At 39.4% G+C, this 288,358-nt stretch overlaps 5 protein-coding genes and 1 long non-coding RNA gene across 6 annotated transcripts; 5 read left to right on the top strand and 1 right to left on the bottom strand.

Annotated features, from left to right (window-relative positions):
• The first annotated feature begins 41,680 nt into the window (after positions 1-41,680).
• On the top strand, positions 41,681-44,840 carry gjb9b (gap junction protein beta 9b). The gene is made up of 2 exons (XM_056257581.1): positions 41,681-41,777; positions 43,954-44,840. Exon 2 carries the CDS (start codon positions 43,969-43,971, stop codon positions 44,767-44,769), a length of 801 nt encoding a protein of 266 aa, XP_056113556.1. The 5' UTR covers positions 41,681-41,777; positions 43,954-43,968; the 3' UTR covers positions 44,770-44,840.
• Positions 44,841-45,362: 522 nt separating this feature from the next.
• On the top strand, positions 45,363-45,867 carry LOC130089957 (uncharacterized). The gene is made up of 2 exons (XR_008807618.1): positions 45,363-45,430; positions 45,604-45,867. It is a non-coding gene; the product is annotated as an uncharacterized LOC130089957 (long non-coding RNA).
• A 1,463-nt stretch (positions 45,868-47,330) lies between these two features.
• Positions 47,331-54,297, top strand: pef1 (penta-EF-hand domain containing 1). The gene is made up of 5 exons (XM_056257595.1): positions 47,331-47,414; positions 48,510-48,771; positions 50,673-50,828; positions 51,010-51,153; positions 53,676-54,297. The coding sequence occupies exons 1-5, from the start codon at positions 47,397-47,399 to the stop codon at positions 53,903-53,905; spliced, it is 810 nt and encodes a 269-aa protein (XP_056113570.1). The 5' UTR covers positions 47,331-47,396; the 3' UTR covers positions 53,906-54,297.
• Positions 54,298-54,707: 410 nt separating this feature from the next.
• On the top strand, positions 54,708-56,443 carry smim12 (small integral membrane protein 12). Its single transcript, XM_056257580.1, has 2 exons — positions 54,708-54,799; positions 55,273-56,443. The coding sequence occupies exon 2, from the start codon at positions 55,295-55,297 to the stop codon at positions 55,568-55,570; it is 276 nt and encodes a 91-aa protein (XP_056113555.1). The 5' UTR covers positions 54,708-54,799; positions 55,273-55,294; the 3' UTR covers positions 55,571-56,443.
• Positions 56,444-65,297: 8,854 nt separating this feature from the next.
• Positions 65,298-69,449, bottom strand: gja4 (gap junction protein alpha 4). Its single transcript, XM_056257592.1, has 2 exons — positions 69,339-69,449; positions 65,298-66,591 (listed from the first exon to the last, which is right to left on the bottom strand). Exon 2 carries the CDS (start codon positions 66,586-66,588, stop codon positions 65,563-65,565), a length of 1,026 nt encoding a protein of 341 aa, XP_056113567.1. The 5' UTR covers positions 66,589-66,591; positions 69,339-69,449; the 3' UTR covers positions 65,298-65,562.
• A 13,107-nt stretch (positions 69,450-82,556) lies between these two features.
• Positions 82,557-284,216, top strand: dlgap3 (discs, large (Drosophila) homolog-associated protein 3). Its single transcript, XM_056257590.1, has 12 exons — positions 82,557-82,773; positions 206,043-206,159; positions 260,893-262,025; positions 271,607-271,827; positions 271,961-272,063; positions 273,548-273,737; positions 277,169-277,674; positions 277,766-277,860; positions 280,061-280,539; positions 280,689-280,780; positions 282,393-282,539; positions 283,008-284,216. The coding sequence occupies exons 3-12, from the start codon at positions 260,964-260,966 to the stop codon at positions 283,290-283,292; spliced, it is 3,180 nt and encodes a 1,059-aa protein (XP_056113565.1). The 5' UTR covers positions 82,557-82,773; positions 206,043-206,159; positions 260,893-260,963; the 3' UTR covers positions 283,293-284,216.
• The last annotated feature ends 4,142 nt before the right edge of the window (positions 284,217-288,358 follow it).

The following is a 288,358-nucleotide window of genomic DNA, read 5'->3' as shown; positions in this document are numbered from 1 at the left end:
TGGAATGACTGCCAACAATTAAAAAATAGCAACAAAAAAATTATAAGTCTACTGAAAGTGACAATTTTACATGGAGGATTGAGGAATTCACTGACTCGGCTCTGGAAATACAGACGGTACCAATAAATACAATCACTGTATAAATCAGGAAGCCACATGAGGATTTGCCATGAGCCACATATATTATATACAGTATATCAAGATTTTCACTTCCCAATATTAAATATCCAATTTCTTTTTTAGGAACAAAACATAAATTGTATCATTATTTACAAGGGCCATTCAAAGCATGGTAGAAAGGATTTCACACATTTAGGAAAATGCTATCAATTCATAATTCCTATATGTTAAAGGGATAGTTCACTTTGAAATTCATTTTTGGTATGTTTTAGCTTACCTCAAGGGCATCCAAGATGTAGGTGTCTTTGTTTCCACAGTATTTTCAATTTTGATATTTTTAGGTCAAACCGTTCATGTCTGTCAGTCATATAATGCAGGTCTATGGTCACCACCTCAAAGAGCATGCACAGAGAAGTCCAAATTAAACATGATTTAATGACTCGTAAATGTAAGTACACATTGATGGCCTAAGACACGAAACAAGCGGTTTGTGTGAGAAAACGAACAGTATTTATATCGTTTTTACCTCTTGTAAACATAGCCACGTCCAAGTGATCTGATGGCGCCGGCGCTTCGGTCTTTTCCGGAAGTGATCTCTCGCGCTTGTACGTCACTCATTGTTTACACAGAACAGAGATTGTAGGTAAGACGGCTAATTAAAATGGTACTAATTTGCGCTTATCCGGGATGTTTAAACCGTCGTAAAAGAAAACAATTAAAAAAAATTAAAAAATAAAACAATTGTATGAGTGACGTACACGTGCGAGAGATCATTTCCGGCGCTTTCCGGCGCTTGACGGAAAAGACCGAAGCGCCGGCGCCATCAGATCACTTGGACGTGGCTATGGTTACAAGAGGTAAAAACTATATAAATACTGTTCGTTTTCTCACACAAACCGCTCGTTTCGTGTCTTAGGCCATCAATGTGTACTTACATTTACGAGTCATTAAATCATGTTTAATTTGGACTTCTCTGTGCATGCTCTTTGAGGTGGTGACCATAGACCTGCATTATATGACTGACAGACATGAATGGTTTGACCTAAAAATATCAAAATTGAAACTACTGCGGAAACAAAGACACCTACATCTTGGATGCCCTTGAGGTAAGTTAAAACATACCAAAAATTAATTCCAAAGTGAACTATCCCTTTAAACAACACAGGAGTACAAAAAAGACATATGCTTACAATGTAATGTAAAATTGCACAAAAAAAAGTCTAAAAATCCATTTAAGATTCAATAGCACCAGCTTTGTTACGGAGTGTTCCATTCTAGCATGGCCATTAGCTGTAAACAGAGGAGTAAAAGTATGTTGAGCTGGATCACAGCCTCACGCTCACATCATTATACTGGAGCAGGACCACATTTGCATCACAATTGCCACCAGCAAAATTTCTCACCTCCAGCTCTGACACACAGTCACACAGCTAAATGCAACCGCATAGAAGAGCACTTTAGAACGGAGTCCAAATCTTCTCTCTTGCAGCTGAATGTTGTCCATATTTCAGAGGCTTAGATTAATAGTTAGTATACCATCTATGCATTACTTTGTTTCTTTGTGAAACACAAAAAGAGAAAATTTGAGGACTTTTTCCATTCTCTTTTATTTAAAATACAATGAAAAGGGACTGAAGGTTTCAGTCTTCAAATTGAATGATTTAAAAACACATTACAAAAATATTATATCATAAAAGCATTCCATACAATAGTCCATTAATTTAATAAAAAAAATTTATTTTACAACATTTATAATTTACAAATTGCAATACCTTATAAAAAAAGAAGTGTCCTTAAATGTATTAAATGCAATGTAGTGTATGTCATAACTTAAAAGTATATTTAAAAAAACTGTACCTGCATTTGCATTGCAATAAAATATTAATGAAGTGAAAGGCCAGTGTATGTACATGAAGAGAATACATTTTCAGGACTTTTTTGTAATACACTTAAGTAACTTTTAAATTTTTTACTTTAAAGTACATTTTAAATACTTGTTTTAGTAATATTTTATCATGCTTTAAAAATGACTTATTTTGATGTATTGACTAACATTGACTAAGTATTTTATTATAATTTTAACTGTAGTGTGTAATTTTGATATTAAATATTTGGATTTAAAGTTACCTTTTAAATGTACTAAATTGCAACTTCATCATCTCAAATGTGTAATCACAAATATATTTAAATAAATTACATTCATGTTTAAATAGAAATGACATTAAAGTACATTTATTTTACCATAAATGCTCGTCAGAACATTAGACAGTACACCTATATTGATGTATATATATAAGACAATAGAAGTTTGAATTACATATAAATATGTTTTCAAGTCCTACTTAATTCAGTCAATAAAGCACCATGTTCAACTAATTGCATTTCATATAAATTTAAACTGTAACACATTTCATTGTATTGTAAATCATATGCAATTAACTGTCAGAAAACATAACATTCAGTTCACACTTAAAAATTGTTTAAAGTATTTTCATAATAAGTACTCTTTTTAAAAGTATGCAAAAGTGTACTTCTTTCTCACGAGGATAGGCAAGAGACAAGACTGTAAACAATAAACTAGTGCTTCCTGTGCAGTCAATATTGAGTGTAAGAGAAAAAGCCAATGTGTCTGTTCACATTTAAATCAATTTATTTCTAAGAGCCAGAAACTGTCATTCTTATTTCTTATTGCAACATTACCAGTTAACTCCTTTACTAAATGGGCATTAAAGACTTCCTTATATAATGTAAATGGACCTAAATAAACTCAAGCCTGCTCTCTGGGGCAGATTCGTTATAAATTGTAGATGACAGTCCTGTTCTGTATTCCAGATACCACAGTTACTTTCATTTGAACAGCTGAAAAATAAAATCACACTTATTTTCTGGCCAGGAGGTAAGTCTGTCATGTATAAAGAGCTTGGTGGATGCATTAAGGAGCTAGGCAGGCATTGCAGAGATGGAACGTTTTTATCGACTGAAGTACTACGTACTTCAGGTACTGTACTTATCATTTAGCAGAAACTAAAGTGAGGCCAATATTAAATACCTTCAGTTCAGTCATGAAACTCTTTTCAGCAGATTACTGGTTTTCTTAGATATATTTTAAGAAAACCAATCTTTAAGAAAAATGTCTCATCTCTATCTATCTATCTATCTATCTATCTATCTATCTATCTATCTATCTATCTATCTATCTATCTATCTATCTGTCTCCTTTTCAAAAAATTTGAAAGCTTTTCTTAAAAATCACTGTAATATGCATTTCCTTGAATTTTCAATAATTTTAAATCAGATTCATTACATGCAAATTAGAATTATATTTCTGGATCCTGTTTTCTACCTCAATTCCTTTGAATTTGAAATTGTAATTTGAAAGGTGTTCTAATTCCAACCTCATAAAAAGTGTTCGATGAGCTTATTCCTCAGTACGTTGTGCACATGACACCATTACTTCACCTCGCATACTACAGGGAATCAATTTTGCCATTTACTGTAATGGCGTAACATCCCCCTTGAAATATCTAAACTCATACAGCACAGGATGACACCATTCAGTCAAAGCAACAAGGAATCAAATTGCCCCACAAAATCAAAAGGCAAGAATAGTGAGTGAAGTGGTATCAAACCTCCACTTGCATGAGTTTGTCAAGTTACAAGGCGTATGAAACAAGGTTTATATATCCATGTCATACTGTAGATTAAGCAAGCAAGTACATAGCAAAGACAAAGCAGAAAAGAAGCCGACTGACAGATGTTGAATGGCACTAGGGCATGGGAGCATGCAGGGAACGGGTCTCTTCATGATGACTGGTGCAGGTTCTCAAGGGGCTTCCTCTCCACTCTCTTTTGTGAATAAACGCAAGCTGCTTTTCACACCAACAGTCATGACAACCCCACTGTTATTACAAACGTGTGTATTGGTCTGTGTTTGTGGGTATGTGTGTGAATTGGAATGCGTTTGAGTGACTGCAAGGGAGAGAGAGAGCAGGATATAATTTCACACCCCGTGACTCAATAACAGGCCATCAGGACATCCACTGATAGACACACAGCATCTTTAATTCTGTCAGTGCTGAGCCCACGGCTGTCCTATAAATTACAGATTATTTTCAAGATTCAACCCAAATTCCCACTTTGGCTCAGTCTTTTCTTGATGTAGAATAGGACTTTTTAGAATAGGACTCTGAACTAACACTGAAAAATACTTCTAAAGCATTTACTAATCTGAGTTAATGTTAATGTTAACATTTACAAATACATTAATAAAAGTTGAGATAACGTGAACTAACAATGCAGTTGTATTTTTATTAACTAACGTCAGCAAAGATTAACATGTGCATGTTTCTAGGCACATTTTTGCAATGTTACTTATGTTTAGAAATGTCTCAGGAACAAATAAACTGCCAAACTGGTGCATCATACTGTACAGTACATGGCAGATATGGAATATATTTATGGTCAGTACATATTGTTAATTCACCAGCTATGGCCATTGTTTCATTTAAGTTTCATGTAGACGCTGTTTGTGTGAAGTCTGGCAGAACAGCTTTCACTGTAATTTCTGCTGATTGTGATATTCATATATTTCTTTTAAATTGTAAAAAAGCAGCATATCGTAGAGGGAAATGCTGATATCTCAATTAAGAACTATGAAAGAAACTCCGATTTGAGCAGTTTTGTGGAAACATTCTCATGTACAAATCAAGCAACTTCTTAATGTGTTTCAGCCTTTGAAATTTTCTCATTTCCCCTCAGCTCTGAATTTTTCACACAGACAGAAAAAGTAATTTAATCCCTTCTCATCATTTATATTGTGCTTTCGCTGTTCTAGATAATCTCTGCTTGGGTATTGCCTGAATATAATGGGTCAGATTAATCTCTTTTACACCTAAAGACAAATGTCTGTTTCTGCTATGCATGGAACAATAGTGACAAAAATACTTAACAAAAGCAACAAGCTCTATATCCTCAGGTGAGATGTTGTTTCAATAAGTTTGCATGATTGACAGTTTGTAGCTCATTGTGCAAGTTCTATAAATGGCGCATATGAATATTATGTAAAAAACAAAACAAAAACCCCCACTTGTTTCTTCTTTACAAAGAGCAAAATCACTATATATCTCAAAAGCAGTATTTTTGAACATAATATTTTACAATTTACAGAAACAGTGGAACAGACAATGTGAGGGCACAGTGATTTAAAACAATTATGTAGTTTCTAAAATGGTACAAAAAGAATGTTATAACTCAACATGCAACAACAGGTTTCTGAAATGTACTTATTTTCCTGTGAGAGGAAATGAACAACAGGTCTTCAGTCCAAACTAATTCTGCTGTAACGAGATTATTTTAAATAAATATCTAGTTCATTAATGAAACTCTAGAGGGTGTCGGCTGATTGTCCTTTACATGCAATCTACAAGCAATCACATCATTACCGCAAGCTGATTGACCTCTGCTGATCCTGAAGCCAATGAGATTGCTTGCTCAACATTTAAATAGTCTGCTTAATTTTTCTCTGTAAGCTAATCTTGCAGCGCGCCATCAGATTACCTCTGAAACCCTCAACCTCCCCCAGCTCCACCTGCCTAGATTTGCTACAGGATTTATGTATGTCTATTTATGCAGTAGAAGCATATCTTACATTCTCACAGCGGCGTCTATGTGTATCTACAACGCATTCTCATCCTTTGGCGTCATATAGGTGACGCCATATGACATTTCGTCGAAATCTTACGCACATGGCATCCTTTAGCGTCAATATAACACGCACTGTTATGGGTAGGTTTAGGTCTGGGGTAGGGTACGGTTATGACGCCTTGGGATCTGCGTCTCATATTCACGCTAAACGATGCCATGTGCGTTGGATTTAGACGAGCGTCACCTGTATGACGCCTTGGGTTCTGCGTCTCATATTGATGCTAATGGATGCCATGTGCGTAAGATTTCAACGAAATGCACAAAGCGTCACATGTATGACGCCAAAGGATGAGAACGGGCTGGTATCTATTAACAGTAGCGATTCCATACTTGCTCTGCAGTATGTTAATTAAACATCCATGTTAATTAAAAGTACATTTTAGATTTGTGAACACACTAAAACCCCAATTAAGACTTTAACAATAAAATCAGGCAACTAAACATTATGATGTAAAGATGTCACAAGGTGACGAACCAGCAGCGGAACTATATATTCCACGGAGGAATGTTTCCACCCGGAGCGCTTTCAACGGAACACCCAGCCAGCCTTGTATGCATCGCTACCATGGCAACAGCAGCCGCTGATGACAGAGTGGCAGCAGGTGCGGCGCATTAAGGGGCTGTTTGATGATTGGGACACACAGCGCTTTGAAACAGATAAAAACCAAGCTTTGGGAGATCAAGGGAGTTGAGTTCAGTTCAGTGCAGTGTTCTGTGTTCGGGTGCTGTGTCCTGACTTTGTTCCGTCGAGGTGGGCTGAGAGTTTCTGTGGGACAAATCGGCTGGTGAGATCGACCCGCGGAAGGGAATCCACTATGAAGGATTGGGTGGTGTGGAACAGAGAAGCAGAGGAGAAGTCGCCTGGGAGATATCAAGTCCCCTTCTTGGGTAGAGATAAGTGCAAACCTTTTACTGGCCGTATGGTATGTGATTTATACACAACGACACTGTATATGAAGAGAAGCGATCTAGGAAAAGGGGTCTAGACACCGTAATGAGAAGACAGCTGTTGTGATGCATGATTGGGGTCGCTATATATTCTTCCGTCTTACTGTCCCCGCTGTTCAGAACAAGGAGGTGGGCTGTGGCCTTATATTTCACAGAGTGGTTGAGAGTGACGTGTGTTGATGCTGTGCCCCACCGTGTGTGTTTGAAGTGAAGTTACGGCATGCTTACTCTACCGAATTCTGTCACGTGCCCATCGGCCTTGCCCTGTGTTGCAGTTTGGAGTTGCTGAGGAAGAGATTAAGTGACGGTGGAATTTAAAGCTTGCTGTGTTCTGATTCATCATTGATGCTGTTCTGAAGAGCGGAGGGAATCCAGTTATCTGCTGTTCTGAGTGTCCCCCGTCTAAAGCCACTTGCATTCTGTTCCATCATCACTGTTGTGAAGAGCGGAGGAAACACAGGTATCTGTTGTTCTGAGTGTTGTACATTCCAAGCCTGTTGTGTTCTGATTTATCATTGATGCTGTTCTGGAGAACGGAGGAAATCCAGTTATCTGCTGTCCTGAGTGTCCCCCATCTAAAGCCACTTGCATTCTGTTCCATCATCACTGTTGTGGAGAGCGGAGGAAACCCAGGTATCTGTTGTTCTGAGTGTTGTACATTCCAAGCCTGTTGTGTTCTGATTCATCATTGATGCTGTTCTGGAGAACGGAGGAAATCCAGTTATCTGCTGTCCTGAGTGTCCCCCATCTATAAAGCCACTTGCATTCTGTTCCATCATCACTGTTGTGAAGAGCGGAGGAAACCCAGGTATCTGTTGTTCTGAGTGTTGTACATTCCAAGCCTGTTGTGTTCTGATTCATCATTGATGCTGTCCCGGAGAACGGAGGAAATCAAGTTATCTGTTGTTCTGAGTGGTGTGCAGTCTAAGCCTGCTGTGTTCTGATTCATCATTGATGCTGTTCTGGAGAACGGAGGAAATCCAGTTATCTGCTGTTCTGGGTGTCCCCCAGCTAAAGCCGCTTGCATACTGTTCCATCATCACTGTTGTGGAGAACGGAGGAAACCCAGGTATCTGTTGTTCTGAGTGTTGTACATTCCAAGCCTGCTGTGTTCCGATTCATCATTGATGCTGTCCTGGAGAACGGAGGAAATCCAGTTATCTGCTGTTCTAAGTGTCCCCCATCTGAAGCCGCTTGCATTCTGTGTTATCGACACTGCCGTGGAGAGCGAAGGAAATCCAGTGTTTGCTGTTCGTGGTGTTACCCCTAAGGCCTGCTGACTCCAGGAGCTGGTCGATTGTCCGGACTTGCCGATCTGACCACCCAGTCAGCCTTCCCGCCAGCCCTCCGAAAACTTTCCGTTACCCGTTGTATGGGGAAGAACCTACTGTACTTGGAGTGCCCACTTGCTGTCCGGTCGACGTCTGTCACCGTCGTGAGCTTCTGTATCCGCTATACTGGGAGGAACCAATTGTACTTGGAGTACCTACTGGCTGTCCAGTCGACGCCCCTTTCACAGCCGTAAGCTTTCTGCACCTACTGTACAGGGAAGAGCCAACCGTACTCTAAACACTCACCTGCTGTCTAGTCGACGCCTTTCTACAGCTGTAAGCTCCCTGTATCCCCTGTACAGGGAAGAACCCACCATACTCGAAATACTCACCCGCTGGTTGGCGGACGCCGTTCCACAGCCGTAAGTTGCTGCACCTACTATACTGGGAAGAACCAACCGTACTCGCAATACTCACCTGTTGTCTGGTCGACGCCTTTCCACAGCTGTAAGCTCTCTGTACTCACTGTCTAGGGAAGAACCAACCGTACCTGGAGTACCTACTTGCTGTCCAGTCGACGCCCCTCTTCACCGCTGTAAACTTTCTGCACTTGAGAGATCGAGAAGGGTACTTACCTGCTGTCCAATCCACGTCCCCTCCATCGCCGAGAGCCTTGGCATCCGAAAAGTCTGAGGGGTTGAGTGGACCGAGTCCTCGCCTGTTGTCCGGCCGACGTCCCGGCGGCCACTGGATGCTGGGGAGGAAGGAGGAGTTTTAATTAGGATCTACAAATTCTTTTAATCAATAAAGTCTGTTACATTTTTACTTTCCTTGTCCGCCTGGTTTCTGGTTTGCTCCTCAGTGGTACATTCTAAAGGGAGGGGGTAGACCCAGTCGACCCTCCCGACCTGTGACAAAGATGTATTAAAAAAAGATAATTGTTTAGAAAGAGAAAATTAACACTTAAATTGCAAAAGTTATCTTGTTATTTGATCCTGATATGGACGTAAACAGAATATGCTGGAATCTTTAATTTATACAACCGCAGGATTCCAAATATGTTATGCATCCTGACTATATATTAAAGGGGACATGTTTCTTTTAAAAGATGACAGTTTGTTCTAAAGACCTGTAACCAAATCTTTATAAGATATAAAATGGATCCAAAAGATCTGATTTCAATGATTCTAACCAAATCTTATATTCTGTATCTAAAAAGTTATTTCAGTTGAAACTAAAATCGATGTGTCATATGTCCAACTGCTGTAGGAGAAAAAGTACATGTATAGAGGATGTCAGGGATACCAGTGGTTTGAGTGACTGCTGCACGGCATCGAAGAGGAATCATTTTCTAATGAGACATTTGGCAGTCAAATATTTTGCTGAAATTCAAATGAAACTTGACACATTCCGGGCCAATAACTGTCAGTTTGTGGGCCAATAGCATGGCTGAATGGAATAACTAAAGGCAGACTTACAAGTCAACTGTGCACAGAATATTAGTGCCGTATTCCTCCAGAAAGAGTGAGGAGACCGTTGAGGGTGGATGTGGACAATGACTCAGCCTTGTTACTCAGCATACAGGTTATTTGCTGACGCCAGTGGGAATTATACTCCTCGCTACCTGGACTTTTCAAAAGCTTGAAATATTTAACCAGACAACACATTCATTGTCAGATGTTACTGGTGTATTTTCTGTCACTGAGGGTGTAGAAACAGAAGACAAAAGACCAGGGTAATAAGGTCTGGATCATGTAAAAAGCCCCCATCAAAGACTCTTTTGTCTCTGAAGCGAAGCAGATTTGCATACGCCGAACGCTGGAGTAAATCAGGCCTCAAAGCTATTGTTTTTACTCTGAAAGAGTGTAATTATTACTTAACTTTTTGTAGTCCAAAATCACTGCGAAAGATAGGCTAATCTTGATGAGCCTGCCACCAGTAAAAAAAAAAAAATGCAAACATAAAAGTTGATTTCAAGCACATAATATCAAAGCACAACCCACCAAAATTAAAAGAAGCATATCCAATAAACACTGAATTTAAATGAGAGCATGGATTATTGTACTGTTTTTTTTTTTTTCATTCTTTAAAGGGGTCATATAATGGTACATGCACTTTTACAAGTTGATTGTACTGAAATGTGTGTTGGCAGTGCCTGTACACAACCATCATATAATGATAAAAATCCATCCAGTGTTTTTGTTTTAATCTCCTTATGTTTTCCCCTGCCTCAAATTGATCAATAAAAAATCAATAAAACGGACGCCCCTCTCACGATTGTTGATTGACAGCAGCGTTTCAACACATCCACGCACTGAGCGAGCTGTCATCATAGTCCGCCATTGTTGATACACTGGAGCAGAATGGTGTCTAGGCGATTGTGGTGTTCTGTTCTTGGGTGTAATAACGAACACAACAGTCATTTAATGTTCCTAAATCCGAACAGCTGAAGACGCAGTGGCTGAGTTTTGTTTTCGAAGGGAATATTCCCCACGATCAACGTGAATGCGTTCATGTTTGCACAAATCATTTCTCACCAGACTGCTTTATAAATGAGGGTCAGTATAAAGCTGGTTTTGCTAAGAAGCTGCTCCTGTCAAAACGCCCGCAGAACAGAGGGGTGGAGTGAGCGAAACTCATTATCATTTAAAGGCATATGCACTGAAACGGCGTGCTGAAAACAGAGCTGATTTTGACCAGGTAAAATTAGTGTTTTCTTAAAATACTAATGAGAATTTTTAATAAAAGTATATTACAAAGTTTTCATTTAGACCCTAAACATTCATATTAACTTGTACAAAAATGGCATTATATGACCATAAATGTTCAGCATAAAGCTGTGAAACCACATTCCGAACATCCATGACATGTTTGAAAAAGCCCTTTAAGGTCAGAATATATATATATATATATATATATATATATATATAGTATATGGCAGTTAATAAACAAAACATTATAACTAGATGCATCCTAAAATCATGTAGCACATGCTTTATTTGCAATATTAGACAAATGTAAACACACAACAAGCAAGATAATGATGTTATATGGAAAACGTCTCGGTTACATATGGTAACCCTGCGGAACCCACATCCTTATGTGGGAGTTATGTGGAGATATACATATGGACTAACCCGAAGGTTGTACTGCATATGAAATACTGGGTGACTTGGCCCAAGGGAAAGACACAGGCTTCTGTTTAGGAGCAGCCGTGGAAGAATACACATATGGGATCCCACAGGGTCACACATATGGGACCCAGCCTAGATCCGGTTCTCAAGGATTCAACGGATAAATTCAGCTCTACAGATATCTGTTAGCGAGGCGCCACGTGCCAGCGCCCAGGAGGATGAAACGACTCTCGTGGAGTGAGCATGCAACCTGAGCGGGCAGGTGGTTGGTAAGCCAAGGCGATGCCATCCACTATCCAGTGGGCCATCCTCTGCTTGGAGACAGCCTTTCCCTTCTGCTGGCCTCCGTAACAGACAAAGAGCTGGTCTGAGGTCCTGAGACTTTGAGTTCTGACCACATACAGTCGCAGAGTGCGGACGAGACAGAGCAAAGCCAGGGCTGGGTCTGCCTCCTCCAGGGGCAGCACTTGCAAGTTCACTACCTGGTCCCTGAAGGGAGTGGTAGGAACCTTGGGCACATAGCCAGGCAGAGGTCTCAGTACAACATGTTTGTCATCCGGCCCAAACTCTAGGCACAACTCGTCGACCGAAAATGCCTGCAGGTCCCCTACCCTCTTGATGGAGGCCAGTGCAACCAGCAGCAAAGTCTTCATGGACAGAAGCTTTAAGTCTACTGATTACAAAGGCTCAAAGGGAGCATCATGAAGTGCTCGAAGCACCAGGGAAAGGTCCCAAGAGGGTATGGAGAATGGTCGAGGAGGATTTAACCACCTCGCCCCCCAAAGGAACCTGACGACAAGGTCGTGCTTTCCTACTGTTTTGCCATCTATGTGGTCGTGGTTAGCTGAAATAGCGGCAGCATGGACCTTGAGGATGGAGGGAGACAGCCCTCGCTCCAACCCTTGCTGCAAGAAGGAAAGCACGGACCCTATCGAACCTCTTCGGGGGTCCTCTCAGTCCTCTCGACGAACAGGCCACTTCAAGGCGTACGCACGTCTCGTTGATGGTGCCCTTGCCGAAGTGATGGCGTTAAGTGCCTCTGGGGGTAAGTCACCTAGAACCCCGCGTCCCGTACAGGGACCACACATGGAGTTTCCAGGGTTCCGGAAGCGGGTGCCATAGGGTGCAGTCAGAAGGTCCTTCCTCAGAGGAATGGGCCAGGGAGAGGCTGTCACGAGGAGCATGAGTTCTGGGAACCAGGTCCGGGTAGGCCAATATGGAGCCTCCAGAAGGACCTGCTCCTTGTCCTCCCTGACTTTGCACAGGGTCTGTGCAAGAAGGCTCACTGGGGGGAAACGCATATTTGCATAGGCCCCGGGGCCAGCTGTGTGCTAGTGCATCCTGCCTTTGAACGTATCCAGGTATTTCAACACCGACTGAGCGTGTACCTCTGTGAGGCGCGCTGTCTGTGCGACCGAATCCAACTCCATACCGAGAAAAGAGATCCTCTGCTTGGGGGAGAGTTTGAGTTGAGGATGTGAACGCCCTGTTCTCTCATGGGAACAAGGGCCCCCTCCGTGACTTTCGTGAAGACATGGGGAGACAGGGACAGCCCGATGGGCAGGACCTTGTAATGATATGCCCGACCCTCGAACGCAAAAAGCAAAAACGGCCTGTGTCGAGGGAGAATCGAGACATGAAAGTACGTGTCCTTCAGGTCGATCGCTGCAAACCAATCTCGGGGACGGATGCACTCAAAAATGCGTCTCTGTGTGAGCATTTTGAACGGTAGCTTGTGGATACTCCGATTCAAGATCTTCTTGGGTACAATGACGTAAGGACTGTAGTACCCTGACCTCATATCACCTGGAGAGACTGGCTCGATCGCATCCTTCGCCACTCGCAAGACATGGGCATCGGCTGCTCTCACTGTAGTGGAGTGGATGCCCCGAAACTTGGGGGGGATGCCGGGCGAACTGAATCGCATAGCCGAGTCTGATGGTCCTAATGAGCCACCGAGACAGACTGGGGAGTAGACTGACCAGGCTCGCAGAGACCGTACAAGCGGGACCAAAGGGACCGTACGCGTACCCGCAGTGGGGCAGCAAGGTGGAACACAGGGATGCGGCTCGGGAGGCTCTCTCTGGGGGGCGGCCCGTAGCGGGGTCTGAGTGTGCTGTGCAACACTTACCTGGTTCCACGGGGCAGGGGGTGCAGAAGGAGGCTTGGTTGCGTTCTCGAACTGCCCGCTGCTACCCGCTGCAGATGAGAGTGGTGAGGATTCTCCCCCCCCCCCCCCCCCCCACTGTTCTCCGGGCCCTATTCGGACCCAGAGATGGAAGAAACTTCTATTTTATTGACAATTTGGGTACCGCTGGTTTTAACGCCAGCGGTGGAACACAAACAAAAGGAAACACAGGATTTACCACCCGGCTCTCTTACGGGGGGAGGGAGTGGTGCGGTCACCATCTCCCGAAGAGCAGTCCCATCCAACCTCCGGGTCGTCTGTCCTAGGGCCGCTTACCCCTGGCTTTGCTGCCCCTCTTGGCGGGGGCCTGGATGGGTAGGGCGGCCTGCCTGCGACTAGCTCTTCTGCACCGCTTGGAAGGAGGCTGCTGCTGTGGCGCGGGAGCGAGGGCAGACGCAGGAGTACGCCCCCGGCGACGAGAAGACTGAATGGCCGGAGGCGATGGGGGGGGGGGGGGGGGGAGGCAGCAGATGACCGCCATGGCAGGATGTGCTTAATCGCCTCATTCTGCTTTTGTACAGCCGAGAACTGCTGGGCTTCGCCAAAGAGGCCGGTCTGGGACACGGGGGAGTTAATAAACCTGACTTTTTTGGTCTCCCTCATGTCAGCCAGACACAGCCAGAGATGGCATTCCTGGACCACCATAGTGGACATCGCACGACACACCGACCGCACGGTCACCTTTGTCGCACAGAGCGCAAGGTCCGTCGTGGCACGAAGTTCCTGAAGAACCCTCGTGCAGGTCCTTCAGTGCCTTGGCCTGATGGACCTTCAACAACACCATAGCGTTTATGGCAGAAGCGGCTTCCCCAGAGACCTTGTAAGCCATGCCGGTTAACTCTGACGAGTACTTACAGGCCCGGGAAGGGAGACACGACTCTCCGTGAAAGCTGCCATCCACGCCCCAGTAAGCTCCTCATGCACCTCCGGGAAGAAAGGCAATGGGGTGGGTTGCTGAGAACCAGCGTGCGCTACCCCGAGAAACCAATCTTCCAGCCTCGAGGGTTCGGGACACGGTGGAGGGTTCTACGCGAGCCCGATCCTGTTGGCAGCCCGGGAAAGCATGGCCATCATCTCTGGGTCCGACTCGGGGACCGCTGTCACTCCCAAAGGGGGCAGCGGCGCCGAATCGTCACCCGCAGAGAAGTCTTACCCACCCATCTGACATCTGTTCATCGTGGGGAGCGCCGAAGGAAAGGACTGGTACACACCTCGTGGGGTCAAGTACGTTCCGTCGGCGGCTCTACTTGCTGCGGAGCGTGGGAGGGATGAGGGTTAAATTGCAGCTGTACAGACCTTAATGAGTACAGGATGTGTCAGGCTAGGTCTAGAAGTAGAGTCGGGTTCAAAAGCAAGTGAAACAAGTGTATTTAATTAATATCAAAAGTAGTGAGAAACAGAGTTCTAGTCTGAAGAAATGTTGGTCTGCGGTAAGGAGCAGCGCAATGGGCAACAATCATCTGTCTGAAGTGATCAGACAATCAGCAGACACACCCACAAGTAATCACACACACACACCCACACAGGACAGAAAATGAGTCACTGAATCCATGAACCATGACAGGATGAGTACATACTGCATTAAGTTATTACCAATGTTACCATAGCAACTTGGTATTTGATGGTAAGTGGTATTGTAGTTAATGTTATTATTTTAGATTTATTAGCAATTCTTTATGCAACCACAATACGTTGTCAATGCAAAAAACCTTAATATTTGCAATCATTCTACAGTAAAAAAGCAGTTATCAACCATCACTGGTGTGTAATCACATGGGACTATATAACTTTAGTAAACACACACACACACACACTCTACATGTAGAGTCACAGATGTGCCAAGCCTGTGTGAGCAATTTATTTTGAACATATGTCATGGAGCTTTTTTGATTATGTGACATTTTCCTTATTACTGAAGTCATGTAGCCTCGTTTCATTTGTTTCCTTTTTGATAGTGTGTAACGCTGTTTCCCTTGAGCTTGACTGCCCCCTGAACGATTCCACCCCCCTGGCACCACGGGCCTTTATTAGAACTCTATCGGTGCTTTTAATGTGAAAATGCAATAAAGTCATTTCACGCCGCGTTGAGCAACCTCCACTTGTTATTGTGGGCCCTCTGTGTTATTGCAGGCCCTCTGTGACTTACTTGCAGGTTGGGGAGGGGGAAATCGCCTCCTCTTTTCTCTCTCTCTGATGAGTCGTCCATCAGTGAGGTAAAGCTAAGGTATGTTTGCGCAATTAATATGAACCAAAAGAATAATCAGCTTAAACTTTACATTAAACTTAATTAGAAAATTTAGATTAGTTGAGTGTTCTGGATGAACCGAGTCTCATAGCACTGGCGTAAATTTGTTTTTGATCCAAACCAGAGTTTGCCTCCTCCATCACCTTGCAGGCCTCTTTTCATATTCTACTTTTGGGTTCATACCGCAGTAAGATTGCGTGATAATTATGAGTACCACTGTGAGTACTAGTGGCAGCTGTTTACTACTTTATCTAGGTTATGACTTGAAGAGAAGTTACTGAAGTATTTCCCTTTGGATTTACCACCAAAACTTTACATGCACAGGAAGGTGCTTGCGTTTGTCTGCCATGGATGTACTGCATAATATGCAAAGACTGCAATAGTTTGGAGGAATTTTTTTGAGAGCAGCTGTAAGAAATGCACTGTGCTTAGTGTGAGAGGGAACATGCAAAGGCGTAAGTTATACTTCTTCAATAGCTGTTCTGAAATTTGCTTTCATACTTGCCTACTGTACCAGAGTTCAAATTTACTAGATCACTTATTCTATAAAACAGAAATGACTTTAAAATATAAATTTTAAAAATAAAATGGACAAAATTATTTATATATATATATATATATATATATATATAAATGCATAAATTATAAAAAAATATCAATACTTATGTTTATAAATATAATATAATATAATCATCATTACTCAGGCTTTATTTACATGATGCTTCAGAATAAATTTTAGTGCTGATTCAATTGGTGCTAATGAAACATTTCCTAGCATTACAATTTTTTTTTATTGAAAATGGCTGTGCTGCTTAATATTTTTGTGGAAACCATCATGCCCTTTTCAGGATTATTTGATGAATTAAAGGTTTAAAAGAACAGCATTTATTTGAAACAAAAACATTATAAATGTATTAACTGTCACTTTATTTCAAATCCTTGCTGATAAATAGTAAAAAAAAAAATCTTATTTTTTTTTAAAGCTTACTGCCCCGAATATTTTGCAGTTTACTTTTTTAAGGTAATAAAACAAAATAATATGAGCAAGTTGTATCCGGTTGTGTGGATGAACATACTGTGTGCATACTGTGACGATCTGCATCCTAGCGTTTTCCTAGTTTCCTAGCGTTTCCTTGTATTCTAGTGTTTCGGTTCCCTGATTATCTGCCTGTTCCCGTTTTCCCGTTTGCCTTATCCCTGCACGGATTTGATGTTTGTTTGGACTGCTTACCTGGTTTTGACCCCTGCCTGTTTCCTTGTACCTGTCTCTGGATTCTCCTCTTAATAAAGCCTGCGTTTGGATCACCTCTGTCCTTGTTCCACGTGCAGTTCATGACAGAATACTGAGCCACAACTGATCCAGCGGCTGAGAGGAACACGGACCTCGATATGGATCCCACAGCGCAGATCGTAAGCCTCCGTCAAGGAGAACGTCCTCTCAAGGTTTTTGTGACAGATTTTTTGAAGCTCTCTCGTCAGTCCTACTTGAATGATTTCTGTTTGATGATGTTCTTTCAGGGAGGACTGTCTGAACCGCTCGGCTCTGCTATACCATTTCCGTGTTCAAGCTGGACTCTAACCCAATATATTGACCTGGCCCTTTCCATGAGCGGTTCGGCTTTTACTGTGGATTTTTTGAAACTTTTGCTTCACAAGGGACCCGACGATTCGCCACTTTACAAGGTACCCACTGAATCCACGCATCAATTGTCTCCCGGTGAACCAGCGCATCACACGTGCTCCGCCGAGTTTGCGCTACATGAAAGCCCAGTTGAACCAGCGCTTCGTAAAGGGTCCGCCGTATCCACGCAACATGTGAATCCCGACGTTCTAACACTTCACGTAAGCTCCGTTATATTCCTGCCTCAAGAGTTTTCTACTGAGTCTGAGCGCGTGCCAGCTGAATCAAGTGAGTCAACTGCCGAGTCAAGTACCGCCGAATCAAGTGAGTCAAGTGCCGCCGATTCAAGTGAGTCAAGTGCCGCCGAGTCAAGTGAGTCAAGTGCCGCCGAGTCAAGTCCCGAGTCAAGTGAGTCAACTGAATCAAGTGCCGTGTCAAGTGAATCTAGTGCCGTGTCAAGTGAATCTAGTGCCAAGTTGAGTGAATCTAATGAGTCGAGCCAAATGAGTGAATCCAGTCAAGTCAGTGTATCAAGCCCAGTAACTCGCCGTCGCAGGAGGAGAAGGAGGACTCGTTTGGTTCGCCAGGCTCCGGTGGGTGTTCCCAGACTCCTCGCCCTGCTGGCCCCGCCTCTGCGCCTCGCCCTGCCGGCCCCGCCTCCGCGCCTCGCCCTGCCGGCCCCACCTCTGCGCCTCGCCTTTCCGGTCCCGCCTCTGCGCCTCGCCTTACCTGCGCCTCTCAAGCTTCGGGAGCCTTTTCCAGTAGCGGTTTCCAGCCCGGAGGCTTTAGCTTTAAATTTCCCCAAGAACTTTTGGGGGGGGGGGGGGGGGGGGCAATAGGTACCCTAAGAGGGCCATGGAGGTGGCATCTACGTGGACCCTTGCACTACCACCTACACCTGAGAGGGTCATGGAGGTGGTGCCTACATGGACCTTTGCACAACCACCTTCGCCTGAGCTTACCATGTCACTGGTCCTGTCCAGCCCTGTGCTCCCCACGTCTTGGTCCCCTGTTAAGTGTACTCTGCCCTGGTCCTGTGTTATGTGTACTCTGTCCTGTTCTCCTGTCACTTATGCTCCAGCCTGTCTTCCTGCCAAGCATGCTCCGCCCTGGCTACTTGCGGAGCGTGCCTCCCCGTGGTCTCTTGCCCTGCTCTGGTCTCCAGGCCCCAGGTCTCTCCACGGGCCTGGCCCTCCATCCCATCCCCCGTCGACCTCCCTCCGGAGCTCTTAGGAGCGTCTGGAAGCCGCTCCTTAGAGGGGGGGTTATGTGACGATCTGCGGCTGGAGTGCCCGCTTGAGCCTCTGGAGGGCACTCCTTCCTAGTTTATTGTTTCCATTATGTTTCACCCTGGACTGATTATGGTTTATTTGTTGCACCTGTTTTAGATTGAGCGTCCCTGATTTAAGCCTGAGTTTTCCCTTTGTTCAGGGCTCAGTATTGTAAGTGTTTGTATGTGTCTCACTGCATCCTAGCGTTTTCCTAGTTTCCTAGCGTTTCCTTGTATTCTAGTGTTTCGGTTCCCTGATTATCTGCCTGTTCCCGGTTTCCCATTTGCCTTATCCCTGCACGGATTTGATGTTTGTTTGGACTGCTTACCTGGTTTTGACCCCTGCCTGTTTCCTTGTACCTGTCTCTGGATTCTCATCTTAATAAAGCCTGCGTTTGGATCACCTCTGTCCTTGTTCCACGTGCAGTTCATGACACATACATGTACATAAAAACTCGAGACAGAGGCAGATTTCTGCTGCAGTACTCTTTACTTATCTCACTCACTCTTCTCAACAATATAACACTCTTTCCTATTTCCAACCTGTCAAATATCTCTGCAAACTGCTTCCGTTTAAGAGGAAGGTACTTATAAGTCATGTTTATAAACTACAGAACCAACTGTAATAGCTAAAATGAGATAAACTGTAATATTGTAATGCTATGTTAATAATATATTAATGTTTTTTTTGTTGTTGTTTTTTATCACGTCCAGAATAATACAAGTTGAAAAAGATCATATTTCTTGTTTGGAGACAAAGAATAACATCTAATGGATATATAATGGTATCTAAGGTTGACTTCAAACATACTCTGTGAAAGTGCCGAAAAAACTCAAGTTTCCAATTCTTTTCCAATTCATTATTTTATGAATCATAACAGATGTTGAATTGATATCTTTTCTCTATCTATTTTCAGTTAAAAGTACAGCACAGCCACAACCAACTGATTTCCTCCTTGAGCAGCCTTTATCTATTTCCTCAAGCTTTAAGTGTGTAGATAACTATGTGCTTAACACTATCTGCATTCAGCACTTTCAACAGTCAAGGCAGTTTGCATAATTCGGTGACCAGTAACTGCTCTGCACTCTCTACAACGGACATTAAGAAAGATGACAAAAAAAAAAAAAACTAAGAGTCTGCATAAAAATACACTAAGGTGCATCTTGCAAAACTTTCATCAATGACCCTAAATATATGATATAGCATAAAGGTACAAAATAGGTCATCCTTCATTGTACACCACAGTAGGGTTGTTTAGAATTCTCCCAGGACAGAGTTATCCAATGTGACATTTGAGAGCTCCCCACCTGCTTTAGTATTTGAGCAAGCATTCTGCTCAACACAAGATGTCAAAATCCTTTAGTCAGTAAAGTTGACATGTGATAGCAAAAACTACAGTTGCGGACCCAGAAAGCACCATCCGTCTGAGCTGGCTGCATCTCTTTTTGGCCGTTGCATCAGACAGGACAAATAGAACCGAATTTGCTTGGTTTGAATGTTCGTGAAGGACTAAAGGAGGGGCAGAAGCTGATGCCACCAAGTGCAACATGTTTGTTGATCCTGGAACAACATTCTAATCAACCAATCAAATTCGAGAGACAAGATTACAGTTTATGTCAAGTTTAGGCTTATAAACAGGGTTATGTGCTTCTACATCAGTGTTATTCACCTGTCATTTCCCTCTGAGTTTAGGGTAATAGGTTTAGAGGTAGGAATATGGTTAGGACTACATTTTTGGACAGGAATGTTCTTCCAAGATCGCGTCCCAGGAACGCGTCTAACTCTGCCATATCAGGACGTGCAAAGAAGGGCATGATATGCAAAATGGCACCAACACAGTTGAAATGCTCTGTACATTTCACTGAACACTTAGAAAGCTATAAAACGTTTATGGAAAGAAACAAAATACAACAATAAAAGACACAAAAGTCATTACTGAAAATGCTTTCATTTGTGGAAAAAGCCTTCTGTTTAAATACAATATAGCCTGTAGGGGACAAAACAAATTACCTCTCTGGACCTTGTACCCGTAAAGTGGATTGATCAAAAGAGAATTGACATTGAACACCTGCATAAATGTCATCAATCTGTCCCTGAGTGCGTCAATCCATTGTTCAACTCCATATAAGTATAAATACGAAGTCAGCAGCACCAAAGTCCCAAAGCTTTCCAGGCAACATTAGAAACACTATACTAATATCATTACTGAAATACACTTTTTATTGATTTTTACTCTCAGTCTGCGCTAGATCGTAAATAGGGACCTGAAAAACAAGCACATTACATCTAATTTGATGAAACTGCTCCTTGTGACCATTCAGCCGTTTCTGTCAGAACTGATTTCAAAATTATTCAATTGTATGCACAACTTTTAATGGTTTATGAAATTCATGTATCTTTTATTGTCTTCAAACTATTCATATGAGAATCAAGCTTATTGGAAATCGTTGGAGCTGAGCTAAATTTTTTCGCATCAAAGCAAACGGAAACCAAAGGTAAACTCGCAATCATTTCAGTTTTAATTGACTTGATATTGTCATTTTATTGCGCTTTTCATTGTTCTCTCGATATACTTTTGTACTTTATACTTGAATGTGGTTCCTGTTTTGTCAATTTCTATTTTAAATTCTTTTGTTATTGTTGTTTTTAATTCAGTAATTGTGATTAAAGCCGTGTTGTCAGCACCTGAAATTAACATTTACCACTGACCATAAATTATAGCAAGAAAAAGATGTCCATGATTAAATAAATTGAATAGACTTTAATCATCTCTTATTATTGAACGGCCTTGATTCAGAATGATGTAGAGAGGGAAAGTGAATGACAATGGGAGAGGTGAGGGGTTGAAAGCTTGTGGAGAGGGAGCAGAGGCTCACATCAGTATCGTATCATGGCAACAGAGACAGATGGAGAAGGGGTGGAAGACGTGGGTGTCAAAAAAAGTCCATGCTTTTCACCGAGCCTGGGTTTAGTCAGCAAAGACACACTTCGACGGATAGACGCACATACGCTCAGAGAGACACACGCTCATTCGCATTCAACACGACACAAGCCGCACGACCAACTTAGATAATGAACTCTGAGTCACCGTCTTCCCTGACCATCACCGATTCTCTGGAACGTTCTTAAGAAAAATTGTGACACGAAGAATGAGTAAGAATGTGCTTGCTGTTGAACCCCCCACTTTAAAATTTCAACACAAAACCCATCTACATTTACAATTAAAACCCAAGCAGCACTGATTGTTCCTACAAATTGTTCCTAAATTTGTTCCAATAAACCAGCGCCAGACACGGAACAAAAAAGCAGACTAGATGTTTCCACTTGCGCTCTCAAAGATCCGAGGAAAGAAAATGCAGAAAACAACATCTTGCATTTAGAAGGACTCGTTTATTTAGAAAAGACTGAACGCCAGTGGGCGGGGCCTATGATGCAATAATGTTACTATTCTAGTCTACATCTAAGGGTTTTTCTGCTAACAACTGTACTTTCATGACTGATTTTGATATTATTTATTTGTTTTAGCAGATGTGTGCAGTGTCCAGCTATTTATAGATGCAATCATTTACAGTATATATATAGAACATACACTATTTGTGTAAAAGTGTTTGTACAAAGTTGTGTATGTGTTTGTTTCTCTTTTTTCTGGTATGACTGTTTGCGTGTTCCTTCACAGCACTGTTTATGGAGACTGTTTGCTCTCTCATATGTGCTGTTCCCTGCATTATGAACCAGCTGTCCCCTTGAGGAAGCATGTCTGAGGAAGCCAGAGAGAGAGAAAACTGGAAAGGCAACTAGGGCTGTCAAAGTTAACATGTTGGGGTATACGATTAATTACATTTGCTTGTCAGGTGGAATTTAACCATCATGAAAGCTGAACAACAATGAAATGTCAGCCATGAGTCAAACACAGCAGGTCAGCTGCAACACAACTTGTCATATGCAAAGTGTTGGAAAAGTAGTTGTTATGTTCTTTAATTATTGTTTTGATGCAGTGGCATCTTTATAGACATACATTTAACACATTTATTTTACTTTTACATTATTGAAACAAGTAACACAGTACAAAAAAAGCAAATAGAATCATAATCAATGAAGCTGTCTACTCTGGATAGAGAGTATACAGATCCCCATTCAGTTTCTGACATACTTCACGTACTTGAGTCTGCTGACAACAGGACAAATAAAAGAGTAAAAGAACGTTTGTTTTGTTTAAAAAGCTATTTTTGTTTAAAAAGTCTTGTTTAAAGGGGTCATATAATGCCATTTTTGTACAAGCTAATATGATTCTTTAGGGTCTAAATTAAAAGTTTGTAATATACTTTAATTAAAAATTCTCATTAGTATTTGAAGAAAACACTTATTTTACCTGGTCAAAAACAGCTCTGTTTTCAGCACGCCGTTTCAGTGCATATGACTTTAAATGATCATGAGCTTCACTCACCCCACCTCTCTGTTCTGTGTACACCGTTTGTAACACAATAACCATAACGCGTTGTTCATTATAAACGTGGGATTATGAATTATATTGAGAACGTCGCACATAGAAAACATGCCGTAATGTACCCTGGGTGTAAACCTTAGACTCATTCATCGTGAAGCGTGCAAGCGATTTGCAAAGATATAAATATTAATATAAAGGTTCATAAAACGTTACACTCACTTCAGTTGTTCTAGAGGTTCAGCAGGAACACGAATAGCTGGTACCGATCCTTTATTCAGGAAGCTTCTTAGCAAAACCAGCTTTATACTGACCCTCGTTTATAAAGCAGTCTCCTGAGAAATGATTCGGGCAAACATGAGAGCATTGACGTTGCTCGTGGGGAATATTCCCTTCGAAAACAAACTCAGCCACTGCGTCTTCAGCGGTTCGGATTCAGGAACATTAAAATGACTGCTGTGTTCATTATTACACCCAAGAACAGAACACCACAATCGCTTAGACGCCATTCTGCTCATAGACAGTGCTCCAGCATATCAACAATGACCGCGCCGGTCCGCGCAGACTATGATTGATAGCTGGCTCACGAGCGAGGGCGGTTCTGTGTTGAAACCCGGCTGTCAATCAACAATCGTGGGAGGGGCTTCCGAGCGTGTGACGTCACACGGTCGAACGGCTCGATTTGAGGCAGGGGAAAACATATAAGGAGATTAAAACAAAAACACTGGATGGATTTTTATCATTATATGATGGTTGTGTACAGGCACTGCCAACACACAATTCAGTACAATCAACTTGTAAAAGTGCATGTACCATTATATGACCCCTTTAAACAGCTATTTGCATCTCACTCCGTAAGTATTTTTTAAGGACCTCTGTGTCAGAAACAAGTGCATGGTTTAATTTGAATGCCGTCCCGGATCGTGTCTGAGGATTATATGTTTGTTCGGAGCATTTGACTGCAGATTGTTTTGTAAATAAGGCACGGTGTAACAGAGAGTCCGCGAAGCAACCTTTGTTGAAAGAAAAAGTCAACTTTATAAATCATACAAAATTATGTTTTTTGAAAATGTAAAATGAAGAAAGTTTTCTGTGTGTGTGTGTGTTTAAATAAATACTGTATATATTAAAAGCACACACTACTCCGAGCAATTACATTTTAACAGGTCTTTTTTTAACAATACATATATAAAAAATACTGACCCAAACATTTACATTAACATTAACATTTAAAATCTTATTGTCCGTTGTTATCCTGAAACTATTTGCACATATTATTTTGTTTTCTTTCCTTAAAAAATCTAAATGTGTTAACACATTAACTACAAAAAAAATGACTATTTTAATAGACTGACTGCCCTAAATAAACACTATGCATCTAATATCAAATTACCACTGCTGCACGAAAATTCAGGCTTTTCCTCTTCCAGGTTTTAAAAGCTCATTACAGCTCTCACAACTCCGCCACCCCGTCTCATTTTCTCGAAACACTATGCCGCTGTTGAGTCACATCTCACAAAATGTGTCTGAAAATGGGAAATCATTTAGTTCATAATGAAAACCATTTCTGAGCCACATAATTAAGAGGGCTCTCTTTTAAAAGGGACACATGATTAATTTGTTTCTCAGAAAGCATGCGAAGGTAATTAAAACAATGACACTTTTGCCCCGATGAACTTGTAAAAATCTTCCTTGTACATGGCTTGAGGGATGATGTGCGTTGTCGGAGCTCGGGGCTGGCCGGTTCGATATCATTCTTCGCTTTAGTTATGACCTTACGCTCGTTTAATTTAGCCAGAGAATATTTATGAAGCATGAACATTTCTGAGGATTTTTTGCTTGTCGTCAGCGCCAAAGTCATTGGTGGTCGTAAGTTTTTGAACGTTAACTTAAATGACATCACTTTTCCACTGCCCTGTGAAATAGGACATGAACCAAGACAACTGCAGTGGTACTTCCAGTAGTATTTCAATCCATAATGGAATTATATAAAGGAAAAGCAAGATACGTTTCACAAAAATGATCCAGTATCCTCAAAATACATGTTAAAGGAACAAAATTGGCATCATTTACTCACCCTCATGTTGTTCCAAACTTGTATGAGTTTCTTTCATCTGTGGGACACAAAAGATAATGTATTCTTGGCCATACAATGAAAGTCAATTGGAAGAATTTTTTACGACGCACTTACTTTCATTGCATGGATAAATATATTCTACAAAATATCGTATTTTGTGTAACACAGATCCGCAGATAAAATTCATACAGGTTTGGAACGACATAAGGAGGAGTAAAAATATGACATTTCATTTTTGGGCAAACTACGCTTTCAAACCTACGCTTTCTGCAGATTTGTCCCAGAATTTGCTGCATACGAGCAGCTAGAAGACAGGAGACATCACCGGCGAACCATCAAATGTCTCAAGAGCGGAAATGAGAGGGGGTGGATATAGATTTGTGAGGACCAGCAATTAAGATGAATTGAGACAGGGGAGGGCTGAGATCCCAATACGACCCTGTCGTGTAATTATACATGCTCTCTGCTTCTTATCGAGTGGATCCAAAGATCTCAGGCCTGGTGGATTTATGAGAGGCCAGTGTGGCAGTAGGGGGCACTTGGAGGTAAAGTGTCATCCCTGCTTAACAGCTGCGACCATATTTATCCACATCTGGATTTATGAGAACGGGCCAGCGTCCCTAGGGATGACCCCGGAGGAGGGAAATGCAGGTGAGCGGAGACAGACAGGAGAAGTCATGAGGAACCGACCCCGTGCTACGATGCACGTTCAGATGATAGCTGTCTCGCCGTGGTATGTCGGAGACTCATCATCCCAGGGAACGGAATTTCTCATCCCTTGAGAAATCAAGCTCGATGATGATGATGATGACGAGAAGTGGTTGGGGCGGCTATTCAAACATACTCAGATGCAACAAGAGGAGAGGAGGAAAGAGGTTTGAGAAGTGTGAAATGGAGGTTTAAAAAGAGGTTGCTATTCCAGGACCTCTGCGTGGATGTTTGCGTGGTTTCCTGAGATGCCCCTTTTGAAAAAGCCATCCCTGAAGGGCTTTGCCGCCTCGTGCTCCCTATAAACCGTGGCCAAGGAGAGGCGTATTCGGGGTCCTGGACATCAGAGACAGTGGGAGAGGAGGACTCTGAGAAATTTGGCTGAAAAGATAGCTGAAGATAGACAAGAGAACGGGGAGAGAGGCAACGAGAGAATGGGATTTCGTGAAACATGAAAACTGCTAAAGGGAACAGATATGGTGTAGGTAACGAGATTTGGAGGGAGAGAAATGGAGAGTCTCACAAAAAGGATAGAGGCAAGAAATGCGAATCTCTTCCATTATAATAACCCACCTCTGACTCTCGGTAGTGAGACTCCTTGCTTATCTCATCTTCAACCCAGAATAAAACCCATTTTCAAGCCTTAGAAACAATATAAAGAAAGGTTACCATGCCCAACATCCGTGACACCCCTAGTTAGAGCGAGGCCGAGGAGGAGCATAAAAATGCATGACGTGCCACGGTCCCGCGTGTACCATCCTGATTGTCAGGCAGCACAGAAGAGCCACAGATATCAAGCTGTGTCACAGTAATTTGGTGCAACAGACATGGCGAAGGATAATCATGTTCATGAATCCATCTCATTTTAGTACTTGATTTTGTTATGTAGGTCTTCCTTTCTGTCCCCGTTCTCTTTTTCTTTCCTGGATTACAGGCATTTTTGACATTAATGTCTCTTTAGGCTAAACAGATTAAGGGCTGTAATGACTCTCGACAGTGCCTGGGAGCACGTGAGTCACATATTTGAGCAGGGATGGCAATTTTGGATGAAATGTTCCTACGACGCCAGATACACCGCAATGATAAGTGCCTTGTCTTTTCTCATCTGAGCTGGATATCAAGGCTGCAAACCCTCTTGCCCCGGGGGAAGATGTTTAAGCATTGAGATGGGGGCTGTAGCTTAGACGCCTCTGCTCATCTATGCCCACAAGTTCTCCATTTTCTAAGCTGCTCACAGAGAGTTAGAAAAGAAAGTGGTGTACATGCCAAACAACTCTAACTTCCAGGCACAGAGCCTGCTAGCGCTGATAATTCTGCCCCTGAAGAGCAATTGCCATTCAGCACCCTTTCTCTTCAAAAACAAGTCAGATGAGAGCAGCATCACACCAGCCAGCAAAGCAACCAGATCTTTAGACCACTATTTTAAAGACAATTAGTGCAGAAGAGATTGATTACGCAAAGAAGTGACATTCGCGTTGAATAGAAGTATGGCTACTTGCAAATGTGAATAGGAGTAACTATTATTTCTAATATCGCTAGAAGAATTGGACCTGGTCATAAAAATGTATTGAGTTATTTTAAATGTGATGCATGTCATTTCTACACTACTAAAGCCATCAAATGGATGTTACACTGGCCCTCATTTATCAAAAGTGCGTACACCAAATTTCCAGCGTACACCTGGCGTACACCCAAAACCACGGTGACTTTGAGATTTATCAATATCGACGTTGGCGTACGGCACGCTCAAATCCTACGCCAGCTCAGGAGGTGGTGTACGCACGTTTTGAGTTAGTGCGGAAATGCGCAGAAAAACAATTCCTAACACCACAAAACGCACTGACAAACTAAAAGATATGATATATTATGACCAACAACAACAACATAGTAATTATAAACTTAAGTGTTTATTTTTGTGCAACATGGACTTCAATGTTTAATTTGTGTGACTTTACCAAAGCTTTTGATTTGTAAGCATATGTATTCCTTCAGTTGCGAGCCTGTGCGCTTTACCCTGAAGTTTCAGGGTTTGGCCCGGCAGTTGCGCACGGACTGGGTTCGGTAACGAAAGGCTTTCAATGACCAAAAAATAATTCAGACTGACAAAATAATAAAAAATACATTCTTCTTCTTTTAAATAATAATAATAATACAAATAATAATAATGACATTCTTCTTCTAAATAACAATAAGCGTCATTAATAATACAAATCATACTAATAATAAGAAGAATATTACAAATTGTCATGCAATTATTAATGTGAATGAATGGTACTCCACATCACATCATCATCATCACTATTGTACACCCCAATACATGTGACGTGATTCGAAATTGAATGCTAATTCAAAAGACGTGCTGTAAAATATTGCATTGTGATAGGTCATTTCGGCTCCACGTCAGAGAAGTTTCTTTTCTTTGCCGTCTTCCGTGTGTCCATGGCGTAAAATCAGGGCGTGGGGGAAGCGGAGACTTGAATATATAGGGGCGTGTTATTCTAATGACGATCGTATTCAGCCGTGGGATTTATCAAGGGCAGGTATTGCGTACACCTGAATTTCAAAGGTACGCACAGCTTCATAAATCAGGCGGTGAGAGGAGTGTAAGCATAATCTTATGCCAACATATACGCCCGTTTCTACGCAAGAATGATAAATGAGGGCCACTGTGTTTACACTTTTTGGAAGAATAATAGACCTATGAATGGCTTACTTTTAGTTGCCTTTGTTTATTTGATATCAGATTATTCCCATTTAAGTGAGTGCACATGTTTTACTTAGATGAGCCAATGAAATAAACTGCATTTCTTTTCTAAAAGGAAATATATTAGTCATCAAGGACATGGTAAATTGATTGAAAGTGACAGTAAAAGCCATTTATATTGTTACAAAAGATTTCTATTTCAAATAAATGCTGTTCTTTTAAACTTCCCATTCATCAAAGAATCCTAAATAAAAAAAATGATCACGGTTTCCAGAAGAAAATGTTAAGCAGCACTACATTTTTTTTTTTTACTTTGATATTAATAAGAAATGTTTCTTGAGCAGCAAATCAGCATGAATGATGTCTGAAGGATCATGTGACACTAAAGACTGGAGTAATGGTGCTGAAAATTCAGCTTTGCCATCACAGGCAATAAAGAGTTATAAACTGTAATACTTCATAATATTACAGTTTTTACTGTATTTAAAATTAAATAAATCCAGATTTTGTGAGAATTTTAGACTTCTTTAAAAAGCAACCTCAAACTTTGGAACAGTAGCCTAATGTTTTTCAATTTCAATTTCAAAAATGTACTTAATAAGAATCAAAAGAACATTGCAAACTATATGTTTTACTAGCAGCCAATTGCTTGGAAAGAAGAAATGAAAATCCCAAGAATAAATGCATATAGTTCTTTGAATTTTACTTAATATAACAATACTTTGAAATCAGGGACTTTATTTAGAGATTCAATAATGTGGCTCTGTGTTTTCCCACAGGTTATATTTGCGATCACTTATACATGTCCTGATCGCAATATCGATATAAACCAATACAATATTGTTAAATGATACTAAGCTAGAACAGGAGAAAGTATAAGAAATACATAAAAGATACACGTCACCCTTAGAAGATTGATTTTTACAAATTCGAATTATGTCTCTGAAACCAATTTTTCCGTATTTAACTTTCAAGGAGCAGATCAAATTATTTTATTACTATGTGAAGAATGTGATAATACAGTACATGGAGTGTTATTGGACTTGTGATTTCACAGTATGCCACTGGTTTAACAGAAACATCAATCCTTTTAAACCACCTTTATGTTGAAATAATCAATGGCATTTTTAACAACAGCAGAAAATAAAAAGGCACTGAAGAAATGATGACTTTTTACTGTTAGGTAAAAATAGGAAGGCTGAAGAATATGTTCCTCTATATATAAAGAGGAAAGGCTTGATTGCACTCTCATTTGACTCCTCTTTACCATGTAAAACAGTAGCCAGACTTTTGTAAAAATGTTTTTTTTTTTTTTTTTTTTTTTTTTTTTTTTACATAACCTAGTTCCTTATTTCTTTAGTTACTTAAAAATCGAAATATCCCACTTTGTCCAGGCTACACATTTTTCGGTTTGTGTCAAAACAAGCGACAGAGGCCTCCATACTTATTTTGAGTATATCATTACACATGAATATATCATTACTGTGAATTTGCCAGGGAACAAGACAGGATTATATCAGTAAAATGCATTTTGTCCTGTGGGGAGATTGCCTACAGTATCAACAGCAAATTTCAAGAAGAACCTAGAAGGCAAACACGACGCCACTGGTGCCTAAGGATCCACAAGCTAATGATCTGAGCCAGGTCGGTACACCAGACAAACAACAAGCACCAGAGGCCTGCTTATCATCCTCCAAGGCATTAACCCAGGAGAGCTAAACATACTTATAGCTGGGTATGTGGTGCTGCCCATTTCTATATTTGAGTTTCATTTTTCTACATAATAATTGACAGAATCCAAATGTATACAAACAACAACTTTATTTCGATAGTCCACTTTAGACATTCTACTAACCATAAAAAACTTTGCAGTGTCAAAATATTCTACTAATCCTAACCCTTATCCTTACCTAACAGTCTACTAATACTCTAATGAGAGTTAGTTGACATGTAGTTGCAGTTACTTATAGTTAGTAGAATGTCTAAAGTAAATTATCGAAATAAAGTGTAATAAAAATAAACAACAACCAGCAGCCATATCACCCTGTAGCCCAAGACTGGTTGCCCACTGAAGCTAAGCAGGGCTGAGCCTGGTTAGTACCTGGATGGGAGGCCTTCTGAGAAAACCAGGTTGCTGCTGGAAGAGGTGTTAGTGAGGCCAGCAGGGGGCGTTCACCCTGTGGTCTGTGTGGGTCCTAACGCCCCATAGTGACGGGGACACTATACTGTCAAAGAGCACCGTCCTTCGGATGAGACGTTAAACCGTCATTAAAAATCCCAGGATGTCTTTCGAAAGAGTAGGGGTGTAACCCTGGCATCCTGGCCAAATTTGCCCAGTGGCCTCTGTCCATCATGGCCTCCTAATAATCCCCATATATATATATATATACACTGATGGGCTTCATCACTCTGTCTCCTCTCCACTGGTGTGTGGTGAGCGTTCTGGCGCACAATGGCTGCCGTCGCATCATCCAAGTGGATGCTGCACATTGGTGGACTTCAATCTGAACGGCCAGGTCACATGTATCCGACCCGCACGTCACTGATATGCGACAAACGTCATAATTCTGCATTGAAGTAGGCGGGAATTGACCGTTGAGTACTCTTCTGCGCATGCGGGTCACTTCTGGGTCATTTCACGTTCACACAGGAGATCACAAAAGGTCGCATTTAATTGAAAATGTGAACGGCCTTGCAAAAAAATCTAATTTTTTCAAAAAATCGGAATTGAGCATTAAGCCCCTGCAGTGTGAACGCAGCCTTGAAGTCTCTTTTCTGACCTCCTCGTGTTTGATGACTTGGGAGGATGAAAAATCAGGAGGGAGAGAGAGAGAGAGAGAGAGAGAGAAAAAATTACATTACATAAACTGCGCGTCAACTGCTTCAAGAAGTTTTCGACAGAATAGATGATATTTAATGCCTCCCAGCCAATGCTAAGAATAATCACTTCCAAACAACTGGTAAACATTGAGCTCGAAAGCAGCCGTAAGGACTGAGCCATTCTCACCCCTTCGGTCCCTCCAGCCATGATGATCCAGACCATGGGCTTCTGTCTCAGCTAATCAATCCACACGGTAAGCAGTCTTTTCAGGCTTTAAAGACAAGCTCCACTCATCCGTGGCTCAAAACCTCAGGAAGAAGATCAACAATCAGCGGGTCCTGAGTGTTAACTGTTAAAAAGTCTCAACTCTCTCTCTCTCTATCAAGAGAGAGCTTGTGGATGAATTAATCTTGTTTAAAGACTATGAGCTTGATAACAAATATTTTACAAAAACATAGACTAGTCATATCTCAACATTGAGATATAACAGATTTTCACAGGCTGTTCCAAAGTGCTATTTGCTCCCTTTGGGTTTTTCTTGGAGCTCTTGTAGAAGAGAGGGAAGAGAAGCTTTGATCCACGCTTAGCGCCCTTCCTCTGCATTTTCATATAATCCCGGTGGCTGAAGCCAGAAGCCCTTTTATCTGACGCTGCCAGTGCAGGTGGGATCGATAACGCCTTGGCCTGCAACTGTGAGACAGTTCCTGGATCACAGCCCCCTTCCATCCTAACTCCTATTGATCTTCATTACTTCCACAGGACCTCGCTGGCTTTCCTAAACCCTGACCAGCCAATGCAAACCAGTCCACTGTGTCCATCCCACAAAGTTACACCCATAATACACTAGTGATCGATCAGATGGTTACATTGTCTAATTTGGGTGAAATCTTGATGAAAAGCTTACATTACATTTTTCAAGTTTGGCCAATAATGACCGATTGCCCTTATCTTCAATATCCGAGTTCACAAATTGCGACACACATGCAATAAATAAAATACTTTTTGTCTGTGTGAGCCACGTTTTATATATTACATAAAAAAAGTAAACACAAAACTTTGGAAGAAGCTGAAAGGTATATTTATTATATCTAATAGGAATTACAATTAGGAGGGAAATATCAAATATTCATTATGTAATGCAAAGTAATTTAACCCTTAAACACACAACTCCCTCCCCCCTCATTCATTTTTTACAGTTAGACTTCAACCTTCATAGAATTCAATCTATTCATTATTAACAATATAACAAGAAATATAAATAATGCCTGTTTTCTAATTTTCTATGTAAAAAAAAAAAATGTTAATGTATTTTTTAATTGAATCTCTGATGACTCACCTTTAACCCTCAAGGTGGCAATGTCTGATACACAATGATGGAGTGATGTTTGATTAATCAGTTTTAGATTAGATCCGGGTCACTAAAGACCCGAATATGTAATAATGATTGGTGAAACATTCATGCATTTAAAGATTAATATAATATAATATAACACTAATATAAACACACACACACACATAAAGCACTGTAATGTACTTTGTGAATGTACATTACAGTGACTATCTCGGAATTTGGCTTCATAGCTCTTTAACTTTCACTGATCATAAAATGAATCTTCAGGAGAAAGTTAAATCTAGACTTGGTTTCGAAATAGATCTACGTTTACAACATCAGCCAATAAATATCTTGCTGAAAGCACTTTTGACTATTTTGACTATAGTTATTTGACTATTGCGATGTAGGAATGCACGTAAAGGTGTTTTAAAACCATTAGATGTGTTATATCATGCTGCTATTAGACTGATTATTAATGCACCTTACAGAATGCATAACTGTGAACTGTATTCCTTTTTAAAAATGGACCTCATTACATAGTAGACGGGAAATACACTGGTGTATTTTTATTTATAAAGTACTGTTAGGTCTATTACCCACATATCTGCAAGAGTTGCTGCAACCACATGTTAGTACATATTCAATCTAATCATATTCGTTTGATTATGAAAAACTGACTATGGTTGCTCTGCTTTTAGTTTCGCTGCTCCAAATGAATGGAATGTGCTACAAAAGTCATTGAAAAATGGAGTAATTTATTTCAATCTCTGCATTTAAAAAAAACTATTAGGGAAAAAATTGACTTCTGTGTTTAGATTTTTTTCCTTTTAAGTATATACCGAACTTTTTTAAAATTGTGCAAAAGTTGTAGTTTTAATAAACTGATTGTGATCAATACATTTTATCATGCCACTTCTGGAGTGACGTAAGTCCCTGAGGTATAACCGTGTTGACAAGGTGACTTTCAATGTGAAATTATTTATGCATTCACACAGTGAGCCAAATATGAGATTGTCCTGCACATAAATCTTGCTTATGAGCCATGACTGTCTGGATTATCACACTCATTCCTTCTTTCAACGTTCATTCAATACACTGGACCCCCACAAGTTCAAAGCTTATAGTTGTATCAAGGCATGATGTATTGCCAAAGAACCAGCACAACGTGATTTGGTTGCCAGCATTACTCATATGATAGCATGAATGATACCTCAGTTGCATGTGGCACCTGGAGACCCTGATAAAATTATGATGACTTGCACCTAATAATTGATGATAAACCAGTTCACAGCATCTTTATATTAGTCCACGACTGAGACTGCAAGTTATTTCCACCCCTCTCTCCCATCCCGAGACCGCAGCTGTGAATGCACAAGGTGAAATAAAAAGACCAGTTAAGAGAGAGTGTGATAAACAGAAGGCACAGCAAGTAAATGAGAGCAGTTTATTGAATGGCAAAGCTCTAAGGTGCCACTCTTCCTCACCGAGTAAGGCTAATTCAATTCCCTCCCATGTCCCATCAAAGAGTGCTTAAGAGTGTGCCGTATCAAAGCCGTGCCGGAAAACACCGAATGATTGTAACTCAATTGTTGCCGGCCCGTCATTGATTGCACACTGGCATAAAGTCGAGTATGGAGACAAAAGACTTTCCTGTCCTTCCCTGGACTTTTTAATCACCTTTCTGAAGTTTCAAGACTGTGAATCATCCAGTAATGCTAATAAAGCCTGAGGGCAACTCGACGCTGGTCAAAAACACCTCTCAGATATGAAAAGTAACCAGACATACTTAAAAAGCTCACAGAGCGGCTCATCTGAAGGGATGTGGAGAAGTAAGGCAGCACTGCAGTAATTGACATCTAGTACAATGAATAACGCACTGTGCGGTTTGAGTATAGCATTATTTTTAATGGTCGACTGATATATTGCCAAAGCCTGTATTTCCCTTTGGTTAAAGTTTATTTCAATGGTCTAACTATAAGTAACTTTGCAACTACCCAATATCTCTCATTAGAGTATTAGTTAACTGTTAGGTTAAGGTTAGGTGTTAGGGTTCAGGTTAGTAGAATAAGTTGGCTTTTAGTTGCAAAGTTACTTATATTTGGTAGAATGTCTAAAGTGGACAATCGAAATAAAGTGTTACTTTGCCTTTTTTTTATTATCAGCATCGGGCAGTATTTCTGTTTGGCCGATAAGTGTCGAAAGCAAGACTTTTATTTTGACAACTTTGAGAATGCTGTCAATGAAAAGGTATCATGTTAGATCCTCCGAAGTGTGCATTTGTAGACAATAGAAATACAAGTGTACTCCGTGCGCAACGGTTGGTCTGTGCGAGAGCTGACAATGGACACACACAGGTGACATACGCTGAATCCTTGACTTCAAACTATGATGCGCTATATATCCAGTTGGATGCTGTTACATGTCATTTTTTATTCGTTTTCAGATTATTTATTGCTAATTTAGTAAATATTATGTATGCAAATAATGCAATACATATACATTTCATTGCAGCATGTGTTATGTATGCTCTTTAAAGGGATATTCGAAAAATAAAAATGCAAGAACGCAAAATAAACATAGTGGTAATCCATATAATCCAAATTGATGAATCAATGTCTTCTGAAGCAAAACAAATTGGTGTGTGTGAGAAAAGTACTTTAAAAGTATATAATAATATAAATATTTTGAGCCGTTCAAGAGGTCCAAGATTTTTTGGAACAAAAGACTAATTTTCTGGCCCCAGTAAAGAATCCATTTGGCTTAATACCAATTTGCAAAATTACGGCTTAGTGGTTCAGACTCTTAAATTTGCACTTCCAATTGATCTGCTTGGAGTTTTCCATTATTGAGATGCCAGTTAAAAAGTTTTTATGTGTTTCAATGCATGCCCACGAACCTACACGAACCTGTGTCCAAATCTGTCTTATCCCAATCAATGGCATCAACTCCTAAATGAGGATCATTGTCTGGCTATGGAGTCTATTATCTGCTAGGAGTAATGTATGCATTGAAGGGCATGTAAAAAAAAAAAACAGGTCAGAAACAACCAGAACTCTCTAAGGGGCCATAGTTCATTAATAGTCATAGTCCATGTAAAGGATTGTCTACAGGTTGCATCAGGCAGTGTGTTAGCAGGTGGGGGGTAATCAGACAGAATTTTTTTAAAGGAATTTAAATTACTCAACCTAGACTGTTCATTGTTTCTGGAGACATTGGGCAGCAGCAGTCATTAAATATTAACATTTCCACTTTTATATATCCCTTTTATGAAAGATTTAAGAAAATGTTTTTGAAAGAAGGCTCTTATACTAACAAAGGCTGAATTTATTTGATCAAAAGACAGTAAAAACAGTAATATTGTGAAATATTGTTCAAATTTAAAAGTAATTTTAATTTTAATTTAAAGTAATTTATTCCTGTGACGTCAAAGTTGAATTTTCAGCATCATTACTCCAGTCTTCAGTGTCACATGATCCTTTAGAAATCATTCTAATATGCTGATCTGTTTTTCAAGAAACATTATTAATGTTAAAATAAGATTTACTGCGCCTGGATTCATCAGGATTCTTTGATGAATAGAAAGTTCAAAATTTAAATCATTTGTTTATGAGGACATTGCATAGACAGACATAATGATTTTTTAACTGTACAAACTACAATCTATCCCCTAAATCTACCTATCACATGAAACTGTGCATTTTTAGATTTTTTTAAAATATCACTTACTGTAGTATGATTTATAAGCGGTTTTCCTCATTGGGACCAAAAAATGTCCTCACAAGGATTTCGGATATTGCCATATTTGTGGGGACATTTTCCCCCATAATGTAGGGCTTAGGACCACACACACACACACGTGTAATGCAGAATATGATTATTTTGTTAACATCATAAGCTGTCAACCCAACAGATTTTTTTTGTCTGATAGTGGCATTTCAATAAATGGAGATGAAAAGCATGCTACATTTAATAATATTTATAATAAATGTTTGAAATGACAGTATGCATTCTTTTCTTATCTGATATGTTCCATGTTGACAGACAGACAATGAAAAAAAACACATTTTGTTGCCACATTTTGTGCCAAACTGTAAATGAATCATTTTGAACATGTCTACCAGTGATCTAAAATAATTCCTTGGTGAACCTTTTTTTTTAAACCATTTCCAGCCTGTTTTGCTGGACAACCTATAAGTTCTCTCACACACACTCAACCCGTCTGCCACTCTCTATCTGTGTCCTCTCTTTGACAGCTAAACCTCGAAGGCTCCAGATGAACTGAAGTCCTCTAATCAGCTGACTTGGCTGACCGTGTCGCTCTGATTGCCACGACAATTACAATTCTGGCCACATATTGCTGTCTGCTGGCTGAGGCCAGACCACAAAGAAGGATAGAAGAGAGAAATACAAGCTATAGATTATAGGGATTGCACACCAAATCACAGAGCAATAACAAACCACCTCAAAGATGCTTGTCATGTATAAAAAAAAAAATAACTTGATTGTTTATTAATGTTTTTTTTTGTTGTTGTTTATTACACAAAGTATAAAGGGGATAGTTGGATGAGTATGCATACTGTATATATAATTACTAAAAGAGCATGAGATATAAAGTCAGAATTATGAAATTTAGGTTGAATGTTAAGTTGAAATTGATTTGAGTAATGTCATAAGCACTCTCAATGTGGACTTATTTCATTATTGAGTTGTTATTTCAAAATTGACTTTTTTTCTCATTTATGACATAAAAAGTCAAACTTATTAGATAATAATAAAAAGTATATATTATGATATATTAAGTCATAATCATGGTGTACAGTCAGAATTATAAAATTTAAGTTACATTTTTGTCAAAATTATGAGCTTTTTACCTCATAATTTTGACTTTTATTATGTCTATATCATAATTTTGAGTTTGTAACTCATAATTGTGAGTTGATGACGTGTGAGTATTGTGACTTCTCAAAATTATAACAAGTTGAAACTATGATATGTTCCTGATTATGAAATAAAAAGCCAAAAATTAAGATATGATAAGACATAATTATGAGATATAAAGGCGAAAGAGTAAGGCAACAGCAAAACGGAGCCAAAGCTATTTTAGCTATAGATTGAGGCCTAATTTCTAAATGAAATGTTGCATCTAAAAAAAACTAAAAAAACTATGTCGGTCTATGAGAGATTATCAAACTTGAACTTTAAATCAACCAAATAAAAAAGTTAACTAACAGAGTCTGCACATTGAGCGTTTTAGGCTGAATTCATCGCAGAAGTGTAATACTTGGGTTTAGAGGTACAGAACAAACCGTAACCAGAATGTCTGAGGAATATCGGAACACCTTGCAAGCACTGTTAAAAAGATATCCATGTTCCTGAAAGCAGCAGAATCAAAAGATAGCGCTTCAGCTTCAACAATCAAAACTCTCTCAGAGTAAAAAGAAAAACTCCAGCAACTGGAGTCGAGTCCAAACACTGTTCAGTCTAGGTGATGTCCTGAAGGCTAGAGCAAAACACACTCTCACAGTCCATTCCTCCTGCAAAAAGTGAGCCACAGATCTGTCACAACACAGGCCTACAGAGACATTACCCCTTTGTCATAGCGGCTCAAGAACAGCTCAGTGTTCCAGCTGGCATTTGAGTTGCCAGGTATGACAAGCGGAAGCTCTGCTTGAGCAGGACACATCTACATTCACCCGAAGTCTGGCTGAGACGCTTCGTGACAGCTCTCCTTTCCTCGCCCCCTCGACACAACCCCATCCTTCCCCCGGTTTAGAAGAGCACAAGTCTTGACTGCTAAGTCTCTCTCTCTCTCTCTCTCTCTCTCTCTCTCTCTCTCTCTCTCTCTCTCTCTCTCTCTCTCTCTCTCTCTCTCTCTCTCTCTCTCTCTCTCTCTCTCTCTCTCTCTCTCTCTCTCGCAGCCTGTTTGCCAGGTTTCCCTTTATATCTAGTCATTTTCTCTTATTTTTGTCCATCCTGGTTTTAAGATCTTAACTCTTTCTCCCACAGCTACGACCTCTGGTAAATCTCCTCGGTGATGCAGACAGGCACAGAGAATTCGGTATATAGAGACCATCACATGATCTGCAATGTGCTGCCTCTCCTGAGATCTCGCACTGTATTCACGTTTACATTTATGTTCCTTAAAGTTGCTTTCTTACCCAAAGCTTCTTACTGTATACAAAGTAAAGCATGGTCTATTGTGGGCAGTTCAAACAAAGTAAAGGCTACAAGTCACGTAATGCAAATGAAACACTGGGAAGATATTAAAGCCGAACCGGAAATAGGTTAGGTTTAGTTCAGACGACGTGATTTGGATTATTAATATTTACGTCTAGTTGACAGTTTAATTAAAAACGGAGTCTCAAATATAGAATTACTCTGCAGCTGTGCTGCTTCTGTTCTCAGCATGAGGCTGAGTTGTAAAGCTCTTTTCCAAAGCTTCAGCAATAAACCTGCCGGCTTCTGAGAAAATGTTGATGGACCATAGTGGAGCTTCAGCCCCCTCTAGTGGTGCCTTAGTGAAATGTTCAAAGACTACTATCTTTCTCTCCTTCATCATTCAACCAGCATGATATCTCCTCCATAATGGTAGCAGTAGCATGCCTTTTTCATGAAAATCTCATCCAATAAAGAACATTTTCAGATTATATTTCACCAAAGAATCAGAAAACAAGATGTTTTTAGAACTCTTTAGAAATTATTTTACTGTGGCATTATTTTGAAGTACTCTTTAATGAAATGCAAATGCAAAAAGTAAATAAATTAATACATTTAGATTATATTAATAATGTATATTAAGCACGTACGTGTATACACTGCCATTCAAAAGTTCGTGGTCAGTATTTTGTAAAGAAATTAATAGCAGGCCTATACTATATTCAGCATGGACAGATTACATTGATCAAATGACAGTTAAGTCTTTACACTGTGACAAATTATTGTTCTTTTGAATTTTCTATTCATCAAAGAATCCTGGAAAACTGTTCCCAACATTGATAATAATAAGAAATGTTCCGTGAACTCCAAATCAGCCTATTAGGATGATTTCCGAAGGATCACGTGAGATGGATTTTTCAACAGCCGTTGCTTTAATCTTTAGCTTGGCGTCCCATTTTAAAATCTATTAAAAAAATTATTTTTAAATGTAATAATATTTCACAATAATACCGTTTTTACTGTATTTTAAATTAAATAAATGCAGCTTTGGTAAGCAAAAGGGACATCTTCTTTTGAAAACATAAATCCCCAAACTTTTGAACAGTATAGTGTGTGTAATAAATTTTTAACTGTATTATAAAGAGAATCACCACTGAGAATAATGGGTATTGGAACATAATATGAATTAGCAATAAAAAGGATTTACTTAAATGACTAAACATATTATGGTAATGGGAATTGGTGGTTAGGGATGTGCTTACATATCATTTAAAAATATATATATGTTTTGTTTTACTCAGGGGTGAAATGCGACCTGGACATGTTTTTGTGAGATTAAGATTTCTGCTAAGCAGAGAGAATGAGTGACAGGTTTACAGACATGAGGGCATATAGGACAAAGCGTTACAGCTTTTATAATACCATGTTTTATGCATCACTGTATAAGAAACATGGGTAACATGGTGCCAACAATGTTTATACCTGGGTTATGCAAAAGGCATGGCAAGTCCTGCTCTGTATTCAAAATGTTAAGTTTAAAGGGAAATACAAATCTGTGCAAGTATATAGATTTGAATCCAACTGTTGTGGACAAATTTGTGGCAAGGAGGAGGTGAGGGAGATCAGGCCATATAGTTTGAAAATAGAAACATGCCAAATCAGTGAGGACTTCGAGAAACATGTTCTGCATAAGCTGTTATGTATTATAGGTAAACAAACTTGCAATACTGTATATCTGCATGCAAACTCTCAAAGATGGGTATGGGGTATACAAGCTGACAGCCCGAGGCATTATATTTGAAAACAAACTCAGTTTGACAGCATGGAGGTGAAAGTTGTATCCAATTACTCTCGGAGAGCCTCGCAGAAAAAACATGACAAATGTTCGTTCATATTCACCCACAGACACACTAGGCTATAACAATGGCAGTACCAGCCTAAAGGAAGAAATAGCGGTTCAGCCCACAGCACCCTCAGCTACTTTGTCCTCATGCCCATTGTGAGTCTTTGAAGTAGATCCAACAAGTATTTTTCCATCTTCTCCCACTGTATATCTGTATGATATTCACCTGGTTTAAGCTAAAATGCATGTTTGAGCTGATTTAACTGAAACCAACTTGCACTGATACAGTGTATCTTAAAGTACGTCAGTGCCATATTGTTTTGTCTCAAGATACACAGCTGTATTTTTTTTTCTAAGGCATATTTATGAAAAGATACTTAAATATCCTAATTGAACTAAAACTAATCTTGACTTAATCTGTGAAACAAGGCCATTAAGTGTCATCACTTGTCGAATGAAAACTAATGACAAACATAAAGTGATTCACCCTTATGGAATGTTGCTTTAAGGATTCCAAAGAAACCACAAGCTAATAATACACACTTTCAGTGTGACTCCTGTTGTTTTGAACTTTAGTTTAGATTTTGTTTTCTCTAATTCTGATGTGTTTTTTTTACCCCACGGGTATTTATGTGTGACAATATAAAGCAAGCAATAAATGTGGCAGGTCAAATATCTAATAAAAAAGTATTGGAAATGTTGTCTAGCTTTATGAGTATTTCGTTATCGCAGCAACATATAATGGTGACTCTATACATTTCATGCAGAGAAGCACTCGAACAGTAGTGAGCAAAGACACACAGACCAACATACACCCACAAAAAACACACACACACACACCTATAAGTAAACAAAATTATTGACATCCAATGTACCGTTTTAAAGTTTGTTTAGTTTTAAACAACCTTGACTAGCTCTTAAAACTGACTGAGTTACTTGATTAAATCCCTTCGGTTTTACACAAAACTAATTGCAATAGCAAACCCTTCACTGTAAAGTGAAGTAGACACAATGATGTTTCATTAAAGTTTAATTTTTTCATTTGGTTTCATTTACGGTTTACTCTGGTGAGTCATAGACACGATTGGGCACAGCTCTCCAACAAAATCAAGTCTGTCCAGAATGTCAAACAGGAAGAACTGTTCCTTTTGATTCCAGTGTACACAAGCTTCATAACTCTCAAACCCCAAAAGGTAAGGACATATGTGATTTATTTCTGCTCAAAATTAAATAGGTTGTTTGTCGCTATGATAGGGATCATAACTCGCATCAGTTATGCCTAATTGCTAAAAAATATATATATATATATATATATATATAAGTTGTTTGTCGTTATGATAGGGATAAACTCACATAAGTGATATTTACCTGATTGTTAAAGAAAAAATATTTGCATTAGTACATTCTAAATTAGGCCTATACCCTTTAACTTAAAGTTAAACTAAAGTGCATTTTGTTGGTCGCTCTAGACAGTAATATCTGCTAACTGTAAATAGTAAGACTCCTGGCTATACAGTTTTCTGAAAGAAGATTATGCATTAAGAATACAACACACTATGTAAACTATTTTAATGTAGTGTTTTGAGCATAATGGTGTTGCAAACTATAACATTCAATGGTAAATTATTGGGAATGCTATGCAGACCTTGAATGACAAATAATGATAATTAACTGAAGTATAATTAAATACATAAATTGCAAATGTATTGTTGTTGTTTAAAAACACTGCTTGATATTGGCTGCTGGAAAATAATCAAATGAAAACCTCCACAAAATGCATCTCACTGCTGCTTTTAGAAACTATTTAATTGTTTCTTATTGACATGGAATCCTTGTCATGTGAATGTCTTCATAAATGTGGGGGAAAACACAATAGCGTTAAATATTGTTATTCACGGCTGTTGTTTCCAGCTCCGTCAACTTAATCCTCAAAAAGCCATTCTGATTCCGAATAAAAGCTTGAAAGTGAGAGAAAATAAAAAAAACAAAAGTGGATATTTAGTAGGGGGATTTTGGAAATGTGTATAGCTCATATTCTTTTTATAAATTACCAAAATGAAAGTATTAGATAGATACATATATACAGTATATACTTTAATTTGTTAACTAAGCAAAAACTCACATCACAGAAAAAAAAAGTGATTTTGAATGGATTAGTGATGGCCGATATATCAACAAGGCTGTATATTTTCCAGTATATGGCCATTGTATGATTACTGGAATCATCCAATAAACTTATTTATTTTTAAATGAAAGTTGAATAAATAATGTCTAGATCAACCATTCATTTAATTAAGACAACTTTAAAATAATCAAATTTGCTTTCATTATATTGTATTATACAATTGATGTATTATTATCATTATATATTATCTGCATTAAATCAGTCAACCTGGTCTCAGATTACTGATATGCACTGATATTACAATTCTGGCCAATAATGATAAGCCAATAATTTTCAAAACATTGTTATGGCAAATAATTTATAAATGTCTGATATTAAGATTATATAACATTTTATTTAAATAAATTAATATTAAAACATTAAAAGCTAAAATCAGTTGTTTTAATTCATCATGCCATTTAAGCATCACAAAATATATGAAAAAAGTATTATTCATTTAGAAATGTGCTTAAGATTACATTTCACAGTATTTTTAAGTTATTATTGTTTTAAAAAATGACCTTTGAGTGAGCGTTAGATGATGGCAAAGGAAATCTAAATGTTAAAATAGAGAAAATGAGCATGCACAATTAAATATTTGAATGAATGAGGCATTTATATATGAGGCCTAAAAATGCATCCAAATATTTAATATTAAATAACTTAAAATGTATTCTAATATATATATATATATATATATATATATATATAACCCTGGACCACAAAACCAGTCACATGGGTCAATATTTTGAGCTGACTAAATAAGCTTTCCGATGATGTATGGTTTGTTATGATAGGACAATATTTGGCCGAGATAAAACTGTTTGAAAATCTGGAATCTGAGGGTGCAAAAAATTCAAAACATTGAGAAAATCGCCTTTAAAGTTGTCCATTTATGTTCGCAATTGTGCTGCATCCACTCACAACAATAAATGTTTTATATATTTACAGTATGACATTTATTAAATATCTTCATGGAACATGATTTTTACTTAATATCTTAATGATTTTTGGCATAAAAGAAAAATCGATATCTTTGACCCGTACAATGTATTGTTGGCTATTGCCACAAACATACCCGTGCTACTTGTGACTGGTTTTGTGATCCAGGGTCACATATTTGGTAACCATAACTGATATGGTGCATTCAGATATTGCCACTGGAAAAACCTGCTCTTTTTTATGATTTATTTATTTGTTTGTAGGACTCATACCTTGGTATGAGTAAGGCACCTGCCGAAATGAACTGGATGTCTCTACAAGTCCTGCTCGGCGGGGTCAGCCAATACTCCACTGCATTCGGCCGCGTCTGGCTATCCATAGTGTTCATCTTCCGAATCCTGGTGTTTGTGGTGGCTGTTCAACAGGTGTGGAATGATGAACAGAAAGACTTTGTCTGCAACACCGCCCAGCCGGGCTGTGCTAACGTCTGCTACGACAAATTTTTCCCCATCTCCCACGTCCGTCTATGGGCTCTGCAGATCATTTTCGTCACGTGCCCATCTCTCATGGTGGTGGCTCACGTCAAGTATCGTGAAATGAGGGACCAGAAGTACACCACTGTCCATGAGGGTAAACACCTGTACGCCAACCCTGGGAGGAAGCGTGGAGGCCTGTGGTACACCTACATACTCAGCCTGCTGTTCAAAGCTGGCTTCGATGCAGGCTTCCTCTATCTTTTGTACTACATTTATCATTTCGACATGCCAAATGTTACCAAATGCACTGAACCGCCTTGTCCAAACACTGTTGACTGCTACATCTCCCGTCCTACAGAGAAGAAAATCTTCACCATCTTTATGGTGGTCTCCTCTTCAGTGTGCATCTTCATGTGTATCTGTGAGATATTGTACCTGATTAACAACAAAGTTCGCAAATACCTGCGCATACGGAGCGGCCAGAATATAGGGCTTAAGGGTAAATACACAAGAGTGGATCCAACAGCCTCATCCATCCAGAACATCGTCAACTTGGAAAAGGCAAAAGCCGCAGAAGATGAAAAGCATTCAGGACCGACCTAATAACGGTCTGAACTCTGATTCTGGAACAAGCAAGTGTGATCAACAGTATTGGACAAGTTGGATCTTCATGGCCAATATTAGGTAATCCAATCATGCCAATACACCAAAGGAAAATTGCATTTTAAATATTTTAAGGACTTTTTCCTGTGACAACGACTTATCTATGACTAATTCGGAGTGTCCTTTTTAATTTGAAATGAGAAGGTCATTACCATGGTACTATTCTTGAGTCTCATTCACTAAAGGAGCACACTGCTCCCTAGTGTACATAACATATAACAACGTGGTGAGATGAGAACACAGTAAGCATCCATTCCTGTCCCTGGCCCAATACAGTAAGTGCCCACACTTATTTAAGTCTGAGATCAACTACAAAACTTTGGCACTACAGCATTCTTAAACTCAGACACCCTTAAAAGCCGGACAGAAGGCCAACTAACCTTGGGAACTGGGATGTCTTTATACTTTATACATGAATACATTCATGATTTTCTCAAAAAAATACTTAATGTACATTGTTTACAGAAACCATGCTTTCACATTTCCCAATTCAACAACACTAGCAGCACATACTTCAAGGTAAAGCACTACTAAAGCACTAAATCACATCATTATTGTGTATTGATTTGACTTAAATCAGTTGTGTCTCTTAATTTGGAGAGTGTATGAGTACATTACTTTGTTGCTGTGTGAATTGTTTTGTGTAATCATTTCACGGTTTAAAATAATGGCTGAAAAGCATAGGTTATAGGACCTATTATGTTATTATTATATTTTAGTAACGTCATTGATTATTTTCATGATAACGGCATTAAACTGGTGAGAGCTATTTAGGAGTAACTGAAAGCTACATCCACATTTAATGCTCAGAAGTTACAATTAATGGTGTCAAGATTGTAGATCAATTTACATACCTTTTTTAAAACTGAAAAATGAAAGTATAGAATATGTGTTAAACCATTTAATGTTATTCCCTGGATATTTTTTTTTTGGTTTATTGAATTTGATGCTGCTATGACTAACAGTGAGTATACTGTAAATCCTTTGTATTTTGGTGTATGATGTTCTTCTTATGTGATATAAAAAGACAAACGATGATGACGTGATGTTTCTTTTTTCTTGTTTTACTATTGGAAAAATGACATATTTTATATTAAGTTATAAATCAAGTGGTCTAAAAGGAAACCCAATATAATCCAGTTGATGAATAAAGTTTAAAGTTATTTTGAAACAATGCATTGTATTTTCAAGACGTAGAGCTATATGCATTACTTAAATTCCTCCTTTTAATTTAAATATATGTATGCCCTCTTCTTTATTTGTGAATTATTATTGATTAATGACCAATTATATTGTATTGTCGTTATGCGATATGGTGTCTTTAAAAAAGACAGTAATGTGTGCGTATATAACATGAAAAAGTATATGCTGCATATGCTGTTAAACAACTAAAGAAAAACAGAAAATCATTCAGTGTTCTTGACTGAATTAGTAGCTTTAATAAGAATACATTTCTTACTTGAATGCTGCTGTTAAATTCTCTGGCAAGTAGATTAACTGGTTTAGCTACTCACTTAACTGGTTTGGGCTCTGGTGAGGAGATTCATTGGTTTACCCACTTAACTGGTTTGAGCTCTGGTGAGGAGATTCATTGGTTTACCCACTTAACTGGTTTTGGCTCTGGTGAGGAGAAACTAGTTAAACTGGGGAACAAATTTTATGGGTGTACAACTCATTCAGGGGAGGATCTAATCAAATAGGTCAGATTTTGTTGTCAGTCGTGACATCACGTTGGAGCACATACCCGAACAGCTCATTTTGAGACATTGTTTCAATAACAAACAAGTGGATGGATTCTTACCACATAGGGTGGTTGTGTACACAATGCGGACACATAAATATGTTCGAAAACAATAAATGTGAATTTTGCATTATAAGTCTTTTAATGGCACGTGACTATGACAATATTAACCACACATAGTTTGACTGTTGGGGCATGTTGTAACAAATGATATCCCTTGCATTGCCATTAAAACAACATAGAAAATAGTTTAGAAAAGAAAAAAAATAATAAGGATAATAAATAATGGTTATATAGGCTATACAGAATTCAACATTATCTACATGTGAGTGTAACAATATATTTATCAAATGTTCTTTTATCTCTGTCCAATAATAGAAACTTTAGTTATTGTAGCCGATTCGGTAGGCTATATGTCTGTACAGAAACAGAAATGAAGGAATATTCACATGAGTAAAAATTGTGACAACTAGCCCTAGTCTCCAAAAGGCCTATGGAGACAGACATTTGCTCAAAGCCAATGTTATGCAGCTACATTACATCCTAATGGTATTTTACAAATGGCCACATAAATCAAGCTCTTACCTCAAAATAACAACTCTATCCACCCGCCTTCATAAATATGGTTACTAAAACAAAACACCATGTAAACAGTGACTCAAAGTTTCTACTATGATGAGCAGTCTTCCATTGTTTTAACCAATCTGATGGAAAATATGAGGCTGCGCCTGTGACAAACGTGATAGCGAACCAATCAGCTTCAGGAGGCGGGTCTTATTAAATACAGCCGGATCGCTCCATTTGCTAAAGAAAGATTCTCCGCGGAATGAGTTATTACGGACAGGTAAAATCTTTCTTCCGGGTTTAGCCTTTTTAAATATTTATATGTATATTTAATGTTTATTTGATTCTTTCATATGTGTCTTACGGTCTAAACTCTTGGTGTTTGGTGTACAGGGAAATTATGCATAACTGTGATCGCGTAATCGCCTAAAACAAGCTTTTTGCAGGCTAGTCAGTTAGCCCTGTAGCTACTCTGATTTGAAATACATTCAAATTAAGGTTTTGTTTGTGTTGATTGCGTTTTGGTCAGTAGTTTGTCACATTAAATGAAATGATTATGTGTTTTACATCTTTATCTTAATTAATGTCATTCAACAAAGATGCTAAATGGAAATGTGTCACTTTTGGGTCTTAACGTTAGCCACTGTAACGTTTACTTAGCTACCCTTTTGCCATCATTCACCATAACCCGCAGTTTTTGTTACTGCTGTAAAATCTAAATAAAAGAATATGAGATTACCAGTATGACTCAGTACCATGTTATGGTCCGAACTTTTCCTTCCGTAACAGAAAAGATGATGTTAGACAGTCTCAGTCACCAATCACTTTCACTGAATTGAAAAGCATGCATTGAATGTGAATGGTGACTGAATATCTAATTCTACCTAAAATAGTTCCAGTAACACTTTATTTTAAGGTGACATAGTTACATGTTACTACATTTACTTACTATAGTTATAACTGTAATTATGTAACCCTAAACTAAACCCTAACTTTAACCATAACTCTATAGTAAGTACATGTAGTTTATTTTACTCGGTACTTATTTGAGTAAGTACAATCTTAACTATTTCACCTTAAAATAAAGTGTAACCATAGTTCCTATATTCATATTATAAATATTATATAAATATCCGTATAATAATATATATTTTAGTGTTCCACCTAAGAGATTTAGTCAGTACAACTTGAGGGTGAGTAAATGACGACAGAATGTACATATATTCACCTAAACATTCCTTTCATTTTGATTATAATCCTTTATTTACTGTTTTAGTGACATGGTTGCCTTTGTTATGGGCCACAGCTGATTCTTTGTTGATGTTTCATACAAACATTTCCCCAATACAAGCTTTTCCTTATTTGTTTTTCAAAGGGTTATCCGGGACCAGGTGGTAACGCTCCCCAACGCCACCCCGCTCCAGGGGCGCCGTATGGAGGTGGTCCTGCTGGCGGGCAGTATGGTTCACATTATGGCAGTGCCTCTCTTGGGCAACAGTATGGTGGAGGGGCTCCATACGGGTCTCATGGTCAACCTGGACCAGGAGCGGCGTACGGTGGGGGCCAAGCTCCTGGTGGTCCATACGGAGGTTATGGACAACCCCAGAGAGGACCATATAGTCAGCAGGCACCTGCAGGTTAGATATGTGTAACTCTATTTCATTTTAGTTGAGTAGAGTATCATATTGGGAGCATATATAAATATATTACTAAATTATGTGTGTGTGTGTGTGTGTGTGTGTGTGTGTGTGTGTGTGTGTGTGTGTGTGTGTGTGTGTGTGTGTGTGTGTGTGTGTGTGTGTGTGTGTGTGTGTGTGTGTGTGTGTGTGTGTGTGTGTGTGTGTGTACTAAAAGGACACTCAAGCTTTTCTTTTCTTTTTTTGAAAGAAATTAATACTTTTATTCAGCAAGGATGCATTAAAATAATCAAAAGTGAGTGACAGTAAAGACTTATACATAAAAGTTATATTTCCAATAAATGCATGTTGTTCTTTTGAATTTTGTTCATCAAAGAATTCAGAAAAAAATGGACTATATCACAATATCCTCAAAAATATTAAGCAGCAACTGTTTACAACATAATAATAATAATAATAAATGTTACTTGAGCAACAAATCAGCATATTAGAATGATTTCTGAAGTATCATGTGACACTGAAGACTGGAGTAATGATGCTGAAAATTCAGCTTTGACATCACAAGAATAAATTACATTTTAAAATATATTAAAATGTAAAGTTTATTTTAAGTTCGTTCAATTAAAAGTTTTAATATTAAAAAGTTATTTTTGTATATTTTAAATTAATATACAATATTATACAATATTACTTGTTTACTGTATTTTTTAAATGAATAAATGCAGCCTTGATGAGCACAAGTGACTTCTTTCAAAACATAAAAAAAATGACAGACCCTGAACTTTTAAATGGTAGTGTACAGTATATCATATTAATTTCTCACTTTTTGGTTAATAGACTGTGGAGGAATAGGAATGTTGTTTGGAATATATTACTTTTTTTTTATCAGGATGTTTTGCACAGCTTCATACATCTTCAAATGCACCGTAATAGATGTTTGGTCCAGCAGGTGAATTTTTCAACATGGTGTCAGGAGTGGTAGGCAGCAGCTCCGGGCTGATTTGACTGATGATGTCTGAGTGTCAGGGTTGGCAGCTAAGACAGCGCGAGCCGCTGCCGTTCAATCAGGCATGCAGTGGCTGAGGGCTGTGAATAAAATACGAAAGATAGGAATTTATGAAGGTGCTGCAGACAAGGTCCTTGATCCTCCTGCACTGCAGCTGTGTCACATGCCCCTCACTGAATGACTGATGCTGAGACACTGCAGGATGGCAGAAGCAGCTTGTACTGATCTGGTACAGAATGTGCCCACAGGAGAATTAGAGTGATGAGTGTGGTAATTCTGAGCGAAAGGGTTCGTGTGTATGTGTCCTTCTGCGTTTATGTCGGTAAGTATTCTGTAATGTCCTGTGGGAAAGGCTGTCAGATTCAAAGAGTGTCCTCTGAACAGTGCTTATCCCTCCCGAGGGATACAGTGACCGTCTGCGCTTCACCAAATTGCACAACTTATTCTTGTCCCTCTTGGGACCAAGATGACATATCACTGACAACCTAGGCTTGTTCACACTGGGCCCATTTCCAAGATGTTTTTCAAATCCGACCTATAGGACTGCTTGTTCTCATCATCGTCCTACTGTCATTTTGCAAGTAATGAACAATCTTTTGCACATTTATGCATATGCTGCATCTGAAACTGCTCCATTCAGTAAATAGCGGATACCACATGTGAATATAAATGAGCTATTTATTTATTTTCTTTGCATCCTTTTTTGTCCGTCCAAAAAACGACCAAAGGGATTTGAGTATACACCAAAAATAATCGTTTTTGAGTTCATTCCTAAATACTATTTTGACCTGTGGTTAAGTGATCTGTTTTTAACTGACTGAATTATCTCATGTTGGAATATGTTGGAAATTCATTTGCAACTAACTCACTAATGCAGGCCGTTTTCATGTTGTAGGTAACATTCCTCCCGGTGTGAATCCTGAGGCCTACCAGTGGTTTTCTTCTGTGGACACAGATCATAGTGGCTACATTAACGGAAAGGAGCTGAAGCAAGCGCTCATGAATTCCAACAACTCCACTTTCAATGACGAAACCTGCATTATGATGCTCAGTGAGTGCTGCCATTGTTAGCATAAACCTCCTGACAGAGGCTAAATTATTGAATGGATGTTTGTATCACCCTATAACTAAATTCAGAATGCTGCAATGTCAAAAAAAAAAAAAAAAAAAAAAAAAAATAGAAGTGCCAAAGGAAGTTGAAGAAGGAATCAGTGCTTTGTCTTCATTTCCAGATATGTTTGACAAGACCAAATCCGGACGCGTAGATGTCTATGGTTTCTCTGCACTGTGGCTGTTTCTGCAGCAGTGGAGGGCAATGTTCCAACAGTTCGACCGGGACCGATCGGGATCAATTAACAGCAATGAGATGCACCAGGGTGAGTAAATTAGTGGTAAAAAAGGACCCAAGACAACACGTTTGCAGTTAAGGTCACATGGTACACTGTTATGACAACAGTTGTAGTCATCAAGCACAGATTAGAATCATTAAAAAAAAAAAAAAGAAGAAAAAAAGTATTAAATTCTTTACCAAAAAACAACAACTTTTGAACAGTAGGGTATCTCCACATGGAATTCTGGATGAAAATCACCAACTGAATTATTTGAATTAGTTCTTTTAATTTACAGCAGTGAGGGTCAGATTGTCATTCTAAAAATTTTATATAGACCACATATTGTGTTGTAGTTATTAATAAACCTACCAGCCAGTTGCCAATATTTTTATTTACTTGTGAAAATTTATTTTTACTCGCATTTGGCACTTAGTAAATTACTGGTATTACTTTTAGATTTGGTGATTGTGTTAATCATAACCTAAACCTGGTTTTTGCAAAGAGATTAATGTGTTTACTAATCATTGTTAATCATAATTACAAATAACTTTCCAGGAAAGAACATTATTTGTTTAAATATAGAAGGCGTTTGCTATCTTTGTGGGGACATTTTGTCCCAATAACGTAGGAATGCTTGAACCACACACACACACACATTTTTTTTTACTTATTAGTGAGGACATTGCATAGACTTTCATTGATCAGTTAATGATATTTTCTATGGCCTAACCCAACCCCTACCCTTAAACCTACCCATCACACAATGTGCAAAACACTAGATTTGAATCCAATGAGTTTGGGACAATTTATAAGCCTTTTAAACTAGTGAGGACCAGTAAAATGTTCTCACTAGTCTATTGTCATAATATTTCAGTATATAAGTGGAGGACATTTGGCCCTCAAGTTTAGCCAAACCTGTACACACACACACACACACACACACACACACATTGGGTTTTCATGTTTTAGGGGATACATTCCATAGACGTAAGGCAAGGCAAGGCAAGGCAAGGCAAGTTTATTTATATAGCACATTTCATACACAATAGACGTAAACATTAGACGTAATGTTTTTTTATACTGTACAAACTGTATATTCTTTTCCCTAAACCTATCCATCACAGAAAACTGCATTTTTAGAGTAAAAAAAAAAAAAATCACAAGCTGTTGTCCCCATGGGGACCAAAATGCCATATTTTTGGGGACATTCTGTCCCTATAACATAAGGCTTACCAGGACCACACACACACACACACACACACACACAAGATGTGGCAGTCACAGAAAGTTTGTAAGGAAAAGGCAGTTACTGAGCTTGAGTTCTCTGCTGTTAAACCCTTTTTTCCATCTAATCCTGTGCGATTTAATGCAGCATTATTGTTGGGATGATTTCGCTTTTTCATAGAAAATTGCTCTTAAAATAACCTCAAAATTGTACCTGTTATCTTGCAGTGTCTTTTTTATGCTCATTGATTTTGTACGAACAACACTATTCTATAGTTAGCAGAGTCAGGTCCTCAGGCTAACTATATAGTGGATGCCATTATAAAGATGTGAATAAGCCTGAAAGTGCATGGTTGATTACTGGTGAGTGACAGTGTATTGAAAACATGGTGGATACAAAAACAACCGTAGAATGGTTTAATTGAGCTTATAGGCTTTGTTTGTCAGACGTCCTTCTAATTTTCAAAACTGTTGCTTACTCAATAAAAAGCATAAACTTTTGTGTCAAACCATAGGTTAGCAATGTAATAATTCCCTGTTTTATGTACACTACTGTTCAAAGGTTTGGGGCCAGTAAGATTTTTACTTTATTATTATTATTATTATTAAATAATTTTTTTAAGAAATTAATACTTTTATTAAGCAAGGACGCATTCAATAGGCTTTATGCACAGCTTCACTACTTCCTGAACTTCAGCCAGCCCTTTGTTTCCTGTCTGTCATTATTGGACAAACTGATTAATCCAGGTGTGCCTGATTATTGTTACTGAGGCCAGGCACACCTGGATTAATCAGTTTGTCCAATAATGACAGACAGGAAACAAAGGGCTGGCTGAAGTTCAGGAAGTAGTGAAGCTGTGGCATAAAGCCAATTGATCAAAAGTGACAGTTAAAAGATTTATAATGTTACAAAAGATTTCTGTTTCAAATGCAGTTCTTTTGAACTTTCTATTCATTAAAGAATCCGGAAAAAATTCCGTAGTTTCCGCATAGATATTAAGCAGCACAACTGTTTTCAGCATTGATAAAAATAAATGTTTCTTGAGCAGCAAATTATCATATTAGAATGATTTCTGAAGGATCATGTGACACTGAAGACTGGAGTAATGATGCTGAAAATTCAGCTTTGCATCACAGGAATAAATTACATTTTAATATATATTAAAGTAGAACCGATTTCATTATATTACTGTTTTTACTGTATTTTCGATCAAATAAATGCAGCCTTGGTTAGCATAAGAGACTTCTTTTTAAAAAGAAAAATGTATGTAGACACTAAACTTTTAAACGATATAGTGTAAATGTAATGGTTTTTGATTACCCATGTGTTTCTTATCTTCCAGCATTATCTCAGATGGGCTACAATCTGAGTCCTCAGTTTATTCAGGAACTGGTGAACCGTTACTCTGCACCCGGTGTGAACGGGGTTCTCCAGCTGGACCGCTTCATTCAGGTGTGCACGCAGCTCCAGAGCATGACCCAAGCCTTCCGAGAGAAAGACACCGGCATGACTGGCAATGTGAGGTTGAGTTACGAAGACTTCCTGTCTAGTGCCGTTATCAGACTGATGTAAAGAACTGCATGAGCAATTCAGAAGATGACCTGACTCTGAATGTGTGGCACGACACTTCACCCTCTCAACAGTGCCTTTCACTGCAGCTCAGCCTGATTTCACCACAATGAGCTGAAAACTATGTTCATTGCCAACTAGCCAAATATAGCACTCATCGCAAAAGTCTACCACACATATGTAATCCAGTTATTCAAGACTAAACTAATGCCAAAATTATCAGTGGTACATGTGAATAAAACGCCATTAGCTATGCAACAAGCACTATTTACTAATTAATGGGTGTTTGTCATGGAAATATGAATATTTTAGATTTTCTTTTTGATTTTATAAAAATGAAAATTTCTGTTGTTTTTGATTAGCCAAAATATGAAAACTTGTGATTAAGAATGCTTGAAATGTTGAGTTCTCTCGCCCAAAAGCTTTTTTTTTTTTTTTTTTTTTTTATATTTATGCCATCCTTAATGGTCCACACTCATTTTTTTTTTTTTCATATACACAATAAATGGTGAATATATATATTTGTTCTGCTGTTTTGCTTACAATTAAAAAAAATTCAGTTGTATTTGTGAAGTATTCTCTCATTTGTCTTTAAAAAAAAACAAAAACTTTTTTCTTGCTTAATTAAAACAAAGATATCTAAAACATTGTCTAAAATGACTTCACTATATTCTTACTTGCTCAAAGATATGAATAAGCTTTAATTTCAGGACAAACCCACGCAGTGCGTTTCAGCATTGGTCACTTGGTGTCAGTATTGCTTTACCAGGACATTTTTTTCCCCTCCCTGAACGAATGAGAATTTAAAACGTCATTCTGACGTAATCAAATAGCCAATCAGATTGTTGCTTACAGTGACGCAACGAGGCAGGAAGTGGAATCGCCTAGTGATTAGAGGTATGTACACTCATGAGATTTTATAAACGAACGCGCGAATGATTTAACGAATGTATGAAATATTACGCACCAAATCGTCAGCGGGATTCTCACTATGGTTTTAGGAACCCGTTAAGTCTTATTAATGTATTTTTATAGCGCCATTTCACACATCATGCTTTGACACCGGTACCCTTGTAACAGTTACATGACTTTTTATAATCATATAATATAAATATACATTTACTAGCAATGTCTGAGAGAGTACTGTGTGTGTGTGTGTGTGTGTGTAGTTGGACACATTAACACGACCATGTGTATGTCATTCCTTCTACCCTCTAAAAACAATATTTACAATATTGTTTCCTTGGTTGTATGAAAGCATTATGTCTATTTGTAATCATTTTATTTTGCACTGGTTACCAGAGTAATGATACATTGTCAGCTTGCCAAAGGTAAATAACCTTCTAGAACTTGAAATTACTTTTTTTCAGGTGTATTTCTGAGTCTGCAACCATGTGGCCATTGATCTGGACTGCCGCGCGCACTTATGCACCCTATGTGACCTTCCCAGTGGCCTTTGTGGTGGGAGCTGTTGGATACCAGCTTGAGTGGTTTATCAGGGGCACCCCAAATGCCCCAGGAGAAGAGAGGGGCATTGCAGAGCTACGGGAGGATAGAAAATTAGAGGAACTGACCGGTCAGGACAGTACACAGGTCCTCAGCCTGAAGGACAAACTGGAATTCACACCTAGGGCAGCGCTGGAAAGAAACCGACCGGAGAAGAACTAAGTTTTATTAAATGTCATGAAGTCCTCCAAGATTACTATATAATGATGTGCAACTTCTCAAACTTTTGGCTCATTTGTCAACCTCTACGGCCCCAGGGACGGGAACTTCATCTGAAAACTTTTGTGTGTGATTTCATGTCCACTTCTATGCTACTTCATTCTGCCGTCCTAATTAAATGGAGCCTTACTGTAATATTTACCAAGCCAGCTGGTGGAACTTGACTGCTGAGAGAATATTTTACAACTTTCATTCTTTTGAGACTTTTTAATATTCATCTTCTGCCCCTAGGCGTGCAGACACATGACTATATAAGTCCTAACTTGGAAAGCTTTAATAATTTTTCCATTTGTGCTCCCTGTCATATGCTTATGAGACTGAAGCTCAAAGAAAGACCACCTTTGTTAAGTTTGTGTCTGTGTGAATAAAAGTGCATCTATGCAAGGCAACACTTGAGTTAGGCTAGAAATTGTTTGAGATGTTTAAACTTTGGGTGGCTGAAGTGATTCAGATTCAGAATGCTCAGAAATTCATATAAGCTCTGTTTTTGTGGTCTTCAGCTAATTAGTAATAATGGACACAGTGAATAGTGAGAAATGAAAGCAAAGTTTTGCCCCAATGTTAATCTTTTCGGTTAATGTGCTCACTTTGGATATGTGGAACAAAAGAACGATCTCATATTATAAACCAATTATCTGTAAGTTTTGAGTCCATTTACCTGTACAGTACAGTGAACTCATACTATTGCGGGGATCATTACGCATGCAGTGCTTTCATAAGCATCATTATGGCTAAAATATCAGTGATAATTGCACAGCGAACGTTGTGGTGAAGTGTGTGGGAGGCTATTCATAATAAATGTAAAGTTACACTGTACTTTTGGTACTGTTTGTCAGATGATCTTTCCAGCTAAAATGAATTTTGCACATTGCATTGCATAACGATAGACCTTAGTCAGGTTAGACGCCATATTGAATTTAACGCAGATGAAAATGAGGTGGTGTGGATCACGTAACTCGCATCTTTTAAAACAGTTTTATAGAGTTTATAGTGTCAAGGTTTTTTTTTTTTTCAGAAAGATATTGGTGTGTTGAACAATAGAATTGTTGATAAACAACAGTACAATCTATTGAACACACTTTATCCCTCACATCATCGTTTTCATTCCAGTCAAACATTAAATATATAGCGCTACTGCTACCCTGAATAACGTCTATGCCAGAAATAATAAATAGGGCTGGGTGTCGATATAGATGCGATTCATTTCAATTCCTGTTCACAATCTCTTGATTCCGTTCAATTCCATTTTAAATCATTTAGCTATATTTCTTTTAATGTCTATATTGCTTACATATGAGGGAAAAATCTTTTCGTTTCAGACCCATTCAAACCAGCCACTTTTCTTTTGTAAACTATTCATTTAAAAAGCCAGCGTGTGAGAGTGATTTGTTTCTGATGAAAAAATGGTAATTTCGTATGTTTTTGATTCACTACAAAGAGCCGGCTCATAAAGTCATTTATTTATCAATCAAATTAAATTAGCTGTGCTGTATGTTTTTGTTTCACTTAAAAGAATCAACTCGTACGAGTTGTTTATGAATTAGATTACCCTCATCACATTGTAAGGTAACACAATGGACATTTCATACATTTATTTTGGGGTACACAGCCTTTTTATTGCATCGGATTACAAGCTACAATCTGACATTCACAATAAAAGGTGGCAGCATTAGATTCTGAGAGAGGGCTGCTGATCATTCTTCAGTATTCAGGATTATTAAAATCATGTATACTGTACATACAAATGTTCCTCATCTTTAAGAAGTGCATTTACTTCTGATTTTGTTGGACTGATGCATTGTCTGTTTTCTGCGCTGTACATTCTTTTTCTTTCTGCACGCAGCTTGATTAATAGAAACCAGAAGGGCAAGACTTCACAAATCCCCAGAGAGTACTTGATCGAGGTAATCCTAACATTTTCCAGCAAAAGTTTTGCTTCACTGCTGCCAACAAGCTAGTGAAACTTTATGAGTGCTGATCTAGATTTACATCAGCATAAATGCCGATACCAGGCAGCTTGTCGGCCCAAAACATTTTTCTATAAAAGGTAGAATTTGAAGAAATATTGCCATTGAACTCAGTGCATGGCTTCAAGTTGGCCCTAAAACTTTTACATCACCATAAACTTAAAGGAGAACTCCGGCGCAAAATGAACCTTTGGTCTAATAAAACATTGGTACCTAGTCAACCGTTCTCTGAGATTTGTTTTCATGATAATCGAATGTAAAGAGTTTTATCTCTAAAAACTGTTTAGCGTATAATGCTAGTAATGGGGGCATCTATTAAGTAAAAATAAATCGCTAGTTTATACCACTAACAAGACTCAAAATAGCCCCACACGAACTCAGTAACATAATGAGGGTCCCTACATACAAAACGAAGCATTGATAACTTTGTAAGTGTACAGACCGTTTAATAAGAAGATATTTTATGAAGACAGTCCACTTCGTGTACTGTATACAGACAGGAACCATCTTTGGAAAACAGTCTCGACTAATCAAACCACGAACGACGTGCTAAGTGAGCTGAACTGTATGAAGTTCAGTGAACTTCTGAACTGTATGAATGGCGTTCGTGGTTTGATTAGTCGAGAATGTTCCAAAGATGGCTCCTGTCTGTATACACGAAGTGGACTGTCTTCATAAAATATCTTATTAAACAGTCTGTACACTTACAAAGTTCTCAATGCTTCGTTTTGTATGTAGGGGACCCTCATTATGTTACTGTGTTAGCTTGTTAGTGGTATAAACTAGCGATTTATTTTTACAGATGCCCCCATTACTAGCGTTATACGCTAAACAGTTTTTAGACATAAAACTCTTTACATTCGATTATCATGAAAACAAATCTCAGAGAACGGTTGACTAGGTAATATGTTTTATTATTAGACCAAAGGTTCATTTTGCGCCGGAGTTCTCCTTTAATGTAAGTTTTGTTCCACATTTAACAGGTTCTGCCAGTGTTATGCTGGTTTGAGGGGAAATTGTGTGTCACTTCAAAACAGTGGTTCTCAATCCTTTTTGAGCCCCACAACAATATGCATAGGCCTCATGACTTTTCCTGTTGTTTGTGATTAACTGGATAAAGATGAAGTATTTTTTAAATTTTAGAGCTTTACTTTTTTAGAGAGAAAAGGGTAGCAGATTTAATTTGTTTTATCTTTTCATACATCATTTTAAGTCATCATGAAGCCCCCTTGGAAGTTTTCTGAGGCTCCCTAGTGAGCCCCAGATCCCTGGCTGAAAACCACTGCTCTATTTGTCATGCACGTCATTCTATCTAGCAGCTTTTGACGCAACACATTTGACCTGTGAAAGGGAAGTAAGCTATAATTGGACAAATTAGAAACTAGAGAGTAATGTTTGGGTCATTCTGTTCTGAAATGTATAGTTTTCCTTCGGCCAATGAAAGCAATAATTGTAATTGCTCAGACTGCATTTGAAACCTACTCTCTGAGGTTAATTTTATTATGCAGCCTTACGAGAATGTCATATGTGGGTCAGATGCCCTGCTGTATTTGTACGAGCACTCCCATTCCCGTGCGTCCAGTAGTTGTGTGAGAGAGGATGTCGTCTGGTTTGTTTGTGCCTAACCAGGTAGGAGACTGTGGGTTTGGTGCTGGAAAGGTGCTAGTTTGTCCCAGAGGACAAACAGCCCTATTGTTCCTGAGTGATAGGAAGAAGGAACGACGCCTGCCAGCCTCTCTCAGCCCTTCAGTCAGGATGTGTACAGACTCTCTGCACAATTACAGCATAATTATTCACTGTAGATTCCAATCAGCAACAAAAACAATGGAGAGACACTCTAAATCCTCCCCTTTCCCATGGGCTCAACTGTTCAGTTCCCACAACCAGTTTGCTCTGTCCCCCCTTTGAAACTTTTTAGAGAGTTCCAAGACTGACTTCCATTTCCCTCAGTATGGGCCCCTAGGGTCTTATCAATACCCCATTGTCCCATTTCAGAGAATTTGATGTATGTTACACTATTAGAAATGAAGTTGATGTGTCCTATCACTTTGGCATATTTGTAAGAAAAAAAGGGTCGTTCCAGAGATATTATTATATGGTTCATGTTGATTATTTTCAAGAAATAATGATGAAGTTCAAATATTGACCATTAATACTGATACTTATCAAATTAATCACAATAATGTAATTTGTAAGAAAAGACTATTATTGGCAGTAAATAAAGTTCAAATATTGATATTCATATTGATATTTGTATGCATTAATCATAAAATGGCATAATGAAGGTTGGGGAAAAATGACACAAGTGCCTGATCATTTTTGAGCATAAGGCAATGTTTTTATTAGTTTCATTTTTATTGCTTTAAGCTTAAAACTAAGTCATGGTTTTAGTCAAGATGTTGTTTTAACAAATAACTCACGTCTGTCCTGTATGACTACAATTTGATCAGCTCCTTATCTTAAGAATCAATGTACTCTGACTCATCTGTTTCTCTCTTTAAGATGAGCTGTTCATATGGTGATAGAACGGGTTTGAGGAGCTGGTCATGACATCCTGGAACGCTGCAAGTGGGATTTCACCAAAAACAATGTAACAATGCCCACCGCTGGTCCATTGTAAGGGGGAACAAGCCTTTTAGCCATTGCCTGAAGTGACCAATGGAAAAATCAGGAAGCAGATAAGCCTATTTCCTCCAGGTTGTCTACATTAAGGATCCAGTTAACTATGAGTTTATTTGACCACCTGACAGCTGAGCATTTGTTGCATAAACTAATACACTGTAGACTTTATTTTTTATGGTTCTACTTAACAGTTTGCTACAGCATTTAGGTTTGGAACAACGTGAAGGTGAGCAAATAATGACAGAATTTTCATTTTTGGGTGAACAATTCCTTTAACTTTGAACCTAACTGAACTTTTACCATGTTTTAAAATACACTTTAATCTGTAGCTACTATGTTCAAATGCGACGCATTCTCATCCCAAGGCGTCACACACTGACGCTTTTGTCAAAGCGTCTACATCCGACGCACATGGCACCCTTTAGCGTCAATATAACACGCTTCGGTTATGGGTAGGTTTAGGTCTGGGGTAGTGTTAGGGTTAGACCACTAGGAGGCGCATTATATATCTGCGTCTCATATTGACGCTAAAGGGTGCCATGTGGGTTGGATATAGACGCTTTGGCAAAAACGTCATTATATGACGCCTTGGGATGAGAACGGGCTGTCAAAAGTTTGGGGTAGGAAACAATATTTATTGAGCACCAAGCATATTAGAATGATTTCTGCAGCGTCATGTTACATTGAAGTCTTAAATAATGGCTGATGAAAATTCAGCTTTGCCATCAGAGGAATAAATTACATTTTAAAATATGGAAACCGTTTACATTGCAATTATTTCACAGTATTACTGTATTTTTGGTCAAATAAATTAAGTCTTTGTGAGCCTAAGATACTTCTTACAAAAACATTTAAAAACCAACTTTAAACTTTTGAACGTTAGTGTAATTTCTTTACATTCTGCGGAAACACAAACACACTCATTTTCAATGGCAATGCTCTAACTAAACATTCTTATTATTTTTAGGCCTCTGTTTTCCTTCTGTGGAGTTCTTTTGACTTCTTGTTGTGGCTATCACTGAGAAGACATGGATTTTAATCAGTTCAGCTGGCAGGAAGTACATGTGACCGATTTGCACCGCATACACTGGCATATTTGCCTGATACTGCGGCCTTCAGATCCCCTACAGAAAGAAGTTTGGCACTCAGTCTTAAGTCCCCATGGGAAGCAGGTTGACTGGCCACTCGAAGCCAACTCTCATCCAGAAAACACCCACACACGGTCCAAGCACAGCACAGACTGCAGCTTCTAAGGTACGTACAGTTCATAAGAGTATTTAAAACCAGTTTGTACTGTATGTCCTGTGTGAGGTTGGTAAGCAGGGAAAGGGAAACACATCAACGGTACTTGGAACAACAATATCTGGATGCAGGATGCAGCCCGCAAGAGTGACAGCTCTGTGCAAATCACCTAAGGGCAAGCTGGCAGGCAGTGTCCCAGCTGGGTTTCACAAATAGAATGACCTTTGTCGAAAAAAAAGACTGTATTCAGCGAAGTATCCATGTATCCACTGTATCCATGACTTTTGGTGTTTTTTCCTTATCTAAAATGACAGACATCTGTTTGCCTATTTTAAATAAGTTTGCTAGTCTGTTTGATGCATGTGTGGGCATATTAAAGTGCAGCTGGCAACTCCACGATTCAGCTTTTGTAGGTGGTAGGCTGAAGAAAAACAAAAGGAAACACTCCATGATCAAGGGTTTTTTTCCCACCCTAATGGCTCTATCAGAGAGAGTTTGATAGTCCACCAGTCAGTCTCTTGTTCGCTGTCTTTCTCTTTTTGCTTGGAAACTGAGAGGAACTAAAGAGGTCAGTCCACACCAGCTGTTTGCTGACCCACACATCTTGTGTTGCACCTCTGATGCCTTGTATTGGCAAGAGATTACAGGCTAACTATTCGTGCAGACCAGCTGCGATAGAGAGAACTATGCATTGGGCAAAGACTGCAGGTTATGGTTGGCAAACCCACAAGCACAAGACTCATTAATCTTTCATAGACTAGAGCCCAACAGTGCAGATAACACCCGCTAATAAAACACGGTTTCCATTAGCCAGCAAAACATACCTTTTGAGGGGGGAAAGCACTGTTGAGCACTCTTCTAATATTGAATTGTTTTGATTCAAGCCTTTCAGGAAGAAAATGTCCCACCTCATCATTCCCTTTTTCCTGCTACACATCAGTTCTTATCATTGTTCAGACTGCTCAAAATTGCTAAAAATGACTGCTGTGGAATGTTTTGTACTCAAGGCAGGAAAGTGAAGGCCTTGATGATATAGGAAGGCTATCTACTCCAAAAAGTTTGCAAATAGTTTGAAACAACCAACAAATAGAATCAGCGTGAGGTAATGAAGCAGTTTCCTCATTTGTTCATATCAATATTAAGCATTTTAAAATGTTTTCAGTGTATATATTAAGTGTTTAATAGGGAACTGCTCACTTTGTATATATAATTGTGTAGGTACTTGCAAAGTTTGTGATTGTTAAACTAATATGCAGTTCTATGTAACCCAGGCTCATTGGGAAAAAATATGCCTGTGGTGAAATTTTTGTTACGTGTCTTCTTGTAGCTAGCCTACATTTTGCGACACTTTCAAAGTGAAATATCTAGAGAGTTGCACTTAAAAGCAAGTTCAGTTTTATCCGAATGAATGTGAATCTGGCAACTGTTTGTTGTGTTGGTTGTATGAATAAGGCCTATACATTTTTGGGGTTTTGCAAAAATGTAGAGGCACATTTTTCCATTGACTTGGTTATATGGTCATGTGGACACTCAAAATGGCAGTGGTTCCAGCATAGTAATATTTGTAACATTTGTAATATTTCTGTTTAATAATTCCTATCATTGACTATTGTTAAACCCAAAAATTTAAATTCTGTCATTAATTACTCACCCCCATGTCGTTCCAAACCCGTAAAACTTTTGTTCATATTTGGGACACAAATGAAGATCTATTTAATTAAATCTGAGAGCTTTCTCTCCCTCCGTTGACAGCTTACGCAACTACCACTTTCAAGCCCCAGAAAGGACATAATTTACCACATTATTTACAAAATAATTACGTATTGTGTTGCCGCAAGAGCAGACGTTGTTGCGTGAATGCACTTTTTTTTGCACAGGTAAAGTACCTTTCTGATGCTTGAAAGTGGTAGTTGCGTAGGCTGTCAATGGAGTGACAGGAAGTACTCAGATTTCAGTTTGTGTTCCGAAGATGAGTAAATGTCTTACGGGTTTGGAACGACATGAGGGTGAGTAATTTTAATGACAGAATTAACATTTTTGGGTGAACTAACCCTTTAACGTCTTAATAATAAATAATAATAAAAAAATAAACGAAAGACATACAATTCAGTTTAACATGGCATAGAATAACGATCTAATATCCCTATCTAATAATTAATTTGAATTACTTGTATTTATAGGCGGAGGGTGAACCAACTCCCAGGATAAGGCTAAGGCAGCGCAGTCTCATCCCAAGACGTCATATAACTGACGTCTTGGGACGTCTTTTGACCATACGTCAATATCCGCCTTTTTAGGGTACCCTTAAACGTCGGTTAGATGACGTTATCGGATCCTAACTCTACCCCAGACCTAAACCTACCCCGTCACCTACCCCTAAACCTACCCCGTCACCTAACTGACGTTAAAGGTAAAGCGTCAGTTGTATGACGTCCCAGGATCGTCATAAACCGACGTTTAAGGGTACCCTAAAAAGGCGGATATTGACGTATGGTCAAAAGACGTCCCAAGACGTCAGTTATATGACTTCTTGGGATGAGACTGTGTTAGCTAAGGAGATGTGTTTCCCTTAAATAACACATACATTTCCTTGTAATAATTTCAATTTACGTGTCGGTGCACAACCTACACATCCCAGCATAATTGCTCCTGTTAAATTATTTGTTATTAAAGCATCTACATTCACAAACCACTGATTGACACCAACCATTTGAACATAAAAGCAAGTATACTGTACTGCATGGCAGAACGCGCGCAAAAAGCCTTCCCACCATAATCATTAAAAAGCTGCATCTTAGTTGGTTGCGACCTCACAAAGTTATAAATTAAGCTGACTGCACAATGAATATCTTATGTACATAATGTCTACACTTTGTTTATTATAATGAGAGGATTTGTGAGTGTGCAGAACTCTGAATCCACATAGAGTTTTTAACTTCAACACCTCTGATTGGCCATTGCGTTCAAGAAATCAACAGATATGTTTGTGATTGGTTACATTGCTCAATGCTGCAAAACATGTTGTAAATAGAAATATCTGATGCTCTTTAGAGCGCAAACACAGATACTCACCAGATCGTTTGGCAAATCTGTTTCTCGAATAGGCTATTATGAAAACTGATCCTAGACCAGCATTCATGGGCAACTTTTCCCTCTAAAAGCAATCAAAAGCAGCAGCAGGCAGTGGTTTGAGTGAGAAAATTCCTCTCTAGTCTCAAGTCCGTGGCCAGGGGAAATCGGCTAAGCTTTGCCAAGCCTTACACACGCTCAGCCTATGCTTGTATTATGGTTTTGACCATTTTACAGTTATTTTAGCTGTACAAAAACACACTACTTGATGTTATGTAACCAAAAACGCACTGGTTTTTAGCACACGGAGTTTTACTGCACTTTGTTCTTCTATTTATTTAGTGACTAATCGGAAGTCTCGCACATTCACGGGAAATACCTTACTTCCTGTTGAGAAATAAGATGACTCAAATTACACATTATCTCTTTTTTATAGTATTGCCATAGAAAAGCATAATTATGAGTCCGATGACATGAATGGTTCAGAGTGGAATTGGCATCAATGCAGCATGTATATCGACCTCTCTAGCAAAGAGCTATTTAGTAGTCAAAAAGTAGATTAAAAACCAGGAATCTTTTAATGAAATTAATGAAAATAAATATTAAATGAAACATATAACAATTCTTAAATACATTTTAAATATAGTAGGCCTACATACAGTTGGTTGGTATAGTAAGACTTTGGTCTTAGTTACAGAACATTATTACACTACCTTATCTGTACCATATCAATCATACAGTTCAGCACTTGACTTAAACCCACCCTTCACTTTGGCATTCTTAGACATTGTGCTTGTTTCTCTTAGGGTCAGTGGTTTGAGTATTTCCTGACCTTGAGCCTCTCAGATCTAATCATTACTTGAGAGGCTCCCTTATCTGGCCACAGATCACAAACGACAGTTCATCCCAAAGCACAGGCCATTTCCCTGCCTATCTAAACAAAGGAAATGGCTCTCCAATGTACAGTAAACCACTAATGTTCATTTACACATGGTTGTTCCTTGAATTGGAGCTCTGGTTCTCATTTTGTGCTCTTCATACATAATGTCTCGGTTTGTCTTCTGTCTTGTGTTTTTTATGAAGATGTTTTTTGTTTATGGCATGTTTCACGTAACTAGGGAGCATGTCCTCTGTTAAGGGAGGATCTTTTTTGTCCCAGTCCAACCCTGATGCAGGGTAGCCGTCGTGTGCTACAGGAAGAAAGAGATGGTTTCTTTCCTCAAATGATGGTAGTTGCTCTTTAGCTGGTGCTGTTCTAGAAGAAGTCACCCTAATGAGTTTATTAATCTCATCCTCTGCCTGATATATCTTCTTCAGTCGATGTGTTACTGCTAGCTGAAGGAGATGGAAAAGCTCCACAACGTTGAGGAGAACAGACACTACGGCGATAACCTGCGTGTATATGGTAAAGATCGTTTTTTCCGTGGGCCGCGAGACAAAGCAGTCCACCGTGTGAGGACAGGGCGACCTCTCGCACTCATACTTGGCCTCGATTACAAACCCATAAAAGAACCATAGACCAACAATGAAGCTAACTTCAATGAGAACCTTCAGCACTATGCTAGTTGCGTAAGCGCACAGCAGTTTCCCTTTGAGCTTTAGAGGTTCTGGAGCTTTGCGGTTCTTGTGCGTTTCTTTCTCCTCGCCCTCTTCATCTTCCTCCTTTATTACCTCCAACTTGCAGTCATTGTTTTTTCTCTGTCTTTGTCTTCTGCCCTCCTCCTCCGTCTTCTCCTCTTGCCTATTCTCATTTCTGGTCCTCAAGGCCACATAGCCAAAGTAGAAAATGGTCGGTGTTGAGACAAAGATGACTTGCATAACAAAGTACCGGAAGTGGGAGATGGGGAAGGCCTTGTCATAGCAGACGGACTCACAGCCAGGCTGTTTGGTGTTGCAGACGAAGTCAGACTGTTCGTCGTCCCATGCAGATTCCACCGCCGTGCCAAGAACAAGTATGCGGAAGAGGAAGAGCACGGTCAGCCACACACGCCCCACGCCTGTTGAGTACTCCTGACCTTCCTCTAGCAGGTGCTCCAGAAAACCCCAATCAGCTCTGGACATCCTCTGCACAGGCAGAAATACAGGCTTGAGTATGTGCACCATTAATAGAAGCATGCTGATTTTCCTCTAAACTATCCAGATAGACATCAGCATAACAGAATGAGTCACTCTTAAGACCACCTCATAGAATAATGCCTCTGATCATTCAGGTTGTCCAGATTTAATTGGGAACAGACTGATTCTGTTTTTGAATACTTTTGCTATATCGGTTTTTGTTTTGTTTTGTGTTTTTGCATGGGCAATTTGTACATTTGGTGAGGTGAGACAATTTTATGATCGGTTGTAAAATGTAGTGAAGTGATTCCAAATCCCATTGGGAAGTGTGGCCTATGTTAAAAAATCTCCCCACACATTGTTAGTATAGCCATTTTATGCTGAGCTGTAAACATTAATGAGCTTTAATGAACTATATAATGTTAGTCATAAAATGGTTGGTGAGGAAATTTTACTATAGGCCACCCAATATATATTCTGTTATAGGCCAATATTATTATTAATTTTTTCCATATATTTTACTATCGGTTGGTGTTTAATTTTGCATGCTTAATTCCCTTATTGGGAATTCCCATTCCCATTGCAAATCTCAAAATAAATATCTATTTTTCATACTATACATTATAATGTTGTGATTCCTAAACTGACTTGAATTGATATTGGTATAAAGTAATTAATTAACACCACTCGAAGTGAAGTAACATCTACAAGTGAAATTGGAATGCTTCTGTCCGAAGCTAAATTTCAAGTTTCCCAGAAAAGGGTACGAACACTTAAAGGGTTAGTTCACCCAAAAATGAAAATTCTGTCAGTATTTACTCACCCTCATGTTGTTCTAACCCCGTAAGACCTTTGTTCATCTTCGGAACACGAATTAAGATATTTTTGATGAAATCTGAGAGCTGGATCACTCCTCCATACTAGTCCATAGGCTTCTTCAGGGATTTAAATTGCCGGCCTCGAAAAGTTATTAAAGACATCGTTAAAATAGTCCAAGTGACTACAGTGGCTCAATCTTAAGTTTATCAAGCGACGAGAATACTTTTTGTGCGCAAAAACAAACAAAAATAACGACTTTATTTCAACTATTCATTTCCTTCTCTGTGGGCCTCGAGTCAGTTCACTAGTGTTTTAGAGTAAGCTTCTGTTGTTGTACGTCACACGCATCACGCACATGACCAGCGTCGGCCAATAGTGAGCCTACGTGTGACGTAGTTCTACGGAGTCACACTACGTTAACTGACTAGAGGCCCAAAGAGAAGGAAATGAATAGTTGAAATAAAGTCGTTATTTTTGTTTGTTTTTGCGCACAAAAAGTATTCTCGTCGCTTGATAAACTTAAGATTGAGCCACTGTAGTCACTTGGACTATTTTAACGATGTCTTTAATAACTTTTCGAGGCCGGCAAGTTCAATCCCTGAAGAAGCCTATGGACTAGTATGGAGGAGTGATCCAGCTCTCAGATTTCATCAAAAATATCTTAATTCGTGTTCTGAAGATGAACGAAGGTCTTACGGGGTTAGAACAACAAGAGGGTGAGTAAATACTGACAGAATTTTCATTTTTGGGCGAACTAACCCTTTAAGTAATGTAATTATTTCAGTTTTTTATTTTTTATATATTTGTATATTGTAAAGTTGTCACACAAAAGTTGCAAAGCTTTTTGCTTTGTCATTATGGTGTATGGAGTGTAGATTCATATGAAAAACTGAAATTGAAAGCAGTTTAACATAAGGCAGCAACAAAAAAAAAGGGGGTATATATATATATATGTATATGTAGCTACACCAGCAATGACCCTCAAAACAATGCTAGCGAGTATAAAGCATGGATGACCAGCTTTGGCCTCTGTGATGAGAGTTAGTATCATGGACAGAGAGTTTAATGATGTGTAATCAAGCATGTACTTCTAACGAGAAAGCCCGTCTCTTTTCACAGAAAGCCCACGGGACTCTGGCCGCAGTCTTCCCCTTTGAAATGATTCGCATTTGTGTAAACATCCCATTGCTAGTTAGCAAACTTCTTATCTGTTTGCTTATTTATTTTCTTATTTCCTTTGGCTGGAGGCCTGGTTTGTTTGCATTCGCTAACATGCACACCAGGCAGATCTGTTCTAAACTTTTCAAAATTGTTCTAAAAAATTATTCTTCTGCGTCCTGGCTTAGGGAGTTATCTTAAATAGATTACGCTCCTTCACGTGTTGGCCCAAGGAACTGTCTGAAGCTGTTATGTCTTATATAATAAAGAAATATGAATTCATAGAATTTAGTTCTCAGACATTTAACGCTGCCAGAAATCTGGTTATCAGCATTCATCTTTATCAAACAGCACTAAACAACTTTCTTTCTTTCTTTCTTTCTTTCTTTCTTTCTTTCTTTCTTTCTTTCTTTCTTTCTTTCTTTCTTTCTTTCTTTTCCTCCTACAATTAGAGCTAAAACCGTCCCAAAATGTGTTGAAAGTCAGTATCAAATTTACAGCTCAGAAGTTCATGTATGCCTATATTCAAATATAAATAACATTATCTTCTTTCAACATTTCAAACATTTCTACATATTTCAAATATTTCATATTTCACACCGATATGTCAACCAATAACTAATGTTTAGGTTATATAAAAAAAGTTATTATATTGTGGCAGCACAGGTAAAATACATTGTTTGTATTTGAATTTAATGTAGTAAGTAGCTTCTCTCTCATTACATTGTCACGATAGACTAAACTCTAAAGCACAGTTTATCATATATGAGCTGTCTTACCTGTCAACCCTGTTTTATGTTTATCTTCTGTTATCCGTGTGAGGAGAGAGTTTTAAAAGCACTTGTGGTCGAAGCACAGCCGCTTAATCAGAAAAAAAAAAAGAAACAAGTGAGGGAAAGGAAACTTTCCCATGCCTTATAGTGGCCCTCCCACAGGAACTCTGTGCAGGAAAAGGAATGGATGGATTCAAAAATAGAATTTCTGTGCTGAGCCTTTCAAAGGCCAATTTCGTCATGGAGAATTACAGTGTTTGAACATGCATAATACAGTCTGGCCTGTTTTAAACTTATATATTATATATATATATATATATATATATATATATATATATATATATATATATATATATATATATATATATATATAAGCTTACCCTAATGAAAGACACACGTTTGGTTAAATGCGCACCTAAAAGACTTATTGTGTGATTGTGTGCGTGTGTGTGTGTGTGTGTGTGTGTGTGTGTGTGTGTCAGAAGCCTACGTCATGGTTTAAAATAATTAAATATGCAATGATGTAATTGGTTTGTAACTCTGCTTCTCCATTTAACCTTAACTTAATTTGTAGGAGATTGACGGCAACATTTATGGAGAAATAGGTCTGTGTATTCTCTCTGTTCACCACATGGAGGCCCTATAGACTAGCGGTGAAGTGTAGTGGTCGATGGATGCGTAGTTGAATATAAACACTAAAAGTGACATAAAAACTTTATTCATGTATACAGTAGTGGCCAAAAGTGATGTGCGGATGTTTTAATTCTGTTTTAATTGACCCTACAAGTATATATATATAATATATATATATATATATATATATATATATATATATATATATATATATATATATATATATATATATATATATATATATATATATATATATATATATATATATATATTAAATATGAGAAAAGAACAAAACAGTAAACTTGGCAATTTTCCTTGGCCAGCATTCAATCAATTCAGCATCCAGCATCATTGAGCATTTACTGATCTTTATCCTTCCCCATGCAGAATGTGAAATGAGATGTTGCGGATCCTTAGCCTGAGAAGGCATAATAAATGGAAGGCCAGAGTGTTTTAGATGGATTACATAAAGTAGACAGTCCCATATCAACAGTAAGCTGAATCCACGCTCCATAATACACAGTGCATTTGGTTATAAAAGAACAGTTTATTCTTTAACTGAGGTAACTATCATGCCCCCAAGGATTTAGTTTTTTCTTGACTAAATCCTTAAGTTTATAGCTCTGGGAAAAAGAAAAAAACAATCTGTTTAAAGTGATTATTTAATTTAAAGCGAAGAGCTTGTTGTGGCCCTGCTTATGACATTTTTAGAGGAATAATATTAATAATTCATGCACATATGAAATATTCATTCTTATAATGTTTTTCATCCTCTTCCATTGTTTACTGCATTTTGAAAACATTTTAGTAGGCTGCAGTTAGCACAGGCCGTAGCAGGGAAATCTGGTAATTCCTAGATAACCCTGTGAAATATTGGCGCATTATTTCTTATTTTTGACTCCCTCCATTTTTTATATGCACTAACGACCTGAGTGTTTATTCCCCGCGGTCGTCTTTTGCTTGTACCGAGCATCGCAGAAAGCAGAAACAGTTTTCCAGTGAACCATTCCAATCAGTGCTGCACCATAAAAACTGTCAATATGCTGATAGGTTACTGACATAAAGACTTCTGTTTAATCTGCCGGCAGGTTACTGGCAAGAAAGCATTCCTAAAAGCCGGTTAAATTGACAGTGAATCACCCTGACAAGCTCATAAATGTTTGCTTCGAGCAGTAAAAGGTGCTAACATTTATGATACCCAACAATTATCCTACAACACTTTATTTATCTACTAGGCATTAACAGTGTCATAAAGAGTAGGCCTACTCTTTAATAATGTTTAAAAATACTTTTTATGGTTACATAAATATTATTTTATAATATAAACTTATTGTTAACATAGCATTATTATGCTGTCAAGCACCAAAAACAATCATAAAACTTGTCCACGTGGTTAATAACTTCATACACTATATTTGAATGTATTTGAAGCCTGAAATTTACTTTGTTATTCACTGTTTAATTGAGAGTACCCCTTGAGAGTTAATAAGAAAAGTAGTCATTTCTGATTCAATATTTTATTTTACTTTTGTTTTGTTTTATTTTATTTTATTTTATTTTGATTTGATTTTTTTATTTTATTTTAATTTAATTTAATTTAATTTAATTTAATTTAATTTTATTTTATTTTATTTTATTTTATTTAATTTTATTTTATTTTATTTTGATTTGATTTGATTTGATTATTTATTTTTTATTTTTTTATTTTTTTATATTAAATTAAATTAAAGTAAAGTAAAATATTTCTTTTCTTTTCTTTTCTTTTCTTTTCTTTTCTTTTCTTTTCTTTTCTTTTCTTTTCTTTTCCAAATCAGGTTTAACACATTCGCTGCGTCCAAAATCGCATATTGTCTGAGTAGGTACTACATTCGAATTTGAATTTACTTTGCGACCATTAAAAAAGTACATTCCATATAGGCCCTGTCCCAAATGGCACACTTCATGTGCACTTGCAGTCTTGTGGACTTACAATGGCCGCCGCATATGCATGTTCGTTTAGTCCACAAGACCCTAGAGAGTCCCATTTGTCATTTTAGTTTTCAGACGAGCTCATGAGCGCCTCCTTTGCCGCCAAAATGTGCCATTGATGGGCACTTTTGCAGAGCCTGCAAGCTTCTCAGCAGACTTCTACCCGTCAGTCCAAGGCTGGATCCCAAATGGCACACTTCATGTGGACTCACGGTCTCGTGGCCTTAAATTGCGCGTGCTCGCCGAGTGTACAAGTCCATAGGGCTAGAGTTCTCAACGGGTCGGGTCGACCCGACAAACCCGACGGGACCCGCGTGTTCGGGCCGGGTTCGGGTCGAAAATATTTGCAAATGACTCGGGTCGGGTCGGACCTCGGGCTTAATCTTTTGAATTGTACAGTGAAAGAAAAAAAAAACATTTATTATTCATCGCTGCTGTTCACTGTAAAGAAAGTCTGGCTGCTCCGTGCAACGTGCATCGCGACGCTAGGGCAGACCTGACGCCGCTGCGTGCACGCCTTTAGCCCGGAGAAGAAGATGGAGTTGGTGAAAAGTAAACTTGCTGCAGGTGAAATCACCGTTGCTCAGGGGCGGCGCGACACGTTGTGTGATTATCTCGGCAGTTTAGGACATCGCACAAGATTTGCGTCAATACAGAAAACATTTAATCACTGGATAGTTTTTTTCGTTTATTGAAATGTGGTTTATGTCAGCTGGATGGGCGGAATGTGTGAGACGTGAGTGTGCGCGCGCGCGGCCGGGGCTCTCTCTCTCTCTGCGTCAAGCACAGCAGTCATAGAATACATTCTATTCTACATACATCACTCACCGATCAAAAGGGTGGCGTCGGGCCGCGGGTCGGGTTCGGGCAGATAATTCATGTTGATGTGTCGGGTTACATCGGGTCCGGGCTTTAAAACCCACGGGCCGGGTCGGGTCGGGTTGTAATTTTCAGGCCCGTTGAGAACTCTACATAGGGCGTCCTATTTGGCATTTCAGAGCTCAGAAGTGTGCTCGCGATCGCCGCCTTTGTGCCCTCGATGCGGACTTTGGCGAAGTTACCTACCCAGGAATCATTGCGAACACCCAATCAGAACAACGAGGGGAGGAGTTTCATGGCTGTTTGACTTTGGCCCTGTCCCAAATGGCACACTCCGGACTTGTGGACTTCCTCAGAGTCCACACTTCGGTTACGTCATGTCTTGGTAGTCCATCGATATCGATGATGACGATCCTTTACACAACTCATCTACCATGAGTTTGTGTAAGTAACCTCTGCGGGAGTTTTATTTTAGTGGTTAAGCCGTTGCACAGGGGCAGAGCCACTCTCTCGGCCTTGGGAGTCCAATTCCAGTGGTACGAAGAATCGTCACGACTGGAGACTACCTTGGCTGCAATGGAAGACCGAGTCCTCTTAAGTGCCTGGACACGCCCTAAGGTCTCCACAGGACCCCTGCAGCGTCGCCTTCCTAGCCGATGGATCACCTAGATAGGTATCCTACGCCTAGTCCACCGGAGCTGTCTTCGCATGCTAAGGCAGGCATATCCCTGTCTCACCGAAGGTTTGAAACCCGTCGGCTACCCTCACCTAGTTCAGCCAGCCCGTCAAAGCCGTTGCCCGGGGGTTGGGTGCTGCCACATGCTAGCAGCTTCTAGGACCCATAGGTGAGAGCTGGGGCCTATAGGGCCCTTAGCGCGAGTCCGCGAGGGCGTATTGAGAGGTATTTTTGGGACAGACTCGATCGTCACGCCGGAAACAGGAAGACGGTCTGATTGTTGTTATGGACAGGAGCTACAGGTTCGGGGAAATATGCTGCCTGCCTATTGTTGTTGTGTTTACATATGACTCAGTAAAGCCCTGACATTCTGTTCTATTTATTTAATGAATCATAATGCGATCGTATTATTCAGTTCGCTATTATTAGCCTATCTTTGAGACATCAACCACTGGTCGATGATCATAATGTTTGTATAAACTTGTCATAAAAACCGTAATGATGATTACACTTAAATATTTTGTTCTCAGCCATGTTAACAATTGTCCGTGAGCGAAATCTCCTCTCATCCGTTGTCTGATTGGCCTTTCGCAAGGATTCCTGGGTAGTTAAAGTGCGTGGAGCCTGCATCTATGCGGGCTTCGCGGAAGACCGCTTCAAGGGTACAAAGGGGGCGCTGCTGAGCACACTTCAGAGCGTTAAAATGCTAAATGGGACGGCCTACGGACTCATAGACTCGGCGAGCACGCGCAATTTAAGTCCACGAGACCGAAAGTCCGCATGAAGTGTGCCATTTGGGACAGGGCCTTTCGGTGGCATGATGTCATCAAGCCTGTCCAAAAATACACTCTCGTGTGCCCTCGTGGACTCGAGGCCAGCGCCCCTTAGGTCTGCGTCACCAAGTGTGAACTCGAAGGAGGTCCACAAGGCCGGGGTGTGTGCCATTTGGGATCCAGCCCAAGTGGCATTGCGTCATGAAAGTGTGGACTCAGAAGAAGATCACCAGGGCTTATGGTTCCATTTGGAACAGGGCAATTAAAAAGAAAATGGGTGGGATGAATGAAATTTGAACATCTGCGATGTTGTTACTTTCACGTGACCTACTTTCAGTTGCGTCGCTTCACTACCTTTCATAAATCCTCTCTCGTTGTCTCATAGTAAAGTGTCCATCGAATCTCACTTCAGAATCTTGCCTGAAGTAGTAGTAGGCTAGGTTTTTTTATTTAATCATACATAATCAATTCCAGGGGTAAATACAATTGAGAGTACAATTACAGGTTACGAAATCAGGAAAATATCATCTAAATGACACAGTGAGACAGTTGTAAGGGCTTTAGAGTTTCTGGATGTAAGGAGAGTGTCCAGGTACGATTTAAGTTCCTTATAAAAAACAAAAAAGTAGGGCTTAGCACCCTGGAATTATATTTGTGTAAGAAAGATTTCGCCGGAAGTAGTAGGTAGATTAGGGGTTGAACAGACTAGTCGACTTTATGGTCTGCAATGAGGATTTAAGCTTGAGGCTGACTAGTCGCTGATCATTCATGGCCTATAGAGGGCGCAACAGGATAAGACATCTTTGAAGTTCACTTTTACCTCAGTTTCAGTTAAAATGACAAATAAATGCATGCAGAGAGCAATTCACAAGAAATGTTTGATTATACCATCTGGATGCTCAAAATTGATCGTGTGAATACGCGTTTTACACAGCTTATTGTACAGGTAAGTTAATCGTTGTTCTAAACTGCTGCAGCATTATGTACACACACACACACACACACACACAGTAGCGCGCGTGTTGCGAAAGACACGCAACAAGCTCTTTCGCTCGCTTACCTCTCTGCCGTCGTGCGCGTGCGCGGTTAGGACCGCGCGGTTAGGAGCTCAACACATCTGTCTCGCATGCACGCTCGCTCTAGATTACAGGATATTTTAACTAGTTTGCGGTAAAACTAGTCGATCACGAATGGCTCAACTGGTAGATCTATAGATAACCTTATCTTTCAGGCATTTGACCGACCGAGTTGACACTTCAGCGTGAGAAATCGGGGGTGTGGCGTGAGAGCGTGAGAATTGGCTCAATTGCGTGAGTCTCACGCTGAATGCGTGAGAGTTGGCAGCCCTGAATGAATCTTAAGTGTGTTACTATTGTCACAAGGTGACGAACCAGCAGCGGAACTATATATTCCACGGAGGAATGTTTCCACCCGGAGCGCTTTCAACGGAACACCCAGCCAGCCTTGTATGCATCGCTACCATGGCAACAGCAGCCGCTGATGACAGAGTGGCAGCAGGTGCGGCGCATCAAGGGGCTGTTTGATGATTGGGACACACAGCGCTTTGAAACAGATAAAAACCAAGCTTTGGGAGATCAAGGATCGGGTGGTGTTCAGTTCAGTGCAGTGTTCTGTGTTCGGTGTCCGGGTGCTGTGTCCTGACTTTGTTCCGTCGAGGTGGGCTGAGAGTTTCTGTGGGACAAATCGGCTGGTGAGATCGACCCGCGGAAGGGAATCCGCTACGAAGGATTGGGTGGTGTGGAACAAAGAAGCAGAGGAGAAGTCGCCTGGGAGATATCAAGTCCCCTTCTTAGGTAGAGATAAGTGCAAACCTTTTACTGGCCGTACGGTATGTGATTTATACCCAAAGACACTGTATATGAAGAGAAGCGATCTAGGAAAAGGAGTCTAGACTCCGTAATGAGAAGACAGCTGTTGTGATGCATGATTGGGGTCGCTATATATTCTTCCGTCTTACTGTCCCCGCTGTTCAGAACAAGGAGGTGGGCTGTGGCCTTATATTTCACAGAGTGGTTGAGAGTGACGTGTGTTGATGCTGTGCCCCACCGTGTGTGTTTGAAGTGAAGTTACGGCATGCTTACTATACCGAATTCTGTCACGTGCCCATCGGCCTTGCCCTGTGTTGCAGTTTGGAGTTGCTGAGGAAGAGATTAAGTGACGGTGGAATTTAAAGCTTGCTGTGTTCTGATTCATCATTAATGCTGTTCTGGAGAACGGAGGAAATCCAGTTATCTGCTGTCCTGAGTGTCCCCCATCTAAAGCCACTTGCATTCTGTTCCATCATCACTGTTGTGGAGAGCGGAGGAGACCCAGGTATCTGTTGTTCTGAGTGTTGTACATTCCAAGCCTGCTGTGTTCTGATTCATCATTGATGCTGTCCCGGAGAACGGAGGAAACCCAGGTATCTGTTGTTCTGAGTATTGTACATTCCAAGCCTGCTGTGTTCTGATTCATCATTGATGCTGTCCTGGAGAACGGAGGAAATCCAGTTATCTGCTGTTCTGAGTGTCCCCCATCTAAAGCCGCTTGTATTCTGTGTTATCGACACTGCCGTGGAGAGCGAAGGAAATCCAGTGTTTGCTGTTCGGGGTGTTACCCCTAAGGCCTGCTGACTCCAGGAGCTGGTCGATTGTCCGGACTTGCCGATCTGACCACCCAGTCAGCCTTCCCGCCAGCCCTCCGAAAACTTTCCGTTACCCGTTGTATGGGGAAGAACCTACTGTACTTGGAGTGCCCACTTGCTGTCCGGTCGACGTCTGTCACCGTCGTGAGCTTCTGTATCCGCTATACTGGGAGGAACCAATTGTACTTGGAGTACCTACTGGCTGTCCAGTCGACGCCCCTTTCACAGCTGTAAGCTCTCTGCATCCCCTGTATAGGGAAGAACCAACCGTACTCGAAGTACCCACCTGCTGTCTAGTCGACGCCTTTCCACAGCTGTAAGCTCTCTGCACCTACTGTACAGGGAAGAGCCAACCGTACTCGAAACACTCACCTGCTGTCTAGTCGACGCCTTTCTACAGCTGTAAGCTCCCTGTATCCCCTGTATAGGGAAGAACCCACCATACTCGAAATACTCACCCGCTGGCTGGTGGACGCCGTTCTACAGCCGTAAGTTGCTGCACCTACTATACTGGGAAGAACCAACCGTACTCGCAATTCTCACCTGTTGTCTGGTCGACGCCTTTCCACAGCTGTAAGCTCTCTGCACTCACTGTCTAGGGAAGAACCAACCGTACCTGGAGTACCTACTTGCTGTCCAGTCGACGCCCCTCTTCACCGCTGTAAACTTTCTGCACTTGAGAGATCGAGAAGAGTACTTACCTGCTGTCCAATCTACGTCCCCTCCATCGCCGAGAGCCTTGGCATCCGAAAAGTCTGAGGGGTTGAGTGGACCGAGTCCTCGCCTGTTGTCCGGCCGACGTCCCGGCGGCCACTGGATGCTGGGGGGGAAGGAGGAGTTTTAATTAGGATCTACAAATTCTTTTAATCTATAAAGTCTGTTACATTTTTACTTTCCTTGTCCGCCTGGTTTCTGGTTTGCTCCTCAGTGGTACATTCTAAAGGGAGGGGGTAGACCCAGTCGACCCTCCCGACCTGTGACACTATATATCTGATTTAGAACGAGCAGAAATCTGTGAGAACTATTACGACTCAAAGTCAAAAGAACTGATAAAAATAAGCTGTTATGTAGAGAACTGTTTCATATGCCATAGCTGTGCACAAGGGAACCCGCGTTCGAGACGAGTCAGCTCGAGGTTCAGGCTTATTTGCTCATCAATGACGTCTTCAGCACTCGACTTTCATTACATAAATGTCGACTTTAAAGCTGCTGTAGGTAACTTTTGTAAAATATATTTTTTACATATTTGTTAAAACTGTCATTATGTCCTGACAGTAGAATATGAGACAGATAATCTGTGTAAAAATCAAGCTCCTCTGCCTCCTCCCAGTGGTCCTATTGCCATTTGCAAGAAATACACGCTCCCGGTCAGAAACAACCAATCAGAGCCGAGAGGAGTGTCTTAGCAGTGTCAGTCACGCTCGTGTATGCGCTGATCACACCCCTCTCTTGCACAGCGCGAGCCGTCGTTCAAACTCAAGATTGCCGGTGTGCTGCAGCTGTGCTTATGACGGAGAAACAACCTAAACTGCCAATTCTCAAGTGACACCTGCTCATAAAAGGTAAAAGGAAAAAGACCGATGACGATAAACAAGCGAAAAAGAAAGAATTACACAGAGCCCATTGACTCGGTGTCAAAACTCTAGCCGCATAACATGTAGATAAAATGTCACGCACTCTGCTAAGCAACAATTGAAACCTGCTAATTCACTGGCTTGTCATGTTGCTGAAATAATGTACTAGCACACCTTATCTAGCATTATATATCGCTAGAATAATTACTTACATACTGTAACGTTAGTTACCGTTATATTAACGTTATCTTACTAGCTATTTATAACTTATAGAAAGAGTGCAACGTTATAAAGTTACATGTAGGCTATTGCAAAATACATAGTGATTTGAGGACCAAGTTTGTAGTCAAAGTATGGGCAGGCCATAGTCAATGTTGTATCCGTAGTCCGGGAAGCATATTGTTGACGTTTAGTTCCTATTAGTGAATGTGCCATATAACTTTTTATCCGCTGTTATCGGTGGCCCTGTTTACTAGCCTGCGCGTTCACGACAGGCTCCGCTGTGGAGGACGAGCTGTGGAGGGAGGGCTGTAGCGCAGCAGAGAGCAAGGGGGTGGGACCTGTAAGTTGTGCTTGTTCAAATTTTCAGGCTAAGTCAACATTTTCTCAAAACTCCCTACTGCAGCTTTAAAAAAATCTGAAGTTGTTCAACCTTTAGTAGGTAGTTCATCCGGGTATTTTTCGCCTATACTGTTTTTCGAATAGGCTACTATGGCCTATTCACTATATAGGGTAAATTAGCATGAGAGCACAATCCCCAAAAAACACAGATGGGAGTGGAATGTTCTGTGTGTGATCTAGCCGACTGAAGATGTGCAAATTAAAGAAGTTCTAGTTCTACTTCTTTTATTTATAAAGCACATTTAAAAAACAGTCCCATGACTGACCAAAATGCTGTACACATAAGTACACAAAAATAACACATAACAAAATAAGAGCATCAACATATTACAAGTCATATGAACTGGTTTTATACTGCCTACTTTTAATAATGCGTTTGTCATTAAATTCTTATTGCATCAAAAAGAATGATCAGTAGGCCTACATTATTAAAACTCGTATGCACTGTAGATGAAAGAAAGTCAAGCAGGTTTTGGAACGGCATGAGTGTGAGTAAATGATGACTTGTCAAGTGAATTATTTACTACTGAAATTTTAAGCATGATATAATGTTCAAGTCAACCAATCGTTTTGGAGAATTGTTTAGGCCCAGGCAAGAGAGGTAGAGGACAGCTGTGTTGGGGACACATTTCCGGGATTCAATAGCTAGCACATTTTTTTTCCCTGTCCTCTGATTCAAACTACACATGGGAGGTGGAGGCTGTGACCGCACACTAAATTCAGAGGTGACCTTTAGCTGTGATTTGACACAAGCCTCAGTGGAAATTTGATTTCGGTTTTGTTCAGTCCTGCCATTGCCAGGACACAATGTGTGATGGAGACGTGTTGTCATGTGCCTTGTGTATTACAAGGCCATGTGATAGCTTGAGTAAATATCAATGTCCCTGCTGCCTGTCCCAGAGTGTGCGAATTATGAACGCATGAAACAAACATGCGAGCATGATATGAAAATATAACCATGTCTATGAATCATGAAATAGCTTTGAGCTTACCAGTGCTATACGAGCCTTACTGTGATTTAGAAATAACTCTAAACTGTGCTGATTGATGAAATTTGCGTTATGAAGGTGTGGAGCCTTGTGTGAGGTTGAAGGCTCTTTATGTTATTACCACGTCAGACACTAAGCAGTCATTACTCAACCATGTAATGGCAAATGCGGCTTCTTTTCTATAATTATGGGGCTGCTCTCGCATTGCTCTATCATATTTAACTTCAAACTAAAGGAGAAATTAAAGTCAATAGTAGCACACAATACCTTTCTAAATAATCATTTACTTACTAAAATTACCCTCCACCAGATGTGTTGTGCCCATTACAAATCACCACTTTCATTCATTGCTTATATCACTGTCATCTACAATTATAGAGCATAGTGGCGGGGACAGTCTCTCAGGTCCTTAATTGAATCTGTACAGAATGAATGATGCAAAATGTATTGAGGCGGCACTGCTTTCAGCACTGTTGCTGAAACTTGCATCAGAGATTCATATGGGAAGCATGCTTAATAACGTTTTTACAATGATATAATATATTCAAGATTCTTGTAAATGTATAAATGAAAGTATTTTCAGAGTATATTTTAACTGTTTCAGTGGAATTATAAAGTTGAGATTCTGTTTAGTGGATATATGGGTACTCGAAATGTATAATATAATAATATAATATATTAAAATATAATATAATTGTATTGTATTATTATTGTTATAGTACACTAAAGTGCATTTGGGTCTAGTCACACCAGGCTCTGTATTTGTAATATAATATTATAAAAAATATGGGCACGCACACACACACACACACACACACACTCAAACAGTAAGTTTTTTTAACTAAGTTTTTTTTAAAAGAAATAAATACTTTTATTCAGCAAGGATGCATATTAAATATTGACAGTGAAGACTTTAACATTGTTACAAAAAAATCCAATATTTTACTCTTGACCTTTATATTCTTCATAAAATCCCGAAAAAAGTGTCAAGAGAGAGAGAGAGAGAGAGAGAGAGAGAGAACCAAGAACCATGTCATCTGAATGTTTAATATACCAATCACTATATAATATGCAAATTATACAGTGACATCACTGTTGGCTGTCAGATTTGCAGTGTTTCATCTGTGTACGTCAATGGATCTTGCTGTGTAATGATGAGGTTGCTCAAGATGATCTGAGATGCAGCGGTTCTTTGTAATCGCTTTTGTGGTCGCTGGCCAAGGTGCTGAACATAATTAAAATCTCATGCTCCAGAAACAGGAATTCTAGTGTCCTCCTTTGTGTGATTGTTTCCATGGATGTGTAGCTGTTTATTACTTAAGACTTTGATTTGGAGTTTTTGAAGTCATATTCCTGTAGGCCTGCTTGCTAATGTGTCTGCAAAGTTGCACTGCATTCATTTGCACTGAGTCTGAGTTGACACCGGAGGCTGTGAAAATAACACTCATGGCTGCCAAAACGGTGTCTGAGCCAGATTAAAAAAAGAACCCCCAAAGTGTTATACAATTTTTTTTTTTTCCCGAATATTAAATGGATGGTGACAATGTTTTAGTGACAACACTTTGGAACCACAAGGCTGAAAAAAAAAAAAATAGGTCCAGTGATTAGTTTTCTGTGTTTTAATGAATGACTAGGATAAGGAAAAACAATCAATTTGTATAACTGTTTAAAGTGTTGACATTACAATTAGTGTTTTCTCTTTTTTGGTGTTATTACTACTTGTAATGTCCACTGCAAAACATTTTAGGGTGTATATATTCATTTTCTTACTGTAATAGTCCTACGGTTTATTACATTATAATGACAACTGTATAGTGTAAAGACCAAAACATGATTGTGATGAAGCAGCATAGAACAATAATTAGCCTACCATATGTCAACATTACAGTTAATCTATATCCATCCATCCATCCATCCATTCATCCATTCATCTATCCATCCATCTGTCTGTCTGTCTGTCATTTGTAATGACAGATAAAATAGGCTATAATCGATTCCACAAAAATGTGCATTATTATGCATTATTGTATACACACTGTAAGTCAGTCTTATATAACCCTGCCATTTACACTGTGGATACGTCACCACATACGAGTATCATTTTAATACTGACTACCGACTATTTTTATAACCCTCATGTTCTGATGACAATTACTTTATTAATCTATTTCCTTCTCCTTTAGATCCTTTATCCCTCTGACGTAGGCTAATTAGGCAGATATTACAGAAGCTTTATCCGTGTGTTACTAAATGCACTTTCAGAAAAGTGACTGGCATCCATTCTAGTAATTTCGTTTCTGTTTAATCTCCAACGTACTGTAAGGGGAAAAAGTAGCATCAGTCCTCCTTTGTCTCATAGCACTAGATTCGTTTCAGATCCCGTATCAGCATGTCATCGCATTGCACGCGCTGAATTTATTCTTTCGTTTTACAACTCCTAAACCACTGTAACATACCTGTATATTCATTCATGCAGAAGCAGATTCGTTCTTCGGATGTATTTGCATGTTGTCGCGTGCAAGAGCGCATCTCTCTGCCCCTCCTCCCGGTAAGGTGCTGCGGGGAGATCCGCGGACCAATGGAAACGCGTGGCTGGGACAGAGGGAATCCTGAGAGCTGCTGTCAGGATCTCAAACAGCGGCGAGTAACGGACCGTCCGCACGCGCACCGAACCCTCTGCCCGGAGGAATATTGAATATTTTCAGAACGGGAATGCGAGTCTGACCTGCTAACTTAAACGCAAGGTAAGCAGAATGCGGGTGCGTCTTCAATGCATTGCAATGCATGCATAGCGTGGTTTTATTGTTTTGTTCCCCCCTGCAAGTTAAAAGCTGGATATAATATGGATGCAAATATGGCTTGGAAGCTATCACAGTGGACGGTGACTTACCTATTAGGCTGATCTACCCACATTATAAGCATGCCTTTGATGTTAGGGGTAGGGGTTATGCCTCAAAGGATATTGCCCATGTTTGGAAGCATGGTTGTTCCATCCTGCATGGTAATATAGCCTACCCTACCAATGTTTTAATTTTTTAAGATGACTATAGGTCATCTTGAGGACCTGTACTGAATGAACCGGTCCACCCGGCTTCATTTCACAGGGGTTTAAATGAAAGAGACCCTTGCAGCTGTGGAACTTAACAGCACTTGGAAGTTTTGTCACGGAGCACTGGTCACGCAGACGCGTTTCGAATCAGAGCACTTTGAGGCCTGATAGGGGACCTCTGAACCTTGGAGCAACTTAAGTTAATGAATAATTGATTGCTGACTGTGAAATGATGTTCTGGACAAGGATGCGCTAAGCGGCATCACACTAACAGTTGAACCAGATTGCGGTCTGAGATGGATGATAGAGTTCCACAGATTGAACTAGACTGACAAAGCACATCATATGAAAAGACTTTAGAACTATAGGGTTGTGGTTTCATCATAAAATAGGCCGTATGCTTATGGGACCTGGACAAACATCATGGGAACAGATTCTGGGAGCAGATATTGATTAAAATATGTCTCCTTGCCCGGTTTATTGTATGAAAGATCGCAACATGGGCCGTGTAAGTGGAGAGTTAATGAACTCACTTGATAAAGGATCAGAAAAAGGCTTCTGTGATGATGACGGTGTGTTTTTCAGGGTCTTCAAGTCATGTTTTACAAATGTTCACTATGCATTTAGTGTTGAAAAAATATAGGCTAGATTCTTCTCAATGTGACTCGGCTATCGCCAGCCTATTTTCTATATCACGGGTACATAAAATGGAGTGGGGAAAATATGATAAACGTGTCACAAGATCAGTTGTATTGATCTTGCTGTTGTTTGATGTCTTGATGTTACTGGCTTGCCAGTGTGCTGTGTAGTTTCTCCATGTGCAGCTTGAGCAGAGGCAAATTGAATAAGTAGGTTAACTAACTGCTCATTGACTCAATTATATTTCGCCCTTATTTAGAAAAATGACACGTGAACCGCTGTGTTTTATTCATTTCACTCTGGCGCCATAGAGGCTTGTGCTTGGGGGGAGAAAGACAAGATATACCTAATTGTTGGGAAGGAAAAAAAGGGATCAGAGCTAATTATGCCAAGATAAATTCTTTGGTTATTTATATCCTCCAAATCCGTTTAATTCATCTCATTGTCACAAAAAGACTGAGATAATTAAATCTGTTTATGTGTTCATGATTATGTGTTTTATTTAATGTTAATGTCTGGTGGCATATTTCGCCATCATTGGCGTTACTTTGGAATCCTTCTGTTTCCCAATAGGGGTCCTATTATGCTTGTTTACATTTTCAACTTTCTTTAGTGTGTAATGTTGCTGTTTGAGCATGAAACAAAGCACAAAGTCACTCCAAAAGGAGTTAATTTCTATGTCAGCACTGTTTCTGAACTCCCTGAAACGCCTCAATTGTAGTCTTGAGTTTTATTCCTGGAACGTACAAGTCAAAATATTCCTCATTTAAATACAGTAATTACCGCCAAAGGCATATGCAAAAAAAGGGACAAGGCCTGGTTGAGTTGCGTTAGTAGCGTATTGAAACTCGCGGTTATGGTAAGGGGCGTGAGCCGCGTGACATTTCTGAAACACGCTCAGAGCGGTTGACCAATCACAACACACGGGTTCAGCTGACCAATCAGAGCACAGTGCGCTTTTCAGGAGGAGGGGCTTAATTTATTGAGACAGGAACTAAACAGAGCGTTACTGACAGACTGCGAAGGGAGGTGCTGCAATAATGTAAAACGTGAAAAATAATGTGTTTTTGAACATTCAAACATGAAAACCTATTCTAGGAGACCTCAAAACCAAAATCAAGACTTTGGGCATAATTGGTCCCCTTTTACTTTAGACAAATTAGAGCAAAAAGGTTTCGATTTGAGACTGGTGTGAAGCAAGCAAATGTCTTTGCTAGTGGACTTTTCCTCCCTCCTTAATAGACCATTGCCTTAACACTACTGCCCTGCCTATTTATAAGAGAAGCCTTTGGGGAATTACACTGCAGGCTCTCAGCATGTCCATTTTTATTTTGACCACCACTGTGAAGTTTGTAGTAGCTAAACAGACATTCCCTCATGCTCTCAAGGCACGGAACAGTTCCTACAGCTTTTTCACACACATTCATGCAAGACCCCATCTGTACTCGGATTCAGAGAGTACTTATCCCCTCTGAGATTCCTCCTTTAGTTCCTGATTCCTCTTGATTTAACTCAAGCACTCAGCGCTGTAGCCGTATCCAGACACACTGATTAGGAAGCTTCTCTCCGGCGAGGTCGTGGATTTACACGTTGGGACTCATATACGAGTAGAATGAATCATTCGAAAAGCGGCTCTGGCGTAAATGTTCAATTTCATGCTAGTGTTTGTATTTTCAAACTGTTAATTGAAATGAGAAAAATGTGCACCTTCTCTCAACCATGTGTGAATGGTGCATAAAACACGAGAGTTTTTGGGTAGGTCCATTTAATGTACTTTTAAAAAAAACTGAAATAACTGTTATGAGTTTATTTAATGTGATGCATAAAACCCCTTTCTGTCTGACACACAATAAACCACATTGAGCATCCCATAATAAAAAGGACATTTTGCTTATCATGAAAGGAGTTTACTATCTGAGTGCTTTATGAGCCATTCCTGAATATAGCAAGGAAAGTATATGTTCAGAGAATTTTCTTTGGCTTAAATAATGGTTATATGTTCAGTAAAGAATGCTCTACTTCTCAAGAACTACTATGTTAATTATATTATATTATATACAACAGTAACTTTTGTTCCTCGAATCTGATTGGCTGAGAGGTCCTTCCAGCCATGCAAGCGAGTGCCATGGCGGAGGAGCAAACCCACCATCATTTTTTACAAATACTACTGTTGTTGGATAAGTCTTTACTGTCACTTTTGATCAATTTAACACATCATTGCTGAATAAAAGTATTAATTTCTTTCAAAAAAAAAAATACTGACCCCAAACTTTCGAACGGTAGTGCACATTGTTACAAAAGAGTTATATATATTAAAAAATGTTGATCTTTTTTTAAAATGTATTCATCAAAGAATCCCGGAAAAAAGTATCACAGGTTATAAAAAATATTAAGCAGCACAACTGTTTCCAACATCGATAATAAACCAGCATATTATTATTTTTCATAACTTTTATTTAAAAGTTTAATAATATTTCACAATATTACATTTTTTTTTCAGTATTTTTGATCAAACAAATGAGCATGAGCATAAGAGACTTCTTTCAAAAAATAGTAAAGTTTCCAAATATATATACTGTATGTTCATCAAGTTTGAAATCCAGAGCATGAAAAGTTTTGGATCTGATGTGAACATTTATAGAGGGTGTTAACATTTGCAGGAATGGTGCTGCCATTTTGCCTGATGATGCGTTGCTTTTCTGTATGATTAAGACTTGTTATTCTGGGTGGTGGGAATGGCTCTGATCAGCTTTGCCAATGACTAAGTGCCATTCATAGACACATGAGGAGTTGGCAGGCATTGTTTGAGTGGTAAGTAATTATTATAATAATCACGTTGATGGTTTGTTGTAAGGATCTATCAGGAAAAGATTCCTCCAAAGAAATTGCCAAGACTTTTAAACTGAGCTCCCAAGTATGTTAAAAATAAAAGAGCCTGATTAGCTGAATTGAAAATCCATAATAGAAATGATCATTCATAAGCACATAGTCTTCAAAACCTATTTGTCTATTCCAAAAAAAGAAAGGAAAAAGCGAAGCACATATGATCTGCTATAAAAAAAAAAAAAAAAATGATGTAATATGTGGAAAGATCCCGATTTTAAGCAAGCATCGAGCGAGTCCAATACATCAGGGTACATCAACACAAGGCTAGTAGCTTAAAGACACGGTGGATAATTGGTACAAAATCTGCATGGAGAAAACAAATTACATTTTTGTCCACGTATTTTGCTATTCTCTGTGATCTGGTTCTGCATCGGCTCTTTTCGCCCCATTGACCCTAGACCCAGCTAGCAGCGGACGCTTATGAGCAAACCTAGCAGCCTTTAGCTGGTCTAACTGAAAACTGCAGTGCTCCTGATTCACAGTGCAGAGAAGCACACACATCTGAGGAAGACTGAAGCGCAAAGTGAATGGAGAACGAGAGTGTAGAAGGGTGGGGAAATATAGTGAAACATGGCTGTGCATGATTGTTGTTGCTGTTGCACAAGCTTTGCATACTCTAAACATATTAACAAATTTGCATTCACTGGATTATGGAGATTTATTATGTTCATTTGTGTGCATGCATGTGTGGGGTTTATATACCTTCTCTTTGTTTGCTCTGCAAAGGGTCTAGATTTTATAAATGGTTTTAATCATGGATCAATAGACTTATGGGATGATACGCTCATCGCTCTAATTATGTTGTTATTATGAGATCTGCCCTGCACTTATGGTCTGAACCCTTTTTTCACTTGCATCTCAGACTGCAGCTCGGAAATATGATTATTACTGTCCCAAAGGGCTCTTTGGCGTCTGTTTAATATACAGTGGGGGTTCAAAAGTCTGAGACTACTAGTGAAGATTGTTGCCTTTTAGATTCATTTATAATATGATATACATTACAAAAGATTTACATGAATATATAACCAGATGCAAAATGATAAATACAATATATCTTTTCCATGATTTTGTTCCTATCCAACCATGAAAAGCAAAATGATTTTCTGTTGATTCCCAGTTTTATATTTGTCTCATTCAGTCTCATTGTTTAAACGTAGGTATTGGTATGTAACATTTGCAGGTAGCCTACATAAATAATCACTTTAGGGTATGTTTGGGTAGATGCTGAAATGTACAATATGGACGTACCGAAAGCTTCTATATATATAAGCAGTGTATAGAAGCTTAAGATATTTATGAAACTTTAAATCATATATATTTGAAAAAAATGTCTATTCGTACGTAAATGATTTACATTTTAGATGGTGTCAATATTTGAATCTATGCAAATATAAGTAAATGTACATGTGGCAGAACCACACTTTTTATAAAACCATAGCCCCGTCCACAGTGAAATCTCATTGGTCCGAAATCCTGCTCTGCATAACTGTATATCAAACACAACATTTGTTGTGATTGTGACTTTTTTGCTTTCAGTGTGGACTTTTTTTAAACTATTACATCATTTTCATATTTAATTTAAAAAATATCCTAGATCGTCAATGTAGTCTCAGACTTTTGAACCCCACTGTAGCTTACAATGAACCATTTTCTCAAGCTTGTGGTCTAAAGCTTTATGGAGGGTCTTCACCAGATGTTTACAGGGATGATTGGAAAGATCAGAGAAAGAAAGGGAAGTGGACACAACAAAGGGAGGTTAGCTTGAGATGAAACACAAGAGTGGATTTGAAAAGGATGGATTGAGAAAGAGAAATATTGCCTCAATGACTCAGGATGAAGGAATGACATGTTGAAGTAGACGAATGAATGAATGATTGAGGAGAGCAGGGAGAGCGGGCACAAGGAGAGATGGGGAAAATGATAGAACGGAGCAGACCCAAGATGGTCCTGCTGCAGTCTAGCTCAACATTTAATTTCCGGTCTTCTCCCTTGGCCTCCCTCCTTGTTTTCTAACCAGGCCATGACAGCACCACATGCAGGCTTTGGGATGAGTTTGCACTGGGATTTAAATAGATAATGGCGGCCTAAAGGTTGTTGGCTGATGAATTATTCACTAGAACCTCCATAAATTGTTGTATGGCATACACAAACTCTCAGGTTTGCTATATGGATGTCGTGGAAGACTCCTCCATTTTGGTTGATGCTATGAAAATGGTGTTTGTTTTTTATGTCTTTGTTTTCCTAGTTGGTTCTTCAGGTGAAGAGATGTGTTGTTAATAAAGGAGTTGATCACTCTTTAGTTGCCCCAAGCATGCTGTGCCTCATACACCAATGAAAGCTCCTTGGTAATTAATACTGCCAGTTACTGACAGCCGCATGGAGACGAGGTTTTAAAGACACTAGGCTGTTTAGTAAGTGGGAATGCAGCATGAAGGCTAGTGGATTGGGGCGCTGGAATATATTATCTCCTTCATATTCCTTGAGGTTTCTGCTTTTATTCACACACACACAGTGCACTAATTGTCACTTTTTATTCCACTGATTATTTCTCAGCGTAGATTTATGTTTTAAAATATATATATATTTTTATAGAGGCACATGTAGAAGTCAAAAATGTTATTGATCAATTATTTGAATGTTGGGGCCTGTGTTATTTTAGTATTATATTATAGTATTTACTATTTATTAATATTTTTAAAGACCCCTGTGGTGAAAAACAAGACAAACTTAAGACAAACCATGTGCAAATTGTTTGAAACAGTAACAAACATGAAACCAATCCAATGTGCGGGGCTTGACTTTTCTCCACTGACTTTCTGTGATGTTCAAAGCTTTTCAGATGATGCTGGTTTTTAGGAGGCAGTGGTCTGACTCTAACATAGTAAACAGGGACATGGTTTGTGTAACATTAGCAATACATTATTAGCTGTTTGATAACGTAGTCAAGCAAAAGGCTAGTCATATCAATTACCGCTATGCGTGCGACGTTGTATAGAGCGACACATAACACGTATGATACATGGACTTGTAGACGACCCTGAATAATTCACTCTTCTTCTTCTGAATCAGTCTCTGGTTCAAACTTATATGTCTGAATTTAACCAATTTATTTAACCAATATGTTTAGTTGACCGAGTGGATCAGGTAGTCCGAGGAAGTGTGATTGAGTGGAGGTGGGGACTTATTTCCATATTCATGGACAATATTGTAACAACTTACCCTGAACTGACATGTTTCTGCCTTCATTATGTAGTTGACACTTGTCTGAATGTATGCTGGTGTGATTTTACTCAACAGCTGTGGCAAAAATATGATATTGTAATTTTACTCCGAAGGACATAATTCCCGAAAACAAATTTTTATTTGTTTATCTGAGCTTTCTGGTGTGTTGTGGTACCACAACAAGGTCTACAATATTTTTAAGAGAGATTATACGGTACTCAAATTAACACAAATTAAGGTGAAGTGTTAATACACTACACATTGCATTGGACAGATTTTTCATACATTTCTTTTGGCAGTAGACTCAAACAACATTCTGTTGTGCTCCATGTTGCACTGCTGTTCCTTCCGACAGGCTTGTCATGGAGGGGGTGCGAGATGTTGTCCATGATGGTCAAATTAATTTGGACATCATTCTGCACTCGCCCACCACCTCCAGTCTAGGTCCATCCTAATGACAGAGTCTGCCTTCCTGGTTTGTTCAGCCTGTCATCCTCCCCAGCTCTGATCTCTGTACTCAACACATAAAACAAGACTAGTAGAACACATTTTAATCAGTTTATAAACGACTGTTTTACTTTTCGTTAGTTATACGTTTGCCTTGTTTAAAAAAAAAAAATGCTTTAGATCCATATTTTTCATTGTAGGTTCATAAGACCCCTGTTGTGCTGCCCCTAATGGACTGGAGAACTTTTTTTGAGAGTGAAATGTTGCATTTTTTAACAATGTTCTTCTGATGCTGTTTTCAGTACAGTATGTACGAATTGTTATAAGGAATGTTTTCATGTTGTCAAATTCAAACTTTTGTTTGGTTTGGTAATACTTCTGCGTTGTGTTCTCCAGCCCATCATAATCTCCACACTGAATTTAGCAACATATAGGCGGCATCCGAAATCACATACTTCCCTAGATATAGTAGGCGAAAAACAGTATGTAACAAGAGTGATATGTCTGAATTCACATTACTCGTAGGTAGTGCTGGGCAGTAAACCGGTTCAAACCGAAAACCGGTTTATATTTTCGTTACGATATTGATTTTTAATAAACCGCCATACCGGTGTATTTAAAGGTGCAGTGTGTAACATTTTTGAGTATTTATTAACAGAAATGCAATATGACATCCATAACTATGTGTTCAGTGGTTAGGGTTGCCAACTTTCTGAAATCGAAATAAGGAAGGGGGGGGGGGGGGGGCTTGGGGGGTGGTGGTATGTGGTAGTGACATGCCCCCTGAAATTCATACATTTTATATCGTATTATAATGCAACTTATTAGGACTATATATTTATAGAATAGCAAAGTAGGCTTAATCAATATACAAGGCTTAACCACACATATAAAGGCTATCATGATCATTTTGCCAAAAATGAACCATGTATTTGTTTAGATTATAATACGTTTTATTTTTAACTTAAACAAATACAACATATAACATTCGAAACTCATCGGCTTAGACTGCATTTGAAGAAAAATAAACAAAACAGTTTTCTGTAGCCTTGTGCGAACTTATTCAATAGAATTACACTTCTAGAATGTTCTTTCCGGTGCAAAAAAAAAAAAAAAAAAAAATTCAGTAGTTTTTCTTATCATAGCCTACAAATGTCTTCGGAAACACATTTTACTCGATTTACTGAAGCTTGTAAAATGCATTTGCAGCTGCACAGCTTGCACATTGAGCGTCTGGCTCGCTCATAGGCTGCGCTGCGGCAACTGCACATCCAATGGCGCGGGCGCCTCTGACGTGCGACCAATGAGCCAACTCTACGTCATTACACGTCAGAGCCCGTCAAGGTGGCGCCAAGTCCCCGAATTTGCCATTATAGCAGCGGGTCTTCGTTGATTCAGCATAGTCTGTCTGACATATATATTAGAAGTTATGCGTCTGTCATGGATTTGCACTGAATTGATTCTCAAAAATACGGAACAAAGTGCGAACAGTTCAATACGGAACAAGCCTTTTATGTGTCAAATACGGAACGATTCCGTATTATACGGAACGGTTGGCAACCCTATCAGTGGTGTATAAAGAACTTACTTAATAAACCGTAATGTTTTTATTACCTTAGAATGAGGCATTTATATCTACATAGGCGCGGTAATCCCCTTCTATGAAGGTCGCCATATTGTGACGCCATGTTTCTACAGTAGCCGAACGCGAACAAACAACGCTACAAAGCGCGTTTCGTCACTACCTTGAAAGAGAAGCCGCAGGAAGCTAGAAGAAGCAAGCCATAAACACCGTGAGTAGTGACTTTTCCCTTGTCAGTGGTGTAAATATGTAGTTGGATTGTTTCATGTAACTTAGTTCTTCTCCCTCGCTGTGTTATGGCTTTGCTATGTGGGGATAAATGTGCTGGTTAAGTTCGTGAGACAGCTGATTAGTAGGCTACTCTTGTCATTGACCGTAATACAGTTACAGGAATCACCAACCCGTCGATCTTGGAAGCATTTTAAGTCGATCGAGTTTCCAAAATCAGAGAAAAAAGCCTATTGTGTGTGTAGTAAGTGTGTCTAGGGGATGCGGAGGCGCGCGCGCTGTTACAATCACGTCATTTTTGCCGCACGCACCTTTGGGCTCATGCGGACGCGTCGAGTTTAAACAAGGCTTTACGCTTTAACCAGCTCAGCCACAGTAACAGCTCATATTAGCCAGCTAAACTTTTACTACCCTGTTAGAAAAAATATATAGTTGCATAGTTTTATGTGGTTCTTCTCCCTCGCTGTATTATGGGTTTGCTATGTGGGGAGAAATGTGCTGGTTACGTTCGTGAGACAATCAGCTGATTACTATTATTATATTATGTATTAAGACCCTTGATCCTCACCTGAAACTTTATCCATGATGTGGTTTATAATGGACTGTGGTACAGAAACTTGGTTTACACTGGCTATTCTCTGCTGTCTTAGACAACGATGTTTGTCCCGTTTTAGCCACCGTAGCTTCTTCGAAAGGGAGGGGTGAGCGGTGGGCTGAGCCCTTAGTGTAAACTCGCAACCGGACCGCTAGATGTCGCTAAAAATCACACACTGGACCTTTAATTACAACGGCGGAACGAACGTTACGCTGCGCCGCGCGACACTGTTTCAGACGGACCCGCCTTTACAATGTTGCACTTCTAAGCAGCGACTGCGATGCGAGGGTAGGCCTAAACCATAGACAGTAAAAGTAAACAGCAGTGCTCTGGTGTTTCGTTACAGGGAAGATGGATGCTGCAGAACTGTAGCGTAAAACTTCAAATAATAGCCTGGGCTTTTATTTTCCCAAATCGACGAACTGCATCGGCATGTATTTGAGACAGGCGTCTATATGAGACAGGCCTTTATAATTTAGTGTTGAGATGTTGTTCTTTGAGTGTAGGCCTAGAGTCACTAATCTCTAAAAATCTCCAAATGCTCCACGTGAAACTGCGGGGAGAGAGAGCAAGACAGCGTTCGTGTTGTTTGAAGACGTTAGAGTGCGCGCGCGCGGCCGGAGCGCTCTCTCTGCTCGTGATGCACCCTGTCAAGCGCAGCAGTCATTATTCTCCAACACTCACCGATCAAAAAAAGGCTTTGGCGGGACAAAAATTTGCTTTGGCGACCGCCAAAAAGCGGACGATTTGACGGGTTTTATTATATTAAATACAACCCGAAACTGAAAAGTTCTGTATTTTGACTTCAATTGTCTTTGCATTCTGATTCCTCACTTCATTAGAATCATGACTGCCTCTTATTTGTAAACAACAGCATAATTTTCTAGGGCCATGCAAACCTATATCACTAGTGTGGAATTGTTCTACAATATTCACTAATGACAGTAAAATAGACTATCCTAAGTCAATTTACTGCAGTATTTTCTCTCTCAACCAGTAGAAAATGCTTTGAACACCTGATTATGCATAAAAAAAAACTGTCATAAACCGGAAAAACGTTTTGAAAAAAAAAAACCGTGATATACATTTTTGGTCAAACCGCCCAGCACTACTCGTAGGCACATTAAAAGTAGGCAAAATGACCTACTAATTCTACTGTGATTCTGAAGTGCACATACAGTGGACACTTTACTATCACATGAGGCCGCTGGATTGGATTTGTGAATGGCAGTGAATTAACACAACTGACACTGGTAACTCACATGGCAGTGACAACATGACAAATGTGGTATGTCCCGATTACACTCATACTACACATACTATATAGAACATACCTTTTTAGCGGTCGCAAAGTAATTAAATAAGTACCTAGTCAGAGGGGTGCGTGTTAATCAGCTCCCTAGTTCAGTATTCAGGGCACTGATTAGGGAGTCGGCCATTTTAAGGGCTGTCTCAATCGAAAAATCCTTCCAGTGCACTGGAACATTCACTCCCTAAAAAATCCCACAATGCACCCCGAAAACCAGGGAACATCAATGCCCACTATGCTCCCTTACCAGAAATTGCGTCACATTTCTGAAGCAGGAAAAAATAAAACGCATGAGCCAACTCAATAAATATAATGACATGCGATAGCAGATTTGAAAAGACAAACCGTTTTCTTTATTATATGTCATCATAAACACTCACATTGCTTGACAGGTAGTGAACACATCTAGTTAGCGTTTATAAATAATATTCGGCTTAAATGTTGTAAGGACAGGCCTATGTAACAGATCAAGAACATGAAGATAACCCTATTGTGCCCCTAGTGGTTTGGAGCACTTCTTTTGTGATTAACTTGACATGCAGTATATATATATATACCTAACTTTTTAATAATATTTTTTTATACAATTTTGATAAAAGCAAACTTTTGTTTGCTTTGCACTCTCTGGCCCAGCATAGTCCCCACACTAGATTTAGCATCACATAACCTTGTTTTTATATACTCTGAGACTAAGACTACGGGACTATGAAGCTTTGAAACCAGAAATTAAATGTCACCACATTTATCCAGAACAGCCAACAAGACTTTCCTTTCAGCAACCTGTCAGGGATGTGATTTTTCACAATTTACTCCTGCCTCAGACACTTTAGCTGCCAGGCATCTTAACGGACAAAGCTGGGGACAGCTTTAACTTTTTTTCCCCTCTTCAATATGGCAGTTGTCAAGATGTTGGACCTACCATTAAACTAGAGAGATGAATGCAGTCAGATAGCAGCCATTCTTTCTACTCTGAGTGAAGTTTAGTATAAGACTCAAGTCTACTTGTTTTACTCGTTGAACTGATTTTAATGCTTGTACGAACAACACTTACTCAACCCTCTCATTTACACTCGTTATATTCTTAATTGGCATCGATGGTTTCATGAAAAACCTGGAAACCTTTTTATTGCTTAAAAGGTTCTTTAAAGTGGAGAAATGTTCTTTAGATTATTAAAAATGTTCTTTACACTAAGAAAACAATCTTTCACTGAAAGTTTCTTTGGAGAACCCACAATGGTTCTTTCAATGGCATTGCTTTGAAAACCCCTTTTTGGAACCTTTGTTTTTTAAGAGTGAACATGGAAACTTGCATTAGTACAACAACACTGAGACAGATGTATACCATAACCATGATTATGTTTATTACCTCCTGCCTCTGCGCTGCTGAGAATGCTGAGGTCATATTAAAAGACGCCCCCATTGATAACTAGCACCCAGAGCCGTGTGGTCTGAAAACACAATAACCTGAAAACCACCGTGACCTTCTCCCTGGGGCAAGGGGCCTGTCAATCCCAATATGGGTTGCGGCAGCTCTGTTTACCAGCCAGCTGATTGAAGCTGAGGTCCTACATGAATAGCCAATGATGGAACTAATGGGACCTCACCTTCAGGAAGGTTGCACACAGAAGCTAATTCAACCTGTCAAGAAGGCAAATAAGAAAGATAAGGTGTGTGCTTTGGAAACAGAAAGAGAGGGGAAAGTTTGCCAGTTCGTTGGTCATTTTCAATTGGTAAAAAACAAGATTCATGGAGCCCGTCCAACCACTCAAAGCTGTTTTCCTAGTTCAGATGGAGAAGCAAAAACTGATAGAAGGTTTGCTTTGCTTTTCTATCTACCCCTGCCAGACTTTTTAAGAAAGGGCCCCTGGGGCTACTTTCTTGTTGTTTTGTTCGCTGTGGGGCTTTTCTGTCAAGCAGTTGAGAGTGAGAGTGATGAGAGGGATATTAGGAGTGTGCGTATGTGAGTGTGTGTTTGATTGCTGTTTGATTAGGATAGATTCTGAGTCACAGTGGGACAGCTTTACACAGGAGTGGTCGTTCGGCAACTGAACACCAGTACAGTCTGTGATTTCAAGTGATCTAACTGGAACAGTTCTGATGAGCACTCAGTTGTGATGATCTCCCCATCTTATAATCACACACATTTTTCCTCACAGTCTCACACTCCACATGATTGCAAGGGATCCGTGTCCTTCACATTTGTGACATTCTCTGGTGGGTATTGTTGCTGTTGTTGTTCCATACGAATGCTTTAGACACTGAAGAACGCTGTTACTGACTCTTTTCAGCTTTATTCATTTTCCCCCTTCACTCACACATACTTATGGGTGCCTGTTTCTTCCTGAGAAAGTTTAAAGGGTCCTATTATGCTTTTTTACATTTTCAACTTTCTTTAGTGCGTAATGTTGCTGTTTGAGCATGAAAAAGGTCTGCAAAGTCACTCCAATGGGAGTTATTATCTATATTAGTGCACACTGTTTTTGAATTCCCTGAAACGCCTCCATTGTAGTCTTGAGTTTTCTTCTGGGAACTTACACATCACAATAATTCTCGCCTATAAGGCATATGGAAAATAAAGGTTGCAAGGCCTGTAGATTTCTGAAACATCTGAACCAGCTGACCAAACAGAGCACATTACGCGTTTCGAAAGGTTGAAGAGATCGGAACTAAACAGAGTGTTACTGACAGCCTGGGAAGAGAGGTGCTGCAATAATGTAAAATATGTGAAAAAAAATGTGTTTTTGAACATTCAAACATGAAAACTTATTCTTGTAGACCCCAAAAACAAAATCAAAACTTTGAAAAATGGAAAAATAGGTCCCCTGTAAAATAAAATACACAATTATGAGATATAAAGTCACATTGTGAGATATATATTTTCAACTTAAGCTTGGAAATTGGCTCTCATATACACTGAAACACTCTCATATCAGCTTGAACATACCCTATATTCCCAAGCATAAAGGTAATCTGAAATGTGTCATGTTTTAGCACACTGCTTCTGTTAGGGACAAACTGTACTTTAATGAGTTCAAAGTTATATAACAACAACTAGCCTACATAAGAAAAGTGTTCATTTTGATTTTACAAAACACTTCAAACGTTGTGGTTTAAAATATAGGTCTAAACTTAAAAACTGAATCTGACCTGATTTAATCTTTACATCACATTCACTTTATGAGAACGGCCACTTTTATTTTTTATTTCTATTTTTAAAGGGGCTAAGGCAGGTTAAGTGATGTGTTTAAGGGAGCAGCAGTTTCACCTGCAGAACTAGGTCAAAAGTCTGCTGCCGTGACCTTCATGTGTGTCTCAGAGCAAAGCTTTTACATTCTTTTTAAAAGCAAGGACAGTTTTTACTGAGATTTTGTTCCAACAGAAACTGCAGGGGTGAGTACCAAATGAAAACCCTGGAGCAGATAATTGTTTGTCAAAGGAGATGAGAAAAAATAAATAAACTAACAAATCAGGATATTAGAATGATTTCTGAAGGATCATGTCATGTGACACTGAAGACTGGAGTAATGATGCTGAAAATGTAGCTTTGCCATCACAGGAATAAATAACTTTTTTAAATGTATTAAAATAGAAAACCGTTATTTTAACCTTTTGAGTGTGTGTGTGTTTGTGAGACTCTAATTCTAATAAGAGTTAGTTGACACATAGTTGCAAATTAATTAGAGTTAGTTGACTTGTACCTACAAAGCGTAGTGTATAAAAGGCAAAGTTACTTGTTCTAGTTGTTGTAGTATACTAAACTTCTATACCAAACTTCATTTAGAAGTATACGTATATAGTTGCAGTTACTTGTTATATCCAAAGTTACATGTTAGAATGTCTAAAGTGATTGAAATAAAGTGTAACATTAGATTATTAATAATGTTAAAGGTACAATATGTAAGAATTTTGTATCAAAATATCCAAAAACCACTTGCACACTTGTGTTATATATTTCTTTCAATTGTGTATTATCTTCCATTATCCTAAATGTTTCCAAGAATTTGTAAATTCAGAGAAATTCACAATTTTAAAAAGTGACCGTCTCTGTTCACTTGTCGCCTGTCAATAACGCATCCGCGTTATCCCTGGTTTCCGCTCGTACTGCCATAGTAACCATGGTGACAGACGTGGACAACTGCGTAGTGCGTAACACACTGTGCGTGTCTGCGGCACACTGTTGTTGTTTCGTTCAAACATTATGGACCATGGCAAGCAGACTTTGGGACAAAAGGAGATATAAAACGAGGGTCAATATCAGCGTGGCGTTTTCGAGATGCCGAGAGCTCCGCGTCCGCGACTAACTTGGACTTGACAGAGCGTCACGAGTCACGACTTGACTGGGACGCCGCTCTTGCATGTACTTTGTTAGACAGTTGAGCAAATGTGCATAAAACAAATCAATGTTATATAACTCAACATAATGAAATGTTAGAATATGATCACTATGTTATTCTAATGTTGATCTAGCTTACTGCTAGTCTCATATAGCAAACAAACTAACACATAGAATAACATTATAACTTTCAACACACTCAAATGCTGTTTAGTGTGATAGTGTAAAGTTAGACCAAATGAAACAGCGCTGCGTTACTTCACAAGTTTAATTCGTCAAATAAACTGATCTGTGTGAGTAGTAATTCAGCACTTGCGTGTAATTCGGTAGAATTAAATGTCCTCATTCCTTTATATCCGCGAGACTCGTGTGTGGCGCTGATATCTGTCTCTTATTAGCAATCGCACCCTTCTTCATACCACAGTCATGTTAAAAAACATAAATGCTTTCACTCATCCATAAACATTATTAGATCCATCAGCATGACAGCAAGTTCCATCATTCCGCTTATCACTCCGTCATCATCAACCTACGCCATTGTTATTGTAAGAGGTTAGCGACCCCTAGCGGCGAAAAAAAAAGTATATATTGTAGCTTTAATATAAACACAAAATATTATTTATTTGACAAATTCATTATAAATAAATACCTAAAATGTCAAAATATATTCATATACAGTATGATGTTTGCCTTTAACTAGGACCCCATGTAAATCAATTTTTACTGTGGACTAAAAACACAAATACAATGAGGGGATTTTGGCTGCACATTTCATAAGTTCGCCGAATGCCACTGTCCTTGAGTATTACAGCACCTTAAGGAAACTGTGCCACAGCAGTCAACAACAATCATGGCTCCTGCACACTTCCTCCCAGCAGTGGTGCGCTGCAGGTACACACTGCTTCTGGGGGAGTGACTCCATGAAGCATGGCAAGACGCTGGTCCAGGGGAGCAGATCCGTTTCGAGAAGGCAGAGTTAGCTTTGGAGCACAACGAAGTAGGCAAGCTGGCCGAAACCAGGCAGCAAACCACCCCTCCTTTTCCCATGCTCCTCTGTGACCGTGAATTACATTGACTAGCTGTATCACCCCGGGCATTGGGACTCAGTACATTAGCTGTAGTGCACAAGCAGGAACCCTGCCCCCATGACTCGGCCTAATGGAATATATTTGTCCATGCATGTACGTGTAGATCTACGCCAGCTTCAAGGACTGAACACACTTATACACAGACGGAAACTTGAATGTATACTTACTGGTTCACTTGATACTTTCTTTACTAGGGGTTGAAAATGTATTTCACTAGGGGTGAAATGCATTGCTGCAATTGCTCTGGCAGAGAATTTAATTAAGTTTTAGCAATCAGTTGCATTTACTATAATTATAACTGTGTTATGCATACTTTTTTTTTTACTAAAAATACTTTTTTTTGTCTTGTAGGCTATATTATATTTATATAATATAAAATTGAGTGTCTGTGTGCATATATATATGTATATTTCAAAACATCAAAAAAGGGCATGACTCAAAACAAAGGGAGCAATATGCTATATATCAAACGTATTAATAAAATTATGAGCACGTTTCAGCATGATGCATCAGGTAATTAAGCAAAAATTTGTAACTGAAGCAAATTGCCCGGGCAAAATTGCATTGCTATTATTCACATGCAAGTTTCCATGGAAACAACATCCTCCCACACTGCCTACATATTAACATAGTTATAATTCTGAACATTAACTTAATTAATTGTCATTATTATATATAAGTAGTCTCATTGTGCACACCAGCTTACATTAATATGCCCATTATATGCTTCTATTTCATCCATTTCACTTTTACTCATTCTGTTTGGACCAGTGAATCGCACATATACAGGTCCACTGTCTGTAATATTGTATATTGTGATTGTTTTGAAATTAATTTATGTATTTTGTAAAACGCCTTAAAGGGATAGTTCACCCAAAAATGAAAATTCTGTCATCATTTACTCACCCTCAAGTTGTTCCAAACCTGTATAAATGTATTTCTTCTGATGAACACACACACACACACACACAAAGATATTTTTAAGAATGTCGGTAACCATATGGAGGTTATTGATGCCCATAAACTGTTTGGTATCTTCTTTTGTGTTCAGTAAAGTAATTAATACCGGTTTGGAACAAATTGAGGGTGCATGAGCAAATTATGATTTTTTGGTAAACCATCCCTTTGAGCATTTAAATAAAACAGGAAAGTAAAACTAAAATGTTATTTTTTTTACTCTTTATGGCATGCTTATATTAAACACATCAATGCATGCAGTGCACAAGGCAACATTGCCTTGGCCATTCATTAAATAAAATAGTTTCTTAAAACACTTCAGTTATCCTCCTGATTTCTGTGGTTGAATACTGATGGCAGCAAGAGGAGTGAGGGGCTTATGGGTGTCAGTCTGTAATACTGAAGCCCACTGCTGAAGTGTGACGGGATGTGTGAGCAGCACAGGTAAATAGAGGCTGGTATCCAGCCATGCCTTTAGCTGTCCTTTCCCACTGCCCCTTCCCACACATATCTGTGGCTGACAGGTGCCGCCATGGCTGACGTCCATCAGTGGCTTGTTTACCTCAAAGCACTCTTGCAGATACACTGTACACAGTAAACTTTTTTTTGAATGAATTTATATATTACTGGCTGGTTAAAAACAAAAAATAATTTTTCTCTGTTTTCTGCATTTTATCTTCTGCTCTACTTCTGTACTACAGTGCATTGCGTCACTGCAAATATTGTTGAATCTTGCATGATAAATTGCTTGTGAAGTTACTCATTTGTAAGTCACTTTGGATAAAATCTCTTTTACTTTTACAGATTACCAGTAAAATTGTTTACTATGGTGGTGCTTTGTTTCCATGTATGCATTGTGGCACGAATAAAGTATGTTGAATTATTATTTTTTATTATTATTTGATATCAATCTCCTCTGCAGGGTTGCCAAGGCTGCATAACAAAACAAGCCCAATGGCCAATTAAAAGTATCCCAGTGTCCAAATATCAAAACGCAAAATATGCTATTCCCATACCTAAAATACATATTTTACAGTCACTGTTATGCAAAAGCACCATCATAACCACAGCTCAAAGGCTCCCTACCAGTGGCCCTCATTCACAAAACTTTACATCTAACACAGTTTTATTATGGAATATATTATATTCCATTCCAAGCATTTCAGTCAAATATAATTTATGCAATGTCAAATCTTTTACCCACGGGGTAAAACAAATCTATCTGCAGCAACAGTTTTTAAAATAGCCCAATCCCACAGGAAAACAGTGAATTTGGCAACCCTGCTGCTCAGCTTTTGTTCTCACTTTTAGTTAATTCTTTAATAATGCTAAGTACAATTGTTTTTATGATGTTAATGGTCATTTTGATGTTTTCCCCATTGTGGCTATTGTATAATAAACATTAATTATGAGTTCAACATATACAAGAGAATCAGTCACACAAGCAAAAAATGTTTCAATGCAAAAGCTACATTTATTTTGATGCGTTTCAATGCTGGAAACTTCAGACAGCCCTTTTGTGATTGGAAATGCAGTTTTGGCGTTTATGGCAAGATTAAGACATTTCTTTTTTCTTTTTCCCTCCTTGTAACCCACAACTGGGTTTTGTTGCATTCAGAAAATGACCTATGCATTTCATTCATAGTAAGACTCAGAATACATGTAATGTTAGAAAATACTGTTAAATTGATCTTAGTTTATTTTACAATTTACATTTGTCTAAGCATACTTTCCATGAGCAGAATAAGGTTTTTGTACAGAGCACAGTGTTTGTCTTGTAATAAAAGGGATGAATATCTTTATTGCATCTAGCTCTGGGAGATTGTTTACTAGAAATCTTACTGTATGATCAAGTATTTCAATCTTGAAAACAAAGGAAAACACTCCATATTGATTTGAGCCACTGTTAAAAATCCAAACAAAATGAAAATGTGCACAAAAAAATCCTTGCCATGCCATATACTATTTTACTGTTTTAGTGAATGTCGTCAGTGTTTCGCAGATGAAACTGGGAAGCGGTTGGCCTTCTTGCTAATAAGGGCATGAAATGATTCTTTTCACCCTCATGCTCTTTCCTCGCTGCCATGTTAATGTTTTATCCTAATCCATCATAACCCCAGTCCAGCGAGACACAGAGAAGAATTCAGCCAGGACACACACACGCTGAGAGCATTACACCAGTAGCAACCCTGAGGAAGACAGGTGTTGACAAATCATTTTTCTCTAAGGATTGAACAATTGCCAAAAGGGAAACTCTGGTAGTATTGTACTAGAGAGTTAAGGGGTCAATGTACAAAACGGGGGCCATTTGTGTGCCTTATATACTACATTACTGTTCAGGTTTCGGTCAGTAAGACATTTTTATTAAATTATTTTATTCAACAAAGATGCATTAAATTGATCGAAAGTGACAGTAGATACATTTATAGTATTACAAAAGATTTCTATTTCAGATAAATACTATTCTTTTGAACTTCCTAATAGTAAAAAAATCCACAAATTTCCACAAAATTAATAAGCAGCACAATCGTTTTCAGTATTGATAATAATAAGAAATCTTTCTTGCACACCAAATCAGCATATTAGAATGCCTCCAACTTACTTTTTTTCTACATTTTGATGACAAATAAAAGAAAGTAGCATTTAGATATGGTGGCCGATATATCGTGTATCCCTAACAGGCAGGAGATATGTTTTTGATATTATTTGTTATGCGGTGTAAACACATTGATCTGTTACATGTCCATAACATTAAAGCTGGATATTAATTATAAATGTTAACTAGATGTGTTCACTATCTGTCTAGCAATGTATGTTTATACTGGCATATAAAAAAAAACAGTTTGCCTTTTCAAATCTTCTATCGTGTGTGTCATTATTTATTGAGTTGACTCGTGCGTTTTATGTTTCACGCTTCAGAAATGTGACGTTTATGGGTTTTTCAGCCAGTGAAGGATCCAGTGCACTGGTTTTTGCAATTGAGACAGCCCTAAAATGTCCAACTCCCTGATCAGTGCCCTGACTTCTGAACTAGGGAGCTGATTGAGCCGCACCCTTATTGTAAGGCAACATCACAAACCCCATTGCAAACGACATTTGTTTTTAGCGCATACCTACTAATGCAACGTTATTGTCATAGAAACCAACGCAGATATTCCGGAAAACGAAAGAGCACCACGGGACACACAATTCGGATCTGAATGGTTGCGATACACAGTGTAGACAGTCAATCAGATAGATCAGATTCAAAACAGATGCACAAATAATCAGATTTTACTGACAGTGTGAACATAGTCTAATTTACTAGCTACATCTACAGCACCTTCATTATTTAAATCTTTATTTTACTTTAAAAATCACCTTAGTAAACTGGAAAAAGCACCAGGTACTTTGAGTGACCCTTATATTGCAATTATTATCTTTTCTATAATGATTGTCTTTGGGCTGAGTTGAGATCACTGCTTTTCTATCATTGCCCTTCAAGTTCGACCCGGCATGTTTTTAATGCACTAGCAGTTTTAAATTCAGTTTGGCGAAACAGGTCAGTTATAATTACGGCAGTTGAATTGGAATTGGCATTTCAATTTTGATGTAGCGTTGATGAAATCAGCCTGGCCCTTTGAGGGCAGACTTCTCTCTCCGCTGAGGTCATTATGGGTGATGTGTTTACCTTGCTGGACCAAACGCTAGTGAAACAAGGCCTCTATAAGAGCGGATTGAATATGATTACGCTGCAAGAAGCAAAAATATATAGAATATCCTTTTGAAGTTTAGAAATATAGTTCTTGTAGGGTCGTTTTCACAGTGCTGGAGCATATTAATCATTTCAGTGCCTTTGATTTGAACTTCGTGTAATGCTGTTCGAGAGGCTTGATGTTATTTAACATGGATAGGGGGGGAAAAATCTCATTTTCCTCCTTACGAAGGCTTTGAGGGGGGATGGAAAGTAAACTCAATTAACTCTACACTCGTGGTTTATTTTCTCGCCTCTGTTGGAGGGGATTTAACATGGAGGTCCATGATTATGTGTCAACTGCAGCACAATGTCAAAGCTCAAGAAACTGCAAATAGAAATGTTTGAGCTGATAAATAGGGACAGTAATCAGTGTGTGTCGCTGTCTCTGTTGGACACACACACACAAGTATACTCATACTTCAAGCTAAAGCTTTGCCTTAATAAATATTGAGAGATTGATGCAGGAATGCCATGCTGTATTACAAAGATTATTAGGAAGTTGAATGTCAAAACCCATCAGATTAGTTTACCGAGTAAAGTAACAACTTGTACTATATACAGTATGTGTAGTTGGCATGCCTTTTCTCAGTGTATTCATTTGATCTACAGATCTCATTCAAGGTGAAATGGATACAATCTCCTTCATATTCTCTATACTGCTATAATGAATTGAGCAGTCAGGTAGCTGTTTATTCAGTGTTGGCACTGCATTATGCATTCAATACTATCTCTTTGATATGGTGTCTTTGCTTGACCTTGGATCAGCTTCAATCGCAGGAGTTAAAGATTACCCTCCTCTTACTTACTGTGGTGTTAACCCAGATATACCAAACCTTATCCCTTCTGCACCCTGCCAATGTACCAAGGATTTACTCATTGCAGTAGAGATCGTCAGGTGCCCTTCTTGATCCTTGTATTGACCCCTCCAATTTGTGCAGTATCTTTCCCATACTGATTGGCCAGCACCATTCATTCAAGAAATGACACAACTTTGACAGACTTCAGAAAGGAAATAAACTGCAGATCGATCTATCTATCTATCTATCTATCTATCTATCTATCTATCTATCTATCTATCTATCTATCTATCTATCTATCTATCTATCTATCTATCTATCTATCTATCTATCTATCTATCTATCTCTGTCTGTCTGTCGTTATGTGTATGTCTGTCATTCCATCCATCCATCTATCTATCTATCTATCTATCTATCTATCTATCTATCTATCTATCTATCTATCTATCTATCTATCTATCTATCTATCTATCTATCTATCTATCTATCTATCTATCTATCTATCTCTGTCTGTCTGTCTGTCTGTCTGTCTGTCTGTCTGTCATTATGTGCATGTCTGTCATTCCATCCATCCATCCATCCATCCATCCATCCATCCATCTATCTATCTATCTATCTATCTATCTATCTATCTATCTATCTATCTATCTATCTATCTATCTATCTATCTATCTATCTATCTATCTATCTATCTATCTATCTATCTATCTGTCTATCTATCTGTCTGTCTGTCTGTCTGTCTGTCTGTCTGTCTGTCTATCTATGTCTGTCGTTATGTGTATGTCTGTCATTCCATCCATCCATCCATCCATCCATCCATCCATCCATCCATCCATCCATCTATCTATCTATCTATCTATCTATCTATCTATCTATCTATCTATCTATCTATCTATCTATCTATCTATCTATCTATCTATCTATCTATCTATCTATCTATCTGTCTGTTGTCATGTCTGTATCTATCTATCTATCTATCTATCTATCTATCTATCTATCTATCTATCTATCTATCTATCTATCTATCTATCTATCTATCTATCTATCTATCTGTCTGTTGTCATGTCTGTATCTATCTATCTATCTATCTATCTATCTATCTATCTATCTATCTATCTATCTATCTATCTATCTATCTATCTATCTATCTATCTATCTATCTATCTATCTATCTATCTGTCTGTCTGTCTGTCTGTCTGTCTGTCTGTCTGTCTGTCTGTGTCGTAATTTGTATGTCTGTCATTCCATCCATCCATCCATCCATCATTCTAGCAATTACCGTCACTTATGGCCGTGGATGTGCAGGGTAGAATGTAAGTTTCATAAAAGAGAAATTCAAACTATCTGACTATGCCTTTGAAACTCTGTGTCCTCTGTTATCATCTGCCTGCGGTACCCTGCAGGCCCTCTCAATCACGGCCAAAGCATTAATCTTTTCAACTGAGCAGAATCCCCATATCCAATGATTCTGCCCAAATTACTATATCCTGAAACGGCACACGCTGTCCAACCTTCAAGTGGGTGTCAGAGACGATTACAGTATCAGATGTGCATCATCGTGCATGAATAATAACACCTGTAATCCATGAGATGGCCTTTCACTTTCATAACCACAGTAAACAAACAAGAAGTAGGCTGCTAAGTAATCCCTTCACTCTTAGCCTCAGCTCTTAGCTCTAGCATACAGCATGACCTGATTGTAAATGGAGTGAGAATATGATGAGTGGAAAGAAAATCATAGAGAAAGAAAACATTTTTAAAAAATGATGAAGGTGGTGAGCAGAGTACTCTATATGACGTCAACCCAGTTAAGAGTTGTGAATTATTTACTTATGACATAAAGAGTACAGCCTCAAAGTTTCCCATGGGATTACTTTATCAATTCTACTAAAATGCAATCGTTTTTGAACACATGGCATACGAATGGGAAAGTGGGGTACTGAGCAAGCCAGTGAAAAAGAAGAAAAAGCAGAGAGTTTAACACACTTATGACAACCTGTATTAATTTGTATCATATGACAAAATTGGATGATATCATGAGACTTTTCTACTGTATCATAGTTATGTTTAGGGGTTGAAAAATAGGCTTTTTATGGTTAAGTTTGGGTCATATTTTTTGGTACAATTTAATTTGAGTGATTTCTTACTATTTCACCACCTTGTATGAATTATTACGACTTCATGACACCAGGTTGTGTCTTGATGTGTTGTTGTCTTGCACATTAGAGGCTGTGCAAAAAACCTTGACAGTGCGACTTGATACAATGTTGAAAACAAATGGGATGATAAAATGACATGTTGCAATGCCCTCATTTACATATAAAAAGTAGTTAAAAATATAATTGATGGACGCAAGTGTAAGTCTTGTGAAAAGCCTCTCACACGCCTCTAGACTGGAAATAAAAGGAGACAAAAGAAAATTATAGCGTCCTATTATAATCAACGAAGCTGTATACCCTGCAAATGTAGCATTGATGTGCCCTTGCAGCGTAGACAGCACCGTACTAGTGTTGTTACGTTGCTTCCAGTGTAAATTGGGTGTCAAAGATCCACTGCCATATTTTCCACACCGCTGCAGCATTATTATTAATATAAATCTTGAGTTTATACCACTAAAAAAACAATAATATGTCAGTGTTCAACATTGATCTGCCCTTGTGAAAAAATAAGTATGCCTAATTGTTGTTAATTTAAATTTGTAGTGGACTTTATATCTTAAATGTATTTTGTTAAACTACCTGCAAAAGTGCACTTTGTTATGATTTCAAATGAAAAGTTTCACTTTACTTTTATTTTAAATCAAAATGTTTTAACAATCTTTAATCATGCTTTGAAGTACACCACTGTAAGAAAAGATGTTGAAAAACGGAAAAGGTACTGGTCATTTTCTCCCAAAACATTATCTGTTAATTTTAGGGACATTTACTTTAACCCTAAAACACAATTTGATGCATATAATGCAAAATGCCAGTAAAATACTGGTGAAAAATCAATACGGAAAATTCATTTTTATTTTAGTTTAGCATAAATGGTTTTCACTACATTTAAACCATATTAAAACCATTATAATTTCAAAGACAATAGAAGTAATATGAAATCACATAAAAATATGTAATTAAAGCTCCAGTCCGTAACTTTTTTAAGTTAAAAATAATCCAAAATAATTATATTAAAAAAAACGTATTCTGCCAGTGGTCAAAACTATCTGCTTGCCATAGCTAGATTCAAAACGGTTAGCTTGTAATAATGATTTTAATTCCAGTGGTACTGGTGGGTTTCCGCGGGAAATTCGAGCATGTCTTTGCGTCATGACGTCACACCCGTACACATAAAGAAGGAGTTTCGGCTAGCCGGCTATACTGCGCGTGACGAGATGTTTAGATGTATAGGCTTTTCTCGCAGCACTTTACATAATTAAACTTATGGCATCCAGAAAGATCCAAACAACAATCATCAGTGTCAACTGGAGATTCAGCAGTTATAAAACCCAAAAGACCTTGTACTTCGGATTTAAGGTGGCTAGAGAAAGAGAAAGAAACCGTCACATGCGAACACAAGGATTTAAACATCGGCGGGGCTTTTGAAAAGTGCGTGAACTCCGTGTTTTGAAGGGGTTCGAAACGGAAGAAGAAGAGACAGCTTTTTTCTGCTGAACAAGTAAGACATTTCAATAGTTCAATCGTTTAACAGTACGTTTTCTTAATTCACACAGTTATGGAGTTTCCTTTGTTGTGCCTTTCTCGTTTTGCTATTATGGAGAATATGAATTCTGAAGTACACAGGTAGCTGCTAACCATAAAACACATTACATTTAACATTATCACGCAATGCTGATGTTGTTAACATGAACAATTTGAGAACAAAGTAGGCTATAATTTGCACGGTTGCCGTAAATCGCGTTGATTAAATCTAACGAAGCTTATCATGTCGAATACTTTTTCCCCCTTAGTTGGTCAGAACAAAAATGGATGTTACTTGTTCAGAAGACATTTTCTTATGAAAATTCTTATGTTGGTCAAACTTTCAAAAAGTGAATCTGTGATTCTGTATGACATATCCACACAGCGCGGTGACTGACAGCACCACTCGCCTCAAAGCACTGTGTTCATCCGCGCTGTTTCATGCCGATTTACAACCCACGTAAAGATGATAATTCCGCGAATCACTGCAGTTACAGATTTCGAACAGAGAGATGGCGACAAAGAGGAAAAGATACGGACTGCAGCTTTAAGTACAACTTCAATGGGTAAAAAAAAAAAAAAAAACATTTGTGCTACTTCCATTTAATATCAATTTAAACTACAGCACATTTTCTTTTAATTGTATGTACCATGCCATTAGGTCAGGAAATATGTTATTGTTCGCACACACTTAAGTATATTCTTTTAAAGTATATGTTTTTTCTAGTGCTGTCAGATCGATTAATCGTGATTAATTGCATCTAACATAAAAGTTTTTTTTACATAATATATATGTATTATATTTCTATATATTATGTGTGTGTGTATGCGTATCTGTGTGTGTGTGTATATATATATATATATATATGTAAATATATATTGTGTGTATAAATATGTGTTTGTGTGTGTGTGTGTATAAAGTATACACACTCACATATATACAATATATAAATACAATCATATGTATACACACACACATATATTACTGTATGTAAACAAAATATTTTGTTAGATGCGATTAATCACGATTAATCGATTTGACAGCACAATGTTTTTTCATAATAAATACTCTTTTTAAAAGTTAAACTGTGCTCCTTTTTCACAAGAGTGTTATTACAAATCAGCAATTAGGCTACAAAAACAGACTACAGATTTACTAAATTTGAGGTGCGTCCATCTATGATATCAACTAAACTATGCGTCCAACTATGATATCGAAATTCCGTTCCGATCATGTAGTCACTTTAGATTCCAAACTGTGTATGAACAGAACCATATTCTCCTGCTGCGTGAACATAGCCAGAGTGATTAAGTCATTGTCCCACTACTGAGATGTTTTGTCATGATGGATGCTCCAGCATAACCAACCATAGAGCGAGAAGAGAAGAGTGCCGGAAAGGACAAGAGACATGCAGGCAGGCAGAGGTTAGAAGATGAATCTCAAAGCCAGAGCAACGGATGACTCAGTTGGTCACCATGGCAACCCCATAAAGACAAGTCCCCAGTGCAATTTAAACCGCTTAGGGTCTGGGGTTTAAAGGCCGAGGTATGGTAAATAATGGGAGTAAACAAAAATCAAATGCATACTCCTAAGAAAACAAAAAGAGCCTAAATTCGTACTTGCTCCTTATTACAGAGGAAATGGAGCATTGCGTGGCCAGGCGGTGATGACGAGGTTGAACGATGGGAACAGAGGTATCTAATTAAAAACATGCAAATGGCCCACACAAGCAAAACTCGGTGTACCACCACGGTGGTGCACTGCAGCAGAGATCAATATTAGCAAGAAGGCTACGCTACAGACCAATTAGAATTGAAATTAAAATGAAGCGGAGAGAAGCAGGTTGATACAGAAGCTTGGCTCGTTTCACGGCTGTTACAGGGTGGAAACCTTGAATGGTAGGAGGGGGTCCAAAACGCAGAGGAACAGCAGTGTTCAGACTGCAGAGGAACAATTGAGTGGAAAGAGAATATTAGCTAGCTACCCAAGAGCCACTTTTACTGTTCATCTGAAATAAACTGTTATCTTCATCACGGGATGCTGTTTTCTGTTGTTGAGTTAAGTGTTTTTCGTCTACGGTCACATGATCATCGCATAGTGCATCAATGCCGTTACACTCTGATGCACTTTGTGAGGTGCTGTCACTGACCAGGGTTGGAGGTTTGATGCCTAGCTGCTATTCTACTTTTCCCCGAGTGGTTATAACACTGAATTTGTGCTGAAGTGAACAAGGCTTCAGACCTTTGAAGGGTAAGTTCTTCTGCTTGATTAGTCTTCAATCATTCGTTCACTCTGACTGTGTCCAGTTGGCTTAAATCCGATAGATTTATTTTAGTTCAGGGTTTATCATGGCTCCCTTAAAAGGACAGATCATCCAAAAAAAAATGCCATTCCAAACCTTTCTGACTTTTTTCCCACTACACAAAAGAAGATATTTTGATAAATGCCTCTGATTATGTAATAGGTGGTGTGCTCTGGGACGCTCTGGTGCTCTTCTTTGATGTGGAAATCTTCTCCAGTAATTCCATGCATAGGTATTTCAAACTTTCTTTGACCCCATAAGCAAAGAATTAAAAAGAACTTTACATTGAGTATATCAGGCCTTAAATGCAACATGGCATCATGACTTTGCGTAAACATACACGCCACTTTCAAGTCAAGTGGCGTGTTATCTATACGCATTTTGAGCTATCCGCGTGTATGTCCACGCCGAAACGAACCGTCATCTTTTGCGTGTATGTCTACGCCGTTAAATGTCCGAGTGATTCCGCGTGTATGTACACGCCGTTAAATGTCCGACGAAACGAAGCAAAATGTAGATCTACATCTGGGGAGCGATATTTTTTTCCCTAGGATGGTAGGGGAAGACTCATAAATGGTATTAACCCCAGTGACGGGTAGGTTTAGGGACGGGGTTGGGGTAGGTCATATATTTATATATACAGTAATATAACGTTAAGTCAACGGCGTTGATAAACACGCTGAAAAGCGATTATGCGTGTTGATAGCACGCCAAAAATGGAAATACGAATTGGCGTGTCATACATACGCCATTTCATGAGATCAGTCTGCTTAAATGATGATATAATTCTATTTTTTGGGTAGACTATCCCTTAAATCATCCCATATCCCTGCTAATAAACAAACAAACAAACAAAAACAGCTAAAACCAGCCTAGGCTGGCAATTTAAAGCTGGATGTAGCTGGTTTAAAGGGGTGGTTGATTATGATTTCACTTGTATAACTTTATTTAGTGTGTAAAGTTGCTGTTTGAGCACAAACAACATCTGTAAAGTGACGATGCTCAAAGTTCAAAGCAAAGGGACATATTTTATTTTACAGAAATCACTTTTTAAGGACTACAACAAACGGCTGGTAGGGACTACAATGAGCTTCTTGATGGGTTCGTGACATCACTAACCCTAAACTTTACAAAAACCCTGCCTCCGGGAACACAATTTATAGATTATCATGATAGAATATGCTAATCAATTACTAGAAGATAGTTAACTCCACATCAGCTACATCAATTCATCAACTAACCATTCAAAAATGTCCTGTTGGATTCTACATGTTGTCACCTCTTCTTGAGTCTCTCCATCTTTGTCCGGCTATTGAACATAAAAGGCTAAACGTTTTAGAAATTTTAGTGTGTGTCTGTGTGAGGTAATCGGAGCTGCTAAATCATGAGCTCTTGAAGCTCCGCCCTCTGTGCCGGGAGCAGCAGCTCATTTGCATTTAAAGGGACACACAAAAACGGCGCGTTTTTGCTCACCCTCAAAAAGTGACAATTTTAACATGCTATCAAAAATATCTGTGGGGTATTTTGAGCTAAAACTTCACATACACACTCTTCACATCAGAGACCCCTTTAAGCTCGTCTCACAGCCTGGCCAAGCTGGTGTTCAGCTGATCTTCCAGCCTGACCATCTAAAGTGGCCAAAACCCCTCTAAAACCAGCCTGCTCAACCACAGGCTTGATAACCAGCTAACCAGCTTTTAGCTGTTTTTTTTTTTTTAGCAGGGTATTCCTATCCCCTAACTAATCTATCCCCTTTCTGATGTAGACAAGGGCTTAACACATAAAAGATAATACAGTATATTTTAGGAAATATCTTGAATCACATGCAGTTTTAAATATTATTTGAGCTATGTCCTTTGCCTCCAGGATGGAATGCAAATGGAGGCATCAGTCGGTGGGTAATAATGCCATTACCGCTAATTGCATTGTTTCCAGCGATACACATATTGCAAAACATCAGCTCAAACAACACTTCAGTAGCCAGTCAGGAGCTCAGAGGAATTTACATGTCTGTATGCTTATGCCATTCTCCAGCACTGAGACCTGTGTTAACCCATCAGCCTTCTGCACTAGAATCCATTTTCAGAATGAGACAGGATATTGAACTGTCAGTCAAATGGTTTTATGTCATTCAGGACAGAAACTGACAAGTTTCATTATTACGGAAATCATCATGTCTCTTCTACCTTGTGGCTAAGGACTGACGTTATATGTTTGACATAAAGAAATGGTGCCTTTTAGGTGAAATGTTCTGCATCACCAAACAGATCGTTCCACTCCAGACTTTTCAATTGGCTGATGTAGCTGTGTCTGTCTTTACACTTTTCAGCGAAATCAAATGGCAAATGGTATACACTACTCAAAAGTAAAAGCAGTAATATTGTGAAATGTAATTTTTCCTTTAATGGCAAAGCTGAATAGTCTTCAGTGTCACACGATCCTTCAGAAATCATTCTAATATGTTGATTTGCTGCTCAAGAAACATTTATTATAATCAATCAACTTTCCCTTTTGATCGATTTAATGCGTCTGTGCTTGACCCAAACTATATTAGAAAAAAAAATACACACTTAAGTTTTAAGAAGCATGGTGCCACACATGGTAAACAGTTTGCAACATGACAAACATAATTAAGTATATTCACAGGTGGTTGAAAATGAACAAAATGTACAGTTTTGTTATGAATTGGGTTTAGTTATTATTTGTGCCAAAATATTCAGCTTTTCCTCGTATGTTTTTCTGCCTATGTGCTATTGCTCATCCACATTAAAAAAAATTTTCTTCCTCTTTTCATTTTAATAAAATATCTTAGTTTGCATTTATCAGCTCTTGGAGCATGTGGTGTTCATGACCTTTTTATGGAAAGTGCTTATACATTAGCATCAGTTTTTCTCTGTGTGTATTTCTGTAACCGTTCATTTTTAATTGTCCTCACTGCTGTGGCTTTCTGTAGAGTCTTAAGGGGTGAACACTGAACAGTAATTTTTATTAATTGGTATTTCAACGCAAAAACCTACATCTTATTCCTTTTGTACCTTCAATTCAGTTTAACCAGGTTCTAAATTTATTGAGGTTTTTTATTTAAATTACATTAATATTGTCATTATTTTTAGCACAAACTTGCCCCTTCCATAATAATAATGCACTTATTCTGAAAACAGGCCATTTGCCTGGTGCAATTAATGCTGCATTATTACTGTTTGCGGAAAGTATTGATAAATGGAATTTTTATGTAAACTAGAGGTTTATGTACATTTTCTATACATCAGGAAGAAGAATATTATAGCTGGGCCTGGGCATATATGCAGATCCGTGTAGACAAGCTTTTTCAAGAATTTCGAAGTGCATACACTGTCAGTTGTTCAATTCTTTTTTTATGAAAATACAAAACAAAACAATGTAATATATAAACCCACACAAAAAAAATATATGCACTATTCCGTATGTAAAAGTCCCTTTTCAGTGGAGCGGTAGACTTTGGAAATGATCAGTTACAGTAGCTGTTATTGAGGGACATCAATTATTTCAAAATGCTTTTGTTTGGTATTGAGCAAATCATTGGAAGCTGTTTGCAGTTTTCACTGCAGGGGTCTTTGTATAGACTGCAGAGTCAGACTGTAGCAACAGTACAATCATTATATTTCAGCACCTATTTTGTACTTTGTTTTCCCATGTACTGGAGCCACAATTTGTGTTGCAGTTTTGTCACCACCCTCTGCCAACTAAAACCAATGTGGAGATTAAGGGTGTGTTCACACTTGGCAGGTTTGGTTCAATTAAAATGAACCCTTGTGCGACTGTTCTGTTAGTGCGGTTCATTTAAATAAGTGTGAACGCTGCCATCTGAATCCTAGTGCGCACCAAACAAGCGGACTGAGACCCCTGAAAGGATGGTTCTCCGTCCGCTTCCAAGCGAACTCTTGAGAGGTTCGACTGAAATATGAATGCTACACGGACCAAAGACATGTAAACTAACCAAAAAACAGGACATGATGTCACAAGATGGCACCCTAAAAAGGACAGAATGCCCAAGCAATCCTGTTTTTTCTCGTCATAGTCGCGATGTTTCCCATAACAGCGTCGTCTTGCAGCAGATCTTCGTTTGTGTGTGTGATGGAGGGATTCCTGCCGCTGTTTTGACTCCTTTACACATTTTACAAGCTCTTCACAAGCCTTTTTCTTTCTCTTTAGGTTCAGTGTTAAAAAAGTGTGAACTCTAAGAGAACCAGGACTAATTTTTTTTTTTTTTTTTTTGGTCCGAACCAAAAGAACCAAGAAAATCCGAACTACAAGTGTATGATTGATGAAATGAGATGCAGTAACTAGTATTCAGTTATGTTGATGTATTTATTGAATAGAGGACGAGATTTTATTAACAATAGTGCATTAATGAGAAGCGTATTGAAATAGCTGAAGAATACAGTGCAATTAAATTGGGGTTTTGAAGCCAGTAAGCATAATAGAGAGAGACAGTGCGGCGTGGGGTTAAGAAATATTATGCTTGACAGCTTTGTTTTGGTGGGATTTATGGGTAATTCTTTCTGAATTTAAATGCTGTATAAACCCTGCCAACCTTTTCAAAATCCACAAAGACACAAGCATCCGTAATGGATCCTTTTGCTACATTTAATGAAACCTTAATGCATTCTGACATAGCGCTATCTTCATTGTTTGTTTTACTTTAAATAGAAAGGAAAGCTTCTGTGTTTTGTATGCATTTGTTTCGTGGTAGTGATTTCTGAATGAACTCATTGAACTTTCACTAAGCGCTTTATGTTAGTGGGCGGGTGCGGTAACTGCAGATTCGTTTTTTGTGTGTGTGTGAAGATACACTTCATTGAAAAGCCATTATGAAAAGATCTTATTAGTGTGTGTATGGTTCATTCAATAGAGAGCAGGGCATTGTATAACTTTTACACTTTAATTACCACCAGTTACTGCTTGAAATGCTTACAGGAGACACACAACTCTAATACGCATGCAAAGATGTTGTTTAAGCTTGCGGTGGATTTATGATTTAATATCTTTTTAATAGGAGATTAATGATTTATAATGGTTATGTAATCTCTAATTATGTTCTTATTATGTTACACAGGGCCATAGGAGCTCAACTGGGTGTGCAAGTAAAACAGTATCAACAGCGTCCTTGGAAATAGATACACAAATTGGTGGCAACGCTTGTCCAAAATCACATAGGGTGTCAAGTGCACTGGCCAGGAAGTCCATTTCTAGAGCTGTTTCATTTTCAAAATCATTCCACTGTGAAACATTTTCTCTCTAGAAATTCCCACAATGCACCATAAAACATGTGAGCATCAGCTGCTGACTATATTGACTTGCCAAATATGTGGTCATGTCTTCATAAGACTTCAAAAGATAAGTGCAAATGTAAATCTCTGAAGACAAAGCCTTGTTTCTCCTTCATTCCATATGTGCATGAAAGGGGAAAATGTCAGGAATTAGTGTTGCTCATTTAAGCATGTTCTACTGCTTCATATTTGTTTAATGTCTGAATGTCATTATCTGTTTTGCTTAAAAAACGTGGGATAGGTGCATATTCCATGATGGCATTGCACTTTTTATCTATAATTACAACAAATACAGTAATTATGGAAGCTTGTTTCCGCCACAGAATAAAAAATAAAAAAGGTAATTGCGACTTTTTATCTCACAATTCTGACTTTTTTTCCTCACAATTGCGAGTTTACATCTCACAATTCTGAATTTTTATCTCAGTATTGCGTGATATAAAGTTGCAATTGCGAGTTATAAAGTCAGAATTGCATTGAGGTAACCTTAGAATTTGATTTTATAACTCGCAATTGCAAATTTATTTCTCAAAACATGAGTTTATATCTCGCAATTCTAAATTTATAACACTCGATTGCAACTTTAAATCACGCAGTTCCCCTTCAGGGACTACCGCTGCGTGTAATCGCAGTGGGAACGCCCTCAGCGTGACGCGTCTGAAGCATGAATGAAATCAGTCAATGGAGAGAATGAGCGTACGGCGAGTGACGTCATCGACCAGGAAGCTATAAATATCCCCTGAGTACACAATACGCCAGCTTTTAGTTACTTCAGCAGCTCTGTGTGTGTCTGAATCTGTCGATTGTGTTTGTCTGTTTTGTCAGGAGTTTTCACTATATATATTTTATATAAAAAAACCAATATGAGCGAGCAGTATAAGAAGTGTGTTGGGAAGTGCAGCAATGCCCAGTCGGCTCTCGAGGGAGTCGATTGTCAGCATTGCGAGTGTTTTCCCTTGAGAACTCTGCGCTCGCGGCGATCGCTCTTCGAGGAGAGTGATTTGCTGCGAGCTCCCCAAGGCTCGGGTCCCGCTTCTGTTGAGGCAGAGCGGCGGCGCTTGTCTTGGGGCTCGCAGATGGATCTCACTGGCGACGTTGAGACGGGCTCCGGCCTATCTCAGCTATCTCCGCCGAGATCTAGTGCCTCTCACCCGGCTCTGGAAGCACGCGCTGCGGCGGTTACTTCTGCCCGGGTGGAGGCACATGATGATGTTGAATTGAGATTTTCCAGTTCTGAGGAGCTGGATGTCGAAAGTTTTGCATCAGAGAAAACTAGTTTATCACATTATACTGCAAATGAAGAAGGTTTGATGGATGTGTTATCTCGGGCTGTTGAAAAGCTGAAGAAAAAAAAAAAAACAGTATCGAGTGGCCAGCTGATAGACAGGTTTCTAGAATTAAAAGCAATCTAGATGATAGATTTCTGTCTGCACGACTTCAACCTTCTCGCCGGTGCTTACCGTTCTTCCCAGATCTTCATACTGAGGTGTCAAAGACCTGGGTTAGACCGGTTTCAAGCAGAATTTACACAAATCAGTCCAATGCTTATGGTAACATTGTTGGTGCTAAATCTGCTGGTTATGTGACGATACTGTAGGCGGAGGAGACGCTCGCGAGCTATCTCTCTCCTGCTTCATCGTCTTCACTTAAAGCACCGGCTCTTCCACCAAAAATAAATAAATAAATAAATATATATACCTCTGTGCTGGTGGGGAAGGCTTACTCGGTGGCTGGGCAGGCGGCTGCATGTTTGCATACGAAAAAAAATAAAAATAAAAATAAAAAGACTTTTATGCAGGCTTTTCAGGCCGATCAAAGGAAAATCTGAGGGGGTTCCCCGCCGAGAGAGACTTGCGTTCACCTCCCTTAAGGGTGCCCTGTCTCTCCCGGCGCCCTCAGGGGCCCGTCCTACTAACCCTGCCGAAACAGGGCGTAGAAGGGTCTGGCGAGTGCTTTCCCGAGGGACGCTCGCCGCCTCTAAGGAGGGTTCTAGTGTGTTCAGACCAGTCGTTCCCTGCTGGTGCGCCGTTACAGGGCACTGTGTCTGTCACGCAGAATGTTCAACCAGAGCAAAGTTTTTCGTCGAGTTCGTCTTCCAAAAGAGCACAGCAGAAGCGGAGTGTCAAGTCTCGTGCCCTCCTGCAGAGAAACTGGAGGGACGAGGCGGGCGCTCTCCGGCGCGGCCTTCTCGGGGCAGGACTGATCTGAGGACAGTCATTGTCGCCAGAAAGGCCGCGTCGAAAAAGTCCTGACGGGCTGAACGTCAGGACTCTGAGGGTGGTCCCCATCGGGAAAAACTTGAGTTCACCGCACAAAAACACGGTGCCCTGTCTTTCTCGATGCCCTCAGGGGTCTGTTCTACTAACCCTGCCTATACAGGGCGTAGAGAGACTCGGCGAGCGATTTCCCGAGGGACGCTCGCCCCCTCCAAGGAGGGTTGTGGAGTGTTCAGACCAGCTGTTTCCTGCCAGTATGTTACAGGGCGCTGTGTCTGTCACTCGGGATGTTCATCCAGAGGCCAGCCTCGAGAGGCTGGTTCCCTTAGTAGAGCTCCTGGCGGAATGGGTCCCCCACCCAGCAGGGAGTTAGGATACTACTTCATCGGGAAAAAGAAAAATCCTGACGTGCTAAACGTCAGGACTCTGAGGGTGGTCCCTATCGTGAAAGACCTGAGTTCACCGCACAAAAACACGGTGCCCTGTCTTTCTCGATGCCCTCAGGGGTCTGTTCTACTAACCCTGCCTATACAGGGCGTAGAGAGACTCTGCGAGCGATTTCCCGAGGGACGCTCGCCCCCTCCGAGGAGGGTTGTGGAGTGCCCAGGCCAGCTGTTCCCTGCCAGTACGTTACAGGGCGCTGTGTCTGTCACAGGGGATGTTCAAATCAGATCCGAGGACTGGTTTGTCATGATAGATCTAAAGGACGTTTACTTCCATGTATCTATCCTCCCTCAACACAGGAAGTTCCTGAGGTTCGCTTTCGGGGGCGAAGCGTACCAATATCGGGTTCTTCCGTTCGGCCTAGCACTGTCACCCCGAACATTCACGAAGTGTATGGATGCTGCTATAGCCCCGCTGAGGTTACAGGGCATCCGCTTTCTGTACTATTTAGACGATTGCTTGATTCTAGCTCAATCGGAACAACAGGCGGTTCGGCACCGAGATGTCGTTCTTGCTCATATCAAGTGACTGGGGCTGAGGCTCAACGCCAAAAAGAGTGTTCTTTCTCCATTACAGAGAACCACTTTTCTAGGTGTAGTGTGGGATTCAACGACGATGCAGGCACTATTGTCACCTGCTCGTATTGCTTTGATTCTCGCTGCAGTAGATCAGGTCAAGCTAGGCCAGTCATCCACTGTAAAACAGTTCCAGAGACTGTTAGGTTTCATGGCAGCTGCGTCCAACGTGATACCTCTTGGCCTCTTGCACATGAGACTGTTACAGTGGTGGCTCAGGACCAAGGGATTCTCCCCGAGGGGAAATCCGCTTCGCATGATCGTGAGTTCGCGACGGTGTCATCACGCCCTGATCATGTGGAAAGATCCTTGGTTTCTGTCCCAAGGCCCTGTGTTAGGAGCTCCTTGTCGTCGCGTTATGCTAACGACAGATGCTTCTCTCACGGGTTGGGGGGGCGATCATGGATGGTCGCCCGGCTCAGGGTCTGTGGGAGGACCATCATCGTCTGTGGCACATAAACTGCCTAGAGATGTTGGCGGTGTTTCAGGCTCTGAAACACTTCCTCCCAGACCTAAGGGGCCACCATGTTCTTGTCCGGACAGACAACACATCGGTGGTTTCTTATATCAACTATCAGGGGGGTTTGCGTTCTCGCCCGCTTTACAAACTGGCACGTCAGATCCTTCTATGGTCCCAGGGGAAAATTCTTTCTCTGAGAGCTATTTATCTCCCGGGGTATTTTAATCAGGGGGCAGACATCCTGTCAAGACAGGGGCCGAGGCCCGGGGAATGGAGTCTTCACCCCGAGGTGGTGGAACTCCTATGGAAACATTTCGGTCTTGCCGAGGTAGACCTATTTGCTTCTCGAGAAACATCACACTGCCCGCTGTGGTTCTCTCGCAGCCATCCAGCCTCGCTGGGGTTGGATGCGATGGTACATCCGTGGCCGAGGTCACGCTTGTACGCTTTTTCCCCGATCGCTCTGCTCCCAGGAGTTCTGGAGAGGGTTCGCCGGGACGGGCTCAGTCTCCTGCTAATAGCCCCGTTCTGGTCGGCCCGGGTATGGTTTGCGGACCTAGTGTCTCTCCTCGACGGCTCTCCCCTAGAGATACCGATCAGGAGAGATCTGCTCTCTCAGGCGAGTGGGTCGATCCTTCACCCCCGTCTAGAGCTATGGAGGCTGTGGGCTTGGCCTCTGAGGGGGCCCAGCTCATAGATTCTGGTCTCTCGGCTGAGGTCGTTGAGACCATCCTCCGATCCAGAGCTCCCTCCACGAGGAAGTTATATGCGCGAGGTGGAAACTTTTCACCTCTTGGTGTGGAGAGCGCCAGCAGGACCCAGTTAACTGCCCGGTTGGTACAGTGCTGGATTTCCTGCAGGACCGTCTCTCCACAGGGTTATCCCACTCCACACTGAAGGTGTATGTGGCGGCCTTAGCTGCTTACCACACCCCTTCAAGTGGAGGTTCCCTCGGGAAACACCCACTTATGTCTCGCTTCCTTCGTGGCACCTTGAGGCTGAGGCCTGCAGTTCGCACGAGGGTACCAGCTTGGGATCTGGCCATCATCTTAGAAGGTCTCTCCCTTGCTCCTTTCGAGCCCATCGAGGAAGTTTCGGAAAAGTTTCTTACTCTAAGACTATCCTTTTTCTCGCTATCTCATCTCTAAAAAGAATTGGAGATATTCAAGCACTTTCGGTGGCTCCCTCGTGCCTGGAATTTGCTCCTGGTTGGTTAAGGCCTTTCTCTTTCCGAGACCAGGTTATGTTCCTAAGGTTCCAACTGTTTCTGTTAGACCTATAGTTCTGCAGGTTTTCTGTCCTCCGCCTTTTCTGACGTCAGACCAGGAGAAAATTAATTTGCTGTGCCCAGTTTGGGTTTTAGATGCTTACGTCCACAGAGCTGCCCTGTGGAGGAGATCGGAACAACTGTTCGTCTGTTTGGGTCACCTAAGAAAGGGTGTCCTGCATCTAGGCAAAGGATGAGCAAGTGGGTGGTCGAGGCCATCCCACTTGCTTATGGGTCGGCCCATCAGCCTTCACCTTTGGCTGTAAGGGCTCGTTCCACCCGGAGTATGGCTGCTTCTACAGCTCTTCTTTCAGGAGCTTCTCTTCAGGACGTTTGTGATGCGGCAGGCTGGTCCTCACCGCACACTTTCGTTAGATTTTATTCCCTCGATCTTAGCTCCACTCCCGGGGCTCAGGTTCTCTCGTCGGCTTGTGTCTCCTAATGACACACGACGGGGATTTGGTCGTATGGGGATGTGGGTATTGCGTTCCCACTGCGATTACACGCAGCGGTAGTCCCTGAAGGGGAACGTCCCGGGTTACGTATGTAACCCTAGTTCCCCGAAGGGACGGACGCTGCGTGTCCTGCCATACTCTCGGCATCCCCTTGGGTCGCTGCTTCAGTAACTTTTAAGCTGGCGTATTGTGTACTCAGGGGATATTTATAGCTTCCTGGTCGATGACGTCACTCGCCGTACGCTCATTCTCTCCATTGACTGATTTCATTCATGCTTCAGACGCGTCACGCTGAGGGCGTTCCCACTGCGATTACACGCAGCGTCCGTCCCTTCGGGGAACTAGGGTTACATACGTAACCCGGGACGTTCTTACTTTATATCTCGCAATTCTGATGTAAACTCGCAATTGTGAGATTAAAAGTCGCAATTATCTTTTAAAATGTTTTATTCTGTGGCGGAGACAAGCTTCCATAGTAATTCTCTTGATTAAGTACCAGCTATATTTGAATGCACGACCAAATTCATGTTTACTTTGTATGGAAGCCTGTTCCACTGTCAGAATTTTAGGATATAAAGTGAAGCAAAGTATGTGAAGCAAAGTTGCAAGTGGGAGATATAAAGATCCACTGGAATGAGTGGAGAAACACACATCCATAACCGGAGATTTACACGCACACCATATCCCGTCATAATGAGCCTGCTGAGAGTGCTGTTTCTTGTGTGAGGATGGAACGATGTGGGACTTCAGATGAACAGAATCATGCTGACTGCTGATTTTGCTGCATTGGTTACGTTATGCTTTGGCGTAGGTTATCAGGGTGAGCGCCTGTGAAGCTCCTTCCCTTTTTAATCCACATATCATTGCCCGTGGGTATTACGCACAGTGTGTGTGTGAAGAGACAGAAGAGGGGGGGACAATGCATCACAAACACAAAAATAAACAGGCAGTCTCTCCAGTGCCCTAGCTCACCTCTGTCACAGCTCCGGCCAGGAGTCCCATCGCCCGCAGGCAGCTGGGACACTTAATCCCATGATTATGTAGAATGAAGTTTACTGCATTCATTGCTTTAGCATTATATCCCTGACGCATGCAGCCACAGTTTTGTATTTTAAAAGGTGGATATGACATGACTGCTCATGGCCAAGCTCCAGTATAAGACCAGGAGAGACAGTATATGGGAAGAATTGATGTGCGATGAAATAATTGCTAAATTAATGAATTAATTAATTATTAAATAAAATATGTGACCCGTGCTGGGAGTGTCAAGTATTTTATAAACTTCAAATGATGTTTGATTTGTTGGAATCAGAATATGACTGAGCTACACCTTGAAGTCGATAGAGTCAGCAAAGGCTATTTTGAGAAAAATCGAGGAAAGGTTTTCTGAAGGTTTCAAAACAAAATCACCTAGCATCTTAAATTCCCTGGCAATAGCACCAAATTTGGCACACACCATGTCAAAACCAAACATCTATAGGACAAATGTATATTCAACTTTTTTTCCCCTTGACACCACAATTGTTTTATTAACATTTATTTTAACAACACATTTCATTGGTTCAGACTCATGAAGGCCATCGAGAATTCGCTATATGAATATTCACAAAGTTGGAATACTGCGCTTTACAACGATACCAAACTTGCGCTGAGAGGAAGCGCCTGTCGAGAAGCAAGCAGAGAAAAGCGCCATTTTTTCAATGGACAAAGGAAAGGTACTCCTCAGATAATGCACAAATAAAGATACTTTTAGATGTTTAATTGCTATTTGGAGCATTGGGATCGCTAGACGAGGGCTTAATGAACTAGTTTTTGTGAAAACCTCAAAATCAACCAAAATCGACATTTTTCGCTTGTTTTGTCTGTAGCTCGAAATTAGCCCGTGCGCGACTCATTTTGCCAGCACGGGTCACATATTAATACAACTATATATTAATTAAACCCATTTTCTCTCTAGTATCTGACCAGTAGTAATGTCCCTACATCTGCACCAAAATGATCTTGCTTACTGTAGCTTGTAGTGTGACATTTTCTCCTGTCCATGAGATACTTGTGTGTTTCCGCACGAGTATGTGTGCAGATTTTTGTGTTAGTGTGTGTCTATGTGCTTGTTTTGATTGTGTGTGGTGTTACTAGCTTTTGCACCCCCATTGTCCAATTAAAGTGGAAGCATCAGTGAGTTTAGCTGAAGGAGGAGGGGGAGAGCTGCAGGCCTCCTTCAGTCCGGTCTTATTACCGCAGAGCTTTGCTAGCGTGCGTCCCCCAGGGGGGCTGTCTCTCCCAGCATCCCACCGACACCATGCTTTCATTAACTCCTATCCACATTGCGGCATCTTGCCAAACATCTCTGAAACAACTGGATAATTCTGTGCCTCCTCAGCAAAACGAACATCATTTGAATGTCAAGGAAAAGAAAAGAAAAACCGTGGCAATTAGACCAGCAGTTTTACAGCAGCTTTGAGCTTAACCGTGCCGATCAAGTTTCTCATTTCTAGTTTTAAGGAAAGTCAGTTGCTTTGTATTTGATGTCAGTTACCATATCCTGAAATATTCTTGCACTTTGGAGCAACTGTCTTGATCAGTTGATGCATCTACACTACTGTTCAAAAGTTTGGGGTCAGTAATATTTGTTTTATTTGCTCACCAAAGCTGCAATTATTTGATCAAAAATACAGTAAAAACAGTAATATTGGAAAATATATATTACAATTCAAAATAACTGTTTTCTATTATTATATATTTTAAAATGTAATTTCGTGAGCTTAGAATTATACAGTTCTATCTCCGTTTAGGGTAGTTCTGAGATATTGAGCATCAAAGTTTTTACATCCCTGCTGTTTTGTGAGATGGAACCTTTTTATTTTATTAATAACTACTAACAAATTTTTTTTTTTTTTACAAAAATAACACCACACAGGCATTAATAAACACCTAATGGATAAGATTATGTCAAAAACTCAATTTCGACCACAAGTGGAGATAGAACCTTATAATTCTAAGCTCACGATTTATTCCTGTGAATGTAAAGCTGAATTTACAGCGGTCATTCAGTGTCACATGATCCTTCAGAAATCATTCTAATATACTGATATCCTGCTCAGTAAATTTTAAAATTATTATTATCAATGTTGGAAACAGTTGTGCCGCTTAATGCGTTTGTGGAAAACATGATCATTTTTTTTCAAGATTCTTTGATGAATAGAAAGTCCAAAAGAACTAATAGAAACTGAAATAGAAATTTTGCAACATAATAAATGACTTTACTTTCACTTCTGTTCAAATTAATGCATCCTTGCTGAATAAAATTATCCATTTCTTTAACAAAAAAATCCCATTTTTAAAGATATACTGTGTAGGTAAGAATATTGTATGATAAGATATTTCATACTTTCACTCTATGCACTGTATGGTCTTTGTTGGTCTGTTTTACAGGGTTTGCACTTTTCAGCTGGTCAGGATGTATAGCCTCCCGGCTAAACCAGCAAAAAAATACAGCTGGTCCACACTGGGAGACCAGCTTATAAACCAGAGACCAGCAAACCAGCTTTGTCTGGTATAAGCAAGACATATAGCGAATCCTAGTCAGCTTCAATTTGGTCTATCAGGCAGGAATGTGTCACTGCTTTCATTGAGGGATGAAATGCTCCCACATCCTCCTCTTCCAACTTCTATGGCAGCTCTTGAGTCCAGCTTTCCACTATGCAAACAGACTTAGAGTGATTGACAGCTGGCATGTCTCCATTACTCCCATCCCCTAAGTATTTCTCTCAAGACAGTCCTGACGGAGAGCCAGTGTGCTGATATTCATTTGAACTGTTCGACTGCTTGCATATGGGTTTGTTTCTGTATCTTTTTTGATGATCCATAAATGAAGAAGCTAAACCCTGATAATTTCAAGATGCGTTAAGTGCTTTGAGTTCAGTCCCGACATGAATAATAACAATCTCAACAGGCTTGCAGCAGTGTCACGCTCAATTTGATGAGCAAGTAAGTGCTTCCAATATTAAAGTAAATGTTCATGCATATAATTAAAATGTGGCAGTCATTACCACAGTTTACTTTCTAAATTACTCAATTACAAGAGAAAGATAAAGACTATATATATATATAGTCCCCGCTATTGAACGCCATTGATGGAATTTACCGGCAATCCATGTACAGTAGGCAACGCTATTATACAGTATACAGTAGGAAGCAAGAAACATAAACAAGCAATAGAAGCATTGCTGACGCACATGTAAGCGATCATCAATTGTATGTTCAGATTTTCATATAACAAACGTTTCTTGGGGCCATGAAAGTTTTGTGAAAATTATCAAAAATGTTGGCACTGGCTGAATTTTTTTATTAATTTTTTTTTAAAGCTGGTGGGGGAAAGAGTTAAAAAAAATTAGCTGTCCCTGTGTTATTTAAGTATTATTAACTGTTATATAATGCTATAGTTTTTCTTTGAATTGTCTTTCATTTTATTATTTTCAGTTATATACTGTTTATTTCCTTAGTAATTTTGTTTTGTGATTTTGTCATTTTTATTAGTTTTTGATTACATTACATAATAAATATTACTCTTTAGGTTGAACATTTATTTTTATTTTCATTACAGTTAGTCATTTTAGTGCTTCAATTTAGCCAAGGCAACAATTCTAATTTTCGTTCAATGTTTTCATCCAATATATTTTCTTCTATATTTTATTTAATTTCACCTCTATTTCAATTACAAAGGTTTTTTTTTATAGTTTTAGTTAACAATAATAGCCATGCTGTCAACAAAAGAAAATCATTACAAATAGTCAAGTAATTTATCTCATGATTACCGACCAGTCTTTTGATAGCAGAATGAAAAATAACCATGGAGTGAAAGCAAAGCAAAGAATGAAAAACCAATATAAAGAAATGCAGAAAGACAAAATATAATTGTACTAGTCTAGGAGATATAACAAGCATATATATTTAAAATGGTTCACTGTTGAGACAAGTGCTTTCCTCTCGTCTTAGAAATGAATTCACATTGCTTCAGTGCCATGGGAGGGAAGGATTGCAGGCTTGGTGTAGATTTTAGCTGTTAACATTAAGAGCTCTGTGTTCTGAACACATTGTGCAAGCAATTCTGTCGTCAGTCAGTGCCATTGAAAGTTGCTTTTACATCAAGCAGAGTCCTGGTGGAAGGCTGTAAATGGAAGAGGGATTTCCCTAGACAATGCATCCTACAACCCCACCGTAACTTGGCTGGAAGTGACATGCCCTCAGCCCAGGACTACAATGAATAATGTTTCTGCTTTATCCTGCTGCAGACATTCACTATATTGTGCAGGATACTGCAGAACACGTACATGGGAAGTGAGGGTAGCTATCAAAGAAACAATGCTGGACGGCTAGTTGATTAGTGAGGTTAACTATAGTTTATCTATATTTGTCTTGCATTTTGTCTTTATACTAATTAGCCTGCATGCAGTCTGCTGCGCTTACAGTGTTAAAGATGTAGCATTCAAAATTATTGATTTGAGTGTTTTTGAGTGTTGAGTGTTTTATTTATTTAGATAGTAGTGAGTAGTATATAGTTTAATATCTTTGTCAGAATACATTGTTTCCGCACTTGTTTCCACATTGTTCGGACATAATTACCAGCTTATTGTATTGGGTAGAACTTTAACATTGGTGCATCCTTAATTCTTGAATGTCTTGCCTCACTTCTTGTCCTGTTTTTTTTGTTTTGTTTTGTTTTGTTTTTAGCGACCAATCATGAACATTGCAATTTTAAAATGCTGAGTCAAGTTAAAAAAAAAAAAAGTCCAATTGCATTTGGTTCCATTTGATTTCGCTCCACTGAATCCAGCTTAATTACTGTAATACAGGGCCTGCTTAAGGTGTATTAGTCAACTATTCATTGATTTTGAAAAATGTATTTTTTTAATCCGAATTAAAGTAACCAACTAGTTTTGCACACCCCTAGTAGAGCCCTGCACATTATTTATGGGTAAAATGGAAGAGACCAAGATGTTCAGGTGTTTCCAGTGTTCACAGTACAACTGAGCTCTATCTTTAAAATTATATTTCTTTGTCTAAAATGACCTAGTGTGTAGCACCTAGCAAGTGGGCTCATCTCTATAAAGCAGAGTAACATCTCAGCTGAACAAATGATGAGATCAGAAACCAGTTTGTGTAAAACATTGCTTCTCACTAATGATAGCAACAGGCAATAACTTTTCATTCTCCAGACAAAGGCACTTTGTTCATGAACCAATTAGGAGCAATATTACAGTGGTACTATAGACGACTGACGCATACCGTATAGTCACCAGTGTATTATGGACTATCATAATTGGATTACAGCACCAGGCTTTATTACAGAACCTTTAGTAAGATAGTATTATGGAACAGCAAGTGGGCCTCTCAAGAACCATTAGCAGTGAGCAACGCAAGGATAAATCAATTTATATTTGGCATGTGCCACCATGGAGGTAAGCAGATATGATTAGAGGATGTTTAAATGGTAAGATTAGCTAGAGGTAAGGACTTTGTTGGATGCTGGGATAGTGACGGCACTGTGTTTGTATGCGTCAGTTTTTGATATGGTAGAGCAGGAGTTCATATGATTACCCACAGGCAGAGAGAGACGGAGCGGGTCTCGTACTGTGAGGTTAAACACTCTCACGCTGGTGGCTCGCTGCAGTATAGGTCTTAAACCCCGCCCTCTCAATGTAATCGAATGGGACATGAGCCAAACTAAAAATTCCAATTACACTTCAAATAATTTTTTTCCCAAAAGTGGTATCTGTCATTTTAGGTAGTTCTTATCACACAGGTGTATGGTTGTAAGATGTAAGTGTTCGTTTTTTCCAATAAGTTTGGGTTTAGTTATTTAATGCTATTAAAACGGGGTGTAACATCATGATTGACAGCGATTGAATCACGTCTGCGCATATACTCTGGCTCCAAATGACATGTTTTTTCATCATAGCAATGACTGTTTCTGGGATATTTTGGCTTCACTTTTCTACAGTGGATGTAAATGAAGACGTGTCGTCCATCTTTTTTTACAGTCTAAGATTTAATTTAATGTCGGGTTGATTCAGTTGAATGAACTAATATTTTAATGTGAATTAAACCAATTTAGATCTCACCCTATATAACATGTTTTTGGACTTCCTGGCATCATATATTCTGTAATGTGTGTCATTGTCTGTTTCTTAGTAAGCCCTTTCTGCAAGAGCAGCTAGTTCTACTCTTTCATTTTTCTCCCCTATTTCTTTTTTGGAGCAGGGCCCTGTTGCCAGTATTTGGGATTCACCCAGGGTCCTCATTAATCTCAAAGGCAGGCATGCTGGGTAATTGAAAGGTGTATGGCTGGCAGGAGTCAAGCGGTTTTGGATTTATCAGCCCCACACTGTTCCTGGATGGTAACAGATGCCAGCTTTCCTCCCTCTTTTTTTTTTTTTTACTTTATTGCTTTCTTTTCATCTGTCTCACTCTGCTTTCCCACCCAGCCGTGGTACTCCATAAATGGAGGGATGGGGAAGAGAGAAAGAACATGGCCATAGCCAAGTCCGGATGGCTTCATACGCTGCTGAGCTGAAGGTTGGTCCTAATGTTTGGCATGCCGAGAGAGGCAGGAGGCGAACAGACATATGTGAGGGGATCTGTTTTTAAATTTATATTGCTAAATAAAACACTGCAGAACTGAGCTATACTGACAGCACACTGCAGGTGTACAGTGAAAACATATGTCAGACTTCTGAGGAACGGCAAGAGAGATAAAACAAGAAAAAGAAGCATATTTTTAACTTAGTTGGAGACTTATAAAGGAAAGGTATCCATAAAAGCACACAAATTGCAGTTTTAGCCATCATATTTCCTTTTGAAGTTTGAAACAACATATATTCAATAATATTCACATTTCGTAATTGTGCATATCTATGCACAGAGGTTTACAGGTTCTGTAAACAGTCTGTGTAAAATTGTATTAAACAAAATTACAGTATACAGTATGTGATGAAATTTCCAACGCTATCTCTCGACCAATTCGTACGAATTCGTACGAGTGAGTAAAAGGTGGCTAATTCGTACGAGTCCTAAACCCCAGTGATGAATAGGTTTAGGGGCGGGGTCAGGGGTTAGTCATTCGTACGAATTCATACGAATTTAGCAACTCGTAAAATATGTACGATTTAGCACAAATATTACGAATTCGTATGCGTGAGGTCGTATGAATTCGTACGAAATAGCTACCTCGTAAAATTCGTGTGCAGGGAAAGGTTTGTTCAAGAATATTCTGTGATATTTATGATAATGAAACCTTTGGGTATTTCTCTCTATTTCTCTCAACCCTAAAACCTTGATCTAGAACTCATCTCTCAATCTACTTCTTCCCCCTCGGAATCAATCGAGTCATCCGTTTGATTTATGAGGAACCAAATAGACCCTTCATCCATAGGCTGAATGAAGTTAAGAGACTCTTGTGGATCATACGCTGAGTAGTGATCCCTGAATTGCAGTAAAGAGACTTTGTTGTCTTGTCTGATTTAGATCACCATCTATTTCAGTTTATACTGTAGTGATGGATTCCTTACGAATCAAAAATTTGATTACTGTGATAAAACTCTTGACATGAGATAGATGTCTTGCTTGATGGGTCAAATCTCTCCTGGTTTGTCCTGCTATCAGGATCCAAAATGAACTTTCTGACACACCTGCCAATAGTATGTGAACTAAGAAGCTTTACTGATAATATTATGTTGTATAGCAAAATATAGCCTCAAGTGTCTATATTTATTAAAATCAAAGGTTTCGTTTTTCTCCAGTTAACCGGTTGTATTTCTTATATTATTTTGGTAACATTTTATTTTGATGGTCCCTTTTAAACATTCTGTTGACGATAAGTAACTTTGCAATTAAATGTCAACTAACTCTCATTACAGTATTAGTAAACTGTCTGCTTAATATCTGCTCACTCTTTATTGTGATGGTCCTCCAACAGACATTCTACTGACTATAAGCAACTTTGCAACTACATGTCAACTTCTTCGAAGCCTAGCCCTACCAGTCTACTGATACTCTACTAAGACTCTAATGAGAGTTAGTAGACATGTAGTTAACAGAATGTGTCAAAGGGACCATCAAAATAAAGTGAAACCATTTTTGGGGGTTTCTACTGTTATTGGATCTTAAATGGCAAGTAACTTTGTGTCTCTAGCAACAACAAACCAAACTGAACCTAATTTTAATGAACACCATCTTCCATTGGTCAGACAGACAGATAACCTCGCCCAAAACTCACACCATTGGTTAAGGCATTGTTGCTGGTCGGGATACTCAAACAAACAGCAATGTTTTGAATGTCCTACAGTGTTTACGTATGAATGGCTTACTTGCAGTTGCCTACATATTAAGCTGGGATATGAGTAAGTATTTTCAGCCCGTTCTCATCCCAAGGCGTCATACATGTGATGCTTTGGACATTTCGTCGAAATCTTACGCACATGGTATCCTTTAGCATCAATATGAGACGCAGAACCCAAGGCGTCATACAGGTGACGCTCGTCTAAATCCAACGCACATGGCATCGTTTAGCGTCAATATGAGACGCAGATCCCAAGGCGTCATAACCTTAACCCTACCCCAGACCTAAACCTACCAATAACAGTGCGTGTTATATTGACGCTAAAGGATGCCATGTGCGTAAGATTTAGACGAAATGTCATATGGCGTCACCTATATGATGCCAAAGGATGAGAATGCGTTGGTATTTTAACATCTTCAACTTTATTCTGGGACTTTGCCTACCGTCTTTTATGTGTCCCTTCCCTTCAGTTTCTGACCTGGCACTACTGTTGCTCCTCTTTTGCTTGTCTCTTTCTCCTGTGGTCTCTTTAGGGGGCATGTCAGCTTTGAGATTGTGTTCCACAAAGATACAATGACAAGAGATGACAGAACAGACAGCTTAAAATAGTGCGAGTCTGTGCGAATGCATATTTGTGTGTATAAATTTTACGCTCCTAATGTCTTCCCAGACTCTGGAGACAAGAAACGGCAAAGTGGACAGGGAACAAGGAGCTTCAAGGGCAGACCGACAGTCTTGGGAGCGGTAAATGATTTACTAAACAGCATCACCCAACTTTTCAGTTATTACAGACAAAGTGTCGGTGCCGATATCGGTGGCTTTCTTCTCACTTGGGTTTGAAAAAGTGTGATGAAATTGATTCGACGGCAATAGTGCAGTAACAAACTCAAACTCTGAAGTAACAAACTTGTTTTCCCTCCTGGCTAGATGCTGTATTAACAAAAAAGAAAATGACAGGGGATTGTTGAAGTTTTGGTGCAGAGCAGACGGTTACACTTGCAGTTTACAGTTTCTTTGTTATTGTGAGGCGCTGCAGTCATTTAGAGAGAGCGAGAGTAGATTAAAGTGTCCATTTCTCCAGTTAATGGAAGTGTGGTGTATGTTAGGCTGAGATCTGTGAAATTTCTGTTGTGCTCGACTGAGTGAGTGTGACTTCAGAATTAATATTCTATTGCTGGCAAGTACATCAAAGCCATGTATTTAAAACTTAATCTAATTCAAAGGCAATATTAGCTTGGTGAATTGTTGTTGAAATAAGCTTCAAGCTGGAAGAGATGACAAAAATAGTTCTTTAGAAAAGCACAGAAATATCACACAGGCAGAAAAAATATTAAGTGGCCAGCGCAAACTTTACCTACTTGTTTTTCAAATAAAATGTTAATGGAAGAGTCAAGGCCACCTAATATAGGTTTGAAAAGTATTTTCTATTTCATGGTCAATAGTTTGTAAGTCAATGTCATGACAGTTCCAAAATACATAAATGCAATTCATACATATTGTACAGTGAGTCACTCTAATGCACATAATGAGCATGTTTTTAACTTCTGTATTAAGATTAATTATGCTATTTTTTTTTGAGGGAGCAAAGTAAAAAATAAATAATTTAGGGTGATACAAATCAAATTAAAATGAAGAAACAATCTAATTAAAAATGGAAATTCTTAAAAGTAAGTTATTTTATTATTATTTCTAAGAAATGGTAAGCAGTGAAGCAGTAGGCTATTGTTAAAAAATATAATTATTAGACTTTTTTTCTACACCAAATCAAAGTCATGTGCTGCAGCCTTTGACAAAAGATCATCAAACCCTCATGTGTTTTTCAAAACCATATGAAACCAATATGAACATAAAGAGTACATTTCTTAGAACTTGGCACATGCCTTCTTTCTTTTTAATTCCTTTTCTTTATCGTGTTTTATTCTACTTTTATTTGTCATTGACCTTTTCACTTTCTGTGTCCATATCGGCATCAAACTCTCTTACATGAACACAAAATCAAATGAACCCAGGAAGTCTACCAATGATTTTAGCTCTGTTGTTTCTCTGCATGTAATGATGCTGCAGTATGTGTGTCGATGGAAGTGTACCACAGAGAAAAGGATTTCAATCTCAAAGGAGAAAGTGTTTTGGGATCCAATACAGCGATATTATTATTTCTGCAAATCACACCACTCGCAGAGCTTCACCCAACACACTTCCCATGCTTATAGCAGGCTAAATGCTGAGGGGAGAGAGAGACGTATCAGTTGCGCTGCCGTATAAATGATTGTTTTAGCATTAGGTGGCCTGTATTTCAGCAGGAGACAACAGCAAATGGGACACGGCAACTTACTCGCTTATGTGTCTTCTCTGTCAGAACTTGAAAAGTCAAGCAGGTCTGTCAGTGTGTGTGTGTGTGTGTGTGTGTGTGTGTGTGTGTGTGTGTGTGTGTGTGTGTGTGTGTACCCTATGTGTATATATATTTACGGGAATAACAAAATTAGACAATGCATCATACAATCTGAATCTAAAACCTGACTAAGATATATAATCAAACATGCAGATCCAAATGTATTGCATACAGACATAGAAAAACGTTTTTAAGCTGCTCTACTTTATCACCATTTGCTGCCCTACATTATAAATGTATTGTGTCCTGCTTTCCCCCGAGGACAACATCAATTATTTCACTATAGTTTCTATCTGCACTTCTTTGTGGTATCTTAGTAACTGCCTCATGCTGTATAAAAGAGAGCGAATTAAAAATTGCAATAGAATTGCTGTAAGCTCTGTATATTATAGGGGAATTTTTGGAGGGAAAATAATTGTTTTATTTTAGAAATATTCAGAAATATTGAAATAATTCAATACAAGTAAATTAAACTATAATATTAAATATGGTAAAATTATCAACCATTCACCATAAAAATGTCCAAATAATTGGCTGTTGCAAAGTTGTCAATCCATGTTACCCTGCATTCCTCAAACGGTCAGCTCAAAATTGCATATGGAAAGTAAAACCTGATGTTTTATTAACAATATACACATTTAATTTATGGAACTTTGCAATCTATGTATAAAACCCTGGGCACATAAAGCCTGTTAACCGCATATATATTTCAGGCTTTATTTGCACGGCAGCCCCCAGATTAAATGGATCCAAATGCTGAATTTATCTCTAAATGAAACAGCTCTCTTCACACATACAGCTCAAAGACGCTGAACAATACTGCATATCAGTTTATGATCTGTAATATTTGCTCATTTCTGTGAAGGTGTTTTGTTCAGTAAAATACATTTTACATTCTGCACGTCCCTTGAGTTTAGTAATGCTGTGGGTGTAGGAATCAGTCAGAATCTTATGTGTGCTCTGTGCAGATGTGCAATTTTGGTGTATTTACACAGACAGATGTTCACTTGATAGCTGCAATATGTAGTTTTGTCAGGGAGTCGGCTATATGTAATGTACAATGGTGTATTTGTTCCATCCTTGTATCTTCTTAGATTGTTCCTCTGGGAAAATAGAGTTGTTGTCTACCAATGCCTTGCATTTGAAAAGGAAACGCAAGTTTGGTCCATTTTGTATTTGTTTATGGCAAATGGCAAATTTTTCTCCAAATTCTGAAATTAAAATAAACTGAAATCAAATAAATCTTTAAATACATTTTTTTTTTAACCATAGAATGCATAAAGGGGGTCAAATTGATCCTGCATGCTTTGAATTTTTAAAAGATTTTATAAATTGACATTTATTTATTTGATATTTCATGAATTGTTCAAAAAACTTGTTTCTGACCCATATTTCTTGGTCATAAAATGGACGGGGACAATTTATAATTTCCTTTTTCATTTAATTTCAAGGAAATTATAAATATTAAATTGAATTCAAAATATTAATAAAAACTTGTGCTGTCAAATGAATTAATCGTGATTAACACATCTAACATAAAAGTTAGTGTTTATATAATGTGTGTGTGTGTGCATATATATATATATATACACGTGTATATGTATATACAGTATATACTGTATATGTATGTATACACACACACACAGACACACACATATATATTTATATTATATAAACACAGACTTTTATGTTAGATGTGATTAATCGCGATTAATCGATTTGACAGCATTAATAAAAACACTATACTAAAACTACCAACCCGATCTCAGGGCAATTCGTACGTATTTTACGAGTTGGCTTATTCGTACGAATTCGTACAACCTCACTCGTACGATTTTTGCTAAATCATACATATTTTATGAATATTTCCCTATTTCTGACCCCACCCCAAAACCTACCCCTCACTGGGATTTAGACAAATCGTACGAATTTGTACGACCGAGGTCATACGAATTAGCCACCTTGTAAAATTCGCACAGCCTAATCATCAGTGTTTTTAAAAGCACATTTCTTATTGTAAGGTGGAGCAGATTTTTGCATATGAATCCAAGAAGGTGGTCAGTGAACAGTTGGGCTCTGATACAGTGATTTTGTCTGGAACCTCTGCAAGTGTTTGGCCATGTCGATCCGTGTCTCTGTGGTGTTTGTGAGGTCATGCACGACTGAGGGGAAGCTCATCCAGATTCAGTGTGCTGATCCAGGGAGCTAAAGATGAGGAATGCAGGCCAGGAGTCTGTGGAGCACATCAGCAAGCCCTCTCACACACAGAATAAACACACTTCATCTTCCATGGTGCTCCAGCTGCCCCTCAGCTGCTGTTTCGTACTGCACTGGGACCTCTCGTTTCTTCTTCTGCATTATGTTCAGCGTCACGTAGGCCCGCCATCTCTTTTTGTACATGCTATATCAAGTTTTCACTTTCTCTATTGCTTTTCATCTTCTCTTCTGGTGTTAAAGGGGCAGTTCACCAAAAATGATAAATTCTGACATCATCTATCTATCTATCTATCTATCTATCTATCTATCTATCTATCTATCTATCTATCTATCTATCTATCTATCTATCTATCTATCTATCTATCTATCTATCTATCTATCTATCTATCTATCTATCGCAGTCTTTCCATTGGTGCACTCTGCAGTGAGCTGAATCAGTAATTCAGAACACTTCTATTCATTTTGTCTGCACTGACTCCTGCATCGGTTACAGTTCTCAACAGTACTATTGATTTGACCATGGGCTACAGTCATTTGCGTTGCGACTGGGGAGCAAAAATAGAAATATCAGCCTTTAGCTTTTGCTTCAAATGAAGGGCCATCTGCACTTTCTAATATCAGTGTAATTGTTCTGTTTTTACATGCATTTGGAAGCCTCACCTGTGTTAATGCTGCGGTATGTCTTTATTTCTTTCAGTTGTTGTTGGTGTGTGTGTGTGTGTGTGTGTGTGTGTAGGGGTGATCTGGGTCTGTTTCTCTATGTCCACTGTAACTGGATATGTGAAAGAGATGAGTACTATTACTGTATGTCATAATCCGGGTTAGTTGGACGCTGTTATTTTCACAGCCCACTGCAATCTATCTCATAAATACGGCTTAAATAAAAAATGGCTTATTGCTTGCTGATTCCTTATCATTTAATATCCTCTTTATGTAAATTATTTATCACAAGAAGTTTCTAAAAATAAATGTTTTTAATCCACACTCCTTTCACGCTTTATCTCTTAGCTGCCTCACTGTCTACAACCTCAATAATAAGCATTAAAATGCACTTTTTTATAGATACTTTTCAGTACTGAATGAAATATGTTTATTCTCTGACTACATAATTAGGTTGACTGGCTTTTGGAACAGACTTCGTTTTGGAAATGCGCCCATGACGCCTTAAAATATTGCCTCGCTAGTTTTTGGAACAGAGCATCTGTTACTCGCTCTTTTTTTCTGTCAGACTCCTCTTGTGAGAAGCTGAGGTTACTGCACAGTTGTGAGGATTAGGCTCTCTGAGATACATTAAGGATTCAAAACATTAGAGGAGTTTGATTTAATTTTTTTCTTCTTCTGCCATCTGGAGCAAGTTGGGATAGTGTTGCAGATACTCTCACTTCAATGTGAACACGTCCAATTTATGAAGTGCTTGGGCGAAATAAATCCTATAGAAGTGAAGTTTTCCCCTCATTTGATATAGGTCATAATCCGTCAACTTTATCATTTACTTTCTACCTTTACCTTTCATTACCTATTCCACTTTTGTGGTCATTTAAACTGATCAAAAGTGACAGTAAAGAAACTTATAATCTTACAAATAAATGCAAATAAAAACTTTCTATTCATAAAACCCTGAAACAAATGTATTACAGTTTTTACAATGTTTCTTGAGCACCAAATCATCATATTAGATTGATTTCTAGGGTCATGTAACAGTTATTTAAAAATAGTAATATTTACAATTAATACAAAGTGAAGCTCTAGATGGTTGATAGGTCCTTAACTAAATTTTTTGCGATCACATCTTTATCTACATACAGTAGCGCAGCTGATTGGTTGCTGCTCAAACATTCAAATGAGGAGCTCTTTTCCAAAACGCGATAAACGCCATTTAAAAAAAAAATTAGTTTGTCATCATGTCATTTTGCTGTGTTCTGAACCTATTCACTGCTCCACCAATGTTTCATGCCAAATCGCTATATTTCCTTGTTTAAAATGTACTGCAAGATGCAGTTCTTTTCCAAACCGCGATAAGCGCCAAACCTATTTTTAGCCTAAACGCGATAAATCCTCTCTCGACAAATCAGAATTCAGTGAGCGTTCTACGCAATCCAACATCGGCGCGCTGAACAGAGGTTTGTTTATGTTCATTCATTCCTCAAAATGAGTGCTTTAAACGGTGATAACACTTTTGATGTGATAACGCCTCCATGTCATGATTATATTGTCTATTTGCTTCTTATTTATTAAATCCAGGCAATTGGTTGATGAAAAAATTATTAAAATTAAGATACAATTTATACAAAACGAAATTCACTTTAAAGAAAGGCTTTCTACAAAACAAAACTTAATTAAGGGGCCAAAATCATCCATTTTTGGATTTTTCTTTTGTGGATTTATAGCGTTTGGAAAAAAAAAATTACTTTGAATTTATCATCAACAATATTGTTGTTTGATTTAATAATCATTGTTCAACATGTTCAGACTGAGGGAAAAAAAAAACATTTTAACAGGCTAAATTGAATATTCACAAAATGTGTGGGTCTAGGTAAAAAAAATGAATTTTCCTGAAAACTATTGACATTTTTTTATAGCGTTTTGGAAAAGAGCTCCTCAAATACTTGTCATTGTTTGCTGTTAGCTGTCTGCAGTGCACTTTCAGAAACCCTCCACCTTCCCCAGCTCCACCTGTATAGATCTGCTACGGAGTTAATTCATGAATGTTTTACGTGCAATAGCAGCATGTCTTACATGCTCACAGCAGCATGTATGTGAATGTATTGGCAGTAGCAAGTCTCTGTACTTGTACAGCAGCAGCGTAGCAGATCTATTCCGCAAAGACCAAATACATTAACATTGCCACATTCATTACCATGCCAATCTCTCCGAGAGTTGTCATGACAGAACATGTTTTACTGTATATTTGATTAAATAAATGCAGCCATGGTGAGCATAAAAGCCTTCTTTCTAAGACATTAATAAACCTTACTGCTCTCAAACTTTTGAATGGAATGTAAATGAGTGTTGCATGCCGAAATGAATGACTTTCCAGGCGTGCTTAATTTGATGGGTTCGTTTAATCTTGTTCACTGCTTACAGTACGTGGCATTTATTCGCAGTACACAAAAACTCAAAAACAAAACACTGTTCTTCTCCTCCTACTCCACGCTCGCACCTGTCTTCCGTGGGCGCCCTCTCCTGTAGGATCACTAGAACAACGGGCCTGCTTGAGCATTACTCACCATAAATTAAGCAGTGTCGTCTTGTGCATTTGCACCAACATTGATTTAAACACATTGTGTGCATTAACCCCATCATGAATTATTAATAACTAACCAAATGAACTATAAAACTAAAATAAAGACATATGGGGGGTACTCTATATCTCTATAACCATTAACATTAACATTACAGGGAATGTTATTATGAGCCCCACACTATATTCTTATATTGATCAACATAGTCCTTATCTTTAATCTTCTCTACATGCTTCTGTTTTTTTTTTTTTTTTTTTTTTTTTTCACATTGTCACAAACACGTGCCTGGGTTCAAACTTGTGTGCACTTTTGCTTATAGTTCCTTTGAGAACCACAGCTGAAATCTAAACAGAATTATTCATTCCCCTTTGGGTTCTCAAAGCATTACATGCATGAGTTCCAGTCTATATCGGCAGTGACAGATGCGGGCGAAGTAATTTGCGGCAGTGCACATGGTGGAAAGTGAGAGGGAGTGAGAAATACTCAAAACATGAGATTGATCTGTTCATATTTTCAAAATCATTCATTTTTGACTTTACAACAAAACCTCTCAAATAAACATTATTCAAGCCGAAAATTTCACTGAGCTTGTCCAGTGAAATATGTTAAGTCTGAAGTATGATGAAACTTCTAGCCAAACAATTTTGTACTAATCATGCTGCAGTCTTATTATCATAATAGCTCCAGATTTTATTTTAAAATGTAAAAACTGAAGACAGGTGATGCACACATTTAGGAAACAACCTTGCTATAAAAACACTCCTGAGTACCAAATGGGAACAGACTGTGTTCTTACTTCCCACAAAATGAGGTGGAAACAGCATTATGCCTCATGCATAACTGCAAATGTGTTTTAGGGACACATAATTTCCCCATTTTGTAAACCATCACAACAAATTTCAGCTGAAATCTAAATCCTAAAACCCTCATATCAACTACATTATACCCAACAACAAGGTATATATATATATATATATATATATATATGGTCTGTCCCATCATTCAGGAGTGAAAAGATTCGAAAATGACTTTAACAGTGATTTAAAGAGATAGTTCACCCTAAAATAAAACTATTGTCATCACATACTCACCACCATGCCGTTTCAAAACAGTATGACTTTCTTTCTTCTGTGGAACACAAAAGAAGATATTTAAAAGAATGTTTAAGGGTATTTTCTTTCCACATAATGAAAGTTAGTGGAGTCCAGCGTTTTTCAATTTAGTGTTCAACAGAAGAAAAAAGTTAGTTTTGGAATGACATTAAGGGTGTTAGTTAATGATTTTTTGAGGGAACCATCCCTTTAACTCTTTCTCCGCCAGCATTTGTGAAAAAAGTTGCCAGCCATCGACAGTTTTTATTAGCATTTTCACAAGTTTCATGGCACCCAGATATTTTGTTGTATGAATATCTGGAGAGAACAAAAAGTTTTATTCTAGCTTCATCCATGCATTCCTTTTTTTATCAAACTTCAAGTTTCATTAAAAAAGCAACATTTTGAGCAAAAAGCTGAGAAAATTTTGTTTTTGTCAAAGGATACGTCTGGATGGGATTCAGAACGATGATCAAAGCATAGATGTAGGCTATGTCCATCAACACCCCCAAAGCTGGCACAGTCCCATGGCTCTTCCTGGGTCAACATTTCATTCTTTAACATTAGACAGTTTTGATTTATATGCTGTTTAATGTTGATGATCACGTTATTTTACATATGCATCTGTATACTATCACTTGTTTCTGCTTCTTCTTCACATGTCCTTTAAACAGGAGATTCTTTAAGAAAGATGCGTAATAGCGCCCCCCACCATATAACAGTGAAAACACGTAAAGCTGGAAATTTCCATCAATGTCAGGGAAGTGTTTCTCACAAATGCCGGAAATTTCCGTCAATGTCGGGGAAAGAGTTAAGTGTGTTTGTTAACTAATACGTTGGCTACATAAATCTTTTGTTTAACGTAGCAAAGAGATTTCTAAAACTCTTGAATTCTGAATTAGAGACATGGAAAGAGACAAAGGAAAGAGTTGAAACAAGGCAATTAATTCTCTTTTTACACATGCACTGTGTTTCTTCTACTTTCAGTCTATTCTCATTTTGGATATGCATGTGCGTGTGCACATTGTGCGTGCACGCGTGACACATGTGGTGGTATTTTTCTCCAGTCACGTTCACTTGGCACACTCCATGCTTTATTAAATGTGCAGTGGGGTCTTATTGAATTAGCCGGGCTCATTTAGAAGTACTTCGTCGTTTGTGACTCTGGAATCACTCAGCTATTCAATTCACCATCACTCATATGTGATTAAACCCTAATAACAGTTCTTATTTTAAATAAGGCTGAGCTCTGAGAACAGAATGAACATTGGTTAAGCATTCACGATGCAGCTTGTTCCTCTTTGTTGTACAGACTTTCAACCATTTCCCTAAGAAATATTTTGATCCAGAACAAGGCGGTTAAGCAAGAACATCCCCCTCAACATTGATTTGGTTTAGTGATCATTTATATCAATTTGTCATGGCTTTGTCCTGTTTGTTGCAGGAGGCTGGCTAAAGTGACTAAACAGTTCAGGGACAGCAGTATTATTGTTTTACTCGGTATATGAATCAGTATCAGTCCTGAAGCTCAGCTCTTAACCAAATCCTCTTATCAAAGATAACTTTAAGGTTGCAGCTGCACATTATTGTATTAAAGATTTACACATGACCAATATAAACTGAAATGTTGCTGTACTCATGTATCGTAATCAGTGAAATGACATATAAAATCAATACCATTCTCAGCCTCAGATTTTAAAGAAACATTTCTTAATAAAGGACATTTTTGATAAAGCACTATCGATAGAAATAGCAAAGTGAATTGAACTGGCAGTTAGTATGGAACAGAAGCTATAAAAATACTTGATGATTCTTGGAAACCAGTGTTAGGGGTAACTCATCACAAGTAATGTGAGTTACATAATCAAATTACTTGAGTAAAGTTAAATGAGTAAAGTAATGCATTACTTTTAAATTAAAAGGAAATATCTGAGTTACTTTTTCAAATAAGTAACATAAGAGGAAAAAAGGAAAAAACGAAGGGGTATCAATGCAAGCCATTGTTGCACCACTGCTGAAGTCACATGGTATGTTTGTGGTTACTTTTCTTAGTGCTGGCATGTCCTATCCTGAGAGTCATTTGACATCACAGGATAGGATATTTTATTTAATCCTCACCTTGAAATTGCTGGGCCAGATGCCCATTAGTATTCAAACAAGCTTACATTTTTGGTGTACACATGTCTAAGTAAGACAATGGAGGATTTGATTTTAAAGGCTGCTTAGCACCCCCTTGAGGAAGACCCCTTTGTTTCTGATATGGAACAGTTATTAGCTGACAACATTTGCTACACAATGGCATTATCATATAATCTTGACAGTCACAATGTCTTAAACAGAAAAATCGTATATAGATTCATGCAGGCTTTGAGCTTGTGTTGTGTTGAGTCTCATGCTTGAGGCTCTCCATTACAGAAAGTAAGCCAACCCCATTTTTTTACCAGCATGATCTATGAAATAAAATAAAAGGAGATGATTCTATATCAGGCCTCAATTTCTGAGATGTAGAATAAAAATAATCTGTGATTTATTGCTACATCATATGTTTAGTTCTGGTTTTGGAATGAGAGGGTTAACATCCTCATACTCTCAACACAGTTCACTATGTCTATCTCCTCACAGCTATAGAAAAGATAATACCAAGATGGCGTGGGATTATAGGATAGGTCATATTGGATTGATGGAGTGTCATAAATGGGACCTCAATCAATACCACAGGCTTTCTGAGTGCCATATCACATGGATCAATTTGCTTTATTCCATTTGTGGGGGAGCAAAGGGGGGTTAGACACAGCCATGACTTCACCCTCTCCTGAGAATATATGTTATATGTTGAAATGAAAAGCAAAAGAGAATTAATAACCAGCCCAGCCAGCAAAGTCTCCTACACTTCGGTTGAACCTGGATCCCAAGATACACAAACTCTCTAAAAACATCATAGATGAAGACACTTATGATGACATCCTCTACATTAAATCAAGTATTCCTTTATGAGTAGATTCACATTCCCGAGTCAATTTAAAGGCCCGTTCACACTAAGGACGATAACTATAAAGAGAACGATAAAGATATAGTTCTAAAAATCATTATCAAAATATTAAAGAATAGCAGATTCCACATCACTAAAAAGTGACAGAAAAGCACGCGCTTAATAAACCGAACAATATCGTCTGCTGGTGTGGACGCTAATATAGTAAATCAGGCACTATACTGAAATCAGAAAGTGTTTTTTAAGGAATAGTTCTCAATTAATTTTTTTAAATTCTGTCACTGTATTTACTGTACCAAGTGTGATGCTCAAGTCCTGAAAGCCAGCGTATTGTGATCGCCTGCTTGTGGCTGGCTGCAGTATAGGTATTAAACCCCGCCCTCTCCATGTAATCGAATAGGACGCGAACCAAACTAAAAAAATCACATTACATTTCAAATTCATAATTTTTTCCAAAGATGGTTTCTCTCATTTTATGTACTTCCCATCACGCAGACCTATGTTCAAGTGTTCAGTTTCAAATGTGGTTTTAGTTCGTTTTTTTATGCTATAATATCGGGGGGGTAACTTTGTGATTGACAGCTGTGCTTGCGATAGAGTCTGCTGGAGTGGGAGTATGGGCGGGACCTTCATGCCATGGCTCCACCTCAGGATCACTACCACGCAGACTCTGGCTCCGAACCATGTAATCGGCAACGACCATTACTGGGATATTTTGGCTTCATTTTTTTTTTACATTGGAAGAAAGCGGAGACGCGCTGTCCATCTTTTTTTACAGTCTATAGTATATACTCACCCTCATGTGTCCAAACTGATTATCTTTCTTCTTTGGAGCTGGATGTGGAGATGTTTAGCTGGATGTTCACCCTGCTCTTCTTTCCAGAAATGTTGTCCAACCGATTTTCAATATGCAAAGAATTTCTTTGCAATTGGTTACCAGCAGGGCTTTATACGCGCACACTTTGGTTGTGAGCACAAAATCTGCGGGAATGAGTAAAGTTATGCGCATTACTCGCAGTCCTACGCCGAAATTCAAGCGCTGTAACACCAACAAAATTCATCCAGAGCAAATGAAAGGAGTGAGTGAGGGGAGGCGGGTTTGTGTGTCATCTCGCTGTCAGATAGATGAGAGAGTGAGAAAGAGCAGCTGGTGTCGTGTATCTATTCTGCGAAAAACGAGTATTGTAGGCGTTATTTCAGAGATATTTCAACATCGATTTGTATCGAGAAATTGATATTTTTGACAACACTACATTGAACATTGAACAATTGAACAATGTATCTATTATATATAAAATTCAACCCACCAAAGTGGCTATAGGAGTGACTGCATTACACACCACTGCTGAAATCCAACCATGTTTGGTGGGTGTTAATGTCAAGCCCTGGTTACCAGACAACCACTGGCACTGAAATCAAATCTTGTTTGAACATACTTAAATGCAAATGAGACTTAAAAAAAATAAAAAGATTATCAATGAATAATTGCTCAATCTGTTTCTCACATAAAACTATTGTATGACTTCAGAAGACTTGGAGTATAGTGCACAAGCTGTATTCTGGTGAGGTTTTTCGGGGCATTTTTGGACCATTCGTTATATGACAAAAAGCATTTGTGTTGCACAAAAAGAAATAATCATACAGGTTTGCAATGACATGATGGGAAGGAAAATGACAATTTTCTTTTTTTTGTGTGAACTTTCCTGAGAATTATTCCTCAGCTGTCCATCAGAGCATTAGCCATGGAAATGTGCCATTAATGAAAAGGACTGAAGAAAAAGCACAAAGGAATGTTTAAAGTAAGAAACCCCAAGAAGAAGAGCATGCTGTGGTAATGTGCTTACAAAGGAGCGAAATAAATGAGGCCCAGTAACAGGCTCAAACTTAACAGCCTGTGGAGAACAGATGGTCTTCGTGCTTTCGCCTACAGCACTCTGAACTCAAAAAACCGAAGAAGAAAGCAAGAGACAGAGAAAAACTCTTAACAATGCTCACAAAGGGCTGACAGAAACCAAGGTGCAAGGCATGATGCATCAAATATGACAACTATCGTGGGCTTGTGGTAATTCTCTGTCAAAACCCTGTAGAGGCGGAAGAGAAACATGTGAGAGTGGCCATTTGGACGTGTCACAGCTGGTAATTGCATGGAGCTTGTTGAACACTCAGACCGCATGCTTGCGCATTTTGAACCTAGGTCTGAGGTCTCTCTGACTGAAGTGCTTGTGGCGGAGTGATGATGTTGCAGTGAATCTTTTTGAGAAGAGTTTTACAAATTGCCTGGCAACCAGTAATGTTACCAGTTCTTTGTGCCATAGATATATATTTTTTTTTTTCTGAACTGCGCACTGCAACAGAACCTGAATTGAGCGAACCTGCTGTTGACCACCCTGATTGAAGATAATGAACCAAACCGGTGGAAAAGAGAGAACCACGGGGATCTGGCCATTAATGGGGCCAAAGCTGTGACCGTCTTTACCGACTCAGTCCTTAGGAGTGAGCTGTCAAAGAAGCGCTGGAATTAAGATCTACTTGCTGCACAGAAAGTGCAGGAACTGTGCTCTCAATCATAATATGGAGCTCTTTGTCTCTGGATCTTTGTGCTGCTATTTGTGTCTGCTCTCGGGTGCATGTGAGTCCTATAGCTTCTCTCACTTAAACTTGTCAAGATCAAGCTCTGGGCTCTTCACCCGTGACGCCTGGATCTAAAAATTCTGGTAATGAGATTGACATTAGAATGTGTCACTGTTCATTACATCAGCTGGCAGTGAGTTGCGCTGTCTTTTTACTCTGCAGGTAACTGAGCCAAACAATACCATGAAGAGTAAGTAAAAAGACAGAGACAGTAAGGGGGAGAACATTTAGCAATCCTAGAAAACAAATGGGAGACATTGTTTTCAATGTCTCAATAAGTAGTACGAATGGAAGTCCTGCCTATAACACACATACATTTATTTATTTAGTTTTTCATGATTTGAGCTAAATGATGATGATTGTTGCCATATTGTGTTACCTATTGACATATGTGACCTATGCTGTCATTTTTGAGTCACTTTGACCTAGAAAGACATTTAGAGTTTTTGAGTTGTGATTATAATTTTGTTTTTATTCCAAAACAGTTGATGAGACAATCATTCAAATGTAACAAAACCTTTTTATATATATACACTCACCTAAAGGATTATAACCTGTTCAATTTCTCATTAATGCAATTATCTAATCAACCAATCACATGGCAGTTGCTTCAATGCATTTAGGGGTGTGGTCCTGGTCAAGACAATCTCCTGAACTCCAAACTGAATGTCAGAATGGGAAAGAAAGGTGATTTAAGCAATTTTGAGCGTGGCATGGTTGTTGGTGCCAGACGGGCCAGTCTGAGTATTTCACAATCTGCTCAGTTACTGGGATTTTCACGCACAACCATGAAAAGGGAAAACATCCAGTATGCGGCAGTCCTGTGGGCGAAAATGCCTTGTTGATGCTAGAGGTCAGAGGAGAATGGGCCGACTGATTCAAGCTGATAGAAGAGCAACTTTGACTGAAATAACCACTCGTTACAACCGAGGTATGCAGCAAAGCATTTGTGAAGCCACAACACGCACAACCTTGAGGCGGATGGGCTACAACAGCAGAAGACCCCACCGGGTACCACCACGATGGTAGAGTCAGAATTTGGCGTAAACAGAATGAGAACATGGATCCATCATGCCTTGTTACCACTGTGCAGGCTGGTGGTGGTGGTGGTAGAATGGTGTGGGGGATGTTTTCTTGGCACACTTTAGGCCCCTTAGTGCCAATTGGGCATCATTTAAATGCCACGGCCTACCTGAGCATTGTTTCTGACCATGTCCATCCCTTTATGGTAACCATGTACCCATCCTCTGATGGCTACTTCCAGCAGGATAATGCACCATGTCACAAAGCTCGAATCATTTTAAATTGGTTTCTTGAACATGACAATGAGTTCAATGTACTAAAATTGCCCCCACAGTCACCAGATCTCAACCCAATAGAGCATCTTTGGGATGTGGTGGAACAGGAGCTTCGTGCCCTGGATGTGCATCCCACAAATCTCCATCAACTGCAAGATGCTATCCTATCGATATGGGCCAACATTTCTAAAGAATGCTTTCAGCACCTTGTTGAATCAATGCCACGTAGAATTAAGGCAGTTCTGAAGGCGAAAGGGGGTCCAACACAGTATTAGTATGGTGTTCCTAATAATCCTTTTGGTGAGTGTATATATATTTCATTTTCAGCTCTGCCACCATAGGAACAATTTACATCTTAAAATGTATTAAAACAGAAAACAGTTATTTTTAATTGTAATAATATATCACAATGTTGCTCCTTTTACTGTATTGTTTCACTAAATAAATGCAACCTTGGTGGGCATAAGACAGAAATAACATGTGTATATAAAAATGTACAGTATCTACACATTTTACTGTCTCTTTCTACAAATCCTTTCATGTTTGGATAGTTTTTTCCCCCCCATTTCAATGGACAGCCATCTGTCACACACTACATTAAACTATTATTTAAATTTTCAGAAAAAATTGTCAATTTGTCATAAACCAACAAATTTCAGAATTTCTCCATGCATTTCTGACTCGCATTCTGTATAGTATGGAACCGTCAGTTAGCCTATATTATAGAACTATAATCTTCATGTATACTCAATTTGTACTTAAGCAACTTTTTGTTATATTAAATGTTAAGGAATGGACGAGTCAATCAGAGAGACAGAATATGTGAAAAGAGCCATGGGGTCACAGGCGAAGATGAGTCATCTATGATAGATGAAGGGACAAAAAGGCATTAGGTCAAAGGTCAAAGGAAGAGAACAGGGAGACACAAATGGCAAACAGAGAGACTAGAATAACACTGACAAACTGAAGGGATAAATAAGAATGAGAACAGAAAGTGCTTGCAGTGGTAAAGATGGAGTGGTCCTCGTATGCCTTTGTTCTTCTCTGATAGCCATGTTTGCAGTCGTGCCCCATGTCAAGTATGATGTTATGCTGGCCAAGGTCTGAGACCTCTTTTATTCAGGAATGATTGCAGATCCAGTCTTTTTGTCATCTCACCCTATTACTCTCTGTCTCCCTCCGTCCAGCACAGCCCCTCAAACAAGCAATTAAAATCGATCCTCTATATTCTCGCCAAGCTTGCTTTCAGAGATCTGGGGAAAGGAGTCTGAAGGACTGAATTTCCAGTCTGTGGTGGAATGTTATCACTTTATAGTCTTGCCAAACCACTTTCGACTCATAGACTCAATATTATTTCAAATGGAAAAACATTTCCATTTTCCAGTCTTCAAAAAACTTTTACCTAAAAAAAACTATTGTGAGGATATCAGTTGGCAATTGCACTGTAAAAAAGTATTTTTCGAAGTTGTAAGTAAAACAAAGATTATTTATGTAAGTTTCCCAAGAAAATACTATCTTTTCTTCAGTCTTTCTACTTCAAAATTTAGTTTCATTTAGTTTCAACTTGCCATTTCTTTGTAATGACTTATAACATTTACTGGTAACCAAATACATTGGCACTTGTATTTGTACTTGTACTTTTTTGTTAATGTATTTTTAAACGTGCTCCAAGTTTAATCTAAATTCAATTAACTGAATAATTATAATTACACTATCACGAGAAGTAATTGATTATTATGATTTCTGTCATTACTATAAAGCATCGGTTTTCAAACCCTGGTCGAGGGTCGCGAGACTTAAAAAATGGATCGGCAGGATGATTTAAGGAAAATAGTCTATAGGCCTATAAAAAAGAAATAATCTAAATATATTTGATTTAAAGTCCCTGTAAAGTCAAAATTAAAGGGGTCATATAATGGTACATGCACTTTTACAAGGTGATTGTACTGAAATGTGTGTTGGCAGTGCCTGTACACCATCATATAATGATACAAATCCATCCAGTGGTTTTGTTTTAATCTCCTTATATGTTTTCCCCTGCCTCAAATCGAGCCGTTCGAGCCTGTGACGTCACAAGCTCGCACGCCCCTCCCACGATTGTTGATTGACAGGAGCGTTTCAACACAGACCCGCCCTCGCTCATAAGCGAGCTGTCAATCATAGTCTGCGCGGCGCGGTCATTGTTGATATGCTGGAGCACTGTCTATGAGCAGAATGGCGTCTAAGCGATTGTGGTGTTCTGTTCTTGGGTGTAATAACGAACACAGCAGTCATTTTAATGTTCCTAAATCCAAACCACTGAAGACGCAGTGGCTGTGTTTGTTTTCGAAGGGAATATTCCCCACGAGCAACGTCAATGCTTTCATGTTTGCGCGAATCATTTCTCACACCAGACTGCTTTATAAACGAGGATCAGTATAAAGCTGGATTTGCTAAGAAGCTGCTCATGAAAAAAGGATCGGTACCAGATATTCGTGTTCCTGCTGAATCTCCAGAAGAACGGAAGTGAGTGTAACGTTTTATTAAACTTTATATTAATATATTAATCTTTGCAAATCGCTATTTGCACGCTTCACAATGAATGCGTCTAAGGTTTACACTCAGGGTACATTACAGCATGTTTTCTATGTATGACGTTCTCAATATAATTCATAATCCCACGTTTATACTGAACAACGCGTAATGGTTATTGTGTTATTGAGTTACAAACGGTGGCACAGAACAGAGAGGCGGGGTGAGAAAAGCTCATTATCATTTAAAGTCATATGCACTGAAACGGTGTGCTGAAAACAGAGCTGTTTTTGACCAGGTAAAATAAGTGTTTTCTTACAATACTAATGAGAATTTTTAATTAAAGTATATTACAAACTTTTAATTTAGACCCTAAAGAATCATATTAGCTTGTACAAAAATGGCATTATATGACCCCTTTAAGTATGTGTTCTGAGTTTGTCACACCACAGAAAAATGTGTTATTAGCCACCCAGCCAAATTTGAATGATAAAAAAACCCAGCAAGTACATAAAATAAGCTATCAAAATCTTGCAAAAATGAGCATTATTCTCTGCTCTCAAACGCTGGGGGCGTGTCCGCTGGCTGCGCTGAAACCACGCCCACTCGCGGGAAAGCTGCCGACGGTGATATTAGGTGATACTGCTTTCGGGACGGGGAGATGAAGGCCGAGGCGGGAGATAGTCGGTTCGGCCCCATTCACCAGTAGCAGGGGATTATCAGTGAATCCCAGTTGTCTCCGACGAAAGTTTATAAAAACTATCCCGTGTAAAATGATCACTACAGAGGCGGGTGTTGGCGGTGATCCTCAGCTCTCCATCAAGGTTGGCTCTTCACAAAATTAATCCACTTCTTCTTGATGTGATCGTTTTTAGGAAATTTAAATAAACACACCGATCTGTTTTGTACATGATCGCATCCAGGTAGTAGCCTACGCATTTCCGTGTCGAAGGCATAGCTAGCTAGCAAACTGTAGGCTGTAGTAACTAATAGTACTGACAGTAATTCGCGGTTGAGCGCCAAACTGATGTGAATGTGCTCTATTGTTAGGGGAGGGGCCAGCCTCAGTGGCCTCATTGCGTCATCAAGTAGGGGCGTGTCCAGGAGCTCAGGGGCTCCAGTGCGTCATCGAGCCCCGTTTTAGCCCCGCCCAAAAAATCCGGAAAATAGCAATGGTGAAAAACTGTTAAACGGTCTAACTCCACAATTCAGTACTTCACAGTTCACAGTCTTTGTAATATGTTTTAGCAATACATTTCTAACATTTATAATGTGTTTAGATTTTTTTTTTAGAATGGCCTTTACACGGACTTTAAAGCTGCAGTCCGGTGTTTTTCCTCTTTGTCGCCATCTCTGTTCGAAATCTGCAATTGCAGTCATTCGCGGAATTATCAACTTTACGTGAGTTGTACTTCAACACCCTCGACCCGGCACAGCGCGGATGAACACAATGTTTAAGGAGAGTGTGCAGCTGTCAGTCACCGCGCCGATGTGGATACTGGCATTCAGAATCACAGATTATTATTTTTGGAAGTATGACCAACATAAGAATTTTCACCGGAAAATGTCATCTGAACAAGTAAGAAACATCCACTTTTGTTCTGGTTCTGACATTGTAGTAAATCGCGCTGATTAAATCTAACAATCGCTTATAAGTTATCATATCACGCAAAACCGTGCAAATTATACTTTGTTCTCAAATTGTTAATGTTAACAACATAAGCAAGCATTGCGTGACTACATGTAATGTCCTTCCGATATGTATCCTTGTTTTCGCATGGGCCGGTTGCAGTCTCTTCTTTCTGTAGTCACTCCGAAGTCCGAACGAAGTCTTTTGCATTTTACAACAGGTGAATCTGTTGTCACTGGTGATTGTCGATTGAACCTTTCTGGATCCGCCATCAAATTGATAAGTTTAATTATAACAAGTGCTGTGAGAAAAGGCTTTAAATCTCCACCTCCAACATCCTCACACGCAATATAGCCTACTAGCCGAGACTCCTTCTTTATGTGTACAGATGTGACGTAATGACGCAAAGACATACTCGAATCTCCCGCGGAAATCCACCAGTACCACTGGAATTAAAAACATTATTACAAGCTTACCGCTTAGAATTGAGCTACGGCAAGCAGATAGTGTTGAACACTGGCTGGTTATGTATTTTCTCAAATATGTATTTTGGATCATTTTTAACCCCAAAAAAAGTTACGGACTGCAGTTTTAAATAATTAACAGATTAATAAAACGAAAGAAAAAACTGCTGAGTTTGCTGCTGAGTTTTAAATGATAATAATTCGCCTTTATATAAGTATTCTTATGCTTGGCTTGACTTGTTTGCATGTAAATGGATGTAGGCCTATATGGGTCGTGACAATAATACTATAATATTGGTTGTCTGGTAATATATATATTTTTTTTAAAGGGTCGCTCTTAAAAAAGTTTGAAAACCACTGCTCTAAAGTGTAGCCAGCAAACATGTGTTCCCTTTCGTTAGGGAACTCCTACGTCTCGTCGGAGGAGTTTCCAACGAATTGGGATCACGCTAGGGAGACCAATTGCCTTCGAGTGAATTAAAACGAGCCAATGAACATTGGCATGCAGGACTTGCATTCCGCGCCCCGCCTATCAGTGCGGGTATAAAGCGGAAGCGAGCGCATAGGCAAAATGCTTTTACCTTCGGAGCCGACCGGTAGTGTCCTCTGAGTGATGAGCTTTGAGATTGTGTTTGTCTTCACGCTCAACGAGTCTGCTGTTTCTCTGAAGACCTCTCTGTGTTGGTGTGACGGCGCTTCAGCGATCTTCGCGATCTCCCGGGTGCCAGCTGCTGCTTCAAGCGATCTGCCTTTTTTTCAAAGAGCTGTTGTCACAGCTGGTATTCGGTTGAGTGCGCACAGCGGGCTTGCAGTTTCCCCGCTGTGTTGCCGCGGTTATCCCTGTGTGCTTCAGCACAATTAAGAGAGTGTTTTCTGTGAAAGAGCAACACGGGTGAAGATCGCGTCCTTTTCAGGATGACGTTTCACTTGTGTGTTTCTGGATGCGGTCGTTTCCTGTCCTTATTTGACGGCCACGTTCATTGTTTCACATGCCTAATCAGTGTGTGAGACTATGTTCGTGGGTGGTTCGTGTTCTCTTAGGAGTGCATGACCACGTCGGCGCGTTGTTCGCCTCCCCTTTCACGTAAAGGTTGGAGCAGCTCAGCGCGCCGTGTGCCGTCGAGCGCCGGCTGACAGCGCGGGTTGTCACGGCAACCCAGCGCGCGTCATTCGGCGCTCAAGATGCGTGGTCAAGATCAAGACTCGCGTGCCTCTATGAGGTGAGTCCCTTTGCTTATTTCCCGATCCAGTTTCTCTTCTGGTGCTCCAGAGGAGGGCTGCTTTGGCGAATAACATTGGTGATCTGAGGGTTTCAGTGAGCACGAACCACTCACTCCTCTAGCGCATCGCAAACATGCCGAGATTGTGTTCGTGGGTGGTTTATGCTTTCTTATGAGAGCATGACCACGTCGGCACGTTGTTCGCCTGCCTGAGGGTTTGAGCGTCCAGCGTGCCGTGTGTCATCGAAGCGATGGCCACGTTCACTATCTTGCATGCCTGCTTGACGGCCACGATCACGGTTTCACATGCCTAATCAGTGTGTTGAGACTGCGTTCGTGGGTGGTTCATGTTCTCTTAGGAGTGCATGACCACGTCGGCACGTTGTTCGCCTCCCCTTTCACGTAAAGGTTGGAGCAGTTCAGCGTGCCGTGTGCCGTCGAGGCTTTCGAATGGGTTTCTGGTCCTTCTCATGAGGGACCAGGCATTTCATTCGGGGCCCCAGGGAGGACAGATGTCGATCGCTACATCGGAGAGAGGGCGGTTATATTCTGGAAATGATGCTGAGTTCCTACTATAATGGTGTGTTCTCATGCTGAAGATTCAGACTTAACGGCCACACTTTCCTGGGCTGTTCTAAAGCGCCTGGATGTGTGCGAAGAATTTTGGCAGTATGGAAGCATTTTTGGTGCCAATATGGCAAGCCAAACATGCCTAAATCTGCAGAAGTTTTTCCTCTCTCACTACCACTGCACGTGCGTAGTTCTAACTCGGGGTTGAGCTGTGCTTAGTGACTGACCGTGATTAGTCACAGCGCTGGCCCTCGGTTAGACGATGTCCACACTGTGGTCCAGAGGCACCTCAAAACCAGCCCGCTCGGAGTTTTGTTTTCCCCCAGCAAAGGGAAGGGAAACAACCCTGAGAGGAGCGACCCAGAGTATGTGACGTTCTGCTCTTGGGAGTGCGTGTCATTACCACTCCTTCCCCCGGGGGAGGGCCGGGTGGAGAATTTCGTTTCTGTTCCGCCACTGGTTATCCTGTAATCAGCGGTACCCAAAGTTTGAGCAGTCCACTTCCTCTGAGTCGTTAACGGGCCCCAGTGTTCAGATGACAGTGAGGGCTGCGGCCTTGTCACTCTCGTCTCTCGCTGGGTGAGGGGAAACCAGGACTCGACGCCCCCGGGCCTCGTTCCTCGTTTCCCCTCACGGTCGAGACTGGCAGTATAATAAGACCAGTTTCCTCCGTCCGAGAGGGTCAGGATGGCAGTGCGTGCCGCCCCCGAGCTGCACCACTCCCGTTCCCCTCTCCCCAGCTTGCAGATAGCAGTGACGCAGCCCCGGCTGCGTCGCTCCGGTCTGCAGCTGGGCCCGGAGGCGCAGAGACCAGGACACGAGGAGTCAGGGCCTCGTTCTTCGTCTCTCCCCCTCCCTTCGCCACCGGGCAGCCCGCAGCAGAAAGCCTACGAGCTCTCTCTGCCGTCTGCCCCACGGTGGACCGCCCAGACCCCGCTTCCAGTGGCTACATTGCCACTGGAGCCGGGTCCCGGCCTTCCACCTCGCTGCCCCTCCGCGGGTACGCCGGTGGTTCGGGTGGGCTTATTGGCTCGGTACCTAGAAGCCTGGCTAGCGCTTCCGGGTCCGTCTCGATGGCTCATCCGCACCATTCGGTTCGGCTATGCAATTCAGGTTGCACGCCGGCCTCCCAGGTTCAGGGGCATCCACTTTACCCGTGTGCGGTCAGTGGATGCCCCTGTCCTGCGGAAAGAGATCGATGTCCTGCTGGCGAAGGACGCGATCGAGCCGGTCCCTCCTGCCGAGATGAGGTCCGGGTTTTACAGCCCCTACTTCATTGTACCCAAGAAAGGCGGTGGGTTACGGCCAATCCTGGATCTGCGAGTTTTGAATCGGGCCCTGCACAAACTCCCGTTCAAAATGTTCACGCAGAAGCGCATTTTCGAGTGCATCCGTCCCCAGGATTGGTCTGCAGCGATCGACCTGAAGGACGCGTACTTTCACGTCTCGATTTTTCCTCGTCACAGACCGTTTCTACGGTTTGCTTTCGAGGGTCGAGCGTGTCAGTACAAGGTCTTACTCTTCGGGCTGGCCCTGTCGCCCCGCGTCTTCACGAAAGTTGCGGAGGCGGCCATTGTTCCCATGAGAGAACAAGGCGTTCGCATTCTCAACTATCTCGACGACTGGCTCATTCTGGCTCACTCGCGAGATGTGTTGTGCGATCACAGGGACATGGTGCTACGGCACCTCAGCCGGTTGGGGCTTCAGGTCAACTGGGACAAGAGCTGCCTCATGCAGAGGATCTCTTATCTCGGTATGGAGTTGGACTTGGTCGCCAGACTGCGCGCCTCACGGAGGAGCGCGTCCAGTCAGTGCTCACCTGCCTCAGGTTCGAGGCAGGACAGCGGTTCCACTGAAACAATTTCAGAGGCTCCTGGGGCATATGGCAGCCGCAGTAATGATGCTCGGGCTGTTACATATGAGACCGCTCCAGCACTGGCTTCACGATCGAGTCCCGAGGTGGGCGTGGCAGAGCGGCACGTTCCGGGTCAAAGTAACCCCGCACTGTCGCCAAACCTTCTCCCCGTGGTCGGATCCTACGTTTCTACGGGCGGAGTACCCCTAGTCCAGGTGTCCAGGCACGCTGTGGTTTTCACAGATGCCTCTGCCAACGGATGGGGGGCCACGTACAACGGGCATGCAGTTTCAGGTCTGTGGACGGGGCCTCAGCTGCATTGGCACATCAACTGCCTAGAGTTGCAAACAGTACGCTTGGCTTTGTGCCGCCTCAAGGGGCTCCTTCTGCACAAAGATGTACTGGTCCGTACGGACAGCACTGCGACCGTTGCGTACATCAACCATCAAGGTGGTCTACGCTCCCGTCGTATGTCGCGACTCGCCCGCCATCTCCTCCTATGGAGTCAGAAGCATCTGAGGTCGCTTCGGGCCATTCACATCCCGGGTGTGCTCAACCGTGCAGCTGACGAGCTCTCACGGCAGCCGCCTCTTCCGGGAGAATGGCGACTCCATCCCCAGGCGGTCCAGCTGATTTGGGGAATCTTCGGAGCCGCTCAGATAGATCTGTTTGCCTCTCCGGACACGACCCATTGCCAGTGGTTTTATTCTCTGACCGAAGGGTCTCTCGGTACAGATGCGCTGGCGCACAGCTGGCCCCGGGGCCTTCGCAAATATGCGTTTCCCCCAGTGAGCCTTCTCGCACAGACTCTGTGCAAAGTCAGGGAGGACGAGGAGCAGGTCTTGCTAGTTGCGCCGTATTGGCCCAACCGGACCTGGTTCCCAGAACTTATGCTCCTCGCGACAGCACCTCCTTGGCCCATTCCTCTGAGGAAGGACCTGCTTTCTCAGAGACGGGGCACTCTTTGGCACCCGCGTCCAGACCTCTGGAGACTCTGCTGGTCCCTGGACGGGACGCGGAGGTTCTAGGTGGGCTACCACAGGCAGTGGTAGACACCATCACTTCCGCTAGAGCCCCCTCTACGAGGCGCCTCTATGCGTTGAAGTGGAACCTGTTCGTCGAATGGTGCTCCTCCCGTCAGGAGGACCCCCGAACTTGCTCGGTCGGAGTCGTGCTTTCCTTCCTGCAAGATGGGTTGGAGCGAAGGCTGCCTCCCTCCACCCTCAAAGTGTATGTCGCCGCAGTAGCCGCACATCACGATGCAGTAGAAGGTAAGTCTTTGGGAAAGCACGACCTGATCATCAGATTCCTTAAGGGTGCTAGGAGGTTGAATCCACCTCGTGTTTTGCACCCTGTACCCTCTTGGGACCTAGCTCTGGTACTTAGAGCTCTTCAGAGTCCTCCCTTTGAGCCCCTGTCGACAGTAGAGCTGAATATCCTGTCCATTAAGACAGCGCTCCTGTTAGCATTGGCTTCTTTCAAGAGGGTCGGGGATCTGCAAGCTTTTTCGGTCGACGAATCGTGCCTGGAGTTCGGGCCGGCTTTGTCTCACGTTGTTTGAGACCCCGGCTTGGATATGTGCCCAAGGTTCCTACCACTCCCTTCGTGGACCAGGTAGTGAACCTGCAAGCGCTGCCCCTGGAGGAGGCAGACCCAGCCCTAGCTTTTCTCTGTCCCGTCCGCGCTCTGCGGGTTTATATCGACAGAACGCAAAGCTTCAGAACCTCAGATCAGCTCTTTGTCTGTTACGGAGGCCAGCAGAAGGGGAAGGCCGTCTCCAAGCAGAGGTTAGCCCACTGGCTAGTGGATGCTATCACCAGAGCATATGAGTCTCTAGGTGAGCCTTGTCCTCCCAGGTTGCGCGCTCACTCTACTAGAGGTGTTGCCGCTTCCTGGGCTTTGGCTCAAGGCGCCTCGCTGACAGACATCTGTAGAGCTGCGGGCTGGGCGACACCTAACACGTTCGCTAGATTTTATAGCCTCCGTGTTGTACCGGTTTCCTCCCGTGTACTCGCTACGGCCAGTAGCACGAGGATTTAGGTATGTCGGCTTGCTACGCCATTCCCGCCCCAGGGGTCGGATACGTGCGTCTTTTTTGCTCCGTTGGTTCCCCAACAAACGGTTAACCTCGTGAGTTCCTCCATCACCCCTCCGGCGCCAGGCGAGGCGGATCGCTCGGCGCCAGGTCTACTACCTCTCGTGTGAGTTGCTATTAGACTGGGTGTCCTTACAGTGGTCCCTTCGGTGACCCATTTTTCCACTTCCAGCTACCCTCCGGGTTAGCTCCGTGTCTTCCCCTCGACAGACCTGCTCTGTCGTCCTTGCTGAGTACGCTCCCACCCCTCGGGCTGGGACTACCTCAAGGACTGCCGTATGTTTCACTACCCTACGGGCTAGTACATGCGTGTATTCCAGTGCCTCCCTTCGGGCGGGCAGGGGCTCCGCAGCGTCCCCTCCTACGGGGCACGCTTCCCCAGTGTTATCCAAAGTCCACTGAGCGGGTCTTGCGGAACAGCAGTGTGACTCTTCCTAGCTAGCTCCCGCCGTAAAGAAAACTAAGAAACTGCTTAGGCGGGTAGCTAGGCTGGGCGCTGGAAGGGGCCAGCACCATGGCGTTTTAGTAGGGATCCCAATTCGTTGGAAACTCCTCCGACGAGACGTAGGAGTTCCCTAACGAAAGGGAACGTCTCGGTTACGTATGGTAACCCTCGTTCCCTGAGTAGGGAACGGAGACGTCTCGTCCCGTCGCCATGCTTGCTGTACCCTCGCGGAGGACTGGACTCCGTTCGGCTCCTCAGCGTAAAGCATTTTGCCTATGCGCTCGCTTCCGCTTTATACCCGCACTGATAGGCGGGGCGCGGAATGCAAGTCCTGCATGCCAATGTTCATTGGCTCGTTTTAATTCACTCGAAGGCAATTGGTCTCCCTAGCGTGATCCCAATTCGTTGGAAACTCCTCCGACGAGACGTCTCCGTTCCCTACTCAGGGAACGAGGGTTACCATACGTAACCGAGACGTTTTATGTAAATAAATTAATCTAAATTTGTCCATCCATTTTCCAAACCTCATGTCAAATGTAGGGTCATGAGAATGCTGGAGCCACAGCTAGTCTATCACGGTAATCTAAATTCAATTGACTGAAATTAATAATCATGATCACACTATCAGGGGGAACTATAACTGATGATTATGATTTCTGTAAGTGTAGCTCACATCTTGAGTAATGGAAAAATGCTGACACCGAGTGATTGGCATTAGTATGCAGAACCCAGAGACAAAGGGGGAATATAGTATATTAAAAATGTGACTTTTTAATTAAAGATTTGGAATTCATGTTATTTTTTCAGAGCTCAGAGGTTTAAAATGTCAGCTTTAGATTTGAGTCGGGCCAAGTGTAAATCGTAGCTGGTAGCTGAAGGTTTTTTTTTATTCGTTTTTTGTCTGGTTTTGCAGTGCACTCGTAATGTGAAAAACTAAACCTGTTACTGACATTTATTTCTAATCTCAGCTCTTTTTATTAGCAATATCATTACTAGTGTGGTACAAAGGGACTTGCTCTCCATTTGCTCAGGAAGAAATTACTCCACTAGAGCAAAGACTATTCAAAAATAAATAAATAAAATAAAAATAGAATAAACTATCAAGAAGAGTTTGTCCTCTGTTTCTGAAGGCTGACGTCCCATGGGTGTCTGTGTCTGGGGAACTGAGGCATTTTCACTGAGTCACTCTATAATGAGACTCCAATGTCTGATCTCCTTTCAAAGTAGCGGCAGATAATCAGGCTGTTTGTAAGCAAATTACAGCACGACAGAGAGTGCTAACAAACATTGCCATAAAAGTGGAGTGCTTTCTCACAATATTCATCGTCATCCAACTCACATACAGCTAGGTTACTGCCTGTCATCCATAGCTGTAATAATTCAAGACCTGGATGGAAGATTTCTCTCTGTCTGTCTATTCCGACTGTCTGTCGTTCTCTCTAACATTCTATCTATCTATCTATCTATCTATCTATCTATCTATCTATCTATCTATCTATCTATCTATCTATCTATCTATCTATCTATCTATCTATCTATCTATCTATCTATCTATCTATCTATCTGTCTGTCTGTCTGTCTGTATATCTATCTATCTATCTATCTATCTATCTATCTATCTATCTATCTATCTATCTATCTATCTATCTATCTATCTATCTATCTATCTATCTATCTATCTATCTATCTATCTATCTATCTATCTATCTATCTGTCTATCTGTCTGTCTGTCTGTCTGTCTGTCTGTCTGTCTGTCTGTCTGTCTGTCTGTCTGTCTGTCTGTCTGTCTGTCTGTCTGTCTGTCTGTCTGTCTGTCTATCTATCTATCTATCTATCTATCTATCTATCTATCTATCTATCTATCTATCTATCTATCTATCTATCTATCTATCTATCTATCTATCTATCTATCTATCTATCTATCTATCTATCTATCTATCTATCTATCTATCTATCTATCTATCTATCTATCTATCTATCTATCTATCTATCTATCTATCTGTCTGTCTGTCTGTCTGTCTGTCTGTCTGTCTGTCTGTCTGTCTGTCTGTCATTCTCTTTAACATTCTATTGTTCTGTCTAATGTTCTAGCTGTCTCTCTGTTGGTGTTAATCCATCCATCCATCCATCCATCCATCCATCCATCCATCCATGGCAATATACAAAAAACTTTATAACTAGAGAGCGTATAGTGTGAAACTGTTTTTTCCCCTTCTTTATATGGCTGCATGCTTCTTCGTGGAAATCAATATAATTCTCAGTTATCTCATTATGACGGAATCCAACAAGCTCTATAATAACATTTCTACATCCCTGCTAGTCACATGAGCACATCTTATTAAATTTAGCAGACTTCTACATCTCTCATTTTTGCATTCATTGTGTGAGGCTGAAACCTTGTTTCCCATCTGCCTAAAGGTGAAGAGTTGGGCTGTGTCTGACTGCAGGTGTGTTAAAGAGAAAGGTGTTGTGTCTCTGCGTGTTGCATGCTCATGTGGGCACGACAGCAGGCAACGTTGATCACACAGCTGTGCCTGCCTGTCCCATCAGCCATCACTTTAAGCAGAGTGTCCCCATTCTGCCTCTGCCTCATCTATCAACACACACTATTCGGTAAGAAAAAAAAGGCCTTTCATTATCACTTGATATTGTTACGCAGGGATGTTGCATTAATTCATGCAATTTGTGTATTGTTCCACACGGCCGCTGTGTTGGCGAGGTGAACGCATCGAGAGCAGTCTCTGTGAAGAGAGGTATAGAGGAAGTGGGGTTTTAAAGATGCTTTCTCTTTAATGTCAAGTGGATTTATAAATGTTAGATGGTTCGAGAGAGCGAGAGAAATAGTGTGTGTTTGTTTACCTCAGCTGGTTTGGCTCTGGCTGTGAAGTTTCATGTGAAATCAGTGTGGCATTAAAAACAGCAATGTAGCGCTTGGGTTTGCTACACCACGAATCATTGGATAAAGTTGCCTGTTACTGTAAAAGCTACTGTGCAACTGAGCTATTATTTACACTCTACTAAACAATGTAGCATCACTTTATTTACTCCCCAACATTGGAGTGTATATACAGTGGAGTCTACAATTCTGAGACCTACGGAGTCACTAAAGGGACACGGTGATGGAAATATACATATTATATGGTTCTTTTTTGATGAAAGGAAAGTTCAAAAGAACAGCATTCAAGTCTTTTGTAACATTATAAATCTCTTTACGGTCACTTTTGTTCAATTTAATGCATCCTTGCTGAATAAAAGTATTGTTTTTCTTTTTTAAGAATAAAAATCATACTGACCCCCACACTTTTGAAACCGTAGTTTATAGTGGGATCTACAAGCCCGAGACCACATACAAATGTGGAATTAAAAGTAAGTGGAAAGATTTTATAAAATTGTAAATGTTAATGGAAATATATGAATAAAATAAGAAATATCAAGTCATTAAGAAACATAACTAATACTAAGACATGTTCATCAGTCATTAAAAACCTATAATTTAATTTGTATGTAAAACCTATTAAATAAAAAATAAAAAAATAAAAAAATAGAAGCATTTCCAAAAATGGTCTCAGACTTTAGGACCCCAAAGTATAAAGTGCAATAAAACATGGAAAGGTAGCATCTGTAATGCTTTTACACATGATTACTCTGGGATTTGGCGGCTTTGGGGCTCCTTGTTCTTGTTGGCTTCACTCTCACTCCCCATCTAATTGCCCATTTCCTCCTATCACACTCCATTTGAACTTCTCTTTTCTACTGTCTCTGTAGTATTCCTTGTCCGCCCAGTATGGCAGCTCACCTGTGATACACACACACACACACACACACACACACTCATGCACCTGTTTCCCTTTTCCCCCATTTATTCTGACTTTGATTTGGGAGGGGGGCATGTGAGTAATGTGGCCCACTTAATGTAGTGGCTGTACTCAACCTGCACTGCATTTGCAGCTGTTAAAATGACAGGCGGGCTCCCGTGACTCCAGCTGCTCTCTGTTCTGGGTAAAAAAAAAAAAAAAAAAAAAAAGTGAGGCGGTCTAGGATGGAGGAAGAAAATGACAGCACAGCTACTCGATGCCGAGAGGCTGACAATGAACGATGGAATGACGAATGACAAAATAGGCAGAGAAAGAAAGAATGAGAAGAAAAGAGCTAGAAAAAGCCTTGCGTGTCCATTACTATAACGATTACTTGCGGGCAGCAGCGTGCTTTCTCTGAAAAGCATATATCTAGCTCAGAAAAGACAATTAATAATTACAGGGCGTCTCATTATAGGGCCACATGAAACAAACTGTGACCTACTTCTGGGGTTGATGGCATGCAGGGGATGATGGGATTGATGAGAATGATTTTTTTTTCCTCGGCAGCGAGTGCCGTCACCTTCATCTTTTGATCTTTATGAAAAGCCATACATCTGCAGAAGGGCTGCTCGATGGCAATGCGTGCTGACGTAGATTGGCATACTCTTGAGAGGCTCTCGTTGGGCGAAACGCAGCGGATAGTTTCTCCTGTCTGTCTAATTATATAGATCTCAGACCTAAAGGATATGCTGATGATATGTAGGCCTGTTCCTCTCTCCACTATACCTGCTCTGTGCATTTCACATGTACACACGTTTCTCATCACATCAGGGAAATTAGGTTGAGTCGGTTATGTCAGCTCAAAATTGCTCCAAATCCAGAGTGGCTTCTTAAATGGACTCCACGTAGCCTTTTTCTCTGAACGCTTGGTGCATCTTTGTCAAACATTAAAGGCCCTGACACATTTAAATTGAAATCAAACTGGTGTGATGCCATTTCGACCAAAAATAAGGCCAAAACAAAGTTCGTATGGAGTTTGAAACTGCTTTCCAAAGCAAACTTTCTCGTAAAGTTGGCTCCGGCTGGTAAACGGCTTTGAACTACCATTGGTCCGTGACGATTACGTAATAGGTAAGTGTGGCTCTGATGCTCCGCCTTTTTTGACGTTGAAATTTTCTCCGGTTCATTTCTTTTGTCTGATCTCAACAGACTGAACAGGAGTAAAAGCATGAACATACTAGAGAGCTGCTTTATAGAAATTGAAGTTGTAAATAATTGATAGAGACACTGACACGTCGTCAGGATGTTCGCAAACAGCAAACCACTGGTCACTTCCTAGGGGAAGAACGAAAAAGAGCTTCCCGGTGATTACTGTTTATCGGGGCCTTGAGGGTATTGGTGTAGACATGTTCAGTTGTCTCAGATTTACTGGGTTAGAATAATTAACTATTACCCAGCCATTGACGGACATTTCCGACATTCTGTGTTTTCACTGTTATATGGTAGGGGGCGCTATTGCACATCTTCTGAAAGAGTACTGAATCTCCTGATCAAAATGTAAAAAAATAATGCGATCGTCAGTATTAAACAGCATATAAATCAAAATGGTCTAATGTTACTAAATGAAATGTCGTCCCAGGAAGAGGAAAAGGACTGTGCCAGCTTTGCTGAACTCAAGCTATGTTTTGGCCATCGTTCTGAATCCGATCTGGATGTAGTCTTTGACAAAACCATGTTTTTCTCAGATTTTTTCTCTCTTTTTTTATTTATTAAACTTACCCACATTCAAGTGTTGAAAAAAAATGCATTTAAGCTAGAATAAAACTGATTTTTTTTTTTTTTTTTTTTTAAGCAAAGGCTCTGTTCTTTTGATATATTGCATGTTCATAAATTCATACACCAAAATGATGGCGGTGGCTGGCAACTTTTAAAACAAACGCTGGCGGGGAAAGAGTTAAGAAGGTCCTGGGTGTGAGCGGGCTTTAATGTTAAAGATGTTTTGATCTTCCTATAGCTGTATGTTTTAAATAGAGTTATGCAATGAGTCAAATGTTGTTCGACTTTCATTGTATCGACAAAAAACAGACAGCGAAAGTCTTCCACAGAAGAAAAAGTAATTCAGCTTTGTGACAACATGAGGTTGAGTTAATGACAGAATTACATTTTTTGTGTGAACAGACCCATTAAAGCTGCAGTGCGCAGTGTTCGCTAGCTTAGCAACTGCATTCGAGATGAATGAGTATGCTAACAGAAAGCTTTTTTCAGGTATTATAGACTTTCTTGGCTCAAACAAACAGACTAATACTAAAAGCACCACAGTGTTTACACTCTCAAGAAGTCTAAATGCCGTACTTATAGTTGTCTCTGTGAGAGGAAAGTGTTTTAATATTGAACAAAATCCACACGCCAGCTTTAATGAGGAATATCCAGTATGTTTCCTCTCTTTTTCTTTCTCTCTGGTGCATCTGATCTGTTTGGATAGAACTAAGACGTTCAGCGCTGGTGGGAATCTTTATTATAGCCCGAGGAAGCAGAAGTTCAGGCCCCAATAAAAGATATTAGCACAATTGTGTGTGTGAGTGTACTTCAAGAACGGAAAGGAAGGCCCCAGTGGTCCATTTTCACATTCATACAGTGAAAATGCTTTACAAAAGTGCTCGTAGATAAAAAAATAAAAAAATCTTCGGATTTTGAGAGCAATTCGGTCTTATCGTCATCTCATCTCAATGCTCCTTGGAGCTCAGCCTAAGTATAGCACCATGATTCTGGAAAGCAGAACTGCCAGCTAATGTGTTTTGTTCATCGTAAGCAAAAGTGGAGCTCTTTATCACCACCTCAGTCAGCACAATCATTATGATTATAAAATTAATTGAAGGTGAATTGTTTCCTCATTGCTTATGTTTATTGTTGCGTAAAACCCCCTTCATTAATATGCACCTTGATGTTGTACTAAAGTGCATCTATTAGACTTTGGATGTCTAATCTGATCTGGCTCATTTATCTGTGAAATTATCGTAAATAAATTCTAACTGCGGTACGTAGCCACAATTGGATATGCACCCACCTCGCACATAACAGCTGCATTAGTTATAATTTATCATTTTGTTTTATTTATTTTTATTTATGCAAAATTTGCCAAGCAGTGTTCAAAGACAACATGAAACGGAAGTTACGATAGTCTTTTATTACCTATTGTGACGTATATTCGAGTGAAATGGCTTCTAGAACAGGAAAAAGTGTAGGGCGGGACTTAGGGAACTGATTAGATCTTTGAATTGTTTGCTGGTGCTGTGATGTCATATGAGTGACAGGTTGCCCCGCCCTCGCGCCAGTAAACAGTAAAGAGAAGAGATGTCGTTGCAAGAGGGAGGGGAAGTGATTTTGATTAAAGATTATGAGGACATAATCAGTATTCCATAAAAAAAAGAAATTATTTGCGATTGAATTCTATTTTCCCAGAGTAAGCTTTGTTACATTTTTTTAAAGCTTGAAACCGACGCAAGATTTAGTTGCACCTTTGTCAAAAGCCTGTAGTTCTATATTCGAACATAGCATTCAAAGAATAGACACCTCTTTTGACCACTTTTCTGTCAATTCAGACCTGTCTATGCCATCACATTCTCATTGTCTGAATTCACTCTGCAGCTTCTAAACATGACCCAGTCAGACTTTCATCTTTTTTCTTCGGTTGCTTTAGTGTTCTCCGTTTCATTTCAGTAGATTTTTTTTGCCCTAAAGCTCTTTATCTAAGTCTCTGCTTTAACGATATGTTAAATTCGCACTCTCTCTTTTTTTAAATTGCTGTCTTCCTGTAGAATTATTGCATACTGCATTCTTCTCACCTGTGGTTGTGTGATGGAGCAGATCTGTCATTAGTTTCAGTTTCCTCACAGCTCTTGCCTGTTTCTGCCGTTGAAAGATTTATATGACAAGCATGTTGCAGTGTAACTTGCCCTCTTGACCCCTCTCCTATTATCTCTGATACATACACACTGTTGACACGGCTGTGCGGCTACTGTGCACACTCCCATAGCAACTGCATTTGAGTGATTGCTGTATATAATATTTTTTTTATATTTTAGAGTTGTAAAAATATTATCTTTTAGAAAACCTGTTATTGATATTATAATGATATATATATATATGTGTGTGTGTGTGTGTGTGTGTGTGTGTGTGTGTGTGTGTGTGTGTGTGTGTGTGTGTGTCAAAACCAAATTTTTAAATTATTATTATTATTTTATTATTAATTTCCTACAAGTCTTGATTTTCTTCTCCTTATGTGTGAGAAATGTTAGCATTTTTTAAAATAGGGTTTGACAAATGCTGGGAGAGGTTAGGAACTTATATATTTAGAATATATTCCTCTTGGTATTATGGGATTTCAGTGTTTGAAGTGATGGGAGATATTAAATCATTTGCTTGCCATATTTCTGGAAGCCAAAGGCATGATGTCAGTGAATGTTTGGTGGATTTATGCAGCTGGTAAGATGCTGAATGTCTCCTATTTGCATATTTATCTTGTATATACATATTCATAAACTAAAGTTGAGATTTCACTGACGGACAGGAACAGGATAACACTCAGCATGTTGCCTTTAATCTTCTGGTTGTCATTACCTTAAACGTAGTCCAACAGGAAACACAGCTCTCATGTGTCTCATCCATCACCCTCTAGAAATGAGACGGCTCATATTAAAGATAAGCCATTAAGTCAAGATGAAGCCGCGCTGACAGATCTATGTGTGCGTATGTGTTTGTGACCAAGAAAATAGCGGGCACTGGCAAGCAGGCTGTTATTGGATGGAAACTGTGTTCACAAGATGGATGTGATAGGAAGAGTTTGTTCTTCTCACTTTTAATTAGGGCTGACACGAATCAAGTGTGGTTGAGAGGGAGATAATGAGAACATGACAGAGCAGAGAGGAGCCAAGAGGTGCCAACATCGCAACTTCCTGTTTTGCAGAAACTCTCCAGCAAACAAATCTGCAGAGCAGGGCAATAAAGTACTTGAGTAAATGTTCTTCATTACGATACTGAAGTATTAGTTTGGGGACTTTGTACTCTTAAAGTCTATTAAAACTAATTACTTGGACTTAATTACATTTCCAAGGGTGAAAAAAACTCATGTTTTTTTATTATTTCTAACAATTTCATTTAGCCTTTAAAATCCACCTCTTTATATACTCCACTGTTCAAACGTTTGGGGTTGGTAAGATTTTTATTATTATTATTTATTTATTTATTTGATGAAGTCTCTTATGCTCACCAAGGCTCCATTAATTTGATTAAAAAATACAGTGAAAACAGTAATATTGTGAAATATTTTTTTTTACAAATAACTGTTTTCAGTTATAATATACACTCACCGGCCACTTTATTAGGTACACCTGTCCAACTGCTCGTTAACACTTAATTTCTAAGCAGCCAATCACATGGCGGCAACTCAGTGCATTTAGGCATGTAGACATGGTCAAGACAATCTCCTGCAGTTCAAACCAAGCATCAGTATGGGGAAGAAAGTTGATTTGAGTGACTTTGAACGTGGCATGATTGTTGGTGCCAGAAGGGCTGGTCTGAGTATTTCAGAAACTGCTAATCTACTGGGATTTTCACGCACAACCATCTCTAGGGTTTACAGAGAATGGTCCGAAAAAGAAAAAAACATCCAGTGAGCGGCAGTTCTGTGGGCGGAAATGCCTTGTTGATGCCAGAGGTCAGAGGAGAATGGCCAGACTGGTTCGAGCTGATAGAAGGGCAACAGTGACTGAAATAACCACTCGTTACAACCGAGGTATGCAGCAAAGCATTTGTGAAGCCACAACACGCACAACCTTGAGGCGGATGGGCTACAACAGCAGAAGACTCCACCGGGTACCACTCATCTCCACTACAAATAGGAAAAAGAGGCTACAATTTGCAAGAGCTCACCAAAATTGAACAGTTGAAGACTGGAAAAATGTTGCCTGGTCTGATGAGTCTCGATTTCTGTTGAGACATTCAGATGTTAGAGTCAGAATTTGGCGTAAACAGAATGAGAACATGGAACCATCATGCCTTGTTACCACTGTGCAGGCTGGTGGTGGTGGTGTAATGGTGTGGGGGATGTTTTCCTGGCACACTTTAGGCCCCTTAGTGCCAATTGGGCATCGTTTAAATGCCACGGCCTACCTGAGCATTGTTTCTGACCATGTCCATCCCTTTATGGCCACCATGTACCCATCCTCTGATGGCTACTTCCACCATGTCACAAAGCTCTAATCATTTCAAATTGGTTTCTTGAACATGACAATGAGTTCACTGTACTAAAATGGCCTCCACAGTCACCAGATCTCAACCCAATAGAGCATCTTTGGGATGTGGTGGAACGGGAGATTCGCATCATGGATGTGCAGCCGACAAATCTGCGGCAACTGTGTGATGCCATCATGTCAATATGGACCAAACTCCCTGAGGAATGCTTCCAGCACCCTGTTGAATCTATGCCACGAAGAATTGAGGCAGTTCTGAAGGCAAAAGGGGGTCCAACCCGTTACTAGCATGGGGTACCTAATAAAGTGGCCGGTGAGTGTATTTAAAAATGTAATTAATCAAAAATTTCATTGTCGCACAATCCTTTAGAAATCATTCTAATATGCTGATTTTCTGCTCAAGAAACATTTCTCATTATTATCAATGTTGAAAACAGTCGGGCTGCTTAATATTTTTTTGTGGAAACTGAAACTTTTAAGTAATTGACTTATCAGGTATCATATCAGCAAGGAAGCATAACAAGAATATGTTTTTGTTTCTTGTTTAGCCCAGTTATCATTTGCTCATGGAAACAGTGGTGAATAAAGATGTGTTTATATTTGGTTGTTAATGTTTGCACATGCAGGTTTCCAATTAAATGCCTATGAATGTGGATTTTTTTTTTTTTTCTTTCACTGAAATACAAAGTTCTTTCTTAAAACTCTAGATGGCGCATGCTAATAGGTCCTTGACTCAAATCTGCTTGCAATCATATCATTTTCTATAGGGCACATATGATTGGTTCCTGCTGTATCAGTAGCCAATGAGCTCGCTGCTCAAGCTTCAAATGCTTGGGTAGCATTTGCCTTAGCAATGCAGTACACTTTCAGAAACCCTCCACCTTCCCCAGCTCCACCTGTATAGATCTGCTATGTTTTATTCATGTATATGCTATACTGTACAGCAGCAGCATGTCTTACTTACTCACAGCTGCATGTATGTGTATGTATTGGCTTTAGCAATTTCTACTTGCTCTACAGCAGCAGCGTTGCAGATCTATTCCGCCAAGGTCAAATATATCAACATTGTCATACCCATGCATGCCAAACACTGTGAGATTTGTCATGACATAAGTGTTTTTCAATTATTATGACTTTATATTGAGTAAATTTTCGACATAATAACTGTACTTTAACTTATACTCGCCCCTGCTTCATGCACACGTATTTAACTGTTCAGTCATTTGGTGACACACACATGCATGTACAGTGACTTGTTGTATTCCCATCATACTGACACACGTTTGGACATGGCTTATTCTGTTCAACATGCAGTCGATTGCTTACATTAGCACACACACACACTGATGGACAGCCATGAGCCCACTTTCTCAGCATGTCACCTTTAATCTGCTGCCCACACACACAGACACTGTTTCACACAGTGTCTCATTTCTGAATGGTTTTCACTTTGTTTTTTTACACAGCACAGTGTCACTAACACAGTTTGTGTGAACCATTATTACTGATGTCCCATCACACAGTTCACATCTTTTGACCTGGATCTATACTGTATGTTTTGCAGCAGTTTTGACCGAGCAGTGACAAGCTGGTCGTCATTAGTAACACACACAGGGGGAAATTCACTGGGATTGAACCGCACCACTGACATCGGCATTTATTTGAGCATGCTGCCTGTGTTGTTTTAGCACTTGAATGCAGTTTGCATGGCGCAAATACCCATCTTGCTGGATTTGAGTATTGAGGTAGGCAGCAGACTACTGTGATCTGACAATCTTTAGTACTGTTATCATCGCTCCACCTCTCTGATCCATGTACACCAAACCACACTATTTCAGCTATTTCATAGTGTCCAAATAGCAATCCTATAGTGCACTTGTTTAAACCTATTTACACTGAGCGACTGGTTAATTCATTAAATCTCATTGATTTAAAAAGCAAAAAAAATAATAATCAAGGTTGACCACAACACAAAAGTAGATATTTTTAAGAGTGATGGTAACCAAACAATTTTGGTGACTTCCATATGGATATTAAAATAAAAATAAAAAAGTCAAATTATCTTTGCTTTGGAATGACATGATGGTGAATAAACTGACACACTTTATATTTTTGAGTGAACTAAGGCTTTAAGTGTTTGAAACCTCACGAAAAGACATTGTTTTAATCCAACTCCAAAGTTGCACACTTCTTTTGCATGTAGTGGACTATACGTCATCCACTATTTTAGACATAGTTTACTAAGTTTATAGTTTAAATACTCCATAAGTACATTGTACATAGTATTGGTTTGCAGTGGATACGATATAGGTTTTGAGCTGAAAATAAATAAGGTATACAGTATTTACAGATATTACAGTTACAGGTGATTTTACTGTTTTTACTTATGAGAAATTGCAGTTGATATTACTTATGGTTAATTCTTCACAGGGTTGTGAGGTCAAGTTGAATGTATTGCGTTTTGGGAGGAAGTATTCCATGTACTGTACTGTGCATTAGTAGTGCACTGTACAATTTAGCATATGTACTATAATAGGGTAAACCATGCACACAAACATAATATGGCGTACTATATACAGTAGACAGTACATACTACAAGTATGACCAATAGCAACTCTGAATTGCTGTTGTATGAAGTAAATATGGTCTCTGCTAGTCAGGAATATATACTATATACTCAATACTATAATTTTTTACAAAAAACATGGGTTTTCTTTGTTACTACATTATATGGTTTAACCATTTGCTGCAATTCTGTCCTCTTTTCCCATTTTATTCCACCCCTCATACTCCTCTCCATCCTTCTTACGGTTGGTGAGAGAATGTTCATTATTACAATCCCCTCTGGATCTGCATTCTCTCGTACTGTATATCTCTCACATACTCTTGAGTTCTGTAACTCTCAGGCATGCTCTCTCATCTCTTTCTTCATTGATGGATCAGAGAAGTTTTTGAGTGATGTGGGCTCAAGTGTGGAAAAATGACTGATGTAACAGACAAACATTGCTGTAAGGACAGCTGCTCCACCCTTGGATTACATACAAAGGGTGTCAAGGAAACACTTGTCTTACATGTCACCTTACATGGCCACGACCTCCAAGCCGTTGCCAATGGCTACGAGCGAGTTCTGGAAGGTCGAAATTAGGTGCTGCTCGTGCATATTCTTTGATGTTACTGTGACTGTCCTGTTAAAATGAAAGGCTTCGCTGAGTCACTGACAGCTCCCATCATGCTTAGTCTTGCTTGGTTCAAAAGATGTTCATCGTTGATGTATTCGCTGTTTGTTTATGCACCAATGATTCCAATGTTACAGTTAAACAGTGATTAGGCAACATAAAGTGAAGCTAAAGCTTTTTCCATCACTTTAGAATAAACTGAGAATGCTACACAGAAGAAAAATGCTAACAATGTTTACCCTGCTTAAAATGCATTATTCTTTGTTGTTTGTTAAAGGAACACGCCAACTTTTTGGGACTTTAGCTTATTCACCATATCCCCCAGAGTTAGATAAGTCCATACATACCCTTCTCATCTCCGTGCGTACCGTAACTCTGTCTGACGCAACGACCGCTAGCCTAGCTTAGCACAAACACTGGAGGTAAACGGCTCTATCTAGCCTACTGCTCCCAATAAGTGACAAAATAACGCCAACATTTTCCTATTTACATGTTGTGATTTGTATGGTCACAGCGTGTACAAATAACAAGGTCACATGAGACACAGCCATCTTCTAACCGTATACATACTGGGAACTATATTCTCAGGCGAAGCACTGCTACTTGTGCGGAGTGATTTGCTCGCAGCACCTGAGATCACCAGTCACGTTCGCTACTAGCTAGCTAGTCACGTTGTTTTTTTTGACGGAAGTAACAACGGTGCTTTTCAGGTGTTGCGCTAATCACTCCGCCCAAGTAGCAGTGCTTCGCCTTCTGAGAATATAGTTCCCAGTATGTATACGGTTAGAAGATGGCTGTGTCTCATGTGACCTTGTTATTTGTACACGCTGTGACTATACAAATCACAACCTGTAAATAGGAAAATGTTGGCGTTATTTTGTCACTTATTGGGAGCAGTATGCTAGATAGAGCCGTTTACCTCCAGTGTTTGTGCTAAGCTAGGCTAGCGGTGGGTGCGTCAGACAGAGTTACGGTACGCACGGAGATGAGAAGGGTATGTATGGACTTATCTAACTCTGGGGGATACGGTGAATAAGCTAAAGTCCCAAAAAGTTGGCGTGTTCCTTTAAATTTAGTTTTCATTTTTGTTTAGTATGCTAAATTGTCTTCTCTGTAAATCTTAATTGCTAATATCTCCCACTCGTTCCGTTGCTCTGTGTCAGAAATGTGCCACCATGCCCTATATTGAAATGCCAAGCTATGCACACTGTGCAGCTAATTTAGCGCTTTAGCACGAATGAAGTTCTCTGCTATTTATGAATAAACTCTTCATTTTCAATATATGTCAGGTGTCGTGGGCCATGGAATTCAGGATGAAAGAATAATAATAAGCGTGGATTAATGATCATACAGTCGTTCGGGGGTGGGCGATGTTGAAGCAAGTCACAGCGGCTGAGCGCTGACAAGATGCTAACAGAGCTTAATTAATGAGCCAGCTAAAGAGTCAGGCCATGACACAACATTTTCCTCATTCCAAACATGTCGATCTCTGAAATAATTAGCTTGCTAAAAAAGCTTTTCTTTTTAAACTTTGTCTTTTTCATCTGGAGGCCCTGCTGGTAGAAACTTCACATGTGGCTGTGTGGCCTAGTCTATTTCCCATGACAAAGTGATTGTTTTCTATACTGAACAAGTCTTAATAGATGGTCACTAATTTGAAACAGTCTGTGATGTTTGAGTCAGTAGGTGGTAAATAGTTTCTATCTCAGTCCCACTGACTCATATTGTATGCGAACAATAACAGCAAAACACTTTATTTTGGTTTGTTTTCTGGAGGTTGTCTGTGAATAATCAGTACATACTACATGTTGATAGACACAAATTATGATCACAAAGACTACGCACATTTAGCTATTTCCTTCAATGTTTTCTGTTCAACTCTTCACAGAAACTGTTTAATATATATATATACACTCACCGGCCACTTTATTAGGTACACCTGTCCAACTGCTCGTTAACACTTAATTTCTAAGCAGCCAATCACATGGCGGCAACTCAGTGCATTTAGGCATGTAGACATGGTCAAGACAATCTCCTGCAGTTCAAACCGAGCATCAGTATGGGGAAGAAAGTTGATTTGAGTGACTTTGAACGTGGCATGATTGTTGGTGCCAGAAGGGCTGGTCTGAGTATTTCAGAAACTGCTAATCTACTGGGATTTTCACGCACAACCATCTCTAGGGTTTACAGAGAATGGTCCGAAAAAGAAAAAACATCCAGTGAGCGGCAGTTCTGTGGGCGGAAATGCCTTGTTGATGCCAGAGGTCAGAGGAGAATGGCCAGACTGGTTCGAGCTGATAGAAGGGCAACAGTGACTGAAATAACCACTCGTTACAACCGAGGTATGCAGCAAAGCATTTGTGAAGCCACAACACGCACAACCTTGAGGCGGATGGGCTACAACAGCAGAAGACTCCACCGGGTACCACTCATCTCCACTACAAATAGGAAAAAGAGGCTACAATTTGCAAGAGCTCACCAAAATTGAACAGTTGAAGACTGGAAAAATGTTGCCTGGTCTGATGAGTCTCGATTTCTGTTGAGACATTCAGATGTTAGAGTCAGAATTTGGCGTAAACAGAATGAGAACATGGAACCATCATGCCTTGTTACCACTGTGCAGGCTGGTGGTGGTGGTGTAATGGTGTGGGGGATGTTTTCCTGGCACACTTTAGGCCCCTTAGTGCCAATTGGGCATCGTTTAAATGCCACGGCCTACCTGAGCATTGTTTCTGACCATGTCCATCCCTTTATGGCCACCATGTACCCATCCTCTGATGGCTACTTCCACCATGTCACAAAGCTCTAATCATTTCAAATTGGTTTCTTGAACATGACAATGAGTTCACTGTACTAAAATGGCCTCCACAGTCACCAGATCTCAACCCAATAGAGCATCTTTGGGATGTGGTGGAACGGGAGATTCGCATCATGGATGTGCAGCCGACAAATCTGCGGCAACTGTGTGATGCCATCATGTCAATATGGACCAAACTCCCTGAGGAATGCTTCCAGCACCTTGTTGAATCTATGCCACGAAGAATTGAGGCAGTTCTGAAGGCAAAAGGGGGTCCAACCCGTTACTAGCATGGGGTACCTAATAAAGTGGCCGGTGAGTGTATATATTTCATGCTGATCAAATACTATAATTCCTTAAATATAGGGATGCACTGATATTAAAATTCTGGCCAATACAATAAGCAGAAAATGTTTTTTCTTATTATGGTCAATAACCACTAAATTGCCAATATTAAAACTCAATCAATTAAAAATAAAACACTAAAAGTTTAGGTATCACAACATTGATGTACAGTACTATAACTGCATGCATATTCCTAGATAAATTGCAGATACCGCATTTAAATGCTAAACTATTTTGTATAAATAAATAAATAAAAATTAGACACTAAAAGCTAAAATCAGTGATTTTAAATGCCACAAATTAATTTAGGCATCACTACATTATAATGTACTAAAAACAAAACTGCATGCATATTCACTTTGAGATTTGTTAAAGATTACATTTGGCTGTATTATTAAATTTCATTTTAAAAGGCTAACTTTAGGTGAGTGTTCGTTAATGGTGAGTGTACTTCTATGTCAGTGTTAGTACAAAATAGGAGAAATGAACATGCTTAATTAAAGGTACAATATGTAGAATTTTTCATTACCAGGAGTCGCTAACCTCTTACAATAACAAAGGCGTATATTGATGACGCAAAGCATTAAGCGGAATTATGGATCTTGTCGTCAAGCTGATGGATCTTTTATGGATGAGAGAATACATTGATGTTTTTTAACATGACTGTGGTATGAAGCAAGGCGCGATTGCTAATGAGAGACGTATACCAGCGCCACACGCGAGTCCCGCGGATATAAAGGAATAAACACATTTCATTCTACCGAACTACACGCAAGTGCTGAATTAATACTCCGTTTATTCCGTTTATTTATTCGTCCGTTTATTAGACGAATGAAACTTGAGGTAACGCAGCGCTGTTTCACTTGCTCTAACAGTTACACTATCACAAACGGCATTTGAGTGTGTTGAATGTTGTTAGTTAGGTTGTTTGTTGGTTATATGAGACTAGCAGTAAGCTAGATCAACATTAGAATAACATACAGATCATATTCTAACATTTCATCATGTTGAACTAAATAACATTGATTAGTTTGATTTGCTCACCTGTCTAATAAAGTACATGCAACACTCGCGTCTCTGTCAAGTCGAAGTAAGTCTCCGACGTGGAGCTCGCGGCATCTCGAAAGATGTTGATCTTCGTTCTAGTCCTCTTTTTGTCTCAAAGTCTGCTTGCCATGGTCCATAATGTTTGAACAAAAAAACAACAGCTTGAGCGTTCTGCTAGGCATAACCCAGTTGTCCACGTCTGTCGCCATGGTTACTATGGCAGTACGAGCGGAAACCGAGGGTAACGTGGATATGACGCCATTGACTGGCAACTCCTCACCCCTGCTGACACGTCACGTTTCCTTGGTTAAAATTTCTCACGATTTACAAATAGTTGGAAACATTTGGGATATTGTAAGTAATCAACTAAACAAAATTTATAATATTGGCCTAGTGTTTTTTGGATATTTTACTGCAAAAATCCTACATATTTTACCTTTAAATGTCCAATATTGAAAACTTAAAAATCTTTAATGTAGTCCAATAATTGATTGTATCCCTTCTTAAATTGAACATAAAAACAAAATGAATTGTAGTGAGTCTCTTACATGTCAGTTAAATAGACTGTTCCTGTTTAAATGGGCCAAATTAAAGACCAGACTTTATGCTAAAAGTCAAAAGTCTGGCTTTATGAGACAGACTTGATGAAGCTGTATGAAGTTGTACACTATGTCTTGTCAGACTCCATAACTTTCCTCATGCTTAGATTAATAGGGATGGATAACACTTCTCTGACAGGACTGCAATCCATCTTGGCTACCAGTGCTGCTACTGCTGAGTTTATCAGACATATCGACAGACCTCAGAGCTTCCCAGCTCACCCCCTGCTGACGTCCAATATAAGTGGGGTGGGTCAATATAGCTGCATGCCCCCTGTTGTTGAGCTTTGTCCTCAAGGATTTTGACAGCCTTGGTTTTCGTAGTGTCTCATTGTAAAAGCAATTTCACAGAACAGAGTTTTACCAGCAAAAGGCCATTTGACTCCAAAGCTGTAACTTCAATTAAACGTCCTGGAGAATTAATTAGTCTCAGGGCTTTTAGCTCAGTGTGTTCTTGTATCTTCCAGTGGTGGGGTAATCACTGACTATAGTGTAATAATAACTCAGTGCAGATTGCCTGCTGTAGTCTCGGCTTGCGGGTTCTGCATATTCCACGGAGCTCTTTCTTCCTCTGTGCACGCTTCAGTTCTTCCAATTAGATGACATTGCGGCACTATTAGAGGGGTGAGGGAAACTGAGGCGTTACTCTGAGATAACTGACTCTGCCAGTCAATGAAAACTAAGTCAAATACTCAGGTCAGAGCAACAGCCGCCCGAAGCCTCCAGCTCCCACTGAGTCATAGGTCAAAGACTGAACCCCGCTGAGCTCAGCAGGTTAAATGAGACATACCTACACCACTGCTGAGACCAGACTGAACAAGAGAATACGATCGTATTACAGTTTTTTTCAATTGTTTACACGCAATTTTGAAAACCGGGTTCTTTTTTTCAAAATGTAATCACAATTATCCAAACACCACACTCAATTGGCATAATTCCTAGATTGTTTGCAAAATGACACACTTCTGTCAAAACATACACACTTCAGACAAAAGATATACACATATTTGTGAAAATGCTATTAGTTTTCATTTAACCAACACAGTCCTCAATGATCAGACACTATTGCAACCAGTTTCACACTGCTGTGATAAATAAAAAACACATTTGTAAAAAAACTATTTTTAGGAAATAGCATGTGCTAGATTTTTGGCCAGACATTGTTATGTAAGGGATAATTTAGATGAAAAAAAATTGTGACAAACAAACAACATTCTTCATGATTAGTTTGAGATATAGGGAGAATGTACACTAATAGGCCTACTATAAACTTGCCAAGCACTGCACAACACTGATTTCTGCAGACTCATATTTCAAGTATTTATTTACAGTATTTCTAACCATAATCAGTTACAGTAATCAACCAACAATGAAATCAATGAAAAAAATAAAATCTGTAGACAAATAAAAATTACTGCATGAAGTACATACAGTTTGACTCTGGAGAAAAACTACTGTAAAAGCAACAAGAATACTGTAACTATTCAGTTACAGTATCAACCAGAGATTTGGTTGAACTCTTTGTCCAGCTTCCATCGTTGTCAGTCCATGGTTGATAACATGGTCAATAAGTGTTGCACGGATTTCTTGAGTCAAATTTGGTCCTCGTCTTCTTTGTTCAGGTTCTATCAACTCTACAAGTCCTTCTCTACCTCTTCCTCTACCTAGGCCTCTTCCTCTATCCCCTTCTTCTCCTCTTCCTCTACCTGGGCCTCCTCCTCTACCTCCTTCACCTCTTCCTCTACCTCCTTCACCTCTTCCTCTACCTAGGCCTCTTTCTCTATCCCCTTCTTCTCCTTTTCCTCTGGGCCTCCTCCTCTACCTCCTTCACCTCTTCCTCTACCTAGGCCTCTTTCTCTACCCCCTTCTTCTCCTTTTCCTCTACCTGGGCCTCCTCCTCTACCTCCTTCACCTCTTCCTCTACCTCCTTCACCTCTTCCTCTACCTAAGCCTCTTCCTCTATCTCCTTCTTCTCCTCTTCCTCTACCTGGGGCTCCTCCTCTACCCCCTTCACCTCTTCCTCTACCTCCTTCACCTCTTCCTCTACCTAAGCCTCTTCCTCTATCTCCTTCTTCTCCTCTTCCTCTACCTGGGGCTCCTCCTCTACCTCCTTCACCTCTACCTCCTTCTCCTCCTCCTCTACCTCCTTCACCTCTTCCTCTACCTCCTTCACCTCTTCCTCTACCTCCTTCACCTCTTCCTCTACCTCCTTCTCCTCCTCCTCTACCTCGTTCACCTCTTCCTCTACCTCCTTCTCCTCTTCCTCTACCTCCTTCATCTCCTCTTTCAGCTCCCCCTTTTATTCTCACTCTTCTTCTTCTTCTTCTTCTTCTTCTTCTTCTTCTTCTTCTTCTTCGTCTAGCTCCTTCCATTTTTGTTGAAGACAGGTGAACTCACCTGCTGCCTTTTATAGCACACCTGAGTGCTGCGTTTTCAAATTAGCACATGTGTGCTTCCACGCCTGATGGATGTGCATATCCAATTCATTCATTAGTGTGGTCAATGGCAAACCGGGGCTTTGTAATGACAAGGAAGTAACCTCACAATCCTTATCTGTGTCTAAGGTGTGAAAATGTGTGTAGAGTTTTACAAATCACTGTGTGTAATGTTTTGCAAAAAGGGTGAAGCTGACAACGTGCTTACAATTGTGCAAATATAGACTGGTGTTTTGCTCCTTGAGTGTAAGGTTTTGCTAATAGTGGGAAAGTTTTAATTTTAGTGTGTAAGCAATTGAAAAAAACTGTAAGATGTCTTGGCAAATATGTTTTCTTTGTTTATTTTGTATTTATTTATTTTTAAAGCTCAAATCAAACTAAATTTTGTTAGGATTTTTATGAAAGTTGCTTTTCGTATTAGTGTACTGTAAAATAATTCATCTTTAATGCAACCTTATATCTCACAGTTGTGTCTATTAATATCAAAATTTCAACTTTTATATCTCTCAATTTAACTTTATTTCACATTTTATCTCATATTATCACTATCTTTTTTGTGTTTTATTCAGAGGTTTTATTCAGAGGTAAATATATATATATATATATATACACTACCGTTCAAAAGTTTGGGGTCAGTGAGAATTTTATTTTTATTTTTTGGAGGAAAGAAATCAATACTTTTATTTATCAAGGAATAATTAATTTGATCGAAAGTGACAGTAAAGACATTTATAATGTTACAAAAGTCTTTTGAACTTCCTATTCATCAAAGAATCCTAAAAAAACAAAAAAAACTGTACAACTGACAGACCAACAACTGTTTCAACATTGATAATAATAATAAATGTTTCTTGAGCATCAAATCCTCATATTATACTGATTTGTGAAGGATCATTTGACACTGAAGACACTGACACTGGTGATGCTGAAAATTCAGCTTTGATCACAGGAATAAATTACACTTTACTATATATTCACACAGAAAACAGCTGATTTACACTGGAATAATATTTAATACTATAACTGATTTTTGTTGTATTTTTAATCAAATAAGCGCAGCCATCGTTAGCAGAAGAGAATTCTTTTAAAAGTATTTAAAATCGTACCGACCCCAAACTTTTGAACGGTAGTGTATATATATAAAATGCCTTTAAAATATATATATATAATAATAATAATTAAATAAAAACAAACTTTAACAAAAAAAACTGAAACTATTCATCACTGGGGTAAGATATATTCTTTGAAAACATGTCTTATTTATTTATTGATTAACACTAATTGCATTAAATATAAATCAAGACAAAAGTATTTTGCAGTCTATTGGTAAGGTCAAATCAGGTTTATCAATGTTAACTATTAAAAACGTTTATTTTGAAATTAAATTGAAATCAAGCTGAAATAAAATCAAATATAAATAATAGTTGAAAAACTTTAACTAAACGAAAATGAGAAAATGTTGCAGTAAACTGAAATAAGTTGAAGCACTAAAATTATTAACTGGAAATAAATAGAAACAAAAAAACTGAAATAAAAATAAATGAAACCTAAATAGCAATATTTAAAATAAAAAAAGACAAAAGCGCAAATAAAAATTATTAAGAATTATACTTAAATAAATGTGAAAACTAAAAATATAAAAATAGGAGCTAATCACTAAAATAACACTGGTTCAAATTAACAGATTTCAGTATACATTCACATATTCTTTTTCTGCAAATTTCTTCCAGCTGTGATTTTGTTGATTTTGCTTTGCCACGTAAAATTCAAACCTGTCATTAGCCATCTCATAAAACGTCCATCATTTAATCCCTCTCACTTACCCAGCAACCTCTAAATCATTGTTTACAGTATATACCTCTAAAATGTTAATCAAGCAGACCAAAATGAGACACCTTAATCTGTAATTAACCACACAAACATATGCAAATCTGAGAGCAGCAGGCTGGGCGGACCTCTGCGGAGCGTGACGGATTCTCCGCCAAAGCTCTCTCTGTTGAAGTGGCGGACAGATGTAGTGGGGTGAACAGGCCAGCTGGGAGGTTTTAGATGAATCAACTTCTCTATATCTCTCTCCAATAATCTATTTATTGAAAATAACGGCTGTGCCAGGTGAGGCATAGGTTCACAAGTGGTTTTTCAATAAACAGCAAAGACAAAAGGGAACCTCTGCTTTTATTTTTGAATGTCACAAGAGTTTTGTAAATTAATTCCATATTTCGACATTTAGTGTTTATTTATACTTTGAATGTGCCCATGCCCGACCGAGAAGGCAATGTTATTAGGTTGTTATTGTTGTGATGTGTCATACTAACTGTTGTTTGGTCAGCAAATACTATATGGGATACGGAGATTACATATTAGTTTTTTTTCTTTTTAGGACTTTAGATCTCTGACTTGAACTACAGGAGCAGCACATATTGTCAACTAAATGACCAAAAAGCGTACTAGCGTAGTATGTTTTGGATGCTGACATGCTGATGTCTCACGGAGGAGCTCCGGAAGGATTAAACTAGGAGTGACGACAGTGCAAGACGACTTTATGTTGTCTTTCATTATGTTTTTATAATCTCGATCACTTTCACTGACTGGAACCTCTGGCGATGTTGCTCTGGATTGCGACCAACCCGCTGCAGGACGGCCCGCTTGAGGTCGTCATCCAGGAGGTTCCCTGGCAGCTGTTGGGCAGCCACTTGCACCTCTCCGGACAGCATCGGGATGCGATGCACTGGCCAGTGGGCACGCGGCCACTCACATGCCTCGGTTGTCTTCTCAAATAGGTCCACGAAGGCCTTCAGGTCATCTTGTGGACCCATCTTGGTCAGTCAGAGGCACGTGAGCAGGGGTGGCATCCAGCTCAGGAACAGCTTGTGGTCCTCCTGCTGCACCTGGAAGAGGGCACTGAAGCGTTTCTCTTGATCTTCCCTCATCCAGGAACGCTTGATGGTGTTCATGATGCAGGTCTGTGAGTGATTTAATGACGTCAGAAAATGACGATCCTGGCGAGGACTGCATGATGACGGCTCACTTCTCCTTCCGGGTTTTGGCACCAATGTAACAAAGTTTATAGTTCTGGGAAGGAGGCGGGAACCGACAAACATTCAACATAAACTTTAATCCAAAAAACAACCAACAAAACTTAAGTAAAGCGGCAGACCCTCACCGACAACTACTGCATATAAACATAATAAAACATAACATAAAACCAGGCCTGGTCTCTCGTCTTGCACTGTCGTCACTCCTCCTTTTAACCTTCCGGAGCTCCTCTGTGAGACTTGAGACCGGTGTGATGAGCAGATGATGCTCACTAGCACTCGCGCCACCGGCCTCGCTCCGTTCCCATGGTTCTCGGCCCCGTCCTGCTTGCCACAACCCAACTAGTCATGTTTTAAAGCTTTTACGTGTCTTGAAAAAGGCGGTTTCTAAATGGGACTACAGACATTGTCGGGGACACAGAACAGGTAAACTCATCTACTTACTAGTCCACTTTCACAGCCTCGTTGTGTTTATAACCGCATTCTTGCAAACTATTCTAACTCTCACTTTCAGGGGAATTTAAAACATTGTTTTTATAAAGACTGAAAGAATTTTTGGAAGCTTGGTGGTGGTGACATTGAAGTCAAGCAACTGTAGTGTAGTTCGCATATAGCCTAAGTTCCCTATCAGGGAACTTCGAGCTGCGTGACAACGCATTGGGAACGCCTCCAGCGTGACGCGTCTGAAGCATGAATGAAATCAGTCCAATGGCGAGACGGAACGTCATAGGCGGGTGACGTCATCGACCAGGAAACTATATAAGCACCCCATAACACAAGCGCGTCAGCTTCTGAAGTCTTCAGCAAGCGCTCTGTGTCAAATATATCAGTCTGTGTCTCAAAGTGTTTTTGTCTGTCCTTAGAAATTGCCAGGCAGGAGTTTTTCACATATAAAAAAACTATAAAAAGAGACGATATATATTATGGCGAGTGAACAGCAGTTCAGAAAGTGTGTGCATCCCTGCCCACGTTACATCACGGGTGGGGACACTCACGATCTGTGTGTTGTTTGTTTGGGAGTACAGCATGCTCAGTCAGCTCTCGAGGGAGCTGATTGTGAGCATTGCGAGCGTTTGTCAATGAAAACGCTCCGCTCCCGCCGAGCCCTCTTCGAGGAGAGTGGTTCGGTTCGCGATCCCCGCGGTTCGGGTCCCGCTGCTGCCGAGGCACAGCGGAGGCGCCAATCGTGGGGTTCGCAAATGGATCTATCAGCGGGGATTGAGACGGGCTCTGCCTTTTCTCTGCCCTTACCTGATAGATCCAGTGTCTCAGATCCCGGGGTGGAAGCACGCGCTGCGGTTTCTTCCCCCCGGGCTGAGGCACCAACACTTCAACTATCCAGTTCTGAGGAATTGGATGTTGAAAGTGTTGATACAGCAGAGACTGGGGACTCGTCACTTCAGTCTCCTGCTAGTGAGGAGCTTATGGAGGTGTTGACTCGTGCAGTTGAAAAATTAAGCATTGAGTGGCCAGCTGATAGACAGGAGTCTAGATTAAAAAGCAAGTTGGATGAGAGATTTTTGCCATCTCGCTCTGCACCTCCACGTCGGTGTCTACCGTTCTTTCCTGATCTCCACACCGAGGTGTCGAGATCATGGAATAGACCGGTATCTGCTAGAATTTTTACGCAGCAGACCTCAGTTTATTCGAATATTTCTGGGGCAAAATATTATGGTTATGGGGCGATGCCTAAGGCGGAGGAAGTTTTGGCGAGCCATCTTTCTCCTGCCACGGCATCGTCCTTTAAGACACCGGCGTTGCCCACCAAGCCATTAAGAAACACCTCGGCTTTGGTGGGCAAAGCTTACTCGGCGGCGGGACAAGCAGCTTCATGTCTTCACACTATGGCTATCTTGCAAGCATATCAGGCAGATCTATTACAAGACATTAGTGAGGGGGAGGAAATAAGTGCTGATGTGGTCAGAGAATTACGTCAGGCAGCCGATCTCTCTCTCCGTGCCACCAAGGAGACGGCCAGATCAGTCGGCCGCTCTATGGCAGCCTTGGTGGCCACGGAGAGGCACTTATGGCTAAATCTGTCTAATATGAAAGAGAGAGAAAAATCCTTCCTTCTGGATGCGCCGCTGTCGACTGCTGGCCTCTTCGGTGACTCAGTGAATTCGGTCATCGAGAGGTTTCAGGAAGAAAAAAAGCAGGCAGCGGCGCTCCAGAAGTTCCTCCCCCTCCGTGTGCATGTCCCCGGGGCCGCTGGGCGGGAGCAGCCCCGGCCGTCGAGTAGCTCCTCACACAGGGCGCAACAAAAGAAGAGTGTCGCGTCTCGCGCTCCTCCCCAGCGAAACTGGGCCGAGGCGCGGCACTCTCAGACGAGGTCTTCCAGGGGCAAAGCCGATCTGAGGACGGTTATTGTCGCCAGGAAGGCTTCGTCGAAGAAATCCTGACGCCAAAGGTGTCAGGATGTTGAGGGTGGTCCCCACCGAGAGAGAAAGGTGTTCGCCGCTGTACACGGCGCCCGTTCTGTCTCGGTGCCCTCAGGGGCCTGTTCTGCCAACCCCGCCTGCGTGCCGGGGCGTAGACGGTCCCAGCGAGCGCTTTCCCGAGGGAAGCTCGCCCGCTCTGAGGAGCGGTTTAGAGCGGTCAGACCAGTTGTTCCCTGCCGGTGCGCCGTTACAGGGCACTGTGTCTGCCACTCAAAATATTCCAGAGGCCAGTCTCGAGAGACTGGTACCCTTAGTAGAATTTTTTGCAGAATGGAAAAGCCTTCCAAATGTATCTCGTTGGGTTCTGCAGACTATCGAGAAGGGGTACGCGATTCAGTTCAGATCACGCCCGCCTCGCTTCAGAGGGGTTCTGCCCACAGTGGTGGGCCCCGAGCAGGCTCTGGTTATGGAACAGGAGGTGAAAACTCTCCTGCTGAAGGAGGCTATGGAACGAGTTCTTCCTCCCAGCAGAGAGTTGGGTTATTACAGCCGATATTTCATCGTTCCAAAGAAGGATGGGGGGTTGCGTCCAATTTTAGATCTGCGCCTGTTAAATCGCTCAGTAGGGAAGCTCAAGTTCAAAATGCTTACTCTCAAGCAGATCGTGTCACAGATCAGGTCCGAGGACTGGTTTGTCACGATAGATCTAAAGGACGCGTACTTTCACATTTCCATCCTTCCACAACACAGGAAGTTCCTGAGGTTTGCTTTCGGGGGCGAAGCATACCAATATCGGGTTCTTCCGTTCGGCCTAGCACTGTCTCCCCGAACTTTCACGAAATGTATGGATGCAGCTCTGGCTCCGCTGCGACTCCAGGGCATCCGCATTTTAAATTATATCGACGATTGGTTGATTCTGGCTCAATCGGAGCACCAGGCGATTCGGCATCGAGATGTCGTTCTCGCCCATATCAAAAAGTTGGGGTTGAGGCTCAACGCCAAAAAGAGTGTGCTTTCTCCAGTACAGAGGACCACTTTTCTCGGCGTGGTTTGGGATTCGACAACGATGCAGGCACGTCTGTCTCCTGCTCGTATAGCGTCGATTCTCTCAGCCGTCAAACAGGCAAAGCTAGGCCAGTCACTCACTGTGAAAGAATATCAGAGGATTCTGGGTCTGATGGCAGCAGCGTCCAACGTTATACCTTGCGGCCTGCTGTACATGAGACCACTGCAGTGGTGGCTCAGGACCAAGGGGTTCTCCCCGAGGGGAAACCCGCTCCGCAAGATCAGGGTTACGCGACGGTGTCTCCGTGCTCTGGCTATGTGGAAAGAACCTTGGTTCCTGTCCCTAGGTCCTGTGTTGGGGGCCCCGTGTCGTCGAGCAACACTGACGACGGATGCCTCCCTCACAGGTTGGGGGGCGATCATGAGTGGTCGCTCGGCCCAGGGTCTGTGGCAGGACCATCATCTTCATTGGCACATAAATTGTCTAGAAATGATGGCGGTGTTCCAGGCTCTGAAACACTTCCTCCCAGACCTGAGGGGTCACCATGTTCTTGTCCGGTCAGACAACACATCGGTGGTCTCTTATATAAACCATCAGGGGGGTCTGCGTTCGCGCCCATTATACAAGCTGGCTCGCCAGATCCTTCTATGGTCCCAGGGGAAGCTTCTTTCATTGAGGGCAATTTATATCCCGGGATATTTGAATCAGGGGGCAGACTTCCTGTCGAGGCAGGGGCCGAGGCCCGGGGAGTGGAGACTCCACCCCGAGGTGGTGGAGCTCCTATGGAAACATTTCGGTCGTGCCGAGGTAGACCTATTTGCATCCAGGGAAACATCACACTGCCAACTGTGGTTTTCCCTAAGTCCTCCAGCCCCTCTGGGGTTGGACGCGATGGTACAGGAGTGGCCGAGGTCACGCCTGTACGCATTTCCCCCGATTGCTCTGCTCCCAGGAGTTCTGGAGAGGGTGCGCCGGGACGGGGTCAGTCTACTGTTGGTAGCCCCGTACTGGCCGGCCCGAGTTTGGTTTTCGGACCTAATTTCTCTCCTCGACGGCTCTCCTCTGGAGATACCGATGAGGAGGGACCTTCTCTCTCAGGCGAGCGGGTCGATACTTCACCCCCGCCCAGATCTGTGGAGGTTGTGGGCTTGGCCTCTGAGGGGGCCCAGCTCATAGAATCTGGTCTCTCGACTGAGGTCGTGGAGACCATCCTCCACTCCAGAGCTCCGGCCACTAGGAAATTATATGCCTTGAGGTGGAAAATGGTCACCTCTTGGTGTGGAGAACACCAGTTGGACCCAGTCAACTGCCCGGTCGGTGCAGTGCTGGAATTCCTTCAGGAGCGTTTCTCCACAGGGTTATCCCACTCCACACTGAAGGTGTATGTGGCGGCCTTTTCTGCTTACCACGTCCCTTTGAATGGAGCTTCTCTTGGGAGACACCCACTTGTAACCCGTTTCCTTCGTGGCACTCTGAGGCTGAGGCCAGCAGTTCGCACGAGGGTGCCGGCCTGGGACCTGGCGGTTGTTCTAGAAGGTCTCTCTCTAGCACCGTTCGAGCCCATTGAAGAAGTTTCGGAGAAATTCCTCACTCTTAAAACTATCTTTCTTCTGGCTATATCTTCATTAAAGAGAATAGGAGATATCCAAGCTCTGTCGGTCTCTCCCTCGTGCTTGGAATTTGCACCAGGCATGGTGAAGGCTTTCCTCTTCCCTAGGCCAGGATACGTTCCCAAGGTACCAACCAATGTGGTCGGGCCTATTGTACTGCAGGCTTTCTGTCCTCCTCCATTTCTGACGTCGGACCAAGAGAAACTAAATCTGCTCTGCCCTGTTAGGGCCCTAGATGCATACGTCCACAGAGCTGCCCTGTGGAGGAAGAGCGAACAGCTATTCGTTTGCTTTGGACCCCCTAAAAAGGGCTGTCCAGTATCTAAGCAGAGGTTGAGCAAGTGGGTGGTCGAGGCCATCTCACTTGCCTACGAGTCTGTCGGTCAGCCTTCTCCTTTGGCTGTCCGGGCTCATTCAACCAGGAGTATGGCTGCCTCTAAGGCTATCCTGTCAGGAGTATCTATCCAGGATGTTTGTGACGCGGCAGGCTGGTCCTCACCGCACACATTCGTGAAGTTTTATCATCTCGACTTCAGCTCCACTCCAGGGGCGCAGGTGCCTTCGTCTGTATGTGCGCTCTGATTTCACACGACGGACACTTGCTCGCATGGCGACGTTGGTATTAGCGTTCCCAATGCGTTGTCACGCAGCTCGAAGTTCCCTGATAGGGAACGTCTCTGGTTACGTATGTAACCTTAGTTCCCTGAAGGGAACGAGACGCTGCGTGTCTGTGCCATACTCCCAGCATGCCCGTGAGCACTTGCTTCAGTCTTATCAGAAGCTGACGCGCTTGTGTTATGGGGTGCTTATATAGTTTCCTGGTCGATGACGTCACCCGCCTATGACGTTCCGTCTCGCCATTGGACTGATTTCATTCATGCTTCAGACGCGTCACGCTGGAGGCGTTCCCAATGCGTTGTCACGCAGCGTCTCGTTCCCTTCAGGGAACTAAGGTTACATACGTAACCAGAGACGTTTTATTTTATTTTATTGTATTTAGACTTCAAAGTTGTGTTAATTTGTGAAAATTATCTTGATGGACAAATGTGTAAGTATCATAAACCTTTGTTTATCACAGGGCTTATCTGCACTCCATAGTTAACCCAATGAAAATACTGTCAATATTTATCACCTTTTTATTGGTGTGTAGAAACAGCTGAAGAAGTGAATGTTTCTGCCACCTACTAAACTGGAGTGCTGGGTGGCAATTGCACATTGCTTAAATGTTGTGTTGTTTTTCATCGAGAACAATTGGAGCACATGGCAAATGATCAGTGAGCCACATGTATCTTGTGCTGATACTCTTGGGTGCTTTATTATTAAGGATTAAAATGAGTCAAAATGTACTTCCCATGTTCTAAATTGACTGGATAGTCATTCAATCATCTAATTTTGTGTTCAACAGAAGAAATAACTTTATACGGCACAAGTTATACAGGTTATATGCATAGACAGTATAAGAAGTGGACAGACCCATCTCATTGGAACTCAGTTGAGACAGTTGAAGCCCATTTTTAGCAATTTTTGAGCACTTCCGTTCCTGACGCGCAGACTCAAACCGACTCAAACTAAGCTTGATGACGTGAGCAACCTGTCTGACAGACGTAAATCTTCTAGTAGCTAAGTATTCCGTTGCTTTTATGGACTCATTATCTATGGGCTTCTCCCTTGACGGGACGTCCCCCCGATTGCCTGCGAGCTTCTCCTCCTGTCTGTACGGTAATTTCTGTACAGCGCGACAGAGAGTCGAGTGGTTATGACGCAATCGTTAGCCTATTTTTACAAAAACTGTTTCTACGGGGCCATAATGTAACATAGAAGGTAATGGAGCCCTTTATACATTGTCATGTTTCTTTAGAAATAAATAATGGACAAATGGAGTCTTTAAACGCCTCAGATGTAAAGTTATTCGCTGTCAAAGTGACGCCAAAATGAATGGGAGTCAATGGAAATGCTAACGCAAGTGAAGTTCTGCTACAAGATGGCGGCACCCGGCTGGCTTCAACTTCCGGTCGATGGATTACCCCCTTGGTTATATGGGTGAGTCAATGATGAGTATTAGCATTTTTGATTAAGCCATCCCTTTAACCAACTAGACTTTCTTGGTCAACCAGTTTACTAAAAGACATTGCTGTTAGTTGACCAGTTATTTTGCTGGGAAAGAGCTTGGTTATGGTGGTCCACCAGCTAGACTAGCATCAAACTAGCATGTACTAGAGAGGACCAGCGTGGTACAGTAATTCATACTTTCAGGTCTTTTCAGCAGGGTCATCTACGTTTGTTCAGAACTGGCTTTTGATAATGGCTCTCAATCTAAACCGTATTTCCTGTTGCATACAGACAGAGGAAGTGCACTGTTATGACACTGATTTTCCACTTGTTCTGCAGTGACCTATTAACCCCTCTCAATGTTATAAGCCAAAGCTTTCTACTGCTTTGAGCACAAGTGTCACATTTCCGATAGTCTGTCACTAATGCCCACCCAATCAATTCATCAAAAAACCATCCACCGCACCCACACAAGGTCAGGCCACAAAAGAGTCTAGCACCTAACATTTGATGGGACATCTCAGCAAATATTTAAAAGCTAACGCTGATGAATTGCCATTGTTAATAGCTTCCAGTCTGTCACATTCCCTGAACAGAGTCTGTGAAGAAGTGGAGAACAGTGATGAATGAATTCATTTATTTCCAGTCTTTCTGCTGATGTGCATTTCTGGCTTTGTGATGCCTGAATTGTGTGTCTCAAGTCCGAGATTTGATCTTCCACTGGGTTTGGGTGCAGAAAATTATGTTTATCTTTGTGATAATTAGGTTTTTGAAAAAGAAAAAAATACTGATTTTATCCATGTGCTTGCTGCTGGAACTTGGGTGTATTCAGTGTGGAAAAACTGAAATTAATAAATCGCTACTTTGTTGCTTAAATTGCCTGCTTATGATTGCAACACAACGGGAGGTCATTTTGAAGGCAGTTTCTTTGAATTCAAGATTTGATTGCTTTAGATTTTTTTGTGTGTTCACCCTGTCAGACCATTTTTCACAATTATCTTAACCACAATAAAATGCAGCAGGAAATGGAACACGCTTCAGCTAGGGCAAGAAAGTGATCGCAATTTGGTCCTCGTGGATGTGACAGGATTTTGATTGGCAGGTTGCATAGAATTGACAACAAATGTGTTTCTGACAAATAAGCGTGCATTAATAAAAATACAGCTTATCTTTTGGAGAACAATTGGAAAATTACTTTTATGTGTGATATCCAGTTTTAAGTTTGCAAAGAATCTGAGCTTGAAACAGCAAGGAAGATTGTAGACTTGACTTGTTGGAAGTGAGGAAATAAAAGATTCATTGAGGAGCCCAGCCAGCCCAGTTTTGCAATGGCTGGCTGTATTTTATCAGCTATAAAATAACCACGCAGAAGATAACCAGTACAACCTGGCCTGAACAGTTGAATGAAACAGTGTACATTGTTATTTCTGTTATTTATCAATCAAATGGACTACAGACAGTATACAGCTAGCACCGGAGAACAAATCAGTAAATATTTGTAAGTCTGGGGGTGTGTTCCGTACGCCACTGAACCCCACACTGTGCGCTTGCAGTGTGGACAAACTAGAACACTATAATGGGAGCGTTAGTTTGTCACATCACAGTGTCACACTTGTACATGCACACTTCAGAGTCTAATATTAGACATATATTTGTTATTATTCTCTCATATGGAGAATAATGATTAAATGGTGTGACGATGAGATGCAGTTATTATATCGTCACCTGATCTGTGTGATAGAAGTACATTAGCGCAAGGTACAATATTCTTTCATGATTATTAATTCTACACCCAGATGATAAAGCAGTGTATATTTCAGGAGGTTTAATTGTTTTTGTAATTCGTTTTCTTGTTTTGGTAAGAGTGCATCAACGGGGAATGAAAACGTTGTTGCGTATGTTCGGTGATAGGTGCACATATCAAGGAATATCACAACACCCTTCATTTGCCAATTCGTTTTTTAGTTTTCATGATAAAATTACATTACACATTTGTTTGTTTTTTACTATACCGTTTATTTGAAGGTTTGATGAATGGAGACGATCTCCTTTGTCAGCTGCCATGGCTTTGATGCTAGTGTTTACTTCCGGGTTAGATTGTGGATTTCCCAAAGGGGTGGGCGCTTCCAGGGTCGCGCATTTAAATATATGGAAAGTACCAAATGTTTTTTTTGTTGTTTTATTTTATTTTACAAATGTATTGTGTAAGAAAATATTTCAAACGATTATTTAATGATTGCATATTCAGTATTTGTTATTTTCTGTTACCACAGATGTCCTGGGGCCTATGCCATGAAGCCGGTTTAGGTGGCTAGACCGGTATGTTACAGTTTAGTTTGCGTCAACTCTGGGTTCTAGGCACCATGAAAGTGGTTTGGCTTTTAGCAGTGTTCATCACCACAGTAACTTACGCTCCGCGGCTAACCTGGTCAGGTTATGTTCCCGGTAAGAGGTTGCAAACCGAACTTGGACCAATCAGCTGTGAGCAAAGTGACACATGTCTGATGCGATGAAGTCACTCCACCTGTTTCCACTCCAAATTAAAGGTCAGCAATTGATTTTTAAAGACAAAATCGTCTGGCTTTTAATAATGCGTATTTAGAATAATTATTTTGTATGATTTAGATATTATTTATGTAATTATTGTACCCTTGTACCCCTGTAATTATTTTGAGAAAACGTTGACTTAGCCTGAAAATTTTAACAAGCACAACTTACAGGTCCCACCCCCTTGCTCTCTGCTGCGCTACAGCACTCCCTCCACAGCTCGTCCTCCACAGCGGAGCCTGTCGTGAACGCGCAGGCTAGTAAACAGGGCCACCGATAACAGCGGATAAAAAGTTATATGGCACATTCACTAATAGGGACTAAACGTCAACAATATGCTTTACATTGACTATGGCCTGCCCATACTTTGACTACAAACTTGGTCCTCAAATCATTATGTATTTTGCAATAGCCTACATTTAACTTTATAACGTTGCACTCTTTCTATAAGTTATAAATAGCTAGTAAGATAACGGTAATATAACGGTAACTAACGTTACAGTATGTAAGTAATTATATATAATGCTAGATAAGGTGTGCTAGTACATTATTTCAGCAACATGACAAGCCAGTGAATTAGCAGGTTTCAATTGTTGCTTAGCAGAGTGCGTGACATTTTATCTACATGTTATGCGGCTAGAGTTTTGACACCGAGTCAATGGGCTCTGTGTAATTCTTTCTTTTTCGCTTGTTTATCGTCATCGGTCTTTTTCCTTTTACCTCTTTGTTTTATGAGCAGGTGTCACTCGAGAATTGGCAGTTTAGGTTATTTCTGCTGCAGCACGCCGGCAATCTTGAGTTTGAACGACGGCTCGCGCTGTGCAAGAGAGGGGTGTGATCAGCGCGTACACGAGCGTGATTGACACTGCTAAGACATTCCTCCTGGCTCTGATTGGTTGTTTCTGACCGGGAGCGTGTATTTCTGCAAATGGCAATAGGACCACTGGGAGGAGCCAGAAGAGCTTGATTTTTTTCACAGATTATCTGTCTCATATTCTACTGTCAGGACATTAGGGCTGCAACGATTAGTCGACGTTGTCGACAACGTCGACAATAAAAATTTGTCGACAAATATCTTTGTTGTCGAGTAGTCGTTTGATCTCACGTGACCTAATGTAAGGGCCTGCAATCCCGCGATTTGAACGCTACGGCGCTGTAGCGCTAGAGTGTAGTGCAGCCCTTACAAATGCTATTGCGGTAGAAGAGAAAACAGCGCGAATTATGACAGTGCAAACGAATCCGAACTAGCAAGGTTTAGGTTTGGGAAAGTTTCACAAAACTTCAAATCAAGAATGCTGTCGTGTGCAATGTTGGGGTGCAAGAGGAAACATCCCGGCAAAAGAGGAGCCGGTGAGAAGTGAGTGTTCTCCAGCTGGAGCTAACTAACCACCAGCGGCAAATCTCTCTTTATTAGAGAATGCAATACTACTAATAATAGTAATAATATTATCAATAGTAATATAATTACAGTAATGTGATGACTTATTTTGTATAGAATAAAGCTTGATCGAGCTTAGGAGTCAGGGCTGTTTTTATTATTGTAACACTATTAGTATATTAGGTATTATTATAGTCTTATCACTTGCCTGTATTTTGTTCAATAATCATGAAGACTTACAAAACGAGATGTTATATCCTTCCTATGATATAGGAAGAATATCACGGCAGTCACTTTATCATACTATAAATTAAAAGGGAATGAGAACGTCTCTGTCAGCTCAATTGTCATGTAAAAAAGATTGTAATTTTATAATTATAATAATTGTTTGCAGATTAATATTTTACCATTCTTTGTGTCCTGAAGTAAATGTCCCTTTTTCTGTTTCAGTTCTAAGAAAAGCAGTGGGCCTATTAAACAATGCTTAGAGAGCATTTGTGTGTGATTTGAGTTGGACCGAAATCTGAAAACTTAAAGAGAATGACCTGTTTAGTTGGCTCAAAGTTCATTAAAACAACTATTTCAAAAGCTGAAGTGATTTTCTTTTTTTATATTATAGTTAGAATATGTATAACTCAATGTTTTAACTAATTGGAAAAGCTGAATAATCGTTCCAAACTTACTGATTAGTCTGCGAAATAATCGACGATTAGTCGATTAATCGTTCTAATAATCGTTAGATCAATCGATTATCAAAATAATCGTTTGTTGCAGCCCTACAGGACATAATGACAGATTTAACAAATATGTAAAAAATACAGCCCTCAGTGTGTGCTGAGTAACCAAAATGGCAATTTTTGATATTTGATTAATAAAATTCACTCTCTTTGGATTATCCTGTTTTACGCCTATGCCTTCCTATCACCTCCCTTGGTCCCTAACGGCATACGTTATGACAAATGGCCTGAAGAATTAGGCCCATGTAGACTTTTGCCTTATATAGCAGACTAGCAGTCCATTGGGGGAAAGTGGAACACCTCTATTTGTACTGTGTTTTACCAAGGTTTAAGACATCTTCAGCGATTTAATTAGTCTAACTTAATCTGCACTATATCTGGCATGGGTGTACATGATATTGTCCAATTCCTGTAAAACACTATGACTAAATGTATGTAGACACTCACTTCTAATTAACAGGTTTGGGTATTCCAGTAACAGGTTTTGAAGAAAAATCCTTAATGTGCATGTATGGTTGTGGAGTTGGATACTTTTAGGCCATATAGTGTAACTATGGTATGTTTGTGAAAATTTTAGTAACAAGGGGAACTTTTGTTATGGATGCACACATACTGTGCAGCATATTTGAGAAGTATGAGCACATGGTCATGATTATCATCTCACATCAACACATTTTTGCACACAGGGGTTATGTGAATGGGTCCTGAATATTACCGTTCTGTGAAAATCTGCTCTCACGTGTGCCTGAGATCAAAGTAGCTCTGGTAGGAATGTTGATACATATTAATGGGCCTCTTTGTCAGGACTGAGCTCTACAGACTTCAGCAAAGTGGCCTAAAATTGCAACATAATTGGGCCATCTATGAGTTTGAGGCTAAACATCCATTCCCTATCTCCCTAAAGACTCCCCATCTCTGTGTCTTTCTTTACCACTCTTAAGAGTTAATTTGGCATTACACCTCTGTTTTGATACTTGCAGGGTCATTTTAATTGTTTGCTTAGCAAATTAAAGATACATTTCTGCTTTGTTTATCTGACTGTCACTTTGAATGATTTCAATTGGAAGTGCTTCACTGTCATGGCCATAAAACTACTTAAAAACAAAATGTTCTTTATCATAAAGTTACCTTTTGCATATATGTCTTGTAGGACTTTTTTTCTTAATAGTTACTCTTGTTGCACCTTGTCAGCAGACTGATCTCATGAAATGGCGTATGTATGACACGCCAATTTGCATTTCCTTTTTTGGCGTGCTATCAACACGCATACTCGCTTTTCAGCGTGTTTATCAACGCCTTGACTTAACGTTACATTACTGTATATATAAATATATGACCTACCCCAACCCCGTCCCTAAACCTACCCGTCACTGGGGTTAATACCATTTATGAGTCTTCCCCTACCATCCTAGGGAAAAAAATATTGCTCCACAGATGTAAATATACATTTTGCTTCGTTTCGCTCGTACATTTAACGGCGTGTGTACATACACGCGGAATCACTCGGACATTTAACGGCGTACACATACACGCAAAAGATGACGGTTAATTTCGGCGTGGACACACACGCGGAAAGCTCAAAATGCGTATAGATAACACGCCACTTGACTTGAAAGTGGCGTGTATGTTTACGCAAAGTCATGATGTCATGTTGTTGTCAGACTTTTTATCTCACAATTCTTACATTTTCCTCGCAATTGCAAGTTTGCAAATTTGCTTACCGTTATATCTTGATGACCTGTGGGCACACAACTTATTTTAATTCTTTAGTAATACATTGTATGTCTATAAAATGATATAGAGAGACACATAAATGAGCGACACTGTTCTGTAGATTGATTGACCCAGCAGTGAAGTAGGGAGATATACAGTAGTTTATGCTTGTGCTGTACTTGAGATTTGGCTGATTCTAGGAATTCAGTTAGCACGGCAAAACGAGGCATGAGAGATACGGGAAAGAAATTCAGATTCACAGACTGAGAAAATGGAGTGAGAGGTGAGATCGACACAGAACGGGACAGTGTAGGACAGTCTGGACTTGTTCCTGTCCACAGTTCGATGAAGAGGTGTTTAATGAGAACTCGGGGAGAGAAAAAGAGACAGCAAGTGTGTGAAGGAGACAGCAAACCTGAAATTGAATGTGAAGTAAGGTAGAATGAGAGAGGAGTTTGGAATATAAAACTGGTTGTGCATTAAATATTCATTTTCCCCAGGTTTGGAAGAGCAGTGCGTTTCTCTCCAAAGCACATCGAAACACTCAGCAAAGGGGTATAAACCCAAGGGGAAATGTATATAGCTCACACCCATAAACCAGACAACACACACACACACACACACCGAAAGAGAAAAAGTGAAATCTATTTTCTCTAATGAACTGCCATCCACAAGCATGAACATTTAAATCAGGACACACCTGCGTCCACAGGCTAAACACACTCATGCATCACATTCATATATGCAAAGTACTTCACATGCTTTCTTCTCTCAAACTCATAATATTACATCACGGTGTAAGATCTTTAGCCAGTGGAGCAGAAATCTGCATCTGAGTGTGTGCTGCTCACATGTGCTCATATATAATATGCACATTCCCCAGCTGTATAAGCGCAAACAGCTTTTGCCTTTTCAATTTACCACTGTATTCTCACACTTCAATAATGCATGTCTTCAGAGAGAAACAGAATAAAAACTATGCTCTGCCTCTTTTTCATCCTTTAACAATTTGTTTCATTTACAGTGAAATGCTTTGACCTTTTGTTTTGGAAATGCTTCAACCCTTTATAGTTAGGCTTGTGAAAATATTTTTGTTTACGCCATAATATATGTTTAAAGAGCATATTGGAGGTAAAAAAAAACAACTAAATTAATATATAACCTTGTACGAAAATACCATATGAAAAGTTAATGCAGGATTTAAAATATTTTAAAACGACATAAGGGCACTAATTTAGTAGATAAAGTGAGCGTTTCTTGGACTGCTCGTAAAAACGGCTTTTTTTTTCAAAATCGCGTCATTTTACGTCACGCTAGGGAGCCTCAGCCTCGGCTCAGTGCAGAGTAGGCTGGCATTCAGTGAGAGCGGCCGTGAGTCAGTGTGTTTTCGGTAGTTTTTGTATTTTAATTTATCATCGTCATGGTAAATTATTGTTTGTGGAGGTTGCAAAAACTCCGGCCTGTTAGGACATCGAGTCCACAGGTTTCCATAACAAGAAAAGGGATGGTGTTGTATATCTTTCGTGCCTGGTGTGGTTTGTGCAGGTGAAGAGACGGGATTTCTCTTCCGCATCGGCTTCGAGAAACGCGGTCGTGTGTAGCTTTCACTTCAGATCGTATGTAGCGTTCACTTCAGGTCGTGTGTAGCGTTCACTTCAGATCGGAGGATTATCATCCCGGCGATATGATGGAGTTCAACATTGGATATTGAACTCCATCACTAATGTCTGCTGGCCTGATATGCCATGGTAATAATCTGTACAATATTGTGAGCACAGTGTATATCGTTAGCGAACGTGTATCTATAAGCACGTCTCTCACAAGACACCTGTCCTGTTCTCCACTGGTTCTCCTCACACCACAACTCATGGTGTCTCTGACCGTTCTGTCTGACATTAGTCCTGGCCTGTCCTGCTCCCTTGGCAGCATAGCAGGGTCATAATTGTATGTCTGTGGTCCGTCATACGAGTAAGTACTTCCTCAGCGTCCGAAATGTCATTGCGATCCATTGTTTTCCTGTTGTTTGAATCGACCGCTCTCCCGCCCGTTACGTCACGCCCGCCACGCCCATTTTCAGACGCGGAAGTAAAATTCTCACAAAAACGACTCCAGAAGCTTCTGTAGCATATTTATAAGTATATTTTAAAGAAAATCTTCCTACATTATTTTTCTCGTTGGGTCCTCTAACCTGCAATATGCCCTTTAATACACTTATTACGCACATAGTCATTTATTCATCTTGAACTTCAAATCATACAATAAAATGATTAAAAAAGTTTGGAGTAAGTGTTTTTTTTAGAGATTGATTCTTTAATACAGGAAGGACAAATTAAATTGATTCAAAGTAACAGACATTTACAATGATACAAAAGATCATGCAAATAAATGCTGTTTTTTATCTTTCTATTCATCAAAAAAAATGAATAAATGTTTTTTGAGCAGCAAATCAGCATATTAGAGTAATTTCTGAAGGATTGTTTGACACTGAAGTGTGGAGTAATGGCTGCTTAAATTCAAAACTGTATTCAAATGAAAAACAGTTATTTTAAATTGTAATAACTGTTTTTATCAAATATATGCAGCCTTGGTCAAGCTATATGCAGGCTTTTCAAACATTTGAAAAAGAAAAAAAAAATACCGGCCCCTAAACTTTTCAATTGCTGTGTGCATGTACAGTATATATGAAACCAATGGAGGATATATTTCAGGATTTTGGGTGAAAACAGCTTGTCACATAATGAATTGACTGCTTTTCTGCTGATCGTCAACATGTTTGCCTTGAAATTCATTTTGGATTGAGCTATTTTTGGCTTTCAAAACTGTTCAGCTGATTAAGTCAAGGACAATTTTTGCAACATCAGTATTTCAAATTATGGCTCTTTTATTATATTCACCAATGGTGACTGACTGTTGCAAAATTGATGTCAAGGTTATTATATGATTGGCTTATAATGTGGACCTGATCCAAACTGAGCATTGTTGACTATTACATTTTCTCAAATTATACAGATGCGGAGATTACCTTCTCTTCCTGTAATGAAAGAATCTCTAGTACCAGAAAAACTTAATTGACTCCTTTATCTCCTATAATGTAGTGATGAATAATTTCCACACAGGTTTGTCTTTTACCACAAAGTCCACCTTTTGCTGAAAGATGAAAGATTAATAAGGTCATGGGCAGGTTGAATCAAATATCACATCCCGGATGAACAATAACAGTTCCCAACCCCGGTGTCATCACCCCAACTCTCTAGTTCCCATCTATTGCCTGTGCAATGTGATATGTAATTCAACCAGAGCCATTCACTTTCATAATAAAAGATGGCCTATAGCAGCCCCAGTGTGGGTCAAGGAGATTGTCTGGCCCACATTAAATAGAAATCTGCTTTAATGTCATACATGAGGTGATATGGGAGATGACTTGAGCTGCATATGTCAGAAAGGTTCTTCTCCTACAGGTTCTACATTAGCATAATAATAATGTTTTATGTATATATTTATACAAGCTGAAGTGGATGATGGTTGGCTGTGTATTTGGTGCCAAGCCTGTGGAAATGCTAATGAAGGACCTGTAGGAGAAGAACCACCCAAAATGTGCCAAGAAAATATCCCCCACAGCATTACACCACCAGCAGCAGCAGCCTGAACTGTTGACATAAGGATTTATCAATGCTTTTGTGTTTTTTATGCCAATTTCTGACCCTACCATCTGAATGTTCCAGTAGAAATCGAGACTCCAATCTTCGATTGTCGAATTTTGGTGAGCCTTTGTGAATTGTAGCCTTAGTTTGATCTTTTGCTACTTTAGCATGAACTAGAAGCTTGATTCTGTGATTAGTGACTGATGAACTGTCTTTATGGATTTTGATGTATATCTTGTATCATTGTCTTGATCACAGTTTTATCCTAAACCCCAATCTAAATATCTTATTAAGAATCTTTATTTATTTATGTATTGACTAAATAACTTTTAGGAAACTTTGGAATATCCTTGTGCATTTGAAGATTGAATGCAACCAAAGCTGTTTTGAGAAGCGATGATTCATTGGCATGTGGGTGATGTCTTGTTGTATCGTTTACTTGATGCAACCAGTAAATTCAGTTAGGTTGTCCCAACAAAGTGGATGATCAATCAGGAAGACAAGTTCAGAGAGGATACTAACAGGCTGATTGCAAAGGAGCAGTAATATTAAAATCAATCTATGCATGTCACAACACCATAAGTACTGAAATAAATCTTAATATGTTGTTAAAAGCGGGATTTTTTTGGTCCATTTTTTAAGCATTTCTAGAAAACTGCATACTGTACTTACTGGCAGTGTTGGGGAAAGTTACTGCATTTCTCCCTAAAAAGTTACTAATGGTGTCACTTAGTTACTTTTTATTTACTTTTTTTGATGAAGTAATGCAGATAAATTGTTGTAAATTTGAAAGTAATTTGTTACTTTACCAGTTACTTAAAGTTATCTGATTACGTAACTTGTGTTACTTGTAATGCGTTACCCCACAACAATACAGTAAAGTGTATGATGGACCATTTATCTTTAGCTAGAGTTTTGACCTGAACTCTTCCTGTTTCTACTTGGAAAACCAATATGGCTATGACGAGACATTATACTGTTTGACTTTGAACTACATCCTTGTGACTTGCTGCCGGCCAGCTGAGTTCCCATTTTTATTGACAGAAACTAACTGAAAGTTAGTTGTTCAAGTCCCACCATGTACTGTGTATTCTCATAATACTGAATATTGAACATGAACATGGTTCATTGTGTTGTGCAATAGAGTCAGCACTTCACCCATTTCCCCCTGCTCAGCCTTCTGGGAAATCCCTATAGGTTAGCTGACCCCTAATTAAAAATCCTGCAGCTACTCATTAGTTCCTCGCTGCTCTGTGAAACGAAAGCGAGTCGAAACAGGGCAGAGCTATTGATCACATTAGCATACAGAGCCGCTGCGGCAGGTGACCCGAACTGATCGCTTCTCCCCGGCAGCAGCGGTCCGAGAGCAGGTGTACGACCCACCTTGAGCTCCATGAATACTACATTAGTATGGGCACCTGTGTCATTTCTGCATTGGCTGTGGGTAAATGATGAAAGGACAGTGGTAATACTCAGAAGTCAGAAGGACTGGCATTTGGTGTGTGGCGGACAGTGATGGGAATAACGGCGTTATAAATAACGCCGTTACTAACGGCATTACTTTTTCCAGTAACGAGTAATCTAATTGATTACTCTTCTCATCTTAATAACGCTGTTCCCGTTACTGCCAAAAAATGCGGCGCGTTACTATAACTGATGAAGCTGGGGTTTTTTTTTTCATCAGACCAACTAGATCTCTGAGCGAGAGGCAAATACCTTTTTTACTGTTCTTCCTTGGTTAGTGGGCAGAGCTAGTCTGGGTTTCCCCATGCTGCCTTCCCGCAGCGCAATTTTATTCACGCTGAAAGGCAGTCTGGATACCATGGACCAAACTTTCGCCTCATTTAGGGAACCAATCACAGAACGGGGAGGGAGCAGCAAGACGATGACGCGTCTATGCGACACACCGATTGCAGTTTGTTTATACCTATGGATCAAACATGGCAGTAGACGCGAAGTTACCTTTCGATGCAGCCTTATGGCCGTTTCACACAGATTTCACACCGCAAGCGTGAGCGGCATTTGAGCAGCTCGTCAGCGTATAACTACATCGTCACTGCAGCTGTAGACGCGCGAGAGTATTCACACTGGAAGCGTTTGTACAGTGTCACAGCAGCGGCTCCAAAGCTACATATCGTTAGCCTCATAGCATAATTGCCTAAGTCATTTTGTGTTTTTTCTTGTTTTCCAAAGACATTGAAATATGACTTCGGCATTATATATAAGCGAGTAATTCTTTACAAAGACAACTATACATTTGTTTTTAGAAGTTGGTCATTTTATAACATTGATAGTTTTGAAAGTTTGTAATGGGGAGGTGTACAACATTCGCATATAAGTTAAATGTAATACAACAAATCAACCCAGAAAATGGCTCCAATCTTTTAGTTTCAGTCATACTTTCGTTTCGATGTTTACAAGACTGCAACTCCGCGGATAAAAAACAAAACACAAATAAACCACACACTCGGGTTTGATTTGGGTTGTGCTAGCCTGTAGTTGTCTGTGTGTTAACGTTACATGAACTAAAAGAACGTTTATATATAATAATTTCTGGCTAGTTTACTTTAGTTTTTATATATATATATATAATACACAACTTTCACCCAAACTGAATAATTAAAAACAAGTTTTTACCGGGTAGCCTAAATCTTCTATAAATATTTTAGAGTCTTTATTTTCTTTTATTTGCCTAGCCTACTCAAGTTCTTGTTAAAACTCACTAGACATGCTAATTCTGTGCATTTTGGGCACTTTTTGTGTGAAATCATATTTATTTTTGTCCATCAAAAGTGTGCTTTCACTTAATTTAGCGTGAGCAATGCAGCAAAAAACAGATTCGAAACCCCCGCTTCACTGCTGCTCACGCACCGCTCCTGCTCGACGCTCACGCGCTGCTCCCGGTGTGAATGCACTCATTGATTAAAGTAACAACAGATAACTTTTGCTCTCGGGGTCCCCCTACAGTTGGGAAACAGTATTGTCCTCTACTACTGTCGTAAACTCTGTCATCCTACATGCACGTGCAAATTGTTGACAACCATGATAGCCCTGAACACTGTAGGAGGAGGTCACATGCAGGTGTTCTGCTTGCGTCGCCGTGTGAAATGTCTTCATCCCAGGTACAGTGGCATATATTTCAGCATGTCATATGAATATAATTTCATGGGTTTTATTTTTTTTTCTAACGACAAATGATCGCGATGCTCACGTTTACAAGCCAGCGTCATTATAGTAGCCTAGTCTATTGGTTACCGTTTTACTGAATCTATATGACACTTCAATGCAATGTTTGAGTGGTTGATAATAACCATATATCGTCAATATTATAATATCAAGCTACCATAAATGAATCTGCAAATTTTACAAATCGATTTGCATTATATAGCTTGAGGCAAGACAAATAAACAAATATCACAGACATGTTAGGTATCCTAAAATATGATTTTATTAATAATCTTCCTCCTTTCTTTGTACATGTTGAGTAGACTACACTTTTTAGGTCAAACATTTGCTATTTGCATTTCATCGATTGCAAAGTTCAAATCAGAACGAGAATACTAGCGATAGCTAACCATCAAAAACTAGAATATCGTTTACTAGCTACCAGATTGATAATTCGCTACTACTCTAGCGAATTAGAGAGGTTAGAGAGAGGCATTCTTTTTTCGATGGGGGGTTCGATGCTCCCTGCACACGCAAGGTCTCTCGCTCGCTTTCTCTCTCTGCCGTCCGCGCGCGTTGGAGCACAGTCTCTGTCTCGCGTGCGCGCTCGCTCTAGATTCCGGGAGATTTGAACTAATTTGCGGTATAACTTGTCGATCACGAGTGGCTCAACAGGTAGAGATCTATAGATAAACTCATCTTTCAGGCATTTGACCGACCGGGTTGACAATTTAGCGTGAGAAACCGGGGGTGTGGCGTGTGAGCGTGTGAAACCAATCAAATGCGGGTGTCTCACGGCCAATGCGTGAGAGTTGGCAGCTCTGCAATATTGATCCTCGTTCTGCCTTTTACGCGATCACTTTCTCTTTTTGCTTTGCTCCGATAAAACCTTTGCTTTCTTGTTTTTCTGTGCTGCTTCGGCCATGACTATAACATTTGGCTCGCAAGTCCGATTTTAAGGAAGTGGGGGTGGTGGTGGAAGTGACGTATATGCCGTAAAGCAGTCGAATTTTGTAGTTCTCTTTGTTCGCCGGTTACTACCCGAAAACCGAAGTTTAAAAGTACGATTAAAAACGCTACAGGCTATGGCAGACGTGTCATTCAACCTATTGTAACTCGATGTACCATCACAAGAGACTTGGAAATATATTATGAAGGTTGAAAAGTTACCTGTTGTTACTTTAACATGCACGCCGAAAAAAATACGCGCCGCTCACGCATGCGGTGTGAAACGGCCGTTAGATACACGCCATCGTGTAGGGCAGGCTACACATAAATCTGACCCATCGGCCATCGTCGTCTCCCTCGTCTAATTTCTGTCGCTCTACATAGGTCATCTGGTATAATTGAAACGATTTTGGCTATGAGCTACGTACAGGCGCATTTTGATAGACATTCTTAGCACCCAATAAACGGCTCTGGGCATTCGTAAACCACGCCTCAAATACGAGAAAATGAACATGTGGTTCCCAGACCCAAGTCTCAACGAGAATTGGGTCTGGCGTTAGCCAGGCTAGGGCAGAGCACGAGACAAGCGCATAAATGCTGACGACTGAGGTAGAGTAAAATGTCATTGTAAGCCAATCAGATGTAGAGTTGGGCGGGTGTTCGAAAGCACGCATAGTAGTAGGCATTTGGCACTTTTGACTCAGCTCACTGAAAAGAGCCGGCTCTTTTGGCTCACAAACGGCTCTTTAAATGACTTTGACTATAATATTTAAAAAAAATTTACATAATTATTTAATTTCTATAGGCTAAATTTGTAAAAATAGAGTCGGCTCTTCAGATATGCGAGCCAGCTCCCGACGTTCACCTAAAAGAGCCGGCTCTTAGAGTCGCCTCATTCGCGAATCACGAACGACCCATCAAAAGCTCATTCGCGAACGAGTCGATCCATCATCACTAACGGCTAACGCTCATGAATTGCGAACGACCCATCATAACGCATAGTCGGACAGGACAGGACACACGATGAACAACACAAGCAAGCCAGTCAGTCAACGAGAGACGGGTATGGCGACGAGCTTAACAAGCTTAATTTAATTTTGCCCAGTTGTGGCCTGTTGAGGGGCAATAAATATCAAAAGTTCCAAAACATCTATTGTGTTATTTGCATTGATCCACTATATAAACATAATATCTACATGGCATTTGATTGGAGGCTAGTCTCACTTTGTCCCACAGCAACATTTTTTTTTTTTTTTATGTGTGTACAATGTTTCATGTTTCTGTTAATAATGTATTGTATTAAGTGTCCATTTCATTATAATATTCAGATTTATCATAAATAATTGAACATGCACATGTATTGTAAGTTCCGTTAAAGAGGGGTAGAGGTGGGGTCACATTTGAGCATTTAAAATTTAATTTTACTTGAAAGTAACGCAATAGTTACTTTCTTAAGTAACTAGTTACTTTTAAAATTTGTAACTGAGTAACTAATTTAGTTACTTTTTGGAAGTAGTAACTAGTAACTGTAACTAATTACTTTTTAAAAGTAACTTGCCCAACACTGGTGGCGGAGACTATTTGGCCTCCCTGTTCTCTCAATTCTTTCTCTCTTATGTAAGAGGAGCACTAAATCATTGTCATTCCTAAAGCAGAACAGTAAATGTATTCTTTTTATGATTTTGTTTGATTTATTATATTAAATATTTTCACTGAAAAACAAGACTAAACTACAGATACAACACACTTTTGTTATGATATTTCCCTCTGTAATCATAACTTACATGATTACAAATACACCTTACAGAACAGGTCTGCTGTACATTTAATGCACAGCAATATTTCAAGTCTAGGTTGTTTACCAATGGGACAGATAAATGTCCATGTCTTTATGAAACTGAGACTAGGTAAGTGGTTCTGCGCTATTTATTGTTTCTCATTACCCAAAAGGATCCGCTGATAGGCTAAATTAGGGATGTACCAGTAGCTGTATTTAAAGCTGAGGCTGTAAATGATTAGAAATCATCAGTAGATGTGCCCGGTTTGTGAACCATGGAATCTGGAAGCGGGAGAGGAATGAGAAAGGAAGCAGTTTGTCCTTTATCAAAGTCTGCAACGTCACTTAGCGTGAGGAACGAAGGCCTGTGCCAAATGTGGTAAAAAATAATCAGGAAAAATATGGAATAAGATGTTAATACAACATTATTGATGCAAAATACTGGCTCTTACAAACACTCAAGGGGACACAAGTGTTTCCTCAATTGGCTGCAAAGCCCTGTGCACAGACACACACTGACATCTCAACGCAGAGCCAGCCTCTACACAAACACGCGCACAAGCACATGAATACTTAATTGTTTTCCTGGAGTTTTGAGTTTATAATCATATTTAGAGTGAACTTGGTGGCAGCAAAAAATGTCTGTGGTGACCTATATTCTCTGATTGCTGTTGCCTTTTTGGAACAATGGAGAAGTTGTGTTCTAATTATTCTGGCTCCAGCTGCATTCACAAATCAATGAAAGGAGTTTAGAATCTAGCTCTTAAAAGTTTTACTTCACTTCTCGCCTTTTGCGCTTGCCTGTGATATTAGGGTCAAATGTTCCCATTTTTCCCATTAAAAAGGTACAAATTTGTGATTAGAGTACAATGGACCTAAAGTCCGTTCTAAAAATCCAATCCGATCTCACGGCAATTCATACGTATTTTACGAGGTGGCTAATTTGTTTGAATTCGTACGTATGGCCTACAGCTGACCACGCCCCTAAACCTACCCATCACTGGGGTTTAGACAAATTGTACGAATTCGTCAAACGTCAGTTGAGAAATGCGTACCTTTCATCATAACATCGTAATATACATCAAATACATAAGTCACCCGCTATATTGCTAAAGGTACCAGATTTTTCATATCAACAGAAAAACATACCGGGATAAACTGGCATCTCTTGATAGATATATATATATATATATATATATATATATATATATATATACATATATATGTGTGTGTGTGTGTTTACACTTTTGGGAGAGATAAACCCATGAATGTCAAACTAATAGTAGTCAATGAACACTAAACTGGGTTAAGAGAGTGTATTTGAACATATCTTCACCTTTGATGTAGTATTTATAGCATATTCATTTCCAAAAATGTACCAGAAATGGCCTGCAGATTATAGTAGGGTTAAGGCTATATTTTTTTTCTCTTCTCATCATCTTTTGTCTTCTGTCATCATCTCTTTACTGATAAAATGTGAACCATTGTAGGCTACTTCTCATATTGCTGAGCCTTTTGTATGTTGCTCGAAACAGAGGGATTGTATTAAACCAATCAAAATGATGAGTGTAAACCTCAGAATCTGGTCTCAACGCAAACACTGTAATGAGGGTAAACAGTGAGCATGAGGTTCCCTCTAGACTGTCTTGCATGGTCTCAGCTTTAACCCATCACACATTCCCCAAACCGATATCTTGAAGATATTCATAGCCAATTAAACTCATGCCAGCTTCTTTTTCCTCTTGCTGTCTCTTTCTTTTCCAGCCCGGAACCCTTCACAGGCTGATTACCTTGCATGTGGGAAAAAGTTTTTGTTCTTTGGAACTAGAAGCGGGACACATTACATCCTTGCCACATTATAAAGCAATGTTAGCTTGGAAATGCTTTCAGTGAACAGTGTTTTCCCCTGACAGTGCATGAGTGAAATGAAAAAAATAATACAAACAAGCATGGATGTTTAGTCATTTCATCTGCTTGTTTCTATCTCTCTCACACTCCCCATTTCTCTCTTTTTCTCTCTTCAGATTGCTGAGTGGAATCTGTGAGGGTTTGCAAACAACAAGAAGTGTGTAGTGTGTGTCCATTGAAGAGACCGTTTCCCCTCTGCTGATAATGAAGCACCATTTCCAGATGAGGAGGCAGTGAGTATTTTATCTCTGACTGTTGCCACATGTGCATGGAGAGCCATTAATTCCCTTGGTTCACCGTGTGTCTTTGAAAGATGTCCCTCTGCGCCTCCGTGCAAAGCCGCTCTCAATTTCAGTCTTCTATCAAGTGCCTGGCCAAGATTACACAAATGTCATTTTAATGCCCCCTAAAAACCTCACCTCAAAGGGTCCTGTGCTCTTTGAAACGGTTCTTTTCATTCCCACATGTTTGATGTGCACATTTTTAAAAAGCAGCTAGACACATTGTAAGGGTCCATATTTATGGCTTGGCGAGTGCACTTTTTTTTTTCTTTTTTCTCCATATTTCCTTTTGAAACCGGAGGTTTGGGCAGGACATTATGAAGAGATTGTGGTTTTTTTTAATAGCCAATAAAAATCACATCTGTAAACTCTAATTTGCTCCATTCTAGTTGGTTGCAGGTGGTATTAGGGGGTGGGACATTCTCATTCTAGTGTACATCTGAATGGACAAAAACGTGTGTAGTTCAGGATGAGTCATCAATATTTTAGATTTGTTTTATTGGAAGACTGTAAAGTTTAAATTAGTATATCGGCCAAAGGTTAATTTTGTTACTAATTTGTTAATTATTAGTTTGTTTGTAATAAATATTTGCATCACATAACGAGCTCCATACAGAATGTATTACCTTTCTGACATTAAACTTGCTCAGATTGCTTGGGTAAGCGTCCCATGTACCACAAGTCCCTAAAGAGCTCTAAAACTTGTAGAAGCAAGCTATAATAGCATGGTTGCTTCAGCCAATGCATTTGCTTTTGTTGGTTAGGTGGTTTTCAAATATTATTTTCAGTTAATCAATATTTTATCGCCAACCGACAGACATTTAATTACAGCAATATGTACAACAACCAACGTAATAAAACATTGCCAGATTCACGTTCTTCTGATTCATCTGTTTAAAACTGAATACCACACTTGTTTCGTTTTAAAAGTGTCGCGAAACTTGCAATAAACAATGTAATATCATTTTGCAGAATGTTTTTCCAATAAACCAAGGTTAAGCATATAAAGTATATACAATTACATTAGGCTACTTATTAGGGGTGGTGAAAAAAATCGATTATTGATTAATCGCGATTATGTTATGGACGAGTATGAATCGATTATTACATTTTCAAAAATCGATTTTTTATTATAAAAAAAAAAAAAATTGCATTATTTTATTTTGTAAAAAATGTTATACCGGAAGTTGAACGTCACGAACGCGCCCAGTTTCAGTAGCAAGCGCGTGTAACGGCAGCCAGAGCGAGTGAGAGCAGGTGTGCCGGGTGTCTGGCTGCGTGGCGTGAGCGTCTCAGCTGCGTGGTGTGTCCGTTTTTATTTCGGCTCCCATGTTAACAGGTTAGAGCTTGCACACTGCCTGCATGAGCCGCGCGGAAAACGCGTGCATGCTAGAAATAGAACCGACGCCTATTTTTCACGCGACACGCAAGCGTGTTGGAAGCGTTTCCAGGCAAAATAGAATAGGAAACGATGTTTATATGTCATTTTGTACACGAATACATATTAATAAATTACATTTTGATGTTTGAAAGTCTAGGTTTTGATATAAATTCAGATATCAATGTAATTTAAACAAATAATAATAATAATTATCGATTTTCAAATATTGCCATTATTTTTGCCTATATACAAATTTATTTCATTTTTATTTTTTAAACAATCGAGTCCTGGTGTTCACTACAGAGGTCATAGCATAACATATGAATAAAATATCTCTTTTTTTCATTTGTTTCTTATGGTCTTAACAATGTGATTACATGAAGAAGAAAAAAAACAGCCAGTGTGTCTCCGGCCTAACGAGCGTTGCTTGCTACAACACCTTGTCTTTCAAGAAGAAAATTGTCCAATTTCTACAGTATGTTGGTTCTTATCTACTTCCTAAAGGAAATAAGCCTTTCATTTATTTGTTATTGTTTAGTTCAACTTGATGAGTCACAACACAATGTGATGTATTCATTTCTGTGTTCTACAGAACATAAGCTACATACAAATAATTCTGAAGTTATAACTACACGACACAGAAAGTGCTTTGAGTTGTTGTTACTCAATAAAAGAGTTAAGTAATTCAGCAGCTGACTTTTTTTAATACTGCAAACACTTTGTAGTGGATTTTCGTTTACTGTTGTGAAATGGAAAATCAATAATCGCTAATCGAGAATCGTTAATAATCGAAAATCGACTGTAATCGAATCGGGACTTCAATAATCGTAATCGAATCGAATCGGGAAATCAGACAGATTAACCACCCCTACTACTTATATATACATATATTTACACACTGTAATACTGTAGGTGGATGCTACATAGAGCAAGATACTAGAACAACATTGTGAGGTGTCATTTTGTGGTTGTCCATCAGGGAACATTGATGTTGGCAAAGGATGTGCATTATTCAACCCTGACCTATCAGTTATTCATGATGCTGACGTAATGCCACAAGAGACCGCTGTTATGTTTGCTGAGAGGGGTCTTCAACTAAAGCTCATACTGAGTGATTTCAGTCCTGTGGTGCTTGAAGAGGTGTGATAAAGGTGTTCTTTAAATATGGCTATTCTGGCTCAAAACCACAGTCGTATGGATAACAGCTGAGGATTTGGCTCCAGTGAGGTTGTAAATTGGCATTACGTGAGTAGCCAATGTTAGAAACAATTTGCCAAGCCACAAGGGTGCGTACAGTACGTCCCCTTCTCTGAATTTACTATTTCATTGAGGGCAAGTAACCAATAAAAAGATATAGGAGATTCATATTTTGATCATTGTGTGTAAATGTTCCAGTATTGCTTTCACGTTACATCTCAAAGAAAAGTACAATTCCAAATACACAGCATATGGAAACTGACATTTTGCTTATCTGCTTTTTTTTACACAGGCTTATTTCAATGATGCTTTTAAAGCTGAAATGTTTTAGTTAGATTTGTAACCTTCAGACTTCATAGCCTTCAGACCCAGGGCCTCATGCACAAAACTGCATACATTTCATCATAAAAGATTGTGCACGCACAAAAGTTTTCATAGACTATACTTTAGTGCTTAAAAGCACTAAAAACTAGGAAATAGAGGATGATACAGGATAAAACAGTGCTGATAAGAGAGATATTACACTGCATAAAGTATTTTCTTAATCAATATCTTTGTTTTTCAGTATTGCATTTTGAGGGGAAAAATATGTAAGCAAAATTGCATCCGATATTTAGACTGTTTTAGACAATAAATCTAGTGTAAGTGTATTATTCGCCTCATGGAAATAGTTTTTACTTGTTTCAAGCAAAAATTTTGCTTTATTATGTTTTTCACTTTAAAATAATGATTCAGATCACTAGTATTCCTAGCCTAGTTCCTATTGAGTGACTAGGCAACACTTGAGTAATTAGTGATGCATTTTATGACCATGTTCAGAGTAAGACAATTTCTCACCTCTCAGACATGTTAATGTTGTGATTAGTAATTAGGCTAAGTGTTAATTATTCATTTGTCAGTAGTTCTTAATGGGGTTTGTCTCATTCAGTAATTATTGATTACCTCAGTCCTAAATTTATATTGATTAATTAATCTTGTTTCCATATTAGTATATTCGATATATCCTTTTACTGTCTCTGGATATATCGCGGGCTGGCGGGGACGCCGTGAGCGCTGAGTGAGCAGGTACGAGTAGTGAGTTATTGTCGAAAAAGATGGATAAAGCAAAAAAGCTGTCGGGGGCTAAAAATAGAAAAAGAAAGGGAAAAGGAGATGACATGTCAATTGATACGACAGCAGCTAAATAAGTGGATGGTGAAAGGCAACAGGTAGGATTTAAAGTTTGACGTCCAGGCAGGCACGGCGTTATGGGTGGGCCTGACGGGCCTAGGCCCACCCACTTTTCAACAGGCCCACCCAAAACTTTTCTTCAAAAATGTTTTGTCAATAATTATAAAAAAATCGCCAATAAGCACATAATTTGTGCTAAAATAGTCTAAATGTTTAGTTTTAAAAACAATTTTAAAAAGCTGGTTATGTCTATTTTGATGTTTCTGCGCAAGTTCAGCAGACAGTGTTCGGATTTGTTCCGATCAGAGCATGTGAGCAGAGAGCGCATTTCTGAATATTCCGCTCTGCTCACTCATTCCTCAGGGTCGCGCGCTCAACCCAGAATGGCCTCCTGGCTCGAACTTCCAAGATATGTGGAATAAGGCCTCCGACTATTTTTCCCCCCAAGTTGTTCATTTAAGCCATTAGTGGGCAAATCGCCCCTTTATATTAATGTAATTAGGCTACTTAAATAGGACAGGCTATAGGCTATAGTATACTATGGAAGCTTGTTTCCGCCAGAATAAAACATTTTAAAAGATAATTGCGACTTTTTATCTCACAATTGCGAGTTTACATCTCACAATTCTGACTTTATTACTCAGAATTGCGTGAAATAAAGCCGCGATTGCGTGTTATAAAGTCAGAATTGCGTGAAATAAAGTCGCAATTGCTTTTTTTATTTTTTATTTTTACCCCAGAATAGTTTATATCTCACAATTCAATTCTGACTTTGTAACACGCAATTGGGACTTTATATCATGCAATTCTGCCTTTATATCTCTCAATTGCGTATTATAAAGTCAGAATGGCGAGATATAAACATGTAGTTCTGTGAAAAAAAAGTCAGAATTTCAAGCTATATTTCTCGCACTTTATATCACGCAATTTTGACTTAATAACATACAGTTGCGACTTTAGGCCTATATCACGCAATTCTGACTTTATAGCTAACCTGCAATTGCCACTTTATCATGTAATTCTGAGATAAAACGTCAGAATTGTGAGATTAAAAAATCGCAATTACATTTTGTATTTTTTACTCTGTGGCGGAAACATGCTCCAGTTGTCGTGCAATGCAAGTGATCGTGCCGGCGCCTTATTACATTGTCTGCTATATAGTGCTTCTTATTTATTAAATACGGGCAATTGCTTGATAAAACTTTGATCAAAATTAAGATACAATTTATACGAAACGAAAATCTTTAAAAAAAAGAGTCTTTCTACAAAACAAAACTCAAGTGGTCAAAAAATGTTTTACCCACTCCATGTCTCCAGAAATATTGCAGCGTCAGCGCTTATCATTACCTTGTGAAAGTGTGAAAATAATTTCCAGTAAAGGACAATGTTGCAACAGTCGTTGTTTAGGTACCTTAAACGCGCACATACAGTCTCTGAGTCATCGCTGCAACCAGGAGATGAAGGAAAGCTGAGATCCACATCACCTAGCACATCTTCGTCTCTGCCACCCGCTACGACTATCGCTGCTAGCGCGACCAGCGCCGTTGCTAGGAGGGCGCCAGCGCCTCTGCCTATACCATGAGTCATAATAAATGCAATTCCAACTTTTTCTGAAGTGCTTCTTTTATAAAGAACACCGCTTTTTCTTTTATCGGGAAACGCAGCCCAGGTATGATGCGTAATGGAGATTCCAAAGCGCTCTTCTTTGGTCAGGACCAAGGAGAGCGATCGCGGATAGGTCCGTCCTGAGTCCATATGCACCGAAACTTTGTAACAATGCAACAAAATATTTAAAGAGCATCAAGCTATTAAAATCTAGCCTACGTACATATATATTAGTCAGTAATTTTTATTAGGTTAAACAGTGATTGGATAACGTTTTTAATTTAAGGCCCACCCACAATTGGTCTGGCCCATCCAAACCTGGAATCCTGGCGCCGTGCCTGCGTCCAGGGCAGGCATGTAGGCTACTGGCCATCGGGACTACCGGGAGATTCCCGGTGGGCGGACGTGCTTTTTCTTAACGGCCCATAAAACTACATCGGCGGCCCATTCGTTTTGATTTTTTTTTTTTTTTTGCTTAATTGGCGGCGCTGGGTTAGTGTCTGTGTAATGCTTTGGTCAAAAAAGTCGGCGTTAGTTTTTTTTTCTGACACACCGGCCCATGAAACACGTAGATCAGCGGCCCATTGGTTATTTTCTTGATTGACACTGGGCTGGGCCGATCACATCTTTAAACACCTCCCCCTTTGGGTTTGAGCTAGCGTGCAGTGTCAGTGTGTAGCCTATCTGTCAAAATAGTCAGAGATGGAGAAGAAACGTGAAGAATGTTCAGAGAAATAGCCTTTCAAGCAGACGCTGTAAAATGTGTCAAAATATATGTTTTCTGCAGCATCAGGACCTTCATCAGCTCCAGTGGCTGATGATGATATTGAGGAGGATCAGGAGAGATATGAGTGAGTGTAGAGTCCACGGTAAGCAGAACTACTTTCAAAAGGCTATGTCTTCGTGTAGGCTATGTCATGAGTGTATAGGAACCCATTGCCCAGTTACGCACTATTTCCACATCTGCATATTTGACGATTATCGCAATTTAGCCTACTAGAAATTTAATGAGACACGTTTGTAAACTATGTTTTCCGCCAAAATAAAAGCCCCCGAACCCCCCAAGAGGGACAGAGGTCCAAAAATCCTGTGAGAAACACAGGTATTGCTATGCCAATGCTTTTTTTTTTTTTGATTCATCACTGTGGAGAATAGTTCAATTGTATTAATAACTGGCAATTTTCTTTACTTATTTCATAAGTCCCTCCCCTGTCGAGAGCATAGCTCAGGTAATCAGATCTTGGTTGAGTACTCGATACTTGGCAGATCAGAACAAAGTTTGAGACATGATTGAGATCCAGAGTAGATGCATGTGATGAGATTACTGAGAAGTACGACATTTTCATATAAGTATCCTTATGATCTTGATGACATTGATTTAACCTCATTCTAACTATGAGAAATAATTGAGATATTAGAACTCATTTGTGATTTTTCTTTCCTGTGGGTCCTGAAAGTGATGTAAAGTGTAAAAGTGCAAGCCTGATTTTTTTAAAAAGGCATTTAACACACAAGTTTGAGACACTCAACCTAAATTATTCAGATCTTTAATGTGCTTTTTGGCAGAGGATGCTTTTATTTATATAACTTTTTTTTATATGTAAAATGATAACCATAATTTTGGCAGAAACTCCAAAAACACAATACATACAATTCACTGCAGTTTTCTGCTGAAATGACCACAAGTGACAGTAAAACCCCAGCAACTTTTATTCCTTTTAACACAAATTATGATTACAGAGGCAGATAATCGATTAATAAAGACTTATTTTCCTTACAAAATACTATGTTATGACATCAAAACACTTTAACCATAGTCCATGATTTGTGAACTAATACATTTTGACATTTGTATTACCTAACCAGTTTCATATGTACTGATTTTCTGAAGTAGTTAACATGCTTGTTAGCTCACTTGGTCCTTGGTAAGCACTCGGGTATGAGGCCCATGAAACACGAGTCACGATGTAAGCAAGCTAAAATGTCACGTTATCTCATGTGTGCTTTAACACTATTGGTTAGGTTTAGAGTAGGGTTTAGTGTAGATGGTATGTTTTAAAAAAAAAACTCAATAGAGCTAACTTTGGCGCTCTCAACAGACATTTACTTTCCGAGCTGTCATGATAGGCCTACAGACAACAACCAATATAAAAAAAAACATTACTAAACTAAAAAAACTGAACGCGTTTTTAACGCCACTCACTGGACATTTCCCTTTGAAAGGGTCGCAAAATGTGCAAGAAGCAACGTAATATAATTTTGCGTAAATGTCACTACAGGCACGTTTTCCCAATGAGCCTGGCCTGACGATAACGTTTGATCCGGCTGTGAAGCTGTTTCCCGTGGCAGGAAGTTTATCAAGTGCTCTCTTTGTTTCAGATATTTTCCTCTACAAAACTAGCTCACCTGCTCGCAAACACTCTCTCCAGTTTTTCTATAATCAAGTCTTTCTCCGTAAGAGCTCTTCATCAGTTTCAGCGCAGTTAATATGTTGTGTCTCAGTGGAAAGGCGTCTCATAGATGAGAGACTGTGTTCTTTTCGCCGTTCTTTGGATCAATCAGATGACAAACAGGTCGATGGATCAGGTTTGAGTGAAGTTTTTGCTGTCATTACACTCTCTCTCTTTCACAACTATGAAAGTGGCATCTACAGTTCATGCCATCCTTTCATGTGTCCATGTATATTTCCTGTCCTCTGTTGCTTTCTGTAATAAGCTACTTCCTATTCTTTGTCTTTGGTAAAGGATAGAAACTGACCTCTGCTTGACCTGCAATAAGTAAATGATTCTCATTAGGTGACGCTATGGGTTCATTACTGAGAACACACTCTGTCTCACCTCTGCTGTCGTCTCCATTGAACTGCATGTCATGGAGACCAGTCTCGAGAGATGCAGATAGATCTTTCACCCAGAGTAGAGAACGGCATTCCCAATTTGCTGTTACACATTTCCGAGCCTCACCTAGCTAGACGATTCTCTTGTATATTAAAGTCTGGCCCACTCTGTTGAAGAACCAGCTTATACCAGAATGAGTTTCCATACTATCTGAGGCTGGTTTATGTTGGATAGGTGCTGGTCTTGATCTGAACCAGCTACCCTTGTGTTGCCACTCCAGTTCCTTAACCACAAAGTGTTTTTTTTTTTCTCCTTCTCATGAGCTCATGAAAATCAATTGAAACACTTTGCAGCTGGCTTTTCGAAAGAGATTCATCTATGGAGGTCAGGCTGGACTTCATAATGGTCATTTAACACCAGCACTCTGTTTAACAACAGCTTTATGAGGTGTTTTTGACAGATATTGTATTGCTTCTTTAAGGATATATCAGGTTTCAATAAAATTTTTTCCAAAGTTTACCTCCAAATGCAAACAAACTGGCACCACGTTAACCCTCTGGGGTCCTTCGGCCCAAATGGACCCGAAGCATTTAAATAATTTTTATCGGAAAAATCATAGCTTTATCGGAATGGTCCGAAATTTGGTGACTTTGTTGGTACTTGGTATATGAACACCCAAAAAAATTGGGGACAGGATTTGAATAGTCTAAGTGGTTGTAAAAAAAAATAGTCACACTCAGGACCTTCGGGTCCATTCCATCCAAAAAATTGCTCTCATGAGGCCTAGGCTTGACTCTAAAATGAAATACAGCTTTAAAATATATATATATATATATATATATATTTTTTTTTATTATTTTATTTTTTATTATATTCAATGGGGAAAAAATGGGTCATAATTATTGTATTAATATTAATTATAAATCATTTTTATTTTTGAAATTATCTCAAAACACCAAAAAAGAAAAGAAAAAATATTATAAAAAAACAAGTAAAAAAAAAATGATGATTTTTTTAAAATAAATATTAATCCCACCCTTCCGGCCCATTTGGACCCGAAGGTCCTGAGTGTGACTCTGAAATGAAGGACCCCAGAGGGTTAACTGTTCAAATTAGTAAACAATTAGGGCCATTTTGTTTTTAGACATTGGCTATTCTAATATTAGGATAATAAGAAGGAAAATAATCCACCAACCAGGCCTCCTCAGGTTGTAATCTGAAAGCGAGTAGCTGTTACTTTGAAATGTTGTTATAAATTCAAAGCATTACACTGTGTAGCTGTTTGATGTTGACATGTTTAAACCAAGAGTAATAAGCCTATGAGTCTCCTAATATATGAGAAACAATTTGGAAAATTGCTGATCCATCACTGTATGCTGTCCATGTGAGGCATAAAGATAACTCACTCTCACTCCTTCTGTTCTGAATCCAGCTTATTTGCCATTTCATACTTAAGTCCTTTTTAAAGTTTCAAACATCTAAGTTAGTGTAAGATCAACTGCACAGTTTATTAAGACGATATCAGCCAGACTGCAATTATATGAACCCGCTTACACATACTTATGTAAACAGTTTTTGTTGGCTGAATTGTGTTAGTTTTGCAATTTCGGTAGTGCATGCTGAAAAAAATAAACTGTTAATACATGAAAGAGTTTGGGCAAGAAGTATTAAACTTGTCAAACATGGTCTGTGAATTTAATTTTTCTGCCCATTTTCTTAGCTCATACAATCATGGTGCCATTGTGATGAAAGAAAGCCAGTATATTTAGATAAATTTCATACATTATGTGTAATTGAACCTTTTCAGAAACGTTCCACTTTGTTGCACTGCAGGTATGCATTTCTGTGTATGCTACACTGTAATACATTATTGAATGTGTGTGTGTGCGCACTCAGAAGTTAATGTTAAATTGGGTACTCCAATTGTTATGGCTGTACAGTGGTATTTGTAACCTTAATTATCATAGTGCAGTGTCTTATTTTATTTTTTGGTTATTGACTGCTGGCACCTCAGAGAATTATACCAACCAAGTAAATTATTAATAAAAGCATGTGCTGTGAAGTACTACAGTATTAACTTCAGAAACATTGTGCTTTAGTCTTTCTACTATAGGAGACTTTGGTAGGTGATAGTTGAAGGTGAAATTCAAGTTGATTTCAAACAGCTTCTGGATGGTATGCAACTTCAGATGTGAAATGTGTACATTGATCAAAAACTTCAGTGTATCCTTAAGAATCCTGTAAAAACAGAACTTGGTAAATTATTTAAACTATACACTATCGTTCAAAAGTTTGGTAAGATTTTTATAATGTTTTTGAAAGAAGTCTCTCACCAAGGCTGGAAAAGTAGTGGAAACTATGGAATCTTATTTCCACCACTTAATACAAAAATTTAAAAGGTAATTGAAACTTTTTATCTCACAATCTTGACTTTTTTTCTTGCAATTGCGAGTTTACATCTCACAATTCTGACTTTTCTTCTCAGAATTGCCTGAAATAAATTCACAATTCTGACTTTTTTTCTCAGAATTGCGCAATATAAACTCGTTGTTGACTCGTTAGGTCAGTAGGCGGAGAGTAGATGGTCTTTTATGGCTGTTTGAACACATTCGACCACATGAGCGTTTACGCTACGAGAGCAATCTGGTTGAATGCTTTTACGACTACCTCTGGAAGTGGTCGAAAGTGGACAAGCTCAAAATGTTTTAGACCGCTTTTTACACCTGTTGTTTAGCATAGTCCACTTGTGATCCAATCAACCAAAACACATCTTAAAGGATTAGTTCACTTTTAAAAAAACTTTTGCTGATAATTTACTCACCCCCATGTCATCCAAGATGTCCATGTCTTTCTTTCTTCAGTCGAAAAGAAATTAAGGTTTTTGATGAAAACATTCCAGGATTTTTCTCCATATAATGCACTTTGCTGGGCACCAAACGGTCCAAGGTCCAAAAGACAGTTTCAGTGCAAACTGCAAACTGTTCAAATGGCTTTAAACGACACCAGACGATGAATAAGGGTCTTATCAAGCGAAACGATCGCTCATTTAAAAAAGAAATAACAACGTTTAAGTTGTATAAGCTCAAATGCTCGCCTTGCTCTGTTCTGTGTGACTCTCCTGTTCGAACTCGTTCATCAAAATGAACAAATCTTTTTCCGAGTCAATTCGTTCATTTCGTTCGTTAAATGAACCAAATGACTCGAAAAAAGATTTGTTCATTTTGATGAACGAGTTCGAACAGGAGAGTCACGAACGTGCATCACAGAACAGAGCAAGGCGAGCATTTGACATTATTAAACTTAAACTTTGTTATTTATTTTTTAAATGACCGATCGTTTCGCTTGATCAGACCATTATTCATCGTCTGGAATCGTTTAAAGCCCTTTGAACAGTTTGCAGTTTGCACTGAAACTGTCTTTCGGACCTTGAACCGTTTGGTGCCCAGCAAAGTGCATTATATGGAGAAAAATCCTGGAATGTTTTCATCAAAAACCTTAATTTCTTTTCGACTGAAGAAAGAAAGACATGGACATCTTGGATGACATGGGGGTGAGTAAATTATCAGCAAAAGTTTTTTTTAAAGTGAACTAATCCTTTAATACCAGGTGTAAACAGGGCCTTAGTTCAGGTGTTTGAGCCTGTACTAATGAGCTGATAATATAAATCATGTGTGTTAATTCTGCTCTTCAGACAACTCAACTTTTAATGTTTATTTCAATAAACAGAATCCAATCACGCATAATTCAGTGTTTCACCTCATCTTCATGTGGATCATGATGAGTCATCCAAAGAAAACATCAGGCTGATGAGTCCATGATGTAGGAGAACCACTCATAAACTAATAAGAGAAGTTGCCTCTGTAAGTGCTCTTCCTCTTAAGACCTTGACATCTGATGTTGCAATACATACAGGAACAGGATGATGTATGGTGTATGAAGTATGATGGATTGCCGCAGATGTTCACTATCTTGAGTTCCTGGTGCTAAATATTTCATGTGTTTTTGTTGCGTAGTAAAAATTGTGGAAAGGTGGATGCATGTTCTCTTCCTTCCTCCTGCCTGAAAGGATCAGGCAGAGCAGAGTGTGGGGATAATCTTGAGATTGAGCGAAATCCAGAAATGGCAAATAGCCATAACAGGCGAGCGAGCCAAGTGGATGCAAGGGACGGGGATACGAAATGCAGTTGACAACACAAAAGTCTTTACAAAGACGAAAGGTAGTTATAAAGTTACTTGGGAAGCAGGTGTGTGGTAACTATGGTGACAGTGATTAGAAGTCTACTGACTGACCGACTCAATGCATAACCTTGAAGCAAAGGTCATGTGAGGTGTGACACATCACCTTGGTTACCAAGGTGAAAGAGAAAAGGTTGGATGGTTCCTAAGACAACTGACCTCAGGCCCGAGGACAAATGTCATAAATATGTATCATATGATGCATTATGGTTGCATTTTAATATTCTATTTTCTGTCTAATAGTATCTGAAAACAACCAGAATTAATGCAAGACACACTGGGCAGCGAGAGATAAGTTTGACTATTGTTGTTGATTAAATGATAGTTGCACTGTTTTTAATTTTAGCAGAAAAATATTGGAAACTGTACTAAACTTAAGTGCTTGTCATTCGATCTTTGGCAAATACTGATAGGCCTCAAGTTCTGCATCATGCGATGACAACAGAAGATCAAATTGTTAGCATTGCAAACACTAGTCACGTACCAAATAAATGTGCCATATAAATCACTGAAGCTGAAGCAGTTAATTAGCTAAAGAAGTTAATGATCTAAATAGTTTTCATTTAAATGAAGGTGTTATGCATTAATTGCATGCATTAAAAAGAGATGATGAACTAACAGTACTGGCTCACCTCAAGCTGCACAGGTCAGCAGGTAAGAGAGAGAGCAAGCAGAAAATTAGCTAATAATGTTCTTGATTTATTCCTTATAGTATTTTGTGGTCATACCATGATTAATACTTTAGATGTGCCAAATGAATTCTTAATTCATATAATAATACTAATAAAAAGTTGTTGTTGTTGTTGTTGTCAAAATGATAATAATCAGAGAGAGGGACAATTATCATTAAAAACCTAACCTAAACACTATTTTCACTATTTTGAAAAAAAAAAAAAAAAAAATGGCATGGCTGCTATAGAAGCAAGGCACAGTTTCAGCTGTTATATATATATATACGACCATGTGTCATAATGTGTGTGTTTTTGGGGACATGACATCCCGCAGGCAGAATGGACACTTACACACTGATGGGCGGTTAAAGGAATGCATTAGTAAAACTCTGTAATGCTTGCCTGTGCACTGAAGCCGTTTGGGACGAATTGTTTCTTTTTGTGTGTCTTTTGTGCATGCACATTCTAGCAAGAAATCTTTCTTCTCGACATCCGTCTCTCATTAGCCACACACACATGTCTGTGCTCCATGTAGGGGGTAGTGATTGATGTAGATAAGGTATCAGCTATCTGTTTCATACAGTGTAGTTGTTTGCTGTCTTAATGGGCTCATTTGTAACCTTATGAAGCAAACTGGAGGCATGAAGCTTAGATACATGGTAGACTGTAAATAAATCTGTCTAGGGAACAGTCTGATGCCTCCTTGCTCATTCTTCCTCTTCTTCTTCACACTGCACTTAGCCCTGAGTTAACATCTTTTTAAACCCCAGTTTAAGGCCACTAAAGTCACCATGAAATCAAATTCTTAAAATGAGACCATTCTTATTGTTATGGAATATTGCAGTAGTTATTAGAAATGATTTATCCTTTCACATCATTATTAGTATTTTTTAAAATTATTATTATGCCCCCCTGTAATCATTAACCCTCATGCACTGTTCGATTTAAAAGCCTGTATGGTCTGGGTCACATTGAATACAATTCCCCCAAAATCACACTATGGATCATACAATACATACAATCAGGTACAAACAATTTTCTAGTTGTGCCAAGCTCTTTTATTTATTAATGTATCTGGAAGAAACTAAAATCTCAAACTTAGGTTAATTATGTGAAGTGTGAAAAGTCTATTTATGTGCCTTTTTTTCCTATTATTTGTTGGCGAACCAATGCAGAGAGAGGAGTAGAGACAGAGGGAGAAGGATGTCTTCAATGAAGATGGCTTTATTCAGGGTGAGTTGGGATGAGCTGATACAGGAGTATTGATTTTATTTCCTATCATCCCTTCAGCTCGGCTTATCTGTGACAAGCAAAAGAGAAGCCTAGAAATTAGCCTAGCCTTTTTTTCTAACTTTCATTGATTTTCCAAGGAGAATAAATTTCATTCTAATATCCTCTAACCCGATGAGCATTGATGATTTTGCAGGATTTCCTTGTCGAAAATACCATCATTTCTGGTCTAGCAATTAAAAACAAAAAGCCACACAACACTTTTTTAGATTTCATAGGTGTTTAATTGCCTGACCGATGCTTGTACTTTCTTTATCACTCTCTTTGTTTATATATCACTTGATACTGATGTGTGGGCTTGTCTAGTCGTTGCTCCTCAACATCCATCTTCTCCTACATATCAACTGTAGTTCTTTTTCTATGTGTGTGTGTGAGCACATGAGACTTGTGAAAATCAAAGTTGTTAGGAGGCGCTCAGATGTGAGATGTTGTGAACTGCTGAGCTCTAATCAAAGTGATCCATCATGTTAGGGGTAAGTGAACAGAACAAAAGCACTCTTCAGTTTTCAGTCCGGGGGGAGATTTCGGCTCACAGTTCTGCCACTCGGGATATCAAACTTTGATGCCTGAATCTGCTATTCCAGCAAAAGCTGGTTTACAGATGTGTGCCTAGATAGTGTCATAACATTGTAATGGATGGTTGGTTAGACAAATTGCTCGAAATTTGTGCAAATGTGATGGTTTTAAGTAGGGATCAGGGTTTTTTCTGGGTCAAAAACCTGGGTCTTCGGTGTTGGCGATCCACACACACAGTACAAAGTTACCCATGTGAACTGCGAGCCCAGTGCTGATAATATATCCAACATAAATGCAAAGAAAAAGTTTGGGTAACACTTTAGTTTGGGGGACAATTCTCACTATTAACTTGCTTATTAGCTTGCATATTTGGCTGTTTATTGGTACGTATAAAGAATATATTAATGCTTTATTCTACATGACCCTATTCTACATCCTTTAATCCTACCCAATACCTAAACTTAACCACTACCATACTATCAATAAGCAGTAAATCAGTAGTTTATTGAGGCGAAAGTCATAGTTAATAATAAATATGTTTACCCCAAACTAAAGTGTGACCACATTTTGTGATATTAACTTATATTTATTAATGAATTTAAGAAATTATCACTGTGAGGACAGATCAGTGCTCTAAGATAAATGCAATTTTGTGAGACATTTGATTATAAATAAATTTGAGCTTTATCAGAAGTATTGAATTGCTGCATATGAAGGTGTTGCATGCATCTAGGTTCCTCATGAGAGAAATAATGTTGGTGTTGCTTTAGATAAGGGCCACAGTCAAAAACCACTGGATTATCCCTTCTAGCAAGCCCTTCGTCAGAGATTTGCGGTCCAGAAATCCATCCAGCGTCACAGCCCAACACTTCCCACAACCTACACGGATTTGTGCTATGCTAATATTTCCTCCATATTTCCCTAGTACCTTTGCAGACCAATGAAATGGCTAAAGTACACAGGAGAGCGAAGCTGATTACCACAGAATATAGTTATCAGAATATTGCGACAAACACAGTCAATTGCTTAATAATTGCACCCTAAACCTCCACTGATAGAGCTGGAGATGCCCATTACCCCACGTGAGTGACAAAATTATACACTGCAGTGACAAATTACAGGTGGGACTGTCCAGAAGCAGTTCAATAATCTTGGATCACGACTTCTTAGAGTCAAACCTTGTGACAGTCTTGGGATAAATTACAAAAATTGACTCAGGATGATAATTATCTGTCTATTGTGGATATGTCTGCTCTGTTAATAAGTCCTGCTCTTGATGTCCCTATCGAATCCAAAGGGAAAAGAAGCTTAAAGAAAAGCACTTCCTAATTGCAACAAGGTCTCAGCCCCATCTTCTCGTTTCTCCACGTGCCTGTTGTTAAGTTAATCAGTGATAGCACAGAGGAGCTCATTCAGCAAGAGTTATTCAGCCATCATGGCACAATCCCAAACCCACCGCACTAGACAACAATTAATGAATCGCCCTGCCAAAATGTCACAAACAAAACAGGCACCAAATAGCATCCCAGTAAAATGTAATGATGTGGAATGTTTTAGAGCTTTGTGCTTAAGAAGAATGAGTCAAAGACTAATTATTTCCGTTCTCAGCCAGGTAGCCATAGTGGAGTCTGTAGCCAATCAGCTTATGAAATCAGTTGTACCTTATTTAGTCAGTTAGGCATTCCATTTGCACTATTTGCACATGAATGACTTTGCAATGAGTGTGTGTTGTGTTGTCGTCTGCCTATGTGTGTTTGTGTTTGCACTTGAGTTGGTTTGAGTCCTAAGGGTGCTGGCAGATTTTTGTCTGTGTACGTTCTCCCGCAGTGAACGTTGGTCGCATTGCCAGCTGATCCTATACACGCAATATGCACATAATCGCAGGATGACGCACTCCCCATACATTAACACAAAAAAATGACACGCACTGTGCATTTGAAAATGGATTTTTATTTTTTACTAACAATTCATTTAACTCTTTATAACTACTATTTATAATTTGTTCAATCTCTACTCTATAAAAAAAAAAATTGTTTACTCAACTTAGATTTTTTTAGTTATCTTTTTGCTTTGACTAAGTATTTTCAACTTAAAAAGTTTAGTTGACATAGTTAAAATAGTTGACCCAACAACTTATTTCAAGTAACCTGGACTTTAGTTGAAATACGACAACTTATATTTTCAAGTTACCTGTACTAAAATATATGTTCATTTAACTTAAAGGGATAACGCACAGACCGAAGCGCCCGCGCCCTCAGATCACTTGGACGTGGCTGTGGTTACAAGAGGTAAAAACGATATAAATACTGTTCGTTTTCTCACACAAACCGCTCGTTTCGTGTCTTAGGCCATCCATGTGTACTTACATTTACGAGTCATTAAATCATGTTTAATTTGGACTTGCATGCTCTTTGAGGTGGTGACCATAGACCTGCATTATATGACTGACAGACAAGAACGGTTTGACCTAAAAATATCAAAATTGAAACTACTGCGGAAACAAAGACACCTACATATTGGATGCCCTTGAGGTAAGCTAAAACATATCAAAAATTAATTTCAAAGTGAACTATCCCTTTAATTTGGCATATTTTCTCAACTTGCAAAATGCTTACATATATTAGAATAACATTTATTCATGCATTTATTGAAGATTTGTTGAATTTTAAGATTAAAAAGTACAAAACCGTCACTGTTTTCAGGTCATTTTAACATTTCAACAATTTACTGTTCAGTAAATGAATCAAGAACTGCTATTTCAGTCAGTCAGTGAGTCTGATTCAAACTAATTTATTTAAAAGAATGGTGCATATGATTAATTCATGATTCCACTGGTCAAGCTGTAAAGTTGTTGTTGGTGTTGTGTTGAAAACAGACTGTGTTGCTTTTAGACTAAAAGATTCATAAGCAGAACATTTAGTATGTTTTTTATTATTATTATTTTATTTAATCTTTTAGAATGGACCCAGTTATGAATAAGAAGCCGTTCTTTGTTCCCAAGTCACACACATGCCATATTAATCTCTGTATTACTCATATAAACACTCGAAGTCAATGATAGAATGAGTGTTTCTGTGCGTAGTGTGCAGTGAGCAGCACTTTGACGCAGCATTGAGATGTTGTGCGTAATGTGTCATACTAGAGAAGTGTGTTAAGTGTCACGTGGGAGGACTCCAACTGTTTCCTCCCTGCCATCAGAGAGAGTGTGTTGATGTGGAGTGTGTAAGTGAATAACTGTGTGTTACCCAGGTCTCTGAGGGACTCTGTCATGTCCCTGTCACAATGATCCGAAAATACTCAGAGAATGGCGTGAATTATGTATGATACCTCTCTCTGTCTCTGCCTACTCTCTGCTGCACACACACACACACACACACACATTCCCACACACACACGTCTGGTTCACTATCTTTGTGGGGACTCTCCATAGACGTAATGGTTTTATACTGTACAAACTGTATATTCTCTCCCCTTTCACTAACCCTCACCCTAAACCTACTCATCACACAGAACTTTCTGCATTTAAAAAAAATAAAATAAAAATTCTGTATGATTTATAAGCTTGTTTCCTCATGGGGACCTCTCAATTTAGGTCCCCACAGTGACACGAGCCCCCATGAGTCTGTGTGCATTCAGGTTGAAGTCCCACCGGGAAAGAAAAACATGTGCACACACACACACACACACACACACACACACACACTAGTGCCAGAGGAATTGCAACCTTGAAGGACTTTCTTAATTGTATGCATATTTTTATGGCCCCCTCTTGGTTGTGGTCTGCATTACAATCAGTACACATGTGCCATTATGGTTTCTGCAGAACATAAAGATGTAATATGAAAAAAAAACTGCTAGAATTTTTCAAAGTGTAAATAGGTAGTACATTAACTTGTATTAATGATTTTAAACAGCATGTTGCTTATAAATGCTTATACAGGTTTAAGGATTTATGTGCTAAGATGGCAAAGTACCATAGAGAAGAATGAAATGAGCACTAAAATTCAATATACGAGATCAAAAAATCCCTTCTATTGGGTTTTTGTCATACAGTATATCATATGATAGAGTTTAGCAATTTCACATGAGCAAGGGTGCTGTCTCTTTCCTGAATATCTGCATGATTGCAAATGTTATTGTGTGACATTTTAGATACAATATGGTCAATACTGTCTGTTCTAGCTTCTTACTCAATTTTACCAATGAAAATAGTTCCAAACAAAGTCACAGCAGAACTGTTGTGTGTCTCTGAGCAACATACACTGGTGTTTTATTGAATGAATCCACTTTTTTATATATATAAATCGGGTGAGCCATTGATTCAGTGACCGATTCATGAAGGTGACTTGCTTCTTTCCTGAATGAATCATCCATTGGAATAAATCGATTGAATTAATGACTCAGAAAGTGACTTTGTCTGAGTTTTAGTGGTTTTAGTTTTATATATAGAGTATCTATTCATTTTTCATTCATATTCATGCCACCTCTAAGCTTCATTAAACAGTCTGTGTAAATATACCTAAATTCCACTTCAGATGCAGCTACTAAAAATATGTTATGGACACATTTCAGCCTTAAAAGTCAAAATATTTAGATTAATTAATGATTAATTCGATTAATCTGCACATTATGTAATTGATTGCATTAAACATTTTAATTGATTGCATTAAATATTTTAATTGAGTAACAACACTAAATATATAGATGATCCACATAGTGTAGTATTTACATTAGTGTTTTTTGGATAGTTTCTTATATTGTATATTTCCATGACGCTTTCTGTCCAAACCTGGAGTAAACAAGACGAAAGGACTAGTGTGTTCTTGAAGCAGAACATATGTTTTATTCATGCATAATATCAGTATGATATGATAAAACAAAGCAAATAATTCCCAATGTCAAAGAAGTCTTTCAACTCGACTCACTTTTCCCTTAGGAGAGCATCCACATGCACACATAGAGACACTCACTGAGCTCAGGCACATTTGGGGCATCTATAGGTCAAATATTGAAGACTTGGATTTACTGAATAAGACATGAAAAGTGCAAGAAAAGTGTATTTGGAGTGGCACCTCCATTCAAGCTAACCTCCACTGCCTCTCCCTCTTCACAGCCTCATTTCCTGAGCAGCTCAAAGGAGTGCTCTCCTTATTAACCCTCTATATAAAAGCGCAAATGACAATAATTAGTTTGAAGATATATGAATAAAAGCATGTAAGGATAATCCGGAGCTGACATCCTCTTATAGGTCCAAGAGAACCCTTGATACACCACATTTCCTGGTTCACTCAGAAAGATTAAATATACAGGACTTATAAATGGAGTCTTGTAGAAAAAGTTTAACTTTGAAAATATTCAGTTAATGGTTCCTTTGGTATTTTCATGAGATGCATACAATGCCATTCATTTCAGGTAGCTGACTCATATCATGTCTGTGGATTTCTTCTTTTTTTTTTTTTTAAAGTTAAACTTTATATGACGGTATAAGGGAAGTGCATATCTCAGGTCCTGTAAATTATTTCCCACTACATTTATTCAGCTTTTGTTTTACTTGTATGCTATTAGAAGTGGTAACAACTGCTATCACGGTCGTTGAAGGGAAGAGGAGAGGTGAGGATCTAATCACAGCAATAGTTTATTTAAATCATCCACACACAAAAGAAAATATAATTTTTTACAAATATACATGTACAACCGACAAAAGACTACTGAAACACAGGAGTATATATATACACTGGATAACAAGAGGCTAACAAGGAACAGGTGTGGGAAATGAGTTGTCATGGAAACATGGAAAGGCAAATAGGAACAAACCACAGGAAGTGATTTTTTTATTTATTTTTTACATTTTACAGATTCATACCGTTTGCTTGCTTGTGTGTGTGTGTGTGTGTGTGTGTATGTGAGAGAGAGACGTAGCTAAAAACTGTTGTTTAGTGTTCCACTAAGTATTCCTATTTAAGATTTTATTTTACTTTTTTTATTTTTTTATTCAAGATTAATATTAATTGTATTTCAAAAGATTATATCAAGAGGTAATCCTACAAATTGTAAGGACTAAAATTTTGTATTCGTACCTGAAGACCCGTTCACACCAAGAACGATAACTAAAGATAAACAATAACTATACTAATGGTAAGTAAAATAGCTATAACGATATCTACAGTATATTAGCGTCCACACCAACAGATGACAACATTCTGTTTATTATAAACTTGCTGCAGTTATGGTGTCTGATGCTTTTAAACGTTTTTGTCATTCATCGGCTGGGGGGGGAAATCGTTGTGAAAGAGATTTCAGTGTTATAGTTCCTCTGTGTCGTTGCCCTTATAGTTGTGGTGTGGACTTCCATATTCTCATAGAATTAGAATTCAATTCAATTCAATTCAAATTTATTTGTATAGCGCTTTTCACAATACATATTGTTTCAAAGCAGCTTTACAGAAAGTGCATTTCAGAAATGTACATAGAAGAATATATAGTTAGTTAATCATCACGTATTAATTTAGGGCATAACATATCGCCGGCGTTGAGTCGTCTCTTCACAGGCGTCGAGTCGTCTCATCGCAGGTGTTGGGGCATCTGAAGTCTCCGTGAGAGGCTGGATACAAACTGGAGCTGACGAACGCTATTTACCTCGGGACTAGCGTCCCGAGATAACAGCAGAAAAGCAGATGGGAAATAATTAGCGTAGCTGCTGTTCATAATATTAATGCATTTGATCTGATTCAACAGTAGTATAAAAGGTAAGCATTCTGTGAATGCTTGGCTGAAGAGATGCGTCTTTAATCTAGTTTTGAACTGGGAGAGCGAGTCTGAGCAACGAACAATATCAGGAAGGCTATTCCAGAGTTTAGGAGCTAAATGTGAGAACGCCCTCCCTCCTTTAGTGGACTTAGATATCCTAGGAATGACCAGAAGCCTCGAATTTAGTGATCTTAAAGAACGCGATGGATTGTAGGGCGATAGAAGGTCCATTAAATACACAGGAGCTAAACCATTTAGGGCTTTATAGGTCAGTAGTAGTACTTTGTAATTGATACGGAACTTAATAGGTAACCAGTGCAGAGATGATAAAATCGGTGTTATATGATCATATTTTCTTGACCTAGTAAGAACTCTAGCAGCTTCATTTTGGACTAACTGTAGCTTGTTTATTGAGGCTAAACAAGAATTAGAACAATCATTATAACTTAGTAATAGCTAGCCTATAATTATCGTTAAATAATATTATCATCCTTGGTGTGAATGGGCCGTATGAGTCAGTTATGTGTGAATTCATATCCTGGCTGCTGTGTGTGATGCTGATTTGGAGTTATTTGAATGTTGGAATGATGCCGCCATGAAGCGTAGATCGTGTGGTGTGGAAATGAGATTCAGGAGCACAGTGCAGCAGAGTTTATAGCCTGCAAATGGGCTCTCGTGTTACTGTGGAGTGATCCTCATGTGAGATTACATACTGTGTAAAGTGATTAAGAGAAATGGATTCAGACTTGAGATGATACACACAGACTATTGAGTAATACAGGTAACGCTCTTGTTCTGTTGAAATTGATTTCCTGACTGTTTGGGGCTCTAGAGATGCTAATACTGCATGTGTAAAAATAATAACACTGTAGGTATTTCAAAATTAACCTATTATGTCCCCTTTTATATATAAAAAAAAATTCCTCTGACCTAATTAAAGCCCAGTAGACAGATATTATTGAAGCCAAATCCACACAGACCTCAGGCAGGACTGTACTGTGAGTTCACCAATCAGATAATCTTTGCTTGTGGAAATTCATAGATTTATTTATGTTTTATACCTTGGGGCCAGCAGAAGACATGTACAGCTTTTAATGGAATACTTTCGAAATATGTTCATGAAATGGAAAGTTCATACTCGATTATAGTCGATATATGCACACATGAGATCAACGGATTCTTGTATAAACTTGGTGTTTATGTTTGGGAAGAAGTCTCTTATGCTCACTAAGGCTGCATTTATTGATCAAAATCACAGTAAAAACATATTTTTTCTGAAATATTATTCGAACTAAAAAGAGCTGTTCTCTCTTTTAATGTATTTTAAAATGTTGTTTATTCCTGTGATGGCAAAGCTGAATTTTCAGCATCATTACTCCAGTCTTCAGTGATCTATCAGAAATCATTCTAATATGCTGATTTGATGCTCAAGAAGCCTATTTTTTCATAATGCTTTTATGAATAGAAAGTTCAAAAGAATAGCATTTATTTGAAACAGAAATATTTTGTAACTATAAAAACTATATTATTTTATTTTGTAAAATAAGTCAATTTACTGTCAATTTTGATCAATTTAAAGTGCCCCAATTATGCTATTTTAAAGATTCCTAATTTTGTTGTGGAGGTCTCCTACAATGTTTACATGCATCCAAGGACAAAAAAACACTTTCATTTTCTCATAATATACATTGCAGCATCAGCTCATCACCTCAAGAGTCTGAAAACGGTTTGTTCGAAGATCCAGAAGCCCATCCTTATCCCGAGCCTACTCTGCTCTGATTGGTCAAGACAGACAGTCTGTTGTGATTGGTCGACCGCTTACAGCACGTGTCGGAAACAAAAAATATATTACCATATCTGAATTTCAGCTCCAGAGGCTTCCTCAGCTCTTGATACACAGCAATACGAACAATGGCATCGGTTTTACCATATCAATTTGAGCCCGAGTCCTCTGCCTTTTGAAGTGCGTGCAAAGTGGATTCGCACCTTTGAAAACAGTGTCTTCTAGCCTGACTTCGTCATACTCATATTCTAGTCAGAATGTGAGTCTGATACTGCTCCATAGGGCTTTGATTATGAGGCGTCTTAACCGAACCAGGAAAAAAAAAAACTCTGCACTCAATTGGATAGACCTACAACCAATGAGAGCAACGCAGTAAGTCAACTACTTTGCATAGCACAGTTGTCAACTACAGAATTAAAATGCACGAACGCTGGAAGAAGTAAAATAACGAGTGTTGCTTCTTTTACTTGGCCCTCTATGAGTGCGACCAAAGGAGAAACTACAACGACCACAGGGTTTTCATTGCGTCCCATCTTCTTAGTTACCATCGGAGCCAGCTGATAAATTAAACTTTTGCCGAATCCCGTAGGAAGGACGGCAAACACATCTTTCCGATCGACAAATGCCTTGATTGCAGTTCTCTGTTCGTCTATTAAAATGAATGCGCTGTCGATTTATTTTACAACAGACGCGATAGCGGAATCTCTACATCTCAGTTCTCCAGCGGCAGTCATCTGTGAGGGAAACCAGTTCAACCCAAGCGCTCTTTGCTAACGTGAGGATTACGTCCCTGCAGATCATCTGTCCATCATCGTATAAAGCCCGCCCTGGCAATTTGATTGGCCCGACGATTTCTGAACCGATCATAATTACTCCTCAATGGAGCGATTCCAGACCGAACTTCCCGATCAAAACATGTTGTGGGCGGGGTTCGGGCTGGCATCCAGGCTAAGTGTCTTCTTGACCTGTCAACAAACCATACTCTTTCAGGCCTCAGCGACAACTACAGTGTTTGAGGGCGGGTCAAACTAGACGTCGTTTGCGGACAGCCAATGAAAACCATAGGCTGGTACTCTGCAAATTTGTTACATTGCTACCAATGGAGTAATCCACCAGCCGGAAACTGAAGCTTCCTCTGGGGGCCGCCATTGTAGCAGACCATCACCTGTTGTTAGCATTCCATTGACTCCCATTCATTTTGGCGTCACTTTGACAGCGAATAACTTTACATCTGAGGCTTCCAAAGACTCCATTTGTTCATTATTTTTTTCTAAAGAAACACGACAATGTATAAAAGGCTCCATTACTTTGTATCTTACGTTATGGCCCCGTAGAAGCCGTTTTTGTAAAAATAGGCTAACGATTGCGTCATAACCACGGGACTTTCTGTCGTCGCACAGTAGAGAAATTACCGTATAGACAGGAGGAGAAGCTCGCAGGCAATCTTTTACTGTCTATGAGGCAATCGAGGGGACATGGAGGCATAAAGTCAAGGGAGAAGCCCATATAGAGAGTCCATAAAAGCAACGGGACAAAATATTTCAAAATCGGATTTGTTTCAGATTTCAATTCAGATTTTTCTCGGCACAGCTACTAGAAGGTCAGAACGGTGGCTCACGTCACATCTACGTCGTCAAGCTCAGTTTGAGCCTGCGCAGTGCGCTCGGCCATAAGCAAGTGAGTGCTTCTAATGGGCTTCACTTTTCTCCGTTGAAGTCTATGGGGTCGCTGTGTCCACTGTCCACTGTTCTTTTACTGTCTATGATTGCTACCTATGTAAGATGGAAGTGAGACTGGAATTGCTTGCGACTCCTTTGCAGTTCAGAATCGATTCTTTCTTTCAGGAGACAATAAATTTATCTGTCATGCACTTTGATCTTTGCAGACATTTTACATTCACAAACTGCTATATTACACACTGCATGAAAGGTAATATTTGAAAAAGCATAATAAGGGCAATTTAATGCTAGCCTGGTTCAACCAGACTCTCGTACATTTCATTTGTACAGAGAGTCTGGCCTCTCTCCATTGAGAAACGTTTACTTCCTTGTAGGCGGGTTCTCTGTTAAAGTTCCAAACTATTGGATCTGCCCAGAGTCACTCAGGATCTGCCATAGCCAATCGCTAACATGTGGTCGGGACGTATGTCATGCGCCGAAACCGTCCGGAAACAACAAGTCCGAATGATCAAAGGATTATGTTTACAATAAGATGTCTGTCAACGAGAGATGCAGGTTTTGTTCATCTAGGAACAATTGTTAATTTGAAATGTATATTTGACAGTAAGGACAGTGATGTATTCATTCAACTATCGAAGCTGGGTCTAATCATTAAAAATACGCCGCTACGGTCGTTTCGGATATGCCGCAAATGCTGTAACGTTACAGTGAATGATCTGTCTCTATCTGCAGATGTGTAATTAATAAACAACAATTTTTCATACTGGTATTATGTCTTATTGTTTATTAATTACCTTAATTAATTATGGTCTTCAGAGTATGTGTTTGTACATTTTTATTTATGACATTTAGTTTTTTTATTAAAACAAATTAGCCATTGTAATCTAAAACTCAAACTCAAATTATGGTCTTCAAAGTATGTTTTCACATTTTTATTTATGACATTTTTTTTTTTTTTTATTACAACAAATTTTAATGATTTACAACATGTAAAACTGACACACCAACCATGCTCCTGCATGAGTACACAAAGGGGCTCAAAGTGTTCTATTCATCACAAGAATCACTAAATTTACTGTTCGGAAAATGAGCTACTGACATCATGACTCCTGAGTGCATCTTCAACTACAGTTTAGCAGCCAGGATGCTTCCGAACACAAGGCTAAAGCGTCCGTCCAAAATGTAACGGTCATCGTACACGCCGAGCTGCCCAGCAAAAACTCCTAACTTTTCTGCGTCCTTCACTTGGTCCTCCATTAGTGCAACAAGAGGGGAGATGACAACTAGGGATGTCCCGATCCGATCACGCGATCGGAAATCGGGCCCGATCACGTGGTTTCAGACTCGATCGGAATCGGACGTTACCTCCCGATCAGGACTCGGATATATGTAAATTAGGGGTGTAACGGTACAAGTATTCGTAATTATTGAACCGTTTCGGTACGAGGCTTCCGGTTCGGTACGCATACAAACCGAACGATTCCTAGGAGCATTTTTCCTGCAGACAAAATCCGCGCTGGCGCGATCACCACAACGTTGCGCAACATCAAATGGCAAACGTAATGAAAGCGGAACGAAACTGCGCTTCTCATTATATTGTGCTTAACGGACCATTTCAGTTCGGACCAGCAACATCTGTGCAGCGCGAGATCAAGCGACACAGCGCTAAGAGATCCAGTGAAGACAACATTTGAATTCGCCACTGAAGTAATAACATCGCTGCGAGATCTAGTGAGAAGCATTCAAATTTCTCCGTTTATTAACCGTAGATCTCTATTAGATCAAACAGCGCTGACGTGGGAACCAGGAGAAACATTGTGTCGTGAATGAACATGGATTTAATGTTGCACTTCAAAACTCAAATATTATATAAATATATATTTAAATGTTATTTTTAATGTGATTACCAAAACATTATTTGTTCATCCTTCAAAGATTACCCCCATTTATAAACCTGAAAGTTTCAAGATGTAGGAAAACTCAAACTTATAAAAATAGTTTTTCTTTTAATAAATATGACATTTCTCTGGCATTTCTTCCTTTTTGCTGTATCGTATCGAACCGCAAGTTTTGTGAACTGTTACACCCCTAATGTATACATGTAATGTTTACATGCCTGCTGGGTATTTTAAGTTGAAGTGCTATTTGTTTTTATATTAGACTTTTTCTATATTTACTGTTGCACTAAAGTCAGAAAGTGAAGATTTTATGTTATTTATTACTTGATTGTTCAAGCAACCTCACAGAAGTGCTCTGTTTGTTAACAGAGTTGTTGAATGTTAAAATAAGGTGAATTAAATAAAAAAATAAGGAAAATCCTGGATCTGTTTTTTCTCTCTTCTTTATTCTTTTTTTATGTATTATATAAGTATCGGATCGGGACTCGGTATCGGTAGATACTCAAAATCAAATGACTCGGACTCGGACTCGAGGGCAAAAAAACCTGATCGGGACATCCCTAACGACAACAACTATCGGCTTTGCATCCCTATCGTTCGCCTTAACTAACTCATTCACCACCAGCGGAGTGAGCTGGAAAATCAAACTTTTCCCGAACCCCGTGGGGAGGAGGGAGGGCCACAACATCATGGCCACCAACTAAACTTAGCAAACATTGTTCTTGCTCCGGCTTTAAATTCTGTATATTCGGCAGTTTTCCAACAACGGACCGAATAGCTTTTCTCACGTCTTTCTCCGCTACCATTACTAAACTCCAACTCAAACTGACGCGCTACATCAACGTCATCGTTCTCAGCCACCCCCTCTATTCGCTGATTGGTCCTACAAAAAATTGATTTCTGGAAACCTAAGAATATACAGCAGTCCCAGACGTAGTACTGAAGGAAAATGAAATTGAGCGCAAGTGCATAGGAGGGCGCAGCCAGGATAATTTAATGCATCCTTACTGGATAAAAGTATTAATCTTTTATCTCACAGTTAACCTCTTAAACCATATTATTTGGTGTAAGAATTGATTATAATAATTATTATTGTTGTTACTTTTTTATTATTATTATTGAGCATGTCTTTTGCCTTTTTGTGTGTCATTTTAATAAAGCAATAAGCTGTCCAAGGTTGTATATTTGAGTGAAATTGCCATGGTTTAGTTAAGCCGTCTTTAGGGATTCTGCTTCACAATATGCCTAGAAACCCCTTTAACCATAATAAAACCCCTATAATGGCTTTATTATAATCTGATCTCAGAAAAATACCCTCTGAAATTCACCTCTCCCACTCCACCCTAAAAAAGTACAAGTGTGAGCCTGAAGGTCTTTAAATATTTAAAATTGCTGCATGAACATTTTACCTCTCACTGCACATTCTAGTTATGGAGACATGGACCTATGGAGTGAATTAAACATCAGGCTGGATTGCGTGTACTGTGCTTTTCCCTCCCTCCCTCCCTCCTATTTCTTTCTCTCTCAGCAGGGCTTTAATGCGCTGAAGTGCACTGCATACATTTACCCTTGGCTTGAGCAAAATGTTCTAGTAGGGGTTGGTGAACTGAAGTGAATGTATCTTAAGATATCTTGTTCTCTCTCTTGTTTTTATCATCCATTGATCTCTCGTCCCTTTTTTGCTCCAGTCTTATCGTCTTTCTGACGCAATGAACACAATGTTCCTCCCTTCTTCTATTGTATTCTCGAGATTATATATGGATATGGGCACATGTGCAAGTGGCCTTTCTTGCTTGAACATAAAAACATACTGTGTAAGTGCATGACTCAGACAGAGGTTGTTAAAAAAATATTCAAATGTATTCCCGCTAACCACCAGTACATGTTATTTACATGCCACTTTAGTAATAATGTAAAGTATGAGAGTGATTTTTAGATGAAAAGAACTGATGGTTTTTGCTTCGGGGCAGAACATTTACCTAGCATCTCAAGTGATGAACACAAAAACAGGTTTGTTTAGCATACAAAAACGAACTTAAAATCAGTAATGTTTCTCATGCTTATGCTTAACCAAGGCTGATTTCTGCCATCTGCAAACCCTTTTAAAACAGACCTGCAACAGGTGGTGACCCTCCAGTTGAAAACCATTGGTTTAGATTGTAAATATTTGCACTTTCGACACATCTGTTGAAGTGTATAGTAGTATATCGTAGGACAGTATAGTGTATAATTAAGCCATTAAAACCATATTAACCCACTCTGGTTCATGCTACCCATTATATGGCATCTGTACTTGTCCAACTTGCTTATAAAACAGATTTGTAATTATTATATTCAAAAGACAATATTATATGCTGGACATTTCTAAAAATACAGAGTGTACCAATGAGGATGCTACAACCAAAGTCAGTGGAGACCATTCCAACATTTTACATAAATTATGAACAGATCCCATATGTCCATGCTTGTAAAACTAGATCACCAACTGTGGATATGAGGGTCTTGGGATGCCTGAGGCTGTCCCACATTCTCTTGGGCAGAGGCGGGACCATACTGTCAGTGCCGAGCACCGAGTTATCCTGGAGCCTATCTGGATTGTGTGTGTGTGTGTGTGTGTGTGTGTGTGTGTTGGTAGATGTTGGTCTTTTGATATATTGAAAAACATCAAAGGTGTTTGTGATAAAAGCATAAATTAAATAAATATATAAATCCAGGCATATAAGCTTCCATGGGACAGTTTTGCCTGATGTTGGCTGTTTCTACAAAGCATGCATCTATTTTGAATGCCTCTTCGGTCTGCATGCCAGTGTTCACATTGTCTATTTCTCATTTGATCTTCGCCTTTGCGATAAATTGTAATATTCACTTGAATTTTTCATGCCGTAAAAATGTGAGCTTGGTCACACGTTTCCTTTTTCAAAATGAATGCATGGCCAAGAACAATTGGTATGAATAGTTACATTTTGTCTGACACATTTGAATTCTTTGCAGGAAGAATGTGATTCAGTGGGTCATGTGATTCAGTGGGACACTGCAGAGTAAATGAAGCAGAATGCATTGAATGGATGATTGTAGCAAACGCTTTGAATTATGATTCTGTTAAACCATGCACACAGATAAAACTCAAACAAATAGTCAAGGATCACTGCTTTTGGAGCCTATTTACAGGAGGAGTACATTGTCACGAGTTGAATTTCTTTTACTTGGAAAGTTTGATGCACTTGTCCAATAGATGCATTTTGTTTATTGTAATAATTGTATAGTTATTTCTGATAGTATCATTTAGCCCATACTGTACATATTGTGTGTAGCAAGGATTTTACTAGATTTAACATTTACTATAAAATATTTGTGACTTTAATTTGACATTAATGAAGGCTAGACAATTTCTTACAACAAATTACTTTAAAAATCATTATATATATATATACATATATATATATAAATTGTATATATATATATATACACTCACCGGCCACTTTATTAGGTACCCCATGCTAGTAACGGGTTGGACCCCCTTTTGCCTTCAGAACTGCCTCAATTCTTCGTGGCATAGATTCAACAAGGTGCTGGAAGCATTCCTCAGGGAGTTTGGTCCATATTGACATGATGGCATCACACAGTTGCCGCAGATTTGTCGGCTGCACATCCATGATGCGAATCTCCCGTTCCACCACATCCCAAAGATGCTCTATTGGGTTGAGATCTGGTGACTGTGGAGGCCATTTTAGTACAGTGAACTCATTGTCATGTTCAAGAAACCAATTTGAAATGATTAGAGCTTTGTGACATGGTGGAAGTAGCCATCAGAGGATGGGTACATGGTGGCCATAAAGGGATGGACATGGTCAGAAACAATGCTCAGGTAGGCCGTGGCATTTAAACGATGCCCAATTGGCACTAAGGGGCCTAAAGTGTGCCAGGAAAACATCCCCCACACCATTACACCACCACCACCAGCCTGCACAGTGGTAACAAGGCATGATGGTTCCATGTTCTCATTCTGTTTACGCCAAATTCTGACTCTAACATCTGAATGTCTCAACAGAAATCGAGACTCATCAGACCAGGCAACATTTTTCCAGTCTTCAACTGTTCAATTTTGGTGAGCTCTTGCAAATTGTAGCCTCTTTTTCCTATTTGTAGTGGAGATGAGTGGTACCCGGTGGAGTCTTCTGCTGTTGTAGCCCATCCGCCTCAAGGTTGTGCGTGTTGTGGCTTCACAAATGCTTTGCTGCATACCTCGGTTGTAACGAGTGGTTATTTCAGTCACTGTTGCCCTTCTATCAGCTCGAACCAGTCTGGCCATTCTCCTCTGACCTCTGGCATCAACAAGGCATTTCCGCCCACAGAACTGCCGCTCACTGGACGTTTTTTCTTTTTCGGACCATTCTCTGTAAACCCTAGAGATGGTTGTGCGTGAAAATCCCAGTAGATTAGCAGTTTCTGAAATACTCAGACCAGCCCTTCTGGCACCAACAATCATGCCACGTTCAAAGTCACTCAAATCAACTTTCTTCCCCATACTGATGCTTGGTTTGAACTGCAGGAGATTGTCTTGACCATGTCTACATGCCTAAATGCACTGAGTTGCCGCCATGTGATTGGCTGCTTAGAAATTAAGTGTTAACGAGCAGTTGGACAGGTGTACCTAATAAAGTGGCCGGTGAGTGTATATATATATATATATATCATTTCGTTTGAGTCACCATTATGTTGATTAGTGTCATTTTGACTGGTAGGCTACCTCAATTTCTCTCAAGTAGCATAATAGTGTTTCAGAACACAATTTGTTGCACTTTTTGGCGGGGAGCAAATAAGTTTGAGTGCCTATGCTTCACATTGTGTTGGATTCCTGAAGGAATATGTATTTTCTAACAAATTGTTAAAAATTTATAATTCAATGAGTCACTCATAAAATCAGTCAAAAAACGATTTATTTAATTCCTGAATAATTCACATTTACAAATTGGTTGAATGAATCGGTTGAATGAATGATTCAGTGACTTGTTTAATAAAGACAGTTTCTGCATCTGAAATCGCAAACTGTATAGTCGGTACTACATTTGGTTTGAAACTTAGTTTTCGACTGTTAAAAAAGTACATTCTATATAGTATGAATGTGAAATTAAATATTGTTTCAAAAGCAGCTTTACAGTGATAACAGGAAAATAATGCAACAAAGTTTGTTTTTGGTGTAAGGTCTGAAAAGCGCAAACACTGTCGTAGAGTGTCAAAAACTGTGACAGAAACTAACTATAATCTCAATTTATTTATACCAGTCTACTATAAAAATGACTGTTGCAGTATGGCAACTAGTAGCCAGGAATATATCGTATACCATTATATTTTAACATTATGTTATTTTTGTATTATTTATATTCTATTATAGTATTTATTCATATTTTGAGGTTTTTTTTAGTTTTAATTTTAATTGAACTCTTAGTCATTTGATGTGTTTTTGTCATTTTTATAAAAAAAAATTATTTCTATATAATTTAATTTATTTTTTCAGTTTAAGTTTTAGCAATTGTAGTACTTTAACTTTTATTTTCAGTTTTTAAGCTTAAGTTTTTCATCCTATAATTATATTTTATTTCTTTGACTGAAAACGAGTTTAGTATTTTTAGTTAATAGTAAAACTGCATAAAATCATTCAATAATCCACAGTCCAACACCATCAACCATAATTCTTAATAATAAAGCAGTAGAGAGAAATGGCCAGATATCACTGTAAGCTTTTATGAAGACAAAGTCATTTTATTCACACTAATGTGTATTACCTCAGGCTCTGTGGCATAGATTATCCTGAAAGCTAATATCCTAATGGACGGTAGAGTGCTGATCTCATGCACTTTTGAATAGATTTTGAGTCTGCATTCTCATCTCACTGATGTAACCCAGTTTTGCTCATTCTGTGTTCTTTATGAAGCTGAAAGATCAACGTGAAAAGATTTTGGGAGCAGCGAAGGATTATTGCACTGTTCACATTGTGGTGCAATAAATGATTTCTCAAACATGTTCTTTTGTGCATCGCTCGGTATTATTGTGAAACAGAGCGCTCTTTACAATGCCGAATTATCTGTATAATTGAATCAATTCAAGATTTTTGAAAGGCCTTACCTTGTAACAATTGAAAAAGCCAATCTCATTGGCCCTCACTGAAATGACTGGAGGAATCATTTGGGTGGACATTGTGAAATTATAAGTATTTTGTATTGTTCTACACAGTAAGAGCATGATTCAGCTGCAAGTGAATGTGATCAAATGAATGAATGTTCTCTGAAGGGTAAATGCTCCACATTTATGATCAAACTGAGGGCAGTGATCAGTGATGTGTATAACTGATAAGCCACCGAATGAACTAGTCCTTATATCTTAAGCAGAAATCAGCAGCTCTAATTGAAATTAGCAGACTCGTTAGCGAGGTATTGGTGTTGTGGAGATTGCAAAAGAAAAACCGTTCACTTGACAGGTTAAGTCTCTTCAAATAACCCACAAAAGCATCAGAACCACCCTCGTTTCTCAGGGCCATGAGCAGACACTCAGCTAACAAGCTTTCAAAACCCCATGGAAGTAGTTTTTTGATCATAGTTTTATACTTTTCTGCTACCGAAATCTTTTTTTCTTTGAAGGTCTGTGGTGACCATGTAAATACAATGACACATGTAGAATATGGTAATTAAAGGGTTAGTTCACCCAAAAATGAAAATTCTGTCAGTAATTACTCACCCTCATGTTGTTCCAACCCCGTAAGACTTTCGTTCATCTTCGGAACACAAATTAAGATATTTTTGATTCAATCTGAGAGCTGGATCACTCCTCCATAGGCTTCTTAAGGGATCGAAACTGACCGGCCCAAAAGTTATTAAAGACATCGTTAAAATAGTCCGAGTAACTACAGTGGCTCAATCTTAATTTTATCAAACGACGAGAATACTTTTTGTGCGCAAAAAAACAAACTAAGACAACGACTTTATTCAACTATTAATTTCCTTCTCTGTACAGCCGTGATATTTCACGTAGTGAAACTACGCAACGCTTCTAGGTTGTACGTCACGCATCACACACATGACCAGCGTCGGCCAATAGTGATCGAGCGTATGTGTGACGTACAACCTAGAAGCTTTGCGCAATATCACTACGTGAAATATCACGGCCCACAGAGAAGGAAATTAATAGTTGAATAAAGTCGTTGTCTTAGTTTGTTTTTTGCGCACAAAAAGTATTCTCGTCGTTTGATAAACTTAAGGTTTATCAGACTATTTTAACAATGTCTTTCATAACTTTTGGGCCGGCAAGTTTCGATCCCTTAAGAAGCCTATGGAGGAGTGATCCAGCTCTCAGATTTAATCAAAAATATCTTAATTCGTGTTCCGAAGATGAACGAAAGTCTTACGGGGTTGGAACAACATGAGGGTGAGTGATTACTGACAGAATTTTCATTTTTGGGTGAACTAACCCTTTAAGTACCTTGGTAGATTGTTTTACCATGTGTTAGAGGCATAACTATTTTTACATATGGAGGCAGAGAAAAATTGACATGTTGGATGGCTGATTGAATGCAGAATGAAATAATAATACAGAGAAATTGCAAATTATGCATATGGTTCCATGAGGTGCAAAGTCAGGAAATGTGATTAGTTACTGTATTTACAACGCTATCTCACGACCAATTCGCCCGAATTTGACGAATGATTAAAAGATGGCTAATTCGTACGAATTCATACGACCTCACTCGTACCAATTTGTACGATTTGTCTAAACCCACGTGATGGGTAGGTTTAGGGGCGGGGTCAGGGGTAGGTCATTCGTACGAATTCATACGAATTGGGCAACTCGTCATACGATTTAGCAAAAATCGTACTAATTCGTACGAGTGAGGTCGTACGAATTGTTACGAATTAGCCATCTTTTAATCACTCGTCAAATTCAGACGAATTGGTCGTGAGATCGGGTTGGTATTTACAGTAAGAATCTTTTTGGTTACTTTGTAGTTTACTGAGCAACTTTTACTCTCTACTTGACTACATTTTTGAATAATATGTAGTGTATACCCCAATACATTTGTGATGAGTAATGCAATTACTTGTTACATTTGTGGCTGGCACCTAGCTTTTTCTGCAGCAGTTTATTCCTCCTGCAAAATAATTGATATCACCATCTACAGGGCATTAAAGGTGCTATATCTTGTGCGTTTTGACTTTACTCACCCAAACTTGTCAACAGGTCTACTTCACATGAATGTGAGTGCATTGGCAAGTAGTTGCTGAATGGCAAGTGTTTCATATATAAGCTGAGGACATGGCAGCAGCCCAATCCAGCGTGTCCAGTGCAAGTATACTTGACTTTTTAATTTTACTTAACATTATTTTATTCATCCGTTATATTGAAGAGAACTTTTTGAAGGATATTGGTTTACTTATGCCCTTTTTGAGCACTTGAGCTCAACTGACTTGAGTGTTTGCAGATGTTTAAGAGTCTTTTATGCAAAAAAGGGCCTTTATGCAAAGACAGTTTTGTGGGTTAAAAAGAAGCACTCACGGCCAGTCACTCCAAATTAAGATAGACGATGGCTCAGCACCGTGACGACATGGTACTGATGCATTTCTGAGCATTTATACCCATGCAATCAGAAGGCTAATGTCATCATTATTTAGATTGCACTTAATTAGATTATGATGAGTGTGCGATGACAAGCTGTTTGGTTTGATTAGAATTCACTCCCCTGTGAAAGGCAGAACTAACAGCCCTGTGGTCCGAGACAGCGTTCTTTCCAAATATATCCCACTCTCCCCTTCTCCATTTCCTCCCTCTTGCCTCAAATGCTTTTGCTTATATTACCACATTCATCCTCTTACGGACCGAGTGCGTCTGCTCATTAAGATTCACCTCAGACGGTCAGAGCGTGTTACATCTTGTTGACACGAGGCAGTCGGGCTCTGATGCTGCTGCTGATCTTTAGGATCATTAGTTTTAAACCGACATTCCCATATCAATCACACGGCAATCTGATTTACAGGGTCAAAATTCATTCATTTGAAATGCTCTGCAACATCGTCACACGCAGATAACACTGGGTGTGTGTATGTTCTGATATATATATATATATATATATATATATATATATATATATTACATAAAAATATGTAGGGCCTAAATGTAAATGATGTAATGGATATTTACATTTATTTATTTAATAAACATTGCAACAGTCATTTATCTCTACATTTAAGTGATTATATTATATTATATAAATAATACTAATACTAATAATTATTAAGAATTCCACTTTAATATTATTATATATTTAAATTAATATAACTAACTGTTGCAATATATATATATATATATATATATATATATATATAGTGTGTGTGTGTGTGTGTGTGTGTGTGTGTGTGTGTGTCTATATGCATATACGTACATACATGCATATATATATACAGTATATATACAACTGTGGACGAGCTCTTAAATATTTTTAATCATGTTTGCACTAGTGTCTTGGATTTCATTGCCCCCATGAAATTCAAAAAACATCAAAATAAAGTTGAACCATGGTTAAATAGCAATACCCGTAGTTTAAGGAAAATCTGTAGAAGAGCAGAACACCGATGGAAAAAAGACCATCTTCCAGTATCTTACGAGATTTTACGGGAATCACTAATTTCATATCAAAAAGCAGTTAAAATTGCGAAGTCTCACTATTTCTCAGAAAAAATCAGCCAAAGCTTAAATAATCCTAAGGTTTTATTCAATATATTGAATTCTGTTTTTAACCCAAATAGCAGACTTTGCTTACCGGAATCCTCAACTCTTTGTGATAATTTTCTGTCTTTTTTTTAAGGTTAAAATTGATGAAATTAGACAATCCATCACTCCTGGTTCTGAGGATCCTGCTGATCTCTTAATTCCTATCAACTTTTGCAACTCATTCGAGCCACTCACTTTGCCGGGTCTAATGGATTCTGTTGCTAAGCTGAAGCCTACCACCTCGGCCTGTGAAATTGTTCCGACCAAATTTTTTAAACTGATTGTTGATAGTGTTGGAGATTGGATTTTGGCAATTATAAACAAGAGCATTCGATCTGGAATTGTTCCGTCTTTTTGCAAACATGCAATAGTGAAACCTATTTTGAAAAAGCAAGGTCTGGACACATCTGTCTTAGCACATTTTAGACCAATTTCAAATCTACCTTTTATTGCCAAAATCTTAGAAAATACTGTATCTGTACAACTGCAGAGATTTTTGGAAACTAACAGTACTTTAGAAAAAATCCAATCGGGGTTCAGGAAACAGCACAGCACAGAGTCAGCACTCATAAGAGTTTTAAACGATATTTTGTTATTTTTGACGACTCTGGGAACTCAGCAATTTTGGTGCTATTGGACTTGAGCGCGGCTTTCGACACGGTTGATCATGACATTCTGCTATCGCGTCTAGAAAAATGCGTGGGGCTTCGAGGTACTGCTCTTAGTTGGTTCCGATCGTATTTGAAAGATAGAACATTCTCCGTGGGTATCGGAGAGGCTGTATCATCTGTAGCACGAGTCATGTGTGGTGTCCCCCAGGGGTCTATTTTAGCCACCATATTGTTTTCATTGTATATGCTGCCTTTGGGCTCAATTTTTAAGAAACATGGAGTGTCTTTTTACTTTTATGCAGACGACACCCAAATTTACTTACCCTTGAAACAAAATGACAAGCAAGGCTTAGAAACCTTGCGTGATTGTTTAAATGATGTGCGAGTCTGGCTGTCTTTGAATTTTCTGCATTTAAATGAGTCTAAGACTGAAGTAATTGTCTTCGGGTCCTCCGTGGGAAAGATAATTCCCAATAATAATTATGACTGTTTTAATGACTATGTCAAACCTACTGTGAGAAATCTAGGAGTTATTCTTGATGCATCCCTCAAGTTTGACAAACATATTAATTCTGTGGTCAAGTCCTGTTTTTTCCACCTTAAACTTTTATCCAAAGTTAAACCTTTTTTATCTTTTAACAATCTTAAAACTGTAACTCATGCATTTGTTTTATCTCGTTTGGACTATTGTTACTCACTATATGTTGGTTTACCTCAAACATCTATGCTGCGGCTTCAGATGGTCCAAAACGCCGCTGCCAGATTTTTAACTGGTGCGCGTAGACGAGAACATATCAGCCTGATATTAATCTCTCTTAACTGGTTGCCAGTGCACTATAGAGTAGAATATAAAATTTTAATATTTGTTTTTAAGGCACTGATTGGTCAGGCTCCGTCTTATCTGTTAGACCTTGTTAACGTGAAACACTCTACAAGATGCTTGCGCTCTTCAGACAGCATCACACTTGTACACCCAAAATCCAGACTGAAGTTGCGAGGTGACCGTGCTTTCTCTGTGGCTGGTCCTAGGCTATGGAATAGTCTTCCCTTATCTGTGAGATCTGCCACATCTATGTATGAATTCAAGTCCAAATTGCAGTCATATCTTTTTAACTGCGCATTTCACTCTTAACCCTGACATAAAGAATACAAACGTAGTGTTTTATTGTTTGTTTAGTTCTGTATTAATGTTGTGTTTTTATATATTTTCTTCAACTATGTACAGCAAATTGGTCAACTTTTGTTGTGTTTATTTGTGCTATATAAATAAATTAAATGAAAATGAATATATATATATATATATATACATACACACACAGTGAGTGAACATATACACTCCCTATAATTTGTAATCTCACTTAAGCTGGTTGAATACCCTGTAAAGTCCACTTTGCAGGGCACAATTGGGTGATTAGAACGTACCCAGTGAGATGGCTTTGTAGAATGAAATGCTTGTTTCGTTTGGTCCTGCATTTTCCTGTATTTTGTGAAGCATTTTTCAAACAGCTTGTGGCACTCTCAGTTCCTGTCTGTCTGCTTCTGAGCATTATATCTTTTTTTTTCTTTTCTATCCCATTCTCCCTTCTTCCATTTGGGCTCTGGCATAGAAGAAGGGAAGGATTGAGTACTGTTTCTCTCACACTCTTGCTTGTGATGGTTGAAAGCCTTTAGCATGTCTGTGTTGACTCTGTGATTGACAGCTTCCTCCTGCTTAGGCACACAGATCTATAAGGCACAAGAGCCAGACACAGTGCGACACTGGCATTAAACATAGCAGACCCCATGGCGCCTGCACAGCTCAATCACAACACACACACTCATGCACACTCACCCGCTAAATCACTTCTATCTCTTACTGTCTCTTTATCACTTTCACTCTTCACATACAGGCTCATACGTGTCTAAATGCATCCTTTTCACTTAACTTACTCTAGGCTTGAGTATTTACGTGTAACCTAGCCTTTCGAGCTGCTTTTTTCAGTGTGTGACAGCTGAGCTGGATGTCCCCGTGGACTGGATCTGGTTATAAGTAAATCTTTTGGGTTTTCTTACGTTTCATGGTTAAACCTATTATGGCACAATCTGAGCTATCACATAAGCACTCATTATGAGCAGAGAGGATGGGGCTGAAGGTTAGAGACAGATGCAAAGGAAATACTTTCCCTTGATTTCTTGTTTATTTCAACCTGATCATTTTAATATTCATCACACATTTATATTTTTTTAATATAAGTTGAAGCGTTGGACTGGACATATTGACAGCATATAAAATGTATGCACAGCTTGTATTGTATCATATTACTGTATATGATGTTATATTATATTAAACATGCTCAGCTCATATTATTTTATATTATATTGCTATATTTTGTTGTATTGTATTGTATTGTATTATAATATGTAAATGTAGATATGTTTGCAACTTTAAACCAAACTTTAGATAGATATAGATAGATATAGATAGATAGATAGATAGATAGATAGATAGATAGATAGATAGATAGATAGATAGATAGATAGATAGATAGATAGATAGATAGATAGATAGATAGATAGATAGATAGATAGATAGATAGATAGATAGTTAGTTAGTTTTTGGAGTTTGGAGATTGTTTAAATCAATTAATATTTTTATCAATTTGAATTAATCAAGAATGCATTAAATTGATCAGAAGTGACAGTAAAGACTTTTACATTGTTAGAAAAAAATTGTTTTTCAATAAAACTGTTCTTTTGAACATTCAATTCATCAAAGAACTATGGTAAAATGTACCCGGTTTTCCACAAAAAAATGTTATGACGCATATTATAAGGGAATTCTAAAGGGTCATGTAACTGTAATACATTACAATTTAAAATATATTAATAATGAATCAGTTATTTTAAATCGTAAAAATCTCTATGATAATATAAAAATTATTATTATAACGCAGCCATTGTGAGCTCAAGAGATTTGTTTTTAAAACCATAAAAAAATCATATCAACCCCAAACTTTTGAACAAGTACATTAAATGATATTGTTTTAGATTCTGTCAGCAGAAAAATAATATATATTTCAGTGCCTATGCTTTCAAATATACCACTTTCTTTTTTTATTATTTTGTTTTGAATGATGGACTACAAGAAGAAGGACCATCAGTGCAGACCCCAACAGTTACTCTACCAGAAATTATTTATTTATGAGAGTCGGCCCTTTTGACTCCTGAGCATAATGTTGTAATCTCTCATTTGAAACTAGAGAAGAGAGCATTCACAGGGGCAACTAGTCACTTAAGGGAGATTATTGTGTGTGTGTGTGTGTGTGTGTGTGTGTGTGTGTGTGTGTGTGTGTGTGTGTGTGTGTGTGTGTGTGTGTGTGTGTGTGTGTGTGTGTGTGTGTGTGTGTGTGTGTGTGTGTGTGTGTGTGTGTGTGTGTGTGCACGCGCACCACCAGAGGAGCTGAAATTATCCCAGAAATGATGGGGGGAAAGGACAAGAGAGGAAAAGTAGAACATGTGGAGCAATTATGCAGAAAATCTTACTTGAGTGTAGCTGAGAAGCTATGACCTAGTTCTGTTATAGAGCTAAACTGTGTGCGTGTGTGTGTGTGCAGGTGGGAACATTAGCATGCATTTGGCCAAGTGTCTCTGTTTTCATTTCTTTATGATAGTTTCATAGATGCTCAGTAATCACAGCCTCTCCAAAAGTTTCAAAATGCCAAACTCTGGTGTTTGCACATTCCCACCGGCTATGAAACGATCACTCCCACTGTCAGATTGTAACTGTATTTCTTATGCCGTCACATGGAAGCGGCCATGTCTCCTAATTAATCTTCATTTTCTCACTTACAAACAGCGTTGTTCCCTCTACGCACGCACAGCCCAACACTAATGATATTGCTCTTGATAAAATATGTGGGAAAAAGCTCGAGATTTATTGAACGGGATAAAAATGAATGGACAGAATTTCAATTGGAGTACATCTGGATGTCTATTGGTTTTTATTATGGAATTAAAGCTATCAGATATTTTGTGCATGGAAATAAGCAGCACTGATTAATAGGGGAAATGTCTTTTTTTTACAAAAAGCAAGACAAAAACAGTAGTCTGGCGTACTTGAACATCATTGCTCCACCACTGCAATCCAGGCACCTGAATCCACTGTTTCAAATGCTGAAAGTGCTTGAATACACCACATGTCTGGTTATGGTTATGGTTATAATGATCCTCCGTTCGATCATCATTTGATGAATAACTTCTGCCGTCATCAACAGACACACAATGTACACAGACAGCTCTAAGGATCTCTAAAGATTTGAAATGCAGTGAGATGCATTCTATCAGAAGTCTCATTTGAATAGGAATGAGGTGAGATTAAAGTCTCTTATGCTCAAGGCTGCATTTATTTAACATACAGTAAAAACAGTTATAATGTGACATATTATTGCAATTTAAAATAACTGTTTTCTGTTTAAATACATTATAAAACTCCTATGATGGCAGATATGAATTTTCAGCATCATTACTCCTGTCTTCAGTGATCGTTCAAAATAATTCTAATATGCTGATGCTTCAGAAACATTTCTTATTGTTATCAATGCTGACTGGCTGTGCAGCTTAATATTTTTGTGAAAACCATGTTTGTTTTTTCCATGAATATTTGATGAATAAAAAGTTCAAAAGAATGCATCCTTGCAGAATAGAAGTATTCATTTCTTTAAAAAAAAAAATTTACTGACACCATACTTTTTGAACAGTAGTGTATTTTGTGCCTAAAATCTCATTCATCAATAAGTTTGCTCTAGAATTTATTTCAATAAAAGTCATTCACTGTAACCACAGTCAAGAGTTAAAAACTATTTAAGCTATTTTTCCAATATTATTAAAAATGGAATTTCTAAATTAACAATAATCTGGATTTATCACACACACACACACCTATTGTGAATCAAGCAGAAATTCTATCAGAACTTGTTCTATGCACATACACACATTCCATTATTATAAAATACACAGATTGTATTATTATGAAATGATTATGAATTATTATGAAACTAGGCTTGTGAATAACATGCAGGATTTTGCAATGGGAAATCCCACGCTCATCTAAATGGCAGAGTTAGATGGGAAAACATATTTAAAATAATGAATATACTTTCATGTTGTTTTGATAAATCTCTACTACTGTGTTGATGGTCTGAGAAATGACAGGATCATTGACCCAGTGCCTTAGTATTACAGATCGGCCCTGCACTTACAACCTTCGCAGAGCAAGAGAGAAAGATCGCTTTATCAATGCGTCTTCTAAAAGAGAATTCAATACATCGATCACACCTTGGAAACTTGATGCATGTCTGTAAAAGACTTGTCTCGTCTGCATTTATAGATTCTGATGAGCTGGGTCTGTCGAAAAGCTGATGTTTAGTTATTTATCAGTAGTCCGTCATGGTCTGTGTGGTTCTCTCATCACAGAATAAACAGTGTGTATGTCTGATAATTAGATCACACTGAAAACACCCTGTTCCTCCTGCTCTCTGTTTCTTTCTGTTCTGTTTCTTTTCTCTCCCGTCTCTGTTTGCACCCATGGCTATGTACAAACTCGTGATGGGCTTTTACTCGCATTCTCGTTTTTTTTGCACGGCTCACTAAAAGCTGTTCATCCACGCATCTTTTGACTGTTGCTCTTCACACTGGACGTCAGGGTTTATTTATTTCAGCATTACGCTGCAAACACTGTGGCCATATTAACACGGCCTGTTGTCTGTCATGCCGATAAACTGTGAGGATAAGAAAGTGGCCACCATCAGCATCTTCTGTACTTCACACAGTGTGCCAGATATTTGTTGTCCCCTGCCTGAAGACAACAGATTGATATAAATAAGAATGATTACAAGGATCATCTGTCAGTCTGGTCATTAGCCAACTGAACCAGTTGTCGCAATTTATTTTTATTTGGATGGCATAACCGAAGCTACAGCTCTGGTAATTTGGCACGACTGCCATAAAAGCAAATTGCGGCAATCATTTGAATACAATTATTCTTTATTATACACTGCTGACATGTCTGTGCAACTTCTGTGCATGTGTCTTTGTGTGTATGAATTAAAGACCCCATGATTTTGTAACTTTGGAGCCATATATTATATCATTATATCGCCATATCTGTTATCGGCAAATAATGCATTTTAAAATAAACCAATAAATTTTTTTAATTTATATATATATATATATATTAGCTGATATTAGATATTTAATTGTAGGCTACATGCTCATTTTCTCTATTTTCATAATCTTCATAACACTCACTTAAAGTTTCTTTAATTGTTGTTAAAGATTGTATAACAACATTAAACAATGATTGTTTTATGATTGTTGTTCTATTATTATTATTTTTTAAATGTATACTTTATATAAGTAATTATATATTTTTTCTTTTAAAATATTTTTCTTAATTTTATTATTTCTTTCTTTAAAATAAGAATAATTATAAATGAAAAATTAGAATAATTATAGATTATAATAAGTAATTTAGAATGATGATAGATTATAGTAAATAATTATATAAATAATTATAGATGTTTTTTCTTTTTTTATTCACTTTCTTTCTTTAAAATAGGAATAATCAATGTATGTATTAAAATATGAATTAAATGTGATTATAGATCATAATGACAAATTTAGATTATAATTATGGTAAATTATATACATTTTTATAGTTTTTTTCTTTTTTCTTATTTATTATATTCTTTCTTTAATTTATTCTTTCTTTAAAATAAAAATAATTGTGAATTATAATCAATAATTTAGATGATTATAGGAAATAATTCTATGAATAATTATAGATTTTTTAAAAATAATTTTTCTTTCTTTCTTTAAAATTAGAATAATTATTCATTTAAAAATACAATTAAGTATAGATCCATAATGGAAATTTTTTATTATAATAAATGATTATATAAATGATTATAGATTTTTGTATTCTTTTTCTTTCTTTCTTTTATAATTTAATTCTTTATTTCTTTAAAATACAAATAACTTGTATTTTTTTCTTTCTTTTTTCTCTTTTTTCCCTTTTCACTTCAACATTCAGCTTCCAACTGTGGCATCAGACAATGTCATGTGGTCTTTAAAAACAAGCTTGTGAAGCTCTTCAGAGACACCTCGGCACTGCAGGCCTGCTTTTTTTTACACCGGTGTGTTTGTGTGTTTTTGTTGCCGTTCAGTTCAGAGAGATGAAAAGAAAGAGGCGCCGATGACCAACATTTGCCTGCCACTTCAACGTAAATACGTCAAAAAACCTCTGATCCAGTACACGGTTTCAATCTGACATTCAACGAGCATCTGTCTTGGTACTTTTCTACCAACTCGACCATTGTACTTCAGCATGACTTCAAAGCCCAACTGCTTCATGTGCATTAAGGACGAACTCTTTCAGCCTGCCCACTAGGACGCAATCGCTAGCTGGCTAAAACCAATGTGAAATCATTATGAAAATGATCCCTGTTGTACATGAAATAACCTAGTTAAGGGTGTAGCCTAGCAACACAGAGCTTTGGGTGTGCTTGCGAACATGTATGCGGAAGAACATGCTAAGGGCTTCGGTGGCTTTTGATAGCATAAATCTGAATAGCATAAGATGTTCCGATTCCATCCCACACCGTCACAGAGGTGACGTGGCTCAACGTCCTCGCATGAGCACGGCTAAACGACTGTTTGCTCAGTAAAGCAGTCAGTAAAAAGAGCAGAAGGCTGTTTAAATCCCTCTCAACCTTCTGTTCCACTCACAGTGCTAATGGTGCGCAGGCCCGTAACATGAATAATGAGCATAACATCCATTAACACGCGAGCACCTGGGCTTATTGTACTCTCTGGGCTGGATAACAGTGACTGCGAGAGAGCTAGAAAGGAAAAGAATGACTGAGAGGATGAAAGAGATGTGCGTATATGAATATTCAACATATCTGCAGCGAAGCACAAGCCTAGAACAAGCTAATAGATCAAAGAGGGTAAAACGGGCCTCTCACGTGGTTATGGGCTCGTTCGGTAGTCTAGTCACATCACATACTGTATGTACACCAACTTTCTTTGTCATTTTGCATCTTATTATAGCCATTCATTGCTCGTTGTAGTCTCACTGAGGATAAATGTTCATAAATATCAGCAGAAACGTGTGATTTATATTAGTTAGGTTCTGTACTATTATCAATTCATGGTCTTGTTCACCCCCCTCCTAATCTTTTCACTGTATTCTCCCTCCATTTTCCCTTACGCCTAGTTTTTGACCTTCCATTTTGTCCTTCTATGTCTCCGCTCTTCCCATTTTTCTCCGGCAGCCTTGTCTATTCTCTCTCCCGCTGCGGGTGAGGGACCAGAGGGGGTTGGGCTCTCTCTCTCTCTCTCTCTCTCTCTCTCTCTCTCTCTCTCTCTCTCTCTCTCTCTCTCTCTCTCTCTCACACACACACCCTCTCTCTCTCTCTCTCTCTCTCTCTCTCTCTCTCTCTCTCTCTCTCTCTCTCTCTCACCCTTTCCCCTCTTTGCTCTCCGTCTTTGTTTCTTTAGAGAGAGGAATATGTTTGTAGGTGTATTAGATACAGTATTTAATGGACTGAATTAGTCATGTGAAATTGTGAGGTTCTAGACTTAAGAGAAGCAGAAAAGTTCTTTTTTTCTCTCACTTTCATAGTCTGCCTGGAGAACGATTGATAAATTGCTCCATCCTCTCTCATATTGAGCTCCGGGCTGCCGATGGCTTGAGGCACTGAAAGATGGAGAGGAGGAGGGGACCTGCTAAAAAGATGGATCAGTTCTTTGAAATTAAAGAACTTCTTCTAAAAACCGGAGGGTTTGATGATGCTGTTTACTAGGGGTGTAAGTTCGGTACACAAAAATCACGGTTCGGTACGTACCTCGGTTTTAAAGTCACGGTGCGTTCGGTGCGTTTTCGATACAGCAAAAAGAAAGAAATGCCAGAGAAATTTCCTATTTGTTAAAAGAAAAAATATTTTTTAAAAACTGTGAGTTTTCCTACATCTTGAAACTTTCAGGTTTATAAATGGGGGTCATCTTTGAAGGATGAACAAATGATGTTTTGGTCATCACATCAAAAATAACATTTAAATATACATTTATTTATATATTATTTGAGTTTTGAAGTGCTGGAAATAGATGTGTGAAGTAGGCCTACTTGAAAGCATTTCACTATTCCAGCCAAACTGGTTACAGTTAGTGTTACTATATTAAATCCATGGTGAATGTTCTGTGGACGTAAAGTATTACTAGTTCATTCACGGCACAATGTTTCTCCTGGTTTCCATGTCAGCGCTGTTTGATCTAATAGAGATCTACGGTTAATAACGGAGAAATGTGAATGCTTCTCACTAGATCTCGCAGTGATGTTATTACTTCAGTGGCGAATTCAAATGTTGTCTTCACTGGATCTCTTAGCGCTGTGTAGTGACAGTGTCGCTTGATCGAGATCGGCTCGCGCTGCACAGATGTTGCTGGTCCGAACTGATAAACGGTCCGTGAAGCACAATATAATAGCGCAGTTTCGTTCCGCTTTCTTTGCGCTTGCCATTTGATGTTGCACAACGTTGTGGTGGTCGTGCCAGCGCGAATTTTGTCGGCAAGAAAAATGGTCCAAGGAATCGTTCGGTTTGTATGCGTACCGAACCGGAAGCCTCGAACCGAAACGGTTCAATACGAATACATGTACCGTTACACCCCTACTGTTTACTCTGCCTGTATTGAAAAAATATTCCGGGTTAAGTAAGTTAAGCTCAATTGACAATGTTTGTGACATATTGTTGATTACTACTAAAATGAATTTTCACAACAACAAAAAAAAGCATAAATCTGCGTTACATTGAGACACACAGACTCCCATTCTCCCGTCGTAAATTTTTTTTATGTTTTTTAAAGAAGTTTCATATGCTTACCAAGGCTGCATTTATTTGATAAAAAAATACAGTAAAAACAGTAATATGGTAAAATATTGTTTTCTTTTTAAATATATTTTTAAATGTAATAGGCTTTTACATTGCTGAACGTCACACGGACAAACAGGAGAACATTGCATCCGCTTGACGGAGAAAGTGTTAAAAACAGTGCGAACTGAAGGCGATGTCTATGGATTTCAATTTCAAATAAAAAGCTCAATTCGATATTTGATCAAGAAAGGTCATGTGATTCAAGTCCTTTTTCTCTTTGAGTTCACAATCGTACTCTCTTCAGGATTGCTCTCTTCCTGGGAAGGGCAGGATCTCAAAGCCTCACCTGTAGAGAGGGAGAAGAAAGAGTGGGAGACGCAGGAGACAGAGAAAACTGCCCTCGGGGTGTGAATTCTCATTTATCTGTTAGTGTCCATCTCTCCATACTGGAGGTGAAGGATAGAGCAGGCCGGGGAAGGGATGAGGCAAGAGCTTATCTCTTTTGAGAGAGGGATTTAGAGAGAAATCATATCAAACCCCTTCACCTGTGCGGGGTATATGCGTGTAATGGCCTGGCCTGGCCCCCACACGGTGCACAAGTACATCTGGATTGCTGTGTGCTCAGAACTGATGAATTCTGTCATTATTTACATGTCGATCCAAACCTTTTGTTTCCTTTTTTATTTACACTGCAAAAAGTGCTACAATTGCCACCTTAAGGAGCTATTTATACCTGATCTAACCGGTAGATTTTGTTTTGTTGGTGGAACTCAATGTATTAAGGTTGATTCATTGATGTTAAATAATACCAATTATTCTTTTTTACATTTTCAACTTTCTTTAGTGTGTAATGATGCTGTTTAACCCTCTGGGGACTAAGCCCTTTTTGGTCCGTTTTCTCTATTTTTACATTTGGGCTTATAAACCATATGTAATGGAGATGGAACACTATGTGTTTGGTATCTATGGATTCAGAAGACCCTAAGCTAACATAAGCATGCATGTAATGTGTTTATAAAGGAAGTATGAGGGAAAAATGTACAATAAACTAGATAATTTCAAACGGAAATTAGATTTTTGTCATTTATTTCTGAAAATCACACATCACACAACAATAGTGAACAGTTTTTGAACAAAAAATATATTTGTCAAAGCCTTTGCTTGACCGACATGTGTAATTGTTAAATAAAATGTGTAAAGAACAATGAAAAATGTAACTTTATTTACAAATAGTCCTAGGCGTTTTTCTTAGGAATGCTTAGAATTTTCTAAGCAATGCTTTCTCCTCGTCACTCTCCAGTAATTGTTCCAGAGCTTGTTCCACCGTAAATCGTTTACTGCTTGCCATCATAAAAGTGCTAAAACAATAAATAATGTTATAATTGTATGTATATAAATATATATATATTATAATTGTTCTGTCTCTCTCTCTCATATTTCTCTGATAATCCGCTCCGTAAGCCTCCGTTCGCTCTGTCTCCTTCTCTCCATTCAACGCTGTTTGCGTCATATCCCTAACTATATAGTACCACCCCTTGCAAGGCTACAGAGTCCTCTGATTTGCTAGATACTTCATGGTAACCTTCCTCTGATTGGATAAGAAAAATATTTCTCCATCGGTAATTTTTCCATTGGTTGTTGCTTGCGGAATCTGCCAAACAACATCGATTTCATTGGCCTTTTACATAGTGGTATTGCGCAACAAGGAAGTGTGTATATTTACAAGCCGGGTAAGTTATCACTGTTTTCAGCAGAATCTGAGGAAGACGGTAAAAAAGACCACATCTCTCTATCATTAATAGTTTTTAAGATATTTACACATTTGTAAAAGTATGCCATTTTGGGCGGTACCGCCCAATCCGTCCCCAGAGGGTTAAACATGAAAAATGTCTGCAAAGTCAAAAAACACAAAGTCTCTCCAAAAGGAGTAATTCTCTATGAACTCCCTCAAATGCCTCAATTGTAGTCCTGAGGTTTTTTCCGTGAACGTTCACGTCACAATATTCCTAATTTAAATAATTCCCACACAAGGCATATGCAAAAAACAGGGGCGAGGCCTGCTTGAGTTGTGTTAGAGTGTGTTGTCGGCATATCCAAGAGACTGTTTTTTTTTTTACCCCAGATCTAACATGGCTATGATAAGGGCGTGACATTTCTGTAACACGCTCGAAGCAGTTGACCAATCACAACACATTGATCCAGCCGACCAATCAGAGCACATTGCACTTTTCAGAAGGAGGGGCTTCATAGAGACAGGAACTAAACAGAGCGTTACTGACAGACTGGGAAGAGAGGTGCTGCAACAATGTAAAATATGTGAAAATTGTTTTTTGAACATTCAATCATTAAAACCTATTCTAGGAGACCACAAAATCAAGTATTAGGTCCTGTCTAAATCATATTTATGAATAAAATCTTGAATACAATTCGATATTACCATATATACAGCACATATTTAGAAAACACATAAGTAGAAAAAAATGAAGAATGTAGAAAGGAATTCCTTAAAAGAAAATGAAAGTTGATGACAAAAAAGTGGCAAAAAATGAATTAATTTGTTTTATGAAGTTTTATTTTGATATTTTATGGAGCTCGGCAGGTGACAGCCCAGTTTCTCATTCATTGTCATCACATGCAAAAACAGTGGTCAGTACTTTTGTATTCTACATAAAAAGGCTACAGGTTTAGAACAACATGAGGATGAGTAAATGATGCCATTTTAGCAGAAATTGTTCTCAAAACACTGCAATGTTTCCAGCCTAAATAACACTTGCTTGTCAGTTACTGGAGCATTACTGCGGTCTGAACATGTAAATCAACTCACACTAATACCATTGCACCCTGACAAAAACTACTGGAATGTCAGTCAGAATATACTCATCATCCGCCTTCCCTCGTCACTCTCTTTCTATCTCTGTGGTGCTTCTTTGCATTTTTCATTAGCTTGCTCTGTAAAGGCCAGCTATCTTTGACTAGAACCGGGTTACAAAAGCATGTTCGGAGTAAAATCTCATTCAAAATGTATGTGATAGCTCGCAGTCCTTATACAACTATAACAGGAATGAAATATACATTTCTAAAAGAGTGAGCCATGAAATGCAGCCATGCATTTATTTATTTTACCCAAGGGCTGAAGTAACATTTCACTGCAACTAATCACCGATTGAAGTGATGGATTATGGGAATTTTTTCGTGTCCTCGACAGTGGAATGCATCATAAATATGTCTGAAAAGACGTGTACCCCTTCATCCATAAATGCGATAATTCTTCCAACCGTGCTTGTGAAAAGCCTGTTTCCGTGCAAAAATAATTGTTTTGGGTGGCACTGGGGTTTAAGGATGCTTTTGCTGTTTAAAATAAAATAAAATAAAATCGCCAGGGCCAAATTATGACCATTACAGTCCTGTTCTTCCTCTGCTGTTTTACAGGCCTAAAGTAAATCCAATTTTCTCCCATCTGCTCTGCAATGTTCTCGCATCGTAATGACAACTTCCCAGTCCAATTACAGGAAATTAACGAAGCCTCGTTGAACAATTCTAAATATTTAAACGAGAGTGTCTACATGCTCGTAGGGCTGAATGGCGCCATCGCTGGGAGCAGATGTGCATAAGGTTATGTGAGAATAAGATAAGATTCTGGAAAAGCCTAGGACGTATCTGCTCTTTTGTATCAACGCGCTTGATTCAGCAATAGACGCCGTCGGAAAACAAGACACAATGGCTGGAGCTATTAAGAGGACAGTGCATGCATTCTTAGCTAGCTGTGCGGAAGTCTCACATCAGTAGCATTGTCTCTGCATTGAAAGAGTTCAATTTAAATGACATTCGCCAACACAGATGGCAGAGTTTGGAATCTCCACACGTATTTGCAATAAAGACCCATACCAATGTGCCGCTGCCTGATATTATTGTTATTATTCTCATCACTATTGACCTGTAAACTGTATTTTGGCTTAGTAGGATTCCTCTCTGGTTGCTTAATACTCAAGCCAGACAACAAAATGAGTCCCCTTCAGTTTTTGTGTGTGCATGTGTGTATTACAATATGTCTTTAATATTGACATATAATATTATTACAATTCGGCCAATACTAATAAGCCAACAGTTGTTTTAATTGTTAAGTTATGGCCAATAACCAATGAAACCAATAAATGGCAGAAATTACAAGTCTTTACTATTTTGACTAAATAAATGAAAAAAGTTACACACTTAAAACTAAAAGCGGCCATTTTAAATGTTACAAGTGAATATAGGCATCGAAACATTATGATGTACAGTATAAAAAATGAATATTCATTTTGAGATTTGCTAAAAGATTACATTTAACAGTGTTGTTCAATTATTAGTGTTTTTCAAGATGAACTTTAAATGAGCATTAGATGACAGCAAAGTTAATGTAACTTGTAAAAATAGAAATATCATATATTATACAATTAATTTGAAGGTGTCCGTGTTACAGTGTACTTATACATTTAAGTACTGAGCAATAATAATTAATGGGGTTAGTTTTATGTAATAAATAATATAGTAACTACATGTAATAAGGGCACTGTAAAATAAAGTGTTACCAATGGTTACACTTTATTTTAAGGTTTCCTTGTTACAGTGGAATTATACATTTGTCAGCGTGGGTTGCAAAAAACACAGCAAGTAAAAGTGCTGGATCTAATTGCAACAGTCTATTTATTAAAAAAATATATTAAATATACACTTCAACTGGATATCTCCAAACAAAAACACCAAGAACAGAAATTAAATGCACGTATTTTAGAACTGACAGAGAAAACGAAACAAAGGGTGAATAACTATTAGAATGATATATTGTGCAGACCTATACATTTTGTGCAAATTTCTGTTTTCTTTTTCTTTCAGCTTTAAGCCCATAGAGCTGTTATATTAGTTCTAGTACACTGGCCTGCAATGGTTGGAGAAGTGGTTGTAGTGTGTTTGTTTGTGTTTATATGTGAATGGCAAGTTTTTTGATTGCTCCATATGGCTGGCCTTTGCTTGTATATTGGCAAGACTGTACCATAAGGCTGTGAGTCTAAATAGCATGATAGAGAGACACATAAAGATAGACAGAGACTTATACTGGCTTTCAAGCAGCTGGCGATGAAACAGACAGGCAGCCGCATAAACGAGTGAAAGAAGTAGGTCAGAGGCAAGAGAGAGAGTGTCTGGAGAGACTCTGAGCTGGTGAGGAGAGGGAGAATAGAAATGATAGGATGGGTTTCATGCCCTCTTTTGTTTTCATCTCCATTTTCATCTCGGGTTCAGGGAGGAGACGGTGTGATGATGCCACGGGAGGCAAACAGAGACCAGCTGGCACCTGAAGTGCTGTTGAGTGACATTGATTGACAGAAGCCTCTACTAAATTACGGGAAACACCAGACTCGGTGTTATTCATGCTGTGAGATGTGACAGCACCATGCAACTTGATGTACATCGTGAACATTTGTTCTTTCAGACTTTCTAACACACACATGCACACATATTATAATTTAGAACTTTGAATTGTATGTTTTAGGATTTCCAAAGTAATTGCGCTATAGCTGTACTATTTAAAAATGTTTAATAGCAAAGAAATCTCAGCACAATCTAGTGTTATTGTTATCTAGTGGCATTTTTTTTATGTTTGTAAAGATAAAAACTAAAATTATAGAATAGAATATTTAAAAAGATATATTTTAGTTTTGTTTTAGTTTTTCCCAGTTATGTTTTTAATTGAATAAATCGAATTACAATTGAATATCATTTTTACTTGGGTTTAAATCCATAATGATGAAGCATTTTAGTTATGCTTTAGTTATGGCATTCAATGAAGGCCAAAATAAATGAGTAGAAACAATGTGAAAAATACAATTTTACATGACTTCCTCAGGGAAAAAAATAATGACCTCTTACGCTGGTGTACAGCATTCGATATTTAACAGTAGAGTAAATACCGTTCTGCTATTTTGAGCTCAGAGATCATGACACAAAGGATCAAGCTAGATGTGCAAATTTAGCTCATTAAAAGTAACAGGCTAATCTCCATCTAATGATCACCTCAACATCTGTCAGCAATAGCTCGCGTTTGGAAACGGCACCTGCTTCAAAGACCAGGCCCATTTGAACGGCAACCACCTGACAAGCACAAGCCTTTTCCCATTTCGCTCCGTTTCCTTTCAGGCTTTCTGCCCATTTTATCTTTGAGATCACAAAATGGGCACAGATTGTATTGTTGAACAATAAGCAGATTTATCAGTAATGAACATGAACTAGATTAAAGGTTGAATTAGCAGAGAATCATTTCCTGCTCTGCCAAATGAATAGATTTTGAGAGATAGTGACACAATGACTCAATCCAGCAAATAACCTAGAGGGAACAAATGAAAATTAGAGTCAGTTTTGCACAGTATTTGCCTACCCTCACTCGTGTGTGTTCAGGGTCAATGGCAGCGCTGCTACGCCAGAAGTATCGGAGTGTGCTTGTTCTGCATTGTCAGCTGCCTGGTTGTAGTTATTGAAATACAAAACAGAACATCCCTGAAAAGGAAAATGATATAATTTGCTACAACATTAACCATTTCTTGGTGGGTTGTTCTCAAAATGTTTTTATTTTTCAACCTTGAATTTTGAAATTTAGTTCAGTTGTCTCCTACTAAAGTCTTCTCAAATGAAGAAATGGTTGGAACACCAGTGACTTTTCAAAAGATTTTTTTTTAAAGATGGTGTCAATATAATCTCAAAACATATAGTACTGATTAGACTAAAATAAATAAAGAGTAGCATGTAATTATTTTTTTACTCAAACATTAAACAATATAGCACCAATAACCTGCTGATGATGAATGATATTAACATGATTAAATTTGAAGGTAAATTAATACCCTTTTCAGCCACAGAGAATCACCTGAAGCGTAGTATGATTTTTTTTTTCAATTTCATTCCAATATTTCTTTATCATAGATCAATTTATTTTCATTTATTTATATTATTTTAGATTATAGTGTTTAATATTATTTAATATGTTGTTACATCATTCTATATATTGTATTAGAAATTGTTTTCCTGTTTTGCTAATGCTGAACTTGAAAAGCAAATAAATGAATAATTATAAATGTCATTAAAGTGGTGTACCATATGAAAGGGCTTTTTCAGGCACATGACTATTTATAACTTTTTTTAAAAGTGCAAAAAATATAGTCAAAGCATTTCATGTTATTTAATACAATTATATAAGTAATAAGATCATGCCTTTTGTTTCTCCACTTTATTTGAAATCTTTTTTATGTCTAAAAAGTCAAGGAACATGTTGGTCACCATATTTTGAGAATAATGCTGATATTTAATGTACTACATGCAAAAGTGTTCATTTGTCTCATCAAAATATTTCCTTTTATTTCTGTCTCTCTCTATAGTTGACTCCGGCGCAGCCCTGTCGCGCCCGCAGCGCCCCCTCTCGGCCCGGGCGGCCCACCATGCCCCGTCCATGAAGGGCTACCAGGTGAGTCGCAGTCTGTCTCAACACTCCTCTGGGCCTTGCTACTGCATGCCTGAGGACGGTGACACTGCGCGGGACTACATGCACCACCCTGACCACTACCAGGGGCACAATGACCACCCCTACTACCCGCCTGGTGGGCCCCCTGAAACCCTGGCCATGGTACCATCTGGTGGAGGCACCTTCCCTCGCTCACACCCCAGTCAGCCGCAGCCCTACGACTCCACGTGTGAAGAGTGTTTATCCTCGGGAGTGCATGGCCACGGGCATAAGATGCACCGTATCCCGCCCAACCTTCTGGATCAGTTCGAGAAACAGTCGCCCTTCCACCCCGACGGCTTCCACACCCTGCAGTACCAACGCGCACCCAGCGGGGAGCAACGCAGTGAGAGCCCGAGTCGCATACGGCATCTGGTGAACTCGGTTCAGCGTCTCTTCGCCAAGTCTCATTCTCTAGAGACACCATCTAAACGAGAGTTTAACGGCACCCGTGGGGGAGAGTATCGGGAAAGGGATAGGGGGCACCGCAGCGGTGGAGAGGAAAGCGGTGGACATCATTATTCGGGAACACACCAGTCTCGCTCTGCCCGTCGCAACAAGAGCCGAGAACGAAGCAAGAGCGGAGACTCCCGCCACGAGTCTCGCAGCTCCCGCCACCGCAGCAAAACAGCTGGCTGGTGGAGCTCCGATGACAACCTGGACAGCGACAGCAGCTTCCTGGTGGGTGCAGGCAGGGGCGCTCGGGGGTATCCCACTGGACACGAGACCCTGGATGCTGCCATCCAGGAGCTTACCCTGAGGAAATCTAAGGGTCCACCTCCAGGAGAGTGCATGGCTTGCACCAACATAGCCATGGCAGGGGACAGCGGACACTCCCTGAAGAGGAGCACATGGTCAGCCATGACGGTCAGTCAGGCTAGAGAGGTCTATCCATCTTCCCGTGGTGGTGGAGGTGGAAGTGGAGGAGCAGGAAGAGGTGGAGGAGGATATGACAAGGCATTGGTTCCTCTGGATCCCAAAATGAAGGAACGATCACTCCACTTTCTGCAGGCAAGTTCTGTTTATATGCGCAAATTCTGAAATTCCCTTCCAATTAATGAGTGTGAATTTGAATCTAATTGGATCTGATCAATCAATCAATCAATCAATCAATATCTATCTATGAAAATATCTATTGTTCTATCATGCCATAAGGCCTATCTGCATTTGTAATTTAAAGACATTTTCAATTCAATTCTGAATGGCGTACAACCTCTGTATGTAAGTGAGACAAACTTTTACAATATGTGAGCCTATTTTGAAGTCAGTGCAGTGACCCCAAATCGGCTCCCACTGAGATTTCAATATTTATGTGGAGTCTCTGTTCTCAAATACAATCAGTCTGCTGTCCTTATTGACTTGCAGATTCATTTCATTGTCAAAAGAATTAATCTGTCTGCAGAGATGAGATAAATGACAATTTCTGTGAGAGAAAGGAAAAAAAAAAAAACATAACTTGATGATTATGTTTGTTATCAGCTGCTAGCTGTGAAGAATGGAGCCTGATGCTATTTCCAGCATCTGTCAGCTCAGTGTGAAAGGGTGAAAAACAGAATCGGAGGATACAGGAAAACAACACATTAACCCTTGGCCTGTATAAAACCCAATGTGAACACTCACAAACGCTGCTATTGATATCAGTAGTGAGCTGTGTGCTCCATTTCTCCTACTCATCTGCTCAATTACACACACACACACCACTGACATCCTGCTTTGTGATATCAAGTGTCCTAGAATACAAGATTCTTCTTAGCATCATAATTCAGCTGCCTACATGGTTTGAATAGAAGGCCAACTGCATCATAAATGCATTGTTCTTACACACAGATATACTACAAGTGAAAAACAAACTCACTGTGTATCTCATTATTCTGTATAAAACACATTACAGGTTTGGTATTGATAATGGGGCACTTGAGCCTTACTCACAGAGCTATGGGGTTACAATCTTTTCACCAAAATATTGGGAAATATGATGCTATATGTCCACTCTATCAATCAAAATACCATGATTTTGCTGCAGACAGATTTCCAATATGTCTCCAATAGCTTTATGTGCTGTTAAAAAATAACTTCAGAAACTACATGAACAAATAACACAGATTGACAATTGGAAGTGCTGTCTTGAACTGTACTGTATGTCCTGCTTCTTCCTTGATGAATGAGCAGCACATACTGTACTGTACTTGGACTCAACCACTGTTTTCCTTTCTGTTTTTCGCTTTCTTCTCACATACACTCTTAGGCTGTTATACTCACTCCCTGTGAACACAGTTATTTATCCTACCACAAATACTTATTTGTAGACACACACAAATGGGGGAGGAAACTTTATCTGAAATGACGACAGGTAAAATGAGGATAATTGTTCTGAGTGCCTCCTATGCATTCTCCCACACTTCCCACCATGTGTCAGCATAACATTATGGTTATGTTTCGGTAACCGGACAGAGCACTAGGAGCAGGGGCGTAGCCAGTAATGGGCCAGGGTGGCACTGGCCTGCCCACATTACTCACTGGCCCGCCCAGGCAAGTTTGATAAAAATACATTTTTAGTTTATTTTTATTATTCAAGTGTATTTAAGAAAATATATTAATATATACCTGATTTATTGTTGACTGGTGTGTGTGTTTAATTTGTTTTCCGAATAAAATGGAACTGTTGAAGCAAGTTGTAGAAAGCCTCCCTCCGGAACGTTATTGGTTGCTATGGTTGCTAGGGGTTCCGACAGGAAAATTCAGCGGCGCTGGCGCCACAATAATGGCTAAACAACTTTCTTTAATGTGCTATTTGAAAAAAGCAAGAGTTGAGGAAGAAGACACGCTACTGCCTTCCTCTACCGAGTCCACCCAGCCCAGTTCTTCAGACTCATTAACCCACAAGAAGGCTAGTCAGGTGCTGGTGGCGGCCGCTTCTTGCTCCCTCTCTCCCGGTCAGCCTGACGCGGGTTTACCCGCCGATCTAACTGCGATATTATTATTTTAGCTTACTTTATTTTCGGGTGAACTGTCTTTGCACTGCTGACTAGCCTGAATAAAATAGACAGGTTATTGTCTATACTGGTTTGTCCAGCCTTTATTGAGCTCTGTTGGTTGAACATGATGATTTGCCGAATATTGCGAAATAAAGGTGTAACTGTTTTTGCAGTTTGTCAATTAATTTTTCTACTCTCTAAGGTTTAATTATTATTTAAGTCAGTTTTTTTCTAGGAAAAACTATAGGCCCACTCACATTTTCACTGGCCCGCCCAAAATACAATTTCTGCCTACGCCACTGACTAGGAGGTTACACTCCTTTCCAGGTACAACATTGAGCCACAGTTGAGCACCACTTATGAAATAAAGACTACAGATTCACACTATCCCAGTGTTCATCCTGTTGTTTTTTAGCGGACACCAGTGGGAGTCCTGGCTCAGTTGTATGGAAGCTTGTTTCCGCCACAGAATAAAACATTTTAAAAGATAATTGTGACTTTTCATCTCACAATTGCGAGTTTACATCTCGTAATTCTGACTCTTTTTTTTTTTTTTTACAAAGTTATAAATTCAGAATTGTGTGATATAAAGTTGCAATTGCAAGAAATAAAGTCAGAATTGCAAGAAATAAAGTAATTTATTTAGCAATTGCGAGTTATAAAGTCCTAATAACTCGCAATTGCTAGTTTATATCGTGCAAATTTGAGTAAAAAAGTCAGAATTGCAAGATGTAAACTCGCAATTGTGGGATAAAAAGTCACAACTAGCTTCCATAGAGAAGAGATGTCATTGCAAGAGGGATGGGAAGGTATTTTTAATAAAGATTATGAGGGGTCATGAATTTTAAAGAAAATATGATGTTTTATAATTTATAATAAACAGCGTAATATTACATAAAAAATAAGAATTGCCAATTTTGATTTCAGCGTGACTTTACAGTAATATTATGGTGTGTATATATATATGTATATTCTATAAATAAATACAATTATTATATAAAAATGTAATAGTAATTAATTAACTATTAATATGTATATATCATTTTTATTTTTATTTTATTTTTTGCTTCTTTTTTTTTAGATGACTTGCATGACGCTTCAGTCCCTATGGTGGTAGTGAAGGAAAATATCAGGCTGTGTAGGGGAAGTGATAGGTCTGATAGTTTTTGACCTGGCAGTTATCATTTTTGTTGCAGCCACACTATGTCACATCATGCGTAGACTTCAAACACTTGGCGCTCGAAGAAAAGAAGACCAGTTTCAGCAAAGCGTACACCGAATAGCAGCTGTGAGAAAGCACAATAAGCACCAGGTGCACCCCATGCCATTCCTGCTCTGTCCCCAGGCTCTTGAGTGGGAGAGAGAGAGAAAAGACAATGCATTCTGACGGACATAACCAACTGTGCCGTCTCCGGCATTCTCCGCTATTGTTGCCCAGGGCGACAGGAACGTGCATGGAGGTCTCGTCCTGACTCTAATTTAACTTCCTGTAATATTAGCGCTTGCAAGCTCCAATTACACAGAACATCAGCTTCAACGTGATAGAAATACATTCGGTCAGTCGCCACTTTTGTTTTGCTATTTGTCACTGCGAGACAACCAATCAACTTTCATACACTCCCACTCAGTATGGTACAAACATACTGTATATCCAATCCTTCAATGGTCACTGTGTAGCTACATACATTGTCATAACCAGCAGTGTAGGAGAGTAACTAACTACAAGTTAGCAACACTGCTACACTATTCAGTCGTTTGACAACATCTCGGTTTTCTGAGTGTGTAGCATGACAATTTCTATTTTTCGGTTTTTGTTCACATTGTGTTGACGCGCTAAGAATCAAACATGCTTTCGTAAATGTTCACTTTCTCTGTATGTAGTTTTGGGAAGTCCAGATCATTGTATAGAACTGGTATATTTTGGTGGTGTGCACATCCCAAACACCCAGATTGGGCTAAGTAACATAAACGAAAAAAAGAAGCGTGAAGTCCACACACTGACTCTTTTTTTTTCTCCCCAGTCCCAGTAATATAGATCTTGTTATATTTTTGATATTGCTTTTCTTTTCTTTTTTGTCACATGACTTGTATTATTTGTCACATGTTTTTGAGAGTGGGCCCAATTAAGGTGATTACCATGTTTCTTTTTAAAGTTGGCTTTACTCTACATTGGTGTGGCTGAAGAAGACCTGAAGGTCGAAACTTTGTGCTATTAATTAATTCATTTATTTCAGTGTTCGGACCTCACGCTTCTTTTTTTTGTTAATGAATTGATTCAACCCATAATTTATTTGATTAATTGTCCATTTAATAGCTTTAATGTAATTAGTAACTACATGTTAGTAGTTTGTAGTGTAGCTAACTACTTTTCCCACAAGAGTAGCTTGACTGTAGTTTGACTATAAGCAAAGCAAAGCTACAAGCTATTTATGAGTTAAAGTAACTGACATCCAGAGAACCCGCATATAGTCCCCATCTGATTCTTTGTTCCATCATGAAGAGCAACTGGTCCTGAGGAAACCGAGGTCTTACAGTGATAGCTGACGGCGGAGCAGCTGACTCAGCTACCCTGAGCCTCTGGGGAGGAAGAAACCCAGCTGTGGGCGCAAGCTCAGTTGGGGACTCATCGCGGGAGAGCAGTTTTTTGATGTGATCTGATCTGAAGACATGGGGATAAACCAGATGAATCCTCTATTACAAGTCAGCCAATCTGTGTCGCAATTAGCAGGGGAGCGGAAGGAAGTGAAATGTGTCAATATAATGAGAACGAATACCAGGGGCGGTAGGGGGGAAAAATAAGAGGATGAGAATAATAACACAGGTTGCAAGGAAGGAAAGGGGGTTTGTGGGAAGTGGGATGGGGGAATCAGTGATCTTAAAGTCATGAAATCAAAGCTGACAATTATTGTTTTCATTGAATATTCCAGTATTTGTTGGCTTTATTTGATTTATCCATGCACATCCTTATTTTATTTGAGTTCATATGCCCTTGTAATCTTTAGTCAGTGTTTACTGATGTGTTTGAAGTGGTGCAACTGTGGGAAAACCTGTCACTCTGACGCAATCTCATGACAATTCATAACTAATTTGTACAATCTCAGCCTTATGTGTTCAAATGATTTGCTAATGGCACTGTGACTGGTATGTTTAAGGGTGGACCTTCACACGTAAATTCTTTTCAATAACCGTATGTTTAGCTCATACAAAATCGCCACTTCGTAACATTTGCGTTTTTCCATGAGTTCAGGTTGTTCACTCACATGAGATCGCACCAACTGCAAACTAAAATGATCCAACGATCCAATCAATTCCCTGTTGGGTAAAACCAAGTCCCGCCCTACATTTTTCTTGTTTGAGAAGCTGTTTCACTAAGATATGCGTCATAATAAGGAAGAAAACGCTATCGCAACGTCCGTTTCATGCCAACTTTAAATTAATGTCTTACCTAGAAATAAAAGGTTGTCATTATTTATCCTTTTGTGGATACTAACCTGTTTGCCTTTTTTTCTTCTGCAGAACATAAAGGAAGACATTAGATTTGACAGTTGTTTTTGCCCAAATAATGAAAGTCAATGGCAAACAAAACAACATTGTATGGACAAAAAAATGCAATGATATTCTTCAAAAGATTTTCTTTTATGTTCCACAATTTTGGAACTACAACAGGGTGAATAAATGACTACATTTATTATAGCCTCTACTTTGTGTTAGTGTTGCACGGTGCACCGATACTTCAAAACTACGCGATACTCGGAAATTAAAAACTTCACGATACCTAAATTTATTAGTATCGATACTTCTAAGAATGACCGCGTTCCAGATTTGTAAGAGAGTATTGCATGTTGGTGTGTGCAACGCACGCTTCCAGTGCCTCCCTATGGACGTCTGTGTTTTTCTCCTCATGCGCGTGTGACAGGGCGCGTGAACTGAACGAGCAGAGAGAGAGAGAGAGAGAGAGAGAGAGAGTGAGCGAGCCCCGGTCGCGCGCGCGCACTCTCTCTCTCTCTGCGGAGCCAGGCGAAAGTATAAACAAGGCTTCACCGTCTCAAAACTAAGCGCTGTCTTGCTCTCTCTCTCTCCCTCGCACATATTAATCAAAATAATTCGACACGATGGTAAGGTCGGGAGACTAAAGTTTCATGTGGAGCATTCGGAGTTTTTTTTTTTTTTTTTTTTATTACCGCTGGGTGTAAGTTGTGGTAAAATACGTTGCCTTATCTTCTCTGAATCGTTCCGCACATTCAGCTGACATAAACCACACTTTAAATAAACGAAAAAAACTATCCAGTCATGAAATGTTTTCTGTGATGACAGTGGGATGTAACCGCCTGGATAATCACACAACGCGCACACGTCCGATAATGACACGTCCAATTCGCGAACTAATGACTCATTTGAACCGATTCGTTTTAATGAATGGTTAAAACAACTGATCTGTCTGAATCGGTGTATAACTAATCGTTAACACTTTGTAATAAGGTTTCATTTATTACATAAATTACATAAAACAAATAAAAACACTTGTTTTTTCCCCCCGAAAAAGCATATGACTACTTTTTTCCACACAATGCTATCATGAATCGATAAGAGAATCATTAAAGAATCGGATCGATAAGCAGAATCGTCAGTGGCATTGATATTGATAAAATCTTATGTTTCTTATGATAACTGAGATAATGCTGCTAAATTTATTTATTTTTTTACCTTGAATGTCATTGCTCTAATTTATTTTTTATATTTTTCATATTTCATATTTTGTTCAAATGGTTATTATAGCCTATCTGCTGTTCAAATGTTCATTTATTAGTGTGTTATGATTGGAATGTTGTCCCAGTTTTAAAATAAAGCACAGCAATGATATTTGAGAGTGTTTCTCCCTTTTCAGGAAAAGTATCGAAAAAGTATCGAAATCGCAATTCTTGACTTGGTATCGGTATCGAAACAATAATTTTGGTATCGTGACAACACTACTTTGTGTAGACTATCCCTTTAAATTGAAATGATCTCATTATTTACTCACCTGCATGTAATTTCTTGCACATACTGTACATGCTGTTATATTTTTTTTAACTGAACAATATATAGTGAACTATTCAAAATGGTCAGAAGGAGGCCAGTTATGTGAAAGTTGTGTAAGAAAAAAATATATAACATTATTGCAGTGACTTTACTACAACTTTTGCATTTTTCTTCTGCATTTAAAGAACAAAATAGAAGTCTGAGGGAAAATAAAGAGAACGGTAGAGATGCTCAAACCAAGGACTAGAAAAATGGATGAGCAGCTTCTCAAGAAGAGGCAGTTAAGCTCCTGATTTAAAATTATCTTTGTGTATGGGTGTGTTTATGTGTACATAAGTGCACATGTGTGTATTACAAGGAAGATAGGAGGGGGTGGAGACAAGAGAAACAGAGATGGATAGAGAGATCAAGTCGCATCATCCTTTGAAAGAGGATGACCTTTAAATACCCCGCTGATTGGTCAATTGATATATGAGGCATTCCTTCTCTCTCTCTCTCTCTCTCTCTGTCTGTGTGTGTGTGTGTGCACAATCTACCTTTGGTCATTTGGTGGTGGGATTATCATCTGATGTCAGTGAAAGAAAGGTATGAGAAAAGACCTAAAAAGAAGAATAAACCCCTCTGTGTTGGTTGTTTTGTATGTGTCTATATTTCTGAATATAGGTATTGCCACTTTGGTCAAAATGTCGCCTTATAACTTTGCCCGGATAGTTCACCCAAAAATGTCATCATCATTTACTCACCCTCAAGTTGTTCCAAACCTTTATGAATTTCGATCTTCTGTTGAACACAAAAGAAGTTATTTTGCAGAGTGTTGATAATCAAACAGTTGGAGGTAGACATTGACTTCCATAGGGGGAAAAAATACCATGGAAGTAAATGGCTACTGTCAACTGTTTGGTTACCAACATTCTTTAAAATATCTTCTTTTGTGTTCAACAGAAAAAAGAAACTCATACAGGTTTGGAACGACATGAGGTTGGGTAAATGATGACAATTTGTATTTTATTTTTTGGGTGAACTATCCCTTTAAGTATGCTAATCATATTTAAATTTTTTAAAATGTGTCCCCACAGTGAGAGCTGACCTATAAACAAAACATGATACCCAGAGAAAACAGCAAGTTTAAGAGGGAACATCCTCTTGTCAAACACAGAAGATACTGGACCTGTGTCTGTCTCACTTCACCATGAGTTGAAAGAATTATTGGTTCTGTTATTAAATGTCTAGCCACCTTAAAGTCGCTGTGCAGCTTGTAAGACAGACTTTTTTTTATTTTATGTGTACAAAATATGTGACAGAGAGCAGCAATAAGACACAGCGATGCTATCAGAAAAGGACATGGCTCTGGAGAGCAAAATTCATGAAAATAAATAATCTTGCCTCTACCCTCCATAACCTGCTATCTCCCCACATCTGCACTGTGTCCATGCCCCAGCCGAGGGGCAGCTCTTGAGTGTGATGACAGCTCTAAATGTACAGCTGGTGCCTTTCATCCATGTCATCCAATCAGATTTCATTTTACTCAGCTGCCCTCAGTTCAACCTTTTGTTCCCCCTGGTTATACTGTAGCCAGAAAGCCACAGCTCTAACAAGGCTAGGTTTTATATATATACTGTATATATATATACATAAATCTTTAGTTGCATTATCAATGCATTTTCTCTCATATCAGTGGTATTTATTTACAGAACATTAAGTTTAGGTCCTCATTTTTAGCATTGGGACTTTTCACTTAATGGTGAGGGTTTTCCAGTGACTCTTCCTGCAGGTTACATAGATAGGTGGAGACAAGTGACTTTCTCATATTGAACCTGTTTGTTCAAAACACTGATTCATTCAACAATAAAACTAGTGACTGTCTATTTGAGTGAGTCATTGAATCATTTACTTATCTGATTCATTCAAAACACTGCTTCGTTCAGCTATGAAGCAAGTGAATGGCTGCATCCGAAATTGCATTCTTCCCTAGTTGGCAAAAAAAACCAGAATATGAAAAGGATTCGCAGTATTCAACAGTAAGTGAAAAGTACCTGGATGACTTGCTTCTTTCAGTGAGATTCTGAAATGTACATCAAGGGAAATGAGTTGCAAATGCAACTGACTCTGGTAGGTCACATGACAATGACAACAACATAAATGCTAATGCAGTGTGTCCGGAATTTCATTCATACTACACCCATTAATGCTACTATATATAACATACTTTATAAACAGTCACAAAGTAATTACTTATTCAAATTAAGTACCTACTCAGAGAGTATCCATTTAATAATTCACTCATCTGATTTATTCAAAAACATTGATTTATTCATAAACGAAACAAGTAACTGTCTTAATGAGTGAGTCATTAATTAATTCACTCTGCTGATTCATTCAAAAACAAAAATACATTCACGAAAGAAACAAGCGACTGTCTGGGTGAGTCAGTGAATCATTCTCACAACCGACTCGTTCAAAAGATTCAAAGAAAATGCCAATATTGTGTCTAAACTGTCTGTTTATCATTATTAACTTGTGTTGATATAGAACAGCCTCATCCCTCATTAGTTTCATAAGTAAAGGCCAGACTGACAGCAAGTCATGTGTCTCTTGCAGGTGCCCTCAGATGACTGGTGTGGTGGCGGTCCATCAGACAGTGGTGGGGAGATCCCCTGCAGACGTATGCGCAGTGGCAGCTACATCAAGGCCATGGGGGATGACGACAGCGCTGACTCAGACAGCAGCCCCAAAGCCTCACCCAAATCAGCCCTCATCGCCCAGAGAGAAGCCTTCCGCCGGTCCGTCAGCATGGACCAGCGCTCCTCCACCACATCCAAGTCAGTAGTCACTTGATTTTCAGTTTGTTGCTGCTTTGAGATTTGTATTTGCTGTATTAAAAAGTAGCACATTTTGGAGTACCATGTAGTAGAAGTGCCAGCTGAGACTTTAATGGAGTATTCTTCTCCTCAGGTACTCGTGTAAACAGTGCACAGATGTGTACCCGAACAGCCGCACTACGCCTAAAGGCCACCCTCGCTCCCGCAGCTACACACGCTCTCTGACCAGCGCTCAGGTATAACACACTCACACGATGCACAGTGTTTACATCACATTTAGTTAGTGATCCAAGCTATTTTAATGTTTTCATTGTCCTTAAATAACCAGTTTGGGTGGTTGCTTGGGCAAAAATAGGTGATTGCTAGGGTGTTCTGCTTCTTAGTTGGGCATAACTAGGTAGTGACGGTTGTTCTTGTGATTGCTAGGCTGTCCTGCTAGTTGTTAGGGCATAACTTGGTGGTGGCTTGGGTGTTCTGATGATTGCTAGGCATAACTAAGTGGTACCTATGGAGTTGTGGTACTCTAAAAAATGTGGGGTTGTTTCAACCCATGTTTGGGTCAAATATGGACTAACCTAGCCATTGGTTAAAACATTTTAATAATTTTTTTAACCCAATGATTAGGTTTGTCCATATTTGACCCAAACATGGGTTGAAACAACTCAGCATTTTTAGAGTGTTGCTAAGGCATAACTAGTCAGTTCCTAGGGGGTTTTGGGTGACCGCTAACGTATAACTACGTGGTGGCTTGGGGGCTCTGTTGGTTGCTAGGACATGACTCTGTGTTTGTTAGGGTGTTCTAGGTAAATACTGATTGGCCCAAGTCAAAAGAGACTTATGACTTACAGCTCTGAGAATAATATTCTGATCACAAGATATAACCCTAAATCAGAGCATAATAATAATGTGCAGAATTAGTTGATACATGAACAATATACATGTTCAGTTGCATGAAAAGTCTGAGTTATATGCGGAAACATATGAATCTCAACCTTAATTGAAACATGATCTATACGCCCGTTAAAGGGATACTCAACTTTTTTTGGAAATAGGCTCATTTTACAACTCCCCCAGAGTTAAACGGTTGAGTTTTACCGTTTTTGAATCCATTCAGCCAATCTCCGGTTCTAGAAAATCGCAACTTTACATTTTCCGTCGGTCTTAGTGCACGATGTAACTACAGAAGAGTCAAGTTTTAAATAGGACAAATATCGAAACTCTTTGGTCATTTTTTTTTTTAGAAATGCTAATGGTCTTGTCCACTTCAATGATGTATGCTAAGCTATGCTAAAAGTGGTACCGCCAGAACCGGAGATCGGCTGAATGGATTCAAAAACGGTAAAACTCAACAGTTTAACTCTGGGGGAGTTGTAAAATGAGCCTATTTCCCAAAAAAGTGGAGTATCCCTTTAACACCAAGGACGATAACAATAAAGATAATGACAAAGATATAGTTCTAAACATCGTTCTCAATATTAAAGAATAGCACCACAGCTATAACGATAACAGCACAGAGAAACGCTATCGTTTGAATCATTTTCAGAACGATTTTATCCAGCTGATGAATGATGAAAACATTGACAGCCAATCAGAATCCATCCTGCATTTAAGCGGCAGACAAGCACCCGCCTAGAATAAACAGAACGATATCAGTGGACGCTAATATAGTTATATTTATGGTTATCGTTCTTGGTGTGAACGGGTCTTATGTGTGTGTTAGCTGAGCGACAGTCTGAACCTGTTTGGAGAGATGGAATCACAGGCTGTGGAGGCACTGGATCTACCCGGATGCTTCCGTACCCGCAGTCACAGCTACGTACGGGCCATCCAAGCCGGCTGCTCCCAGGACGATGACTGCCTGTCTGTCTTCTCCATGTCGGGCCCACAGGGGAGCATGAAGGGCGAAGCAGGTGAGTCATCACCATGTGTTTATGTATGTGTGGGTATACCTAGTCTGCATGCTGTCACAGGGATTAGATTAGAGACTTAATGAGTTTTTGGATCAGTCTCATAGGAATTGCTGGAGAAACACGCTTCAGCCAAGGGATTTAGATCAAAACTACTTTCCTTCTATCTCTCCGCTCTCAGTATATCAAGACTGTAAACAAATGTTACATGGTAAACACAGTAAAATGCTCAAACTCCCTTGAGATCGTCTGTCTCCTTGACTGTCCCTTGGGTTGTAGTCAAGATTATGGTGGCACCGTGGCAGTGTTAATCTCGTCAATGAAATACTGAAATTAATTAATGTGACAAAAGCCAAAAGCTATGTAAAAATTAACGCTGCTTGGTCGTAATTGCAACGATATTTTATTCTCTCTATTATTTGGATGACTTTCCATCGGTTTTTATTGTCCCTTATTCTCTCGTATAGAGTAGAGACTCTCACAGGAGTTTTATTAAAGCCCTTGTGAAGTGTCAAAAGCATCCATCTGCAGTTTCCCAAGGCAACACTAATGATACACACCGGAGTGTGAGTGTTTTTAAGAGAGAGGGATGAGGAGAGGACAAGAGAGATGGAAGGACGGCTTAGGCATGCTTTTTTAAAACTCCTTTAATCTCTGAGTGTGTCCCACTGAATTTCATGTATCTGCACTCAAGAGCTAGTGTGTGTGTGAGTGAGCTGATGTTACTTAAGCCATGAGGATGTGTCTAAAGCTTTTGAATGACTCTCGACTGGGAATTTTTAAGCTGTAATGTATTTATGTACATTTCTCCATGATTATGTCTTCTATATACAATGAAACTACACTGAACAAAATTATAAACGCAACACTTTTGTTTTTGCCCCCATTTTTCATGAGCTGAACTCAAAGATCTAAGACTTTTTCTATGTACACAAAAGGCCTATTTCTCTCAAATATTGTTCACAAAATGTGTAGTTTTACAGTATTGTATTAAAAAAAAAAAAAAAAAAAAAGGTTGTTGATTGTGGCCTGTGGAATGTTGGTCCACTCCTCTTCAATGGCTGTTAGAAATTACTGGATATTGGCAGGACCTGGAACACGCTGTCGTATACGCCAATCCAATACAGTAAAACTGCACATTTTAGAGTGGCCTTTTATTGTGGCCAGCCTAAGACACACCTGTGCAATAATCATGCTGTCCAATCAGCATCTTGATATGTCACACCTGTGAGTTAGATGGATTATCTCGGCAAAGGAGAAGTGCTCACTAACACAGATTTAGACAGATTTGTGAACAATATTTGAGAGAAATAGGCCTTTTGTGTACATAGAAAAAGTCTCAGATCTTTGAGTTCAGCTCATGAAAAATGGGGGCAAAAACAAATTTTTATAATTTTGTTCAGTGTATATTTCCATCTGTATGCATTCTCACAATTCTCTATTCTGTAAATTGTAATGCTTTTACAATGTACAGTTCTCAGTCTTCAGAAGCCATATTATAGCTCTGGGTGAGGAAACAAATTATTGTCACTATACATTTATCTGCCAATTAGAGTTTTTATAATCAAAGGTTTCAAAATATCTATACAATGGTAAAATAATGAAACTACACAAATACTTATTTATGATTTAAATATAAAAGATTTTGCAAAGATTTGTACGTTTTTAGATGAATTAGACAGATTTTGTATGGTTTAGTCTATATTGTACATTTCAGCATATATCGAAATGTGTAGAAATGTTTTTATAAACTTTATGCAAACATTTCTAAGGATACTAAGGAAATCAGGCTTTTAGATGCAGAAGCTTACAGTCGTCACTAACATCGTCATTTTTTTATTTTGCGTTATGGTCAAACGAAACTCAGAGGATGACATTTTGAACATTGTGTTTCTATAAAGATGCTACAAGTTTGTCTTGGTTGTATTTTGTTCATTGTGCCGGAAACATGTTTTGTTTGTGTGTCCATGTTTTGTCTCAGCTAGAAAAATGGGCCTAGTACTTGAGGACTTTTGCCGATATTGTACTTTTGTAAGACTTTGCATCCTCACATTTCTCTATGTTCTCCTTACCAACTTCCCTTCTTCGGCGGAGAGTTAACTCAAAGAAAGTGTGTTTTATTCTTTCTGTGGGGATTGTTTTAAGTGAACAGCCCTTCATTTTTTTTAAATGAATAATATACACTCACCTAAAGGATTATTAGGAACACCATACTAATACTGTGTTTGACCCCCTTTCGCCTTCAGAACTGCCTTAATTCTACGTGGCATTGATTCAACAAGGTGCTGAAAGCATTCTTTAGAAATGTTGGCCCATATTGATAGGATAGCATCTTGCAGTTGATGGAGATTTGTGGGATGCACATCCAGGGCACGAAGCTCTCGTTCCACCACATCCCAAAGATGCTCTATTGGGTTGAGATCTGGTGACTGTGGGGGCCATTTTAGTACAGTGAACTCATTGTCATGTTCAAGAAACCGATTTGAAATAATTCGAGCTTTGTGACATGGTGCATTATCCTGCTGGAAGTAGCCATCAGAGGATGGGTACATGGTGGCCATAAAGGGATGGACATGGTCAGAAACAATGCTCAGGTAGGCCGTGGCATTTAAACGATGCCCACTTGGCACTAAGGGGCCTAAAGTGTGCCAAGAAAACATCCCCCACACCATTACACCACCACCACCAGCCTGCACAGTGGTAACAAGGCATGATGGATCCATGTTCTCATTCTGTTTACGCCAAATTCTGACTCTACCATCTGAATGTCTCAACAGAAATCGAGACTCATCAGACCAGGCAACATTTTTCCAGTCTTCAACTGTCCAATTTTGGTGAGCTCTTGCAAATTGTAGCCTCTTTTTCCTATTTGTAGTGGAGATGAGTGGTACCCGGTGGGGTCTTCTGCTGTTGTAGCCCATCCGCCTCAAGGTTGTGCGTGTTGTGGCTTCACAAATGCTTTGCTGCATACCTCGGTTGTAACGAGTGGTTATTTCAGTCAAAGTTGCTCTTCTATCAGCTTGAATCAGTCGGCCCATTCTCCTCTGACCTCTAGCATCAACAAGGCATTTTCGCCCACAGGACTGCCGCATACTGGATGTTTTTCCCTTTTCACACCATTCTTTGTAAACCCTAGAAATCCCAGTAACTGAGGAGATTGTGAAATACTCAGACCGATCCGTCTGGCACCAACAACCATGCCACGCTCAAAATTGCTTAAATCACCTTTCTTTCCCATTCTGACATTCAGTTTGGAGTTCAGGAGTTTGTCTTGACCAGGACCACACCCCTAAATGCATTGAAGCAACTGCCATGTGATTGGTTGATTAGATAATTGCATTAATGAGAAATTGAACAGGTGTTCCTAATAATCCTTTAGGTGAGTGTATATAAATACAGGTCTCAACAAATCCTTTCTGTCTTTGTCGGTCTAGTGTTCCCGTACAGGAAAGGACCCCCTCCTCTTCCCCCTCGCATGTCCAAGCCAATGATATCCGTGACCGCTCAAAGCAGCACTGAGTCTACTCAGGATGCTTACTTCCAGAGTACAGGACAGCCCGTTCTGGTCCGGCCCAGACAGCACAGCAACTCAGTGGACCTGACGGGGAGCAGCGGGGGCCGTACCTCAAGAGGTGGGCATTACCTTGGAGGGAGCACAACGCGGGTCCGACAGAGCAGCAACTCTGCAGAGAGTCTGAACGGCAGGGCCCTTCAGAGCATCGGCTATGGGGGACCTGGTCCAATGAAACCCAAACACAGCAGCTCGGCCGACAACCTACTGGAGGGGCCCAGGGGATCCAGGGACCGGGCTGGAGGCAGCCTGGGGAAATCGGCCTCTCTGCCCCAGAACAGTATGTCCCTAGCTAAAGCTCTGACTGGAGGAGAGGAGTTCAAACAGGAAGGACGAGGGAGGAAGTGGAGACCCTCTATCGCAGTGCAGGTAAAAGAGGGGACTATCCCATGAGGGATACAGACTGATCTCTCTCTCATGTGCAACATTTTTGTTAAATGTCTCTCTGTGTGTTTTCCAGGTGGACAGCTCAGAGACATTGTCTGACTCAGACCCTGAAGGCAAAGCGCTGAGAGAAGTGCACTCCATAGGGGTTCAGGTGGAGGATGACAAGAGGTAGATCTAGCTTCATTTTTCTCAATGTATTAAGATAACATTTTCCATGACAAATGGAATTGAATAGCACAGTTATCTTTCCCGTGTTTATGTATTTGCAATTAAAGGAGTATTGAAGGGTTCCTCACTTATTTTAAACAGCCAAAATGTATTTACATGAATCATGAGTTGCTACTTGGTGGCAGGTGGTATTAGTGGGAAGGACATTTCTCATTCTAGACAGCATTTAATTATTTTTTAACGCTCTTGAGTGCAATATGAGTCACATTGTTAATCTTTCCCGAAAAAGCAAGACAGTCCATTTTTAACTATGTATATTAAATGTGTTACATTTAATGATAAATAGATAATATGATAAATAGGGTTGGAGGCTGATTACTGTTTCAGGACTGTTCCATTTATAAATAATAATAAGTAAATAAAATACCAGCGCTCAAATGGTGTTCTTTTTCAGTGAATCAAACAGACACATGACTAATCATAGCAGTTACTGACTGGTTGTTTATATGACAACATGTAGTTAAAGATTATGGGATTGGTCAGAAACATTTTATAATAGTAATGAAAGTTATATAGTAACAAATATAGTATTGTTTAATATATACTTCAGGCCTATTATTTGATTGTATTTATGCCTCATTAAAAAAGAATAGTCATTAATAAATCTGATTAAATGCAACTTAAAAAAAAAATTACTTTGCCAAATGATGAGAACTTTAATAATAATATGTAATGGAATTTTACATTTCCCCCAAAAAAATTGCATTCGCTCGGTTTTGCGAGTGAACGCAAAATCAAGATTTTTCCGCACAATTTTTTCCAACACCATGTCCGTTTAGTGGCTCCACAAAATTATTATAATTTTTTTATTAGAAGTACTGTACTAAAATAATAATTAAGTCCGTTACAATTCCCATCCCATATATATATATATGCAACGTGTTACATTTTGTCAAGATGTTTGGAAACCAAAGCATTTGCATGTTGTTTGGACTATGCAGTTTAAGATAACATTAATATATTTCAGTGTTTGATTTTAAGAACATCTTTGTGTTGGGTCCCTACTATCTGTCCAATGTGAAATCTAAGCAGTTGAGAACCAGTGCACTAGCTTATAGATTAGTTCAAATCTAACAGACATGTACTAAAAGCTGCAGACATCGACTAAAAGCTTTTATGGCCTCTTTAAATATCTCTCTTATATTTCCCTTCATTCTCCAAATTGGTGAAAAAGTTGCCAGGGGTGGTTGGTTTATTTCTGAGGTGGGGAGTGTGAATGTGTCACAGTGTTTGATGAGCAAGAGGTGCAGGTGCAAGGTTCACACACACGCACGCAAGCAAACGCACACACAGTGGGTGTACGTGCTAGGAACACGGAGTGAGGTGAGAGGGTATAATTAGGCAGCCATTACGCAACACTGCAAAACCTGTGAAATGATCTCATTGTCACTCATTCACGAATTAGCTTTGTGCCTTTTGATCATTAATTACCATTGTCAGCCTCTTTCTTGATTTAGCAGAAACTCTATTGGTTTGAACTCATTGGGGTCATATTTCATAGGCTATTTTTGGCATTTATTAAAGGCGTGGTTTAGGTTTAATTAGTTCAAGCTCAATCAACAGTATATTTGGCATAATGTTGATTTCCACGAAACATAATTTCCAAGCGTCGTTCATTTTCCAAAAAAAAAAAAAAAAAGTTATAGTTACGGTTGCTACAGTCTCTGTTACATTTGCAGCGGTTGGAATGGAAGTGATTGGTGGAAATCTGTAAACATGAAAATACTTTAAAGAGTATAGCCACACGATGTAAACAATATGAGTGTTAATATGATTTTAGTGTGATAAATTGCTTACTAACCATTTCTCTGCAAAGTTGCATCCAATTTTACAACTTTGTTGCTATGACAATGCAACACCACAAACCCTAAAATTATGATTTTTAAAGCTCAAATAATACACAAATTTAACAGAATTGAACAGAACCTTCAAACATTGGCCCCATATACTTCCATTGTAAAGGCCTCACTGTAACTTCATTTCTTGGTTTGTTTAAAGAAAACAAGGGACAAGTTGAAATGACTTTTGTGGTAATGAATGTTACGCCATAAATGCGGTAAATATTATCACTATATCAGTAACTACAGTTCTATCGGTCTACCACTACATTTGAGTTGAATTATCCTGTTGTTTGCTCCAGACGAGCCCGTTTCAAACGCTCCAACAGTGTGACAGCGAGTGTCCAGGCTGACCTTGAGACAGAGGGTTTTGGTGGGCTGACCGTCCCCACTCAAGACAAGGGCCTGCAGTTTGGCTGCTCATTCCAGCGGCACTCGTCTGAACCGGAATCAGCCAGTCAGTTTGCAGAGTACCGCACAGTGCACACACAGGGCCAGTGGGCCTACCGTGATGATTACCACAGCGGTTACACCACCGAGCCCGGCCCTCCAGAACTGAGGGCCCTGCCCCGCTCTCACTCCCCTCTGCCTCTGGCCCCCGAGCGCGGAGTGGGAGGTTGGAGCGAGGGCCCGCGGAGCCTCCCAGATTCGGCCCGAGCCTCACCCTGCTTACGGGACGGAGAGTTCTTCCTCCGGCTCCTGCAGACAGAAGTAGAGAGGATGGAGGGATGGTGCCAGAACATGGAGAGAGAGGCAGAGACGAATGAACTGCCGGAAGACGGTGAGTGAGGAATAACAGAAGAGATGGTTGGAGCAGACATTGACTAAAAGCCCCAAAACACTCATTTTGATTTCATGGAGTCTTGACTCTGTTGTGTTTTGCCCAGTTTTCTCTGTTTAAATGTCTGATTGGTTTGTTTTGTGGTTCAGTGTTGGAACTCATCAGAGGAGCTGTCGGCAATGCTCAGATGCTCATGTCACAAAGAGTCCAGCAGTTCTTTAGGATGTGCCAACAGAGTGTGGTGAGTGCTTTGTGACTCTCTCTGTTGTGGATAAAAGAGAGGACGTCCTTACTTACATTTTATTTGTATCTTATGTTTTTATTTTAAAATAACCACCACAGTAATGCAGGTGGTAAAACAAAAAAGAGATCATCATAAATTTGGCATTATTTTACAGTATAAAGGCATATAATGTTTTACTATTTACAATTACAGTTAAGGAATATTGCAGTTAACAAGTTTTAACTGTAGCCCTTTACAGTTTTCTTTTGTAAAAAATACATTTTAGTAATGATTTTAGTAATCTGTTTGAACTGAACTGTTTAAATGAACTGATTCACCAAAATAAAGTGATTTAAGAAAATGAATCAGACCTCTCAACACTAATATACACTCGATAGAAGTTCTTTCTCTATAATGTCTCTTTCTGTGTGATTTCTAAATAAAGCACTGCAGTGATGACGTATTTTACTAGGCCAACCCAGAAGTTAGCATCAGCCTTGTTCCCTCAACAAAAACCCAATAGGATTTTTCTTTATATTGCTGGAAATAAGATCTGTGACCAAACAAAAGTTCAAAAATGAACACAGGTTTTTACGAATTTTGTAGTCTAAATATAATCAGCTGAAGCAAATATGTAGGCTATAACTAAACCACAGTTGCATGATTTGAAGAGTTATTTTCCATCCACCTATTTTTATGCACATTTTGGGATGTTGAATAAAAAAAAAAACATTGGATACAATAAGAACACGTGCATAAACTACGATGAAAACACGTTTACCAAATAAATCCCTTGAAGCACAACAAAAAACTCATGTGACTTTGCCTCAACCGTGGATGGGATTGGATAACTGGACTAACCAGTGGACTAATTTCATTGCACAGCATCTCAAATGTTGGTTTGATCCTTCTGAAATCTGTCGTCAGAATGATTTGGTTTCATTCCCTCCCAGAAGTGTCTCACACAATTGAGTTCCCAAACACCAGGCATCTGAACGCTAGATAACATGACAGCGTTTATTGCGTTTCGTCTGCACGCTCTGAGATGCAAGTCATTTATAATATAGGGGGGAAAAAAAGAGCCACGGTGACTTCCCCAGTTGCAGAAACTTCCATTTTTATTACAGATATTTTGTCCCAGGAAGTTCCTTTAACGCTGCTTTAATCTTTATGTGATATTCCATTTTTGGGCACAAGTTAAATTCGCAACTTTGGATTGAAACATGGCTACTGTCACCATCAATAAGCCTTTGTTTGAGTTGGAATAGTTTGCAAGAGCGCGATTATAAACACAACTAGGCTGTAAAAGCAGACTTTTGAATAGATGAGTTTTCCTGGGGTGCGTTTCCCAAAAGCATCGTTAGCCAACTATGGTCGCAAGTTCCGTCATTTTCAGCATAGCTCAGCATAGAGTCGGTGTTTCCCGAAACCATAGTTCCAACGAACATTTTTTTGCCGTAGAGTAAAATGTGAAAATATCTTGAGGCATTTAACAAAAACTCATTCCAAAAACTTTGACTTCAGGATGATGGAACTGTAAGTGCAAAAATACTAGATCATTCCTGTGTTTTGGCCTACGGAAATATGTCATCCCTGCAGCACTCTATAATATCTCCCACTCTTCTCATAGGATCCTTCATCATACCCTCAGCCCACCACTCAGGATCTGGCGGGTTACTGGGACCTCCTCCAGCTAGCCATCGAGGACGTGAGAGTGAAGTTTCAGGACCTCCAGAGGCTGAAGGACTCGGGCTGGCGGTTGCCTCCTGAGACGAAGGTGAGAGTGGAGATCCGCTCTGCTCCACAGCTCCACTCCAGTGCCAAAACAGCAGCGGGCAGGAGAACCGCTCGTGTGCTGGGTCCCAGCAACTCTCTGCCATCACACAAACACCTCAGCAAGAAACGGAACTAAACTAGAAAGACGTGCATGTTCTGGAATAACAGCTGATTTACTGCCTAAAGACCTGCTCATTTGCTTTGAGATATTAAAACCTAACAAATATGTAACTAATATCTCTGTTTTCTTTCTTTTTTACTGTCTGCTGCTTCCACAATTTCATGCTCATCCTAAAAACACTAATCCAAAATCATTCTTATGTTGCAACCGTCCCTTCTCCGTATATGTCCTGGTCTCCATCCTCTCTGCTTGTACGTGTGCGTTTTCGGTGTCCTTTCCCTGCGTTCCCGTCCATCCCCGCATTGGTCATCCATGCTGTCACGCCACTCCCCCCGCTCTTCCTCTCAGGAGGACAAGAAGGTTCCACCTCCATTACCAAAGAAGCCCATCGGTGGCGTAACGGGCAGCCTGAGGGCCGACAGCACAGCCGAGGCCGGGGGCATGCTGGTGGTCTCGCGTGGACGTAGCGTCCCCGAACGGGAGAAATCGCTGGACCTGGGCGAACGGCAGAAGCTGGAGACGCGGCGCAGGCTGCTCCAGACCAAACGCTCCGCTTCATTCCGCCAGAATTCTGCCACGGAGAGCGCTGACAGCATCGAGATCTACATCACAGAGGCTCAGACGAGACTCTGAATCAGTCAGACACCCCGTAAACAACCACTACGGCTCTTCTCTGGCCCTCTGCACAGACGTCCATGTTACAAATCGGCCAGAGAGCGAGGGCAATTACTCACTTTAGCGTGATAGATAACTACAGACGGCCTACCAGTATGCTGCTGGTGTTTGGATGTGAGCTTACACGTTTTATTTGATTTTATTTTGTTGTTGAGCAAGTGTTATTATTCTCACAAAAAAAGGGCTCAACCAGCACAACCAAGTGTTACATGATTGAGACTTTTGTAAGTCCACAAAATATATACAAATTTAAGGACTGTTTTAATGAACCACGGCAACACATACGGGTGCAATATCACATATTAAAAGGATCTTATCTTGTAATTTTAAATAATAGACATTGTTTTGATATAATCTTGGCAGTGTATGTGTTTGTTAATTGATTCCACAGTGCGGCGGACGTAGCCCCTTTCACTGTGACACTAGCGCACTCTTGTGGCCAGAGTAGAGCAATGCACCCTGATGTAAATTTGGGCCTGAAACTGAATGTCTTAGCAGCGCAGTAGTAAAACTCAACAACGTTTGCAGTAAAGATAAATGCCTTTTTTGAAAAGCCAGTTATTAAACTGTCACAGGGATTTGTCTCCTGTATAGTGCAATATCACTTTGCAATTGCATTCAGGCTTCTGAGGAAAAAACACACATTCAGGCTCTGAGGCAACAGCCACGCTTCCTGAAACAGGATGGTCTACATCATAAGACTCTTCAAACACAGCAGCCGTTGTTCGAGGGGTGCAGAAGACAATCCTTAATTTCACACTTGACCTGCACACTGAAAAATGATCATTCAGAGGGAAGGGGAAGCATCTTGTTCATTTCACCCCTCTGCCTTTTTTTGTAACAGATGAAAAACGTGAAATCAATGTAGCTTCTACATTTTGCCTGAGTGCTTTAATTTTATTCTTTTTTTTCTTTTTTTTTTTTGTTGGGAGAAATGAATTAGTTCCAGTTCCATTGTCTAGTGGTCTGGCCCACAACTTAATATTATTATTTTTAGAATTATCTTATTGTCATTTCCCTCTTTAATTTTGTCTGAGGCGCAAACAAAATAACTAATACACTTTAGATTCTTTTAGAAATAAAAGTCTGTCTCCACTTTAAAAAAAAATATATGCTGTGTTAGTTTAAGTGGTGAAGTTTTGTGTTTATGAAAGAAAGGAAATATGATGTGATAGGAAGAATGGATTGTGTGCATTCAACTTTTAATTTGAAACCAGAAACCAGATTACACAATCATTCTTGCTAACTCATTGTCATACTTGTTTTGTTTTGGGGGTTTTTAAGAAAAGGGAAAAGTGATGATTGCATGAACATTTGTTTGTTTTTGGTATGTTTAACCATGGAATAAGATGGAAAATATTTTATTGGGAGATGTATATTTTATAAAGTACATTTTTAGATTAGCAGATGAACATATGTTGTCAAAAGTGGTGTTCAAATATGTTAAAAAAAAACAAGCTCTGTGGACTTTATAGAAGACTTTAGACAGAATCGGGTTGCTTTCCTCTTATTTCTTTTGTCAATCTTGAAATGGACTGGTTAAAGACTTGACAAAAGAACAAACCGTTGACAGCCACTTGCCATGTTGTCCACGGGCGAAAAATATAATCTGTTTTCTGTCTTGACTATCTACACGTGCCTAACAGCACTATGTGTGGCTTTTTTAAATCTAACTATTCAGTATTATATTCAATACAAAATATATAACTCACACAATATGTATTGTTATAATAATTTGATTTGTTACACCTCATCCAGCTAATAACCACCTCACAGTGGATGTTTATGTAACCTGCATGCTTTTAATAATCCATGAAAAAAACTCTTCTATCAAAACTGTAGATCTGATACAGCTCTGTCTGGAAAAAAGGGCAGGAGTATTTATCTATTTATTTACAATAATGCATACACATTTCTGTATCTTAATCTCATCTCGTTTATTAGTCTGACAGTTATTTCAGACATTTGCACTGTTTTTTTTTTTTTTTTTTATTTACTGTTGCCAATCATCTCCTTTTTATTTATTATTTATTTATTTATTTATTTGACATATATTTTTTAAACTTCAAAATGGTTACAGTCAACTTATACGTTTTTTTCTTTTTTCTTTTTTTTTCTCGAAACAGCGAGTCTATGCGACAGAAAAGCACAACAGACTTTTTCCTCTTCCACTGTGAAGGACTTCCTGCCTTCTCAAAACACTGAAAGACTATGTTTGGCACGCCGTTTGGGTTTCCAGTGCGAGAAATAGGATGATCTCTTATCAGGGCCATTTGTTTTTGATATACCAACGAAACTTAGTTTCAAGCAAGACTGACTGACCACACTTCCCCCCCTCCGCCCCGCCAAGTCGCTTGCCTTTTCAGGCACTGACATGACGCTCAAATGGACTGCCCAGAAAGACTATTTTGATGGCCTTTCTATTCTAACCAATATTTTCCAATGTAAATGGATTGATGAAACCTAATCAAATACAATATTAATAACTGTGTCTCTTGCTGCATCATGTAAAGCTTCCCGTGTCAACACATGACCCGATCGGTACGTTGATTGTCGGTTCTTGAGACACCTTGTGTCTCTTAATAGGTCAGAATGGATGGCTGAAACTCTCTGCCATTGCTCCTTTAAACTGAAAAACGAGTCTAAAAAGTGTTGGCGAAGCCTCTGTATGTGCCGTAAACAGATTTAGCTAGAGTAAGTGATGAATATTTCTTCGTAGCACAGAGGAGCTTGTAGCAGTGTGACGTAGACGTTACGTTGGATTCTATACCACATTACTGATCACTGGAAATTACATGGGTCATAGACTTACAAACAATTACTGTGTAATTACAAATACCTTCTCAGTTCTGTTGTATTATGTACAGTAAATATATCTGTTGCAATTGAAGTTGTTATTATTAATATTCAATGGATTGTTATGATGATTACTATTATTGGTCATTTCATATATAATGAAGAATAATGTTATTGCGGTTATGACTATGAGAAAATCTATTCTGTATTCTCCAGGGTGTTTATGTGTAAAGAGCCACCCGATTTAGATTTTATTCTTTTGTTCGTAATTGCTGCTAATGTAGAAAATAGACGAGACGAGATCAATTGAAAAATAACAGCTGATATTAGGGCCAATCTCCTCCAGCATTTGTGTGCAATATATCGCATGACAACAGGAATCGTCAAATGAACATACAGATCAGACTAACTTCCCCTCTCATAATGGAAAAATATCATATTTGGGCAGTTTATGATGTAGCAAAACAATTCTGTTCTGTTTCAAATGTTCATTGATTTACTTATAACAGAACATTGTGAAAAATGTGATTATTAACATTATCACTATTTATGGTTGTTGTATTTTTTTGCTTGTTTTTTTATTTTAATTATTTATTTATTTGATACAGTGCCAAGATAAAATAAGTTGATTTTGTATCTATGCTTTTTACATCATTTTACCAAACTGCAATAGCTGCCACTTCACCTTTTTCAATATATTATTTCCAGATTTGAAATAAATCTAACTCTTACTGATTTGTTGAAACGAAAGGGTGGAGGGGATGCCTTATGATGAATAATGGCACAGCTGAAAAATTCATGGATCATGTTTAGTCTTTGTTTTCTCGCCACTGATGTACAGCTCAATGTCTACTAGCATTAAATCAGAGAGATGGCACACTGTGATGTGGTAAACCTAAACAGAATGTAATATTGTAAACGGTTGTAAACATTTTCTAAAAATTATTATAAAGCTATTTTAGCAAGGTAAAATGACTGCTGTCCAGTTAGTGTTCTGTTATTTTTCTGATATGTTTGCCTTCACTTAAGACAATAATATTTCACACGAAATTCAGTACTACTTAGATGTTAGTTAAACCTTTTGAAAAATCTGTTTAAAACGTATACTCACGTTAGAAGAAGCCTCTATTTAGGCTCGTTCGCCAGGAATGATATTAGCGCCAACCATAGACTGTAAAAAAAGATGGACGACGCCCCTTCGCTCTTTTCCATTGGAGAGAACTGAAGCCGCCAGTGTCCCGATATGGCGCTGACATATTGGAACTTGAGTCTGCGCAGTAGCGTTTTCGGGACCAGTCATATGCAGTCGTGAGCAGGAAGTAAAGCCGCGAAATCACTCGGCACTTTTCTTAAGTGGCCTTGTCTGCTCCGTTCCTCTCCAATGATGTCTGCTGATTGCAGTACCTCATTAAAATAAGGTAAATACAACTACTAAACACATAGTCAACATTATGAAAAAAAGTCCGTTAGTACTTCAGTGACTACTTCGCACAGAGAAGCTGTCAATCACAGCTGACAATCATGATGTCACAGCACCGTTTTTATAGCATCAAATAACTAACTAAAAACTTATTTTAAAAACAAACACTCGAAATTACATCAACGTGATAGAAACTACAAATGACAGAAACTATCTTTAGAAAAAAGATATGTGAAGTGTAATTTAATTATTTAGTTGGTCTCACGTTGAATAACATGGGGAGGCGGGGCTTATGACCTATACTAGGACCGGTCACGGGGGGGGCGATCGAGACGTTTTGGCTTCACTTTTGAGGGCTTGTGCGGCACGCTTGGCGCCAACATCAACAACCGACGATTTTATACTCGCGCTGCAGTTAGCATTGGTCTGCATTGCTGCCTTCACGTGCTATCGGAACTATCGTAAATATTGAGTTTCCTAGTCGGAAATTAGATATAATGCTCTCTCGTCGTATTTACTACAGGGAAACTTGGAAATCATTTGAGTTTCCGTGCCATAAACTTTAAACATGGCGAAGGGTAGGCTATATTGCTTCTGTGACAATAGTAGCCTATTCTTTATTAGTTGTTTTCCCAGCTACATCGACATTTGAATGCTCAGTGAATGTTATTGATGAATGGGAAGCTACATTTTATTTTTAAATTAAATATCTTTCAAAACATTTTGGCTTTAATAAGATTTCCCCAAGAAGCAGGCAAGAATTAAACCTGGTGTTCTCCATGATTCCTATTCTTTCCGACAGCAAAGT

The sequence above is a fragment of the Rhinichthys klamathensis genome, unplaced genomic scaffold (assembly GCF_029890125.1).
Source record: "Rhinichthys klamathensis goyatoka isolate OS25496 unplaced genomic scaffold, OSU_Roscu_1.1 h1tg000140l_1, whole genome shotgun sequence".
Classification (NCBI taxonomy): Eukaryota; Metazoa; Chordata; class Actinopteri; order Cypriniformes; family Leuciscidae; genus Rhinichthys; species Rhinichthys klamathensis.
This window is presented reverse-complemented; position numbering and strand designations above follow the sequence as displayed.

Excerpts from the sequence above, each read along its gene's own strand:
- gjb9b (XM_056257581.1), top strand. The coding sequence starts at position 43,969 with ATGAGTAAGGCACCTGCCGAAATGAACTGGATGTCTCTACAAGTCCTG.
- dlgap3 (XM_056257590.1), top strand. The coding sequence starts at position 260,964 with ATGAAGGGCTACCAGGTGAGTCGCAGTCTGTCTCAACACTCCTCTGGG. Across the intron at positions 272,064-273,547 it reads GCTCTCTGACCAGCGCTCAG|CTGAGCGACAGTCTGAACCT; the intron begins GTATAACACACT and ends TGTGTGTGTTAG. Across the intron at positions 273,738-277,168 it reads GAGCATGAAGGGCGAAGCAG|TGTTCCCGTACAGGAAAGGA; the intron begins GTGAGTCATCAC and ends TTGTCGGTCTAG.
- gja4 (XM_056257592.1), bottom strand. The coding sequence starts at position 66,588 with ATGTCCAGAGCTGATTGGGGTTTTCTGGAGCACCTGCTAGAGGAAGGT.
- smim12 (XM_056257580.1), top strand. The coding sequence starts at position 55,295 with ATGTGGCCATTGATCTGGACTGCCGCGCGCACTTATGCACCCTATGTG.
- pef1 (XM_056257595.1), top strand. Across the intron at positions 48,772-50,672 it reads TAGTCAGCAGGCACCTGCAG|GTAACATTCCTCCCGGTGTG; the intron begins GTTAGATATGTG and ends TTCATGTTGTAG. Across the intron at positions 50,829-51,009 it reads AACCTGCATTATGATGCTCA|ATATGTTTGACAAGACCAAA; the intron begins GTGAGTGCTGCC and ends CTTCATTTCCAG.